The sequence below is a fragment of the Bufo gargarizans genome, chromosome 1, assembly GCF_014858855.1.
Source record: "Bufo gargarizans isolate SCDJY-AF-19 chromosome 1, ASM1485885v1, whole genome shotgun sequence".
In the NCBI taxonomy this organism is placed as follows: domain Eukaryota; kingdom Metazoa; phylum Chordata; class Amphibia; order Anura; family Bufonidae; genus Bufo; species Bufo gargarizans.
The window spans coordinates 111,762,621-112,050,978 of NC_058080.1; the positions used below are offsets into that span (position 1 = coordinate 111,762,621).

At 42.8% G+C, this 288,358-nt stretch overlaps 1 protein-coding gene across 1 annotated transcript; it reads right to left on the bottom strand.

Moving 5' to 3' along the window:
- Positions 1-16,860: 16,860 nt before the first annotated feature.
- On the bottom strand, positions 16,861-190,549 carry VEGFC (vascular endothelial growth factor C). The gene is made up of 7 exons (XM_044297307.1): positions 190,114-190,549; positions 76,840-77,041; positions 69,546-69,736; positions 31,798-31,952; positions 22,587-22,690; positions 21,312-21,645; positions 16,861-19,073 (listed from the first exon to the last, which is right to left on the bottom strand). Exons 1-7 carry the CDS (start codon positions 190,225-190,227, stop codon positions 18,959-18,961), a joined length of 1,215 nt encoding a protein of 404 aa, XP_044153242.1. The 5' UTR covers positions 190,228-190,549; the 3' UTR covers positions 16,861-18,958.
- Between the last annotated feature and the right edge of the window lie 97,809 nt (positions 190,550-288,358).

The window sequence follows — 288,358 nt, forward strand, 5'->3', positions numbered from 1 at the left end:
AACAATAATAAGGCAGGCAATAAGTGCAGTAGAAAGAATGGTGACCTCTGTTCTTGGACATTATTAGTGATGATGCAGGTTCAGCTTTGATTGCATAGAGTAATTTGGGAAATGAAATCTGAGTTCTGATTGGTTGTCTGTTTTGATAAATGAGGCACCATCATTGTATTTAGTGACAGCTGAAAGTTCCCTTATAACTTGACTTAAAAAAAAAGGTACACAGTAGAATATATACATAGAAATCCCACATGACACGCAATAAATCTGAATGAAAAAATTAAAAATGAAAGTCGTGATGTAGATGTTATTGGAACAATGACTCAATTCCATGCAAGAACAGACATGAGGTGATCTCTGCTAGATGAATTTGCCCACAGGATTTTTGAAAAGTGAACTGGAAAGATTAAGATATAATCATCGAAGATGCTTAACTCCTTCCTGACCGCATCATGTAAATATACAGCAGTATGCAGAGGGCCAGTCTGCAAGACTACTGTATTTTTATGGTCCCCCTTCCCCCGTGATCAGATGGAGGGGCTCTGTTGCACAAGAAGGTCAGTTATAGCTATAGCGAACAGCCACTGGTCTGGGGCACCTAGACTAGAAATAAACAATGCCAGTCATGTTACTAATACATTGGTCATCTGTTGCATTGAAACAGTTTTCATCTGAAACATATCACACATGCATAAAATTTAAAATCTGCAAAACTTGATTTGCAGATGATTAGTAAAGGAGCATTCCCACTTCCGACATTTATGGCATACCCACTTCTTCACTTCTCTCACTGTCTCCTGATAGATAATAGTAGCAAAGATAGTACAAAGCTAGCTAGGCTAGTGTGGACTCGAGGAGCATGTTCCATCAGCTCCTGCTCCTTAGGGCCTTAGGACCAGAAATCCATATCCACTGTGAGGAACACTGCTCCCGAGGAACAGGAAGGTCCAAGGGCTGCAGAAAACCATCAACCTACGGCATTCCAGACAGCTGATTGACCAGCTACAATCAGCTTTACAGTCACTGCTGCAAGGTGTGGTATAATGAGTTAAGACCGTAACCCATCACTGTAACCCAAGCCTCAATGAGGTGGGAGAGAGCAAGATAGCCATCACCCCAGGGCAGAATAGGTAAATATGGAAGCCTGTATTACATAATGGACACACATAGTCACAGGTGCCAGTTTAATTGCCATAGTAAAAAAAGATTCAGGAGAGACAGACCTTTTCAGCTAGCATATTTCCGAGTGCCATCTAACCATCCACCATACCTCATCATCTAGTGACATAGAGTGCACCTTGTATTTACTATTGCTGAATGTACCACAAATTATCATTTGCACTGAAAGCTGTCTTTTGTTCTCTTACTTCTGTCTCATTCCTTCAATTCACAATTTTACTGCACAGAACCCCAGGTAGTGATGGCCTGAGAGAGTACACCGTGAAACAACATCTCATCAGGGCCACTATCACTCCTATCCTGTGCACTGGCTCCTCACTCAGGGGCTCGCTGCACATGCTCCATGATTTATGAGTTTTTGAGCTTCTCACCACTTTTGAGAAGTGGTACAAACAGAGGGTAGGAGGAAACATGGACTATCAGATTTACTATTTATTATGCTAAACTGGTGGAAATTATGGTGGAAATCTATACCAGTGTATATTTTGGTTTATGGTACGTGGACAGCCAAATTTATTGAGGCCTTTGCACATCTCACTCGAGTGCACAGGGGATCAAGACTCGTGTAAATTTGGCCTTGGGAAGCCCACTATGTGCTCTTTTTAATGTAATGGTCAGATATGCTGTGTGTAGTGAATAGCTCTTGATAACCACATGGTAAAGTGGTGGCAAGAAAGCTTCAAAACATCATTTTAGGATATACAGTTCTTTATTGGTTTTAGCGAGATTGTTGAGATGTTTTAGATCTCTTTATATTGAGAATTTTTCTGATTCAATAAGTAGGCTGTAAGGGTGAGACTGTTAAGGGTATGACCACACAGCACGGTCATGTCGCAGTTGTGTGGTCATACCCTGAGATTTTTTAGGCAAGTCTGTGTTGGACCAGTACAGTACCTAAACCTGGAAACCTTGTCAGATAATGTCAATCTATCTAAAGAGACATGTATGAATGTATGTTCATCTTGTAGATATGCACACACATTGCGTGAAAACATGATTTGCTTGAACTGGTTATGGCTATCAAGTTCAGAAAGAAGTGATTGACTGATAACATCAAACTGCAACAATAAGACATTGAATAAAACGTTAAGCCATGACACAGTAGAAATGTGACAGATAATACACATAGCCGTTTTTAGAGAAAACACAGTTCTAAACAATGTGTAGATTACAAACACAAGGTATCAATGTGATTTTCATATGAAATGACATTGACTTACATGTCAAATCTGGATGGTACAAAGACAATTTTCTGCTAGATGTAACATAGTACCATAAGGCCAAAAAAAGACATCTGTCCATCCAGTTCGGCCTGTTATCCTGCAAGTTGATCCAGAGGAAGGCAATGTTCCTCACTTTAGTAGAAAAAAATCCTTCCCGACTCCAATCAGGCAATCAGATAACTCCCTGGATCAACGACCCCTCTCTAGTAGCTATAGCCTGTAATATTATTATACTCCAGAAATACACCCAGGCCCCTCTTGAATTCCTTTATTGTACTCACCATCACCAGCTCCTCAGGCAGAGAGTTCCATAGTCTCACTGCTCTTACCGTAAAGAATCCTCTTCTATGTTTGTGTACAAACCTTCTTTCCTCCAGACGCAGAGGATGTCCCCTCGTCACAGTCACAGTCCTGGGAATGAATAGATGATGGGAGAGATCTCTATACTGAACCCTGATATATTTATACATAGTAATTAGATCTACCCTCAGTCGTCTTTTTTCTAAAGTGAATAACCCTAATGATGATAATCTTTCAGGGTACTGCAGTCCCCCATTCCAGTTATTACTTTAGTTGCCCTCCTCTGGACCCTCTCCAGCTCTGCTATGTCTGCCTTGTTCACAGGAACCCAGAACTGTACACAGTACTCCATGTGTGGCCTGACTAGTGATTTGTAAAGTGGTAGGACTATGTTCTCATCACGGGCATCTATGGCCCCCTTTTGATGCAACCCATTTGTGACTGATACCTTACAGACTAGTTTAGCATCTGCAAATCACGTACATCAGACAGGTGACTATCATGGCATTCTGCTATGACATATTCTCTGCAAAAAAATGTGTTGGCAGGAAGATACATGCATTGGGCTGTGGCATTTGGCAATGTGTATTACAAATACCTTTGAGAATTTTACACCCAGGAGAGCTGACATTCTAGTTTAGGCTTGGTGAAAAATATATAAGAACTAAACATGAGGTGAAAGAATCTGAACCCAGTAGGTGGCTCAAGCAACACCATAAACATTGCACAACTGACTTTGTCATGTTGATTTACATCATATGCACAAATTTTGCATTGACAGGCCCCTCATATATCATGACCATAAACCCTCAAGACTGGTATTTTTGGCATATAGCTCTAAGCCACACCAGCCTTGTATGGGGGAGATGTTTCACATACATTAGACTTAGTAATAAAACATCCCTGTCCTATATTATATTACACGTAGATATGGCCTTGCGGTTCGCCCGGTTCCTGCGAACTATGCTCGTTCGCGATTCAACGAACATGCGAGCATATGGTGATATTCGCCATATTCTTTTACATTGTGAAGAACTTTGACCCTTGACACATCCATCAGGTGGTACAGGACAGCCAATTGAGACATTTCAGCACATGGACATACCCCCTACCTTATAAATAAACCTGATCTGGCCGGCATTTTACATTCAATCTTTTGCCAATGTAGGGATAGGTTGCTGTGTGGAGCAGGGACAGGCTGTTAGGGACACAAATCGCTAGCTAATAGGGACACAAACGTCCTTTTAAGCACTAGTATAGGTGTGCTATCTATAGGTGTGACATACTGAGGGGTGTAATACACTTATAATATACTTTCTAACATAGAAAGTATATTATAGTGCAATTGTATTGTGCAGCAGTTGTGTGCGGTTCTGCTGCGATACCGCAGCTATATAGAGGGACAAACGCTATTGGAACAACCAATTTCTACTGGTGTGATGTACCAGTTGCCCCCCAAAAACCTGATAGAAGCAGGGGTGTTATATACCAATAATATACTTTCTATATAGTGCATTTGGGTAGTGCAGCATTGGTTTGCGGTTTTGCTGCGTTCCCTCTGATAAACACAGTGACAAACGGTATTGGAAAAAATAAATATAACTGGTGTGCGCATGCGTGTACGCGAAAATTATATTGCCGATATTTCGCATAAAAAAAATAATGAATGGAGATCGCACATTCAAATAATACATCTGGTTTGTCACTGTCCATGTTGTGGGACTATTTGTGCACTTCTAGTAATTATTTCTTGGCTGCAAATATGAGCTGAAGGTTATTCAGGTTCGCCTGCCAATAAAATGAATGGGACCCGCGGCAAACTTGCGGTTCGCGAACATTTGGTCGCGTTCGTGCGATCGCGAACCGTCCCAGCAGATGTTCGTCCATTACTAATTACAAGGGCTTTCTACACTGGCTGATTATTGATTGAGAAGAACATTTATATCAGATAATTGGCTTGTGTAAAAGGGCAACCGTAATATGCCCCCCCAATCAGCTGAAAACAAGCAAACGCTCATTTTCAGCTGATTGGATCTTTTATGGTAGCATAAAATTTACCTTTTGTAGGCAGCCAATTTCCCTATGTAAACAAGGGATATGCTGCCAACAATTACGTAAATGAATGGTCGCATGAATGATTCCATTGTTCAGGTGGCTGTTTGTTCGTGCAAGGGATCGGGGAGAAGAGTTCCCAGTGCCGGCGCTGGAGAAAGGTAAGTGGCTGAAGGGGTTTTAACCCCTTCAGCCCAGAGGGAGGGGGACACGAGGGTGCCCCACTCCTAACAACTATATAGTGCCAGGAAAATGAGTTTGTTTTCCTGGCACTACAGTGCTCCTTTACCACCAGTACTGCATAGTGTCTGTTCTCTGCAGGAACAGGCTGTAGACATCAGTACCACTACAGTAACCTGTACTGGTTCTGGGACTATAGTGTCCTTTTAATGTAAGGTAAATTAGTTTCCAATGTAGTATTAATAACTAAACAAATAATAAACATATTGCATTGTCTACTTACCACCAGGACAATAAGATGATCTGGTCTCTGGCTGCAGTCTGGCTCTTGGTCTGGCTCTGGGGACTCTGGGGACTGGAGACAACCAATATCGACCTGGGGAAGAAGAAAGCAGCTGCACTCCAATCCAGGAGCCCACTTCTGTCCCAGAAGGCACTTGGAGGCAGGAAATTGCTGGTGGCTGGCTGCTCAGCTGCTCAGTGGCCTTCCCTTCCTTCTTCGCTCCACCCCCTCTCTGCTCTGCGTGCTTAAGGGTGGGAGGGGTCAGGGGGGTTAAACGTAGATATCAGGGCGCACAGTGTGCGGCTGCGCGCTCTTGAGCTACCCAGCCTTACATCCAAGTCGGCAGAGCTCCGCCTCCACCAGGGCCGGACTGGGTATGAAAACCAGCCCTGGAAAAAATTACATACCAGCCCCATAGCATTGTGTAATTATACCAGCAGTCCAGCACAACGTCATTTTCTTGTTTAACACGAGCGGATGCCATGCTGGTAAAGAGCCCTAAGCCCAATGCATGGATACACTCACTCAGTCCTAATAAAATCTGGTCCTACCTCATCCAGGGTGTCGTTGGCGTGATGGTCCACTGGATCCAGAACATTAAGCTGCAGAGGTTCTGGGGACTATAGTGTCTCTTTAATGTGAGGTAAATTAGAGATTAGTGTACGAATAATATACTAGATTGCCTCCTTACAACCAGATGAGGATGATGATGGGCTCTAGCTGCAGTCTGGCTCCACTGGTCTTGTGTAGAACAGGCTCTCTGGAGGCTGTTTGTAACTGTGGTCACAAAAATCTATGTTCTGGGAGAACGGGAAGCAGCTCCATTTTTGGGGGCCCTTTACACAGCTCAAGGTCTAGGCCCCAGGGTCTGACGGTGAGTATGCCCATAAGGCCCACCCATAGGTCCATCTACATGTTCCACCCATGAGTTTGTTCGCAGTGGGTGAAGTGTGTAGGGGATGTGTTATGTGTTGCTGTAGAGAATCTAATGTGTGTGCTTATGGAATGTAGTGTATAGGGATAGCAGTGTGTGTAGATGATGCAGTGTGTGTGTGTAGTGGATTGCAGTGTGTTCTTGTGTAAGGGATAGAAAAAAGTTTGTGTTTGTGTATAAGGTATGTATTGTGTGTTTCTGAATGTGTGTACGGAATGCGTTGTGTGAATCTGTGTTTGTATGTGTAAGGTGTGTTTCTGTGTATGTAAGGGATGCAGTGTGTGTGTCTGTAAGGGGTGCATTGTGTATAAGGGGTGCATTGTGTATAAGGGGTGCATTGTGTATAAGGGATAAGGGGTGCATTGTGTATAAGGGGTGCATTGAGTGTGTGTAAGAGATGCATTGTGTGTTTCTGTGTATGTGTGCAAGGGGTGCATTGTGATGGATGTCAATCCCCCCCCTCCCTTGTCACTCTCTGCTCTCCCCCCGCCCTCCCTTGTCACTCTCTTCTCTCCCCCTCCCTCCCTTGTCACTCTCTTCTCCCCCTCCCTCCCTTGTCACTCTCTTCTCCCCCCTCCCTCCCTTGTCACTCTCTTCTCCCCCTCTCTCCCTGTCACTCTCTTCTCCCCCTCCCTCCCTAGTCACTCTCTTCTCTCCCCCTCCCTCCCTTGTCACTCTCTTCTCCCCCCCTCTTGTCACTCTCTTCTCCCTCCCTCCCTTGTCACGCTCTTCTCCCCCCTCCCTTGTCACTCTCTACTACCCCCCTCCCTTGTCACTCTCTTCTCCCCCCTCCCTCCCTTGTCACACTCTTCCCCCCTCCCTTGTCACTCTCTTCTCCCCCCCTTCCTTGTCACACTCTTCTCCCCCTCCCTCCCTTGTCACACTCTTCTCCCCCCTCCCTCCCTTGTCACACTCTTCTCCCCCTCCCTCCCTTGTCACACTCTTCTCCCCCTCCCTCCCTTGTCACTCTCTTTTCACCCCTCCCTCCCTTGTCACTCTCTTTTCACCCCTCCCTCCCTTGTCGCTCTCTTCTCGCCCCCTCCCTTGTCACTCTCTTCTCCCCCCTCCCTCCCTTGTTACTCTCTTCCCCCTCTCGTCACTCTCTCCCCCTCCCTTGTCACTCTCTGATCCCCCTCCCTCCTTTGTCACTCTCTTTACCCCTCCCTCCCGTGTCACTCTCTTCTCCCCCCCTTGTCACTCTCTTCTCCCCCCTCCCATGTCACTTTCTTCTCCCCCTCCCTCCCTTGTCACTCTTATCCCCCCTCCCTTGTCACTCTTATCCCTCTCCCTTGTCACTCTTATCCCCCCTCCCTTGTCACTCTTATCCCCCTTCCCTTGTCACTCTCTTTCTCACCCCCCGCCCCTTGTCACTCTCAGTTCCCCCCTCCCTTGTCACTCTTATTCCCCCCTCCCTTGTCACTCTCATTCCCCCTCTCCTATGTCACTCTCAGTTCCCCCCTCCCTTGTCACTCTCATTCCCCCCTCCCTTGTCACTCTCATTCCCCACTTGTCACTCTCATTCCCCCCTCCTTTGTCACACTCATTTCCTCCCCCCCTCCCTTGTCACTCTCATTCCCCCCCCACCTCTAGTGTAGGCTGTGTAGCGTGGCCAAGCTCTGTTCGGTCCGCGGTACAGGAGCATTTGTTTCCTGTACCCGGCCGGACTGAAAGGAAGTGCACACTAAGTGAGCACTTCCTGTCAGTCTGGCCGGGTACAGGAAACAAAAGCTCCTGTACCGCGGACCAAAGAGAGCTTGGCCATGCTACATTAGAGGCACTTCCCTCCTGTCAGTCCCTCTCTTCAGGCTGTGCCCAGCCGGTGCACATAGACGCCCGGTGCGGGGGAGGGCCCGCCACCGTACTTAAAAAAACAACTTGCGGCAGGACCGGCCCGGCCGCCACTTAACCAACGCTTTTTTTTAAACCGCACGGTTCCGACGCCCCCTGCTAAATTGCGCCCTAGGCTGCTGCCCAGGTCGCCTTACAGGTGGCGCTGGCCCTGATTATTGATCACATAAGATGGATAACCATTTATCAGACCTTCCAAAGAGTAAAAAATACAAATCTTTTGCAATGTTAACTACAGTAGTCCATATTGCAGAGTTCATTTTACGGTGGCCTATTGCATTGCAAATCTTACTCTCTAGTGCCAGAGAGATATCAGTGCACAAAACAGCATATTCCTGTACAGCACTGTAGTAAAGGGAACATGTTGCCATGAAAATACAGTGCAATCTTACAAAGCAGGGGGGCTGAGCAAACTTCTGAGCTCAGTAGCCAAGTCTGTGATTTTACCAGTGATTGATAGCATTCACTGTGTAAGTGTGTATATGGAGATAGCTGTCAGGCACTGATAGCTGTACATCGGGGGAGGTGTGATCAGTGATTGACAGCATTCTCTGTGTAAGTGTGTATACATAGATAGCTGTCAGTTACTAATAGTTGTACACAGGGGAGGTGTTATCAGCGATTGATAGTACTCTCTGTGTAAGTGTGTATATAGAGATAGCTGTCAGTCACTGATAGGTTTACACAGGAGACGTGTTATCAGTCACTGATAGACCTCTCTGTTTAAGTGTGTTCATAGATAGCTGTAAGTCGCTGATATCTGTATATGGAGGAGGTGTTATAAGTGATAGCATTCTCTGCTTAAGTGTGTATACATAGATAGCTGTCAGTTACTAATAGTTGTACACAGGGGAGGTGTTATCAGCGATTGATAGTACTCTCTGTGTAAGTGTGTATATAGAGATAGCTGTCAGTCACTGATAGGTTTACACAGGAGACGTGTTATCAGTCACTGATAGACCTCTCTGTTTAAGTGTGTTCATAGATAGCTGTAAGTCGCTGATATCTGTATATGGAGGAGGTGTTATAAGTGATAGCATTCTCTGCTTAAGTGTGTATACATAGATAACTGTCAGTCACTGATAGCTGTATACGGGGGAGGTATTATCAGTGATTGATAGTATTCTCTGTACAGTCCCTGACAAAAGTCTTGTCGCTTCTTCTCTATTTTGTAGAAACTCCTTCTATTAACCTGACTTTTAATTAATCAATTGGTGTTAGAAATAGCTCATATGAAAAGCTAAAGCGCTCCCAAATGATGTGTAATGCACTGAAATAAATTAGTTTCGCTGAAAAAAGATTTATCATTTAATCAAGACAGAAAGGTCAAATTTTGGCAAGACAAAAGTTTTGTCGCCTATACAGAAATTGAATAACTAAAATATGTCAGCAAATTAAGTAGTGGTGCTGTGAGATCAAAATTGTATATCTTGTATGACTTCCATGAGCTTGAAGGACAGCATCCATGCGGTTTGGCAAGGATTCATACAATTTATTGATGAAGTCATCAGGAATAGCAAAGAAAACAGTCTTGCATGCCTCCCAGAGTTCATCAATATTCTTTGGTTTCGTCTTCCATGCTTCCTCTTTCATCCTACACCACATATGCTCAATGATGTTCATGTCTGGTGACTGGGCTGGCCAATCCTGGAGCATCTTGATCTTCTTCGCTTTAAGGAACTTTGATGTGGAGATGGAAGTATGCGATGGAGCACCATCCTGCTGCAGAATTTGGCCTTTTTTATGGTTGGGAATAAGATTTATTGGTATTTTAGACTATTGATGTTGCCTTCCACCCTGCAGATCCCTCGCACACCCCCATACTGGATGTAACCCCAGACCATGATTTTGCCTCAACCAAACTTCACTGTTTTCTGGGTAAATCTCGGCTCCATGCGGGTTCCAGTAGGTCTCCTGCAATATTTGCAGCGACTGTGGTGTAATTCAACAGAAGATTCATCTGAAAAATCCACCTTCTGCCACTTTTCCAGCGTCCATCCTTTTAGCAGGCTGTGGCCCTTGGCAAATGCCACACGGTTTTTCAATTGTCTTTTGTTTAGTGCTGGCTTATGGGCACTGATTCGACCATAGAGGCCATTTCGAGACAGAATCCGACAAACTGTTCTGGTTGACGCAGGGACTTCAGATGACCAGGTCTCGTGGAGCTTTGCTGCAGTGGAAAATGGACTGGCCTTGGATTTTCGAGCCAACAAACGGTCCTCTCGAGTAGTTGTCTTGCGGGGTCGGCCTGACCTGGCCTTGTCCAAAACGTCTCCAGTCTCTTCAAATCTTTTTTCTATCCTCTGAACTTGACGCTCAGACACATTGAAGGTGTCTGTCACATCAGCAGTGGATCAGGTCTTCAGCCTCTTGATAATCAACACTTTAGTCTCCGGGTGAATTTTAGGCATGTTTGCAGAGGTCTAGTTGCAGTTGATGTGAAGGTCTAGTGTACTGGGGTTCTTTTTATACACACCTGAGACCTAATCGATCCATTATTAGTCACAGGTGAAGCTCATATGACAAGGCGACAACACTTATGTCTTGGCAAAAATTGACTCAATGGGCTTTACCAAGCTGTGAATATTAGAATACTTTTTGTCAATTTCGTTTTGCACTGAAACATTATTACAAAAGCTTTTGGGATTAAAATGACCAATTTCTTGTAACAAAATCTTGATTAGAAATATATTTTAGCGCCACTTCAGGTCAATTTGTACACGAGCGACAAGACTTTTGTCAGGGACTGTATAAGTGTGTATACAGAAATAGCTGTCAGTAATTGATAGCTGTACACAGATGAGGTGTTATCAGTGATTGATAGCATTCTCTATGTAGCTACAGTTGCAAGAAAAAGTATGTGAACCCTTTGGAATGATATGGATTTCTGCACAAATTGGTCATAAAATGTGATCTGATCTTCATCTAAGTCACAACAATAGACAATCACAGTCTGCTTAAACTAATAACACACAAAGAATTAAATGTTACCATGTTTTTATTGAACACACCATGTAAACATTCACAGTGCAGGTAGAAAAAGTATGTGAACCCCTAGACTAATGACATCTCCAAGAGCTAATTGGAGTGAGGTGTCAGCCAACTGGAGTCCAGTCAATGAGATGAGATTGAAGGTGTTGTTTACAGCTGCCCTGCCCTGTAGAAAACACACACCAGTTCTGGGTTTGCTTTTCACAAGAAGCATTGCCTGATGTGAATGATGCCTTGCACAAAAGAGCTCGCAGAAGACCTACAATTAAGAATTGTTGACTTGCATAAAGCTGGAAAGGGTTATAAAAATATCTCCAAAAGCCTTGCTGTTCATCAGTCCACGGTATTGTCTATAAATGGAGAAAGTTCAGCACTGCTGCTACTCTCCCTAGGAGTGGCCGTCCTGTAAAGATGACTGCAAGAGCACAGCGCAGACTGCTCAATGAGGTGAAGAAGAATCCTAGAGTGTCAGCTAAAGACTTACAAAAGTCTCTGGCATATGCTAACATCCCTGTTAGCGAATCTACGATACGTAAAACACTAAACAAGAATGGATTTCATGGGAGGATACCACAGAGGAAGCCACTGCTGTTCAAAAAAAACATTGCTGCACATTTACAGTTTGCACAAGAGCACCTGGATGTTCCACAGCAGTACTGGCAAAATATTCTGTGGACAGATGAAGCCAAAGTTGAGTTGTTTGCATTGTGTGGAGAAAAAGAGGCACAGCACACCAACATCAAAACCTCATCCCAACTGTGAAGTATGGTGGTGAGGGCATTATGGTTTGCGGCTGATTTGCTGCATCAGGGCCTGGACGGATTGCTATCATCAAAGGAAAAATGAATTCCCAAGTTTATCAAGACATTTAGCAGGAGAACTTAAGGCCATCTGTCCACCAGCTGAAGCTCAACAGAAGATGGGTGTTGCAACAGGACAACGACCCAAAGCATAGACGTAAATCAACAACAGAATGGCTTAAACAGAAAAAAATACGCCTTCTGGAGTGGCCCAGTCAGAGTCCTGACCTCAACCTGATTGAGATGCTGATTGAGATGCTGTGGCATGACCTCAAGAAAACGATTCACACCAGACATCCAGGAATATTGCTGAACTGAAACAGTTCTGTAAAGAGGAATGGTCAAGACCGTTGTGCACGTCTGATCTGCAACTACAGGAAACGTTTGGTTGAAGTTATTGCAGCCAAAGGAGGTTCAACCAGTTATTAAATCCAAGGGTTCACATACTTTTTCCACCTGCACTGTGACTGTTTACATGGTGTGTTCAATAAAAACATGGTGACATTTAATTATTTGTGTGTTATTAGTTTAAGCAGACTGTGATTGTCTATTGTTGTGACTTAGATGAAGATCAGATCACATTTTATGACCAATTTGTGCAGAAATCCATATCATTCCAAAGGGTTCACATACTTTTTATTGCCACTGTATGTATACATAGATGTCAGTCACTGATAGTTATACATGGGGGAGGTGTGATCAGTGATTGATATAATTCTCTATGTAACTGTGTATACATAGATGTCCATCACTGATAGTTATACACGGGGAGGTGTTATCAGTGATTGACAGTATTCTCTGTGTAAGTGTGTATACAGAGATAGCTGTCAGTCACTGATAGCTGTACATGAAGGATGTGTTATCAGTGATTGATAGCATTCTCAGTGTAAGTGTGTATACAGAGATAGCTGGCAGTCACTGATGCTTGTGTACAAGAAAGCTCAGAACGAACGGAAAAATTAATTAATCCAACAAAGGAGGCAATATGGACAATCGCATAACATTAGTCAGTGCCTTGTATTAACTTTGTCTACATGATAAATGACATTTACTGCCGTGAGAGAACCCCTTAAGGCATATACAGTGGAGAGACTGCTGATGACCTCAACACAGTAAACCACATGAGTCTTGTGTGGCCTTCTCCACACTTAGTTTTAGGTGGATAGCACCACAGAATTTTTATCAGAAAGGGTAGGAGGTGGAGGCCCCCTAGTTCTTGAAGGGTCATGCATGTATGCCCTCACTATAAGCTGATTCTGTTCCTTGGATTCATGGTAAGTCTAACAAAAATAGGCTAAAAAAGACCCCAGGCCATTAAAGATCAACAGATAGGTGCAAGTAGAGATGACTGCATATTAGCATTGGGGATTTCAACAGGGATAGAAAGAATTAGTATCAGAAGACATTTATACAGTGTTTTTGTAGTATAAAATTAAATTAGCAAATGTAATGATATTCACTAAATGACACATTAAAAATTGAATAGTGCAGTACAGTTAACTCTGGTAGTGCCATATGGAGGAAAGAAGCAGCTAACTGGTACTCCATTCATAGGAGGGGAAATAAAACCCCTGATCTTGTGATCGATGGATAAGTTTAAATCTTGGCTCAACCCCTTTCAACAATGCATGAGATGGGCTCAACCTCTTTACAAGAGGCGTGAGATGAAGCCCCGGGATCCTAAGGTAAAAAAACATCCCCACCTACAATATGCCATTGGTAATGTTAATGTCTTATGCAGTCACATAATAAATAATCTGAATTGTCAAACAGCTATTGAAAAGTATACAAAATGAAGTATGCATTTCCAATGATATGGAGCTACCAGGGAGACATCACAGAATAAAGGCTAATAACATAATTGATCAGAACAGTAAAAACGTGTCAAATCGGTTTTTATTCTTGAAATATTTATTGAAAATTTCAGATACCTGAAGCATATCAGCAATATTTGCATTTTCAAGGAATCCTGCATAAAACTCTTATACAAGAAGAAGAAAATATCTATGGAAGAATTTCCTTTATGCAGTTCTCACCAGGCAATGATAAGCCACATAGTAATACCAATACATTCATGATTTCAGGAGCTTAACAGAGCAAATGTGACTTCTCAAAAGGTGAATGAAGCCTGTAAAAAATTCTGATTGGTTTCCAATCCTATGAAATGCTTTTTGTTGATATGTTAATTACAAAAGTGCAATTGTTTCCTTTACATTAAGACTACACACAGCCAGGACTGTCTTTTTAAGAAACATATAAAGTGTGATTTTGGGCAAAAGTAAAAACATTTGTAAAATGGCCCATTCTTGCTGAATTTGAGTATATTCCTCTTAACTGCAGATTTTATTTTTGGCTCAGACTAAATGTGAATATTTTCACTTCTTGCCTAACATCACACTTCGCTGAATCGAGCTTCAAATGTATTCCAACATCACGTTAGGAATTAATAGTTCACACTTTACAAGCATAGGAAGCATAGTCACAAGTCAAAACAAAACCTCATACCCACAAAGTGACTATGTCCAAGTGCATAACACAATAGGTTGCCCATCTGGGAATAAAACACAAGGTCATCAAGGTCATACTGTACATGAATGCAGAGAAATACTGAAATGTATAAGACGTACAAGGGGAATTATAATAAAATATACATAGTACTTAGATACCAAAAAGAAATATAGCTTAGTGGTTTTCTCCATGGGTAAATTCAGAAACAATTAGTTATTACAATTGAATATTGAAGGGGTTGTCTGAGAGTAAAAACAAAATAAAAAAATAGCTCCAGGAAATAAAAAAAAATATAAAATAAATAATAATAACATTAAAAAAAAACACATTACTTACCTGTGAAATCCCCAGTTTCCCTAGCGCTGATGCTCTAGTGGTCCCTGTTTATTTTCCCAGAGCAATACCATTCTGTACCGACCACTGACTTCTACAGCCAATGACTGCCTCAGTGGTCAAGTGTGTGAACATCAGTGGCTAAGACTGGTCACCTGAAGTTACGGCATGTTATTGCTCCAGGAAAGTAAAGACCAGTGCGGAGCAATGGAAAACCGGCGCTGGAGCAGCAGGGGATTTAACGTGAGTAATGTTTGACTTTTAAACTTTTTAACATTTCTTCCACCTACTTAAAGGGAGTCTGTCACCAAGAAATCCATCAGATTAGTTAACAAAATGATTAGTGTTGAGTGAATCGAATTTCCTTGTGCATCGATTCTCCTTGAATGGCGGTAAATAAAAAAATGAAAAAATCATACTTACCTCATCCGATTGAAGATCTCATGTGAAATCCCGTGCACAGTGACGTATGACGTCACCAAGCTGGCCGATGTGATGACGTCACCACGGGCCGCACAAGATTTCATACTAGATCTTCAATCAAGATGGAGGTGGCCGGCTCTTCTCGATCAAATGGATGAGGGCAAGTATGATTTTATGAATTTTTTTAAATTTTATACTGTATCTTTGCTTTTTAGATGCCACGATCAGCTATGAATGCAGCATCTGAGGGATACAATGATGGGGAGCGGCGCAATCACCAATCCCTGTCATTGCTCCGACTAATTACAAAGAAAAGCGCTTACAATTTTTTTTGTAAAATTTGGTGAAGCAGCCAAATTGAATTTTTCAATACTTCGCTCATCACTAGTCATGATATCTTTCACTCAGTGATCTGATTCTTCATTGTGGAGAAAAATGAATGGTTAGGTGCAACGAGGCTGCAAAGCCACTCTGTGCACCCTTGCTCCTCCTGATTCCTCTGTCAGCCCCTTCCTCTCCTTCTTGATTGATGGGGCCAAGTGATACGGCTATGCAGGAATCTGGCCCTATCAATTAAGGAGAGGGAGGGTCTAGCAGAGAAACCAGGAAGAGCAAAGGTGCACAGAGTGACTTGGGTCCACCCTCAGTGCACTTAACTGCTCACTTGCATATGGATCTCCATAATAAAGCATCAGATCACTGAATGAAAGGTATCATTACATTCAGCTCAGCCAGTCCCAAAAGGCACCGTGCCTGGTGAAACTCCTGGGGACAGACTCTATTTAATTCTTTGAACTTACCGACAACATGATCCTGTACTATTCTGCCAGAAAGCTATCCTTTACACATTAATATATAAACCAATATCACATTTTGCATTGAATAACTTCATTTATATCAAGCCACACGTTTTATGCCATGAAAGAGTCCGACCACGTCTAAGACAAGCAGAAGAACAACTCCTAAATCAGTAAAGATTTTTCAGATTTATTTTTATAGGGTCTTTTGCTGTTGTTTTGAGCATGAAATGTGTGAAATGTATATGAACAGTTCATATGGCCATTGTGCGTGGAGTCGAGGAGTGATGTGTGGGCAGGATCCTTAAAGGGGTATTCCGGTTAGATTAGGTTATCCCTTATCGACCGAATAGGGGATAACTATTAGATCACTGGGAGTACAGCGGTCTGCTATCTCCAGAATTCCAACAGAAATGAATAGAGTGGTTACACGCATACCTGACAGTCCCCTTTGGTCACTTCAGGGGGCTGCAGGGGGTATGGGGCCTCCCTTCTCGTGATCGGTGGGGGTCCCAGTGCTAGGACCCCCACAATCTAATAGTTATCCACTCCCCAGTGAGTGGATAGGCAATAACAATCTAACCAGAATACCCCTTTTGCAATATTGTTTCACTATAGCTTTTGCCACTGAAGGCAATTAGCTTTAAAGTGAACATCCACAGATTTTCACTTTTTATCTCTTTGTCTATGCAAGTGATTTAGAGCTTTATACAAAAATAATAATAATTGAGCACCTCTTAATAAATAGGTTAATATATTTAATGGCATCTAATGTTGGTTCAAAAAATAATATGTTGTTATAGGGAAGACATCACTTTAACATTGCCTAATTCAGAACATAGTAGGGATCAGATTATAATGTAGATTAGTGTTGAGCGAATAGGATAAATTTGATTTGCCGCAAAGCCGAATTTCCTCAACCTGAATAGATGCCGCAATCATGTATGAATGCGGCATCTGAGGGGTACAATGATGGGGGTGGTGCAATCGCTGCTCCCTGTCATTGCACCCACTTCTTACAAAGAAATGCACTTCGTGACAATGTAATTTGTCACAAAGCACTTTTTTTTGCAAAATTCGGCAAAGCAGCCAAATAGAATTTTGAAGAACTTCGCTCATCTCTAACTCATCTCTAAATGTTCTAACTATGCACCAACAAACCCAACTTTGTCATCATGTTCCCTCAGATGGATATATGACATCAAAAACAAATCTGCACTTTCTAGAATGGCTGGTGCTACCGTGTTTTATGCTTACAAATTTTAAAATAGAAGCAAAAGAGCACATAACACAATATGGTGGTCACATTTCAATGGTATGCAGCATCAGACTAAAGTCCCTTGGGCCCACCAGAGAAAATGATTCTGAGGGCCCACCCATTGTGTATGTAGGACTTTAAAGGCCCTGTTTTATTTGGGGTCCATTACTGTCAGAGCTTAGGCCCACCGGAAGATTCTCTAGTACCCTGGTCAGCCAGTCAAACCCTGATGGTATGACTAGGTCTCAAGACAATTAGAGCTAGCATTTTGAGATAAAGGGGTTATCCAAGACCTATAATGCGTTCCCATATGCCTAGGCCCCTCACAGAGGTTGTACTTACCTCACTCCCCAGCACCCGTGTCGTTTCTGATGCCAGCACGGCTGCAGCCGCCTCAGAATCTCCCGGATGGGGTGGGGGTGTGGTGTATTGCCAATCGCAGGCCGTGATGGGAACGAGCATACCTAGGTTTACAGGTGCCATGGTGCGAGGTAAGTACAATCTGTGTGAGGGGCCTGGGCATATGGGGGACATTATAGGTCTTTAAGACAGCACAGAATGCATTTTTATCTCTCTATAGAAGATGAGCTCATAAACACACATATATACTGTAACAATTAACAAAAGCGCCAATTAAGGGGCCCAAGGAAAATAGCCTCCTCAATTCTTTACATCATATGACATCTTTTGGCTTGGCTGATTGACATGTGAAAAAATATGTTTTTCCTTTTGCCATTTCTGGAGGCAAGGTCGTAGATGAAGCTCTGCTGTAGTTTTTGCTTATCAACATCATTTGTCATAACCACCAATGTGTTAACGTTTCTTGAATTTGATTCCAATTACTCATGAAACAACGTCAATACAATACTGCAACATTCTAGTAATATCATTGACATACTGCAATTTGCATCACAACCACTGGATGGCCACACATAGACTTATATAGGATAGACATCTTGTGGCACTATATCACAAAATCATGTTTTTTTTTTTAATCTTGGGATACGTTTAGGCAAGAGCAAAGAAAAGATAGGAAAAATTTGTAGTACAGGATATTGTTATGCTAGTCATATCATTCAGTATTAATAATATCTAACACTGAGCATGCAATGTGCTTGCCACATATTACCTTAAAGCTACAGCTTCCAACAACCATCACTAAAATGTACCTAGCTTACATTAAGGATATGTCCACTCTTCTAAAACATTAGAGGTCTATAGCTATAGATATGCAATAAAGATGTACAGTACTTAGTAGACTTCCATTTTCAGTTGCTTCCTTCAAATTAACATATGACCTAAAAACATAAGCCAGTGCAATACTGATGGTAACTTTTCATTATAAAACAGAATTTTAATAGCAAAACCCCAAAAATACTTAGAATAAAAAAATAAAATGTCTTACACGTGGATGCTCTTGAGGTGTGATACGGAATCCGACTGAACATATTGGTAGTTTATAGTACAAGTTTTAGGTTCTTTTATTTTAAACATATTTTACATGATATAAAAATATTAATCACAGTGCGCTTTTACATTGTTATTGCTATAAACAGAAATGCTGCACAATATTTTTAGTGGAAATAAATTATATAGTCATTATCTTGATACAAAAAAAAAAAATCACAGGAAAACCATGGACTTGCTTTGTCATTGCACATGACCCATCAAGTCCTTAAAAAAAACAAAAACTCTTGGTCGATCTTCAAACTCGGGTCCCATTTTACATACTGCACAGTGCATTTTTCCTCACTCCACATGTGGTTTCCAATGCAATAGTAGATCCAAAAGTTAGAATAAAATTAAGTGTTCCTTGTTTTCAGAGGCATATGGATCATGTTTTCTGTGGTAATTAGTTCATGTGTGGTCTTTTCCAATATGCAGGTACACAGCGACAAACTTCTTCACTATAGTAGAAACCAGGGTCACAACGTTTCGGTCGAGTTGTACAAGGGGGTCTGTAACAGCTGCAAAAAAATAAAAAATTGTCCTGATTTACAAAATGTAGCCATCATATTTCTACTCATGTAATAAGTTTCACTAACTAACAGCAGAACCATATAATAGTCAGTCAACTGCTTCCTCACCAAATTATTGCTGTTATTGCTATTTATTTAATTACCGTATTTATCGGCGTATAACACGCACAGGCGTATAACACGCACCTTCATTTTAAGAGGGAAATTTCAGGAAAAAAAGGGTAGCTCAGAACTTTTTTTTATTAATATTAATACCACTTATAAGGTAAATAATGTAAAAGGATGACACTTATGGGGCTCTGTGGATGACACTTATGTCATCCACAGATCCCCATAAGTGTCATCTACAGATCCCCCATCAGATGGATCAGTGTGGAGAGAGGAGGCGGGGACACTCATGGCGGGGCCCGGTGCAGTGACTCTACTCTAATACACCGGGCCCCGCAACTGTTAAACATTCAATCTACCTCTATATCTAATTGTACGGTACTTACTGTAGTACCGGAGGTATAACATTAAGACGGCGCAGACCGGCATCTCCCTCGGTCATGCGCCGCCTGTCTCCGCTCCCTCCTGATGCGCTGCCTGCCCCAGCTCCCTCCTCATGCGCCGCCTGCCCCAGCTCCCTCCTCATGCGCCGCCTGCCCCTGCTCCCTCCTCATGCGCTGCCTGCCTGCTTATCTCACTTTATGAATGAACAGGCAGGCGGCGCATGACAGAGTGAGCTGGGGCAGGCGCCGCATGACAGAGGGAGCTGGGACAGGCGGCGCATGAGGAGGGAGCTGCGGCAGGCGCTGCGCCGTATTAATGTTATACCTCCGGTATGTAAAAACATTGCTTCTTAACATTATATCGGCGTATAACACGCATACATCATTTGCCCCCTATTTTCAGGGGGGAAAAGTGCGTGTTATACGCCGATAAATACGGTACTGCCAATAAAGGGGTTTACCTGAGATTTTTTTAACTGATGACCTATACTCAGGATAGGTCATCGGTATCTGATGGGTGGGGATCTGACTCCAGAACCCCACGGATCAGCTGTTTGAGAAGGCACCAGAGAGTGCAGTGGCACCGTGGTCTTCTCGCAGCTTTGTGTAGGCCACGTTCATCAGTCACATGGCCTAGGTGCAACTCAGACCCATTGAAATGAACTGTGCTGACTTGTGCTAGCAATGACAGCCTCTGTACAATGAACAGCACTGTGCCTGGTCAGCTGAGAGAAGGCCACAGTGCTACTGCGAGCGTAGGTGCCTTCTCATACAGCTGATCAGTGGGGGTCCCGGGTGTCAGACCCCCACGATCATATAATGATGATCTATAAAGAGGATAGGTCATTAGTTAACAAAAATGTAAGTTTAACTGAAACTATCTAAAATGAGTCCCATAAAAGCAGCATTGTTCATGTCTTCTTTGAACAAACACAAGTCCATATACCTATCTTACTAGAACAGTGAGTGAATGTACATACAGTGACTGAAATAGAGTAATCTACACTATATACACATTATATCTATACTACTGTATGTATATTATGTATATTTCGATATTTAGGTACATAATATAAAAATATAATGAGATTGAAAATGTGAGAACCAATAGGCTTAAGGTGGCCACCAATACCTGCTGATCTAAGCGGGACCAGTTGATCATCTAAAATGTATGACAGTATCCCAACTCAAGATGACAGGGGATAAAAGTATCAGGCTTTTGTATTTTAAAAGGTGTCTGGTGGAGGCTTTTCCACTCTCCTCATTCAGAACACATGCTCGGTTGAGCTTACTGGAGACCTATACATATCTATGGAACATACAGTAAGGGCATGTTCACATCTTTGCTGGAGGCCCCGTTCGATGCATTTCGATTTAGTCAGAAATAGATGAGCTAAAAGTTCTGCTTGCAGGATTTTTTTATCTGCTAAAAAGTGTTCTGAATGAAAACTGAATGGATCCCTTCATAGTCAATTTGATCCGTTTGGTTCCTTTCCTGTAAGTTATGTGCCAAATACGACACTTCCATTATTTTTGGTGTTGTGCTCTCATATAACGGAGCAGAACAACGGAAATAAAGAACGCTTATGTGAAAAAGTCCTAATGAATGTCTTTATTGCTTATCTCCTGAGAATCTAGGAGTGAGGCACATCAGAAATAAAGTTTATATTACAAAGTAAAACATATATCTACAAAGCTCAATATTTGACCCAATGACAACATTCTGTCCATATACCTGCATGTTTGATGATTGAATCTCTTTCCTCTAAGGAAACATTTGTTTGGGGTTTCTAAGCATTCACATGCACATTTAATAGGATTCAGTGGCTGGTGTTTTGGGCAGGTCTTTTTACACACGCACTGGCATCTCTCTTCATCATACTCTTTGTTGGCTCCACAGGAAGTTGAAAGAAGTTTATGTTTGCAGACACATTGACAAGAAGTTCGATCCAGCTCTTTATGAGGACTACAACTTGAAGGCAACAAACCACCTTTGCAGACACACTGACAGGTTTCTTCATCTAATTCCTTGTTTGGCCCACAAATGTCATGGTACGCCTCAGAGGAGTCTATGGAAAATCAAAATAAATATATAAGGCTAATAGTCTAAAAAAATTGCAAATACACTGTTCATTATGATAGATAAGTAGTAGATAACCTAATGTGCACGGGCAGCATAAAAGTGGAGCTATTGGCATCGTTTTTTTTGTTTGCACATTATGGTGCACCTCTGTGACATCAAAGTCCAGGGGCTGAAGATTGAACCAAGTAGGTATGGTAGGTTCGGAGTTGGAAGTCACCAGAAACGCAAAGTTCCCAATGGGTTTCCAAGTTCTGAATAACTGCTGTGCTGTATACCAGGAGGGAATGGACACCCATGGATCAGATTGGGCTAGAAGTAATGATTATTATAATCTAGGGATCTGGAAACTTTATACTTTGATCTCTCCTGAGGATGACCATGTTCTTTTACTCCTTATAAGTACGATGAATTTTAGGAGATACTTTAGAACATTCGTTTCTGTGTCTATATATTAACACTATACATTAAAGCAATAAATAAATGATACTCAAAGGATAAAGGAAGAAAAGGAGGATACTCGAGTGATAAAGGAGGTTGTAGTGAAACATCTTCTTAGAGTGAGGTTATACAATATTATCAGATTCATAGAAATCATTCAACTCTAAATAGATAGATGGAAGACACACAAAGAATAGGCTTTTATGTTATTATAATGGAGATCATATTGCACTTCTGTAATTTTCTTATCTTGATAATATAAGAACTTGTCACACTGCTACATTATTCAAAGTAACAAAAACATAAAGCCCTGCTGTGATATTACATCATTACTAATAAGCATAATCATCCAATATAGCACATGATTTATGTAATATATAGCTTGTGAGCTAGAGATCCCTTGAGATAAATATACATTAAGAACAAACAATTAATTACATCCTGAAACAAAATTCTCCTAAAGTTTTTTGTATGGAAGAAATCACTTACCTGATTCTTCATGATGTGATGAAAAGTCATGATGCTGTATACATTTGCACAAATAGTTGTTCCAAATATGGCTTCTGGGGCAGGTCTTATTTGCCACTTGACATCTGAAAATGGTAAATTAGAATGGTTATTTTATAAAAACTATTGAAAAAGGTCACATTACTAGGAATTTTATGAATTTAGAAAAACATGGCTTAGGAACATCACGACCCTTGCCCACAGCCTGTGTCTTCTATTATAGCTCATCCCTATTCACAATATTTAAGTAAGGAAAACCTGCCATGTTTAGAACATAGTGGCTCTGAATTAAATTTCTAACTAGTATATGAAGCGTTTTTCGGTCAATATTATACAGGGTGGGCCTTTTATATGGATACACCTTAATAAAATGGGAATGGTTGGTTATATTAACTTCCTGTTTGTGGCACATTAGTATATGTGAGGGGGGAAACTTTTCAAGATGGGTGGTGACTATGGCGGCCATTTTGAAGTCGGCTATTTTGAATCCAACTTTTGTTTTTTCAATAGGAAGAGGGTCATGTGAGACATCAAACTTATTGGGAACTTCACAAGAAAAACAATGGTGTGCTTGGTTTTAACGTAACTTTATTCTTTCATGAGTTATTTACAAGTTTCTCTTTGTTTACAGCCATTGACATGTCGCTGAGGTTAACACGTGCGGAGCAGATAGAAATTGTGTTGATGTCTGGTGAACGCAGTAACCGGGTCATTGCAACAGATTTCAATGCAAGACAGCCTACAAGACCACCCATCTCCCATGCTACAGTTAGCAAACTGCTTGCTAAGTTTCGTGAAACTGGTTCAGTGTCGGATTTGCCAAAATGTGGACGCATGAAATCTGTCACTAATGAAGAAACATCAGTGGCTGTCCTAGCTTCATTCAGCAAGAGCCCACAGCGTAGCACTCGCCGCATGTCACTGGAGAGTGGCATTAGTCGAACATCCCTTCGGCAGATATTAGCTACTCACAAATGGCACCCTTACAAACTCCAGCTACTGCAGCATCTCAACGAGGATGACCCAGATCGGCGCACTGAATTTGCAGAATGGGCAAAACAAAAATTGGAACAGGACCCTCAGTTTACGCAGAAGATTTAGTTCAGTGATGAGGCAAACTTTTATGTGAATGGTGAAGTTAACAAACAAAACCACCGCTATTGGTCTGACACTAACCCACATTGGATAGATCCCTCCAAGACTGTTGGAACCAAAAAATGTATGGTATGGTGTGGTATATGGGGTACAAAGATAGTGGGGCCATTCTTCATCAATGGAAACCTCAAGGCCACTGGATATGCGAAATTGCTACAAGATCATGTGTTTCCCTCTTTATGCACTGAAGCTGGCACGTTCCCTGAGTTTTTCCAGCAAGATGGTGCACCAACACATTATGGGTGTCAGGTCCGAGCATTCCTAGATGAACAGTTTCCTGGAAAGTGGATTGGTCGTCGTGGGCCAGTTGAATGGCCCCCAAGGTCTCCCGATCTGACCCCCTTAGACTTTTATCTTTGGGGTCATCTGAAGGAATTGTCTATGCTGTGAAGTTACGAGATGTGCAGCACCTGAAACTACGGATACTGGAAGCCTGTGCTAGCATTTCTCCTGCGGTGTTGCTATCAGTGTGTGAAGAGTGGGAGAAGAGGGATGCATTGACAATTCAACACAATGGGCAGCACATTGAACACATTTTATAAGTGGTCAGAAACTTGTAAATAACTCATGAAAGAATAAAGTTACGTTAAAATCAAGCACACCATTGTTTTTCTTGTGAAATTCCCAATAAGTTTGATGTGTCACCTGACCCTCTTCCTATTGAAAAAACAAAAGTTGGATTGAAAATGGCTGACTTCAAAATGGCCACCGTGGTCACCACCCATCTTGAAAAGTTTCCCCCCTCACATATACTAATGTGCCACAAACAGGAAGTTAATATCACCAACCATTCCCATTTGGTGTATCCATATAAATGGCCCACCCTGTATATTATCTTCTGTCCTGCTGTTTGTGTATTATGGAATCTGATTTTGTAGGTATGCCCTAAGAGGTTGCATTAATCAGGATGATGTAATTGTTTGGAAATGACTTCTCAACCACACATTTTTCATTGCTAAAATCTAAAACAACAGACATCCATCAATTGATGAAAGTGCTGTAAGGAGGTCGCTTAAAGAAAACAAGGTAGGACGTTTCATGTGTCAGAGATATTCCATAAAAAATATGTTGGTCTGTTTATGCTTTAATGGGAGATCAAAAATACCTTAATATTATATGTTGGACTCACACATAGTACCTATAAGGTGGAAGAAAATGTGTTTGCACTCAAATATACCAATGCTCTTCTGAAGGACTAATAAAGTATATAAACAGCATAGGCGTGACTAAAAGGACATGGACTGCCATAACTGCTCACCACTGGAAAACCCCCAAGGGGTGTTCTCACAATCAATATTTATCACCTATCCAGGGGATGGTGATAAATGTCTATTGCTGGTGGCCACTGCTGCAGTGCTCCACTGATCACTAGAATAAGGGTCCAGAGGTCCTTGCTTCTTCTCACTGCACAACTAAAGAAATGAGGAGTTTGAGCACAGGCATTGCCTCTTCATTCAATAGTGGGCTTGCTTGACCACAAAGGCCTGGGACCCCCAGTGATCAGTCAGGGATCCATCGGTGAAGTTCCCAGGAATTACATATTTGTCACTTATAATATGGTAATAATTGTGGAAAATCACTTTAACAATAGAATGCATATATTTAAAAAACAACAACAACAACATAGGCCCTTATTCATTAAAACCGGCATCTGCTGCATCATTCTTGATAGGACATGCGCTGGTGGATGAGCCATGTAATTTATGGTGAGGTACAGTCCTCATCAAAAATTACATGGCTCCTCTGGCAGTCCATGCGTCGGAATGAAACCTACTGCAGCTCCAAGCTATCGCCGATTTCAGTCATCATTTACGCCATTATGCCTGAAAGAGGTCCTAAATATTCTGTTGTAACTCCCATTAGTATAAAGCAATCTAAACAAACAAAATTTGCAATGCTGAAAGTGATCTCCATTTTCTGGCAGACACATTTCGACACAGTGCTCCATGTATCAGCAAGCATATCGGGGGGGAAAAGCAGCAATTTCTCGTCTGATGTTTTCCTTCAAATCTTCCACAGTGCCAGACTTGTTTTGATAGACTTTTCCTTTGAGCATACCCCAAAGAAAGAAGTCTGGTGGTGTCAGATCTGATGACCGTGGTGGCCAAAGTCACTTTGAAATTACCCTGTTCGTGTAAAAGGACTCCATTTCTGCCATGCTCCTTTCCGACGTGTGACATGCTGCTCCATCTTGCTGGAAGTAACCTTCCGATAACTCACAATCATCCAGTTGATTCACGAACTGTTCATAAATGTTCAGGTACACATCGCACCATGAAGACATGTCCCTCAGCACTGTACACCACCATCTTGATGAGAAGTTGAGTGACTGAGTGAATAGGTAAGGGGTATGCACCAGAAAGTTGCATCGGAGGTGAAACATTGCAATGACTATCCGATGCCTACCTCATTGCTCCGACACGGGGCTTCCCACCTTGTTCGAAGCTCCATATACTGAGGAGCACTTTGCACATTGTTTCGTTCAGACTGCTTCATCCTAGCAAGAGTTATTACAAAATATTTGGGACCTCTTTTGAGTGAATCTCCCTGTATCATTGTATTCTTCAGGAATCATCCCAATTGGGCATTATGCCGTTTTTTTATAGGGTTGATCCTAATGACAGATGCTCCATGCAGATGACTATGCGGTATCTTTCTCTGCAGCCTAATGGGCACTAAAGGTAGCATATCATCGAATTATGACACAAGTTGACACACTGAGCTATGGCAGCATTGAAAAGCTAGCTCTGCTACAAATGTATTTCTTCGGTAATGTTATATTGAGGTATTTTTGCCTATAAATGCATTCACGCTTTAAATACTCTCTTGTGTACACAGTAACATGAAAAATCTCAAGGGCCACATGTACTAAGTGCTCTTGAAGCTGTGTGAGACATTAGTGTCCTATCGATAACCCACATGTCACTGCTCTGAATGAGCATCACTTATCTTAAACTCAGCACAGATGTTACTGACAGGAGATTGTGACTGGCTGCAGAAGACGATGAGATTATAAAGCAGCCTTTAATATGAGCCTTGTGGCTCATGAGTGCTTAAAGTAAAGCTTGATACACTTAGCTTTTTTGATAGGATTGGCTTGTGCTGATTAACTGTATTACAAACTGGTGTTACATGCTGTGATTTGTAGCAATTGGGAAAACTAAAATATAGGTTTAATGCTACAGATTTATCTGGACTTCCCCATACAATAAGCAAGTATTGGCCACTGAACATGGGAATGACACTACTGAGAATTCAAGACAGGAGATCAGCTCCGTAGTGAAATATAAACTGAAACGCGTTTCAGCCAACAACTTTCAGAGTTGCAGCCAATCACAATCATCCTTCAAACAACAACCTGCGGCCCTCCAGCTGTGGGAGATGTTGGGAACGGTAGTTTTGCAACAACTGGAGGGCTGCAAGTTGGGCATCCCTGCCCAATAGCCTATAATAGATGGAAAGAAAATAAAATGTGGCAGACAGACCAAAGAATCAACTGTACAAAATATCAAATGCAGATAATATTCCAAAAAAATATCATATCTGACTGGATAAATTTGTCTCTGACTGAATCCAAACTGAATCCAAAACAGTTGTATCAAAAATTTATCCAAAAGCAAAACAAAACTGAATTCTCTCATTTCACATAGACTGAGATCCAAACTAAATTAATATTATGTTTGCCTTTTTTGCTAAGAACATTATCCCTGGCACAGGCAGTGAATCCTTAAAGGAGTTCTTCAACTTCTTAGCAAATTTTGGCTGTACCCCCTCGCCTTGCTGGATTTGCAGATGAAAGCATAGTTAACTGCTCCTCATAGCTCAGTTTAGGCTCCTTTGGTCCACCACTGTTTTTGCCACTCACCAGCCTCGGTTTGTAAACATTCAACACAGATGGGGTCTGTGTGAAGTGTCCCCCAAGCAGCATCTCACTGGGTATTGTGCCACTTGGGGAACATGTGACCCCTGTCTGTGCATGAGCCAGGAGAAGCACAGTGGTGGACCACAGGAGCCCTGAGTTGCAGGGAGTATGCTTCCCTCCACTGGGATCAGGGGGGTGGGGGGTGGGGATGGCAGCCAAAATTTGTTAAGAAATACCCTTTAAAGTGCTTGTCCCCAATCAGGCTTATAATCACACATTTTGGCCAATTTCTTAGTAAGCCAATTAACCTTTCAGTATGCTTTGGTGTCTGAGAGGAGACACAAGCAACCATAGTGAGACCATATAAAATTCATACAGATTCTGCCCATTGTCAGATTTCTACCAGTACCCCAGTGATTCAAGGCAACAGTGCTAACCTCAAAGCCACCATACTGCTCGTTCTTTTTCAATGACTCAACACTAGATTAGCATTCTGCTGCCATCAATCTCAGAAACATGTCGAATATTCCAGTATTTAGTGAGTGCTTTTCTTGCTTCACCCTGTCCATGGTTAAAAGTGGTGATGAATCTCACCTTTTCTTTTTCATCTTGCCTTTTCACGTTTTTAGGTCCATATATCAATTGGTTCCGATTGGAGTTTGCCGCTCGGTAAAACCCTGTTTGATGGATTGTTCACCATATCCTCTATTCCTAAATCGATTGCTCAGGTCCATAGCTTGTATTTTAAAATCCTCTTCCCTAGAGCAGATCCTTCGGATCCGGAGGAATTTGACAATTCGAAGGATCTGCTCTAGGGAAGAGGATTTTAAAATACAAGCTAAAGACCTGAGCAATCGATTTACGAATAGAGGATATGGTGAACAATCCATCAAAAGGGGTTTTACCGAGCGGCAAACTCCAATCGGAACCAATTGATATATGGACCTAAAAACTTCAAAAGGGAAGATGAAAAAGAAAAGGTGAGATTCATCACCACTTTTAACCATGGACAGGGTGAAGTAAGAAAAGCACTCACTAAATACTGGAACATTCTATGTACTGATAATATACTCCATCTGCATATACCAAAGACACTGTCAATTACATTCAGAAATGAGAGAAATTTGAAGGATTTACTGACAAAGAGTCATCATGTTGGCATAAGACCAAATCGAGCCTTTGGCTTAAAGGGTCCCCAATGGGGCTTCCGACCCTGTGGTAACTGTGTTGCACGTCCAAAAGTATTCAGAACTATGACTTTCATGAATACTGATAGTAATAAAACGTTTACGATCACACATTCTATCACCTGTAATATGATTGGAGTAATATATCTAGCAAGCTGCCCATGTAACCTCCTATATGCGGGTCTGACATCAAGAGAGATGAGAAGTAGAGTGAGAGAACATGTACTAGGGAGACAGGCGGCAAAGGATGAACAGGATATTTCCAATTTAAAGACGATTCCTCGGCACTTCAAACAATATCATAATTGTGATGGATCTCTTCTATAGGTGAGAGGGATTGACAGGGTACTTTTAAGTATCTGGGGTGGTAACTGGTAGCGCCTATTGGCGCAAAAAGAAATGCGTTGGATCTTTATGTTGTACATATATGATATGGAGTAATAATAGGGTATTGTGGTCATGTTAGTCTGATTGCCTGATTGGAGTCGGGAAGGAATTTTTTTATTCCCCTAAAGTGGGGAAAATTGGCTTTACCTCACAGTTGTTGTTTTTTTGCCTTCCTCTGGATCAACTTGCAGGATAACAGGCTGAACTGGATGGACAGGTGTCTTTTTTCGGCCTTATGTACTATGTTACTATGTCACGTGGGTATATTCAGCAATTATGGATTAATAGATTTTTGTAGGATGGATTATGTCACTGTATTTTAAATCATGCACATTATTTGTCTATATATTATCTATTGTTAGTAATATTTTTATGGAATAATTATGTAAACCCTTTTTTTATATATATATATTTTTTTCTAGCATGGATCATGTTCACTTTATATGAGAGTTTTATATTAATAATGCATGGTGTGTGTATTATTAATCGAATATTGACTGTTGTTTTCTAACTTTAATCAGGTAATGTATTGATTTTTCACTTTCACTTTCACGTGTGGTTCACTTCACTTAGCATGGCAATGCACTTTCACGGGTTTTGTAATAACCAAGATGCATGACATTATGTTCTTAAGATGAGTGAATTTGATCACAGATATAAGTTGAATTGTAGGTGATGACACAGTGTACCTTCTGGACCTGGGAGAGAATGTGAGGTGCGTTCCACTGGGGAACGCACCGGGGCGGACCCAGACATGACTATCATGAAGCAGGAGTGGCTGCAACTGATGTTGCCAACATAGATCAAATGTTTTTGTTTATTTATGCATGGGCATGAATATCCCGCTTGGATGTATGAGTGACTTTGATGAGACTCTGTGAGGGAAATTTTGCGGCCATTTAGCATGTATGTCTGGACGGAATGTGCGTTCCAGGATGGAACGCAACACTTCACTTCCGGTTTGTACTTCACGTTGGAGGGTGCGGGGTGGAGGGAGATGCCATGGGGGGATTAAGTGAGGTGAGCATAATTACTGTAGGTGCTTTGAGTTATTGGGTGCAGAGAGGTATATATGTATGGGGACTGGCTGGGTACTATCATTCACCCCCTGATGAAGCATTGAGCGAAACGCGCATCGGGGCGCAGGGCAAGTGGCTGGTATGATATTGTGATATTGTTATACTGTGATTTATTTGGCTGCTATAGGATTGATATACTAATGCAGTATATGTTTACTTGCACAAGCACTTTTACTATATAATACTGTGTGTATTGATCCTATATGTATGCTGATTATAGAAAGTAATATATTTCTTTAATTGTCAGCCCACATTGCCTGCCTGGGCGTTTTGTCCCATGTTCTCTGTGACCACCTAAGAATTATTTTTAATATGTAATTAAAAAAAAAATCATGTGATAATAAAGAATTGTTCATTTATATATTTCCGGCTATTGCTATTTCTTTGGTGTTATATTTTGGGGCGTAAACCGGATAACTTTTTGGGCCCTTGAATTTGGTAGGTGTTATTGTATTGAATTAGTTTCATGAAAGACTGGCATTCTTAACCAAGTTAAAGAAAGAGTAAGGGGGGACACATCTGTAACATAGATAATCTCTTGTAGTAGCTGTGCTTAAATCTAGCCTCACAGATGTTTATACTGGGAGGTGGTTACATCTGAACTGTTAATCGTCTACAAGCAGGAAGGTTTGAATGGGATCTTTTTAGAATTTTATGATATGAATCAAGAAAAAGAAAGCTGTACAACTCCTGAAGTTAGACATTATGCCATAGGACCTATGGCATATCACAGGTCTTATCTCTCAGTATGAAGTCAGGTGATTGATGGAAATGTTTATCTGCGCAGGAACATACCATTGATAACCCTCAACCTCATACCCACAGCATTTCCTGACAAGCTGTCCCAACATTTCTCTAGCAATTAAAATAAAAAGCTGTGATACTGGTAGGGCAATGATAGCCTTAATGGAGATTAATACAAGTTATACTATTCATTTGACTAGTGACTAGAATTTTTATTGCGAATATTGGCACTTTCGAGAATTTGCGAATATCTAGAATATAGTGCTATATCTTCGTAATCGCAAATATTCTAGATTTTTCATCACCAGTACCCATGATCCCTCACTGATTCTTGCTTGTGGGCCAATGAGAAGGGTGCAATATCTTTGACTTTATGCGTAGTGTTGATCGCTAATTTTTGTATCGCTAAATTTGTATTGCTAATTTTCCAATAGTAACTGGAGAAAATAGTGACTGGAGATCATGAATTTGCGAATATATGACAAATATTCGCCCAAATATTTGCAAAATATCGCAAATTTGAATATTGCCCCTGACGCTCTTCTCTGCATTTGACTTTAAGTACTGCAGTTTACTTTGTGCTGTTGGTAATTTGCATTTCTTTTATGCTGTAGAGATCTTTCCAATCATTGGCTTTTTCTAGAAATGCTACCATAGCAGTACACAGTAATCACCGGTTACTGCTAAGTGCTGAACTTTACATGAACCTCTTCACAATTACCAAGTGACATCATAGAAACCTTCACCAAACATGAATATGCTAAATCATTGATACTTACTGCACTTGAGTTGCTGGCAATGATCTTCTTATTATTGAATGGACTTGCCTGTAAACATCCAATTTCGACATGCACCGACAGGATGTATGGTTGGCAAAGCTAATGGTTACTGGTTTTATTGGCCCTTGAGACAGCGGGACTGTGATTTCAAAGAGCTAAGGAAAAGAAGAAGGGTAAAAGTTATTCAGGTCCCAAGATTTAATAATTAAAGGGAACCTGTCACCGGGATTTTGTGTATAGAGGAGAGGACATGGGCTGCTAGATGGCCGCTAGCACATCCGCAATACCTAGTCCCCATAGCTCTGTGTGCTTTTATTGTGTAAAAAAACCTATTTGATACATATGCAAATTAACCTGAGATGAGTCCCTGACTCATCTCACATACAGGACTCATCTCAGGTTAATTTGGGGAGCTATGGGGACTGGGTATTGCAGATGTGCTAGCAGCCATCTAGCAACCCATGTCCTCTGCTCTATACACAAAATCCCGGTGACAGGTTCCCTTTAAGTAGTAATTGATCACTGTAATTACTGTAATTACTAATTGATTACTGTATAATAGTCAGTGATACAGATGTTCTCCATACACATATTCTACCAGGCTCGGACTGACCCACCAGAGTACCAGAGGATCCTCCGGTGGGCCCAGGCTCCAATACCATAGGAGCCCCAAAGGTCTAGGAGAAATGAAATCATTGGCTGCCAATGGGTTATTTCTTTGATTAAAAACCTATTAGACATAACTGATGAAAGAAGGTTAGGCCTAGAGAATTATTTCCTCTGGTGGTCCCAAAGAACCCCATTCCGACACTGTATTCCTGAGTTTGGATTTTCACAGTTGATCATGTTGACTGTATGGCCACAAAAACTCTTCTAATAGAGACCAGCAGTTACCATGAATAATCAGTAGCCAAACTGTATAGTCAGTTCTAAATACTTTACCTGTCCATATAACGGCATAGATGTACAGGAAGTGCCCTCAAGTAAGGCTACTTTTACACTCGCGTTTGGTGCTGGAACCGTCATGGATCTGCACAGACGGATCCGTTCAGATAATACAACCGACTGCATCCGTTCAGAACAGATCCGTTTATATTATCTTTAACACAGCCATGACGGATCCGTCTTGAACACCATTGAAAGTCAATGGAGGACGGATCAGTTTTCTATTGTGCCATATTGTGTCATAGAAAACTGATTCGTCCCCATTGACTTACATTGTGTGTCAGGACGGATCCGTTTGCCTTCCGCATCGTCAGGCGGACACCAAAATGCTGCAGGCAGTGTTTCGGTGTCCGCCTCCAGAGCGGACTGGAGACTGATCGGAGGGAAACTGATGCATTCTGAGCGGATCCATGTTACCGTCATGTTCATGGATGGATGGATATGGTAAAGGTTTTTGAGATTTGACCACTTGGCTAAATGTTAGATGCGTAAGTGAATGTATGCCTCTCTTAAAGGGGCTGTGCATTCACATCAGTGGGACGAGCAGTTAAAATGATACTGCGCCGGGGATAATTTTGAAGAGGAAACAGCGGTCGCACAAGCACAGCTACCACTTCATACAGCTGATCTATAAGGTGCGGGGAGTCAGACCTTTGCCGATCTAATATTGACTTATCCTGAGGACAGTTGTCAAATAATTATCCAAAAGCAGTGTCCCTTAGAAACACACCATCAGGAACGCAACAGCCTGTCCCGCCGATGGATCCACATTTAGGAAACTTCAAAAAAGACATCCAATGTCAGCATCTCCCTCGCTGGTTTCTTTTATTAAATAGATCCAAAACCTTACAAAAGGTGCAACATTTCAGCTATAATATGGATGTAGCTGAAACTTTGCACATTTTGTACATTTTTGGATCTAATAAAAGAAACCAAGGAGGGAGAATAAAAGAAACCAGGGAGGGAGATGCTGATGTCAGATGTTGTCCTAAAGACATGTCATCAATATTAAACCACTGCACATCCCCTCTATCTTTATTGATTCCTTCTATTCCAGGGACTGGGTGTCTGACTTTTTTTTCTAATGTATGTTTTAATTTCTGACAATTTTAAAATTATGGAAAACAAATACATTTTAAAGTGCTGCTGTCATTGGATAGTGGCACTTTTTCTAAGGCTAATTTCACATTTGCTGATCTGTCAGGCTGTTCTGGGAGTAGAACAGCCTGCCGGACTTTACCGGATCCGGACTACCCAGATACTGCTGTTGACCACCAGACCCCACTGACAAGAAGGTATCCAGCTGGTTTCCGGCATGAGTGTCAGGTTTAGACCAGACAAAAAACGGTCCATGGAGTCAGATGTTAGCTTTAAAAGGGTTGTCTCATCTCGCCGTTAGTAAGGTGAGATGGGACTAAGTGCTGACCACGAGGTGGCCAGGAAACAGTGGAGTGGGCAATGCATGAGAGCTATAGAGAGCTATGCAATGCATGAGAGCTATAGAAACAGCGTGGCACATCGCGCAAACTTCCCGGTGGGCTGATGATCAGGGGGCCTCTTGGACCCTCCTAATGGCTGCCAGCCAGGAAAGTAATGATCTGACACTCCCAGAGTCAATTAGGTTGACTGGGAGCGTCATCAACTTTACTTATGTACCGGGCTGGCAACTGCGGGTACACTCCTGAATTCAACTGTATTTCCACCCTGAGCCAACTGGAGTAGGAGGGCAGAATATGGCAGCTAGCCCTTGCCAACACAGCTTTCGGGGAGATATTTTATGATGCACTGTGGTATTTGGTTCTGCTTGGGAGGTGTTTTGTGCCGCAATATGGTATTGCTGGCCCAACCTACTTGTGTTGGCTCTGCCTGTCAATTTGGACCCACTTACAACATGGGACCACTTTAAAATAATTTTTCCAGGGCCGCTATAGGTTTTCCAGTCCATCCCTGTGCATAGCTTGCTATGCTATGCTGTTTCTGTAGCTCTCATACATTGCCTCAAAAAATGACATAAAAAAACTGCATTTGTAAGTCCAGCCTAAGGGTAATTAGAATAGCGGGCAGAGTCAGTCAGTGAGCCGTTCGGCCAGCACCACTGATTTGGGGAAAGCCTTTAGGTGCTTTCAGAGGACTGAGCAAGTGGCTTACAGTGCATCAGAACATTGTATAGGGGGTAACTGTGGGGGTTTGACTGATCACAAGAATGCTGGTTCTGCGCCCCCCATATATAGATGAAGTATCGGTCAAGCATGTGCACTTATGTTACTTAGCCAGGGATTGGCACTTGGCTATCTCCAATTGGCCCATAGAAATGAATGGAGTGTGGTGTGCATGCTTGACCTGTTTATTAAAATGGGGTATATTGAACCTTGTTCTTGTGATCAGTGTGGGTCTCATGGTCAAACCCCCACCGATCTAACAGTTATCCCCATTTGCAAGATCTCTATTGGCTGTTACATCTAGAGTTGGCATCTAAAAAAGTAATTATCCCTACAATTGCTTCTATACAAAAAAATCTAATAAGCCCTATAAATCTGCAGCAAAATGCACAGAATATGATGTGGACACATTCCACCTGATTCAGATTTTCTGGTCATGACGTATAGGCTGGCAGTGCATGTACACAACACAGTAATGATGATACACTTTATTATATTATTTTGAGTAGTTATTTCTACTTTAAAACACATTCTACTATAAGATCTCATCTTGTTTCTGTGGCATACACTATGTAAGAGCCTTTTTCACATGAGTTCTTCCTGCAGTTAATTTGCATGAGTTTATTCAAGAGTGAGAAGGTGTTTACACAGAACAAATTCGATTTCCACAGTGGAGAGAAGTGTGGAATTCTTGCCGCTCGGGCGTAGAGTAGTTTTTTTTGATTGTTGGCACAAAGACATTTCTGAAAGCATCTGTGTCCGATGTGAGAAGCCTGTTAGGAGCATTTAAATTTGACACGGATCATAAACTGGGAAGATTAAAACCACGCACGCCAGGAACATTTCTTCAGACTGGAAATGGCTAAACCAAGGATGAAACACTGACACCATTTTGGAAACAAAGGGGATCTCTTTACTTAGGTCGCTCAAAATATTTCTCCAAAGTATGTCACTCATATCTGTGTTTCTGTAGGAAGCATGCAAAATTTACAGCCTCAAATATATGTACAGTTTCCATACTTCGGCAGAACGTGCAATCATCGGTTCTAGACAAGGTATTCTACATTTCCCAGTACAACATTTGGGAATCATATGTGCAAGAACAGTTATAGTATCCTGTAAGTATATGTGAATAATATTGTACTGGTTTATTTTCGCTGCTGGGGGTACTTGTAGAATGCGTGTAGCCTTGATCAGCATTTTCTAAAAGCATATAAAGTGTATAGGCAAACTTAACTATGATGCTGTGCTAGGGTAAAATTATTTTTTTTTAAATCATCCCCACAAACAAAACTTAGCATATCAAAAATGTAAACGACAAATTATGTCCCTGATACAAAACAAATCCCCTCCAAACAAACCTATTTCGCAAATCTACAGAAAAATTAGCTCACCGATCCTGGTGCCCAAACTGGCCTATATTAATCTTTGGGAGGAGGATTTTAACCATACCTTCTCCCCTGGAGAACTATCCCGAATACTCTTGACTCCTCATACTTCTTCTCGCTGTGTGAGGATCCAGGAAAATGGTTACAAGGTCTTAACAAGGTGGTATAAGACACCAGATATAACATGTAGATATGTAGAGGGGAGCTCGGATGTCTGTTGGCGCTGCGGTGAGAAAAGGAGAACCTTCTACCACATATGGTGGACCTATCCACAAATGGTGGGAAATTTATTTTTCAAGGAGCAACAAAATCTGTAACTCAACAGTCCCGCTGTCTCCTCAATTAGCCCTCTTGGGATACCACTCATTCAATACACCCCTTAGTATTCCTCCCTTATTCAACAAATTAATAATGGCAGCTGGTCTCCTGGTACCGCGGTGCTGGCTCTCAACCGATATCCCCTCAGAAGATCAATGGATCTGCAATGGATCTGCAAAGTAGACACAATTTACAGATTTGAAGAAATTGCTGCCTGGGAAAATAGAACTTACACTAAGTTCAAGGCTAGCTGGAAAGATTGGGAGTTATATAGAAATGTTAAATAGAATTGCTGCTCAACATTAACATCAATTGTAATGTCTTAACATTAATTGTAATTTCTTAACATTGTCTATCTATTGTCAATCTGATGAAACATCTACTACCCCTGTTGTACTTGTACGGCCTCTTTTGACATTTATGCCGTACATTATATTGTAAGGTTTGTTAATTTTTATTGTCTTAAAAAATAAAATAAAATAAAATGTAAACAACCCCCAGAGATGATTAAAGCATAACTCCACCCATAGGTGTAGTATCTGTAGTATATGCTGTTTGCGACCCAGATTTTTTCCTGACCAGCCTCTGGGAGAGGAAGTAGTAATCTGGAAGGATGTACTGGCTATAGGCCACAGGCTGGAAGGGTCTGTGGCCTGCTGCCGACTTAGGACAGCACTTGGGTATTTTATTTTTCTCTTCATTCCTTGGTCACTTAGGGAGCATCCTACTAGTAGTACTATAGAGATCATTGCTAGGGTAAGTCCAGGCAGCATGCTGGAGGTAGGGCTAGCTTGGTGCTGTATCCCGCATCTCACCTCCTAAGCCCCCTAATCCATAACATAATTATAGACAATTGGAGGAGAAAGAGGAAAACAGAACATGGCAGCTATTGATGGCCACCGCAGAGGGACAGCTACTGGGGAAGTATATTATGCTGCACTATAGTATTTGGTTCTCCTGTGACAGTATTTTGTGCCACAATTTGGTATTTGGTTCTGCTGGGCCAGTGTTCTGTGCTGCACTATGCTATTGCTAACCCCTTTATTGCTGCCACCCCACTTGTGTTGACCCTACTTACTTGTGTCCTGTCAATTTTGGCCCCATGTACAACATGGGGGGGCACTTTTATATTTTTTTCCATTGCCCCTTTAAGTTCCCAGTCCACCCATGGCTATCTGGCAGCTAATACTGGTTCTCATGGTAACCCACAGAATCCCATTTATTTTATTTTCAAAGAAGGGTCTTTAGTAGGGATGAGCGAACTCGAACTGTATAGTTCGGGTTCGTACCGAATTTTGGGGTGTCCGTGACACGGACCCGAACCCGGACATTTTCGTAAAAGTCCGGGTTCGGGTTCGGTGTTCGTCGCTTTCTTCGCGCTTTTGTGACGCTTTCTTGGCGCTTTTTGAAAGGCTGCAAAGCAGCCAATCAACAAGCGTCATACTACTTGCCCCAAGAGGCCATCACAGCCATGCCTACTATTGGCATGGCTGTGATTGGCCAGAGCACCATGTGACCCAGCCTCTATTTAAGCTGGAGTCACATAGCGCCGCCCGTCACTCTGCTCTGATTAGCGTAGGGAGAGGTTGCGGCTGCGACAGTAGGGCGAGATTAGGCAGATTAACTCCTCCAAAGGACTTGATTAACTGATCGATCTGCAGCTGTGGATCATTGAGCTGCTGATCCTCAATTGCTCACTGTTTTTAGGCTGCCCAGACCGTTTGTCAGTCACATTTTTCTGGGGTGATCGGCGGCCATTTTGTGTCTTGTGGTGCGCCAGCACAAGCTGCGACCAAGTGCATTTAACCCTCAATGGTGTGGTTGTTTTTTGGCTAAAGCCTACATCAGGGTGAAGCTGTCACACCAAGTGCATTTAACCAGCAATAGTCTGTTTATTTTTTGGCCATATACTACATCAGGGGCAAGCTGCGCCTGTCACCAAGTGCATTTAACCCTCAATGGTGCGTTTGTTTTTTGGCTAAAGCCTACATCAGGGTGAAGCTGTCACACCAAGTGCATTTAACCAGCAATAGTCTGTTTATTTTTTGGCCATATACTACATCAGGGGCAAGCTGCGCCCGTCACCAAGTGCATTTAACCCTCAGTAGTGTGGTTGGTCAAGCTATCACACCAAGTGCATTTAACCAGCAATAGTCTGTTCATTTTTTGGCCATATACTAAATCAGGGGCAAGCTGCGCCCGTCACCAAGTGCATTTAACCAGCAATAGTCTGTTCATTTTTTGGCCATATACTACATCAGGGGCAAGCTGCGCCCGTCACCAAGTGCATTTAACCCTCAGTAGTGTGGTTGGTCAAGCTATCACACCAAGTGCATTTAACCCTCAGTAGTGTGGTTGGTCAAGCTATCACACCAAGTGCATTTAACCAGCAATAGTCTGTTCATTTTTTGGCCATATACTAAATCAGGGGCAAGCTGCGCCCGTCACCAAGTGCATTTAACCAGCAATAGTCTGTTCATTTTTTGGCCATATACTACATCAGGGGCAAGCTGCGCCCGTCACCAAGTGCATTTAACCCTCAGTAGTGTGGTTGGTCAAGCTATCACACCAAGTGCATTTAACCAGCAATAGTCTGTTCATTTTTTGGCCATATACTAAATCAGGGGCAAGCTGCGCCCGTCACCAAGTGCATTTAACCAGCAATAGTCTGTTCATTTTTTGGCCATATACTACATCAGGGGCAAGCTGCGCCCGTCACCAAGTGCATTTAACCCTCAGTAGTGTGGTTGGTCAAGCTGTGACACCAAGTGCATTTAACCAGCAATAGTCTGTTCATTTTTTGGCCATATACTACATCAGGGGCAAGCTGCGCCCGTCACCAAGTGCATTTAACCAGCAATAGTGTGGTTATTTTTTGGCCATATCCCAGTCTAATTCTGTCAGTAAATCCATACCGGTCACCCAGCGCCTAAATACTAGGCCTCAAATTTATATCCCGCTAAATCTCTCGTTACCGCTGTCCTGTTGTAGCTGGGAAAGTTATTTAGTGTCCGTCAAAGCACATTTTTTGTTCTGGGTTGAAGTACAATTCCCAATTTAGCAATTTCATAATTTAGTGGTTTCTGCTATATCAGAGCTATTTGAAATCTATCCCTAAAAGGGTATATAATATTCAAGGTGCACATTGGGTCATTCAGAATAACTTCACACACACCCGCTACTGTGTATTTTCAAGTCTAATTCTGTCACTAAACCCATACCTGTCACCCAGCGCCTAAATACTAGGCCTCAAATTTATATCCTGCTAAATCTCTCGTTACCGCTGTCCTGTTGTAGCTGGGAAAGTTATTTAGTGTCCGTCAAAGCACATTTTTTGTTCTGGGTTGAAGTACAATTCCCAATTTAGCAATTTCATAATTTAGTGGTTTCTGCTATATCAGAGCTATTTGAAATCTATCCCTAAAAGGGTATATAATATTCAAGGTGCACATTGGGTCATTCAGAATAACTTCACACACACCCGCTACTGTGTATTTTCAAGTCTAATTCTGTCACTAAACCCATACCTGTCACCCAGCGCCTAAATACTAGGCCTCAAATTTATATCCTGCTAAATCTCTCGTTACCGCTGTCCTGTTGTAGCTGGGAAAGTTATTTAGTGTCCGTCAAAGCACATTTTTTGTTCTGGGTTGAAATACAATTCCCAATTTAGCAATTTCATAATTTAGTGGTTTCTGCTATATCAGAGCTATTTGAAATCTATCCCTAAAAGGGTAGATCATATTGAAGGTGCACATAGGGTCATTCAGAATAACTTCACACACACCCGCTACTGTGTATTTCCAAGTCTAATTCTGTCACTAAACCCATACCTGTCACCCAGCGCCTAAATACTAGGCCTCAAATTTATATCCCGCTAAATCTCTCGTTACCGCTGTCCTGTTGTAGCTGGGAAAGTTATTTAGTGTCCGTCAAAGCACATTTTTTGTTCTGGGTTGAAGTACAATTCCCAATTTAGCAATTTCATAATTTAGTGGTTTCTGCTATATCAGAGCTATTTGAAATCTATCCCTAAAAGGGTATATAATATTCAAGGTGCACATTGGGTCATTCAGAATAACTTCACACACACCCGCTACTGTGTATTTCCAAGTCTAATTCTGTCACTAAACCCATACCTGTCACCCAGCGCCTAAATACTAGGCCTCAAATTTATATCCTGCTAAATCTCTCGTTACCGCTGTACTGTTGTTGCTTGGAAAGATATTTAGTGTCCGTCAAAGCACATTTTTTGTTCTGGGTTGAAGTACAATTCCCAATTTAGCAATTTCATAATTTAGTGGTTTCTGCTATATCAGAGCTATTTGAAATCTATCCCTAAAAGGGTATATAATATTCAAGGTGCACATTGGGTCATTCAGAATAACTTCACACACACCCGCTACTGTGTATTTCCAAGTCTAATTCTGGCACTAAACCCATACCTGTCACCCAGCGCCTAAATACTAGGCCTCAAATTTATATCCCGCTAAATCTGTCCTTAGTGCTGTAGCTGGGCGAGTTATTTAGTGTCCGTTCAAGCACATTTCTTGTTCTGGGTTGAAATACAATTCCCAATTTAGCAATTTCATAATTTAGTGGTTTCTGCTATATCAGAGCTATTTGAAATCTATCCCTAAAAGGGTATATAATATTCAAGGTGCACATTGGGTCATTCAGAATAACTTCACACACACCCGCTACTGTGTATTTCCAAGTCTAATTCTGGCACTAAACCCATACCTGTCACCCAGCGCCTAAATACTAGGCCTCAAATTTATATCCCGCTAAATCTGTCCTTAGTGCTGTAGCTGGGCGAGTTATTTAGTGTCCGTTCAAGCACATTTCTTGTTCTGGGTTGAAATACAATTCCCAATTTAGCAATTTCATAATTTAGTGGTTTCTGCTATATCAGAGCTATTTGAAATCTATCCCTAAAAGGGTATATAATATTCAAGGTGCACATAGGGTCATTCAGAATAACTTCACACACACGCTTCTGTGCATTTCCAAGTCTAATTCTGTCACTAAATCCATACCGGTCACCCAGCGCCTAAATACTAGGCCTCAAATTTATATCCAGCTAAATCTGTCCCTAGTGCTGTAGCTGGGCGAGTTATTTAGTGTCCGTTCAAGCACATTTCTTGTTCTGGGTTGAAATACAATTCCCAATTTAGCAATTTCATAATTTAGTGGTTTCTGCTATATCAGAGCTATTTGAAATCTATCTCTAAAAGGGTATATAATATTCAAGGTGCACATAGGGTCATTCAGAATAACTTCACACACCCGCTACTGTGCATTTCCAAATCTAATTCTGTCACTAAACCCATACCTGTCACCCAGCGCCTAAATACTAGGCCTCAAATTTATATCCCGCTAAATCTCTCGTTACCGCTGTCCTGTTGTGGCTGGGAAAGTTATTTAGTGTCCGTCAAAGCACATTTTTTGTTCTGGGTTCAAATACAATTCCCAATTTAGCAATTTCATAATTTAGTCGTTTCTGCTATATCAGAGCTATTTGAAATCTATCCCTAAAAGGGTAGATCATATTGAAGGTGCACATAGGGTCATTCAGAATAACTTCACACACACGCTTCTGTGCATTTCCAAGTCTAATTCTGTCACTAAATCCATACCGGTCACCCAGCGCCTAAATACTAGGCCTCAAATTTATATCCCGCTGAATTTGAATACAATACATTGGGCCAAATAATATATTTGTTGTTGTGGTGAACCATAACAATGAGAAAAACATCTAGTAAGGGACGCGGACGTGGACATGGTCGTGGTGGTGTTAGTGGACCCTCTGGTGCTGGGAGAGGACGTGGCCGTTCTGCCACATCCACACGTCCTAGTGTACCAACTACCTCAGGTCCCAGTAGCCGCCAGAATTTACAGCGATATATGGTGGGGCCCAATGCCGTTCTAAGGATGGTAAGGCCTGAGCAGGTACAGGCATTAGTCAATTGGGTGGCCGACAGTGGATCCAGCACGTTCACATTATCTCCCACCCAGTCTTCTGCAGAAAGCGCACAGATGGCGCCTGAAAACCAACCCCATCAGTCTGTCACATCACCCCCATGCATACCAGGGAAACTGTCTCAGCCTCAAGTTATGCAGCAGTCTCTTATGCTGTTTGAAGACTCCGCTGGCAGGGTTTCCCAAGGGCATCCACCTAGCCCTTCCCCAGCGGTGAAAGACATAGAATGCACTGACGCACAACCACTTATGTTTCCTGATGATGAGGACATGGGAATACCACCTCAGCATGTCTCTGATGATGACGAAACACAGGTGCCAACTGCTGCGTCTTTCTGCAGTGTGCAGACTGAACAGGAGGTCAGGGATCAAGACTGGGTGGAAGACGATGCAGGGGACGATGAGGTCCTAGACCCCACATGGAATGAAGGTCGTGCCACTGACTTTCACAGTTCGGAGGAAGAGGCAGTGGTGAGACCGAGCCAACAGCGTAGCAAAAGAGGGAGCAGTGGGCAAAAGCAGAACACCCGCCGCCAAGAGACTCCGCCTGCTACTGACCGCCGCCATCTGGGACCGAGCACCCCAAAGGCAGCTTCAAGGAGTTCCCTGGCATGGCACTTCTTCAAACAATGTGCTGACGACAAGACCCGAGTGGTTTGCACGCTGTGCCATCAGAGCCTGAAGCGAGGCATTAACGTTCTGAACCTGAGCACAACCTGCATGACCAGGCACCTGCATGCAAAGCATGAACTGCAGTGGAGTAAACACCTTAAAACCAAGGAAGTCACTCAGGCTCCCCCTGCTACCTCTTCTGCTGCTGCCGCCTCGGCCTATTCTGCTGCTGCCGCCTCGGCCTCTTCCTCCGCCTCTGGAGGAACGTTGGCACCTGCCGCCCAGCAAACAGGGGATGTACCACCAACACCACCACCACCACCTCCGTCACCAAGCGTCTCAACCATGTCACACGCCAGCGTTCAGCTCTCCATCTCACAAACATTTGATAGAAAGCGTAAATTCCCACCTAGCCACCCTCGATCCCTGGCCCTGAATGCCAGCATTTCTAAACTACTGGCCTATGAAATGCTGTCATTTAGGCTGGTGGACACAGACAGCTTCAAACAGCTCATGTCGCTTGCTGTCCCACAGTATGTTGTTCCCAGCCGGCACTACTTCTCCAAGAGAGCCGTGCCTTCCCTGCACAACCAAGTATCCGATAAAATCAAGTGTGCACTGCGCAACGCCATCTGTGGCAAGGTCCACCTAACCACAGATACGTGGACCAGTAAGCACGGCCAGGGACGCTATATCTCCCTAACTGCACACTGGGTAAATGTAGTGGCAGCTGGGCCCCAGGCGGAGAGCTGTTTGGCGCACGTCCTTCCGCCGCCAAGGATCGCAGGGCAACATTCTTTGCCTCCTGTTGCCACCTCCTCCTTCTCGGCTTCCTCCTCCTCTTCTTCCACCTGCTCATCCAGTCAGCCACACACCTTCACCACCAACTTCAGCACAGCCCGGGGTAAACGTCAGCAGGCCATTCTGAAACTCATATGTTTGGGGGACAGGCCCCACACCGCACAGGAGTTGTGGCGGGGTATAGAACAACAGACCGACGAGTGGTTGCTGCCGGTGAGCCTCAAGCCCGGCCTGGTGGTGTGTGATAATGGGCGAAATCTCGTTGCAGCTCTGGGACTAGCCAATTTGACGCACATCCCTTGCTTGGCGCATGTGCTGAATTTGGTGGTGCAGAAGTTCATGTCAGAGCTGCTGCATAAAGTGCGGGCCGTCTGTTCGCGCTTCCGGCGTTCACATCCTGCTGCTGCTCGCCTGTCTGCGCTACAGCGTAACTTCGGCCTTCCCGCTCACCGCCTCATATGCGACGTGCCCACCAGGTGGAACTCCACCTTGCACATGCTGGACAGACTGTGCGAGCAGCAGCAGGCCATAGTGGAGTTTCAGCTGCAGCACGCACGGGTCAGTCGCACTACAGAACAGCACCACTTCACCACCAATGACTGGGCCTCCATGCGAGACCTGTGTGCCCTGTTGCGCTGTTTCGAGTACTCCACCAACATGGCCAGTGGCGATGACACCGTTATCAGCGTTACAATACCACTTCTATGTCTCCTTGAGAAAACACTTAGGGCGATGATGGAAGAGGAGGTGGCCCAGGAGGAGGAGGAGGAGGAGGAGGAAAAGGGGTCATTTTTAGCACTTTCAGGCCAGTCTCTTCGAAGTGACTCAGAGGGAGGTTTTTGGCAACAGCAGAGGCCAGGTACAAATGTGGCCAGCCAGGGCCCACTACTGGAGGACGAGGAGGACGAGGATGAGGAGGAGGTGGAGGAGGATGAGGATGAAGCATGGTCACAGCGGGGTGGCACCCAACGCAGCTCGGGTCCATCACTGGTGCGTGGCTGGGGGGAAAGGCAGGACGATGACGATACGCCTCCCACAGAGGACAGCTTGTCCTTATCCCTGGGCAGCCTGGCACACATGAGCGACTACATGCTGCAGTGCCTGCGCAACGACAGCAGAGTTGCCCACATTTTAACCTGTGCGGACTACTGGGTTGCCACCCTGCTGGATCCACGCTACAAAGACAATGTGCCCACCTTACTTCCTGCACTGGAGCGTGATAGGAAGATGCGCGAGTACAAGCGCACGTTGGTAGACGCGCTACTGAGAGCATTCCCAAATGTCACAGGGGAACAAGTGGAAGCCCAAGGCCAAGGCAGAGGAGGAGCAAGAGGTCGCCAAGGCAGCTGTGTCACGGCCAGCTCCTCTGAGGGCAGGGTTAGCATGGCAGAGATGTGGAAAACTTTTGTCAACACGCCACAGCTAACTGCACCACCACCTGATACGCAACGTGTTAGCAGGAGGCAACATTTCACTAACATGGTGGAACAGTACGTGTGCACACCCCTCCACGTACTGACTGATGGTTCGGCCCCATTCAACTTCTGGGTCTCTAAATTGTCCACGTGGCCAGAGCTAGCCTTTTATGCCTTGGAGGTGCTGGCCTGCCCGGCAGCCAGCGTTTTGTCTGAACGTGTATTCAGCACGGCAGGGGGCGTCATTACAGACAAACGCAGCCGCCTGTCTACAGCCAATGTGGACAAGCTGACGTTCATAAAAATGAACCAGGCATGGATCCCACAGGACCTGTCCGTCCCTTGTCCAGATTAGACATTAACTACCTCCCCATAACCATATATTATTGGACTCCAGGGCACTTCCTCATTCAATCCTATTTTTATTTTCATTTTACCATTATATTGCGATGCTACCCAAAGTTGAATGAACCTCTCCTCTGCCTGTGTGCTAGGCCTAAATATATGCCAATGGACTGTTGCAGTGGTGGCTGACATGAAGCCTGATTCTCTGCTATGACATGCAGACTAATTCTCTGCTGACATGAAGCCAGATTGTCTGTTACGGGACCTCTCTCCTCTGCCTGGGTGCTGGGCCTAAATTTATGACAATGGACTGTTGCAGTGGTGGCTGACGTGAAGCCTCATTCTCTGCTATGACATGCAGACTGATTCTCTGCTGACATGAAGCCAGATTGTCTGTTACGGGACCTCTCTCCTCTGCCTGTGTGCTAGGCCTAAATATATGCCAATGGACTGTTGCAGTGGTGGCTGACGTGAAGCCTCATTCTCTGCTATGACATGCAGACTAATTCTCTGCTGACATGAAGCCAGATTGTCTGTTACGGGACCTCTCTCCTCTGCCTGGGTGCTGGGCCTAAATTTATGACAATGGACTGTTGCAGTGGTGGCTGACGTGAAGCCTGATTCTCTGCTATGACATGCAGACTGATTCTCTGCTGACATGAAGCCAGATCCTCTGTTACGGGACCTCTCTCCTCTGCCTGTGTGTGTGCTGGGCCTAAATATATGCCAATGGACTGTTGCAGTGGTGGCTGACGTGAAGCCTCATTCTCTGCTATGACATGCAGACTGATTCTCTGCTGACATGAAGCCAGATTCTCTGTTACGGGACCTCTCTCCTCTGCCTGTGTGTGTGCTGGGCCTAAATATATGCCAATGGACTGTTGCAGTGGTGGCTGACGTGAAGCCTCATTCTCTGCTATGACATGCAGACTAATTCTCTGCTGACATGAAGACAGATTCTCTGTTACGGGACCTCCCTCCTCTGCCTGGGTGCTGGGCCTAAATATATGCCAATGGACTGTTGCAGTGGTGGCTGACGTGAAGCCTCATTCTCTGCTATGACATGCAGACTAATTCTCTGCTGACATGAAGACAGATTCTCTGTTACGGGACCTCTCTCCTCTGCCTGGGTGCCGGGGCCTAAATATCTGAGAATGGACTGTTCCAGTGGTGGGTGACGGGAAGCCAGATTCTCTGCTATGGAACCTCTCTCCAATTGATTTTGGTTAATTTTTATTTATTTAATTTTTATTTTAATTCATTTCCCTATCCACATTTGTTTGCAGGGGATTTACCTACATGTTGCTGCCTTTTGCAGCCCTCTAGCTCTTTCCTGGGCTGTTTTACAGCCTTTTTAGTGCCGAAAAGTTCGGGTCCCCATTGACTTCAATGGGGTTCGGGTTCGGGACGAAGTTCGGATCGGGTTCGGATCCCGAACCCGAACATTTCCGGGATGTTCGGCCGAACTTCTCGAACCCGAACATCCAGGTGTTCGCTCAACTCTAGTCTTTAGAGCAATGGGAAAAAAAAACTTTCTCCAATACCTCTCCCTGTGCAGAACCTTACTTGACTGCATCAACATCTGTAGAGTATTGAAGTGTAACTGCTGCTTCAGTAAACCTTTGACATGTCATGGAGACGTGTCAGAGGTTTTGATTGGTGGAGGTCCAGGTGCTGAGACCCCTACTGGTTCTGACATAGCTGACCGCGAGACCTTTCTGCTGTGATCAGCTTTGCACAGCAGATCATAAGAGAGGTGATGTATGGTATGAGATGCATCAGCCTATACACTGCCTACACTTGCCTATCCAAGGGGATCCAAGCAGAGCAGACCACAGTAAAAGGGGTACAGTACTTAGTGGAGCATTTCTTTCCTTTCTTTCAGCCTCCTACTGATCAAAACTTGATATGTCAAAGATTTTTTAAAACAACATCTAAGCTTAAAGGGGTTTGCCGAGACCCGGAACTTCTTTAGATATGTTCAGTTCCCTTCTCTTAAGCTTCTGTTCCTCACTGTAACAGAAGTGTTACATGCTTCCTACATGCATGTCACCACTGCCAGACAATCAATGACCTCAGCAGTGACGTGTTTGAGCATGGAACGTGATCACTGCTACCACTGAAGCCACTGGTTGGCCAGCAGCAGTGATATGCGTGTACATGAGACATCACACTTCTCGTTCAGTGGACACCAGAAATGGAGGAGTAGGGAGCTTGGTGGTGGAACTGGAGCACCAGTGACAGTTTTTGGTCTTTTTAACCTTTATGCCATATGAGATGGGGTTCCTGGTATCAGAGAACCACTTTAAACATAACCTGATGTATTTTAAATGTGCATTGGTCCATCAGGGATCTGTAATAGGAAAAATATTAGCCCCCCTACACTGTTTCACATGTTTAGGGAGTGTGTAGCTCAATGGCAATAAGTGAGGGAAGGAGCTAGTAAATGGGTAACGTGTACACCAGGTTAAGTTGTAGCATGTGTGTGTGTGTGTGTGTGTGTGTGAAGGGGGGGGGGGGGTCCACCTACAGTAAATTCACACAGAAAATCTAGTCCAAAGCACCACCAGATGCTTTATGTGGAGCACATCATCCAAAAACAGCAAAGCCTGTATCAAACTGTTTATGGCATTGGTGCTCCAAATAAAGCATCTTATTCTTCATTTGGTGGTACCCTTAGACTCTTCTGGCATATGGAAGTAGCTAGCTATATATCAGATAACAATACAGCTTTCAGCTTGACACATAAAAGAAAGTTCAATTTGAAATGTTCTACTTCCATATTTGCTAATAGGGAATATCTCCATTATACAATGCCATATGGAGGCACCATATAGCAGCCCATGGATTGTCTGTGGTTTCATAACAAGGAACTCTTCGTATTGCCAAACAGGATGTGTGCACACAGCTCAATGCCAAGCGCGAGACGCCTTAGAAAATAATATTTTTATAAGTTTTGATATGTTATTGGGACCAGAGTCCCTTGCCCAAGCACAGTGCCTCTTTGGCTTTTAGCACACAGATCCTCGGATTCCATAGCTGAATTGATAGGTTGTCCCATTGAAACCGGTTGTAATTAAATTTACTGCAACTTGAAGCTTCACAATAGAAAATACTTTTCATAGGAACTGGAGAAAGTGTTCTCTGTTCAGCTGCGATGTAACTAAGCAGTCAAACTGAATGGGATGTCAGGGACCTGCGTTTTCTTCCAAATAACAGGATAATCATTTTGCATCCCACATCCAGTAAAAAAATGATAATTTAGTGTACACACAACATACCAGGAGGACAGGAATAAAATGACTTTTTCATGTACGAATAATCACCATATGGTTTCTTTTCTGATGTCCATGGTGAGTACACACAGTAAAGGCACTGGGATACGTTATTTTTAGACCTGGAGTCCTCATGTCTCAGGTTACAATGTCCGGTATTTTTTGGGAACGTATCTTATGAGTTTTCTAATTCGAGAATGAGCCGCTCTACATATAATTTAAGCATAACAGAGGAGAGGCAGTAAGTTTTTACAAGCTACTCCTCCACCTGTGAGTTTATGTCACAGCGCCTACCATTAATAAAAAGTTAATTATGGTGAGTAATTCTCAGGACACTGCTATGATTAGACAACTGACCTTTCTGGAATGCAAAGTGGTTATTGTTTGTCTTAACGACCCGGCATCATTTTATAAAAGTACAATTTTAATGCAAATAGCTTTCTAGAACAGACACAAAGGAATCCATAATAAAGCATACCTATAAAAATAGGATACTAATAAAAAAGGACCAGTTACATTTATAGATGCTGTATACCTTGTTATTAATAAACTCAAAACGGCCTAAATAATATGCATTATATGAGCATGTGTTTATGTTTGTGTCAAGCTTTATGCTTGCTAGTATAGCGTTTTATAGCTTCTTGTATAGATGTGCTCAAAGGAGATCTGTCACCATGTCCGTGGACTATCATCTGCAGTAATAAAATAGTACTGCAGATAAGGAGTCCAGGGTACTACTTTTTATTTTCCTACTGTCCCACTGTCAGGGTTTAAAGCGGCTCTGAAATACATTGTCAGAACTGCTGTGCATGCGCTCCATTATGATAGCGCAGGACAGCAGTCTGGATTGTGTATTTCAAAACAGCTTTGAGTGCTGTCACCATGATCGTGGACTATCAACTGCAGTAATAAATTAGTACTGCACATAAGGAATCCAGGCAACTACTTTTTATTTTCCTACTGCCCCCTATTTCCCATTGTCAGGGCTTAAAGCGGCTCTGAAACACATTGTCAGGACTGCTGTGCATGCGCTCCATTATGTTAGCGTAAGACAGCATATATTAAAAGATTACCGCATTTTTCAAGGGACCAACACAGATGACTTTAGCTGCCAAGTGCACATGTAACTGGTCAGCCAGTGTCATAGGTACATCAGGACATTACAGGCTTATGGGGCATGATCGGAATTGTAGTCAGTGTCGGACTGGGCCTTTTTTTTTCTTTCCCCCTGGACCAGTATAGTAGAGTCTGGGTCTACCAGAAGATCCACTGGTAGTCTGGTGGGCCAGTGTCATACTGGTTGTAGTTTTGCAACATCTGGAGAGCCAGAAGTTGGTAAATATAGGTCTACAGTATTATAGTAAAATAAAGCTGTGCTGTGATTGGTTGCTATGGGCAACAAACAGTTGTCTTATGAACAGATGCAGAGAGATGAGATGTGTTCTGAAATGCTGGGGAGATGAGAGACAGAATGAGAAGCAGTGTCTCACCAGTTACAGTTACATTACAGTATAAAATGCACTCTGCATTGAGAAATCGAGCTTCGGATCCTACATTTGAATGCCGTACGGAGATGAATCTCCATACAGCATTCAAACAAAGTTTTGAATGAATCGACTTTGGATCTAGGATAACGCTAACACATAACACTAGCTAAGGGTAACAAATAGTTTGTCTTTTAGACAGCACATGTAAAAAGGATACCACAATCACAAAGGATCTGATTTTCTGACAACACACAGGGAGAGACTGATTGAAAATCACTGCAGTAAAATGAAAGTTGTGCTGTGAGTGGTTGCTATGTGCAACAGTTTGTTTTTTAACAACACATGCAGGTAAATGAGAGGCAGGCTGAAATGCAGGGGAGACTTAAAATCCCACAGATCCTGTGCAATGGGGCAATTGTAAAACAGGTGCAAAGATGCTTCTTCCGTGAATGGACATATGCGGCAAGAGCAGGTTTTGCACAGTTTGCAGGCATGACCAAAATGTTAGGGTGGGTGTACACATTCAATAGCTGTTGGTTAAATGCTTAGCTATTTCTCCTGACTCTCCTTTAAACACCCCCCTGTTTAAAGACCCTGCATATTAATGTGCAGAACATCCACATCAAATCTGCTCCAAAAACTGCATTAAAAAAATGCACAATAAACCCACCAAAAAAACAAAACAATAATGCAGATTTATGTGTGGTTTTCATGTGCAGTTTTGGTGCAGATTTCATGTGGATGTTCTGCACATAAATCTGCCACCCTTAGGCCCCTTTCACACGGGCGAGTTTTCCGTGCGGGTGCGATGCGTGCGGTGAACGCACTGCACCCGCACTGAATCCTGACCCATTCATTTCTATGGGGCTGTGCACACGAGCGGTGATTTTCACGCATCACTTGTGCATTGCGTGAAAATCGCAGCATGCTCCTCTTTGTGTGTTTTTCACGTAACGCAGGCCCTATAGAAATGAATGGGGTTGCGTGAAAATCGCATGCATCCGCAAGCAAGTGCGGATGCGGTGCGATTTTCACGCATGGGTTCTAGGTGACAGTCTATTCACTGTATTATTTTCCCTTATAACATGGTTATAAGGGAAAATAATAGCATTCTGAATACAGAATGCTTAGTATAATAGTGCTGGAGGGGTTAAAAATAATAAAAAAAGTTAACTCACCTTATCCTCTTGTTCGCGTAGTTCGTTCCCGGTCTGTTCTTTAGCTGTGGGCTTGGGCTAAAGGACCTGTGGTGATGTCAGATCACATGCTCCATCACCATGGTGATGGAGCATGTGATCTGACATCACCTCAGGTCATTCAGCCCACAGCTAAAGAACAGACCGGCGTCTACGCGAACAAGAGGAGAAGGTGAGTTAACTTTTTTATTATTTTTAACCCTTCCAGCACTATTATACTAAGCATTCTGTATTCAGAATGCTATTATTTTCCCTTATAACCATGTTATAAGGGAAAATAATACAATCTTCAGAACATCAATCCCAAGCCCGAACTTACTGTGAAGAAGTTCGGGTCTGGGTACCAAACATGCGCGATTTTTCTCACGTGAGTGCAAAACGCATGACAATGTTTTGCACTCGCGCGGAAAAATCGCGCATTTTCCCGCAACGCACCCGCCTCTTATCCGGGCAAAAAACATGACGCCCGTGTGAAAGAGGCCTTAAGGCCCCTTTCACACGAGCGAGTTTTCCGCGCGGGTGCAATGCGTGACGTGAACGCATAGCACCCGCACTGAATCCTGACACTTTAATTTCAATAAGTCTGTGTACATGAGCGTTGTTTTTCACGCATCAGTTCTGCATTGCGTGAAAATCGCAGCACGTTCTATATTCTGCGATTTTCACGCAGCCCTGGCCCCATAGAAGTGAATGGGGCTGCGTGAAAAACGCATTGCATCCGCAATCAAGTGCGGGTGCGACGTGTTTTTCACTGATGGTTGCTAAGAGATGTTGTTTGTAAACCTTCAGTTTTTTATCACGCGCGTGAAAAACGCATCAAAACGCAATGCACCCGCGCGGAAAAAACTGAACGCAATCGCAGACAAAACTGCCTGAACTTGCTTGCAAAATACTGCGAGTTTCACTGAACGCACCCTGAACGCATCCGGACCGTGTGAACTCAGGCTAAGAGGTTATTTGCTTCTTGTCAGTTATTCAATTCTTATTTGTTTAACCCTTAGGCTCCCATCACCATACATGTACAGCGCTAGGAAGGTCTTTAAACATGGCACCTATAGTAGGCGCCATAGCCAGCGGGTCTCTGCTGTTTCAAACAGCAGAGGCCTGCAGCTCATGTCTGCGACCAGTAATAATGCTGATTGTAGGGAGTTAAGCCTTTAGATGCCATGGTTAAGTGCGACCACGGAATCTAAGTGGTGAAAAAGCCAGACGTGCACACTTCCGGGTTAAGACCGGCTACCCCGTGCGGCGATTGGGGAAGCCAGTCATTCATTCTAATACACAGAGTCTCTCTGAAGAGACCCAGCGTATTAGAGCTGCAGTTCCTATGTTGGACAGCAACCCAAAATAGTATAACAACACTTGAAGCTTATACTGTAGTTCGATGGAAAAACAGTTAAAGCTGTAAGAAATTTGAGTACTGCATATTGTAGCCTCCTAGAGGGGCTACAAAAAAGTAAAAAAATAATGTCACCCCCTTTCCCTCGAATAAAAAAAATACATAAACAATAAAAAATATAAACATCAAGAGCATTGCCGGGTCCCAAAACACACATACTATTAAAATCTAAAAATATTTATCCCATATGCGACCAGTAATAATGCTGATTGCAGGGAGTTAAGCCTTTAGATGCCATGGTTAAGCGCGACCACGGAATCTAATTGGTGAAAAAGCCAGACGTGCACGCTTCTGGGTTAAGACCAGCTACCGAGCACCCGAGCTCAATGGAAGTCAAAGGCAGAAACTGAGCATTAAACCAGGCACCCCCTGCTCTGAAGAGGGGCGGGTGTCTGGATCACATGAAAAGGTCAGAAATTGATGGAAACACCACTGAAACGGTTCGGGAACAGCATAGGAAGGGTGTCTGGATGCATCTTGGACTTCCAAGTCGCTGCTGAAAACAATGTTGTCAGAGTAGTACGCCAATTTTACAGACTGACAATAATACGCACATAACCGAAGACAAAATTGATTTTAGAGAAATAATTGTTAGGAAACATTCTTTCCTGTATATTTACAGTGCTGCCAAAAATTACAAGGAAGAGGCAATCCGATACAACCTGTATATCACATAAAGGAGGGCTTCATTCACATTGTGGAACAATTGTTCAGGTGGTGGGACTCCTACATTCATAAAGCCTATGCACTAAGTGAAATGGCTGCAAAAAATTACAAGGAACCAGCACTCTCCAATACACCCTTTATTACACATAAGGGAGGGCATCATACACACCCTTAAAAAAGTAAGATTGATGACCTGCTGGGACCCTCAAAAACATTAGGAGCAAGGGCCTGCTGGTGACCCTTTAAAACAATAGGGGCGAGGGCCTGCTGTTGAGCTGACCATCTAAAACATTATGGGCGAGCGCCTGCTACTGCCGAGCTGACCATCTAAAACATTTAGGGGCGAGGGCCTGCTGCTGAGCTGACCATCTAAAACATTAGGGGCGAGGGCCTGCTGCTGAGCTGACCATCTAAAACATTAGGGGTGAGGGTCTGCTGCAGAGCTGACTCTCTAAAACATTAGGGGCGAGTGCCTGCTGCTGATCTGATCATCTGAAACATTATGGGCGAGGGCCTTAACCGAGCTGAACATCTAAAACATTATGGGCGAGGACCTGCTGCCGAGATATTTGGGATGCAGAAATGTTATACAGGAGAGGTACCACAGGTAATGGCCCTACTGTCAACAGCGGCTAAGAAAAAATTACAGTTAATGTCACTAATATTTGGGATGCGGAAACGTTATACAAAAGAGGTACTACAGGTAATAGTGCTGCTGTCAACAGCGGCTAAGAAAAAATTACAGTCGATGTCACTGATATTTGAGATGCGGAAACGTTATACAGGAGAGGTACCACAGGTAATGGTGCTGCTGTCATCAGCGGCTAAGTAAAAATTACAGTCAATGTCACAGATATTTTTAGGCTGCGCAAACGTTATACAGGAGATGTAGCGCAGGTAATGTAACTGTCCGCACTGGACACCGTCTATGGAAAAATACACTGGATGTCACAGATATTTTTAGTATGTGCGCAAGTTAAACAGTAGATGTAGCGCAGATAATGTCACTGTCCGCAGCGTTTACAGAAAAGTACACTGGATGTCACAGAGATTTTTAGGATAAGCAAACATTATACAGGAGATGTAGCGCAGGTAATGTCACCACTGTCCACAGCGTCTACGGAAAAAGTACACTGGATGTCACAGATATTTTTAGGCTGTGCAAACATTATACAGGCGATATAGCACAGATAATGTAACTGTTCGCAGTGGACACCGTCTACGGAAAAAGTACACTGGATGTCACAGATATTTTTAGGCTGCGCACACGTTACACAGGAGATGTAGCGCAGATAATGTCGCTGTCTGCAGCGGCCAAACAATTGCAAGCTATTTAGCGCAGGTTGCGCTAAAAATATATATTGCTGCCAGATACAACAATAGTCCTTAAAAGGACTTTTGAGTCTCTACCACCAACCCTGCCCAAAAAAAAAAAAAAATTCAATTCTACAGAACAGCTCTCCCTGACTAAGACTGAGCCGAACCATGTGTCATTTTTTTCCCGTTTTCCAATACAAGGCATGGTAAATTAAATGGTAGCATAAAAAAATGCATCTTGTCCCACAAAAAAATAAGCCCTCATATAGCTATGTGAACTGAAAAATAAAAAAAAGTGACGGTTATTTGAACGTGGGGAGGAAAAATCCAAAAATGAAAATAGGCCTGGTCTTTAAGAGGTTAAAATGCAAGAAAAACTATACCTATGTGGTATTTCCGGATACTTAATGACCTGTATAGAACACAAGTCAGTTTTACTACATAGTGAACACCGTAAAAAAAACGGTATAACTGTCAGAATTGCATTTTTCCCCCAATTCCACCCCATTTGGAATTTTTTTCCCGCCTCCCACTAAATCCTATGCAATATTAAATGCTGTCATTAGAAAGTACAACTTGTCAGGCAAAAAACAAGCCCTAATATGGCTAGGTGAATGGAAAAATAAAAAAGTTATGACTCGAAGACAGGGAAGAAAAATGAAAACGCAAAAACTAAAAACCTCCGGTATCCAAGGGGGTTAAATCAAACCGGACACAAATCAGTCAGAGCTTTTGATCAGAAAACTAAAATTACTATGCAAGCAAATGTCATCAAAATGGCACTTTTGGTGTATTGTCCCCCAAAAAAGATAACCACATACAGGATCCAAATGCAATAATAATAACAGAACTAGGTAAATAAATCCTATATTTTTAAAATGTGACCTTATGATCAGATGATATTTTAGAAGCAATAGCAAAGTTGCCCCCGAATGATCTGTATTTGGATCCATATAAGCAGAAAACCCCATAAAGAATTCTGAAAATAACCAATATTTAATATATTCCTCATATATTTGTTGCCATACTGAAACGAATTTTAGCACCATCCAAAGTAAAACACATGGTGAAAATCACAAGTTAGAAAATGAAATTAAACTGGAATCAAGTGCTTCATGGTAATTCTGTATGACAAGCGAAACCCTAAGATTCCTAAAACATGAATATATTAGCATGGAACATTGCACTGGACAGAGAAGAATAAGCCCAGATGTGTAATTCTGTTTGCAATATCACTTCATAATAGAAAAATGCAATGCTACATATGTGGTGACACGAACGCTGATAAAATACATTATTTAAGCACATTGTCAGTGATTGTTTCAGCATGTTGAGTAAGACAGCTTGGAATTTATTTTTCTGAAATATTTTTATAGTCTGGAAAAAACCCTCTTTTTAAACATTAACCCCAAGCACTGGCTCGGAATTCGATAGATGCTGGCGTATAATGTTTAAATGGTGGCTTAACGTTCCCATTCATTAAGAAAAGTCCTTAGTCTATCCGGCCACTCTGGTTAGTAGTGTCTAAGGGCTTATGCCCTCCGAGACATACAATCCGTGAGCGAGCCAAATGTCTCGGAGCGGCATACATCGTGCGCACGGGAGTACACATTGTTGTGCTGTTCATTCTAAGCTCAAACAGCACCTAAATGGGAACATTTCCCATATGAATAAGCCTTAACCACTTCAACAGGTTTATACCACAGTAGACTAAGGCTACATCTACATAGTAGTCACTGACTAACTGAGCAGCAGAAGGGTACATGGGAGGTAAAAGAAGGTATGCTCTAAACCAATGTTTCTCCACTTCAGTCCTCAGGGCCCACCTGCCGGTCATGTTTTCAGGATTTCCTTAGAATTGAGCAGGTGATATAATTAGTGTCAATGCATCAGGACTTACCACAGGTATTCCTTCTGTGGGATATTCTCAAATCTTGACCGGTAGGTGGGCCCTGAGGACTGGAGTAGAGGAACTCTTCTCTAAACAGAGATGCTAGAATGTTCAGCAAGCCAGGTAAGTAAATCCAATAAACAGTCCAGAAGTCAGGTCCCAGCATTCAGTCAGTAAAGGGTAAATCCAAAGCTATGGTCAGGAGAAAAGCCAAGGTAGAGAATCACAGGATACCCACAGAGTACACTAATACAAGACAAGAACCAGACAGAAAGTCCAATAACGGGGAAAGAATCATGGGACAGCTGCCTTATCTAGCCAGGTCTGGATTACTTAATTAGCAATTACTGCACAGAACAGCTCAGGAAGCTGGAGGATATGTTCACATGGCTAAAATCCATGGCAGGAATATCAGTAGCAGATCAGAAGCTGAAAACAAGTCGTTTCTGGTAGCAGATTCCTAATTTGGTGCATGTTTTAGAGTAGTTTTTACAAGAGTCTTAGAGGGGTTTTAAGTTTCTCTGTTTCTCCAGTGATTTTCATGGAATCCAAAATCAAATCTGCTTCTAAGAACTAACACGCCACTTATCAAGTGTTTTTCAAATCAGCTACTGAAAAAAAATCCAGCTACTGAAAAAATTTACATTTTGTGCACATGGTCTGTTTTTTTTTTACATTGAAGTCAATTGGAAACTGTTGATGGAGTTTCGGATGTGGATTCAAAATTGGAAAATACCCATTTCATGCTGTTGAATTTGTGACAGATTTTAGCCATGTAAACATACCCTCAGAGTAGGCTCAGACAGAGTTTTTTGGAGGAGATTTTGAGGTAGTTTTTCCGCCAATGGCAGGAGTGGGTTCAGTAGGAATCAGGAATATAAAGGAATAACATCTACTTCTCCTTCCAGCTGGATCCACTTCTGGCTTCGGCTGAAAAACCTGCACGAAAATATGCCTGAAAACTTCCTTCAAAAAACTCCATCTGAACCTACCCTTACTTAGCTACAGCAAATGATGGGTCCAGAGAGAAAGGGATAATATGGCTCTGCAACTGTCTTACATGCTGGAAAAAACCCTCCTCAAGCATCACCAGAATGGAAGAAGCTTGTGGTAGGATGCTCATCCAGGTGAGCAGTACAAGTACTGGTATGTCTGTAGGGGTTGCAGAGACAGAAGTTGTCAACAAGAAAAAAGGGCACCCAAAAGGCACACAACCTCCATGTAAATTAGTAGCATAACCTTTATATATCATATAAGATGATATATAAAGTCAACTCTACAGTGATGTAGCCAGTGCGACAGAATAAAACAATATAGCGTATAGATCCCTTGTTTTTCAATGGCTAATTTGATGACAGAGAAGAAACTAGCCATAGACCACCTCATTCATGGCTCTCCTAAAAACTATATATATATAAGATAATCAGTTTTCTCTCCTGCATCTCTATATTCAAATCAATATATCATTTTCTAGTGTATGTAGATCCTAAAGTGTATCATATGACCAAGTGACCTAATGCATAGTAAGATCTAAGGTACTCGTATTTCTTTTGTAATGTATGTTGGTATACCATTTAAGATAGTTTAGCTGGCCATAGACATTTGATTAATGTTAGCTAAACCTGACGATTTTGGTGAGATGAGCTGGCTATCTAACATGTAAGGGTGTGTCCTCATTTTCCCTTAATGGCAGATGGAGGAAAGAACGGTTGGGCAATCCAGACGTGCATGTGTATGGTGGGAGGGGGAAGAGGTTGCAGTCGAATGAGCAAGTGCATGTCAGGAAAGATGCATACTGTGCACAAACAGACATTTCCCATACTAGAAATTATTTTACAGAGGAAAATAATAATAATATTATTATAATAATATAATTCTGTCATTGCATAGGCTCACAAAAAAGTTATAGCATCTTTGTTGGAATAATGCTCATTATTCTGTGTATTGCAAAAACGACTGTTTCCAAACACAGTGTTAAGTTGTTAATAAAGTACTGCTTTCCCGCAGATGACTTTTTTGCAGCCTAGGCCAATTTATTTAGATGGGACTGAGTTGTACATAGACTATGTGACCAATGAATGTGACGTCACTGGCTTAGGAAGAGCGTTGTTGCCTCTTCAAACAAGTTACTGGTCGGGGTGGAAGGAGTCGGACCTCCACAGATCTGATATCGATGACTTATCCTAAGGATAGAATACTCCATTAAGCCCCATTCATATTCATTCATGGTGCTGTGCTAGCCCCGTCACAGCAGTTATCATTTGTTACTGCCTTCATCCTGTAATAATGAGATACTATAAGGACATGAATAAAAAATCTGAAGTGCAAAAAACAAGATCCCACACAGCCCGTTCTGTCCATGGAGAGGCAAAAGAAAAATATGTTCTCTCTGGAAGTTCAAAGTTAGCCACATCCTTAAGGAGTTAATGATTTCATGTAAAATCCATAATCATGATCTTTACATGCAATACCGCTCTGTGATTATATATAAAGTACTAAAAATATTTTTCTACCAATGTTTCTATAAGGCGGATTTACAATTAAAAGTAGTGCGATTTCTAAGATTAGGCAGAAAGCCTGCCATTGTTCTGTATTATTGTGGCAGACATTTTCCTTTAGTTTTTTTGGTTAAAGCAGCCAAAAGGCCGAAAGTCCAGCCAAAAATGGTTATCACTTTTATATTAGCTCCTCAAAAACTTACAGTCAATTTTCATTTTGTCAGCATGATGAATCAATAAGAAGACAGTTTGACCATCAGCTGCTATGAAGCTGATTTAGGCCGCTTTCACCGCTTTTCACATTATACCTTATCTCTGTGTAGCCTCCACTCCTGGTTTTGGCTTACAATCAGTGACCAAAACACTGATCAAACACTGACTGCATGAAAGTGGCCTTACAAGTGACAACCAATATGTCTGTTGTCATTCCCGCAACAAGAGGCGCAGCAAAGGGCAGAAACATAGAAACATAGAATGTGTCGGCAGATAAGAACCATTTGGCCCATCTAGTCTGCCCAATATACTAAATACTATGAATAGCCCCTGGCCCTATCTTATATGAAGGTTGGCCTTATGCCTATCCCATGCATGCTTAAACTCCTCCACTGTATTTGCAGCTACCACTTCTGCAGGAAGGCTAGTCCATGCATCCACTACTCTCTCAGTAAAGTAATGCTTCCTGATATTACTTTTAAACCTTTGCCCCTCTAATTTAAAACTATGTCCTCTTGTAGCAGTTTTTCTTCTTTTAAATATGCTCTCCTCTTTTACCTTGTTGATTCCCTTTATGTATTTAATAGTTTCTATCATATCCCTTCTGTCTCGTCTTTCTTCCAAGCTATACATGTTAAGTTCCTTTAATCTGTCCTGGTAAGTTTTATCCTGCAATCCATGTACCAGTTTAGTAGCTCTTCTCTGAACTCCCTCCAAAGTATCAATATCCTTCTGGAGATATGGTCTCCAGTACTGAGCACAATACTCCAAATGAGGTCTCACTAGTGCTCTGTAGAGCGGCATGAGCACCTCCCTCTTTCTACTGGTAATGCCTCTCACTATACACCCAAGCATTCTGCTAGCATTTCCTGCTGCTCTGTGACATTGTCTGCCTACCTTTAAGTCTTCTGAAATAATGATCCCTAAATCCCTTTCCTCAGATACTGAGGTTAGGACTGTATCACTGATTTTATATTCTGCTCTTGGGTTTTTACGTCCCAGGTGCATTATCCTGCACTTATCAACATTACATTTTAGTTGCCAGATTTTTGACCATTCCTCTAGTTTTCCTAAGTCCTTTTCCATTTGGTGTATTCCTCCAGGAACATCAACCTTGTTACAAATCTTTGTATCATCAGCAAAAAGACACACCTTACCATCAAGGCCTTCTGCAATTTCGCTGATAAAGATATTAAACAATATGGGTCCCAGAACAGATCCCTGAGGTACCCCACTGGTAACAAGACCTTGGTAAGTAAAGAAAACACAATTAACAAACATTTCTTCTGCTCTGACTTCTATTTTCCTTACATTCCACCATTTGAACATTGACAGGCTTTCTTTTGCTGCAGCTTTTGTAGTGTGTTAGTGGTGCAGCTTTCTGTATGACCACTACTGACATCTGTGAAAAGATCCTACGGCTGAGCACATGGCAACGTAACGTCCTGTGCCGAACAATTCTGCAGGAAAAAAAATTCTGAAAACAACAAAAAAATACTAAGTAATTCCACAAGGCACAAAAGAACAACAAATCATTGCTGGAAATGATCAATCACTGTGTCAGCTTTCATCATAGTCTTCATTGACATGTGTTTTCCATACACGGAGATCTTCCAATTTTTCCATTGGTTCCTATTTGTAAAAGTCTGTCTCTACCTGAGGAAGGGACTGACTTTTGCAAAATGTAATGCAACTTCTTAAACTGAAATGAAATAAAGTATCAAGATTTTAATCTCCAAGAACTGGGCAACTTTTCCTGTGCACTACATCCGGTGCTGGAAGGCAGTCCGTGCACCGATGGATTATTTCTGCTGCCCTGGCTGGCGTCAGTCTCGATTATTGTTGATGCCATGAGTCAGACACTCACCAATCAGATATTGATGGTCCATCCTGAGGACAGACCATCAATATGAAAATCTCGGGCACCCCCTTTGATGTATTTAAAGTTATGCATGGTACATCACTCGCTCTGGTAATGTTAATCCACATACAAATCCTACTATACTATAAATATATAGAGATTACTACTATTTCATTCAAGAATGATTTCTGTCTAAATTAATACTAGTAAAGATATAGGGTTAAAAACATTTTTTTGGAACTGCCTCTACTGAATATATTGTACTCAGGAAGCAGCAGTGTGCTCCATTGAGGTATGGAGGACCATTTGTCTTTGATATTGACCTCCCTGACGGTATTCCCGAGCGTGACTCGGGGTTAATTTTCGCTGCCAGGAGCAGTAACCCCGAGTCACGCTCGAGTAACATTGCAGAGTCCCTTCACCGTTCAGCTGGTGATCCGGCGATGTCCTTCGCTTGTGTTCTGCCAGATCTCCATACCTTGCGAAAAGTCTATACCGGAAGTGATGCGGCCGCACCGGAAGTGAAACGGCCGCACAGGAATCAGCTGGAGGAGGGTCTGCGCTGCGCAAGCACACATCCACTGGCTTAGGAAAGAATCGTTGCATCGCTGAGATAGAAGTACTTTGTGCACCGCGTGTGCGTACTTAGGGGTATAGAGATTTTGCAGCACACAATGTTTTATCAGATCTCCCTACCCCTCAGGGCGCCCTACGCGCGCACAAATCATCAGTTGCAGTTCATGCTGATTTGATCTGATGATTTGTGCAAGCGTGTGCACTCAGGGGTAGGGAGACCTGATGTAACATTTTGCACTGCAAAATCTCTATACCCCTAAGTGCGCACGCGCGGTGCACAAAGTACTTCTATCGCCGCGCTGCAATGATTTTTTCCTAAGTCAGTGGATGTGAGCTTGCGCAGCGCCGGGCACACCCTCCTCCAGGTGATTCCTGTGCGGCCGCGTCACTTCCAGTATAGACTTTTCGCAAGGTATAGAGATCTGGCAGAACACCGGACGGCATTTGACTAACTGGTTCAGTTCCCTGCGAGCAGCAGCTGCACATGGGACCGGAACTGGGCGGGAAATTTAAATAAATATAAACATAAAAAGGGACAAACACACATAAAAGAGGTTATACATTGTAATCTGAGAGGATTACACTGTATAACCTCAGATCTGACATTTGATGACTGTACAGTGCCATTTTACTGTCATTTGTGCCCATAAAATATTTATGCAAAATTTTTTACCACTTTTGGTACAAAATTCCTGACATAATCATACCGCCAGGGAGGTTAAGACAGTGGCTATAAGGACAAACTAGTACAATACTGCGTAGGCAATGTAGACAATGTCAATGTGTAATGCTATGTAAACAATGAACCGGGATCGGGATCAGTAACTATATGGCCTCTTATTTGAAGAACTGGTGTAATATTATGCCACCCAATTGCAGATAATAATGATAACCTGACAGATGGAAATAAGTTGTGTGAGTCATAACTGAGTATGATGGTTTTTCTTTGAAACTTTGATAGTGGCTCATTGACACTGCTTACTGTATGCCTTCCTTCTGAATAAAGAGAAATCACTACTCCATAATGTACAAACCAAGCAAAATAGATGTGAACTCTACAAACCCACTATTGTGAAAGCTGACTATCCTACTAATACCATCATTACCATCATGGCGCATGAGGAACTCCAGCATCCGATAAAAGAGGGTGAAAACGTTATTGTGCGTTTTTAAGACGGAACAGGGAACATCATGGTCACTTGAAAACCTAAACATTGCGGTTCTGACAATAGTGACCCTTACTTATGACATGAGTAAGAGTCACTATTGTCAGACCCAAAACACATAGGTGTTTAAGTGTCAATGATGTCCCTTGTTTGTTTTTAAAGATGTACAATAAAAAGTCTTCACACTATTTTATCGGATTCTGGATTCTGGACGTACTTCATGCATTCAGGACCATAAAGAAGATGACCTATATAGTGAACTCATTATCTTTATCACGAACCATGAATGCACTACAATCAAAGGCACATTTTCGCACTTTAAGGTTGATATCATCTTATATAATATTGGTATATTTGTGGAAATATGGGAGGATTCTAGGATCATGGCATAGTAATAAGAAGGACCTTGCTGTGGGTGTCGGAGGTGGGGAAAGCAAGCACTTATTTGGAGTGGAGGAGATGTCTACCTTTCAATAGGAAGACTAAGATTGAGTTTCCAGGGGGAGTAGCTACACAAAGAGCTTTGAAGATAAAAGAATGCCCTTATAAGTGATAAAGTGTTTATCCAGTAGCCACTAAGAAGTTTTAAAGAGAGAAAGACCAGAGCAAGACTATTAAAAGATGAAGATGTTAAGAGCAAACATTGGGTTGATGAGAAGCAGGAATTAACTAAAGAGTATAGAAACTGCCCTTCCTGTTATTTTTTCTCTTTTACATACAATTTCCTAAAAGTAATATTTAAGATACACTGTACATATTATACACTGTACATACACTGTACCTTTATTCTTTACAGTTGATTTAGAATTTTTCTATAGAAATATTGCGACCCTACCAAGACTCTAAAAACTAATTATGTCTGACTTTCTGACTTTGCGATATATTTTCTCTTTCAAAGAGGTCTGCTTAAAACTTTCTGATCTGTATGCAAACCTTTCCAGCCAGCAAGTGAAATACAGCCAATAAAATAAAGATATAAATCAATAAAGAGTAGAACTTGGAGTCATTAGTGTTTTCCCTGTGCTTGCAGATTGATTCAGGTTTTATAATGTTATAGATCCTACTGAAGACATCTTTTCCCTACAGTAGTATACATTAAATATATAATATTACTGATGCTAAAGGGGATCAATGTTGAATCTAACATTTTAGTTAAACGTATTTCTTTATCCCCTCCGATGTAACCTTTGTAATGAAGTATTTAGCTTTTTGGATTTCCAAAACTGGATTTTATCCACTGCTCATGATTGAATGAATAAGTTCATTTATAAAATAACTTGGGAGGGCCTATGCTATTTAACACGACAGCAGCCATTATACTGCCTATGACATCCTTTTCTCTCTCTGTACTTTTTATTCAAATTACATCACCGCTGATTTTGGTGACCACATTATCTCCAGTAGTTTATGTTGTGGTTCTAGACAATATTTCAAAACAGGGTAGGAAGATTGCTCTTTGATTATGGAATACAAGAGGTTAACCAAGAAGATCAGATGTGTCTTATCCATTATTTTGAGAGCTTTGTTATGTCTTTAATGCTCACAACCAGGACAAAAATGTACTTATTACATTCTGTGCCCTATCTTTTTATTATAGATTGTTACTGTGTTAAATTTCTTAAAGGGATTCTAGAGACTTGAATGGATGACCTATTCATAGGAAGTGGACACAGTTGTGTTGTTTTGGTGCCTGGTTCAATCAAAAACCTGAAGCTGGCAGGGTTGTCAGGAGTTGGACACCCACTGATCTGATATTGAAGACTTATCCTCAGGATAGGTCATCAATGCTTTGGTCCTGGGAAACCCACATAAGTATTAAGGGGTGATCTCATGAATATAACCCTATTTAATACAGTCTAGCTTTGTAAACCCCTATGATCAGTATCTACATGAAGAGCTGCTCCATGTTAGTGGCTGCTCATCCTGGTGAAAGGAAGTCCATTTGCCAAACTGCCATTAAATTCAGTTGCCACAAAACATACATTTATTATGTGTTTTGGAGACTGATTTAACAAAGGGACAAGGAGTAGTGATAAAGGGAAACTGAGCATGGCTTAGGATCTGCCAAAGTGTGTAGAAATTGCACCAACAATTTTGTATAAACTTCTCCCATAAAATACGCCAACAATATATGGTGTAAAGTTAATCAAAAGCGTCTAAAGAAGGACCTTATCTTTCATCCAGCATTATCCACTGTGATAAATTTGGCACATCTTTAAACTGCCTAGTCTAAGGCTGACAGCTAGAGATGAACAAATCGAATCCAACGAAGTGGAATTCGATCCGAATTTTAGGATTAATTCAATTCGCCTCGAAGCCGAATTCCCTCGTGCTTCATGTTAGCGAAATAGTGTAAAAAACAAAAAAAAATCATACTTACCTCCTCCATTTGCTTGTGACGGGCCGCCATCCAATGCACAGTGACGTATGACATCACCATGCTGGCCGGAGTGATGACTTAATCTCACTCTGCGTGAGATTTCACACCAGATCTTCAAGCAAGATGGCGGCGCCAGGGCCGTCGCGAGCAAATCTAGGTGGTAAGTTTGTTTTTACAATCAGATGTCGTGATCATGCATGAGTGCGGCATCTGAGGGGTACAATGACAGGGGGAAGGGCTTTATCGCAGCTCCCTGTCATTGCACTACTTACAAAAAAAATGCGCGTCGTAATGAAGTAATTAGTCACAAAGCAATTTTTGGGGTAAAATTCGGCGAGTCAGCCGAATCAAACTTTTCAAAAATTCGCTCATCTCTACTGACAGCTAGCAGTTCTGATCCCCTCATACATACTCCTGCTCAGCTTGTATTCTTAGTAGGAAGAGGGGAACAAAACCCACTGCTAGACACCTCTGGTGGCTTCTTATCTCTCCAAGAACAAAAGGATCAGGCAGTTGAAATATAACTTGACTGATCCTTATCTCCTCAAACATCTGCCATTAAGGGACAGTCAGGAGACTCCCATACACATTACATGGTTGGCTGGTCCACTGAAATTGGTGGGTTCGGCCAATATACATGTAATATGTACGGCCAGTTTACATCTAAATATTAAAGATAGTAAATCTGCCTCAATGTGTTTGAATAAAAGTTCAGTGTACAGATCAATACATTTTTCAATGTTTTATGCTCTCATAGATTATCTTATGTGATGACTATTGTTTCATGTTAACATAAATGTATAAAATTTGATATAATGTAGAGTTAAAGGCTCATATAAAACTTCTTACACACTGTAGTATTTAGATCCAGCTTTAAAAGGAATTAACACCATAACCAAAAAAACTAAAAAAATACTAATCTAGAGGTCAAATGCTACTGCACTTTACACAATAAATTGTGTGTAATGAAAGGGTTTTCTAAACAATGGAATGTTAAGGAGGAACCGGCTATGAGAAAGGAGTTTGTACACACAGATTAGAGGCACTTGGATTTGGATTAACATACCACATTGATTTGGTCACCACTTGCTGTTTCTCTTCCAAAAAAAGCCGAATGAATTATATGAAGAGAAATATATATTTAACATTTTGCTTATATTATAAGGACTGAGCAAATCGATAAAGATGACTGAAGCTTTTCTATTACATAGCATTACTTGAAGCATAGAAAGGTTCTGATCCCACTGTACTATTGTTAGAGTCCATTAGAAAAGTTAGGGTTCAGGTTCTGCTGTGCTACCTGAAACCTAGAGGGCCATTTATAAGCTAATAGGGTCCAGCAGAAAATAACAGAAGTTAAAGGAGGGTTTACACAGCCCGATGTTTGGGCCGATTATCTGGCACAGACGCTTGTATGAACGCATGTTCCAGATAATGAACCTAAGTTGAAATAATTGTTGGTGCGGACACTTCAGTCATCGTTTCTGGGCAGTAGATTGTGCTGTGTGAATAGTCATCTGCTGCCTAGAAACAATGAATGTGTATGAGGACGAGCAATGACAGCAGCCACGGTTTGTCCTCATACCATAGAGGTGATCCCTGCATGTAAATGCAGCCTGTAACCTCCACTGACAAGCAGGCAATTGTCAGGAAGGAACGCTCCCTAAGGCTGGCCATACACACAAGATAACAATCGAGTGAACGCTCACCCAGCTAAGATATTGCGTACAATCTCCCCAAACACAGGTCGGCCAAGCATGCATGATTCGCAAATTAGTTAATCCTTCCAAAATTGGCAAGTTTGACTGACATACATCTAAAGTGTACGGTCGGCTTTACACATGGAGGAGCACCTTATAGGATTGGGGGGAGTCAGGAGCCTCCTAATTTAACCAAAATAGGCAGATTCAGACATCACACATGCAATCTTTATTGTCTTTATATAGAGGCTGAACTGCTTTAATACAGATCCATATTCTACCCCCTATTATTTCTGTTACCTAAAAATCATTGATGTATTCTCAGCATTGTTCATAGTTTGACACAATTCTCACCAGTCCCTGTGCCCAGTGAGGCAAATAATCAAGTTCCCAATTTCAGACACACTCTTGTGTCAAATTCCTGGTGAGTCAATTAACGGAGTGTGAGAGGAAACAGGAGAACCTGGAGAAATCCCACACAAAAACAAGAAGAACATCTTGATGTTGTGCTTGGTCATATTGAAATCCAGTAACCCATCTTTGCAGGGCCACAGTGTCCAGCACTGAGCCATTGTGTCAACACTATTGTCTTCTATCCTTAAAATGCATCTTTAAAATAGAAAATGTGAAATGCCAGGGAAGCAAGCCTTTACAGGTTCACTGGTTTATTCAACCTAGTTTCTGTCCTAATTTGGTAGCTATAAAAATTTGCCAATGTGTAGGATGGTAAAACCGTTCTATGGTGTCATGTCTAAAATTTTAAATGAATGCTAAATATCAAGACCATACACCATTCTTAATAAGAGATGTGGATTTTTATGTTGGATGGGTTACAAATTTTAACTACTTTTATGGATACTATTTGGTAAAAGATACAGAAGACTTTTGTAAGTCTTTATGGCAAAGTAAGGTGACAGAATTGGGTTTCATTATGTATACGAGAGACCGATATACGTATAAAGGGAAAGATCACCATGCCAAAAAATATAAATGCTTCCATACTCCCATTCAGGAATAGCAGAGTGCCGTGAATATTTGGTATGGCAGATTCCCTCTTCTTTCCAAAATGTTATGGACCTTTTGGAGAGAGGTAGATATCCGCAGAATTCAATACCTGGACAAACGGGCCCAAAAAAAGCTGGTGAAGCCTCTGCATAGTGACCATATAAAACCTAGCATTCTTTATGTTCTCTGTACCAGTGAAACCTCAACCACCCAAACCCGCATTGAAAGGTGGTCTCATAGGGGATAGTCCTCTCAAAGAAGATGGCCAGTGTGCACAATACATGGTGAAACAGAAAATGAGTTAGTCTGTTTGGCTGTACAGTTGTCATGAGGAAGGATCGTTATTGTCCCTGATCCGAAACATGTAGACTGGATTGTACCTGGCTTTTATCTGCACTGAAAAATAAATGTAACATTTTAATCGAGCTGGACCGTTTTCTCTTTTTACTCAAGTAATGCCATGGTTCCTGGTATGGTCCGTGCTCGGTGTGACAGGGTTTGAGCACGCCTACATTTTTTCTCTCTACAGTAGACATTAGCTGAGCTCATATTAGAAAATAAATATTAGAAAAAAAGAAGAAAATGTAGTTATGCTGTCATAGAAAAATACAGTAATAAAATAAACCCCACACAACGTTGTTAGATCCTTGTTTAAAAGACATTTCATGCGCCTTTGGTAATAGTCTACGTTTTCTACTTTTTTTCTCATAGTAAACACTGGATTTTAATACTTGAACAGAAAAATAAAAACTATTACTTCAACCCTCTGACTGGTTGAACGTGGTCAGCATGACACAGTTTTGCTTGACATGTATGAGATTTAGCCTCTAGTGCTCTTATGAGACTGGTAAACATGCAGAATAGATTTCCTCCTCTTTTGATCTCCATAAGTCCACAAATCACTGCCAAATCTGAAGTTCACTGAATGCTTCTCTCTTCTAATACAATATCTGCTGTGGCTTTATAACCACTGATCTCTGGGATCAAAGGGACAAAAGTGATGTGACAGCAATATCCTCAATAACCAAAGAAGATCTTGGAGTCTTTTCAACAGAACTACGTTGATGATTTAAAGTGTATTCTACATATTCTCATTTATTTTCCATTGTAGTTTATGGTCAATCTGATTGTGATTATAACTTTTATAACTTACTGTCTTGCTGACGAACGTAGAGCTGGTGTTCATGCACTGCAACCCCTCACTGTTGCAGCAGCCTCCGCATCGGTATAAGGATACACAGGGAGGTTTAAAGAAGGTGTTTGTTGACGCTCCAAATTCTTTTCCTACATCTACACATACTTCTCGTGGCGTGCACTGAGTCTTTCTCCATTCAGTTTCAATACCTAAGATAGAGAAAATTGCATTAATTACTTGTAATATTAATATACCGGTTGGAAAATACCTGCCATATATGTCCCTCTCTGCTCAACAATTGAGTGGGACCAGAAGTAACATTTCAGAGGATCCTTGACTAAAGAGTATGCCTACACTCTGGATTTTTCTACTGGAAATCTGACCCTTGGATTTCTGATGTGGTTTTGCATTTTGCATGTCACAGATCCCCCTGCTGCTTTAGTCCCATTCAATGGGGCTAATCAATATGCGGACACCAGCCACTGGAAACGACACCAGGACAAGACATGTCTCCTCTTGATGTTGATTGGAAATTTGCACGGAAGTCATCCGTGGCTGTATGGGTGCTAGGGTAGATTTGCATTGAATACAACAGGAGGTTGTTTTGGTGCGGAGTATGTGCAGATTTCGGTGTGGATTCCGTCCGGAAATCCAAGCACAAAATCGGACTGTTTCTGTTAGGGGGGGGGGGGGGGGGGGGTGTTCTGTTCGGACTGCTAACAATACTGTGGGTGTGCAATCGTGTGTCATTAGTACATTACGAGCACACCACTAAAATCTAGGTCCAGAGGTTTCACTGTGTGGTTATATATATGGTTCGCACACCAGACAGTGTAACCTCTCTTAAAGCCTGTGTTGTGTGCATAAGAGTGGGTTGTCCACCCCAAGATTTTAGAGATTTATCACCAATAAAATTATTTTGAGTTTTTACCATTCTCATCAGACTTAGTTATATTGATCATTGGAATAGGAACTTATACCTTTATACCTTTATCTGTTAGTGGTTTATTTATATAAACCTGGAATAGTGAAACCACATTACAAAAAATATACAAAAATCACATAAAGTGATAATACACAGAAATATTCTATTATAACTTTCTTTTTAATAAAGGAATTTTAGGAGAAAACCATGGCTGCTTCCTTACGAAAACAGCATCATTCGGTTCAATGGCGCTGATCTGCAATACCAAGCACAACCTGTAGGTTTCTCCTTCCTGTAGGTTTTTACTTTTTAAGTAGTAAAATATAATACAATTATATAGAGTTGATATTCCCATAATGGTACACACCCACACCCTCTTCATGTCAACTTGTGAATATGTGGCATATAGTGAACCCTATAAAAACAAAACCAGGAGAACCATGGCAGAAATGCATTTTTTTATTTCGCATGACAGATTCCCCCCCACCCCCATTTTTCAATACAAGGTATAATGAATTTAATTGTGCCCTTAAAAATACAACTTGGTCGCCCGAAAATATGCCCTTATAATGCTATGTGAATAGAAAAGTAAAAAAGTTATGAGTCTTGTAAGATGGGGAAGAAAAAGACAAAAAAACAAATTGAAGTCATACTGTAGCACTGTCAATCAAGAGGAAAAAGGGTTTTTAGATGTCGGAAGGTGTCGCATAGCGGCGCTTGTACTGAAAAAAGCCTGCCTCCTGGTGATCGAAATTGCCTGCCAGCAAAGGAATAAATGTATGATTTTATCAACAACCGTGGCACCAACAGTGAGTACAAAGGTATTACTGTGATCTGCAGAATCACCCCTACCAGGCTATTGACTGGTTTAATAGAGGTGATCTTGTGACAAAGCAGCTTTAAGGCCCTTTTACTGTAAGAAGGCTGAATGTGGGGGCAGAATTAGTGCAGACTGACAATACAACAGGTTTGCTTGGTTAAACCGCCTTTCAATGGGCCGATCAAAACTGTATGGGGGTGGGGGGGGGGAATGATCATTATTACTACAATAGTTCACCATGTATATGCTTTACATTTTGCTGGCAGCACATCTCCCGTTTACATTGGGCTAGTAGAATATTTTCATAGTGTAAAGATTACCTCCCATGACTGATTCCCTTTAAAAACACAGTAATGTAAAATGCATAAAATGCACAAAATTAGAGTTATTCACTTTAGAAAAAAGACGATTAAGGGGAGATCTAAAAACCATGTATAAATATATCATGGGGCAGTACAGAGATCTCTCCCATCATCTATTTATCCTCAGGACTGTGACTGTGATGAGGGGACATCCACTGTGTCTGGAGGAAAGAAGGTTTGTACACAAACATAGAAGAGGATTCTTTACGGTAAGAGCAGTGAGACTATGGAACTCTCTGCCTGAGGAGCTGGTGATGGTGAGTACAATAAAGGAATTCAAGAGGGGCCTGGATGTATTTCTGGAGTGTAATAATATTACAGGCTATAGCTACTGGAGAGGGGTCGTTGATCCAGGGAGTTATTCTGATTGCCTGATTAAAAGTTGGTAGAATATTGGCTTCTACCTCATGTTTTTTTTCTTCCTCTGGATCTACACTGCAAGATAATAGGCTGAACTGGATGGTCAGATGTGTTTTTCGAGTCTTATAAACTATGGGGGAGATTTATCAAACTGCCCATAGCAACAAATCAGATTCCACCTTACATTTTTCAGAGCTCTATTGGAAAATGAAAGGTAGAATCTGATTGGTTGCTATGGCCATTTTGCAATTTTGATAAATCTCCCCCTATGCTTATACATTAACATGTTACATATACTACAGTATATTGCTGAGAAGTCGGTTTTGACTCCCAGTGCTCATATGACTATGTGTATTAATCACAATATCTAACAATGTACAAAATAGACTCATATATTATTTTACGAATATGAATTATAGAGAAAGGGATCTTTTATTCAGACCAGCATTTATTTTTAATAAAGCCCCTGCGCTGGCAGTGGATCGCTGAAGTAATGAAGAGGTGCTGGCCTTTACATAACTTCGGCGCATCCTTCACTTCTTCTAAATATAAGACAGCTTCCTAGTGGTCTTACATTTAGACTATTTTCTACGCCTAAAACAGGCATAGAAAATGATGAATGAGACGGGCCTCCTGGCCGATCAACTTCCCCGCCCACCCCGCAGTCACTTTTATAGACCTGATGTTTTAGACCTAACTGTTTCGCTGCAATCTGCGCCTGAAATACGCCTAACATAGGCGTATTTCAGGTTAATAAATGACCCCCAAAGTTCTTAAAGTACGTACGTTGAGGGTGATTTAGGGTGAATTGACTGGATTAAGGCAGTCAAGTTAACCTTGTATGTGGTATGAGCTCATGCTAATTCCTTGGCTGCTAAAGAGGACGGGAAAGTATGCATATAAAAAGCATGTACAAATGTACGGTATGCTACAATTTCTAAAATACACCATGGTAATAAGCATCAATGCACAAAATAGTTCATTTATAATTTGTAACAGAAAAGATTGTCCCACCAGCTGACAGAATATGATTTTGGGGTCATGCTATTTACGACAAGCATTGTGCCAAGAAGACATTTCTTAGTTAAAGGGAATGTGTCATAATGACTGACACCTTTAAGTTACAACATCCAAAAGATGTTCTATCTAAAATATATCAGCAACAGATGAGTGAATCGATTCTTAAGATTTGCGATAATCAGAATTTCTTGAAATTTGATTCAGGAAAATTTTTCTTGGGAGAGAGAAAGAGAGAAGAGAAAGAGAGAGAGAGGGATTTTCCAGGCATTTAACGCCTTTTTTATTTCACATGGTCGATTCGGACGAATCGTACCCAAAGCAAATTTGTATAAATTCTCTCATCTCTAATATCAGCATAAATAAAATACTATTCAGGCCCCTAAGGTTGATGTATGTTGCTTATTAAAGGGGTTCTGCCACAAAAAAATATTCTACAATATTCAAACCAGCACCTGGATCTGAATACTTGTAGTTGCTCATAATAAAAAAAATTGCATAGCCACTGAGTTATTAAAATAAAATGTATCTGTATAGCGCCACCTGTGGTTTGTTTTTTTTCTTATGTCTTTATCCTGCTCACTGAGAAGGTCGCACATGCTCAGTTTCATCCTTCAACTGTCTCCTGAGCTGTGATAGGGAGAGCATGGACACGCCCCCTGAGCTGCAGCAGAAAAGACACTCCCCTTGAGCTGTCAGCTTGATATAAATCTAGAAGAGCAATGAATGGGGAGATCTCTGGATCCATGTGAGGTACAGGGCTGGTTCTAGCTTTGTTAGAAAGAGATTTGTCATGTGCTATATGGTGTCTGATATTAATTTTTACATTAGTCATGGCATAACCCCTTTAATTACGGGTACCTCTTCATTCTAAAGGTGCTTTGTACATGGTCACATGATGCTTCTCAGACCATCAGGGCATTAGGCACCTGTAATTAATGTGAATTTCATTATTGTGCCATTCTTAGCAACTCCAAACAAAAGTTTGCAGAAATCTTTAGCAATTGCTTCTGACATATTCTGAAGGAGTAATATTTGGGCGAGGTTGCTTTCACACATACATGTTTGCTGTTGTGGTTTTCCGCACTTATGTGTTTTTAGTGCCATTTTTGGCACCTGAATATTTGACAGCGATTTTTTTTTTTTGGTGAAGAAGCCAGCTTCAGATGTTTTCTTAAGATATATGGGATATATGTAACTCAGGACACACAAGCGTTTTTCTGTGTACTTGGATTACATCTTTTTACTTTCTGTGTATCTAACACTTTCCTTTTATACCGCATGTCACAAGTTTAAAACGACAGATAAACTCTGTGGCTCTCCAAACTATAAGGGTGCCTTCACACTCAGCAGATTTTGTTACAGAAAATTTCTGAGACTGAAAAGTTCAATTTTTTATAATAGATAAAGTATTTTAGATGCCACAATGGTTTATGGTTGCCATTATGTTGAATGCCCTAATGTTTTGGATGCCACGTTTGGAGCACTGTGTTCTCATGTCACCAGAAATTTATATTAGGGGTACGAAAACAGTAGTTTTGGAAGCCAAAATCAAGTGTGGATCATAAAGTGGAAAGTAGAAAGGACAGATGTGACTTCTCTTTTTTGAATTCACTCCTAGTTTTGGCTTCCATAATTATATCAATAAACCTTAAAGATATACCACTAGGTCCCCATTTAGGATACTGTCCTAGACTACCCCACTGTAAGTAAAGCAGATTAAGCATTTCTACTGTTGTACCAGGTTACGTATGCTTTACATATATCCTTTGAGACTACATAAGTAAGGCCTCTTTCACGCTTGCGTTGTCCGGATCCGGCATGTACTCCACTTGCCGGAGGTACACGCCGGATCCGGAAAAACGCAAGTTTAATGAAAGCATTTGATCCGTCTTCTAAATGCTTTCAGTGTTACTATGGCAGCCAGGACGCTATTAAAGTCCTGGTTGCCATAGTAGTAGTGGGGAGCGGGGGAGTGGCATACTTACAGTCCGCGCGGCTCCCGGGGCGCTCCAGAATGATGTCAGAGCGCCCCATGCGCATGGATGACATGCCATGCGATCACATCATCCATGCGCCTGGGACGCCCTGACGTCACTCTGGAGCGCCCCGGGAGCCGCACGGACGGTAAGTATGCTGCTTCCCCGCTCCCCACTACACTTTACCTTGGCTGCCAGGACTTTAGCGTCCCGGCAGCCATGGTAACCATTGAGAAAAAGCTAAACGTCGTATCCGGCAATGCGCCGAAACAACGTTTAGCTTAAGGCCTTTCAATGGGCATTAATTCCGGATCCGGCCTTGCGGCAAGTGTTCAGGATTTTTGTCCGGAGCAAAAAAGCGCAGCATGCTGCGGTATTTTCTCCGGCCAAAAAACGTTCCGTTCCGGAACTGAAGACATCCTGATGCATCCTGAACGGATTTCTCTCCATTCAGAATGCATTAGGATAAAACTGATCAGGATTCTTCCGGCATAGAGCCCCGACGACGGAACTCTATGCCGGAAGACAAGAACGCAAGTGTGAAAGAGCCCTTAGGGAATCTGTCATCAGTGACCTCCCAATCACACTATTTGCATAGACAGATAGTTATAGTTCACCTGATTTAAACGATGTTTGTCTTTAGTTGATCCGAGGCTCCGTTTCCAAGTTATACGTTTTCTTAATATGCAGATAAGGTGTTTGGTTGTGCAATCTGGGCATTACTATTGCTCTTGTTGCACCCAAGCTGCACTTCTGTGGCCAGCCCTTTTTCTGGCTGCATTCCCACTGCCTGTCCCTGTCAATTAAAGTAGTAAGGGCGGGGCTGGCCACAGAAAGGAACAACGTTTTGGTGCACCAAGAACAATGGTGATGCCCTCATTGCGCCAAGGTTCTAACTTGCATATTAAGAAAATGCATCATAACTTGAGAACGGAGATTCAGATCAACCAAAGACTAACAGTGTTTTAGTCAGGTGAAGTACAGTTACGTGTCTAGGCAAACAGTTTGATAGGGGGTCGCTGGTGACAGATTCCCTTTAAATTGTGTAGTCTCAAAGGGTATATGTAAAGCAAGCAAACCACTGTAACCTGGTGCAGCAGTAGATGCTTATTCTACTTTATTTACAGTTGGGTGGTCTAAGGACAGGTTCCTAGGTGGGGACATTCAGGTTTCTTGATATAGTTATGGAAGCCAAAACCAGAATTCAAAAAAGAGAAGTCACATCTGTCCTTTCTACTTTCTTCCCTTTAATGTCATACTAATGAAAACTTTAAAGCAGCATTTCCGTCTGAGTAATGGATCAGTGACAGTAAAGACCTTCTACCTTCATTGCAGTGTCTCCTTTTTCCTAATATTGCTCCAACATGCTGAAATAAGGTCTACTATTTAATAAGGAAGACAGGATGCTGTCACATCTCCTCAGGAGTCAGTGGAACGCACATACATTCATGAGCCTTCCACTGTCGGGTGTGTGCATGGCTGGATGGAGGCAAGTAGACCCAAGTTCATGGTGGTTCCCAAAGCCTCTACATTTCCTGCAGGGAGGAGCAGTTTCCATGGAGACCAGACAATATAACGAAGAGAATTTAAATCCTAAAACACAGGCAAGAAGGAGAAATATCTCAGCATGCAACGTTTTCTAATTGATGCGTTTTATTTCATGCTTCCAGACGGTAATGCAGCTTTAAAGATTTGACTCTTGAACTAATACGACTACGTTAACATTTTTGATCGGCTTTAAAAAATAGCTGTTACTATAATAAAGTTATTTCCATTTTGATCTGGAATTACTGATTGGATATAATGTATCAGATATTGCCTGGCACTATAGTGTCCAGAATGAACTTACTTTTCCAGATATCCGCATTGTAATTGGAATGTGCAGCTGCAAATTTAAGGCTGTCATCTCTTCTGGTATCAAAGCTGGAGGGTCCTCCTTGTCTTAATTGACACTTGAACATTTTCCAGGATTCAGGGTAGAGCAATGTCATTAGTTCATCCACACTGGATACAGCTCGTAGTTGCTCTTCCAGCTCCTTGCCTGGGTGATCCTTTATAGAAATGTAAAAAAGAAAGTTATTGTGTATCAGACAAGACTTGTGCCACCATTAATGATGTTCATGGACTGGAGGAATGGTTAGATGTGCTTAGAAGAGTGTTGTGAGGATAGCCTAGGGGGACAGGTGACCCCAGTTTTTGATGGGGTTGGCAGGTTTGTAGTGTATATATGCTTTAGGAGCCTCCCTCTGGCCGCAACTATATCCATTTCACAACATGATTTAAGAGAGGAAGCGAGACGGACTCAACAGAAGATCAATGGGTCTTTCTCAATTCCATCCACTTCAGCGAACAGAGTGCGACATGCGAGCGCTTCTCTATCCTTATTTTAGGGATTGGTGGGGGTCTCCGCAGTTTTTACGAAAACTCAGTGACCCTTTATAATTGCTGAGATGTGTAAACAAAAATTATCATATCTAGATATAATGTACAGTTAAAGTGGTTTTCTGAGATCATTAGAAAATGAGCAAAGGGGATGAAATAATGCTTACTAATCTAAGAAATTCTCCTCCTCCTCCATTCCATAGATGATTCTGCGAAACACCCAGCCAGCGATTGTCTACAGTGCTGCAACGCTGATGTACCCGTCTACACATGCGACTGCTGGATTCTGTATATAGCAAGTGAGTGCTGAGGCCAGGAGATGGCTCCAACAGTCACAAGTGTAGCTGGCATGTCATCTCTGTATCACTGTAAAGCAGGGATGCTCAACCTGCGGTGCTCCAGCTGTTGTAAAACTACAACTCCCACCATGCCCTTCTGTAGGGTGATAATTGTAGGCTGTTTGGGAATGATGGGAGTTGTAGTTTTGCAACAGCTGGAGGGCCACAGGTTAAGCATGCCTGCTGTAAAGAATAAGCAGCTGGGGGCTTCAAAGCAGTGCCACTGAAATATCGGTGGATATGTTAGATAAGTAAGGATTCTTTTATTACTATTTTATTATATACGTTTATGTTCTCCACAATTTTTGATGATCTCTGAAGGTCCCTTTAATATGATTAGGCAAAGTCTGTAATTTATCTTTGTCAGCATACTGCAGAGTTAAGGAGGGTTTACACTGCCCGTTTCTAGGGCAGATTATCGGGCACGAACGTTCCTATGAAAGCTGGTTCCCCATAATCTGCCCATCTAAAGGTGCAGCTGATCACCAGATGAACAAGAGAAACAATGTAGCTGTATGAGGACAAGTGCTCGTTCTCATACTGTGGAGGTGATCGCTGCATGTAAATGCAGTGCTTCATCCCCCTGAATGAGCAGCGGATGCTTCCTTCCCAATAATCGACTGCTCCTTGGAGCGTGTAAACCTACATTTAGAATACTGCTGTCCTCTGCCCTTCTCCGTATTATCTATAGCCACCCGACTGATACTGTATATAATGCATGCCATAAAGTTATGTCTCCTATTCTACCCTGAGGACGGTATAGTAAAGAGGTGGAAATGCTGAGCTTGGGTATATGTAGGAGATAGATCTATGACTTAATTCAACATTTTCATGTAAAATGGTGTATAAATACTGCCAATATTCCCTCTGACTACACACAGTGATTTAAAGTTAGTACCTGCATACAAATGTATACAGGTTTAGCCAACTTCGGACTTAAAGGATAACTGTCACACTTAGACCCTAATTTCTATTTTTATATATGTAGTTACTAATAACATGATATTCCAGAATCAGTTACTATTAGACTGACTTACCCCATATTTAATAAGATTCTGCCCTTAGCAACCAGTCTGCATAAAAACTGCAATCTCACTATTCAGTTAAGATGGCCGCCACTGCTCTCACCCTGAGGCTAATCCCGCCTGCCCTTTACTAGCCAGTAACAATAGCCCCCCAAAAGTGTCAGTAACAGAGCCCTCCCCCTAAAGGGTTAATCTCCTGCAGCACAAAGGGGTCCTCTTACCACATGTTGCTTTCATTTATACACTGAGCAGATGGCAGATCTCCCTTCCCTGGTCTGCACTGCTTCAACTCTGCATTGTCCCAGTCTGCTGAGTGAGGGAGCGTCTGCCAAGCGCAGGGACAGGGAGAAGTGCACACAGCCCAGGCACTGTTATCAGCTGCCGGGGAGGACCTGGCTTTAATCATTTACTTACAGTCCCTGGCTGTCAGTAATGTGAGCCTGCACGCTGCGTGATCCGTCTATCAACAGAGGACGGACCATGCCTAGCAACCTTATTTTAAGCACAGGTAAAAATAGGCAGTACAGGGAACAAAACTGTGGAATTAAGGAGTAATTGAATACACAGTGATAAGTTGAAATAGGGCCACCAAGGAGATATTAATCACCACAATCCAATACTCCCAAAAAAAAAAAAATATGACAGTTATACTTTAAGTCCCTTGGGCCCACCAGAGGAAATTATTCTGAGAGTCTACGCTCTGTGTATATAGGACCTTGAGGGCCCTGTTTATTAGGGGTCTATTATTGTCAGAGCTTGGGCCTAGGGGAGAATCCTCCGGTACTCTAGTGGGCCAGTCCGACCCTGGGTTTAGCTGTCAATCACTTAGTGTGGGCAGGGAAGCAGAACTCACATGCTTTACCCATGATTCCTGGCTGGCTTTAAACATATACATAATCATAGAAAACAATATATCCATGAACTTAACATCTCAGCATCTATCCTGCATTGCCTTTGAAAGCCTGATTTGGATTTTCCTTTGACCCACACTAGTAAAATGGGCACAACCCAACGCAGTGGTAAATAGTTTAATAACACAGCATGACCAGGCTGCATAATGCTGGGCTATCCTGCAATAAACTCTAGTTAGTTTATGACATTTGCGCTACCAAGTCCAACATGTGTCTTCATGTGGTTGCCTCATCTCAGTCATTTGAAGAGTTTATTCCAGAGGGGATTAAAATGTGTCTATGAAATCTCAGTTTAGTCATGTCTCTGCACACAAAGGGCTGGATCTCTAAGAAAAACCGAGGAATCGGCATCACACGTTTACCGCACATGTTGGAATTCATTCTCTTTATAGTTCTTTATACAGTATAATTGGGGCATTTTCAGACTATGCCAAAATGTGTTTAACAAAAGGAATTGCCAAAAAAAGTTATGCTGTCTTGCTATGCTGAAACGCTGTAAAATTAGCATGGTTGTTTTGTGGATTCCAGATGTAACGCCTCAACAAATGGAGCCGTACACTTAACACTAGAGCTCTGAATTGGAGAAATGAATCTGCTTGGAAAAGGAAAAAGAATGACATCCTGATGTTGATACTGTTTGTTTCAATAGCTGCAGTCTCATTTTTCTTTTCCGTGACCTCTCAACAAGTACTGTAAGGTTAAAATGCTTAGTTTCCTGGAAAAGGTCCACGACTGGACAAATGTTGAAACTGTGTAATAGCGCCTGTAATGTTCAGTAATGCCACCGCTATACAAATAGCAAGCTGTGAAATGTTTGATCACTGCTACTTAAAATATTACAAAATCAAGACTAATATTTCTCTCAGCGTCTCACGTACTGTATGAAAATGCTAGAATTATATCATCGGGAGTTCTAAACACGTCTCCGCGCAGTTATTTACATGGTCTTCACTTGTTGACTACAAGCTGTTCCCCGCACATAAAATCTAAATATTTTGCTGTGTAATCAAAAATAATCACGACAAGCAATCCAAACATGCTGACTGATATTAACATTTTCCTTATCCATGCCGTATAGGGTGAATGTCACCTTTAGACATATTTAACCTTTGGAGAACAAAGGTCAAGTGGGATATAAGCCAACCAAAATGCTGCTAATCATATGGGATCAAGCTTGATGCTACAGATTGCTTCTTTATTCCTTGGTCAGGGATTTGAGGATTATCTCATCCTTGTTCAAAATGAATGAGACTAGGTATTAGAACTGAAACATTTCTAAAATTCGGACCTACAACATGAAGATACAGCATAGCTCTAAGGTGAGATTCTTGAAGTAGCTAATTGGAAAGACAACTCGGACTAAAGCTAGCCATACATTTAAGATTGATGTTGGCTGAATTTGGGACTGGCAGACTATCTCATGTATGGGAGGGCCCCGATTTTCCCTCTCCATGACATATGTGGGGGAAGGAATGACTAGGCTGCTCAATTTCAACATGTTTGATCCTTATATTCTCCAGGAAGATAAAGGTGTTGCAGCTTCCTTGTGTCTCCGCATTCAGAACACTTGCATCTTCAACCAAGCTGCAGATTTTTACTGTTCATTTTTGCTGCTAATTCTGTGCCAAAATCTGTGCATAAACATGCTGATCCACAAGGGGCAAATTATCTAGATGCTTTAGCTCTGGATGCCACTCTTTTGAGCACGCATTGTATTATTGAGATTATTAATATGTGATACATTTTGATGTCTAATTAAAATATACCAAGACTCAGACATTAATAGTCCAGGTCCAGTAGTCCAAGTGTTGATCAATAAAACAAGTCAACCACACTGTGTTTTAAAAAGGCCTTACACAGGTTCAGTGGCGTACATAGAGAAGTAAGGGCCCCATAGCAAGGATCAAACCAGGCTCCCCACACAGGAAAAAAGGGTTACCGCCTCAACACCTTTCAATTACCCTTGGGCCATCTATTCTACTGCCTCATTTGCTAAAAGTTGTTTCTTTAGAGGGTAGAGTCCTGACCAAGTTTTCACCCCCAATAGAAGAGGGAATGATCCAACCTGGGCCCCCTCTTGCCCTGGGCCCCATAGCAGTCGCATGGTCTGTCACTATGGTAGTTGCGCCCTAGCACGGGCTGATCCACGACTTAAGGATCAGTCTACATTGGGCATGGAACCTGGGCATAATTGCCACAATTGCTGTGAGCCAGCAATAGCAGAACCTATAGAGGTGAGAATGGAGGAGGCCAAGCTTCCAACCATAAAGACAATGACATGTAGTGGCTCAATCTAGGACTATAAATATTTAGAGAAGCTAATCTAATTGTCCCAATGCTGTATTCACATATGGACACTATTTGCATCAATACATAAATAGAGCAGATGATTGTTGGGAAGGAAGCTTTCCTTCCTGTAAATCGCCTGCTCATCAGTTTGCAGAAAGCCCTATTTACCTGAAGCGATCCCCTCCACAGTATGGGGAGGAGTGATCGCTAATACCATTGCTTGTTCCCATACAGAATCAATGATTATTTATGGGGGCAAGCAATGGCAAATAATGATTTAGGTGTCCGCACCAACGATCTATTACCCGATAAATGAGTTTCACTTGTTCATTGAGTAATCGGCAGCACCTTTACACCGTATGAACGCTCGTTAGCAATAATCTGCCCAATGTTGGAGCAGTGTAAAGGGGTCTTAAGTGTCTGGTTTGTCATAAAAGCAAATTTTTATTGTATTAAGGGGTCAGCTATTTGCCTTTCTGTACAAAGTAAATGAAGTACAAGAAATGCTAGCCCTCAGATTTCCAGCATGATGCATTCATGTTCTAATGAGCACTTAGTATTCATTACTAGGGGTAGATCTGACCACTGACACTTTCCTAAGTGGGATTTAATATGGATAAGATTAGCTTACGCTTTGTAATGTGGCAGGGAATGCAAACCATGTGTGTTCCAGAACTGCTGACTTTCGTGGCTTGCATATATAAATAATGAAAGTAACAGTTATTCTTATGCAAAATCAAGGAGGCGTTTTCTAAAAATAAAACTTTCTACAGCAGCTTGGAGAACAAACCCAAAATGTTGTCTTAAACTAATTCCTAACAGAGGAACAACATGGGATAACTAGCCAGTGAAAGACGCATTTCAGGGCAAGCTCTGCATAGCGTGGAAAATAAATGCTAAATTATCCTTCTTGAACCTTTATTTTGAGTACAACAAATAAAGTGAGATGACTAACCTCCCATTACAAGCAAAATGACTACGAATGTGCCCTTACAGCTAAGTCAATCACACTTACAGTGAACACCAGTCACAGTTTACATTAAAGGAGTATTCCCACCTGGAAATTTATTGCATTTTGAAAAAGATATGCCATAAATGTCTGACAGGTGCTAGTTCCACCTCTGGGACCTGCTCCTATCTCAAGAATGAGGCCCACCAAGAATGTATTGTACAATTATTCCCTTCTATGAGACTTCTGAAAATAGGGAGGTTAGGCGTCATGTTACGCATTAATGACAAGGGCAGTCATTGGCTGTTGTGGACACATGGCCTACGTCAAACAGGATGATGATATGAGGAGACCCGGGACCTGCAGAGCTGGTGGGGCAGCATAGGAGCTAGAACCCAGTGGTGGGAATCAGGAAAGTATGATTACAACCTTGGATACGGCAAATCTGGTTGGGTCGATAGAAAAGGGCCCCAGGGATCAACTGACTGTGTAACTATCACTACAGATTTTAACTAGAAACTTTTCAGTCATTTCTAAAACACAACATACAAGGATTTTTGAATAGTACTATAACTGAATGAAATTTTCTTCTTTCTGGAAGATGAATATTAAATTGGCTTTCAGGGAAGAATCATTTCATTCCAAACTGGGATTAGAATGAGTTAAAATAACAATCATTACTCACCCCACTGATTCCCCACCGCTGCTGTTTGGCTGCGGCTCCAGTTCCCGCTCCTCTTCACTTCCTGGTCTTGGGCTCAACATGCAGGAAGTGGCTTGGACAGCTCACTCAGCTAATTACTGGCTGCAGAAGTGACCTGCCTCTGCCACTGACTGAGTAGGAAGTAGAGTGTAGCGGGGACGGGAGCAGTGGCCAAACACCAGAGGCAGGGGATCTGTGAGTGAGTAATATTCGGTATTAACCCTTGATATCCTTAAAACTGATATGTAAATTATTTTATTCTTAGAAATGTTTGATTGTTTTATTTTCTATTAGTTGGCCTGTAGAGGCATACAATACAATACAACGTAGAGTGGTCAATCCTGTTCTGTGTTAAATTCATCAAACTCTCTGATGGTTCATTCTGCAGCCCTTCTGGCACTAATCTGTTCATTGATGGTTAGCTGTGACACAGATGCATTTATAGTATTAAGTTGTGGGCATAAATACTGCCAGAATGTAATGAAATGTAATGCTAATTTACTGTTTAAATAAAATAGAAAAATATTCCCGTTCCCTCAGATAATAGCAGATGCTGAACCATACTGTTGTTGCCTTTTCATAAAATATATTTAAAATATATTTTGAGATTTGGGTGTCCTAAATTGGATTTCTATGCTTCCATAGATGCATTGGTGACATATTAAAGGGTTATTCCCATCTCAGACATTGGGGGCATATCGCTAGTATAGGCTCCCAATGTCTGATAGGTGCGGGTCCCACCTCTGGGATTCGCACCAATGCTTAGAATAGAGTTTGCAAAGCCACGGAGGGCGCACCGTGCATGCGCGGCCGCCCTCCATTAATTCCTATGAGAGCGGTGAAAATAGCTGAGCATTGGCTCTACTATTTCTGTCAGCCCCATAAAAATGAATGGAGTGGTGGGCGTGCTTGCGCAGTGCACCTCCCATTCATTTCAATGGGACTTCCAAAAATAGCCGAACGTCCCATACGACTGAATGGAGAGACTTTCCGGACTCCGTTCTAAGTATAGGTGCACCTATCAGATATGGTGACATATCCTAGCGATATGTCCCCAACGTCTGAGATGGAAATAACCCTTTAATGCATACAGCTATAGTTTAGGGTTATTTCTAATATAGTATAGGGAGAGGTGTTAAACATTGTTGTAATTTATTTTATTGGAGAAAGATATTTCTTTGTACTAGAAAACAGGATGTAAAGAGCCTTCTCTGCAAAGCTCTAACAGTGTTGCTAAGGGCAGGTTCTCACCAGTGCTAGGAATTCTATTATAGTGTTTCGTTATAACAGAATTATAACGGAATATAACGGAATTCTAGAACAGAATGCAAAATGGAACCCTTTAAGAGGCATTCCGTTTTGCTCCGTCCTAATACATGTCTATGGGCACAAATAATGGTTCCGTTTTGTTCCGTTATACATAACATTAAAAAAAAAGTCCAGTTGACAGGACTTTTTTTCCAGTCATGTATAACAGAACAAAACTGAACCGGAACAAAATGGAACCGTTATTTGTGCCCATAGACATGTATTAGGACAGAGAAAAACGGAATGCCTTTAAGGGTTCCATTTTGCATTCCATCCTAAATTTCCATTATTTTACATTATAACTCTGTTATAACTGAACCTATAACAGAATTCCTAGAGCTGGTGAGAACCCACCCTGTCTGATAACCTATCAGTTATTTTGCGCTCACTACTGTAAATTCACAAGACCAGAAGCAGAGTGCTAAATGCTGAGAATATATTAGGAAAATACTGTGAATAAACAGGAAAGTTGTGGCAGTACCTATTTTGCTTAGATGTTATTTTAGACTTTCTAAAAGGTCTATTTTTTGACTGCTGAATTATAATAGAAACATTGGAATCATAAGCACCACACGGCTGGTTAAAATAAAGGGGTTGTCTGTTTTTTTATATTGATGACCTATCCTCAGGATTCCGATACCCGGCACCCCTGCTAATCAGTTGTTTGAAGACACAGCAGCGCTCGTACGAGTGCTTCCTTCTCTTCACTGTTTACCTGTCGCAATTGCAGCGCTGAGCAGCTGTAATTACAGCTCAGCCATCCCATTCACTTAAAGTTCCATAGACGTGAAAGGGACTGCTGAGCTGTAGTTACACCCGCTCACTGTTGCAATTGCGGCAGCGAGCAGGTAAACAATGAAGAGAAGCCAGTGCTCGTACAAGCGCTGCTGTCTCTTCAAACAACTGATCAGCGGGGGTGCCAGGTATCAGAATCCTAAGGATAAGTCATCAATAAAAAAACAGACAACCCCTTTAATTTAACCAGATGTTTGGTGTTTATTGTTCCAATTTTTCTATTATAATCCGACAGTCAGCAAGCGCTGCTTTCTCTTTAAACAGCTGATTGGTGGGGTTACCGGAAGTTGGACCCTCACTGGTACGATATTGATGACCTATCCTGAGGATAGGTCATCAATATAAAAAAAAGCAGATAAGGGATTTTCTGGGATTACTATAGGTTTTTACAGATAGGCTCATGCAGTTGCTTACCTCATGTACATCTTCCCTATGCTTATATTTTTCAATTTTGGCCCTCCTGACTCATTTTCACCATGTAAACAAATCACTCCTGTATGTAGAACTTCCTGCTGCTATGTCCAACCGAACCCATAATGCACTTTCTGCCACATCTCCAGCACTGCCCCTAGCATCACCCAGCTAGTTTATAGCTCCTCCCACCAGATATTTATATAGACACTTCCCTATCACTGCCCCTAACATCACCCAGCTAGTTTATAGCTCCTCCCACCCAGCTAGTTACATAGATACTCCCCAATCACTGCCCCTAACAACATCCAGCTAGTTTATGGCTCCTCCCACCCAGCTAGTTACATAGACACTACCCTATCATTGCCCCTAACAACACCCAGCTAGTTTATAGCTCCTCCCACCAGCTAGTTACATAGACACTGCCCTATCACTGCCCCTAACACCCAGCTAGTTTATAGCTCCTCCCACCCAGCTAGTTACATAGACACTCCCCTGTCACTGCCCCTAACAACATCCAGCTAGTTTATAGCTCCTCCCATCCAGCTAGTAACATAGACACTCCCCTATCACTGCCCCTAACACCCAGCTAGTTTATAGCTCCTCCCACCCAGCTATTTACATAGATACTCCCCAATCACTGCCCCTAACCCCCAGCTAGTTTATAGCTCCTCCCACCCAGCTAGTTACATAGATACTCCCCTGTCACTGCCCCTAACAACATCCAGTTAGTTTATAGCTCCTCCCACCCAGCTAATTACATAGACACTCCCCAATCACTGCCCCTAACAACGCCCAGCTAGTTTATAGCTCCTCCCACCCAGCTAGTTACATAGACACTCCCCTATCACTGCCCCCAACACCCAGCTAGTTTATAGCTCCTCCCAACCAGCTAGTTATATAGATATTTCCCTTTCACTGCTGCTTTGACACGTACCTGGACACAATATAACAGGAAATAAGAAGGTCCAAACTGGTAAATGACATTGTGAAATGAGAAATTGTCACAGTGCTGGAGTCACCACTGACACAGGAACAGCTGGCAAGGGACCAATCAAAGTGGTTCCTTATCAACGATCGCTCTGATTTAACCAGTCAGGGCTGAATTCAGCCAAGAATGGCTCTGATCTCCGCTGTATAACAATATAGCACACCATGTGGGACATTTACAGCATGGAAATGGCAGTGATTTAGAAAATGACCTGGTGCCATCAGCAGTGGTTGTCAGCTGACACCATGCTGCAATGGCCAGCACCGATCCCGGCTGTTAAACCCATAAGATGCCATGGTCAAAGCTCCTGATGGGTGTTATGGCAGCTGAAGGCCTTACAAAGTCCTTCGGGCCTGCCATGTGCCAAAGCCTATCAGGCCCTGCCAGAGGCACGCACTGATAGGGTCAATTGTCAGTGTTAAACAATACACTGCAATACACGGACTATTGCAGAATATTGTACCAGAAATTGGACAACTGTATCTTCAAGTTCCGAAGTGGAACTTAAAATTTTTAATTAAAAAGTGAATTTATGATGCAAAAGTAGTAAAACGTAAATAAAACTATATAAATTTGATATTGCTAGAATCATATGAACCTGCAGAATTAAGTTATCATACCATATATTCCGTATGGTGAACCCATAAAAAATAAAAAACTGACATAATAAAAATATTTGCCCACCTCACCTCCCCAAAAAATTAATAAAAAAAGTGATAAAAAAATCTAATCTACCTCAAAATGGTGCCAATAAAAAAACAATAGCTTGCCCTGCAAAAAATGAGCCCTCCCCCAGCTCAGTGAATAAAAAACCAAAAAGTTTCAGCAATTTCCATGATAGAAAATCAAGATGGCGCTCTTCCTTTTGAGTGCTGGCATGTTCCCATACAGCAGTTTACGACCACGTGTGGGGCTGTTGCCGTATTCAGGAGAAAATGTTTAGCAAATTGTGGTTTGATAATTCCCTTTAAAGGGGTATTCCAGTTGTTTTTTTTTGTTTGTTTATATAATAGGAAAACATGCAATGTTCTAATATACAAGTATTTAAAATTCTGCATACATACCTTTCTTATATTGTGTATTTGCAGTAGAATGGTATAGCCCATGTATCAATCCTGTGCATCCATAGCCTAACTGAAATATGGCGTCAGTCATGTGACACCTTTCACATCACATAATCCCTGACCTTCAGTAAACAACAGTGTTACATGACATACATGTGCTGGGTCAGCACACAGGACACATCCATGTGATAAGTAAATAGGATTAGTTGCAATATCATGATTATTATTGTGGTTTTATTTACATTGTGTGTATTTACATGGCTTTTGTCTGTAGGTGCTGTTGTAAAAATGGCTACCTGTCTCTAGGTGATGTCATGTTTTTAACAAAGAACAAAGTTTAGTGAAAAGAAAACAACACACAGATCTGTTTCTACACAGAAACTGACAGACATGATGATATACTGCTGTAGGTATTAATACTGTATGTACTGCACATGTTTTGCTACTCAATACACTACTGTTCATCTGTGCTTTAACTGAATTCCAGGTCACATGATACTTGTGTGGGTCACATGACAGCTCACATGACACCATGTTCAGTCCTATCCAGCTCCCCTGTGGATCTATTTTACAGGACTAAAATAGGCAATACCATTTTTTTTTTTTAGGGAGAGACCCTGTGTGGATATAATAAAAGTCTGTCAGCAAAATTTCTGATGTATAATAGAAAATTGTTTAACATCCTATTCTGTAAACAAATAAATGTAATGACTAAAACCGAAATAATTCTTTAAGATTTCTGGAAGATAAGAGTCATAAGGAACTGCACTGAACAAAAATATAAACGCAACACTTTCGGTTTTGCTCCCATTTTGCATGAGCGGAACTCAAAGATCTGAAATATTTCCTACATACACAAAAGACCCATTACTCTCAAATATTGTTCACAAATCTGTCTAAATCTGTGTTAGTGAGCACTTCTCCTTTGCCGAGATAATCCATCCCACCTCACAGGTGTGGCATGTCAAGGTGCTGATTAGACAGCATGAATATTGCACAGGTGTGCCTTAGACTGCCCACAATAAAAGGCCACTCTGAAATGTGCAGTTTTATCACACAGCACAATGCCACAGATGTCGCAATGTTTGAGGGAGCGTACAATTGGCATGCTGACTGCAGGAATGTCTACCAGAGCTGTGTCCCGTGCAATGAATGTTCATTTCTCTGCCATAAGCCGTCTCCAAAAGCATTTCAGAGAATTTGGCAGTACATCCAACCTGCCTCACAACCGCAGACCAAATATAACCACACCAGCTCAGGACCTCCACATCCAGCTTGTCCACCTCTATGATCGTCTCACACCAGCCACCCGGACAGCTGCAGCAACAATCGGTTTGCATAACCAAAGAATTTATGCACAAACTGCCAGAAACCGTCTCAGGGAAGCTCATCTGCATGCTCGTCATCCTCATCGGGGTCTGGACCTGACTGCAGTTCGTCGTCGTAATTGACTTCAGTGGGCAAGGCACCTGTGCAATATTCATGCTGTCTAATCAGCACCTTGATATGCCACACCTGTGAGGTGGGATGGATTATCTCGGCAAAGGAGAAGTGCTCAATAACACAGATTTAGACAGATTTGTGAACAATATTTGAGAGTAATGGGTGTTTTGTGTAGGTACAGTAGAAAATGTTTCAGATCTTTGAGTTCCGCTCATGCAAAATGGGAGCAAAACCGAAAGTGTTGTGTTTATATTTTTGTTCAGTGTAAATAGCTTTCTATAAGTCAAGGTTGACCTTGGTAATAGGGCTGCAAGCACATCTAATCCTTCATTAAAAGTGGCCAAGTACTGTACAATGTAACACTACTTATCCAAAGTTCTCAGCCTGATAACCTCAACACACTACATGCACATACTTATCTCACACTATACTCGGCTGCCAGAACATGACACAGTCGATGATCAACACGGAGAAGTATTTGAGAACCACAACAACTTGAGCAGGGAACAACATGAATTTCTGGGAATATGGGAATTTTGATTAGGTCCCATCTACCTTACTTTTATGACTTGCAGTGAGGCTGGTATGTCATGCATCCCATGTGTTCATCTGCTGTCCTCACAAGCAAACTTCTAGGGAGTTTAGCAAGGAACCACAGCCTCCCACAAGAAATTCTTACCTTATTTTTCATCTAAGTGCATATTAGTCTAGTCATAAACCACATTTGTTTTACTAATCAGAATATTCGGCATATTCCTGTACATAGACATGGAGGCCTTTGAAAAATAAAGTCAAGTATTACTATGAATTGAACATTTTTCAATGCTTTTTATGCATGTAGTAAATGTTAAATGGGGGCAGATTTTTGAAAACTGTCGAAAAGAAAAGCTGTCTTTATTGTTTATAGTAACCAACCAGAGCACAGCTTTCATTTGTCAAAAGAACAATAGGCCATGAAAGCTAAGCTGCGATTGGTTGCTGTAGGCAACAAACTCAATTGTTCTCTTAGTTATTTAAAAAAATCTCATCTTATGTTCTAAATTTTTTACATGTGGAATAATATAATGATGCTGGTATTGACCATCAATAAAGAAGCACTAGACATGTGCAGTTACTCTCCAGTGGAGTAAATGGGAGCTACTGGAAACTCTATGTCAGGAACTTGGTCAATTTTCGGTATCAGCAGGGCTCCCACTTCACTGACATATAAGGGTGGGTTCACATTGGCGTTATTGAATTCCGTTATAGGTTTCGCTATAACAGAGTTATAACGGAATATAACGGAATTCTTGGATGTAATGCAAAGCTGAAGCCTTTAAGAGGCCATTTGCTCCATCCTAATACATGTCTATAGGGACACATGACGATTATGTTTGATTTTGTTATACATGACGGAAAAAATAGTCCTGTCGACAGGACTTCCATACAAGAATTCCGTCATATTCTGAGTTGTAACGCAACCTATAATGGAATTCAATAACCCCAATGCGAACCCGCCCTTAGTCTGATCCTTGGAATAGACTGGTGCATTTCTTATGCATCAGCTGGTCCGCATATGTGCATTCACTGAAATCTCATGGAGAGAGAATTAGGCAGGTCACAGAATTGGTGGTGGTCTCACGGCTTTATCAATATCTCAGTTTTGATATCAGTGTTTTTTTTTTTTTATGAAAGCAGATTTTGGAACAATCCCTTTTTTGTCTGAGTTATACAGTATTAGTGTTACAGTAGGTAACAGACAAACACAGCTAGCTAGTGTGGAAGTGCAGAAGTTTAGATTGTGGCACCTTCTTTCTAATATTCTGAATGCTCGATGCAAGGCAATAGCTAAGAAGAAAACAATCTTGCCAAGAAAATGTCATAAACTGTGTATTTCCACTTTGTGAAACTGAGATCCCAACTACTAGCATGACATAAATAAGAATGGAGTCAAAATAACAAAGATGACTACTTTAGACTACACACAAACTGAACGCTGACTTCAATTATCTTTACCAGCCCCCCATTTTTCATACAGTAAAGTATAGCTTGAGGCTCCCCTGTTACCTCCATATGTGTGGCAGTTATCCAACAACCTTGTAGTTTCGAATCATTTAAAATGTGAACTGGTTCTACCTCCTGCACCAATTTGGAGCTGCTGACCCGCACAATTAGGGAGAAAAGTTCTTACCCTACATCATAGACAGTGCTTCTCTCAGGACAGAGAAGCAAAGTAAACCTACCTTGGACTCCTACATATTTTTTTTAAGGCTCTTATAAGCCTTAAAAGGGGGTTCTGGTTAAAAAAAAAAAATTATCAAGTGTCCACAGCATGCCCCTCAAACAGAAGATTCATGCTTATCAGCTCCATGCCGCTCCGGTCTTCCACGTTGCCCCTGTTGTCTCTATCTACCAGTCCCTGCGCTCCTTACATCCGGTTGGCTATGGGCATGGTCACATGCACTGCTGCAGCCAATGGTTGGCTTCAGCTGTGAAACCACTTTAAAAGGGTCTGTCAGCAGGAAATTCACTGTTGAGCCAGGAACAAAACCATTGTAGGGCTATATCAGTTGAAGGTAGTAATACCTTTTACTTAGCAATCCATTGTTTAAAAGCATGGAGGGTGGACCGGAGCCGACATCTCTGTCAATCTTTGCTGAATTAATCCCCATATATTGTGCCTGGTTTATACATTGATTTCCTGGTGACTGTGTGTAATTTTTTGCATGACTTTGTGATTTAAAACCACAATTTGGATGAAATGAGTGATCAATCTCTGTCGTGATCTGTGGACCAGTCTGAGCTTCCAATGATGGGATGAAGATCTGTTGTTCAGCACATTTTAACTATTAAGAGGACTCCATGTAGATTTAATAACTAGCTGGCAATGGTTCTTCATTGGAAAATTTTTGCTATGCTACCCCCACATCAGATGGATTTAGTAGTATTGAGAAGTTATATCTCCTGCGCAAGAGGTATAACCAACCACTGCTTGGGCCTATCCTTCATAGGACTTTCAGATCTCATGTCATGAATAGTCCTGCAGTTCATCATACGTCAACTTACACTTTGCAACATTAGCACTAAAGGGTCATAAAGTTAAACACAGTCCTACAATGAAAAATATCATAAAATATATGCATATTCTTGCATGTAATATACAAGAAAACAACTCAAACAGACCAGCTTTACGTTTTAATTCACAATCATTTCATGAGTGTGACTCGTCACCTGAACAGAAGAAAGGAGTCCTATGTCTCTAAAGCTGGCCATACACATTATACTATTGTCAGACAAACCTGCTGAGAAGGGGAGATAAGGATCACGTGAAATTAATATTTTTGCCCAAACCTTCTGTTTTCCCAGGAGTTAAGACTCTGCCAGAACTGTGTGGCAGCAGCTTTCTCTGTTCTCCCCACAGCCAAACGTGTATGTGAAAGCCAAGAGGAAGACAGGAGAGACAGATGTCACCTGAACCATTGTTTGGGCAACATCCATTGAATGTGTATGGGCAGCTTAAAATGATTGTCCAGTTTCATATATTGATGACCTATCCTCAGGATAGGTCATCGATATCAGATCGGCTGGGGTCCGACTCCCGGGACCCCAGTGGATCAGCTGTTTGAAGAGAACGCAACCCTCACAGCACTGGGCTTTCTTCACTGTTTACCTGCTCGTCACTGACATCGCAGCAGCAAGCAGGTATAATTACAACTGCTCTGTTCCCATTCACTTGAATGGGAAGGTCCTAGTTACACTCAGTACCGTTCAAGGGAATGGGATGGATGATCTGTAATTACACCCACTCGTTGCTGCAATGTTGACGGCAAGCAAGTAAACAGTGAAGAGAACGCAGTGCTCGCAGGAGCACAGTGTTCGCTTCAAACAGCTGATCAGCGGGGATGCCAAAGATAGACCCCTGCCAATCTGATATTGATGATCCTTAACCTGAGGATAGGTCATCAATATAGGAAACCGGACTACCCCTTTAAGGCTGGCTTTTCACGCCGTTGCATGAGGCAAATAGCACACTCGCATGTTGTCGTGTGGTTTACAAACAGAGTGTTAATTGGTCATAGAGTTAGGGTGTCTGTACAGGGAGTGCAGAATTATTAGGCAAGTTGTATTTTTGAGGATTAATTTTATTATTGAACAACCATGTTCTCAATGAACCCCAAAAACTCATTAATATCAAAGCTGAATATTTTTGGAAGTAGTTTTTAGTTTGTTTTTAGTTTTAGCTATTTTAGGGGGATATCTGTGTGTGCAGGTGACTATTACTGTGCATAATTATTAGGCAACTTAACAAAAACAAATATATACCCATTTCAATTATTTATTTTTACCAGTGAAACCAATATAACATCTCAACATTCACAAATATACATTTCTGACATTCAAAAACAAATCAGTGACCAATATAGCCACCTTTCTTTGCAAGGACACTCAAAAGCCTGCCATCCATGGATTCTGTCAGTGTTTTGATCTGTTCACCATCAACATTGCGTGCAGCAGCAACCACAGCCTCCCAGACACTGTTCAGAGAGGTGTACTGTTTTCCCTCCTTGTAAATCTCACATTTGATGATGGACCACAGGTTCTCAATGGGGTTCAGATCAGGTGAACAAGGAGGCCATGTCATTAGATTTTCTTCTTTTATACCCTTTCTTGCCAGCCACGTTGTGGAGTACTTGGACGCGTGTGATGGAGCATTGTCCTGCATGAAAATCATGTTTTTCTTGAAGGATGCAGACTTCTTCCTGTACCACTGCTTGAAGAAGGTGTCTTCCAGAAACTGGCAGTAGGACTGGGAGTTGAGCTTGACTCCATCCTCAACCCGAAAAGGCCCCACAAGCTCATCTTTGATGATACCAGCCCAAACCAGTACTCCACCTCCACCTTGCTGGCGTCTGAGTCGGACTGGAGCTCTCTGCCCTTTACCAATCCAGCCACGGGCCCATCCATCTGGCCCATCAAGACTCACTCTCATTTCATCAGTCCATAAAACCTTAGAAAAATCAGTCTTGAGATATTTCTTGGCCCAGTCTTGACGTTTCAGCTTGTGTGTCTTGTTCAGTGGTGGTCGTCTTTCAGCCTTTCTTACCTTGGCCATGTCTCTGAGTATTGCACACCTTGTGCTTTTGGGTACTCCAGTGATGTTGCAGCTCTGAAATATGGCCAAACTGGTGGCAAGTGGCATCTTGGCAGCTGCACGCTTGACTTTTCTCAGTTCATGGGCAGTTATTTTGCGCCTTGGTTTTTCCACACGCTTCTTGCAACCCTGTTGACTATTTTGAATGAAACGCTTGATTGTTCGATGATCACGCTTCAGAAGCTTTGCAATTTTAAGAGTGCTGCATCCCTCTGCAAGATATCTCACTATTTTTGACTTTTCTGAGCCTGTCAAGTCCTTCTTTTGACCCATTTTGCCAAAGGAAAGGAAGTTGCCTAATAATTATGCACACCTGATATAGGGTGTTGATGTCATTAGACCACACCCCTTCTCATTACAGAGATGCACATCACCTAATATGCTTAATTGGTAGTAGGCTTTCGAGCCTATACAGCTTGGAGTAAGACAACATGCATAAAGAGGATGATGTGGTCAAAATACTAATTTGCCTAATAATTCTGCACTCCCTGTATATGGTGTCCCTGGGCTGCTGTAACTAGATTACTGCTAATTGTCGGGGTGTGCCTGTACTTGCCTGGTTAAATTTGCACATACAGTAAATTCCTGACACTTTTAACTGATGACCTATCCTCTGGATAGGTCATCAGTATCTGATCATGGGGGTCTGACACCTGGGACCCCTGCCAATCAGCTGTTTGAGAAGGCACTGGCGCACACAGAAGCACCGCAGCCTTCTCTCAGCTTTCCCTAGGCCAGTGAGGTCACATTCGTTGGTCACATAGCCTAGGTGCAGCTCAGCCCCATTCAAGTGAATAGGACTGAGCTGTGATACCAAGCCGCTATACAATGTACGTCACTGTGCTTGGCGAGCTGAGAAAAGGCTGCAGCACTCACAGGAGTGCCTGTCCCTTCTCAAACAGGATATGTCATCAGTTAAAAAGTCTCAGAAAACTCGTTTAAAAACAAATTCCTGGTTTTGTGGGGAAACAAAAAACTGACTATTAATAGCAAAAAGCCATTTAATGATTAATTTTTAATGCATCAGAAAAAGGCCACAGCTTGCACGTGTCCTGGATGTATCTCCACCTCCTGCCTGCCACCAGATCCAGTCCTACACACAGAGGTGAATCACTGCCCATTGTAAAGCATTCATCAGCTGCTGATACACATTCAGCCACTGCATGCAAACACATCTTCATCTATGGATATGAATATAGAGAGTGGCCGTGCTGTGCTTGAGATGTGGCTGCAGTACCACGTCGTGAAAGTGGCTTAAGTCTGCAGGTGTTTTAACTGATCTGAACTCAAAACATTATAAATCCTTCAAATGCTGTGTGTTCAAGTCAGTGAAAGGGTTTGGCCACTTTCTGGCTACTGTTTATCAATGTTCTCCCTTGTTGGCCAGATCTTTTGTGCTGTTCACAAAGAGGTCCTGTCCATAAAATAGCTGCCGATGGAGGGTCAGACCAGACAAATTACTCAGTCTCCTCTATTAAAATACAGTATACCTGCACTGAATACTCAACATTGCAAGTGCAGATGGCAGATATGGTATATTTGAGTGGAGAAGGCTGAGTGATGTGTCTGGAGTTATTTAGGCCTCATCACATGACCCTTCACATGACCCTTCATCAGCAGCCACAGACAGGTCATCTGTGTGGACAGCACAAAACATTTGCCCAACAAGGGGACATGACTTAAGGGGACAGGCTATATTAGTAAGTGCCAAACAGTCAACTCACATACGCATTGGCCAAAAGTAGCCAGAAAGCCAACCCCTTGAAACCACGGCCATGATAGAGAAGTAATGTGGACAGATAATATTCCTACCATATACTCATGTGAATCCGACCTTACAATCTTTTACTTAAAGACAAACGGGAATGTTTACATCTCAGTTGACTGTTGTCTTCTGTAGTTTAATACTGTAATTTGCTTTTTTGAAACTTACACCATTTTAAGGGAACCTAATATGACACTGCCCATTTACCATTTCACCATAAAATAAACAAAATAAGAGTATTGCAGGTTTGATACCTTTCAATGGCTAACAAAAATAGAAGTAATGATGTTACATAGCGAGCTTTCGAGACATCACCAGTTCCTTCGTCAGGCGTACTACAAGAATATATGAAGAAACAGCAATATATATACAATAAAAACAGAGACATGGGGGAATGAATGGACATTTGAAAAATAACCAAACAACATATCAAAGATCTTGAGAATGAGTCCTTAATAATCTTACAGATAAGGGGTGTGAAAGTTTTATAAATTGATGTTATCTCAGAGACCTGGTGCCCTGACTATGTCTATAGAAGACTCTTTAGAACTTGTAGTGTGTCATAAATCCCGGGGACAAATTCAGTTCAGTATTCAAAGTGTCAAGCAGTGTTATAAATTAGTATTCCCAAATTCTTCTATCTCTTTGGGATTTGAAGTTACCTTTTAATATGTGAACTTTCATGTGTTCTTCATTGTGTCCTGGGCTACAGAAATGCTTAGCCACAGGAAAGTGTAGCTTCTTCTATTTAATTGTGTGGTGGTGGGACCTCATCCTTGCATTGAGTTTCTGTCCTTTTTCTCCAACGTAGAGGCCTCCAACAGGACATTTAGTGCAGAGAATCCGATAAACAACATTAGATGTATTCTCATTGTAGGTGATGGTCCCAGAGGACCCGCACCGCTCAGACAATGGGGGCATATCCTAGTGATATGCCCCCATAGTCTGTGATGGGAATACCCCTTTAGTCTGAATGTGGATTTGTATGCCAGTCCATAGCAAAGACCTGAGTTTTAGCAGCACATAATCCTCAAAATGCATGGTGGATGAGCCTACTGCAGATCCTGACAGTGTGAACATACCCCAAGACAACTGTCTCTACCAGGTACCCCTGCCCCTAATGCTCTGTCAACCTAGGAGACCAGAAACACCAAGTGATGCCCCTCAGCTAAGCAACACCCCAACACCCCTTTCGTTCTGCTAGACCAGGGATGCTCAACCTCCAGCCCTCTAGCTGTTGCAAAACTACAGCTCCCAGCATGCCCTTAAAGCTGTGGGCTGTGCAGGCATACTGGGAATTCTAGTTTTGCAACAGCAGGAGGGCCGCAGGTTGGGCATCCTTGTGCTAGACAAACATGGAGTAAATTAGCTGGAAATTAACCTCAATGTTCTCTGCAGGATTTCTAAAGATCTGATTGTTTCTGAAGCTGCAGAAAATCCTGCAAACTGTCAGACAGAGTGAACAAGTTCATCTCCTATCTACTTTTATTCAGTATTCCTTTAAGAAGGTATTCTATAAGACCCTTTTTCACTTAATATGTCTTTTACTCTACATACGTCATAGTCCTGTTCACCATGAGATGGATGAGTGTGATTTGTGGATAATGTTCAGCTAATAGGCTACACATGTAACGCTCAACGTTAAAATACCGCTCATTTATTATAATTATATGGTAACAGGCTACAAATGATATTTCACACATCAATAAACATTATATCAGCAATGACAAAATGGTGATATGGCTGTATGTGAAAGTATACGATTAATGGCCATTTTCTGGCCTCGGGAGAGCAATGATGTGCTTAATACACAAACAATGTAATATATAATAGGAGCCAGGCCGGGGGTTTTATGGCTTACAAATGCAGATTTCAATAAGTAACGTGAAGAAAGACTCAACATTAAAACAATTTGTAAAACAAATGTCTTATACTGTAACATTTCCTAGCACCCTAAAAATGCCTGCCCCATTACTGGAAGACAAACATCTGTACATTATCACCCGGACTGCACAAAGCATACAGAACATGAATCAAGAATAAGTGTGTTATTAGAAGGAAATAGTTACATGCAGAAAATAATACATTGCCAAAACCTGTGCTAAAACTGGTAGAAACTCTTAGAAAGACAGCCCTACTCTATATGATAATGTTACAGAGGGGGTACTGAGCAGGGAACCGCCTCGATGAGCTCTAAAAAGTGCAACATCTGAATGGCCAGCATCTAATACTACATTTCCCCATCTTGTACATATTTTAATCCACTGGAAACAGTCAGCAAGCTTGTGGTCATTAAGATCCATAGCAGCTTAGCTGATCTCCTGTAATATAGTGAGAGAGTAAATTGGGCATTTCGGCAGTTGGCGAGTTCAGCCAACATATGTCTAATGTGTATGGTTGGTTTTAGCTTTTCTCTATGTCATACACAGACTAGGACCAATTTTATAACAGCTAATTAACCTAGTATTATTTCTTGTGTGTGAAGAGTACCTGAAAGAACATGTACAGCTTATACGGGTTCAGTATATGTATTCATATTGATGGTACATTTGCACGTACAAATGTGTACGGCAATTTCGATATTGTTTTTTTGATGATATTTAGACCCACAGGTAACCACACCTGTGGTCTTCTGTGAACCTGGCATAACATTATCTCTGTGAGTTATTGCCCACCCACAAGACGCAGTATTTATGACTGTGGGGGATCAATCACTCAATATACTGTAATTCCCTTTTTTTGTGTTCTGTATACCTAGAGTAGGCCCTGACATAGGTAGTTACCTACATCATAGGGTACATCCAGGACCCAGTAGGAGGTTCCAGAACACGGGATCGTCCTTATCAGGACGGCTATTCCGTTCTTAGACAGGGGCTTGAGCCTAGGGTTAAGCATAGGGACAGATCAGAATCTATGACTGTCCACTTCGTCCATCATTGAGCCTGCCATCTGGACATCACAGTATCATCCCATGCCATCAAGGTTATATTTTTTTGTTGTTCTTTTTCTATGTATGTTTGTGGGAGTTCGTTATTTTATGTAAATTAGATTAAAGGCTACGTTTTAGAACAGGTTGTTCCCTGTGATTACATAGACCTCATAGGGAAGTTTCTGGGTGGGCCGATTCCCAGGGGGCCGCCTGAGCCCTCCTCACCACCAGCCAGAAGAAGTTTTTGGGGATGTATTTTGTGCTGCTGTCGGTATTTTGTGGTATGGACTGTGGTATTTGGCTCTGTTGGGGTGCTATAATGTGCCACAATTTGGTATTACTAGCCCTGCCTCCCATAAATTTGGACCCAACTACAAAACAGGGCCACTTTTAGTATTTTTTCCAGGGCCACTTTAATTTCCCAGACCTCCCCTGCCTATGATACTGTTGGATCTGGTCCGAAAACTTGAAATTACGCAGGGACATTTATCCTGAAATATCAACATATTAGCACGTGATACTCTCATGTGGACCTGACTGTCAAATTACATTCTGCATATCATCATGATATCCATATATAAAAACAAAATAAGAAATATTTTTTGCACAGATAAAAAAAAGTGTTAAATACATTTTCACCATTAAATTCTAATTCAAAGTTGTATTAATATAATTGAGTTCATATGGCCTATAAGTAATCGTGTACAAACCAAACATAAGAAGCGCCTTTTGAGGAATTTAAAAGGTTACAAGGTCCCTTATAAGTGCCTAATAGGTCAAAACGTACTACTATGTAAATACAGACTAGAAGAGGCCAAATCTCAAGTCTCCGGGCTGCCAATCAATTGGCTAATTTAGGCACAGTTAAACCTTAAGGGTCCGGCCACACGGTCAGGTCTCCTGGTGCAGTTTTGGAAGCCAAAACCAGGAGTGGATCATAAAAGGAGAGAAAACATACTACTATTTTTCAGGTTTTGTCTCCCAAAACTGCATCAGGAAAGCTGACAGTGTGGATGCACCCTAAGGGTATGTTCACATGGAGCATAAACTCTATGGATCTGCTGCCACCCCTTTGCATGCAGTGAATCCGCAGAGCTGTAGGGTAGCAGGAAAAAGGATGACATTTTAAAGGTCAGGTTTTCTGATGCAGTTTCGGAAGCCAAAATCAGGAGTGAATTGAAATACGATGAGACGTCGTACCGGTCCTTTATACTTTCTCTCCTTGGTTATGATCCACTCCTGATTTTCGCTTCCAAAACTGCATGCAGAAACCTGACTGTGTGGCCGTAGGCTTAGGGTCGTGGGGCATTAGGGCGATGGCCGTGCTGCAGTTGAGTACCACTGCGGTTGTGTAGGCTGCAGATGCCTCTTATTTAACTCATGAAGACTAATTAGTCCATTAACAATACAGACCCAATCAACACTGTGGTTTGTTTAGCCATACCTTAAGAAATCTCAACCATACTCTGCGGGAAAAAATCTACAGTGTGGATTTGAAATCTATTCAATTTATGCTCAGTGTTTCGGTCAGTGATTTCCATCAGTGATTTTGAGCCAAAACCAGGTGCGGCTCTATACACAGAACAGGTGCAGATCTTTCCCTTATCTCTGTGGAGGCTCCAATCCTGGTTTTGGCTCCCAGTCACTGATGGAAATCACTGACCAAAACACTGACGTGTGAATAAGGCTTTAGGCAAAACAGACAAGAATAGGACATGTTATTTATTTTATTTTTTTGTGGGGCTACGTAACAGAGCAACGGATGCGGACAGCACACGGAGTGCTGTCCGCATCTTTTGGTGCCCCATTGAAGTGAATAGGTCCGCACCCGGGCAGTGTACATGAGGCCTTAGGCTGAGGATATCCACTGCAGATTCCACCTACAGTGGACAACATACCACAAAAGTGCAAACTCCCAAAATGCATACATTACCCGGGACCACTGCACTTAGGGTACTTTCACACTTGCGGCAGAGGATTCCGGCAGGCAGTTCTGTTGCCGGAACTGCCTGCCGGATCCGTCAAAACGTATGCAAACTGATGTCATTTGTCAGACGGATCAGGATCCTTATCTGTCTGACAAATGCCGGATCCGTCTCTTCGGTGTCATCTGGAAAAACGGATCCAGAATTAATTTTTTTTCACATTTTTTGCGGTCTGAGTATGCGCAGACAAAAAAAAAAACTGATCCATTTTGCCAGAATTTGTTCCGGAATTTTGTACAGAGATAAAACCGTAGCATGCTGCAGTATTATCTCCGCCCTAAAAGGTCAAAAAGACTGAACTGAAGACATCCTGATGAATCCTGAACGGATTACTCTCCATTCAGAATGCATTAGGATAAAACTGATCAGTTCTTTTCCGGTATTGAGCCCCTAGGATGGAACTCAGTGCCGGAAAATAATAACACTAGTGTGAAAGTACCTTTAGTAAACAAAAACCAAATAAAACAGAGCAATTGTCACAAAAAATTAAAATAAAAACATACGGTAACTCAAAATTGTTGAAGATATTTTTACAAGGTATAAAGGAAAAATTATGTAATGTATGGCATCAAACATGAAATGTTGCGGTCAATAGAAGCTGAGACCGTAGCTAGTTGGTGATGCATCATTGCACAATTCACTATGTAATCTGTTTACACATGTTGTCGGAGACTGAAGCACTTTCATACGCACTGACTGCTGCCATTGGTGCTAGCCTCCTGTGTTCATTTTGGAATGTCCACTCTAAATTGACATCACTCAGTTTATCCAATAAATTGTCTGGTAGATTTCCATAAACCATCACAATCTAAATACTTTTTCCTGTTTATCTTTGAATAGAAGGATAGTTTTCCTACTACGATGTGCACATTAAAGCGGCGTCATATTCATAGACAAATAGATGTGGTAATTATTGATGTCTGATGCCTGCGTTCCAGCACATGTATGTCTTCTTCATTTCAATAATTAAAACAACAATCTGAACTTTGTCAAAATGTGTGGAAAGCTGTAAATGGAGTGAGGATGCTGATCTGAACTCAATTACAGCCAGCCGCTCTGCACCGGTCAGACGAGGGAAAAGCATTGTTTCTCATAATACTGAAACATGACATAAGAATAACACAAATAAATCATTAGCGCTGTAAATATTTATTACTACTATTTATTGCTTTATAATAAACAAGGAATCAGATGATTCTGCTTGGAATGCTTTATTCCCAATGTACTGTCATTTTGCAAATATGTGCTGATAAACAAGTGATCTCATTTAGGAATAATATTATCTAATGTATGCAAAAATGTCTGTCTATCTATTATCTATCTATATATATATATATTATCTAGCTACTATCTATCTACAAACACAGAAAAAGCAGCAGCACAGTTAGACGGTGTGAATAGGGTGCAAATCCTCAGGGAAGGCAGGCATCTCTTCTACTGTATAATAAATCCAAAAAACAAGGCAGCACCCCGACTTGAAAAGGTGATGACCCAATTTATTTCCCAGGCAACGTTTCGGCCCAGTCAACGAGGCCTTTGTCAAGCTTGAAGTTGGAGTGCTGCCTTATTTTTTGGATCTATTATCTAGCTATACAGTTATGCTCATAGGTTTACATACCTTTGCAGAATTTATGATTTCTTAACCATTGTTCAGAGAATATGAATGATAACACAAACACTTTTCTTTCACTCATGGTTAGGGGTTGGCTCAAGCCATTTGCAGTGGGATGCGAAAGTTTGGGCAACCTTGTTAATCGTCATGATTTTCCTGTATAAATCGTTGGTTGTTACGATAAAAAATGTCAGTTAAATATATCATATAGGAGACACACACAGTGATATTTGAGAAGTGAAATGAAGTTTATTGGATTTACAGTAAGTGTGCTATAATTGTTTAAACAAAATTAGGCAGGTGCATAGATTTGGGCACTGTTGTCATTTTATTGATTCCAAATCCTTTAGAACTAATTATTGGAACTCAAATTGGCTTGGTAAGCTCAGTGACCCCTGACCTACATACACAGGTGAATCCAATTATGAGAAAGAGTATTTAAGGGGGTCAATTGTAAGTTTCCCTCCTCTTTTAATTTTCTCTGAAGAGTAGCAACATGGGGGTCTCAAAACAACTCTCAAATGACCTGAAGACAAAGATTGTTCACCATCATGGTTTAGGGGAAGGATACAGAAGCTGTCTCAGAGATTTCAGCTGTCTGTTTCCACAGTTAGGAACATATTGAGGAAATGGAAGACCACAGGCTCAGTTCAAGTTAAGGCTCGAAGTGGCAGACCAAGAAAAATCTCGGATAGACAGAAGCGACGAATGGTGAGAACAGTCAGAGTCAACCCACAGACCAGCACCAAAGACCTACAACATCATCTTGCTGCAGATGGAGTCACTGTGCATCGTTCAACCATTCGGCGCACTTTACACAAGGAGATGCTGTATGCGAGAGTGATGCAGAGGAAGCCTTTTCTCCGCCCACAGCACAAAAAGTGCCGCTTGAGGTGGGCTAAAGCACATTTGGACAAGCCAGCTTCATTTTGGAATAAGGTGCTGTGGACTGATGAAACTAAAATTGAGTTATTTGGCCATAACAAGGGGCGTTATGCATGGAGGAAAAAAAAACACAGCATTCCAAGAAAAACACCTGCTACCTACAGTAAAATATGGTGGTGGTTCCATCATGCTGTGGGGCTGTGTGGCCAGTGCAGGGACTGGGAATCTTGTCAAAGTTGAGGGACGCATGGATTCCACTCAGTATCTGCAGATTCTGGAGACTAATGTCCAGGAATCAGTGACAAACTGAAGCTGCGCCGGGGCTGGACCTTTCAACAAGACAACGACCCTAAACACTGCTCAAAATCCACTAAGGCATTTATGCAGAGGAACAAGTACAACGTTCTGGAATGGCCATCTCAGTCCCCAGACCTGAATATAATTGAAAATTTGTGGTGTGACTTAAAGAGAGCTGTCCATGCTCGGAAGCCATCAAACCTGAATGAACTAAAGATGTTTTGTAAAGAGGAATGGTCCAAAATACCTTCAACCAAAATCCAGACTCTCACTGGAACCTACAGGAAGCGTTTAGAGGCTGTAATTTCTGCAAAAGGAGGATCTACTAAATATTGATTTCATTTCTTTTTTGTGGTGCCCAAATTATGCACCTGCCTAATTTTGTTTAAACAATTATAGCACACTTTCTGTAAATCCAATAAACTTCATTTCACTTCTCAAGTATCACTGTGTGTGTGTCTCCTATATGATATATTTAACTGACATTTTTTATCGTAACAACCAACAATTTATACAGGAAAATCATGACGATTAACAAGGTTGCCCAAACTTTCGCATCCCACTGTATTGTCAAACAACTGTGTTCACTCTTTTTAAATCATAATCACAACACAAACTACCCAAATGACCTTGATCAAAAGTTTACATACCCCAGTTCTTAATACCGTGTATTGCCCCCTTTAACATCAATAACAGCTTGAAGTCTTTTGTGGTAGTTGTGGATGAGGCTCTTTATCTTCTCCGATGGTAAAGCTGCCCATTCTTCCTGGCAAAAAGCCTCCAATTCTCCTAAATTCTTGGGCTGTCTTGCATGAACTACACATTTGAGGTCTCCCCAGAGTGGCTCAATGATATTGAGGTCTGGAGACTGAGATGGCCCCTCCAGGACATTCACTTTATTTTGTTGTAGCCAATGACAGGTCGACTTGGCCTAGTGTTTTGGATCATTTTCATGTTGGAATGTCCAAGTACGTCCCATGTGCAGCTTCCGGGATGATGAGTGCATTCATATTGCCATCAATTCTGACCAAATTTCCTGGGCCTTTGTAGCTCACACATCCCCAAAACATCAGTGATCCACCACTATGTTTAACAGTAAGAATGGTGTCTTTCATCATAGGCCTTGTTGACTCCTCTCCAAATGTAGCGTTTATGGTTGTGTCCAAACAGTTAAATTTTAGTCTCATCACTACAAATAACTTTGTGCCAGAAGGTTTGAGGTTTGTCTCTGTGCTGTTTGGCATATCATAAGCGGGATACTTTGTGGCATTTGCGTAGTAATGGCTTTCTTCTGGCAACTCGGCCAGGCAGCACATATTTCTTCAAGTGCCTCCTTATTGTGCATCTTGAAACATCCACACCACATTCTTTCAGAGAGCCCTATATTTCACCTGAAGCTATTTGTGGGTTTTTCCTCGCATCCCGAACAATTTTTCTGGTAGTTGTGGCTGAAAGTTTAGTTGGTCTACCTGACAATTCTTTTGCTTTCCCCACAATCAAAACAACATCAGTGCAGCACTGGATGAAAGATGCAAGGGTCTGTCAGGAGTCAAGAAAGTCATTGACCTTTTATACACACCCAGTGATTACAAGCAAACAGATCAAAGGTGAAGATGGTTACCTTTAATAGCCATTGTAACCCATTGTAACCCAAGTTGTGTGCATGTTATCAGGCCAAATCAGCAGGGTATGTAAACTTTTGATCAGGGTCATTTGGGTAGTTTGTGTTGTGATTATGATTTAAAAAGAGTAAACACAGTTGTCTGACAATAAATGGCTTTAGACAACCACTAAGCATGAGTGAAAGAAAAGTGTTTGTGTTAGCATTCATATTCCCTGAACAATGGTTAAGAAATCATAAATTCTGCAAGGGTATGTAAACTTATGAGCACAACTTTGTATATCTATCTATTATCTAATCTATCTATCATCTACCAGCTACCTATGTCATTAGATAAGCATAAGAAACAGTGCATTGAAATTTGGTTTACAAAAGATTCCACACATAATACATGACAAACCACAAGTTCAAATATTGTGGAACAAATAATAAGTTAAACAAGAAAACAAAAACAATACAAATATAACGCAAATGTGATATAGGTATAAATATTATCTCAACAAATTAAAAGTGGAAATGGGATGCACCTATGGGAGATTTATGTTGCATCCTTATCGCAGCCACTGCCCTGATAAAATGAAGCCTCATTCATTGCTTACCTATACTAAATATATCAGAGGTCAGCATATGGACTATGACTACAATGGCCCCATGCTATGTTATATGTGGTGCCTATAAGGAACTCTTAGCAAACACATGCAGTTAGCAGAGAGAGAGAGCGTGCAGGGAAATGCCACAGTTTCTGGCACAAATTGGACCAGTCGCATACTTTGGGTCATTTATCAAACTGGTGTAAAGTTGAACTGGCTTAGCTGCCCATAGCAACCAATCAGATTCCACCTTTCATTTTTGACAGCTCCTATGGAAAATGAAAGGAGAAATCTGATTGGTTGTTATGGGCAACTAAGCCAGTACATTCTACATTACACTAGTTTCATAAATGACCTCAAATGTGTTGTAGTTAGCTAACATGTAGCGGTGAGTGGTACTGATCAATTGGTGCTCTGCCTCAGGACCTAGTTAGGGCAAAGAAGCAGTGACATCTGCAGCAGATGGAGAGCATTGAGTAGGGGTAGCAAAATCTGAGCCGTAAACATCTTGGGGACCTGTGGTTAGCCAGGTCTAGAGCAACCGCCACCATGTCTCAATAAGAAATGGCTGTGTAGATATTGATGAAATGGACTGCTTAAAATAAAGCCAATCTGAGTGTTCAGAGTACAACATGTATGAAGAAAGGATCATGGCCTATGTATACCGAAGATAGATACCACAACCTGTTGAGATCTCTGTGTAGATAGCACATTAGTGTGCAGAAGGAGAGGTACCACAATCAGCTGAGACCTCTGTGTAGAGTGCACATTAGTGAGCAGGAGGAGAGGTACTACAATCAGCTGATACCTCTTATAGAGTACATTAGTGTGCAGGGAAAGAGGTACCACAATCTGTTGAGACCTCTTATAGAGTACATTAGTGTGCAGGAGGAGAGGTACTACAATCAGCTGAGACCTCTTATAGAGTACATTAGTGTGCAGGAGGAGAGGTACTACAATCAGCTGATACCTCTTATAGAGTACATTAGTGTGCAGGAAAAGAGGTACCAGAATCTGTTGAGACCTCTTATAGAGTACATTAGTGTGCATGAGGAGAGGTACCACAATCAGCTGAGACCTCTTATAGAGTACATTAGTGTGCATGAGGAGAGGTACCACAATCAGCTGAAACCTCTTAAAGAGTAAATTAGTATGCAGGAGAAGAGGTACTACAATAAGCTGAGACCTCTTATAGAGTACATTAATGTGCAGGAGAAGAGGTACCACAATCTGTTGAGACCTCTTATGTACCACAATCAGCTGAGACCTCTTATAGAGTACATTAGTGTGCAGGAGGAGAGGTACCACAATCAGCTGAGACCTCTTATAGAGTACATTAGTGTGCAGGAGAAGAGGTACCACAATCAGCTGAAACCTCTTAAAGAGTACATTAGTGTGCAGGAGAAGAGGTACTACAATAAGCTGAGACATCTTATAGAGTACATTAATGTGCAGGAGAAGAGGTACCACAATCTGTTGAGACCTCTTATGTACCACAATCAGCTGAGACCTCTTATAGAGTACATTAGTGTGCAGGAGAAGAGGTACTACAATCAGATGAGACCTCTTATATAGTACATTAGTGTGCAGGAGAAGAGGTACTACAATCAGCTGAGACCTCTTATAGAGTACATTAGTGTGCATGAGGAGAGGTACTACAATCAGCTGAGACCTCTTATAGAGTACATTAGTGTGCATGAGGAGAGGTACTACAGTCAGCTGAGACCTCTTATAGAGTACATTAGTGTGCATGAGGAGAGGTACTACAGTCAGATGAAACCTCTTATAGAGTACATTAGTGTGCATGAGAAGAGGTATACAATCAGCTGAGACCTCTTATAGAGTACATTAGTGTGCATGAGGAGAGGTACTACAGTCAGCTCAGACCTCTTATAGAGTACATTAGTGTGCATGAGGAGAGGTACTACAGTCAGCTGAGACCTCTTATAGAGTACATTAGTGTGCATGAGGAGAGGTACAACAATCAGCTGATACCTCTTATAGAGTACATTAGTGTGCATGATGAGAGGTACTACAATCAGCTGAGACCTCTTATAGAGTACATTAGTTTGCATGAGGGGAGGTACTACAATCACCGGAGACCTCTTATAGAGTACATTAGTTTGCATGAGGAGAGGTACTACAGTCAGATGAAACCTCTTATAGAGTACATTAGTGTGCATGAGGAGAGGTACTACAATCAGCTGAGACCTCTTATAGAGTACATTAGTGTGCATGAGGAGAGGTACTACAATCAGCTGAGACCTCTTATAGAGTACATTAGTGTGCATGAGGAGAGGTACCACAATCACCTGAGACCTCTTCTAGAGTACATTAGTGTGCATGAGGAGAGGTACTACAATCAGCTGAGACCTCTTATAGAGTACATTAGTGTGCATGAGGAGAGGTACCACAATCACCTGAGACCTCTTATACAGCACATCAGTGTGTAGGAGGAGAGGCACCACAATCTGTTGAGAACTCTGTGTAGAGTGCACAATAGTGTGCAGGAGGACAGATACCACAATTAGCTGAGACCTCTGTGTAGAGGAGGAGAAGTACCACACTATGTGTAGAGTGCATATTAGTGTGCAGGAGGACAGGTACCAAAAGTATAACCTATGGTTACAAAAAAGTAGCAAATGTTTTATGGGACAACCCCTTAAAGCCGATCGTCCTCTTGTAATAACACTGTAACCACTGAAAGACCAGTCTTGATAAATATCCCACTTAAATGCATCAAACTCTATGCCATTTTATAAACAAATTTGTTTTTAACATAAATGATCCAGTTGTTTTCATTTATGCATTTGTCATGGTTAAATAGTTTTCTCTGCTGTTTGTCTTACTCATGGTAAGGAAACTTGAAACTGTCAGTTTAACTACAACCAAAAGTACAATTGTTATTTTTAAAGAAATACAAAAATGGTTTATGCAGTACAGTAATCTCCACAGCTAGGATTAGTTTTCTATACTTTTAATATCCAAAAATAGGTAATTGTCGGATGATGATAAATTACGGGTTGTAGTTCAAGTACCAAGCGGTTCGGTGCCCTGATCATCACAGACAAAAATGAAATCAAGTATTTTCTAATCTCTTCCTTTAGAAAACAATGAAAAGCAAATACAGATATGACGAATACAGTACCCCGATGGATGCAGGACACAAGCCTTTTAACCTGTAGCTGGCCCCTCCCCTCCCGACCTCTGAGAGGGTCCACCCCCCCTCTGCTGGGCTGGCAGCACATGAGCCAAAAAAATGATTAGGGCTCATGGTGCCAGACCAGAATTTCACAGGGAGGTGGTTCTGGGACCAGTGGATCCGCCTGGGTTCTGGCTACCAGTAAAGTCCAAGCATGGTACCGTTATTTGGTTTCTGTGGGGAGATATGTATATCTCCCCTCCCTGGCATCCAACTGCTGCCACCAATATGTGACGAATACCATACCCCGACTGACGTCGGATGTCAACTTTGTCAAGCTCACGAGATACGGTATGGTCACTGGTTACCAAGGCGTGATATTACACCCTCCTGGAGGAGTGGGTAAGGTCAGTCTTGGTACAGTTTTCACAGATTCCTCCTGTCCACATGGGCACAGAGAGGCAAAAAGCTGAGAGAGCCTTTTCACTGCCCCAGTGAAACAGAGCGTTCTTAGCCTGGAAAGACTGCCACCAGTTTCTTGTTTGATATAAGCCCAGTCAGCTAACGGGATTTATATAGGGTAAGAAACCAACCCACAGTAGGGTATTACTAGGCCAAAACATGGACGTGCGGATTCGTGATCGAGATACCAGGCAGCAGAAGATTAAATTATATATTTTATCATGCTAAGGGCTCACTAGACAATACACTATACACACAAGGATATATACAGTGGTCTGAGGTTAAAAATACAGGTGGTATGGTACAAACAGGATTAAAAAGAGCAAAAGTCAGTTTACCAGATGGATGAGTCCTTTTGGGTTGTGATGAGTCCTTTGCTGTAGTCACATGGAGGGCAGTTATGTCAGCAGCTTGCAGGTCCCTCTAAACACATGGCATGATGTGACCCTCCTTCAGAGAAAAGACACGCCCACTTCCTGACACAAGCCTATTAACCTGTAGCCGACCCCTCCCCTCCTGGCCTCTGGGAGGGGTCCACTCCCCTTCTGATGGGCTGGCAGCACATTAGCCAAAAAAACAATTAGGGCTCATGGCTCCAGACCAGAATGTCGCAGGGAGGTGGTTCTGGGACCAATGGATCTGCCTTGGTTCCGACTACCAGTAGAGTCCAAGCATGGTACCATTATTTGGTTTATGTGGGGAGATATGTAAATCTCCCCTCCCTGGCATCCCACCACCAAACTATGACCATGGGCCTGTTCATCGTGGCCACAGGAACACAAATATGAATCTGGTTTATGTCTGTGATGGACGGGTTATTCATAATTACTTATGAACCGCCGGTTCCAGAAAGTCTGATAATTTCCATTGAACTGGGGAATGGCCTAGACCCCCTGCAGAGAGGTCTTTCCTGTTCCATTAGCAGGGTTCCTGGCTGACTAAATGGATGTGTGAACTTGTAAACCAAGGTGGCCTGCAAGAAGTTATCTGCCAGTTGGCTGGGTTTTGAAGCAGGGCCCACCTGTGGAGCTCACTACCTCTGCTAGCTTTCAGCAGATGGTTGGTGTGGGAACATGGCTGACAGTTATATTAAGGGTCCCTTCACACGTCCGCAATTCTGTTCCGCATTTTGCGGAACGGAATTGCGGACCCATTCATTTGGGGCCACACTATGTGCTGTCCGGATCCGCATTTCCGGATATGCACTTCCGGGTCCGCAATTCCGTTCCTGAAAAAAAATAGAACATATCCTATGTAATTTTCTATTATACTGCCGGCGATGTGCGGTCCGTGTTTTGCGGATCCGTGGATCCGCAAAACACATACGGATGTGTGAATGGAGCCTAATCCATATTCCTCACACAGATGGGTGGCAAATATTCAAAGATTCTGTATTACTGACCAGACATGTATTTGTACCCCAGCATTTATTTAGACACTACTCAAATTCTGCATGATTGGCATAAAAGAATGTTAGCAGACACAAGCTGGAATCCTCTCATAGAAGATCTCTACCTTTGCTGGAACAATTATAATGACTAAAAATCATTTTGTAAAGACTTATCAAAAGCAGTATACAGTAGTTTGCAAATATACACCATCCAGTTCCTCCTAATATCCTGCAATGCTGATCAAAGCAAAACCCTTTGAAGCAAAAAGTAAATTTTTCTAATCTTAGAGAAAAAAATCATAACTCCCTGGATGAGTGACACACTTCCAATAGGACTAAAATTAGTAAGTGTTAAAGAAGAGGCCAATACAATAACTTATAAATGTACTGTATACTCGTTACTAAAATTCTATATCTTTTAAAAAATAAATTTCACAACACTGTTGTTATTGAAAAGTCCTCTTTACAAAATGATTTGTGGTCATCATGATCGCTCTGGGTCCTATAGCTAATAGAAGTACATGGATGTAGCAAAGCCAATTTGACTCTTAACTCAAATTTCTTAACTCATCATGATATACCAAAACAAAAGACATTAAAAAGCAAATAGAGATGTCGGCTTAACACAACTAGTTAAGCATGTTTGTTAACTGTACTACATCTGTAGATCGTCAATTTGATATGACCACATAACGTAACAATGGAGCCATATATATAGTAACAACAAAGAGTGAATGCAGAGAGGCATAAAGGCAATCCACATATCAGTATGCCCAAAAAGTAATGCAAGTAACAGATCCATACTGTAAGCAAGCCACAAGGACAGCATCCTCAGATTCATTTCAGTGTCCAGTCTCCGATGGAAACAGCCAAGAGCTGCACTTGGTTGTATCCACCAGCCCCACAGGTTATTATCAATCTTTTTACCTCTCATCTGTATAAAGCAATGCTCCCTCCTGACCTACAGAATAACCACATACGCTGGTGGGGTATCATGCACCACATAAATAAGGCCAGAGGAGGTTCAGGGATTTCTGAATTATTATTTTTTTTGACAAGGTGGATACATGTTTAGAAATCTCCCATTTACATTTGTATAAAATTTGAAGGTTTATTGGGATTTTTAGTTTCATTTTTTATTTATTTATTGCATTTTAAACCAAATAACACATTTTTGTTTTATAAACCAACACATACAAAGATAGCCCAAAAAGCATAAAATGTGTATATCAAAAAAAAAAACAGTGGTGTACGGGTCCCAAAAGTGACAATATCAGAATTCAAAATATATTGCTAATAGTTAGATACCACTACCCCATCTAGCAACATGATTGTGACTGCATGAAAAAAACAATAGTAGATTGAAAAAAGAAATAGGAACAGCTCTGTAAAACATGAGATTCAAGTCAGTTGAAAAGCAGCCAAATGGCTTGGTGACCTAATGTAATAAGATATAGGAGAAAGAACCTCCAAGAAGAAGATCTAGAGCAGACTTTTAAAGAAAACATTAAGACCATGTTCACACGTTGTAGAGTCTCTCCAGATCATGGTGCAGATTATGCAATAATACCACCGGCCATGTATGTGAATGAAGTATTCAATGACTATCTCACCAGCTTTGGAAAAAAGCTATGTAAAATAATATCTGTGCCACAGAGTATGAAATATTCACCATGGTAATTAGTTACACAGATTCCATACTGAAAGGTCATTTGATTTCTATCATAAATTATACTGAATATTAATAGTGGATTGTGGGTTACTTTTGCCTAAAGAAAATTCTGACCATGTGAGCACATCCCTTTCCCAAGATTAAATTGTAGCTTTCAACAACAGTTTATAGTATAGCCTTCTCCAATCACATAAATGAGCGCCTTTTCTGGTTGCCCTTGGAAACAGACAACAGTTTCACTGCCGTCTGCTGTCAGACATGTGACCTAACAGTTCATAATGACATCTGAGCTACCACAGGAAACAGGAAACCAGCAGAACTCTGGATTTTGCTTTGCAGAATTAGAAGAAAACAACAAAATTCTAAATTAGATTTAAATACCAGCTGCTGACAATCTGCTGAAATATGAATTTGACTAGTTTTATATGAAATGTTACTGCTTAAGTTTCATTCACAACTCCATTAAGGAAACTCTGGTAGCCTTGTTCCGGAACAGGAGCAGACTACCAGAGTTACCAAATCTGGCACCAAATCTGTTAGATGTATTAGAGTTCTCTTCTGCAATGAGTCTGGTACCTTCAGTCGGCAGGATATAACCTGGACAGATTTTCAGCCTACTGATGTAAACTACAAACTTCCTTTCATTGACTACAAGTAGAGATCTTTAAAATAGGAAGGAACTGAAACACAAAGTACAGATGTAGCTGGACTTCTATTCTTCAATGGATGGCTTTACCAACAAAAAAAACTGCCTTGTTTGCACCTTAGGGCCATATGGTCAGGTTTCTGCATGCAGTTTTGGAAGCCGAAACCAGGAGTGGATCCAAAGAAGAGAAGTCATACATACTTTCTCTACTTTTATGATCCACTCCTGATTTTGGCTTCCAAAACAGCATCAGGAAACCTGACTGTGTGGCCATACACTTACAGACTATCTTACTATGTTATCATAGTTCCAGTAACAAACCCGCACTGAGCATTAACCACATATATCTCAGAGCTGAAGCCGCCTAAGGGTGTGAAGATTAGCTGAGCAGAATTACAGGAATCTCTGACTGTGAATATAACCTTAGTTGGACTTTGTAGAAAAAATATGTGATACAATTACTCACAGTCAATTTTCAAACACTTGCCAAACATAAGGTTAATTAGGGTTTCAGAAAAGAAGACATTTAAGGAGAATGGACAGAGTGTGGAGTAAGACTAATGTGATCTGTAATGAGGCCACGTCAGCACAGTTCTTCACGTGGTCTTATATTTAAAGTGAAGTACCTTCTTTGTAGTCAATAGAAAAAATTGTGGAAACGTCCAGCTTCTTCAAAGGTGATAATCTTTATTAAATATCAAAAGGTGCAGATAAAATCCATAATCCAAAACACAGCGTCTACGCGTTTCGGACCTCTCTAGCTGGGTCCTTATTCATGACTGAACTGAAAGCCCACTTCGGAGCTTAAATACCATGCTAAGCTTTTAATGTTCACAGTTGAAAAAATCAAGTGGGATGAAAGACACATGCAATTAGTATATCAAAAGCAAACATTATAAAACAGAAAAACCATACAAATTGTAAAATAAAATCCATAAGATTCAATATTGTAAAATCAAGTCATGTCTTCGGTTTAACCCGGCTGGAGCACAACTTCCCAGTTGAAAAATCCAAAAGGATTCTCTATTTAATAATTTTCTTATGTGGTCTCTACAATGACTGGGTCTGTTGACTCGCTCCATTTCTTGTACAGAGAAACCAGAAACGTCTCCTTAATGACAAACCGCAAAGTGTAAACTTACAGCAGAGACGTTTCGGTCTCTGTAATGTGATATATGCCAAAAGAGGTTTTCTGATTCGCATTTTTAGCTCATTAGCTGTAGACACAATATATTGCAATTGACAGATTGTACAAGTGATACAGTATACAACATATTCCATATTACAATTAATATATTAATGGAATTTAAATGTCTGCCTGTTCGCTCTGGATTTCATGTGCTTGGCAATATTCATATATTTAAAGCATATGCACTTCCGATGGCCACATTCAAAATTCTCCTTATGATGAAGCCAAATAGGATTTAGTTTTTGTTTTTATCTGAAAACATACTAGAACTCACTTTCTGCGACAGAGTAGGGGCACGCCTTGCTAAACATTTTAAATTGGTGTTTATGACCCAGTGGTCATCCATGGCTGAAATAGAAAGATGTTTTAATTATAATAGCACAAATATGAGGGAATTCAGAACTGTAGGAGGTACAAAAACAGGACAGTTTGTATTATCAGATTTTACTTTATTTTGAGTGGTTGAAAAAAATCAAATCTGTCCTGGGTTTGGATGCAGCCGCATCTTCAGCCTAATCAAGTGTCCGCTTAGGATATTTTCTTTGAGACAGTCTTTTTCTTATACAATCAGCCTACTGTTTAAATAATATATCTGTAGAGCAATTACTGTCTAGCTGTAGTCATTTCGCCTAGGGGGATGTTATTGATTACATGTGGCGGATGACAAGACGTGGCAAACAGGGTGGTGTTGCCTGAAGTCTCCTTTGGAAAGGTAGTAGTGACAACACAACACTACTCAATAACCACCCATTTTGGCCACCCGCACACAGGTGCAAGAATTTCCAGGTGGATTTCTGTGCATTTGCACACAAAATCAGCATAAAAAAACAGATAAGTTATTTGAAGAGGGTGAAATCCCCACAAAAGAACAAGACAAAGGATTGACAAGCTGCGAATTTCAAAATCCCAATGGGAGGTCAATTTCTGCAAGGAATGAAAAAACCAAAGTGTACATGAGAGTTGTGAAATCTCATATACTTTGCTGGTACTGAATTACATCTGCTCAGAAGAACCATGTGTGATCCACAATGTGTGCAGCTAGCCTAAAGAGGCATTCACTGGATAGAGAAAAACTGCTAGTTTAGTGGGAGTCTGACCACTGGGACCCCCCACCAATATCGAGAATAAAAGCACTGAGTGCCCGTTTGAACGTAGCTGTGGTCAACTCTAAGTGAGTGATGGAGAAATCCAAGCTATATTCTTACCCACCGGTCTAGCAAGATAACTTGATATTACCTGAACACTACTTTCAAATATGATTAAAGGTGCATGAATGAGAGGGTTTTTACTGGTCTAATTTGTGGTACATGCGGTACAAGATTACTTATCTGCTTCCCAGCGCTGGCTCAAATGGTCACATGACAAAAGGGGATCAGGTCTCTGCAGTGGCCAGTGATTGGACAGATGTTTAAATCAAAGGAGCCCAGAGGAGCATCACAGGGCTGGAGGAGAAGGAGCAGGGAGCCATCGCTGGGAAGGCAGGAAGAAATGTTCCCTTTAGAGGTTTGGTAAAGTGGGGGGTTTGCATTCCCCTCACCAATTTTTTTACAACCCATTTAAAGGGGCATTCCCATCTTCAGTTTTCATACTTACCTTCGTCCAGCACGACGTTCACTTCCTGGATTCGGCGGTGCTTGATTGACATCTTATCCCGGCCAGGCCGCGCTTGCGCAGAAGACTGAAGTTTTTCTCCTGGGCGGGCCGCGCAATGTCCTGAATGCGCACGCTGCCGCGCATGCGCCATGGTGACTTATTCCTGGCCTGTACAGTACAGAGCCAGCGTGTGCGCGTTCGCGGCTCTGTATTATACTGGCCAGGAAGAAGTGATCATGGCGCATGCGCGGCGGCGTGCGCGTTCAGGACATTGCGCAGCCCGGCCGGGAGAGAATCTTCAATCTTCTGCGCAAGCGCGGCCCGGCGGGATTCGACAAGAGAGGTGGCCATAACCAGGGGAGACGAAAGATAACAGTCAGGTAAGAGGGGACTTATTTTCTCAAAAAGGGTGGGAATTGGGTAATAAATTGTATTTAGAAAAATAATCACAGTCAAATCATTAAGAGATTTAACAGTGATTATTGTGATGGGAATACCCCTTTAAGGATATTTCTTACACATTCTAAAGTGTTTTTTTAGGACACAAAAAAGTTTGATGGAAGGTGGGTTGTAATAATAATAATACTAATAATAAATAATAATAAGCCTTGGTTATAATATGTAGTGATTTCCATTGCTGAGCTCCGTTACAAGTGCAAAAAAATGAAAACAACAGAAGTACTGGCAATATAACTGAAACTGAATATGATCATAATCCATCTGGGAAGCTTTATCAAAGGAAAACGGTCTTAGTTTCCCATAGCAACCAATCAGATTGATCCTTTCATTTTCCAAAGGAGCCGGTGGAATCTGCACCATTTTTGATAAGTCTCCCCCATCAAGTTTATGTTAGAGAGTCCATCATTTTACCAGACAAAATAGCACAGCATGCAGGATACTTTTCAAGAAATCTGCAACAGAAGCCTGGAACGGCGCCTCTCATGCAGATATGAACACAGTCTTACTCGCCTGCTACGTTCCAGCATCACTGCTCTGGTGGTGCTGGCAGTCTTTGGTGTTGCAGTGATGACATACCCGACCACGTCACTTGATTGCTGAAAGCAGTGATTGGCTGTAACAATCTCACGGTGTAGTCTTTGCTGTCATGTGTATGGAGCTGTGGTATTATGGTACTACACACAGTTACTGCCATGGTCTATAGAAATACATTGGGTCTCTTGATAATGCAGTTTACATGAGACTTTTTCTAGATTGCTGGGAGTTGCAGTCTTGCAAATGCTAGAGAGTAACATATTTCAGATCCAATGTTCTAGATAATCTACATGCATATAATATATATGTATATATATATAGATATATATATATATATATATATATATATATATGTCTGTATACAGTTGCAAGAAAAAGTATGTGAACCCTTTTGAATGATATGGATTTCTGCACAAATTGGTCATAAAATGAATGTGATCTGATCTTCATCTAAGTCACAACAATAGACAATCACAGTCTGCTTAAACTAATCACACACAAAGAATTAAATGTTACCATGTTTTTATTGAACACACCATGTAAACATTCACAGTGCAGGTGGAAAAAGTATGTAAACCCCTAGACTAATGACATCTCCCAGAGCTAATTGGAGTGAGGTGTCAGCCAACTGGAGTCCAATCAATGAGATGAGATTGGAGGTGTTGGTTACAGCTGCCCTGCCTCTATAAAAAAACACACACACCAGTTCTGGGTTTGCTTTTCACAAGAAACATTGCCTGAAGTGAAATATGCCTTGCACAAAAGAGCTCTCAGAAGACCTACAATTAATAATTATTGACTTGCATAAAGCTGGAAAGGGTTATAAAAGTATCTCTAAAAGCCGTGCTGTTCCTCAGTCCATGGTAAGACAAATTGTCTATAAATGGAGAAAGTTCAGCACTGCTGCTACTCTCCCTAGGGATGGCCCTCCTGTAAAGATGACTGCCAGAGCACAGCGCAGACTGCTCAATGAGGTGAAGAAGAATACTAGAGTGTGAGCTAAAGACTTACAAAAGTCTCTGGCATATGCTAACATCCCTGCTAGCGAATCTACCATACACAAAACACTAAACAAGAATGGATTTCATGGGAGGATACCACAGTGGAAGCCACTGCTGTCCCAAAAAAACATTGCTGCACGTTGATAGTTTGCACAAGAGCACCTGGATGTTCCACAGCAGTACTGTCAAAATATTCTGTGGACAGATGAAACCAAAGTTGAGTTGTTTGGAAGAAACACACAACACTATGTGTGGAGAAAAAGAGGCACAGCACACCAACATCAAAACCTCATCCCAACTGTGAAGTATGATGGTCAGGGCCTGGACGGATTGCTATCATCGAAGGAAAATGAATTCCCAAGTTTATCAAGACATTTTGCAGGAGAACTTAAGGCCATCTGTCCACCAGTTGAAGCTCAACAGAAGATGGGTGTTGCAACAGGACAACGACCCAAAGCATAGAAGTAAATCAACAACAGAATGCCTTAAACAGAAGAAAATACGCCTTCTGGAGTGGCCCAGTCAGAGTCCTGACCTCAACCTGATTGAGATGCTTTGGCATGACTTTAAGAAAGCGATTCACACCAGACATCCCAAGAATATTGCTGAACTGAAACAGTTCTGTAAAGAGGAATGGTCAAGAATTACTCCTGACCATTGTGCACGTCTGATCTGCAACTACAGGAAACGTTTGGTTGAAGTTATTGCTGCCAAAAGAGGTTCAACCAGTTATTTAATTCAAGGGTTCACATACTTTTTCCACCTGCACTGTGAATGTTTACATGGTGTGTTCAATAAAGACATGGCAACATTTAATTATTTGGGTGTTATTACTTTAAGCAGACTGTGATTGTCTATTGTTGTGACTTAAATGAAGATCAGATCACATTTTATGACCAATTTGTGCAGAAATCCATATAATTCCAAAGGGTTCACATACTTTTTCTTGCAACTGTATATATATATATATATATATATATATATACACCACAATATATTAAGTTCAGTGAAAAAATTGTCCCTGTGCTGTGGAGATGGATGCACTCTGTATGTCAATGTTCTACATCATACTGCTTATAAGAGAGAATATCTCTGAAAAACATCTGATGGACTATGCCATGTTAAAAAAGAAATCATGAAATCTACATGAAATCACATGCATAACTAGGGTCCCACAGGCTTCCATTAATGCTACATTATGGCACCACACAATTCAGAAGTGGTATGGAGCCAGTCTATGGTAGGGTTCGTGAGCCCTAAAAGTCTCAAAGCCTCAGTTTTGTGGGAAATAAACATTCAAAAACTGATTGCACAAAACTGCTCCGTGTCAATGATTTAAAGAGCTCTGTCTATAGTTGTCTGTCTTCTATTACCCAACCACTTACGCCCAGCAGCTCTCATGCCTTTTCTAAGCGTAGACTCAACACAGGGATCTGCTGAGGTTAAAATATTCAAGAAATACAAGTCTTAACTTCACAATACATTTTCTGGATCCTGAGGGAACAGGATATTCTCTACAGTTAATGAATATCATAACATAGCCTATTGTCTTTATGTTCAGAAAGTAGATTTATAAGATCTGCTAAAGGTGACATGATACTTTTAACCATATTTCAATCACGCTAGTATTCATCACATCTGCTTGGCATGGTTCAGACATTTTCATTTTTAACTATATTAATCCAAAATCTACTGAAAAATATCCTTTTTTGGTACCCTGGTGCATTGCAAATCATGTATCTCAATTAAGTTTAATGTGCTATACATTGTCCTCATCCCTCATCCTGTCATTAGGTAACTCTTTCACATCTTCCTCTGAATTCCACCTATTGTATTACTTGGCATTGTCAGTGGAACCAGACATTGCTTTCAATCCGTGTCTCTACAATTCTGTCCATACTTGAGAGTGATGAGTTTACCACTAGATGGTGATGAATATGCATCGTTAACTACTACTTATTGTCTGCTTCAGCTACAGACAGACTCACGTCTTGCACAATTGTTTGATGGGAAATTGTAAAATTAATCTTAAAAATGTATACAAGTGTACAGGCACACAGGTTTCTGAATACATTTTTGGATGCCAAAATCAGGAAATAGTATAAAATACAGATATAACTTCTCCTCTTGCAGAAACATTGGAATTGCTACTTAGTGGTTACCAGGCGAGCTCTGATTCCTCTTCATTACATTACGTGTTGACTCCCTTGCAGAGGCAGCGCAATGAATGGAGCGAGTACTTGTAATTATACTGCACTGCACAGAGACGACGGTCAGTATAATGAAGAGGAAGTCATAGGACATGTCATAGGACATAATAGGTCATCAATAGCCTGAGGAAAGGTCATCAATAGTGATGAGCGAAACAAGCTTCAAATCTTAGATCCAAAGTCGCTTCACTCAAAACGTTGGTTTAATGCTGTTTGGAGATCCGTCTCTTTACAGCATTAAAATGTATGGCCTCCGACGAGACGAAGTTAGTTATTCTCGAAGTCTCGTGAGACTCGCAAAACTTCCATGAATAACTTCGATATTTGATTTTAAAACTTGGATCCTCGGAACCGAAGCTGAGTTTGGATCCAAGTTTAACATGGTTTTCCAGTTTAAAAGTCAAATACTGAAGTTATTCATGGCCTCCGACGAGATGAAGTCAGTTATTTCCGAAGTCTCGTGAGACTCGCAAGACTTCCATGAATAACTTCGATATTAGATTTTTAAACTGGAAAACCATTTTAAAACTTGGATCCTCGGAACCGAAGCTGAGTTTGAATCCAAGTTTTAACATGGTTTTCCAGTTTAAAAGTCAAATACCGAAGTTATTCATGGAAGTCTCGTGAGTCTTCGGGAATAACTGACTTCGCCTTGTCGGAGGTCATACATTTTAATACTATACGGAGACAGCATTAAACCTAAGCTTTGAGTGAAGCAACTTTGGTTCTAGGATCCGAAGCTCGCTTTGCTCATCTCTAGTCATCAATATAAAACCTCTGCACAACCCCTTTAGGCTACTTTCTCATCACTGTTTTTTTTAATTCAGGTTTTGAGGTCCGGCACAGACCTATACATATTAAATCCTGCTCTACATAGACAGGACAGCTCAGGACAATGATTGCCTATAGCACTCACAGAGATAGACTGCAGTGATTCACTGCACAGAAGTAGACAGAGACTGGCGAGGACCACCAGAGCAGTAGCTCTAGAGTGGCAGGAAAATAAATATTTTTTATTTTTTCATTTTAAAGGATTCCCTGCCATTGAAAACAAATGTAGATTTTTGGCACATTTAGAAAATGGTTGAATTATCTGCTAGAGAAATTCAAATTGCCTGCAGTTCCCTTTGTATCTCTCAGCAGGTCGGCTCAGTGTATTACAGCCTGTAGTCTGGATCTCATTAGTCATATGGAACAAAAGCGAGAGTGGGAATATTATGAATGTTGACTTATCTACTGATACTATATTGGATGAGATTTCTGGACGTTTAACATAATATCTACCCTTTGGATAACTGTTTTCAGGAACTATGTACACCAAAACCAGGCACTGGAACAACACAGCTCCATACCCTGTGTAGTGGCCGTGCCTGGTTACTGCTTCACTGCTGCCCACTGAAGTCTAAGCGTTTAGAAGGAACCATCAAGTCCTTTCAGCCAGTAAAGGGGCACAAGGAGACATCAGGTGTCCTAAGTGCCATTTCATACTCTTTGAGTATAGATACTCACATTAACTGCTCTCTGAAAAATGGAACTCTAACTCCTAGGAACCTAGGGGGAGATTTATAAAAACTGGTGTAAAGTAGAACTGGCTTAGGCCTCTTTCACACTTGCGTTGTCCGGATCTGGCGTGTACTCCACTTGCCGGAATTGCACACCGGATCCGGAAAAACGCAAGTGTACTAAAAGCATTTGAAGACGGATCCGTCTTCAAAATGCTTTCAGTGTTACTATGGCACCCAGGACGCTATTAAAGTCCTGGTTGCCATAGTAGGAGGGGGAGCGGGGGAGCGGTATACTTACAGTCCGTGCGGCTCCTGGGGCGCTCCAGAATGACGTCAGAGCGCCCCATGCGCATGGATGACGTGCCATGCGATCGCGTCATCCATGCGCGTGGGGCGCCCTGACGTCACTCTGGAGCGCCCCGGGAGCCGCACGGACGGTAAGTATACTGCTCCCCACTACACTTTACCATGGCTGCCAGAACTTTAGCGTCCCGGCAGCCATGGTAACCATTCAGAAAAAGCTAAATGTCGGATCCGGCAATGCGCCGAAATGACGTTTAGCTTAAGGCCGGATCCGGATCAATGCCTTTCAATGGGCATTAATTCCGGATCCGGCCATGCGGCAAGTCTTCAGGATTTTTGGCCGGAGCAAAAAGCGCAGCATGCTGCGGTATTTTCTCCGGCCAAAAAACGTTCCATTCCGGAACTGAAGACATCCTGATGCATCCTGAACGGATTTCACTCCATACAGAATGCATTAGGATAATCCTGATCAGGATTCTTCCGGCATAGAGCCCCGACGACGGAACTCTATGCCGGAAGAAAAGAACGCAAGTGTGAAAGAGCCCTTAGTTGCCTATAGAAACCAATCAGATTCAATCTTTCATTTTCCAAAGGAGCTGTGAAAAATGAAATGAGGAATCTGATTGGTTGCTATGGGCAACTAAGCCAGTTCTACTTTACACCAGTTTGATCAATGTCCCCTTACACCCAAGTGTTCTCATTTCTCAGATTCAATTGCACCTTCCAAATATGTCTATGCTTTAGGAATATGCAGCAAAATCTGTGTTTTACCTCCCATATAACGGAGCATTTGTCACTGCCAAAAAATCCAGAGCAAATCAGCCTGCACTTTATGTATCATTTTTTCTACAGATGTATTTTTATGTCATTATTTATAGCAGGAGTAGAAACAAAAGAGAGGAGACACATATTTTCTACAGGGATCCACATCTGGCTATGGCTAAAAAAAAACTCCATCAAGAACTGCACCTGACATAACACACCTTCACTTTCCTCTCTGAATGAGCAATCAAGTGTAACGCCATTAGAAAGCCAGATCTGTACACACATGGACCCTGATTTATCAAGGCTGGCCGGTCTTGATAGGGTCTACGCTCCTGAAGGAGGGCAGGCAACAACACGCTTTCTGGTGTAAATAATGAGGAATTAGTTGGGGCAGATTTTCCCACCCTCGCATCGCCCCCCACACTACCTTTTCATAAAGTTGCCGTAGGCAGCATAAAATGCAGATTGTGACTAGAAAAGTCACAAATGCATTGCAAAGTAAAAAATACCGTTTTCTATGCCAAAAAGGGACAAAATGATAAATTCCTGCCATGATTTCTATCACTTTGATTACTCCACATAAATGATTAGTTATAGGTAATAGAACTGATAGCTTCCCCCTCACGTCACTCATGTAACTACCACTAATGACCAGCAGAACGTTGCACAAACATGCTAGACATGCTTCCCCCTCTCCGCCTGGAAGCGCTGCACAGGGTTGTGAGATTTGCTGATGCATTGCCCTGTGCTGCTCTTCCAGGGGAGTGGGGAGGAAGCACACAGCGGGGATTATCGTGATTAGTGTTGAGCGAATCAAAGTGTCCGAAGTGGAATTCAATCCGAAATTCTGGGAAAATTCGATTCGCCACAAAGCTGAATTTTCTGGTGCTTCGTGGTAACAAATCAACTTTCCCTGAAATAGGGTAAAAAAATAAATAAATACATACCTCATCCGTTTGAGTGCCAAGAGACCGACGACCTCTTGATTGATGATGCCGGACGAAATCTTGTGGGCAGTGACGTATGACATCACCACGCCAGCCTCCGTGATGACATCATGACATGGAGCGGGAGATTTCACACCGGATCTTCAATCCCATGGTGGGCTCTTCACGCTCAAATGGATGAGGTATGGTGAGTATGATTTAATTTTATTTAATTTTTTTATTATAGACCTGAATATTAATTTCAGATGCCGCGATCAGTGATGAACACAAATTCTGAGGGTTACAACGACGGGGAGCTGAGCAATCGCTGTTCCCTGTCATTGCACCCACTACTTACAAAGAATTCGTCACAAATAAAAAAAATGACAAAAAATTCGGCAAAGCAGCAGAATCAAATTTTCAAGAACTTCGCTCAACACTAATTGTGAAGTAAGTGGAGAAACCTTGGCAGCTTAGGGGAGGAGCACAATGCGGAGAAGGGCGGTGGGCTTGTGCACTTTCAAAAACAAAACCCTGCCCGCTGCACTAGATGTTCATTTCTGAGGGGGTTCTTGACAATCCTTTTCAAGATGCATAGTTTTAAAGGGAACCTTCACTTGCCTAATGAGCTGGGCAAACAAAGGCAAAGGCAGAAAACATGCTCGACTTGTCTCTTGCAAGACTTGCAACTGGGCCACCCCTTTAGGAAACGGCTTCTGTACATTTGAGATATTACTTCTGAAATGGCATGTGTCACCGATATTTAATTTACTAATTAAAACCAGACACTGAAGCATATTCTGTTTTCTGTAGATTTGCCTTATTCTATTGTACAAGATTATAGGGGTAGCCATCTTGCCAATTAACAGCATTTAAAGATATGTTTTACAGCAGCAACATGGTTCATGGGCACAATAGACAAGAGATGTTCAAGGACTTCTACAGGAGAGTTTTCTACACATGCCTTGTGACCTGTATAGAGGTCATTGTGCAGGGTGGGAGCAGATAAACTGTGACATCACCTATTCTGAATGGTAGATGCAGATGTCATTGTAATCCTGCCTAGAATGATAATTAGATGACTTCTAGAAAGTAGGGATGAGCGAACTTTGCAAGTTTGGGTACCCAGACCCAAACCCAGACTTTTTCACTGAAGTCTGGGTTCGGGTTCAGTGTTTGGGTCATTTTATTATTTTCCATTATAACATGGTTATAGCGGAAAATAATAGCATTCTTAAGACAGAATGCAAAAGAGTATGGCAATTTAGGGGTAAAGAAAAACCTCATCTCATCCACTTGATCGTGCTGCCGCAGTGTCTTCTATCTTCTTTCAGCAGGACCTGTGAAAGGACCTGCAATGACGTCACGCAGTTTGTACTGCTGTAATCTTCTGTCTATACAGGTGAAACTCGAAAAATTAGAATACCGCGCAAAGTTCATTTATTTCAGTAATCCAACTTAAAAGGTGAAACTAACATGAGATAGACTCATTACATGCAAAGCGAGAGATTTCAAGCCTTTATTTGTTATAATTTGGATGATTATGGCTTACAGCTTATGAAACGCCAAAGTCACAATTTTGAGGTACCCTTTGCTTAGGGGGTATGGATTAATTAGCTGACTAGAGGGTGACACTTTGAGCCTAGAATATTGAACCTTTTCACAATATTCTAATTTTAAGCTGCATTAATGCAATTCCTTTTAATTTGCATTAGGCCTCATGCACACAACTGTTGTTTTATTCCGTGTCCAATGTTTCGTTTGGCTAATGCACCGTTTGTCATCCACGTCCGTGATCCGTGGTTAAAGTCAGTCAAAAAAATATAACCTGTCCTATTTTTTTCACGTAAAACGGTTCGCGGACCCATTCAAGTCAATGGGTTCGTGAAAAAAAGCGGATTGTCATCCGTGTCCGCGCGTCCACGTCTGTTTTTTTCCTATGATTTGCATGGCAAACTTGACTTAGACTTTTTTTTTACTTTCCTTCATGTCTGGTGATCCTCCAAAAATAAAGGAAGACACACGGAAACAAAAACGGAAATGGATCACGGAACAAAGGAACCCCATTTTGCGGAACGGAACACAACAACGGTCGTGTGCATGAGGCCTTACTGTAATAAATTGACTTTTGCATGATATTCTAATTATTCGAGTTTCACCTGTAGAAATCATACCCTTGATCCTTGTAATTTTTGCGTTTTTATGCTTGCCAGAATTGTTAGTTTAAGTATTGTATTAATTTTAGAAGGCCACAACCATATTAGAGCTCTTTCTGCCCTATAATAAAAGCATATAATCTGCAGTGTCAGTCCCCAACAGACCAGCTCATGGCTTCTAAAAAATAAGATCATTATTTCGAATTGTGTGAATGAAGTTTGGATAATGAGATTTTATAGCTTTGAGAAAATTACTTGACTGGAAAATATCAGGGAAGAATTTATTGCTTTTATCCTAGGAGCAGCAATGATCAACTGGAGAAGACAATAAGGAAAATCTCCATTTCAACAGATATTGATCTTTGACTGACTCATTACCAAAAGACAAGTGCCAACTATATAAAATTGGGGGTGCACTTTTGTATGTGTAAATGTTTACATCTTTACTTTAAAGGGGAAATCACAGAGTCAATTCTCTGCCAGATTGTACTAAATTGGGTAATGAGCTGATCATTAGGGGTGTGGCTTTAGAAGCCCAAATTCAGGGGAGCGTATGTTGCCAGTTCAGCTACACAGGTGTCAGACAGAAAGGAAACCTACCTCAGCAAACTTCAATCATTTTCTCTTCTCTGTTTGAGAGGAAAATAATATTGTAGCCAGCAGGTGGCAGCATCACACAGTGATGTTGCCTTCTAGTAGTAGTAGAATTTTCTAGATGACCCACCTCTTCCAGTACCATTCTGGTTACCAGCGGGTTAGTGAAGAACAAAGAGGATGAGGTGTAGTCTCTGGCTTTTCTCTGTATCTCAATGTTCTGTGCCCCTGTCTGCCATCATTTGTTGTCTGCATCTCTATCTGTTTGTGGCGCCCCTAAACATCTCCATCCTGTGGTGCATCCTGTTGGTTCCCTTGTATTCTCCTTGGACCTCCTTTGTTGTTTCTCTGTGCCCCCTCCAATCCGTTGTCTCTCTATTGTCCACTTCTGTTGTCTCTCTGAAACATCCCTCTGTTGTCTATCTGTGAACCCTCTGTGTTATCACTCTGTGCTACCCTTGTTTGTCTTTCTGTGCTCCCCCATGTTGCCTCTCTTTTATCCCCCATGTTCTCTCTGTGCTCCTCTCTGTCTTCTTTCTGTACTCTATCCTGTGCTTTCTCTCTGTGAACCTCTGTGTTGTCTCTCTGTGCTCCCCCTAGTTTGTCTCTCTGTGCTTCCCCTATTTTGTCTCTCTGTGCTCCCCCCTGCGTTGTCTCTCTGTATTCCCCTGTGTTGTCTTTGGGCTTCCCGTGTTGTCTCTCTGTCTTCTTTCTGTGCTCTATCCTGTGCTTTCTCTCTGTGAACCTCTGTGTTGTCTCTCTGTGCTCCCCCTAGTTTGTCTCTCTGTGCTTCCCCTATTTTCTATTTTGTCTCTCTGGGCTCCCCCCCCGCCCCCCCCCCGCGTTGTCTCTCTGTATTCCCCTGTGTTGTCTTTGGGCTCCCCGTGTTGTCTCTCTGTCTTCTTTCTGTGAACCTCTCTGTTGTCTCTCTGTGCTCCCCCTATTTTGTCTCTCTGTGCTCCCCCCGCGTTCTCTCTCTGTATTCCCCTCTGTTGTCTTTGGGTTCCCCGTGTTGTCTCTCTGTCTTCTTTCTGTGTTTTGTCTCCTGTGCTTTCTCTCTGTGCTGCCTCTGTATTGTCTGTTGTACTTTTTTGTACTTTCTCCCTTGTCCTATGTCCTGTTATGTCTGGCAGTATTGCTGTAGAAAACTGGCCCATTTGAGACTCCTGGAGACTTTTGCCTCTCTGTAACCCCCTTGTGTTGTCTCTCTGTGAATCCTCTTGTGTTGTCTTTCCTTTCTCTCCCAGGGTTGTCCCAAAGGGTTCCCTACTCAGCAGCGGACACGTGGCATCACAACATATGTTTAAATATACATAAACCATATATATGCAACACACATACACATAAATACACAATATACATGGTATACATACATGAATACACCATATATACACTACACACACATACCACCGAACTAAAGAGCTACACTATCAGCGGCGCGCAAAGCAATGAAAGTGAATATCTCCACCTGCCCTGCCACCATCAGAGCACCGGATGGGGACACAGACGGTAACACGGTTCTCCAATCCAGTTGTAATTTTAACAACCGGATCTGGAGAACTGTCTGAATCACTTGCCTGGTTGTCCCTCTGTCCACAGCACACAAGACTACAGAGGATCTCCCATTGCTGATGGCTTCAGACTGCTTAATAAGTTGTGTGCTCAAGGTACTGCATGTGATTAAAAAAAGGTCTTAGAAAATAAACACATTAGCACCACAGCTTTCTAATATTGACTCTGGGCACCCCGATGATCAGCTGTTTGAAGGGTCTGTGCTTGTGCCAGTGCTGAAGCCTCTTCAATATGTATAATGCTCTGTATGTTATTCATGCTGAGAAACCAACACTACGTGTGTAAAAATGTCCATTGTGTTATTTTTCTCATCATATCCCATTACAAGATTTTAGCCTAGTATACTAGTGGCATCTGTGTGTATCTTTTTCTAACTTAAAGCATGGACAGCGGCAGAGAGGGCACATATAGAGATGGGGGCTCAAACACCCTTACTGCAGAGATGTCCTCTGGTGACTGTGTCCACCCCTTGCCCAGTGATCAGCTGCTATCAGCGTCTAGGGACGCTGGGGCAGCATGTATTAATTGTATAGGCCATGTCCACTAGAGGAAAAGCTGCTCTTTATTAGAGGCTCTCAACTTTGGCAAATAGAGCGGGACCCTCTTATTAAATCTATTTTCCCTGATAGAACATATGGAAAAAGGTTGTCTTCATGAGACAACCCCATTAATATTGATATATATGGACAGATGTGTAAGTGAAAATTACTTTCTGAGTAGAGTTGAGCGAACACCTGGATGTTCGGGTTCGAGAAGTTCGGCCGAACATCCCGGAAATGTTCGGGTTCGGGATCCGAACCCGATCCGAACTTCGTCCCGAACCCGAACCCCATTGAAGTCAATGGGGACCCGAACTTTCCGGCACTAAAAAGGCTGTAAAACAGCCCAGGAAAGAGCTAGAGGGCTGCAAAAGGCAGCAACATGTAGGTAAATCCCCTGCAAACAAATGTGGATAGGGAAATTAATTAAAATAAAAATTAAATAAATAAAAATTAACCAAAATCAATTGGAGAGAGGTTCCATAGCAGAGAATCTGGCTTCCCGTCACCCACCACTGGAACAGTCCATTCTCAGATATTTAGGCCCCGGCACCCAGGCAGAGGAGAGAGGTCCCGTAACAGAGAATCTGTCTTCATGTCAGCAGAGAATTAGTCTGCATGTCATAGCAGAGAATGAGGCTTCACGTCAGCCACCACTGCAACAGTCCATTGGCATATATTTAGGCCCAGCACACACACAGGCAGAGGAGAGAGGTCCCGTAACAGACAATCTGGCTTCATGTCAGCAGAGAATCAGTCTGCATGTCATAGCAGAGAATCAGGCTTCACGTCAGCCACCACTGCAACAGTCCATTGTCATAAATTTAGGCCCAGCACCCAGGCAGAGGAGAGAGGTCCCGTAACAGAGAATCTGGCTTCATGTCAGCAGAGAATCAGTCTTCATATCATAGCAGAGAATCAGGCTTCACGTCACCCACCACTGTAAGAGTCAATTTTCATAAATTTAGGCCCAGAACCCAGGCAGAGGAGAAAGGTCCCGTAACAGACAATCTGGCTTCATGTCAGCAGAGAATCAGTCTTCATATCATAGCAGAGAATCAGGCTTCACGTCACCCACCACTGTAAGAGTCAATTTTCATAAATTTAGGCCCAGAACCCAGGCAGAGGAGAAAGGTCCCGTAACAGACAATCTGGCTTCATGTCAGCAGAGAATCAGTCTTCATATCATAGCAGAGAATCAGGCTTCACGTCACCCACCACTGTAAGAGTCAATTTTCATAAATTTAGGCCCAGAACCCAGGCAGAGGAGAAAGGTCCCGTAACAGACAATCTGGCTTCATGTCAGCAGAGAATCAGTCTTCATATCATAGCAGAGAATCAGGCTTCACGTCACCCACCACTGTAAGAGTCAATTTTCATAAATTTAGGCCCAGAACCCAGGCAGAGGAGAAAGGTCCCGTAACAGACAATCTGGCTTCATGTCAGCAGAGAATCAGTCTTCATATCATAGCAGAGAATCAGGCTTCACGTCACCCACCACTGTAAGAGTCAATTTTCATAAATTTAGGCCCAGAACCCAGGTAGAGGAGAAAGGTCCCGTAACAGACAATCTGGCTTCATGACAGCAGAGAATCAGTCTGCATGTCATAGCAGAGAATCAGGCTTCACGTCAGCCACCACTGCAACAGTCCATTGTCATAAATTTAGGCCCAGCACCCAGGCAGAGGAGAGAGGTCCCGTAACAGAGGATCTGGCTTCATGTCAGCAGAGAATCAGTCTGCATGTCATAGCAGAGAATGAGGCTTCACGTCAGCCACCACTGCAACAGTCCATTGGCATATATTTAGGCCCAGCACACACACAGGCAGAGGAGAGAGGTCCCGTAACAGACAATCTGGCTTCATGTCAGCAGAGAATTAGTCTGCATGTCATAGCAGAGAATGAGGCTTCACGTCACCCACCACTGCAACAGTCCATTGGCATATATTCAGGCCCAGCACCCAGGCAGAGGAGAGAGGTCCCGTAACAGAGGATCTGGCTTCATGTCAGCAGAGAATCAGTCTGCATGTCATAGCAGAGAATCAGGCTTCACGTCAGCCACCACTGCAACAGTCCATTGTCATAAATTTAGGCCCAGCACCCAGGCAGAGGAGAGAGGTCCCGTAACAGAGGATCTGGCTTCATGTCAGCAGAGAATCAGTCTGCATGTCATAGCAGAGAATCAGGCTTCACGTCAGCCACCACTGCAACAGTCCATTGTCATAAATTTAGGCCCAGCACCCAGGCAGAGGAGAGAGGTCCCGTAACAGACAATCTGGCTTCATGTCAGCAGAGAATTAGTCTGCATGTCATAGCAGAGAATCAGGCTTCATGTCAGCCACCACTGCAACAGTCCATTGGCATATATTTAGGCCTAGCACACAGGCAGAGGAGAGGTTCATTCAACTTTGGGTAGCATCGCAATATAATGGTAAAATGAAAATAAAAATAGGATTGAATGAGGAAGTGCCCTGGAGTCCAATAATATATGGTTATGGGGAGGTAGTTAATGTCTAATCTGGACAAGGGACGGACAGGTCCTGTGGGATCCATGCCTGGTTCATTTTTATGAACGTCAGCTTGTCCACATTGGCTGTAGACAGGCGGCTGCGTTTGTCTGTAATGACGCCCCCTGCCGTGCTGAATACACGTTCAGACAAAACGCTGGCTGCCGGGCAGGCCAGCACCTCCAAGGCATAAAAGGCTAGCTCTGGCCACGTGGACAATTTAGAGACCCAGAAGTTGAATGGGGCCGAACCATCAGTCAGTACGTGGAGGGGTGTGCACACGTACTGTTCCACCATGTTAGTGAAATGTTGCCTCCTGCTAACACGTTGCGTATCAGGTGGTGGTGCAGTTAGCTGTGGCGTGTTGACAAAAGTTTTCCACATCTCTGCCATGCTAACCCTGCCCTCAGAGGAGCTGGCCGTGACACAGCTGCCTTGGCGACCTCTTGCTCCTCCTCTGCCTTGGCCTTGGGCTTCCACTTGTTCCCCTGTGACATTTGGGAATGCTCTCAGTAGCGCGTCTACCAACGTGCGCTTGTACTCGCGCATCTTCCTATCACGCTCCAGTGCAGGAAGTAAGGTGGGCACATTGTCTTTGTAGCGTGGATCCAGCAGGGTGGCAACCCAGTAGTCCGCACAGGTTAAAATGTGGGCAACTCTGCTGTCGTTGCGCAGGCACTGCAGCATGTAGTCGCTCATGTGTGCCAGGCTGCCCAGGGGTAAGGACAAGCTGTCCTCTGTGGGAGGCGTATCGTCATCGTCCTGCCTTTCCCCCCAGCCACGCACCAGTGATGGACCCGAGCTGCGTTGGGTGCCACCCCGCTGTGACCATGCTTCATCCTCATCCTCCTCCACCTCCTCCTCATCCTCGTCCTCCTCGTCCTCCAGTAGTGGGCCCTGGCTGGCCACATTTGTACCTGGCCTCTGCTGTTGCAAAAAACCTCCCTCTGAGTCACTTCGAAGAGACTGGCCTGAAAGTGCTAAAAATGACCCCTCTTCCTCATCCTCCTCCTCCTCCTCCTGGGCCACCTCCTGTTCCATCATCGCCCTAAGTGTTTTCTCAAGGAGACATAGAAGTGGTATTGTAACGCTGATAACGGTGTCATCGCCACTGGCCATGTTGGTGGAGTACTCGAAACAGCGCAACAGGGCACACAGGTCTCGCATGGAGGCCCAGTCATTGGTGGTGAAGTGGTGCTGTTCTGTAGTGCGACTGACCCGTGCGTGCTGCAGCTGAAACTCCACTATGGCCTGCTGCTGCTCGCACAGTCTGTCCAGCATGTGCAAGGTGGAGTTCCACCTGGTGGGCACGTCGCATATGAGGCGGTGAGCGGGAAGGCCGAAGTTACGCTGTAGCGCAGACAGGCGAGCAGCGGCAGGATGTGAACGCCGGAAGCGCGAACAGACGGCCCGCACTTTATGCAGCAGCTCTGACATGTCGGGGTAGTTGTGAATGAACTTCTGCACCACCAAATTCAGCACATGCGCCAAGCAAGGGATGTGCGTCAAATTGGCTAGTCCCAGAGCTGCAACGAGATTTCGCCCATTATCACACACCACCAGGCCGGGCTTGAGGCTCACCGGCAGCAACCACTCGTCGGTCTGTTGTTCAATACCCCGCCACAACTCCTGTGCGGTGTGGGGCCTGTCCCCCAAACATATGAGTTTCAGAATGGCCTGCTGACGTTTACCCCGGGCTGTGCTGAAGTTGGTGGTGAAGGTGTGTGGCTGACTGGATGAGCAGGTGGAAGAAGAGGAGGAGGAAGCCGAGAAGGAGGAGGTGGCAACAGGAGGCAAAGAATGTTGCCCTGCGATCCTTGGCGGCGGCAGGACGTGCGCCAAACAGCTCTCCGCCTGGGGCCCAGCTGCCACTACATTTACCCAGTGTGCAGTTAGGGAGATATAGCGTCCCTGGCCGTGCTTACTGGTCCACGTATCTGTGGTTAGGTGGACCTTGCTACAGATGGCGTTGCGCAGTGCACACTTGATTTTATCGGATACTTGGTTGTGCAGGGAAGGCACGGCTCTCTTGGAGAAGTAGTGCCGGCTGGGAACAACATACTGTGGGACAGCAAGCGACATGAGCTGTTTGAAGCTGTCTGTGTCCACCAGCCTAAATGACAGCATTTCATAGGCCAGTAGTTTAGAAATGCTGGCATTCAGGGCCAGGGATCGAGGGTGGCTAGGTGGGAATTTACGCTTTCTATCAAATGTTTGTGAGATGGAGAGCTGAACGCTGGCGTGTGACATGGTTGAGACGCTTGGTGACGGAGGTGGTGGTGGTGGTGTTGGTGGTACATCCCCTGTTTGCTGGGCGGCAGGTGCCAACGTTCCTCCAGAGGCGGAGGAAGAGGCCGAGGCGGCAGCAGCAGAATAGGCCGAGGCGGCAGCAGCAGAAGAGGTAGCAGGGGGAGCCTGAGTGACTTCCTTGGTTTTAAGGTGTTTACTCCACTGCAGTTCATGCTTTGCATGCAGGTGCCTGGTCATGCAGGTTGTGCTCAGGTTCAGAACGTTAATGCCTCGCTTCAGGCTCTGATGGCACAGCGTGCAAACCACTCGGGTCTTGTCGTCAGCACATTGTTTGAAGAAGTGCCATGCCAGGGAACTCCTTGAAGCTGCCTTTGGGGTGCTCGGTCCCAGATGGCGGCGGTCAGTAGCAGGCGGAGTCTCTTGGCGGCGGGTGTTCTGCTTTTGCCCACTGCTCCCTCTTTTGCTACGCTGTTGGCTCGGTCTCACCACTGCCTCTTCCTCCGAACTGTGAAAGTCAGTGGCACGACCTTCATTCCATGTGGGGTCTAGGACCTCATCGTCCCCTGCATCGTCTTCCACCCAGTCTTGATCCCTGACCTCCTGTTCAGTCTGCACACTGCAGAAAGACGCAGCAGTTGGCACCTGTGTTTCGTCATCATCAGAGACATGCTGAGGTGGTATTCCCATGTCCTCATCATCAGGAAACATAAGTGGTTGTGCGTCAGTGCATTCTATGTCTTTCACCGCTGGGGAAGGGCTAGGTGGATGCCCTTGGGAAACCCTGCCAGCGGAGTCTTCAAACAGCATAAGAGACTGCTGCATAACTTGAGGCTGAGACAGTTTCCCTGGTATGCATGGGGGTGATGTGACAGACTGATGGGGTTGGTTTTCAGGCGCCATCTGTGCGCTTTCTGCAGAAGACTGGGTGGGAGATAATGTGAACGTGCTGGATCCACTGTCGGCCACCCAATTGACTAATGCCTGTACCTGCTCAGGCCTTACCATCCTTAGAACGGCATTGGGCCCCACCATATATCGCTGTAAATTCTGGCGGCTACTGGGACCTGAGGTAGTTGGTACACTAGGACGTGTGGATGTGGCAGAACGGCCACGTCCTCTCCCAGCACCAGAGGGTCCACTAACACCACCACGACCATGTCCACGTCCGCGTCCCTTACTAGATGTTTTTCTCATTGTTATGGTTCACCACAACAACAAATATATTATTTGGCCCAATGTATTGTATTCAAATTCAGCGGGATATAAATTTGAGGCCTAGTATTTAGGCGCTGGGTGACCGGTATGGATTTAGTGACAGAATTAGACTTGGAAATGCACAGAAGCGTGTGTGTGAAGTTATTCTGAATGACCCAATGTGCACCTTGAATATTATATACCCTTTTTGGGATAGATTTCAAATAGCTCTGATATAGCAGGAACCACTAAATTATGAAATTGCTAAATTGGGAATTGTACTTCAACCCAGAACAAAAAATGTGCTTTGACGGGCACTAAATAACTTTCCCAGCTACAACAGGACAGCGGTAACGAGAGATTTAGAGGGATTTAAATTTGAGGCCTAGTATTTAGGCGCTGGGTGACAGGTATGGGTTTAGTGACAGAATTAGACTTGGAAATACACAGTAGCGGGTGTGTGTGAAGTTATTCTGAATGACCCAATGTGCACCTTCAATATTATATACCCTTTTTGGGATAGATTTCAAATAGCTCTGATATAGCAGGAACCACTAAATTATGAAATTGCTAAATTGGGAATTGTACTTCAACCCAGAACAAAAAATGTGCTTTGACGGACACTAAATAACTTTCCCAGCTACAACAGGACAGCGGTAACGAGAGATTTAGAGGGATTTAAATTTGAGGCCTAGTATTTAGGCGCTGGGTGACAGGTATGGGTTTAGTGACAGAATTAGACTTGGAAATGCACAGAAGCGTGTGTGTGAAGTTATTCTGAATGACCCTATGTGCACCTTCAATATTATATACCCTTTTAGGGATAGATTTCAAATAGCTCTGATATAGCAGAAACCACTAAATTATGAAATTGCTAAATTGGGAATTGTACTTCAACCCAGAACAAAAAATGTGCTTTGACGGACACTAAATATCTTGCCCAGCAACAACAGTACAGCGGTGGGTAACGAGAGATTTAGAGGGATTTAAATTTGAGGCCTAGTATTTAGGCGCTGGGTCACCGGTATGGATTTAGTGACAGAATTAGACTTGGAAATGCACAGAAGCGTGTGTGTGAAGTTATTCTGAATGACCCTATGTGCACCTTCAATATTATATACCCTTTTAGGGATAGATTTCAAATAGCTCTGATATAGCAGAAACCACTAAATTATGAAATTGCTAAATTGGGAATTGTACTTCAACCCAGAACAAAAAATGTGCTTTGACGGACACTAAATATCTTGCCCAGCAACAACAGTACAGCGGTGGGTAACGAGAGATTTAGAGGGATTTAAATTTGAGGCCTAGTATTTAGGCGCTGGGTCACCGGTATGGATTTAGTGACAGAATTAGACTTGGAAATGCACAGAAGCGTGTGTGTGAAGTTATTCTGAATGACCCTATGTGCACCTTCAATATTATATACCCTTTTAGGGATAGATTTCAAATAGCTCTGATATAGCAGAAACCACTAAATTATGAAATTGCTAAATTGGGAATTGTACTTCAACCCAGAACAAAAAATGTGCTTTGACGGACACTAAATATCTTGCCCAGCAACAACAGTACAGCGGTAACGAGAGATTTAGAGGGATTTAAATTTGAGGCCTAGTATTTAGGCGCTGGGTGACAGGTATGGGTTTAGTGACAGAATTAGACTTGGAAATACACAGTAGCGGGTGTGTGTGAAGTTATTCTGAATGACCCAATGTGCACCTTCAATATTATATACCCTTTTAGGGATAGATTCCAAATAGCTCTGATATAGCAGGAACCACTAAATTATGAAATTGCTAAATTGGGAATTGTACTTCAACCCAGAACAAAAAATGTGCTTTGACGGACACTAAATATCTTGCCCAGCAACAACAGTACAGCGGTAACGAGAGATTTAGAGGGATTTAAATTTGAGGCCTAGTATTTAGGCGCTGGGTGACAGGTATGGGTTTAGTGACAGAATTAGACTTGGAAATACACAGTAGCGGGTGTGTGTGAAGTTATTCTGAATGACCCAATGTGCACCTTCAATATTATATACCCTTTTAGGGATAGATTCCAAATAGCTCTGATATAGCAGGAACCACTAAATTATGAAATTGCTAAATTGGGAATTGTACTTCAACCCAGAACAAAAAATGTGCTTTGACGGACACTAAATATCTTGCCCAGCAACAACAGTACAGCGGTAACGAGAGATTTAGAGGGATTTAAATTTGAGGCCTAGTATTTAGGCGCTGGGTGACAGGTATGGGTTTAGTGACAGAATTAGACTTGGAAATACACAGTAGCGGGTGTGTGTGAAGTTATTCTGAATGACCCAATGTGCACCTTCAATATTATATACCCTTTTTGGGATAGATTTCAAATAGCTCTGATATAGCAGGAACCACTAAATTATGAAATTGCTAAATTGGGAATTGTATTTCAACCCAGAACAAGAAATGTGCTTGAACGGACACTAAATAACTCGCCCAGCTACAGCACTAGGGACAGATTTAGCTGGATATAAATTTGAGGCCTAGTATTTAGGCGCTGGGTGACCGGTATGGATTTAGTGACAGAATTAGACTGGGATATGGCCAAAAAATAAACAGACTATTGCTGGTTAAATGCACTTGGTGTGACAGCTTCACCCTGATGTAGGCTTTAGCCAAAAAACAACCACACCATTGAGGGTTAAATGCACTTGGTGACAGGCGCAGCTTGCCCCTGATTTTGTATATGGCCAAAAAATGAACAGACTATTGCTGGTTAAATGCACTTGGTGTGACAGCTTCACCCTGATGTAGGCTTTAGCCAAAAAACAACCACACCATTGAGGGTTAAATGCACTTGGTGACAGGCGCAGCTTGCCCCTGATTTTGTATATGGCCAAAAAATGAACAGACTATTGCTGGTTAAATGCACTTGGTGTCACAGCTTCACCCTGATGTAGGCTTTAGCCAAAAAACAACCACACCATTGAGGGTTAAATGCACTTGGTGACAGGCGCAGCTTGCCCCTGATTTTGTATATGGCCAAAAAATGAACAGACTATTGCTGGTTAAATGCACTTGGTGTGACAGCTTCACCCTGATGTAGGCTTTAGCCAAAAAACAACCACACCATTGAGGGTTAAATGCACTTGGTCGCAGCTTGTGCTGGCGCACCACAAGACACAAAATGGCCGCCGATCACCCCAGAAAAATGAGACTGACAAACGGTCTGTGCAGCCTAAAAACAGTGAGCAATTGAGGATCAGCAGCTCAATGATCCACAGCTGCAGATCGATCAGTTAATCAAGTCCTTTGGAGGAGTTAATCTGCCTAATCTCGCCCTACTGTCGCAGCCGCAACCTCTCCCTACGCTAATCAGAGCAGAGTGACGGGCGGCGCTATGTGACTCCAGCTTAAATAGAGGCTGGGTCACATGGTGCTCTGGCCAATCACAGCCATGCCAATAGTAGGCATGGCTGTGATGGCCTCTTGGGGCAAGTAGTATGACGCTTGTTGATTGGCTGCTATTGGCTGATATGCTATTCTGCATATATCTATCATGAACTATCAAATACATCCCACCATTGCACTACCTATTTATTAAGCTACCCAGAAGATTATTCTTACCCATACGGTGAGATTATTTTAATGTATTTTGTACAACAGTCAAGCATATGCAAGTACTCTGTATCCCAAAGCATTTACATGGAGATGGAGAGGTGCTATGCGTGGGCAGAGGAAGCAATCACTTTTTATCAATCATTTGTAGTATCAGCTCCGTCTGAAAAACATCTGGCTTTGTGACATTGTGCAGGCGACGGCATTCCTCTGGATATTTCACAAATGAGTCTTTTCTAGGAAATGGTAAATTATGCTAGTTATAGATAATACATAAGGCTGGCACACCGACAAAAGGTTGCTTATCATGTCTGCTACAAGGGCTAATTACATGTGTAAGGAACCACATTTGGCGCAATCTGAGGTAATATAAATATAGGCCTCTGGGACAGTAAAAATTGGACTCGTCCATTAAAACCTTTGAAACAGACAATACAATAGTAAATAGTTGTCAATTATACTTTAGATTAGTTTTCTACATGAGGTCTACTCATCCCATCTGAATGCTACCCGACTGAATAATAACAATAATAATAACATCAGTACAAATATGAATTTCAGCAGCTTTCAGCAGAATTTACAGGGAATGTCCATAAATAAATCTTCAGATAATATGAGAGAACTGCTTTTATACAGTATGTCAGTGATCACTATATATATAACTGTTAAAACATGTTAAAGATGACATAAAGATTATGTCCACAGATAACACTGGCACACCCCACATGGATTCCCTAAATGAAGGCTTAACATTGCAAAATGCTATAACAGGAAATCACCTAAATTCTCAGTGTTCATTCATCTAAAAATCAATGGGGCACTGCAATTGTATATTATGTTATGTATTTCACTGTTTGTTTCCTGCCTGTTTATACCAGCAAGGAAGGGGTGGCAACAGTTGGCAGGAACAGGGTAAAACACTTTTGGGGTCATCTATCAAACTGGTGTAAAGTAGAACTGGCTTAGTTGCCCATAGCAACCAATCAGATTTCACCTTTCACTTTGGACAGCTCCTTTGGAAAATGAAAGGTGGAATCTGATTGGTTGCTATGGGCAACTAAGCCAGTTCTACTTTACACCAGTCTGATAAATGACCCCATTTGTTTCTTTCCTCGTGGTAGAATTGAGCTGGACCTGCTCTCAGCTAAGAGAAGGGGTTCCTGTCCAGAGACAAAGTGGAGAGGAAGCCAGTTACAAAGTTCCTGCTCTGGTTACAGATACTTCAGGGAGAAAATACCCAAACTGTCCTCAAGTGAAACCTTGGGATTCCAGACAGCAGAGTGAAGGTGAGGGACTACAGCCAAGCCACCTATCACTAGACAACCACTAGCCTAGTATCACCTACATGCGTCCTTGCTGGTGCCAGAGAAGATTGCACTTAAAGCCTGCTGCTATTGTATGTATTTCAAGTTCTACATTGCACTTAGTAAAAAATACTTTGTTACATTCAACTCTGGCCTCATTCTTCAGTGCTATAATTCCACTGCACCAATCCCCAGGGAGCAACGCCCTGAGGGAGTACACCAGACACAACACTTCATCAGGGCCACTGCAACTCCTATCCTCTGCAGTATTTCTGCAGCATCATAAGTATGCAAGCAGGAAAATCTGCTTCACATTAGAGGGACTGCTGCAGTCCAAACTGTGGTGGGTTATGCATTGTTGTAATGCAGGAAGATGGGGGTGAAAATAAAAACAATTAAAACATCTTCCTCTCCACATGCCAAAAATGTAAAATAAATTCCCAAACCAACATTTTTTTGCACATGAAATTGTATATTTATGGTATAAACAATCATCCGCAGATATGAGGCGGTAACTATTCTGCACTCATTTCATAGTGATTTTTATAACAGCTTTTAGAAATACTAGACATACTAGTGAATAATACAGATCATTTTATTTTATTTTTTTGCTCTTCTTATGGGGTTGTGTCACTTCAGCAAATGGCATTTATCATGTAGAGGAAGTTAATACAAGGCACTTACTAATGTGTTGTTATTGTCCATATTGCTTCCTTTGCTAGTTTGGTTATTTTTTCCATCACATTATACTCTGATTGTTTCCAGTGAGCCCTCCTTATGGCCGCCAGCTCGGTAAATAACAATCTGATGCCCTCAGCATTAATTGATGCTAGGAGCAACAGCTACATATTCATCTGGTCGACGGCCGCAGGTACCCTCCGGAATTCAACTGTATCATCCTTAGGAGGGTGATATAGTTGAATACTGTTGCAGGGGTGGCAATATTTTGTGCTGTACTGTGGTATTTGGTTATGCTGCGACAATGTTTTGTGCTACATGGTGGTATTTGGTTCTGCTGGGGCGGTATTTTATGCTGCATTGTGGTATTTGGTTCTACTGGGGGAGTATTTTGTGCTGTACTGTGGTATTTAGTTCTGCTGGGGGAGTATCTTGTGCTGTACTGTGGTATTTTGTTCTGCTGGGGGAGTATTTTGTGCTGTACTGTGGTATTTTGTTCTGCTGGGGCGGTATTTTGTGCCGCACTGTGGTATTGCTGGCCCTGTCTACTTCTGTTGTCCCTGCCTACTTGGTTGATGTACATAGCATGGCAGTGATGATGTGTAATCCCAACATCTAAGCACAGCACAAACCAATTACTGACTGGAGAGGTGGCATCAGGTCAACGGTCGACAATTGTGGCTGATAGAAATGTTTTTAAAGCCTGGAAAATACCTTTAAGCCATTTTACATGGTCAGTATTTGGTCAGTATTTCTCCATCAGTATTTGTAAACCCCAAGTAGGTCCAAAACAGAGAAGAGGTACAAATATTTCCATTAGGCCCCATGCACACGACCATATTTGCGGTCCGCATTTTTTCAAGATCTGATAAGGACCCATTCATTTCAATGGGGCCACAAAATATGCAGACACCACACCGTGCGTCTTTGTAGGTTTCATTCCTGGTGTCAGTTTACAAATACTGATGAAAAATACTGACCAAATACTGACTGTGTGAAAGTTGCCTTAAACGTTGTTAACCCTTTAGGTGTTCCACAAGAATTAATGGAAAATAGAGATGAAATTTCAGAATTTCACATTTTTTGGCTGATTTTCTACTTAAATAAAAAAAATTCAGTTACAAAGCAAGGGTTAACAGCCAAACAAAACTCAATATTTATGGCCCTGATTCTGTAGTTTACAGAAACACCCCATATGTAGTCGTAAACTGCTGTATGGGCACACGGCATTGCGCAGAAGGAAAGGAACGCCATACGGTTTTTGGAAGGCAGATTTTGCTGGACTGTTTTTTTGACACAATGTCACATTTGAAGCCCCCCTGATGCATCCCATGAAACTACAGGATAAGGTGGCAGTTTTGTTGGTACTATTTTAGGATACATATGATTTTTGGTTGCTCTATATTACACTTTTTGTGAGGCAAGGTAACAAGAAATAGCTGTTTTGGCACCGTTTTTATTTTTTGTTATTTACAACATTTATCTGACAGGTTAGATCATGTGGTATTTTTATAGAGCAGGTTGTTACGGATGCGACAATACCAAATATAAAAAAAAAATTGGGGTTGTTTGTTTCAGTTTTACATAACAAAGCATTTTTGAAAAAAATTGTGTCTCCACATTCTGAAAGCCGTAGTTTATTTATTTTTGGGGCGACTGTCTTGTGTAGGGGCTCATTTTTTTCGAACAAACAAACAATACATACTAACAGTTTATGATGTAAGAAATTTTACAAAAGAAATGAATAAATTCACACAAATAAATACTAATCTATGATTATCTCCTAAGAAATCTAAATCTGTATTAATACCAAACATGTGATGTGCTTCTGAACATTAGGCTTAGACCTTACTGTAACTGAATGCCAGCCACTCACTGGAAGCGACACTGGTGGCTGGAGTTAAAAAAAAAAAAAACAGAGATAGGCACACAGACGAGGTACCACTGATCCTGCAACATGAACACCGACAGGAACCCCTTGGTGTATAAATGGAACAGCAAGAGTTCATACAAATCTATGGGTGCTCTATTATGAATATGTACCACATGGACCATAATACACATTGGGTCTGGCAGATGGGTCCACCATTTCTTATTTTAGAGACATTGGGACAATACAAAAAATAAGATGCTGTAAATAACCTATAATTAAATGTCTGATCTAGTCTAACATCAAAAACATCTTTTACAATATTTTTTATTGTCCCAATGAATCTAAAATAAAGCAACTTGGCAATAGGTCTTAATTTTAAAAATTCCAGCAGACCTTATGAAGACATATATGCCTCCATGGGGACAGGCTACACAGTTATATAATGTCACAGAAATACATAGGTTTGCCCAAGAGAAGGACATTTGTAATCAAGACATACCACAAAATTGCTTAATGCTTAAAGGCCATCTGTCAGCAGATTTGTACCCATGAAACTGGCTGACCTGTTGCATGTGTCCTTGGAAGCTGAAGGCATCTGTGTTGGTCCCATGTTCAAATGTGTCCACATTGCTGAGAGAAATGATGTTTTAATCTATGCAAATGAACCTCTGTGAGCAACAAGGGTGTTGCTGTTACTCCTAGATGTTCTGCTCTCTCTGCAACTTCTGCACTTTGAGCGACAGGACCAGGACCAGGCATGATCACATCTACACTGCCCTGTCAATCCAACTGCAGAGGGTGCAGCAAAACCTCTAGGTGTAAGGTCAACGTCCCCGTTGCTCCTTGAGGCTCATTTGCATATTTTAAAACCTCATTTTTCTCAGCAATGCGGGCACATATGAACGTGGAACCAACACAGATGCCTTAAGCTTCCAAGCGCACATGCAACAGGTCAGCCAGTTTCATAGGCTGACAGATGCCCTTTAATCAGGACAGTGAAAAAAAATTGTCTATAAAGGTGGACATGCATAGCCTTTAACTTACTAGAATGGAAACGGAAAGACATTATTCTGGCCAGTAAATGTAAAACGAGAGAGAGAGAGACAGTGTCGAAGGGTACAGCCACACGGCCAGGTTTCCTCAAGCAGTTTTGGAAGCCAAAACCAAGAGTGGATCATAAAAGAAAAGAATGTATAAAGGAGAGCTACAACTTCTCCTCTTTTTTTGAATTCACTCCTGGTTTTGGCTTCCTAAACTGCATGCAGAAATCTAACCATGTGGCTGTACCCTAATAAGATTTGGAACCGGCCTATAAAACAGCATGAAGTTATACGATTTTATGTAAAACTGGCAGCTATTGGCATAGGACGTCGCTAGATGACATGGAGTAATACTGGGCTGGAAAATGAAATCTTAGAAATATGATACTTTTTTTTAGCAAAGAATCAATGCAGCAAAATAGTTTGTATCCATTTGTAAAAATGCATATTTCAAAAGGCATGACCTGAAATTACCCCTAGCCTGGGTGTAATATTTTATCCTGAATAGCACAATTAAAATGTCCCAATGCATCTCACAAATGTCCCACTTATTATTAATGCGGTCTCATATATTAGAAAAAAAATTCATTTTATTAGGCACACTGTTGATATTTTTGTAAGATCAGAAACAACAGCCAAATACTTTGTGGTTTTAAAAAAAAAATAATGTGTTCCATAAAAAGAACAAAGGGTCGTTTAAAACAACAAGGGTCTGACATAAAACAAAACACTTGTCAAATGGTTGTTTTTATAAGACGCTATGCAAGTCTGAGGCATTAAAAGACCCGTACTGCCATATCCCCAAGTGAGAACGAAGTGCCTCAAAGGATTATGCATTGCCTGTGGTATGGCCATTGTCAGTTAAGAAAGTGTTGGGGAATTACACACTGACATAGAGAAACCATTCAGAGCTAAGATGAACAATATGTAAAATGTCTTATACTCGACATCAAAAACTGCAACCCACAAATTAACAGTCATATAAAAACTTATACCAGAATTTTGTTGTATGACAGATTTGTACTAGTGCCGTGGTTTAAGGGGGTTTCCCAGGATCAGCAAAAATGTTGCCAAGGAAAAATCCCCCAACATTGCAGCACCACCGCTTTGGTGCTCCGCACTGACCTTTGCTTACTGTGCTGCAGTGATAATGTGACCGTCTATCCACATGACCACTACAGCCAATCAATGGTCTCAGCAGTCATTGGCTATAAAAAACCACTGAAGCCAGTGATTGGCTGCATCAGTCAGGTGAGTAGACAGGCACATCATCGCTGTCTCACAGTAAACAAAGATCAGTGGACACCACTGAGGCGAAGGAAGAATGATTTACCAGGTGAGTAATGGGTATTTTATTTTTTATTGCCTTTCTTCCCACCAGCCAAATTTTTAGTTATCTAAAAAAAAAAGTTTAATAAAGCTAGCTTCTACAGAATAGGGGATAACTGTTAGATCGGTGGGGGACTTAACACTGGGACCCTCCACCGATCATGAGAATGGGGACACCATACCCCATGCAGCCCCCTTTAAATGGATGGGGCGGCTGGTTGGAAATGCACGCTGCCACTCCATTCATTTCCGTACTCTGCTATCTGCGGCGCTCCTATAGAAATGAGTGGAGGGGTGGGAGATCCAGAGGTAAGACCCCACAGAGCTAACAGTTATTCCCTATCCTGTGGATAGGAGATAACTTTCTCTAACCGGAATACCCCTTAAACTCAGTTAAACAGTATAGTGAATAGTGTCTATGATCTTCTGGGAATTACTATATAAGCAATTTCATAAAATGTTTTTTATTCCCAAATAGGAATAAACCTCCTAGTGGTATAAATTGTGATGATATGAAGATTTACTTCTGGCGTAGAATAATACAACCATCAATTATAAGACATGAGTAATATATAAGTAATATATAACATCTAAGTACATTAATGTGTGTTCTACAGTAAATGAAACTTCCCACAATAACATAGTTCATAAATCACTGCGCGTGGGTGAGCATGTTCTTATACATAAATTCTACCATTCTCATATAGCCTGTTCTTGGCATCAGTATCACCAAGATAAATCAATGACCCCAGTAGGTGGTGGGTGATGATATGCATTAACTTATGGACAGATTGCCAATGACCTAAAACAGGGATGCTCAACCTGCGGCCCTCCAGCTGTTGTAAAACTACAACTCCCACCATGCCCTTCTGTAGGCTGATAGCTGTAGGCTGTCCGGGAATGATGGGAGTTGTAGTTTTGCAACAGCTGGAGGGCCGCAGGTTGAGCAAGCCTGACCTAAAATATGTCCTGTACTCTACTGCTATTGCAACTCTCTATCATTACACCCGCTACTAATTCGTCACAAAGCAAATTTTTTTGTGAAATTCGGCGAATCAGTCATTTTTTTTCAAAAATGACTTTTTAAAGAACCAATTCAGTTATGAAGTCACTTTGTGGGGCTTACATAATAGAAACCTGCCATAAATGACCCCATTTTAGAAACTAGACCCCTCAAACTTTTCGAAGTTGATTTTAAAAATGTTAACCCTTTAGGTATTCCATCGGAATTAAAACAAAATGGAGGTGAAATTTAAAAATGTCACTTTTTTTTTGCAGCTTTTCTATTTTATTTTATTATTTTCTGTAACACATCAAAGGTTAACAACAAAACAAACCTCAATATTTATTACGCTGATTCTGCAGTTGAGATAAATACCCCACATATAGTTGTAAACTGCTGTATGGGCACACAGCAGTACTAAGAAGGCAAGGACTGCCATCTTGTTTTTGGAGGGCAGATTTTGCTGGAATGGTTTTTGTGCGCCATGTTGCATTTGAAGAGACCCTGAGGTACCCCCTACAGTGGAAACCCCCAAAAAGTGACCACATTTTGGAAAATAAAATGCCCAAGAAATTTTTAAAGGGTGAAGTGAGCACTTTGACCCAACAGGCGTTTCATAGAATTTATAACAATTGCTGTGAAAAGTAAAAAGTTGGGCCTAAAATGGTGCTTTAGGCCCAAACTTTCCTTTTCACAAGGGATAACAGGAGAATATCACCCCACAATTTGCCACCCACTTTTTCCTGAATACAGTAAGGGTCCATTCACACGTCCGTTGTTTCTTTCCTGATCTGTTCCGTTTTTTGTGGAACAGATCTGGACCAGACCTGGACCCATTCATTTTCAATGGGTCCTGAAAAAAAATCTGACATTGTGCTGTCCGATTTTTTTCAGGACCCATTGAAAATGAATGGTTCCAGATCTGGTCCAGATCTGTTCCGCAAAAAACGGAACAGATCAGGAAAGAAACAACGGACGTGTGAATGGACCCTAACATTGCTGTTTGGGGATACACCAGGGCTCAGAAGGGAAGGAGCAGCATCTGGATTTTCTAACATGGATTTGCTAAAATGGTTTTTAAAATCCATAACTTTTTTTTAGTTTTTTTGCAGAATTTACTGTGTGAGGGATTATTTTTATTGGCACCATTTTGGGGTACATTTGGCTTTCTGATCGCTTTTTATCAATTTTTTTTAGATTTGGCCGAGACAAAGTTTGGCTACACGGAGCCCGTACATTTTAACCCCTTAGTGAACAAGCCTGTTTGGGCCTTTATGACCAAGCGTTTTTTCTTCCTTTTTTCATGGTCTCGTTCCAAGAGCTATAACTTTTTTAATTTTTCGTCTATATAGCTTTATGAGGGCTTGTTTTTTACGGGACAAGTTGTAGTTTTTAATGGCACCATTTTGGGGTACACATAACTTTCTGATTAACTTTTATTAACTCTTTCTGGCAGGGAGATGGGGAAAAATAGCAATACAGCCACTGCGTTTTTACATTATAAATTTTACGGCGTTAATTTTTCGGTACAAATAACATAATATCTTTATTCTCTGGGTTAGTACGATTACAGTGATTTAAAATACTTATAATTTTTTTTAAAGTTTTACTACTTTTTTTCCAATAAAACCCCTTTTATTAACCCAAAAAATGATTTTGCATTGCCACTTCACAGGACCCATAACTTTTTTTTTTCTTTTTCTATGGAGTTGTGTGAGGGCTTGATTTTTGAGGGACAACTTGTATTTTTCATTGGTATCATTTTGGAGTAAATGCCGCTTTTTGATCGCTTGTTATTACGTTTTTTTCGGTGGAAACTAAGAATAAATTAGAAATTCTGTCTTTTTTTTTTTTTTACGGCGTTCACAGCCTGCTGGAGATAACTGAAGACAGGCTCGGGGGCCCTGATCGGAAGCGAGGTAAGCCTTCCAACACATCAGCATCCCGCAATCGCATTTTCGGGGTGCTGATGGGAGATAGAGGGAGTCCACTCCCTCTGTCACCACTTTACATGCAGCGGGCGCCACTTTGCGCCCCGCATGTAAAGGGTTAAACAGCCCGGATCGGCACTTCTGCCGGTCACGGCTGTTAGAGAAGGGCCTCGGCTCTGATGTGAGAGCCGGGTCCGCGCTCCCCGCTGCACAGGGGAGCGCTTAGACTGGGCCGCCGTAAAAACGCGGCGGCCCAGCCTAAGGCTCCTTAGTGACCGCTGGAAAAACACGTATGGGTGGTCACTAAGGGGTTAATGCTGTACGGAAACAGCATTAACAACAACGTTTTTTAGCTAATGGACTTCGGATCTATGAGGTTACGACCACTGCTGCAGTGCAGATGCTATGCGCACTCCCAATGTCCCAGCCACCAGAGAGGCAGGCGCTTATTCCTATAGTGTGCAAGCACAACCACCACTGCTGCTGGAAATTGTGAAAAATTAATCAAGCCAGCAAAGGAGACAATATGGTTAATAACAATACATTAGTAAGTTTCTTGTGTTAACTTTCTCTACATGATAAGTGCCATTTGCTGAAGTGAGACAACCCCTTTAAGACTCTTAAGGGCTGGAGAGATTACAGATTATAAAAACTCAGGTATAGTTTGGCAGTAGCTTTACTTGGATTTTTAGGTAAACTTGTAAAAAGTATACATTGGGGTAGATGTATTAAAACTGATGTATTTGCCCATAGCAACTACTCTACTTTTCCCTTACACCAGCTTCATACATTTCCTCCATCGTGTGTATGATTCAAGCCAAGTGACGAAAAATGTATTGACATGGTTCCTCCCCAATTTAGGTCAACATAGTAGCAAGACTATGCTGTAGACTGTAGTGCTGCTGAAGTTCAATGAGCAGCAATAAAGATATTGGCCTATCTTCACCTCAGTGTTGTGGTTTCCATTCATAGTGAAAGCTAAAACACTATGCTGGATCCATTTTACGACAGATCCTAATGGAGCCTTATGGACTCTGCTAATGTCGTCAAGGCTCCATTGGCGAGATGCCATCAAATCTGATGGAATTGGTGACAGAGGCTCAGGCTAGAGTTCCTAGTTCAGAGATGAACAGAGCCTAAGTCTAGAGCTATTATTTTGACAATGAAATAGATATGAGTGCAGAATTTATCCTTAGAAACATAGAAACATAGAATGTGTCGGCAGATAAGAACCATTTGGCCCATCTAGTCTGCCCAATATACTGAATACTATGGATAGCCCCTGGCCCTATCTTATATGAAGGATGGCCTTATGCCTATCCCATGCATGCTTAAACTCCTCCACTGTATTTGCAGCTACCACTTCTGCAGGAAGGCTATTCCATGCATCCACTACTCTCTCAGTAAAGTAATACTTCCTTATATTACTTTTAAACCTTTGCCCCTCTAATTTAAAACTGTGTCCTCTTGTGGTAGTTTTTCTTCTTTTAAATATGCTCTCCTCCTTTACCGAGTTGATTCCCTTTATGTAATATCCAACTTGGGAACCTTACCTATGAAGATTCCTGGTTTTGACACACAAATGAAACTTATTAAGGAAAACTGTAATTAAGTTTAAAAAAATGTAAAGTAAAATATGTTTTGAAAGAAGCAGGAATTCCTTTACATGACAAATGGCAAGCTGTAGGTTCACCAAGGAAAACACAGCTTTTGTTACATTGATCGATGCATCCTTGTGAGTTAATGATTTTTCCTACGTTTTTATGTACATATGAGTGATGCCGGGTTATATTACCCCTCTCAGATAGTAAACATGACCCCACGCTATTTCCTCGGAAGTTGCCTGGATTTCATTAATCTAGACAAATATTATTCCATAGAACCTGCTCTTTAATTACAAATGGAAAAATACAAATGGCAAATAGGAAAATTGAAAACGGTATAGATTTCACATTGTTTCATCGCCTCCATTTTAAAAAGATTACATGTTTGGAAAAATTAGATAGATTTACAAGATTATGATGAACTGAATGTAAATAGCATTTTCAGCTTCATTTGTCTCATTGACAGAATGAGAAGAATTTCTGTCTCCAGACCAGTTAGAAGACTTTGATGAAGTGCTGGGTTTTATTTCTAGTATTAGAATCATTTCTTAGGAAATCTTTATGGTGGTCAAAGCTCATTTTTTTCTGACACAAAGCTCCAAATTCTCTGCATGGACTTGGGGGCAGATTTATCATGAAGAGAAGTTTTGAAAGTCAGTTTTGCTGGATTCTGCATTGCTGTGATTTGTGGCATATTTATCAAATGTCATATGATGTGTGATACATTTTGCACATTGGTAAGTCTGTTCTGAGACGTGACTTCTTTTTCTACATCATCCCTTTACTGAGATTGGTGCCAATTTTTGTGATTTTTTTTAAGTTGGTGCTGATAAATCTGGCTATAATCAGCTGAAGCATGCCAATTTTTTCAGTTTTCAAAAGTGAAGTCAAAGGTGTAAAAATGCTAAATATTTGTGCAGGTAACCAAAAAAAGTTCCATAAACCCATTTTGCATAAACCCAACTTTTTTATTGTTGGGTGCAGGTAGTCAGACTTTTAGCATTTAGCTCCAGGGACATTGTCATGGAACCATGAACCAGACGTACAACAAGAGATAAGTGGAAAATAAGAAGGTTTTATTGAAGAGCAAGCCGTAGCAAAGTCCGAACGGATGGCTAAACCGAAGCAGGGTCTTGCGGAGACAGAGGTCAGGAACCAGAAGGGTAGTCAGACGAAGCCAGGAACAGGAACCAACGGGGTAGTCAGACGAAGCCGGAATCAGGAACCAACGGGGTAGTCAGATGAAGCCGGAATCAGGAACCAACGGGGTAGTCAGACGAGGCCAGGATCAGGAACCAGAAGCAGCAGCAGTCTTGGAAGCATGTGAACACAGGAGGACCAAGCAAGGAACTGAAGCCACAGACCTCCTATATATATGAGCTAGGCATCCAGCTCCTCCCAGTGGGAAGGAGGAGCCGCAGGGTGGGAGGCTACAAGAAAACCCAGAAACCAAGATGGCCGCCAGCACATGTCAAACGAAGGGAACAGCAAGGAGGTAAGACCATGACAGTACCTCCCCCTCAAGGGCCCCTCCTCCGCGGAGTAAGGAACGGTTTCTGAGGGAAGCGTGCGTGGAAGGCTCGGAGCAAGACAGGAGCATGGACATCTGCGGAGGGAACCCAGGAACGCTCCTCTGGACCATAACCACGCCAATGGACCAAAAACTGCACCCGGCCGCGGACCAGGCGTGAGTCCAGGATATTGCTCACCTCATACTCCTCACGATTGCCCACTTGGACCGGACGAGGCCGAGGAATCGAGGAAGTGAAACGATTACACACCAGTGGCTTCAACAGGGAGACATGAAACACGTTGGAGATCCGCATGCCAGGAGGAAGCGCAAGGGCATAGGCTACCGGGTTTACCCTGCGAAGCACTCGGAAGGGACCAACAAAGCGAGGCGCCAGCTTGGGAGTGGGCACTCGAAGGTTGAGGTTGCGGGTGGACAACCATACGCGGTCTCCGACCTGGTAGGAAGGAGCGGGCGCTCGTCTGCGATCAGCCTGGAGTTTCTGGCGCTGCGCAGAGACCTCAAGGGACCTCTGGATCTGTACCCAAGAAGCACGTAGGACGGAAAGGTGATCCTCCACAGCCGGAATATCCTGGGGAGAGAATACCTCCGGTAACACGGCAGGTTGGAACCCATAATTGGCCATGAAGGGAGACGTCCCAGAGGAAGAGTTCACCGCCGTGTTCCTGGCAAACTCAGCCCAAGGCAGGAGGTCAACCCAATTGTCTTGGTGATCGGAGACATAGCAACGAAGGAATTGCTCCAAGGCCTGATTGGATCGTTCTGCGGCCCCATTGGACTGAGGGTGGTAGGCCGAGGAGAAAGAGAGATGAATCCCCAACTGGGAGCAAAAGGCGCGCCAGAACCTGGACACAAACTGACTCCCCCGATCCGACACAATCTCCTTGGGCAAACCGTGCAACCGGAAGACCTCCCTGGCAAAAATCGAGGCCAACTCTTGTGCAGAGGGTAACTTCTTGAGAGGAACACAGTGGCACATTTTGGAAAACCGATCCACAATCATGAGAATGACCGTATGGCCTCGGGATGCAGGGAGGTCCACAATGAAATCCATCCCCAGGTGTGACCATGGACGCTCCCCGGTGGCTATGGGTTGCAAAAGGCCCAACGGAAGGTGCCGAGGGGACTTACTCTGGGCACAAACGGAGCATGCCGCTACATATGCGGCGATGTCGGAACGTAGAGAAGGCCACCAGAACAGACGTGAAACCGCCCAGGACAGCTGATTCTTTCCAGGGTGCCCCGCGGCCTTGGAGTTATGGTAGGTTCGCAACAACCGAGTGCGCAACTCCTCAGGCACAAAACATCTGCCGTTGGGTCTCCCAGAGGGAGCACCAGATTGAGCCGCCAAAATCTGCTCACCCAGAGGAGAAGTCAGGCTGGTGCGAATAGCGGCCAGGATCTGATTCGGGGGTATGACCGTAGTCGGAATCGACTCCTCCCCGGACAGCTCGGAGTACTGCCGTGATAAGGCATCCGCTCTGATGTTCTTGGAGCCGGGTAGGTAGGAGACCACGTAATTAAAACGTGACAAGAACAGAGCCCATCTGGCCTGACGTGGTGTCAATCTCTTGGCCTCAGAAAGGTAGGTCAGATTCTTGTGGTCCGTCAGGATGAGAACCGGAACCACCGAGCCCTCGAGCAAGTGCCTCCATTCTTTAAGGGCCTGCACGATGGCCAATAACTCCCTGTCACCAATCTGATAGTTGCACTCCGCGGAAGACAGTTTCCGGGAGTAAAACCCACAAGGAAGCAGAGGACCCTCTGGTGTTCTACGCTGAGACAGGAGGGCGCCTACTCCCGTCTCAGACGCGTCCACCTCGAGGACAAAAGGCAACCCAGGGTTGGGATGCGACAGAATCGGAGCCGACACAAAGGCGGACTTTAGAGCCTCAAAAGCTCGGATGGCCTCGAGCGGCCAGACCTGCGGATTACTGCCCTTCCTGGTCAGATCCGTGAGAGGCTTGGCTAGCATGGAAAAGTCCCTGATGAACTTCCGATAATAATTGGCGAAGCCCAAAAAGCGCTGCAGGGCACGAAGCCCACTGGGCTGGGGCCACTGTAAGACAGCCGAAACCTTCTCAGGATCCATGGAGAACCCCTCAGCGGAAATGATGTAACCTAAGAAGGTTACCTGGGATCGGTGAAATTCGCATTTCTCAAGCTTACCGAACAGCTTGTTCTCTCGTAAGCGTTGCAACACTCGTCTGACATCCAGAATGTGGGCCTCCATGGATGCAGAATATACCAAGATGTCATCCAAATAGACCACCACACACTGCTGCAACAGGTCACGGAAAACATCGTTGATGAATTCCTGGAAGACTGCGGGCGCATTGCACAACCCAAAGGGCATAACCAAGGATTCATAATGACCGGTCCTGGTGTTAAACGCGGTCTTCCACTCATCGCCCGCCTTGATCCTTACCAGGTTATATGCCGCCCTCAGGTCGAGTTTGGTAAAGACCGTGGCCCCTTTGAGGCGATCGAACAGCTCGGAAATCAAGGGTATCGGGTAAGCGTTCTTGATCGTGATGCGATTGAGACCCCTGTAATCGATGCAAGGCCTCAACTCGCCGCCCTTCTTTTTCACAAAGAAAAATCCAGCCCCTGCCGGGGACGAGGATTTGCGAATGTGTCCGCGTGAAAGCGCCTCCCTCACGTACTCCTCCATGGCCTCATTCTCCGCTACCGACAGTGGATAGACTTTGCCACGAGGAGGAACGGCACCGGATTGTAACTCTATGGCACAATCGTATGGGCGGTGCGGAGGTAGGGCAACCGCGCGCACCTTATCGAATACATCCCGGTACTCTTCGTATTCAGGAGGCAACAGAGAGTCCGAGGAAGTACACAGCAACTTGACAGGCCCATGGATGCAACTAGCCCCACACTGCGGTGACCACGAGAGGATCTCGACCGATCTCCAATCGAAAGTCGGATTATGCTTCTGGAGCCAGGGGTACCCCAAGACCACCGAGTAGTGTGGAGACGAAATAACCTGGAGACAGACCGACTCTCTGTGAACGGCACCAATGGCCATCCCCACTGGAAGGGTCTCATGAGTCACGTGTGGCGGCAGAAGGGGTCTGCCGTCTATCGCCTCAAGAGCCAGTGGGGAACCTCGAGGCTGCAGAGGAATGGAATTGGCGGCAACGAACACTCTATCAATGAACAAACCACCAGCACCAGAGTCCACCAACGCCTGGGTCGTCACCGAGCCCCCGACCCAGGAGAGGACAACCGTGATCAGTGGTTTGTCAACACGGGAAACCGGGGACGAGGAGACTCCACCCAAGATCTGCCCCCGACAGGACCTCAGGTGCGAGCGTTCTCCCGGACGGTTCGGACATGCCAACCGAAAATGCCCACCGAGACCACAGTACATGCATCGGCCCTCGCGTCTCCGGAGTACCCTCTCCCCCTCAGACAGGCGAGCAAACCCCCGCTGCATGGGTTCACCCCCAGACAAGTCATCCCCAGGAGGCGTGGGAGGAGAGGGAGGCACGGGTGGGACAGCAAACGTAGGCGCCAATCTGTTAGGAGACCTCCGCAGGCTCTCCTTAAAGGAAGGTCTCTCCCTGAGTCTGGTGTCAATCAAAATCAGGAAAGAAATAAGAGACTCGAGCTCCACTGGTAGGTCCTTAGCTGCAACCTCATCCTTCAAGGCATCCGAGAGACCATGAGAGAAAGCAGCGACCAGAGCCTCATTATTCCAGCCCACCTCTGCTGCCAGGGTACGAAACTCAATGGCGTATTCAGCTACGGATCGTGAACCCTGTCTGATGGACATAAGGAGCTTCGCAGAAGAGGCAGCACGAGCCGGCACATCGAATACCTTCCGAAGAGAAGCAACAAAACCGGAAAACTCGGCAACCACCGGATTGTTGTTCTCCCATAAAGGGCTGGCCCAGGCCAAGGCCTTGTCCGAGAGCAGCGAGATCAAGAAGCCCACCCTTGATCTCTCAGTAGGAAAGGCATGTGGCAGCAACTCGAAGTAAATGCCCACCTGGTTAAGGAAACCTCGGCACTGAGTTGGCTCTCCCCCAAAGCGCTGTGGAAGGGGGGCAGAACCGGTCATACCCTGAAACCCCACAGGCGCAGCAACAGGTGTCAGGGTAGACTCTGGCGCAACAACCGGAGCGGCAGTAGGAGCGGGCCCAGGAGCGACAACCGACCCATCGGCAACGGAAGCTAAATGAGCCGTGCGTTCAAGCAGGGTTTGCAACGCCACAGCGAACCGACCCAACAGGTGATCCTGCTGATCAAGTCTGGCAACCAGCGTAGGTAGCGAGGGTGGCCCTGTACCGTCAGAATTCATGGCTTGGTCCTAATGTCATGGAACCATGAACCAGACGTACAACAAGAGATAAGTGGAAAATAAGAAGGTTTTATTGAAGAGCAAGCCGTAGCAAAGTCCGAACGGATGGCTAAACCGAAGCAGGGTCTTGCGGAGACAGAGGTCAGGAACCAGAAGGGTAGTCAGACGAAGCCAGGAACAGGAACCAACGGGGTAGTCAGACGAAGCCGGAATCAGGAACCAACGGGGTAGTCAGACGAAGCCGGAATCAGGAACCAACGGGGTAGTCAGACGAGGCCAGGATCAGGAACCAGAAGCAGCAGCAGTCTTGGAAGCATGTGAACACAGGAGGACCAAGCAAGGAACTGAAGCCACAGACCTTCTATATATATGAGCTAGGCATCCAGCTCCTCCCAGTGGGAAGGAGGAGCCGCAGGGTGGGAGGCTACAAGAAAACCCAGAAACCAAGATGGCCGCCAGCACATGTCAAACAAAGGGAACAGCAAGGAGGTAAGACCATGACAGACATACACAGTTATCATAGGCCCCCAGCTTCTCTTCAGTACATGCCTGCATCCACCACTAGAGCTGGATTTTATACAGCTACCATTGCACTGAAATGAAGCTGTCAAATCTCTTTTGAACTGAGCTCCCCTATTGATGGCTGCAGGAAAATGCAGCGCCAAGCGTCCCTCAACCTGGGCCCCTTAGCAGTTGTTTGGTCTGACTCCATGGTAAGGACACCACTTTTTAGCTCTGTTTATGCAGGTGATTTGGAGCTCTGTATCACAAAAAACTAACCTCCAGCTACAGATGTGTACTTCCTTACTTTTCCTCTTGGCTTGAGATATCCTGACATGAGTGTCACGAGTTGCCAAAAAATAATTAAATTGGATTATTCATAACACTCGACAGACAGAAAACCAATTTTTTTTTCTCATTTCAGGATATCTCGAGCCAAGAGAAGGACACATCTTAATTATAAATATATTTTTATAAAATAATTAGCACTGAATTTCACATGTATTTAGATTACAAAATCAAGACGATTGGATTTTCACTTTACAGCTCAGACACACGGTCAGGTTTCCAAATGTAATTTTGGAAGCCAAAATCAGGAGTGAATTCAAAAAAGTTGTATCTGTCCTTTATACTTTCTTTTCTTTCATGATCCACTCCTGATTTTGGTTTCCAAAACTACAAGTAGAATCTTGACCACGTGGCCGTACCCTAAATGATCACCGTGTCACAAGCCCCCACATAAAACCCAAAAGGAAAGAAAAGAAAAAAAGGAGGGGAAAAATACCCCATAAAATACACTGTACACTTCAATACACAACCCATTACATATACAGTACAAGATTTAGCTATAAAAAGTTAGGTCCTAAAAATAGGGCTATTAAAAAAAAATCTAAAATAGCTTGAAGGAACATGTGACGCACTATGTAACATACATCATCTGGGTTCATAAAGTCTATGAATAGACTTTAGTTATCTTCTGCTGAGCAATAATTAATATGCTATCACCCTAGAAATGCCTTTCAAGCTGCTGTCCTTTGTGTGGGACTGAGACTATATACCGATGCACCAGACCACTTACCTCCAGAACAACTTGGTACATGGACAACTAAATGGGTTTTACACGAAAGAGGAAATCCATAAAAATCCAGATTGCATAGAACATTTAACAGCCAAATGATGGCCACAGGGTTTACACAGTCCAGTAAATATAGGATGGGTTATCTTTAGAAGAGTCGATCATTTGAACACTTATCGCATAATTTTTTATGAAAACTATTTAGAAAGTTGCTTATTTTGGGATTTAGGAAGAGATGGAATAAAAAGCAATTCAAAGGTGTCCATCGCCTAAAAAGCTTACTATTGGAAAAAAATTTAATAAGAGACACAATCCATGGTAACCAGACATTTATTTTCACTTGTTTCACTTTTCTCAAGATTGACCTAAATTTTGCCATAATGTGTAGATCCAAAAAAGAACACAATACAGCGGAGCGAGGGATGCTAAGTCTTTCTTATGTAATATACACCTCATTACTCTCACAGGACATGTGGCACAAGGAGTAGCACTCACTAAACCAAAAGTTATAGTACATTTCCAGACTAAGACGTGATTAGATAGTGAACCACTAGAATAGCCAATGTATAAATAATTCACATTTCTAAAATGTGACTTCCTTTACTCATTTCACTGTATGGGGATGCATTTTGGGTAATTAAAAAATAAAATAAAAACTGTTTTGTAAATTCTAAACCACAAAGCAAGTATACAAACACACTGTTATATAGTTGGATGACACATTTCATTTAGATCCACCCATGTGAATACTGTAGTTAAAGGGGTTGTGTCACTTCAGCAAATAGCATTTACTATGTAGAGAAAGTTAATACAAGCTACTTACTAATGTATTGTGATTGTCCATGTTGTCTCCTTTGCTGGCTTGATTTAGTTTTCCATCACATTATACACTGATTGTTTCCAGGGGTTACAACCACCCTACAATCCAGCAGCGGTGGCTGTGCTTGGACACTATTGGAAAAAGCATTGGCCTATGCGCATTCCCCAGGTCCCAGCCACCAGAGAGGCTGGTACTTTTTCCAATAATGTGCAAGCATAACCACAGCTGCTGAAAACAAGCAGTGTATGATGTGATAGAAAAATGAATCAAGCCAGCAAAGGAGGCAATATGGACAATCACAATACATTAATAAGTGGCTTTTAATATTGATGACCTATTCTCAGGATAGGTCATCAATATCAGATCGGCGGGGATCTGACACCTGGCACCCCCGCTGATTAGCTATATGAAGAGATGGCACACACAGTGTGCATGTGCAGTTTCCCTTCTCTCTTCCTGCTCACTGATGCTTTGCCATACATAGGTCATCTATGATAAAAGCCTGGACAACCCCTTTAACTTTGTCTCCATGATAAACGCCACTCAAGTGAGACACACCCCTTTACACGCCATCATGCCGTAAAACATACAGTTAAATGCATCTTTAGGCCTCATGCACAAGAGCGTATATTTGGTCAGCATCCGACCTGCATTTTTTGTGGATCGAGTGTGGGCCCATTAATTTCTATGGGGCTGCAAAAAATGCGGAGAGCACATGGATATTATAGTCAATGGGATTCATTAGGTTTCGTTCGTGTCACTTCCATTATTTTCTTACTTTCTGCTCCTATGACGGAGCAGAAGAATGGAAATACAAAACGATCATGTCAAAGCAGCCTAAGCTTGGCAAATCTTAGAACATGGAAACATAGAATGTGTCGGCAGATAAGAACCATTTGGCCCATCTAGTCTGCCCAATATACTAAGTACTATGGATAGCCCCTGGCCCTATCTTATATGAAGGTTGGCCTTATGCCTATCCCATGCATGCTTAAACTCCTCCACTGTATTTGCAGCTACCACTTCTGCAGGAAGGCTATTCCATGCATCCACTACTCTCTCAGTAAAGTAATACTTCCTGATATTACTTTTAAACCTTTGCCCCTCTAATTTAAAACTATGTCCTCTGGTAGCAGTTTTTCTTCTTTTAAATATGCTCTCCTCTTTTACCTTGTTGATTCCTTTTATGTATTTAATAGTTTCTATCATATCCCCTCTGTCTCGTCTTTCTTCCAAGCTATACATGTTAAGGTCCTTTAATCTTTCCTGGTAAGTTTTATCCTGCAATCCATGTACCAGTTTAGTAGCTCTTCTCTGAACTCTCTCCAAAGTATCAGTATCCTTCTGGAGATATGGTCTCCAGTACTGAGCACAATACTCCAAGTGAGGTCTCACTAGTGCTCTGTAGAGCGGCATGAGCACCTCCCTCTTTCTACTGGTAATTCCTCTCCCTATACACCCAAGCATTCTGCTAGCATTTCCTGCTGCTCTATGACATTGTCTGCCTACCTTTAAGTCTTCTGAAATAATGACCCCTAAATCCCTTTCCTCAGATACTGAGGTTAGGACTGTATCACTGATTTTATATTCTGCTCTTGGGTTTTTACGCCCCAGGTGCATTATCTTGCACTTATAAACATTACATTTTAGTTGCCAGATGTTTGACCATTCCTCTAGTTTTCCTAAATCCTTTTCCATTTGGTGTATCCCTCCAGGAACATCAACCCAACATCAAATCTTTGTGTCATCAGCAAAAAGACACACCTTACCATCGAGGCCCTGCAATTTCGCTGATAAAGATATTAAACAATATGGGTCCCAGAACAGATCCATGGTCTGAATATACTCCATTGACTACAACCCTCTGTTGTCTGTGCCTCAGCCACTGCCTAATCCATTCAACATGGATTAGGTAACATCTGCCCCAATATTTCCAATGACATCTACATATAAAGGGAGAAATAAAATTAACACAAAAGGTTAAAAAATATCACCTCTCCTAGCCTTAGGAAAAGGACAATGGCACTAGGTGTGTCATAGTTGAAGCGTCAGACTTTTCTTTAAATATATTTCAGCTGAATAATAGATGATGTGGGTGTCAAATATGCGTATAAGACCCTTTACGTACCATCAGGGGATTTTCATTAGCTTATCATACTATGGAGAACAAAATTAGAGACAAGAAATTAAAAATGAGGAGGAAGAATTGGACAAGAAGAAAGATGAGACAGAGAAGTCGTCTGTCTACTTGTATGAGTGACCTCATGAAGAGATAAGGGGGAGCATTATTACGCTTCTATTTCAGTTTTCTGGCGTAGGAAAGTTGCAGATGTTGGTGCATGCTCTGATTTATGCCAAAATGTGTTTCTTTTTTCCCCTTTCTGACATTCTCACAACTTTTGCAAAAAGTGGGCAAAGTGTGGGCTCACTGGAGGAGGGCAGAAAACTGGCACAGATTATACCTAGAATCTACTCCAGCTACTGGTTAGAGTAAATTTCAGTTCTGGCTCATGGGTGGCCTTAGATATGCCACAATTAGGGTACATTCACACAACAATGATGCCACCGTATCCATGTTTCGGACCGCAAACTGCGAATCTGAAAACACGAGAACTGGCTGTGTGAACTTCTCATCCCGATGTGGGCCCATTGAATTCAATGGGTCCGCGATCCACAAAATGTTGCAAAAGATAGGTGCGGAGGCTTGGACCCAGAAGCCCACGGAAACACATGGAATCCCTTTCATGGGCTTCCGGGTCCATGCCTCCATGCCACAAAAGATAGGATATGTCAAATCTTTTCCCACAACCTGCGGATCGTGGACCCATTGAAGTCAATAGGTCTGCACTGCAATGCAGTGCCCACACATCTGGTGCCCATGTTTTGCCAACCCGCGGTATCCGGTCCGCAAAATGGGCACAGCAGTACCATTGTTGTGTGAATGTACCCCCATTATGAGGCGTACGCCTGTTAACAATTGTGGCATATCTCATGCCATAGCAAAAATGAGACTGCTGTATAAAAGACCGGTCTTAATAAATCTCCCCAATGTTTTTTTTTTTTTGGAGTCTCCAGTTCTTATCAAAGTTGGTTTACAAATAATACCTACATGGCTATCAGATGTTTGCTATGCACTTTCTTTTGCCTTAGATAACTTTTAGTGTCTGACTTTTAGTATTCCATCATGCTGATTACTCTTATTGCACAGTTTGGCTCGCGCTGCTCCATGGCCTTATCCTCTTGCAGCAGCTTCTCACTGTATTCTTACAGAACAGGCAGGAACAAGAACATGCAGGCAGCAATGAGTCCAGTGTGGCCTGTTACTGGAATGACGTCTATGGCGGATAAGAATTTGGAACATCTTAGTGATAAAATGAGGGCAAAGGTACAATAAGCCTCGAGTGTATTAGAACAACATTACATTTCTTGTTTCAGGTTTGGCATCTATAACCCTTTCAGTACCAGCTACACATGTAAGTCTTCACTTTGGTTACAAAGTGTATACCTTCATATTAAACTGGCGACCGTACACAATAAGGGATTTATACTTAAAATTGATGCTATAATAAACCAATCATATGCAATTATGTTCTCCCTTTACATTTAATGATGCCCTGGGCAATACTTGGTCTAATGTCTGAGAACAGATAGAAAGGCACACTTTACCCTTCTTTTACACAATTTTTGTGCCCGTGTTGTATAGGGTCACAAAAAGCATAAATTTTATTGCCATATAGTGTTTACTGTAATGATCACTGTCACATTCTGTCATATGGCACCAAAATAATAGTATCATCATACAGTACAGTTACCTAAAGACATAAAATCCTATGCAATTGTACCACCATATAGTCCAAAAATAGCATGCTGTATGGTGTTAGACCTGCAAAAGTGTTGCCAGCCTGAATTTGTCTGGGTAACTCACCCAAAAATTTACAGACAGACAACATTTTTTATAAACCAATTGGACACCATAATGAATGATGAAAAATATACATTATACATATCTCTGGCTCAATATACTGATATGAACACATTACCAGCATGTACTGTGAGCTGTACAGTGAAGATAATTATCACCATAATAATTTCCTGCGTCACCAGCCTCAAAAAACAAACAAAAAAAAACAATACGGTAAAAACATAAAATGGAAACATTTACTGAGAGGTCTATATCAGCATATATTAAAGTCCTGTATGCATAGTCAATGGGATCTGTTAGACTCGTAAGAGCAGCCTAACACATGCTTTTTGGTGCAGATTTAGTGCAGAAACGCACATAAATCTGCACGGAAATTAATGTGGAATTTCTGCAAGACAGCCTTCACCCATGTGTAGGTAGCTTGTTCTGCCCCTGCTTATTAGACATAACAGATGTTGGACTGTGTTAATATATAACTCTAAACCCCGCACAAGCTGGGTGCAGATGATCTTTCTGAAGGCCAAGATGGCCACAAGTAATTTCATTCCTTGTTCCACATTTTTGTAGTCCCCTTTTGAGCAAATGTGAAACTTTTTGCCCTCTACGCCATTCGGGATTTATTTTGCCAGAAAAGAGGAATAAATTACACCTTTACACATCATCTTTTTCCTGGGCATGTCCTCTTTCTGGGACCTAGGGGCTGGAGCTCAGCAGTGGAGAGGAGAAGTGGTAAGGACCTTTAATGATGTCCCCGTCATGTGATTAGTTCAGGCAGAAGCAGAGTTCAGCAGTTGAGAAGTGGTGAGCCTGAGAAACCTTGAAAGTTTTAGTCCTCTCTTCTTATACTCCCTCTCCTCTTAGACCTCCTTCCTGTAATGTGATCTGCTACCTCATTATTTCAGCCTGGATTTGCTAGGAGTTGTAGTCCTCTCATCTTATACCTCCTCCCTGAAATGTCCTCTGATATCCCATAATAAAGACCTGGACATGCTGGAAGTTGTAGTCCTCTCTTCATATATTGCAGTGGCCGGGTTTGGTGTGGTCCCAACACTATGCTGGATCTACCGGACACTGTTGAGGTGTCACCTTGTGTTGCTGCTCTCTGGAATCGATGATAATGCTTGGTGCACCCCAATTGGAAATAAGTCCAGAGAGTCAAGGTCAACTACAGTTAACTAGTGTGCTTCTTTACTAGAGGAATTCAAGAGTAAGACAATACAAGCAAGGCACTGAGCTGGCTTCTCCAGTCTTCTCCCTGGCAGAAGAAGGTTTTATGCTGAGGAAAGATCTGAGCTAGCGGTCCCTCTCTTTCTCTCTCAGAAGCCTAGTACAGTGGCCAAAGATTGGTGGCTCAGGGTCTGTTATTCGATCAGGCTGGATCCCTGGTCAATAGGCTGGTAACCCAGGGTCTGTAGCTCAACATTCCTATCTTTGTGTCTTCTTCCTAACTTATGAAGTCTGGCAGAGTCTATCCTACTAAGTACTGTTCCCTATCTGAAGACTTGCAGAGTCTCTTCTACTAAACACTGGTCCCTCTCTACTGACGACTAGGGGTTCTAACTGCACTGCTTATATACAGTTTCTAGCAAAACTTGAACCTTCTAGTGGGAGTGGGTAGAATGGAGAATGACAACCTAATCAGAAATATTGTTACAATTTCTGTCTATCATAGACTTGCATAGAGTTTTTATGTATGTCTATGGGAAACACTAAGCATCTTTTCAGACATAAACAAGTCTTCAGACATAAACAAAAGAGCTAAACCAGACTGTCAGAAGGTCAGTGTGTCTGGGTTTTTCCTTCCAAAACATTGCATAGGCAGAAAGTCATAAAGTCTCTCAGTATTAATTGGCTGTGCATTAACCCTTTGACACAGTGCAGTGCAGTTGCAGTTCAATAACAAAGCAAATGTATAAATGTAGTTCAACTATATCGAACAGTATACATGCACACAACAGCATAAATCACAGTGCAGGTTAACCATTCAAAGTGCAAGAAAGTAAGAAGTTGATGGCTTTGGACAGTAGCAATAAGGGCAAATGTCCACAAATGTCCATAGTCCAAAGTACCTTTATCCCAGAGCACGACAGTATCTCCTCTCTGACACTAGCATATAGATTATACTAGATTATCTAGTGTTGTATCTTCACCCACTGTACCAGGTGTGGTGACCTTTTTGGAGTTATGAAAGTGGTCACCCTAGTTACACTTGAAATCTACATTAGCTCCTAGCTGACAGAGATTTCAGATTCTGGTGCACAGATGTCCTGCCAAGTGCCCACATTTTTAGAGGTGTATGTCTCTTATAGTACTGCCAGATGGAATGCCGGTCTTAGTAAATTTCCACTAAAGGGTAGACCTGTTAAAATGTTGTGTTAAATGTTTTCATATTACATATTATTCATATTCCATCCTCATTGCAACCAGTGAATGTGCTATAGTTATTAGTCTTAGCATAACTGTTATCTGCAGCCATTTCAGGTAGAAGTTATTGATAGCTTAATTTGGCACAGATTCTGCACCAAAAACTGCCAGTTAACCATGTGAAATCCTCCTCCCGTTGTTTTCAATGGGAAGCTGCTCTGCCATTCATGCATCCGCAGGTTATTGCCACAACCATGATAAGAAAGGCACAGTCACTGGCCATAAATCACAGCCTCACATTGTAAACAATAGGACTTGGTTTCCCTGCAGCCTCCCGGTGGCTTTTTGGCGCAGAATCAGTGTGCAAAACAGTGTCAACAGCGTCTAAGACAAACGCCACAATCTCCCCCGTCACCTGCTTATCTGCTACTAACAGTAGTTGGCAGTGGGGAAGTGTCTCATTTATTGAGTACTTCTACCTGTTCTGAGGCAGCTCTAATTCTACAATACAATATTTCTGGCAATCTACCAAGTCCTGTCACACAATGCATTTAGCTGCTTTCTCCTTTAGACCATAACAAATGTCTCACAGTACATGACCACTTCCTCCTCTACTCCATAAATCTTCCTGCAGTCACTGAAACTTGGCTCACTTACGAAGAATCCGCAATGGAAATCTTTCACTCAAATCACTCACTGGCAAAATAATGGTAGAGAAGCGGTTTAGGTTTCTTTCCACATAAACCTCTACTTCCTTGCATTGCGGGTGAGGTTTACTAAGTGAAAGACGTCCAACATAACACATAAAATGGTTCTTGGTCTGTGGACGTGAAGGGGGACAATTCATTATGTGCAGTTTCTCTGTAAATCTGCGCAGCCACAGAAACTATATGGGCAGAAATGTAAAAAATAAAAAGAAAAGTACAAAAACTGAAGTAAGACGCTTCTGTCATTAGACTTTCTTAAACGATATGTATATTTTATATTCAATTTGTATGCACCCATCATATGAAATTTGTATGCAGATAATCATATTTGGAATACAACTATTTGGTCAGCCCTGATTCGTTCTGCCACAGACGGCTGTGATCCAACGAGTCGGACCCACAGGGGAAGATACGGATGCAGCTTTTTTCGGCATAGCGAATTACATGGGCAGTGTGTTCAAATATATGTTTTTATTGACTATTTTTATATTTTATAAGTATTTTAAACCCAGTGTTCACAGGGTATACTGTTTAATAAATTCTTAAACTATATATCTCGGTCCCACATGAATTCCTAATGTTTTGAGTGCCGGTTCTATCTCATACTGATATGTGGCATCAGAAAACGACCTATTAGGGGGTTAGGGGAATGGCCTTGTGTCTTATAAACCAAATACTAGTGATTACTAGTGATTGCTTCCAGTATGTATTAGGTGCAGGGATTGGATGAAGCCAGGTAAGCGCTGCCAGTACTCATCCTCCCTTGACGCACTGCTGGCTCTGACCACGCACAGCGTCAGAACGTAGTGCGCGCACTATAACCCGACGCTGCACTCAGTCAGGTAACAGTGCAGCATTGGCCAGAGAAGACAAGGGAGTCTGACTGAAGGAGTGATCACCAGACCTGGAGAGGAGCGTCAGAGCAGGAGAGGTAAGTGAAGTTCTTTATTTTATCTCTGATCTGAGGTCTGATGGTGGTCTGGGTTGGAAGTCTGATCTGAGGTCTGGCATGAATGTTTGATGGGGATCTGGCATGGAGGTTTGATAGGGGTCTGGCATGGAGGTCTGATGGGAATTTGACATGGATGTCTGATGGGGATCTGAACTGAGTTCCTGATTTGGGGGTCTGATCAGAGGATCTGATGTGAGGTCTGATGAAAAATATTTTTTTCATATTTTCCTCCTCTAAAACCTGGGGTGCTTTTTATCATCAGGTGCGTTTTATAAATCTTAAAATATGGTTGTTTTATGGGAAAAGATTCAGAATAACTTATATTTTATACATTTTAATTCCTGCTCATTCTGGACTCTGAAATCAAGGAGGCAGTCCTATCAGTGATGACCGCTATCTCTGTATACACAGTCATAGAGGGAAGGCTGTCAATCACTGATAGGACCGCCTCCTTGACTTCAAAGCCCAGAATGAGCAGGAATTTAAATGACTGAAATACATATTATACTGAATCTTTTCCCATGAAATTATATATCAATCTGCTCGGCTCCTCCTGTTCTATAAAAACCTGTCTGCAGCTCAGACACCATGTTGAACTTGACAGGTTCCATTTAATTCACATCTTTACAGTACAAAATAATAGCAGTGTGTTTAAAAAAGTGAAAAGTATAAAATCCTTAGCTTTTTTTTCCATACACACAAATGCAATGTGAACACTACACATTCTATTCCAAATCAAAACATGAAGAAAGATATTTCAAATTTGTGTTGTTCCTCTAAAAAAAAATGAAGAAAAGTGAATATTAGACAGTTAAAAAAAAATAGCAGTGTTTGCATTCTTTACAAATTCAAACTTTCTCTATATAAACTGAAAAATGTTTGAAGATTTAGCTTTCCTTTGAACCACTTAACTAATATTCAGTTGTATAACCACTGTTTCTGAGAACTGCTGTACATCTGTGTTACATGGAGTCAACAAACTTCTGGCACCTGTACAGGTATTCCAGCCCAGGATGATTGGACTACATTCCATAGATCTTCTCTATTTCTTGGTTTTGCCTCAGAAACTGCATTTTTGATGTCACCCCACAAGTTTTCTATTGGATTAAGATCCAGGGATTGGGCTGGCCACTCCATAACGTCAATCTTGTTGGTCTGGAACCAAGATGATGCACGTTTACTGGTGAGTTTGGGGTCATTGTCTTGTTGGAACACCCATTTCAAGGGCATTTCCTCTTCAGCATAAGGCAGCATGACCTCTTCAAGTATTCTGATGTATTCAAACTGATCCATGATCCCTGGTATGCGATAAATAGGCCCAACACCTTTGTATGAGAAACATCCCCATATCATGATGCTTGCACCACAGTGTTTCACTGTCTTCACAATGTACTGTGGCTTGAAATCAGTGTTTGGGGGTCTTCTGACAAACTGTCTCCGGCCACTAGACCCAAAAAAAACAATCTTACTTTCATCAGTCCACAAAATGCCATTTCTCTTTAGGCCAGTCAATATGCTCTTCGGCAAATTGTACCCTCTTCAGCACATCTTTTTTTCAACAGTGGGACTTTGCGAGGGGTTCTTGCAGATAGCTTGGCTTCACATAGGCATCTTCTAATTGTAACAGTACTCACAGGCAACTTTGATCTTCCTGGAGTGATTGTTGGCTGAGTTCTTGCCATTTTGGCTATTCTTTTATCCATTTGAATGGTAGTTTTTTCGCTTTCTTCCACATTTTTCAGGTTTTGGTTGCCATTTTAAAGCATTTGCGATCATTTTAGCTGAGCAGCCTATCATTTCTGCACTCCTTTATATATTTTCCCCTCTCCAATCAACTTTTTAATGAAGTTACGCTGTTCTTCTGAACAATTCCTGGAACAACCGATTTTCCTCAGAATTTCAGAGACAAATGCACTGTAACCAGCATGTACAACATTTGCTGCCTTCGTTCCTTAAATAAGGGCAATAATTGCCAACGGTTTTTCGAAGAATGAATAACCTCACTAATTGAACTCCGCACTGCTATTATTTTGAACATGCCCCTTTCAATTAGTGATTCAATTACACAGAATCAGCAGCATTCATGTCATGAATGTTGGGTCTGTTGGATTTCTATTACTCTACTACACCTGCTAGTAAATTATTTGCCATATAGAAATATCATTTCTACCAAAAACAGTGATTGATCAGGTTAGTGATGTCTGACTGCTATTATTTTGAACACAACTGTATGTTAAACATATTTGTGGTGATTTGTTTTTTACTTTTTCATATTTTTATCTATTTTAACTTTTCAGTAGCTATTTTATTACAGGCAGAGTTACAATGACAGATATAATATACTGTGTGTGTATATGTGTGTATATATATATATATATATATATGTATTGCACAGCAGCAGTATACAGCAGGATTACACAAGAGCACTATACCACAGGATTATACCATAACTGTATACCATGTTATCTATATACTTCAAATGGTTACTTTTGAAAGTTTTTTTTATTTTTTTATACTTTTGCCTCCTGAATAATAGCTGGCATACTTTAAATGGAGGAAGTCTCATGTCAAGCCAGACCTAAGAACTGCAGTTTACTTTCATCTCATGAGATATTGTTAAACAGAAATCTTAAAAATAGGCCGTCTGCATGTGAGAAGAATTGGCTCTGGAACAGCCGTGACATTTCTATACACATTTTATGGACAGAGTTTTATAATAATCCATTCAAATGATGCTGCTCTGTCTTTCAAAATGTTTTACTCATTTTTTATTTAATACTAATGTATAGCATCAGAGTCAGTATTAGGGATGGCAAACTAGGCAATTGCTTAGGGCTTCTATTTCCTAGTGAGCCCCTGAGGATGGTGACAATGCAAATTTTACTAATGACCCCTTTACTGCCTTAGAAAGGCAGGAATATAAAATAAACCTCTTCACTGCCTTACGCGACGGTAAACATTGGAGTTAACCCTTTTACTAAGCACTATTTGGAGGAAATTGCGTAATAATATGTTTTAAAACGTAAATTTTATGAACAAAACACTAAGATAATAAGCCCTATTTTCTAGAAATCAACTGCATTTTCTATCTGTCTAGAATGCCATGCTATCATGTCTTAGTGCATGGATCTGCAATATATTTGGTTGACTTAAAGCAGTGATGCCCAACCTACGGCTCACGGGCCACATCCGGCCCGCAAAGCTGTGTCATGTGGCCCGTGCTTGCGCACAGTTGCAGTACTATTATTAGTTTTACGGCACAAGTGATTTTAATGGTTTAATGACCAGTCGGGTCGGGCCAGGCCTCTGTGCCTGGCTGGCGGGTAAGCACTGCCCAGTCTCGCGGGATCACGCGGGTTGATAGGATGACGCGGGCCCGCGGCCCACGCTGGATTATGGGATTGTGCGAGAACAAGAAGGCAGGAGCAGAGCAGAGTAGGTAAGTATTTTTTATTTTTTTTGTATGTGTAAATGTGCACACACTGCCGGTTTTATACTCACAGGGGGGCACCTGGCAGTGCGGCTCAGTGGCACGTCGGCACGACACTGGTAGCAAATCTTTCATAGGGGCCCGGCGCCGGGGGAAAAATCATGAAATATATAGGGGCAAAATGCAAAAACTGAAAAAAATAAAATATATGCAGAGGGGGCAAAAAATTAAATATATATAGTGGTGGCAATTTTTTTTATATATACACAGGGGAGAAATGGATATATATACAAAGGGGGCAAAAAATGAACCCACCTGCCCGTACAGACCCCCTCTAGACTCTAAGCCAGGCATCAGAGCACGTCGAAAGAGAAGGTGAGGACGAGTCAGGTGGGAGCAAAAGGTCTATGAAGGACGTGACTGGCGAGGAGTGGTAGTGATGGAAGTGAATGGACCTGAGCCTATTTCTTAATTTGTGATCACTATGTCTGGTGTCCATATGGGCCGCCTGGGTTGCTCCTCAGAGCGTGCTTAGCAATATTAATGAGGGAGAAAATAATATTGCACCCCAAGGCATTTCTAGAGAGAGTTTCCTGCATTCCACTCCTTAGTCTTGCTATGTCCAAAGATGTGTCATCTTCACAGTAGTAATGCCCAGAGAAGTGTCCCCTTCACATTAATGCTCACATGCTCTCTTCACAGTAGTAATGCCCAGAGATGTGCCCCCTTCACAGTAATGCTCACATGCTCTCTTCACAGTAGTAATGTCCAGATGTGCCTCCTGCACAGGGTTAATGCCCAGATGTGCCCCCTGAACAGGGGTAATGTCCAGACATGCCCCCTGCACAGGGGTAATGCCCAGATGTGCCCCCTGCACAGGGGTAATTCCCAGAGGTTTCTCCTGCACAGGGTTATTGCCCAGATGTGCCCCCTTCACAGTGGTAATGCCCACATTTGCCTCTTCACAGTAGTAATTCTCACATGTGCCCCCTTCACAGTAGTAATGCTCACATGTGCCGCCTTCACAGTAGTAATGCTCACATGTGCCGCCTTCACAGTAGTAATGCTCACATGTGCCCCCTTCATAGTAGTAATGCTCACATGTGCCCCCTTCACAGTAGTAATGCTCACATGTGCCCCCTTCACAGTACTAACGCTCACACGTGCCCCCTTCACAGTAGTAATTCTCACATGTGCCCCCTTCACAGTAGTAATGCTCACATGTGCCCCCTTCACAGTAGTAACGCTCACACGTGCCCCCTTCCTTCACAGTAGTAATTCTCACATGTGCCCCTTCACAGTAGTAACGCTCACATGTGCCCCCTTCACAGTAGTAACGCTCACATGTGCCCCCTTCCTTCACAGTAGTAATTCTCACATGTGCCCCTTCACAGTAGTAACGCTCACATGTTCCCCCTTTACAGTAAAAATGCCCATATGTGCCCCTTCACAGAAAAATGCCCAGATATTTGCCCCTTCACAGTAGTAATGCTTACATGTGCCCCCTTTACAGTAGTAATGCTCACACATGCCCCCTTCACAGTAGTAATGCTAACATGTGCCCCCTTCACAGTAGTAACGCTCACATGTTCCCCCTTCACAGTAAAACTGCTCACATTCGCCCCCTTTACAGTAAGAATCTCCATATATGCCCCTTCACAGAAAAAATGCCCAGATATTTGCCCCGTCACAGTAGTAATGCTCACACGTGCCCCCTCACAGTGTTTGCATTTCTTTCTGGCAAAGCTACCTGGTTCTGTCCCGCAAAATTTATACCATGTCTAGTGCAGCCCTCAGACAAAAAATGGTTGGGCACCACTGACTTAGAGGGACCTATGTATCTATAATGTATACAGTGTTACTTATAAATGTGCAGAAAATGTGCTGTCTTCCATGTAAAGTGTATGAGTGCGATCCATTTAGTAAAATATTTTTCCATACTTAAACATTACAGTTATGTCACTTCTAGTTTATTAAATATTCTCTGATTTATTATGTGAAAGAGAAGCATATATCAGTATTTCAAACCTTAGAAAGAACATGGTTGCACAAGAGTAGAAAACTACAGAGATGACAGCTCCCCAGACAGGTATGTCCTCCAGTAGATGGCGCTGCTGCTCCAAGTGTTGGCTTATCTTATCATGTCAATACAAGTAATTACAAGTGGTCAAATAACTACTGTGGTGGGACTATTACTATGAATTAGCCTTCTAAGCGGGCCTACAAATGCCCATAAATCATTGTTATCCAAAGGTATTTATTTCAGTCCTACCCCACACATCAGTCTACCTATGGTGGCGATGGGGGTGAGCTGAGCTTTTGGCAGACACCTGTAGTACCACTCCTATAGGTAAAAAAGTCCAAGATAACTATTTATGTCCCCTCCCTGGTTCTTTTTAACTCGGACATAAAAGTAATTCATTGTAGAGATCTCTGCGGCCAACATAAAACTGTATGTATCCTGCTTTTGCAAAATGCTAATATCTCAAATGGGAATGTTTATGTAGCTGATTCCACGCTGTACCACCTTCACATGATGAATAGGATGATCGCTTACACAGTCATGACTTGCTTTCCAAGAAATAGCTGAAATGTTATGGTAATGTAATTACACTCTTTTATTCTCATTTTACGTAATGGAGACAAACCTGCATTTAACAATTAACCCCTTGAGTGCACCGTATACATTGCATGCAGAACATTACAGTCAGCTGGCTAGGGACCATCCATAAGGTGACCTCCTCTCTGCAGTGATCAGGCTAGGGCTGCAGCAAACCATTTTTGTAGTAATCGAGTATTCTACTAATTATTTTTACGATTAATCGAGTACTCTAATAAGAAAAAGCTTCTTAAAATAACGTATTGCTTTATAAAAACAATATTTTTATTTCTTACAGTGGTATAGCAAATAATTGCACACACATAAGGCTTCTTTCACAGCTGTACTATACATTCTGTCAGAAGAACAGCCAGAATGTACCATATCGGGTATAGCTGGATACTGCCGGCTGCTGCAGCGATTGACTGTAATGGGGTCCGGCCTTGTTACAGCATTCAAGCTGGGTTCTGGCAGGACAAAAATAAAAAAATACTTTGGATGATACCGAGCATGTATGCCGGAACAGGCAAGATGGCCTCGGATCACATAGCTTATAGCTGGTTGTATCCGGCTATATCCAATACGGTATACTCCAGCAGCCTGTTCTGACATCTAAGTGCCATCAGATCAGCGCCCCTCCATGCCATGTCCCCCACTCCCCCAGTGCCATCAGCCCCTCCATGCCATCCGATCCATTGCCAGCCCAAATGCCATGTCTTCCACTCCCCCAGTGCCATCAGATCAGCCCCTGCCTCAATGCCATGTTCTCTACTCCCCCAGTGCCATCCATTGCCATGTCCCCCTTCCCCAGTGCCTCAATGCTATCCACCATGTCCCCTACTCCCCCACCCCTAGTGCCATCATCATATCAGACCCTCCATGCCATGTCCCCCTCACACAGTGCCTCCATGCCATCTATTGCCATGTCCCCCTCCCCCAGTGCCTACATGTCATCCATTGCCATGTTCCCCTTCCCAGTGCCTACATGCCATCCACTATGTTCCCCACTCCCCCAGTGCCATCAGATCAGCCCCTGCCTTCATGCCATGTCCCCCACTCCCCTAGTGCCAACAGCAGCCCCTCCATGCCATCCATTGCCAGCCCAATTGCCATGTCTCCCACTCCTCCAGTGCCATAAGATCAGCACCTGCCTACATGTCATGTCCCCCACTCTCCCAGTGCCATTTGCCCCTCTATGCCATCCATTGTGTCCCCCTCCTCCAGTGCCTCCATGCAATCTATTGCCATGTCCCCCACTCCCCCAGATCAGCCCCTCCATGCCATGTTCCCCACCAAGCGCCATCAGCCCTTCTATGCCATCCATGTCCCGTCCCCCACTCCCCCAGTGCCATCAGCCCCTCCATGCCATTGCCATGATGATCATCCATTTCCTCCAGCGCCATCAGCCCAGTTCACAGGTGCCACACCCAAACCCCCTGCACTGACGATGTGTGAACGTAAGGCCCTGGTCCTGGCAGCGCGGTACGGACGGGAGGCGACGGAGCGGTGAGTGAGAGGATTCTCTTCACTCACGCTCCGTGGTCACGTGATTTAAAGGGTTTCTGTCACCAGATTTAACCCTATTAAGCTGGCTGACATTAGCAATGTGCTAATGTCAGCTAAACCTAACTAGCCTATTCCTACTGTTATCTATGCCCCCGTTACGCCAGAAATCTAACTTATATAATATGCTAATTAGCCTCTAGGAGCAGGGGGGGGGGGGCATTGTTCTTACTCCTAGAGCCTCCGTTCTCCCACCTTTGTCGCCTCCCTCCAAGACAGGGCCAGGCAGCGCTCTCATCTGTCTGCCATACCTGTGCTCTGGTGAAATATTGCGCCTTTTAATATTTTGCGCAGGCGCGGTGAGGAAGCTGGCAGCCTGCGAGTGTCTTTCCCTCACCGCGCCTGCGCCGAATGCTGAACAGCCCGAGATTTCACCAGAGCACAGGGCTGGCAGACAGATGAGAGCGCTGCCTGGCCCTGTCTTGGAGGGAGGCGACAAAGGTGGGAGAACGGAGGCTCTAGGAGTAAGAACAATGCCCCCCCCCCCCCTGCTCCTAGAGGCTAATTAGCATATTATCAAAGTTAGATTTCTGGTGTAACGGGGGCATAGATAAAAGTAGGAATAGGCTAGTTAGGTTTAGCTGACATTAGCACATCGCTTAATAGGGTTAAATCTGGTGACAGAAAATCTTTAAACGAATCCTTGATGCAAGGGAACTGCATCGAGGATTTTTTTGCCTCGATTACATCAATGAATGGTTTCAGTCCTAGATCAGGCACGGTCACACTGCAGGACATGGAGCAGCAGCCGCTGCAAATAGCTGTGAGCGGGGTGCTAGGAGACCCCCGTAGATCTGAAATCGATGCCCTGTCAAAAGGACAGGTTAACAATATTAAAGAGAATATTAATTTTTTTGTATTTCATGTCCCCTTCCCCCCTTGATTTTACAGTAACAACTTTATAACTGGTACTGATTAAATGCTGCATACCGGGCCAGCGCTGTGTTCCCGGCTCTTACATTGGTCCTTGCATTTCTGGGATCATGTGCCGTACATTGGGCACGCGATCTTAACCAACAGCGCATGCATGAGACTGAATCTGTGGCAGGATCACGTGGTTGTAACCAGGCTACGATCACGTGCACAATGTACGGCACGTGAGTCCGGAAGTTCTGGAGTGCAGTGCTGATACTAATACTAATTCATAATGACCACTGGGGATTATCTTTTCATAAGTTGTGCCATTCCTCTGATATTCCTCCTGGTACTGCATGAATGAATTGACAACTGGGTAATCCCAGTTATGGGCTTGTCCCTTCACAGCACTGTCCAATCGATGCTGACAGTGCCAATTGCCAATTGATATTTTAGTATTCAGGAGGAATAACAGAGGGACAGCACAGTACAGTTATGAGAAAAAATGTTCTGGCATTGTTTAAAGAGACATGTCAGGGGAGCAAACATGTGTCCTTAAAATAAGAGAGTCAACAAAATTCACGTGTACTACTGAACCTTACTGCAGGCACAATGGTTAATAACCCATTAGCTGCAGAGCTGGGGATTAGATACTTTCATTCAACTATCATAGACAGTAAGAAGTGAACTTCCTCCTCAAGCAGATCTCACAGATCCATGCAGCTCTGGACGGTTTAGGCACAGCAGATACCATGAGCGCTGCCCTATGTGCGGAATGGCCCAGGTTTACACCTCACAGCTGTTTTACTGTCCAAGCCTCATGGGATCTACATACACTGATCATGCTGATCTGATTAGAAACAGCCACCAGGAAAGTAGTGTCTGTTTCCTTACATGGTACATGATGATGTAAGAAAGTACTGCACCACTTCAAAGTCCTCCAAAGTCAAAGCAGGCATAGGTTCAATCTTATTAAATTATATTTCCAGGTAAATCAATTGCAGAAAACTTCCCAAAAAAAACACTATGTGGCTATATACATACTAGCAGAAGGACCCGGCTTCGCATGGGTATATTTCATCTATTTCATTTCATGTTTCTTTGTGTCGTTAAAATGTGAACTCCACAGCCCCCCACCCCTTAACACTGACCCCACTCAAAGTTCCCTGCCTCCTTAAAATGGGACCTCCACAGCAGCCCGACCCCATGACAGTGACCTCCACAGCACCCTGTCCCTTAACACTGACCTCCATAGCAGACTGTCCCCTTAACTGTGACCTCCATCGTTCCCTGCCCCCTTGACAGAGACCTTCACAGTGCCCGACCCTTTAACAGTGACTACCACAGTACTCCACTCTCTTAACAGTGACCTCACAGTACCCTTCTGCCTTACCAGTGACCTCCACAGCAGCCCCTTTAACAGTGGCCTCCACAGTCCCCTGCCCCATTAACAGTAACATCCACAGTGAACACTCCTTTAAAAGTGACCACCATAGCGGCCCGCCCTTTATTTGTGACTGCCACAGTAACCCGTCTCGTTAACAGTGATTTCCATAATAACCCACCCCCTTATACGGCTTTTATATACGACAGTATATAAAACCCCACAAAATTAGTATACACTTAAGGTCATGTGAGGTACATCAGCCTCTACAACAGCGTTGGCTAAGCTGCGCAATCAAAATCATATTAACTCACACATAAGCTGTCTTATATTAAGAATGTCTTGCGTTGCCTATAGCAACCAATCAGAGCTCATATTAATGACCTGTGGCAAAACAGAAGCTGAGCTGTGATTGGTTGATGCTATATGCAACCTGAGGAATATCCAGGCTGCCACAACAGCCAACAGACAATGGCTCCTGTAGTTTGGCGGTTAGGTTACTAAGCATATTCTTTGTTGAATAATGAAAGTGAGTGTGCAGTGGTATAAAGTCACACCCAAATGTAAGCAGAATTAATATGTGAACTGGGTCTCTTAAAACATAACTTTTAATATTTAAAATATAATTGGTACCACTGAGTGAGAGACAACAAAATGTACTCAACTCCACTATTTCAAGATCACATGCAGTGAAGAAAAAGGGTGGATCTTACCACGTCTTGTGCGTTCCACCGACAATGGAGGGAGATCCTGGTAGTAGGTTCAGACCAGAACCGAAGTGACCAAGGTGCTGGTGTCTGGTGGCAGTATTAACACTCCTAGTATACCCTAATATTGGGTTCCCTACCTGCAGGAGGGCTAGGGGCTGTTCTGAAGTCCTGCCTAACAGACACGGAGCACCCGCCCTGACAGGGGCGACCCCATACGGAACCTTTCCCTCAGTATGGGCCAAGTACTATGCTTAACCCTAATTACAAAGCCCTACATGCCATGTTTCAGTCTTGCTTGTCAGACATCATCAGGGGACTTCACAAAAGTATTCAGGGATAATGAAAGATGAAGGTCGTTTTCATAGGCGTGCGCACGGGGTGTGCCGGGTGTGCCTGGGCACACTCTAATAGGTTCGTCACCTCCATGCGCACTGCCCCCCAGCCTATTTCCCTGTCTGTTTTGCTGGCTGCCGCCGCCCGCCGCGCTGTCAATTCATTTACAATATCTGGCTGTGGGCGGCCGGCGGGCGGTGGCTAGTATTCAAATAGGGGGCGGAGTCCCGGACCCGGCGGAGGCAGAGAGGGAGTGCGTGCTGTGCGGCGCAGGCTGAGTTGACGTTGACGTCACGTCACGCTGCATCTGAATAGTAGTACCCTGCCTGCGCGCCTGGCCGTCTGCTAGCTGGTGAGGTGAGGGCTGGGCATATAAAAAAAGTAGTATGTACCCCCCCGTCCCACAGTGCTACGAATCCTCTGTTGTCGCCTGTATTATCCTGATACCCCTCAGTTATATAATATATCTGAGGGGTATCAGGGTAAATCATACAGGGGATAATATAACTAGGGGTATCAGGGTACATGAGGGGAAATATAACTGAGGAGGGCTAGGCTACTATCAGACATTATACAGGGGTAATATAACTTATCTTACCCCTCACCCCTGTATTATGTCCCTGATAGCCCTCCTCACTTGTATTACCCCTGTATAATGTACCCTGATAGATACCCCTTAGTTATATTACCCCCTGTATAATGTACCCTGATACCCCTCAGTTATATAATATAACTGAGGGGTGTCAGGTTAAATTATACAGGGCGGGGTAATATAACTAAGGGGTATCAGTGTACATTATTATACAGGGGGTAATATAACTAAGGGGTATCAGGGGACATTATTATACAGGGGTAATATAACTTAGGAGGGCTATCAGGGGACATTATACAGAGGAAATATAACTTATATTACCCCTGTATAATGTCCTTGATAGCCCTCCTCAGTTATATTACCCCTGTATAGTGTACCCTGATACCCCTTAGTTATATTACCCCCTGTATAATTTACCCTGATACCCCTCAGTTATATTACCCCTGTATAAAGTCCCCTGATAGCCCTCCTCAGTCATATGTCATCCACAGATCCCCCATAACAGTGTGTCATCCACAGATCCCCCATAACAGTGTGTCATCCACAGGTCCCCCATAACAGTGTGTCATCCACAGGTCCCCCATAACAGTGTGTCATCCACAGGTCCCCCATAACAGTGTGTCATCCACAGATCCCCCATAACAGTGTGTCATCCACAGGTCCCCCATAACAGTGTGTCATCCACAGGTCCCCCATAACAGTGTGTCATCCACAGGTCCCCCATAACAGTGTGTCATCCACAGATCCCCCATAACAGTGTGTCATCCACAGGTCCCCCATAACAGTGTGTCATCCACAGGTCCCCCATAACAGTGTGTCATCCATAGGTCCCCCATAACAGTGTGTCATTCACAGATCCCCCATAAAAATGTGTCATTCACAGATCTCCCATAAAAATGTGTCATTCACAGATCCCCCATAAAAGTGTCATCCACAGATCCCCCAAAACAATGTGTCATCCACAGATCCCCCATAAGTGTGTCATACACAGATCCCCCATAACACTGTGTCATCCACATATCCCCCATAACAGGGCACCTGCGCACTATGGAGAGACTGAAAGGAGGGGAAGATCCGCGGAAGCAAGCAGAGGACGGCACAGCAGACGACTGAATGGCTTCTTTTGTAAGTAAATTATTTTATTATAGTGCTGAAACTGCTTTAAACTCTAAAGAAAAGTTTTGGAGAGTGTTTCTCTCTTTCTCAGGTATGAAGCAATACCGAGGAAGAAAGGAAAACTCTTGAAAGCTTGTCTTTTAAGTATTAGGATAGTACAATAAAAAGGTACCCCTGCATACCGCAATACTCTCCTATTTTGTAATCTTATTTATATATACTTATTTAGTTTTTTTCAGTAGTATGATTATATGGTGGAAATTATTAGTGCCCCCCGCCCCCATTTTTGACTGTGGTATATTATGTGCCCCCCCCCCCGATATATTGTTACTAGGTGCAGAGGCGGAGTCACGGCAATGCTAGGGTGAGGCCCAGCCTGTGTGTATATGTGTGTGTGTGTATATAATTATATATATACAGTGTGTGTGTATATATATATATATATATATATATACACACACACACACATATATACATACATACATAAATACACAAATACACACGTGCGCGGGGCGTGTGTTTTTGTGCTTTAGGGTGCACACCCTAATGCAATAGGCTGCGCACGCCTATGGTCGTTTTAGCTTCGTACTTTCAATATGGATAGTGGGTGAATATTATCCATGCCTCATCATGGGAAGTGTCCCATGTCAGCCTGTGTCTCACCTCAAACAGTGGTGAGACACATGGAGACCTACTAATTTGACAATGTATATTTATTGTATCACATATAATACACTTCGTATAAAACAGTATAACATATAATAATATGTGATACGATAAATTTACATTGTCAAATTAGTAGGTCTCCATGTGTAACCAAATGTATGTGTGCCCTACTACTATTTATCAATTTTACTGCGACATTGTGAAGATTGGGTGGATATTTTCAGTAGGTGCACCCACTCCATGGTTTTGGCGAGCAGGTGAGCCCTCTCTAGAACAAGTATCACCTGAATAAGCCTAATGTTGATAATCATTCAGGGTACTGTAGTCTGCCCATTCCAGTTATTACTTTAGTTGCCCTTCTCTGAACCCTCTTCAGCTCTGCTATGTCTGCCTTGTTCACAGGAGCCCAGAACTGTACACAGTACTCCATGTGTGGTCTGACTAGTGATTTGTAAAGTGGTAGGACTATGTTCTCATCACGAGCATCGATGCCCGTTTTGATGCAACCTAGTATCTTATTGGCCTTGGCAGCAGCTGCCTGACACTGGTTTTGACTGCTTAGTTTGCTGTTCACTAAAATTCCTAGATCCTTTTCCATGTCAGTGTTACCGAGTGTTTTACCATTTAGTATGTACTGGTGACTTGCATTATTCCTTCCCATGTGCATAACTTTCCACTTGTCAGTGTTAAACCTCATCTGCCACTTATCTGCCCATGCCTCCAATCTATCCAGATCCTTCTGTAGCAGTATACTGTCTAGTGATGAGCGACAGGGGCAATATTCGGATTCGCGATATATCACGAATATTTAGGCGAATATTGACCAAATATTTGCGATTTCGCAATATTCTTTTCAATTGCGCTATTAACTACATAAGTGATGAAAATTGTTGGCAGCAACTTTCGAGATAGTGAGGAAGAACTCCTGATCACGGTAAGTAATTGTACATTACAGCACTGTTTTAGATTAAAATTCCATGCATGTCATAACAATAGCTTTATATGCAGATAGAGTTTTTTAAAGTATTCGAGATCGCGCAAATCGCCGCTATTGATTTGAATATTTTAGCACAATACATACAACTTTACACCCTTAATCAGGTCTGACAACATAATACTGAATGTTGAACTTAGTATTGTTGGGACATCACAGCCCATGTCTGTAGCATGTATCTATGGACAGCAGAGAAATATCTCTCACATGCACATTGCACATCCATTTTCCTGCCGCACACTATAACCTACACCAAGCATGTCAAACTCAAAGGCTAACATGGGCCAAAAAAACAAAATTTAAGTTTATGTGGGCCGCATCAAAAAAAAAAAACGGGAACGGGAAGCCGCAGGTGTCGTTATGACGTAATGATGCTCGCAAAAATATTGTGGTTACTAGGAAACCAGCTAAACCGCAAGACCAAGCCGACGTGGCAACTAGGAGGAATGATTATTATATATATATATATATATATATATATATATATATATATACAAATATTAAACTTCACTATAAGACGAGCCTAGGTTTTTGAGGAGGAAAATAAGAAAAAAATATTTTTAACCAAAAGTTGTGCTTTTGGTGGGCTTTGAATTAATGGTGGTCTGTGCGTGACACTATTATGGGGGATCTGTGGATGGCACTGTTATGGGGGACCTGTGGATGGCACTGTTATGGGGGATCTGTGGATGGCACTGTTATGGGGATCTGTGGATGGCACTGTTATGGGGGATCTGTGGATGGCACTGTTATGGGGGGATCTGTGGATGGCACTGTTATGGGGGATCTGTGGATGGCACTGTTATGGGGGATCTGTGGATGGCACTGTTATGGGGGATCTGTGGATGGCACTGTTATGGGGGATCTGTGGATAGCACTGTTATGGGGGATCTGTGGATGGCACTGTTATGGGGGATCTGTGGATGGCACTGTTATGGGGGATCTGTGGATGGCACTGTTATGGGGGATCTGTGGATGGCACTGTTATGGGGGATCTGTGGATGGCACTGTTATGGGGATCTGTGGATGGCACTGTTATGGGGGATCTGTGGATGGCACTGTTATGGGGGATCTGTGGATGGCACTGTTATGGGGGATCTGTGGATGGCACTGTTATGGGGGACCTGTGGATGGCACTGTTATGGGGGATCTGTGGATGGCACTGTTATGGGGGATCTGTGGATGGCACTGTTATGGGGGACCTGTGGATGGCACTGTTATGGGGGACCTGTGGATGGCACTGTTATGGGGGACCTGTGGATGGCACTGTTATGGGGGATCTGTGGATGGCACTGTTATGGGGGATCTGTGGATGGCACTGTTATGGGGGACCTGTGGATGGCACTGTTATGGGGGATCTGTGGATGGCACTGTTATGGGGGATCTGTGGATGGCACTGTTATGGGGGATCTGTGGATGGCACTGTTATGGGGGATCTGTGGATGGCGCTGTTATGGGGGATCTGTGGATGGCGCTGTTATGGGGGATCTGTGGATGGCACTGTTATGGGGGATCTGTGGATGGCACTGTTATGGGGGATCTGTGGATGGCGCTGTTATGGGGGATCTGTGGATGGCGCTGTTATGGGGGATCTGTGGATGGCACTGTTATGGGGGATCTGTGGATGGCACTGCTATGGGGATCTGTGGATGGTACTGCTATGGGGTGGGATATCTGTGGATGGCATTGTTATGGGGTGGGGGGATCTGTGGATGGCATTGTTATGGGGTGGGGGATCTGTGGATGGAACTGTTATGGGGTGGGATATCTGTGGATGGTACTGCTATGGGGTGGGATATCTGTGGATGGCATTGTTATGAGGTGGGGGGATCTGTGGATGGAACTGTTATGGGGGGGATCTGTGGATGACACTGCTATATGTCATCCACAGATCCCCCTCATAACAGTGTACCCCAATACACTGGCCCTCTGCTCACCGAAGTATTTATAAACGTGAATCCTTATCCTGTTATTAAGTTGAACTAACGCTGCCCTCTCGCATGTTCCCCTGTATCCCCACAGCACTTACGAACACGCTTCCATAGCAGGCAGAGCGGACGGCACCAGTAACGTCACTCACTGACGTCGCGCGTCTGCTCCGCCTGCTTCATTCATAAAGTGGGCGGAGCAGGCGCTCGACGTCAGTGAGTGACGTTACTGCTGCTGTCCTCTCTGCCTGCTATTAAAGCTTAAGTAAGGGGGACATGGGAACATGGGAGAGGGCAGCGTTAGTTCAACTTAACAGGATAAGGATTCACATTTATAAATACTTTGGTGAGCGGCGGGGCCCTGTGTAAGAGTACAGTGACTGCACCGGGCCCCGCCCCTAGTTACGGACTCCAGCCCCTCCTCTCTCCCGGCTCATACATAGCAGTCTGCGATGCTGCATCTTTGCCGGGCCGCAAAGATATTCATTGCGGGCCGCATGCGGCCCGCGGGCCGCATGTTTGACACCCATGACCTACACTATCTAACACTACTTATATGGATGATATATTTCAGCTAACTAACTCTATGACCTACACTGCACCCTGCTCTGGACCCTATCAGCTATTCGGCTACACAATTCCCTATTACTATCTAACACTAACTATCTGGAATATTTATATGTGATTTGGAATATAATTTGAAAAAGCACAGCACAGTATTCAAGCTCCTCTCTCTCACATGAAACTCCACAAAATGCTGCTGGGGAGTGTCTTAATTTATATAGTGAAGGGGTAGGTAACTTTTCTATTGGTTGCTAGGGATGTTGCTAAGCTGTGACAAAGCCTTCTCATTGGCCCACAAGCTAGAAGAAGGGAGGGAAGATCACCTGATGTGTACTGTGTTAATAAAAAATAAAAAATAAAGAATATTGAAATGCCGATATTCGCGATAAAAATTTGTAATACGAATATTCACGCTCAACACTAATACTGTCCTCTTCAGTGTCAATTACTTTACACAGTTTAGTGTCATCTGCAAAAATTTATATTTTAATATGCAAGCCTTCTACAAGATCATTAATAAATATATTGAAGAGAATTGGGCCCAATACTGACCCCTGAGGTACCCCACTAGTGACAGTGACCCAATCTGAGTGTGTACCATTAATAACCACCCTCTGTTTTCTATGATTAGGCCAGTTACTTACCCACTTAGGGTCCATTCACACGTCCGTTTTTTTTTTTCTTTCCTGATCTGTTCCGTTTTTTGCGGAACAGATCTGGACCAGATCTGGACCCATTCATTTTCAATGGGTCCTGAAAAAAAATCAGACATTGTGCTGTCCGATTTTTTTCAGGACCCATTGAAAATGAATGGGTCCAGATCTGGTCCAGATCTGTTCAGCAAAAAACAGAACAGATCAGGAAAGAAACAACGGACGTGTGAATGGACCCTTACAGACATTGTTTCCCAGTCCGAGCATTCTCATTTTATATGCTAACCTTTTATGCGGTACAGTGTCAAATGCCTTGGAGAAGTCCAGATATATGTGGGGCACAATGTTTTTAATGAAACCATTTTGGGGTACACATACTGTGTGTACATATTTCTTGACTTTTATTAATTGTTTAAAGTAAAAAAGCAGCAATTCTGCCATCGTCTTGTTTTAATTTTTGTGACGTTCACCTTGCGGCATGAATAACATGATAACGTTATCCTTTGGGACAGTACAATTACAGAGATACCAAATTCCTATAACGTTTTAGGTTTTTCTACTTCCACAAGAAAAACCCTTTCTTTAAAAAGACGCATGCTTAGTCATACTCTCCCCTTCAAGCTGCACTTGGAAAAACTGAGAGTGTACATTTTGGCCACAGTATTTGGACATTATTTTGAATCATTATTTGGAAGCCACAACCAGAAGTGGAACCCCCAGAGAAAAAAGATCATTTTCAGATTTGTGTTGGGCCTCTTCTGTGTTTTGGACCCACTCCTGGTTTTTGGCTTTACAAATACTGATAAAAAGTAGTGATGAAATACTGACTGTGTGCACGTGTCCTTAGTGATCGGCCGTGTCTGTTTATGGATTTGGGAACTTTTTTTCAGAGGCAAAGACATTTAATATTTCAGTGACCTGCAAGGGAAACTAGCAAATGATTTGTTCACACTTGAAATCATAGTGAGTGGACTGAAGCTATCTCGGACACATAGAAGACACAGCTTCCTGGAAAAGGTCAGTACGCTTGCTAGAGTTGGAGGGATGATACAAAGAGAAAAACAGCCAGGGCTGAATGAATCCCAGGAACCAGGTAGCTGATGTGGTCAGAAATTTGTTTCTGATTTTGGAAATGGATAAGCCCTAGAGTTTTCTTCTCGAAGAAGCAGTAATACATTTGTACAAGATACAAGTGCAGCAGAGCAGGGCTTTGAATAAAGCAGATTTAGATGCTACAATGGTAATAGGCACAATGGTTATTTTTTATTAAAATGGGTCTCAAGGGGTTACTGAGTGTTTAATACTGGTGACCTGTCCTCCATCATTATGTTATCGGTAGGGGTCCAACCAGCTGTTTGAAAACACTGTGGTGCTCCATGACCACCAAAACTTCTTCCTAGAACACTGATGTCATGTAGACGGCTCGGTGCATGGTAAGCTGCGAGGAGAGGCTGTTCACCAGAGCACCACACTCTCTTCAACAGCTGATTGGAGATGGTTCCTGGCTTCAGATCCCCACTGATCCCATGTTGATGACTTATCCTGAGGACACTGCGACAACCCATGGAAGCTGTGAATCTGGTGTATTTGCAGGTGCAGATCAGAAGTGATTTGAGGCCAGTCGAGCTAACGTAAGGGTGGACAGGCACATCTGTGCAATAATTAGTTTTTTGGGATGGGCTAAATAGTTGGGATCTGTTCATAAACCAGTGGTCTTAAAATGCCACATTGTCAACTATTTGTCTGTAATAGTTGGTCTGAATGGGTACATACCCTCTGGATCCAGTCTGCTGCTTGTCATGAACGATCTTCCAATTAGCTAGACCAAACAACTGTATTCAACAGTAACCAAAGTAAATCCAAAGCAGAAGATTGACTTTTCTTCAGTCACTTGCTGGCAATCAACATCTCTAATGCTCATTTCTGACATGAAACAATTGGCAGAAACTAGTCTGCATCAGCATGTGCAGCTTAGTTAGTCCATCCTTTCCACCAGCAACAAGATAAGTGGTTAAAAAAATTGAGTTCTGGACTTCCGATTGAGAAGACTCAAACAGGAGACTTACAGTATACAGGAATAATTCCTTTGGCCTGGTTGTGCTCATAGACTCTTGAATGGACTGGCAGCACACATGCTTGACCACTGCTCCATTCAAACTATTTCTTACTACGGGCATGAAGTAAAGGTGGCAGGAAACCTGTGTCTCTCATTTAATGATCCGTAGGGGTACCAGCTCTATTGGACAGATGAATAATGTTTTACCCCTTTACTAACCAGGCATATTGGTGCATATTGCAAGCTGTGGGAAATTGACCTGTGTTAGTGGTTTTTTTTGCGACTTCCTTTGAATTATGGAACCAATTAACACCAAATGAGCCAATAATGTTGTATGTGTGTGGCTTCTTAAAACACTGCAACACTTAGAGCCTTAACTGTACACTGCTGGAATGCCATTTTGTCTATCCCTCCTACCACCAATAAGGAGGGGGGATACAGTAAAAAAAAAGTTATGGACTTTTTATTGAGAAGACTCTAAAAGGGCTATTAATAGAGCTGTAAAGCACAAGTTTCACCAATACTTTATTCAAACTTCTTTTCATCATGGCTATACAGCCAGGAGTTGGGAGACCACTTTCTCCCATTCTAAATATAGTAAGGATTCCAGTGGACAACCTCCCACCAATCTAATTAATTTGTTTTACTCATTAATAAAGCGCAGCCATATCCCACAGAACTTTATAGACATTACCGTCACTTGCTGTCTCCAATGGAGCTCACAATCTAAGTTCCCTATCAGTATGTCTTGCAGTACCTGGAGGAAACCCATGCAAACATGGGGAGGACAGAATAACTCCATGCAGATGTTGTCCTTGTCACCTAGTTCCAGTGGGCAAGTGATAACTCTTTTAGATTAAAATATCCCTTTATTAACCAGACATATGAGGTGTGTGGAATTGAACTTTGGTAGCCTTTTTGTGACCACCTTCCAATTTCAGAACCACTTGCGGCAGAGGAATCCGGCAGGCAGTTCCATCGCCGGAACTGCCTGCCGGATCCGTCAAAACGTATGCCAACTGATGGCATTTGTAAGACTGATCAGGATCCTGATTTTTTCTGGAAGGACGGATCCGGCATTGCGGTATTTTGAATGCCGTATCCGGCACTAATACATTCCTATGGAAAAAAATGCCGGCAAGTGTTCCGCACTTTTGGCCGGAGATAAAACCAGCGGTTTTATCTCTGTCCTGATCAGTCAAAAAGACTGAACTGAAGATATCCTGATGCATCCTGAACTGATGCTCTCCATTCAGAATGCATTAGGACAAAACTGATCAGTTATTTTCCGGTATTATGCCCCTAGGACGGAACTCTATGCTGGAAAAGAAAAACGCTAGTGTTAAAGTACCCTAACCAGAACCAAATAAAGTCAAAAAGTTTAATATCTGTGTGACTACTTAAAACATTGGAACATTTACTACTTCATTAACACTATGTGGGACCTCAATCACGCAAGTGCAAAGGAAAGTAATATACATAACTTTTTCAGGCTCATAAATAAATAAATATTTTCAAAAACAATGAATACAGAGTGACCGGTCAAAATCTTAAGGCACCACATAACTAGACCCAATAAGTGCTTTGACTTTCTGAAAGTTAGGAAATAGACAAATTTCCGTGATCTGCACATTAAAGGGGTCGTAATGGATTTTACAAATGATTCCATATCCTCAGGATCGGCCATCAGTATCTGATCAGTGAGGGTCAGACATTTCACACTCTTAAGGTGGCGCCAGAAGTTGGAGCTACTCTGAAAGTGCTGATCTGTGGGGTCCTGAGGATTGGGTACCTGCAGATCAGATATTGAGGACAGGCCATGGACAATGCCGTAACTTATATACAAAAGTACATCACAGAAGAAATAATATACTAATAAAGCCACAAATGAACAAGTCAATCTTGTGTTACACATTAAAGCTGCTCGGTAACAACAGAAATGACCAGGTCCGTACAGTGCATTAAGGCACGTATATGACTTTTGACGGCAACTACTCCTACATCATATTCGTCATTCTTTTCCGGCCAACTATTTTACTGCTGTTGGACGACTTCTTCAATGGCTTAATTGGCTCTATTCTCAGAGGAATAAAAAAAGGACACAATTCAGAACTGAAACCCAATTGGCACCCCTAGTTGTGTGAAGTCATCCGAGTTGAGCTGACTAACACAGATAGGGGACTGGAATATATGCACAGTGAAGACGAAGTGTCAGCAGTATAAGAGTGTGAGGCTGATAGGAAAATGGAATTTATAGTTTTCTAAAAATCCTAAAGTAGTTCTGTTTTTGAATATAAATGATTAATTGGAAAAGATAATCATATGAAACCTTATAAATGCCAAATGATACACAAGCCCACAGCGCTGGAGATTAGATATGTAGGGATCTGCCAAGAGTCCAAAAAAAAAGTTGCAAAATGTCAAATTGCTTTTTTTGGAAAGGGATTGTACGCATTACTAAAAATGTGAGCAGGGGTCAGAAGACTTTGTACTGTATCGCAAGCATTGTAATCCTAGTCTCTACAACTTTCCACTGCTTAAATAACTTTGGGCTCGATTTCTACCAGAGTGTATGATACGAGCAAATGGTGCTGCCTGACAGGTCCACAGGCCTCCCCTCCAAACGCTGCTGGCTAGTTACTCATGGCATGCAATGTTTGGAATGGGAGAATGGAGTAATCTGTTAGTAAACACAAGGTGAAAGGCTTTTCTCCACATTGTGATTTCCTATACACTGCTTTAATCTAGTGTTTGATAACTATGTTTCCCCACGTACCGCAGATACATGCCGGGAATATTATATTATACAATGTACATCCAGTATTATCACACCGCAAAATACTGCTCACTGTCACATAGAAGTCATTAAACAACCTACATTAATGAGAAGCATTGAGGTATAAAGAATCTGTTCTGTAATATCTTCAACATTTTACAAAACATGCCAATAAGCATATGGCACACAGGCCAACGCAAGTCAATACATCTGCGAGTGCCAAAAACCATGCACGCCAAAACGCACAACAATGCGAAATAACACTAAACATAAAATGAGCAAAATGTTATAAAGGAAAATATAAATCTGTTGCTACACCAGCAGAGATGAAAAAGAAGACAAAGCATAAAGGGTCGGCGTGAGTTCAGAGTCTGACCGTATACCTTGTAGCTACTGGTCAGCTGAGTACATAGCATTATCTCCGGAGGTCTCAGTTTACTTTACTGTAATTAGGTAATAATAACATTGCACCCCTTGGTCTGGGAGCTAAATCCCCACAATGTAGATTAGTCCAACCACACAAGAAGCACATACCCACCAAGGCATGTCCTAGATTTGGGCAACGAGTCGAGCTCCATTTAGTGAGCAGTTCACAAAAAAAGAAAAGCTTTTCAGATTATGGAAACAAATTGTGTCTGAAAGGCTGAAGTGAGTGAAAACACGTGCTGCTATACTGTGAGGAATTCTTAGTATGTCATAAAACGCCTGTTAACCTGGGTTCTGCTGTGTGGACAAATGGATGCACAGATTTCACCAAGTACGAAGGCTCTCTGCTAGCTCGCTTCTTTAGGAATGTCATGTAGGATAGAGTTGAGACTCCATGAACTGGGACCCCCACTGATGCCCTGACTTAGTGGTCTTTGGATTCAGCAATGCTGTACAGAGACTGTCATCACTCGCATCAGTGCCTGTCCCTAGTGGTTCTCAAAATCGAACTACCCCATCACACACGCAGATGTACGCACATACACACAGATGTGCCAACGCCCAGACGCATACAACCACATCAGAGACAATTTCGTGGCTAATTGAACATGTTTTTGAGTGTAAGGCCTGAGTTAGATGCATTCGTTGCACACATGGACAGCACACAGACCTATAGAAGCGAATGGTGCTATTCACACCCCCTTGGTTTGTATGGAGAAAGTAAGGCCATGCACTACTCCAGTCCATGTCTAATGGAACATGGTCATGAAGACCACTCAAGACAATTGCCTCCAATGGTCATCAGTTCCATGTCCTATATGGACATACAGATCTCAATGAGTATTTTAAAAAAAGTGCGTTGCAGCCGCAGCATAGATACTTTATGGTATAGCAATCTGAATTAGGTCTGAAAGGAAAGTGGAGTACACTGAGGAAAGCCAGGCAGACATGCTTATGACATTGGTTAGGTACCAAGAATAAAAAATGGAGTGAGTGCTTCTTTAATTCCCAAGTGAATCTGATGCTTGTGTATGACTAAGGCAGGCATGATCCCTTTCATCCTACAAGCACATGCTCTGCTTACTATTACAGTGATCAATATAATTAACTATATAATTACCATTATGCTACTCAGACTCTTCTTTGACCCCCCAATGTGACATCACAGACTACATGAATTCCTCACAGTAAGTTATTATCATAGGGATTAGTTTTACATACTACAGCTACAGATAATGATATATTGAAATATTCTCTTTCCCTGGATGCCTGTCCACCTCTGCCAATAGTGATATAGACTACCAGCTATACCACAAGTACACAATACAGTCATACACCTTGATCAGTGTCATTGTACCAGTGGTCTGGGATACCCCTCAGGGTCCCTGCACAGTGACTGGTCCTGGGACTCTGATTGAGTTTTACTCATGAAAGGTTCTTTATAAGAGGGATTACAATCTGTGTGCCCCCCTGCAGAATACTGAAACTGCACAAAACAACAAAGGGAGCAAGTCAAATAAATGCAGACATAAATTCACAAATAAGTAAGAAAATAAACACATGCATACAAAATAAATAAATAAATAAATAGGTAAATACATAAACAAGCAACACAGACCAAAACTCTCAACTTATATTGCTTATATTGGTTTCTTTTCTTACAGAAAAGACACACAGGAGCATTTTGCAAGAAGACTTACTTGATATAAGAAAACTAAGAGCTCGGCTCCTCTTGTGTGCCCCAGCTGCCTCTGGAGCTATGTCAGTAAGTTCCTGAAACAATGTCACCACTTTGGTGTCAGCTGAGATCGTGTGACCTGCCATGGTGCAGCTGGCACCTAGCATTCCTGTCCCAGTACATACAGTAGTGCCACACTCCCACCCCATGTCTTACCTTGAGGTCACCAAATTCCGGATCGTCGTAATACCCTTGTCCAGACTCATAAGCTATGTCCCCCTGAATCAATACTGTGTATAGAAAAAGTAGTGCTACTTCCAGCAAGTGCATTTTCCAGTCCGGACTGGGGGTCAGGTCCTGGTGGCAGTCAGGTCACGGCGAGCTCCCAGTAATCCCCTCACTCAGTCCAGCAAGTCCCACAGCATCAGCCTCTTCTCAGCAAAGGTGGCCAAGGAGCAGAAGAAGAAAGTTGTCTCAGGAGACTGCACATCCGAGGAGGTCGCTACAATCTAGTGGCGGGGCAGTGTGTAATGCCAGCATGGGGACATGCGAGGGAGGGGTGGCACACGTGTGTGGGTGCAGTGCTGCCTGGCATCAGGAGATAGCTGAGGTCAGCATGAGCAGGGGATGATAATGAGGAGCATGCAGAGATGGCAGGTCTAGTGCTGTGTGAGGTGGAGGAGGAGGCACTCACACACTAGACCTCCCCCTCATCCTCTCATTGTAAGGGCACGTCTCCTCCTTCTCCCTGCTTAGTACCTCTCCTTCTTGTCAGTGGCAGGCCTGGAATTAGGGGAGACACGTCTCAGGACCACAATGATGAACAACTGGAATGTGCATCATAGAGAAGAGAGTATATAGACATATACACAGTGAGGTGTATGGCAGTGTGTCTGTGCTCATGCTGTATATGGTGTATGGCAGTGTGTCTGTGCTCATGCTGTATATGGTGTATGGCAGTGTGTCTGTGCTCATGCTGTATATGGTGTATGGCAGTGTGTCTGTGCTCATGCTGTATATGGTGTATGGCAGTGTGTCTGTGCTCATGCTGTATATGGTGTATGGCAGTGTGTCTGTGCTCATGCTGTATATGGTGTATGGCAGTGTGTCTGTGCTCATGCTGTATATGGTGTATGGCAGTGTGTCTGTGCTCATGCTGTATATGGTGTATGGCAGTGTGTCTGTGCTCATGCTGTATATGGTGTATGGCAGTGTGTCTGTGCTCATGCTGTATATGGTGTATGGCAGTGTGTCTGTGCTCATGCTGTATATGGTATATGGCAGTGTGTCTGTGCTCATGCTGTATATGGTGTATGGCAGTGTGTCTGTGCTCATGCTGTATATGGTGTATGGCAGTGTGTCTGTGCTCATGCTGTATATGGTGTATGGCAGTGTGTCTGTGCTCATGCTGTATATGGTGTATGGCAGTGTGTCTGTGCTCATGCTGTACATGGTGTATGGCAGTGTGTCTGTGCTCATGCTGTATATGGTGTATGGCAGTGTGTCTGTGCTCATGCTGTATATGGTGTATGGCAGTGTGTCTCTGCTCATGCTGTATATGGTGTATGGCAGTGTGTCTGTGCTCATGCTGTATATGGTGTATGGCAGTGTGTCTGTGCTCATGCTGTATATGGTGTATGGCAGTGTGTCTCGTGCTCATGCTGTACATGGTGTATGGCAGTGTGTCTGTGCTCATGCTGTACATGGTGTATGGCAGTGGTCTGTGCTCATGCTGTATATGGTGTATGGCAGTGTGTCTGTGCTCATGCTGTATATGGTGTATGGCAGTGTGTCTGTGCTCATGCTGTACATGGTGTATGGCAGTGTGTCTGTGCTCATGCTGTATATGGTGTATGGCAGTGTGTCTGTGCTCATGCTGTATATGTGTATGGCAGTGTGTCTGTGCTCATGCTGTATATGGTGTATGGCAGTGTGTCTGTGCTCATGCTGTATATGGTGTATGGCAGTGTGTCTGTGCTCATGCTGTATATGGTGTAGGCAGTGTGTCTGTGCTCATGCTATATATGGTGTATGGCAGTGTGTCTGTGCTCATGCTGTATATCCATATGGGTCTCCTCTGTATGGCCCAGCACTCACAAAGTGTCAGGAAGGACTTTCAATCAACTCAAGTACAATGACCTTACTCAATATCTGCTTTATCTATCTATCTATCTGTCTATCTAATTTATCTATTATTATTATGATTATTATCTATTTGAAAGCATCATTAATTCCAGGGCGCTATATATCAAGAGGGGGTTACACATAGATAATATAAAAATGCAATAAACAAGAAACTATTAACAGACTGGTACAGAGGAGGGGAGGACCCTGTCCATAAGAGCTTTCTATCTATCTATGTCCCTATTTATCATCTATCCATCTATCTATGTCCCTATTTATCATCTATCTATCTATCTATCTATCTATCTATGTCCCTATTTATCATCTATCTATCTATCTATCTATGTCCCTATTTATCATCTATCTATCTATGTCCCTATTCATCTATCTATCTATCTATGTCTCTATTTATCATCTATCCATCTATCTATGTCCCTATTTATCATCTATCTATATCTATCTATCTATCATCAATATATGTATAGCTATCTCTTTTGCTTTATATTATATATATATATATATATATATATACACACACAATTATTAATAATTTATTATATGTATCCATATGTATTATATGTATGCTAATGTGTGTAAAGCGCTGCAGAATATGTCAGCACTATATGAGTATAATAATATATGTATATATATATATATATATATATATATATATATATATATATATCCTACTATAAAAGCTCCCACTTATTTGTATTTGCTGTAATAAAATATCTATACTTTACATGTGGAATATTCTACTGTCCTACTGTACATAAAAAAAATGCTATAAGTCACATTGGCGCAATGCTTTTATACCACCACATAACTCGGAGGTAACTTTGGCCGACGTTGCTAATAATTTGGTAAAATCTATAATAGAGGATGTGTTACAATACACACAACAGAGCTTCCTTTTTACAAGTTCACTATGAGGGAGATATATATCCACCATTGTTTGATTGATATGAAATGTCATTAAAAAAAACTGAGTCTGCAGCACCTGATTTTCTGAAGTATTATGTTGTTTTACAGCAGCGGGGACAGAGCTATAATACATAACACATAAAGGATAATACATACTGCAGCTACTGAAGAACCTCTCTAAAGGGCAGCACATAGCAGTCAATCAGTGGTTGGCACAGGAGAAGGAATTTCCTTCAGAAGTGATGTGTAACAGTCCTGCCTTAAGATGTTAGTCCAATTGAGAATAGGTTCACAGTGACTTCACAAGAAGGTTTTTGCTGATGTTTTTCTGTACATTTGCGTTTTTAGTGGTGCTTTTGCATGTGCATTTGTGGAGCATTTCTTGAAGCAATGCCAACTCCAGATGTTTTCTAAAGGTCCATGGGATATATATATATATATATATATATATATACAGGGGCGTAGCTAAAGGCTCATGGGCCCTGGTGCAAGAGTTAGACTTGGGCCCCCCTTTCCTCAGTGCTTTGTGTGTCTTCTTATGCAGCACAAGGGTCTTTGGGCCCCCTCAGGCTCCTGGGCCCGGTAGCGACTGCTACCTCTGCACCCTCTATAGCTACGCCCCTGTATATATATATATATATATATTAAGACAAAATTTGTGTGTGTAGGGACCTTTACTGGAGTGAGACTGAGACAAGTTTTATAACTTTTTAAAAAGTCTCAGTTGATAAATCTAGCTTAAGGATGAGCTATCACCACATAATGCAATGCAATCTGAAAGCACCATGTTATAAGCAGAAGGAGCCGAGCAGATTGATATATTTTTAGTGGGAAAAGATTTAGTAAAACTTGTCATTTATATCTTTGCTTTTGGCAGCCCTGTGAATAACTATCGGTCCAGGAGGGAGGTGTCTCTGTATGCACACTTATACACACAAAGCTGTCAATCACGGATAGCCCCTCCCTCCTTTACCGATACTGTAACTGTTCACAGGGCTGCAAAAAAAAGAAAGCAAAGCTATAAATGTATAAGGCTTCGTTCACATCACCGTTCAGCCTTTCCTTTCTCCTGCTCCGTTTAGGAGTAGGAGAACGTAAAGGACGGAGAAGGCACATAACTGACGCCAAACTGAGCCCTTAGGACCCCATAGACTATAATGGGGTCCGTTAGGTTTCCGCTTAGAAGAAGATTTTGGAGCGGAGCCAAAGTTGTGCACGCAGGACTTTTGTCTCTGCTTCCAAATCATCTTCTGAGCAGAAACATAACGGACCCCTTTATAGTCTATGGGCTCCTAAGGGCTCCGTTCGGCTTAGTTATGTGCCTTCGCTGTCCTTTACGTTCTACTTCTCCTAAACAGAGCAGGAGAACGGAAAGGCTGAACGGTGATGTGAACGAAGCCTAAATTACACATTTTACTGATTCTTCTCCCACAAAACTACACGTCACGCTACTCAACGTCTCCTGCTGTATAACATGGTGCTTTCAGATTGCATTGCATTTTGTGGCGACAGGTCCTCTATAAATCAGCTGGTTTAAAACTGCAAGATGCCTAATAGTTCTTGAGAAAATAAGCCCAAAAAGGCACAAAGCCCAGAATTTGGAGTACACAGATAAGTTCCCTCCATTGTGTTTTTGTGACAGTTTTTGGAGTCTTGTATAGTCTCTCAATTTAAATTAATAGATAATATAGGCAGACGTGACTAATTATCATGTAGTTCACTCCTGATTGGAACATTAAAAAGTAAAATAACAAATAATTTTGATTAGTGAATATTTTAAAAACAGGGCTGGTGCCCAATGACACTCTATTCCGGCATAAAGGGTGCAGCTAAAAATAGGTTTAAAGGGTTTCTACCACTTAGTTTTCACATAATTAGCTTTCAGACACTAGCGATCCGCTAGTGTCTGCTCTGCCAAACAATCCTAATATAATAGCTTTTGGGGCAGCCGTTTCGCTAAAAAAAGAACTTATATTGATATGCTAATGACCCTCTAGGTGCTATGGGGGAGTCATTAGCACCTAGAGGATCGGTCTACCGTCACAAAATGCCGCCGCCCAGTGCGTCCCTCCAGCCCGCCCATCTCCTCCGGAATGCGACCAAGCGGACGAATTCTCGCGCATGCGCCGTGCGCGTCTGTATTCGGCGCATGCGCAGTGAATGTCCGACCGCTTCCCTGCTCAGACATCTCCACTGCTCCTGTTCCTCGGAGCACTATGACGTCATCGGCACAGGCGCAGTGCTCCGAGGAACAGGCGCAGTGGAGATGTCTGAGCAGGGAAGCGGTCGGACATTCACTGCGCATGCGCCGAATACAGACGCGCACAGCGCATGCGCGAGAATTCGTCCGCTTGATCGCATTCTAGAGGAGATGGGCGGGCTGGAGGGACGCGCTGGGCGGCGGCATTTTGTGACGGTAGATTTAATGACGCCCCCATAGCACCTAGAGGGTCATTAGCATATCAATATAAGTTCTTTTTTTAGCTAAACGGCTGCCCCAAAAGCTATTATATTAGGATTGTTTGGCAGAGCAGACACTAGCGGATCGCTAGTGTCTGAAAGCTAATTATGTGAAAACGAAGTGGTAGAAACCCTTTAATATAGTGATCCACATCCTAAAGTAGCTGTGTCTTGATATGGACAGGTGCAATGGGAGAATGTAACGCCCCTACAATAAATGTAACCACAAAATCATTCACAAAATGTGGCGTTGTGCATTTTGGCTATGGGTCTCCACTCTAGTGTTGTCTGTCCAAGCAACAATGTTCCAGAACTCTTGTGGTTTGTTCAGATCCATACTGCAATGCTCTTTTTAGAAAGAAGAGGATTTCTGGCAACCCTTCCACACAAGCTACACTCACCTAAAGAATTATTAGGAACACCATACTAATACAGTGTTGGATCCCCTTTTGCCTTCAGAACTGCCTTAATTCTACGTGGCATTGATTCAACAAGGTGCTGATAGCATTCTTTAGAAATGTTGGCCCATATTGATAGGATAGCATCTTGCAGTTGATGGACATTTGAGGGATGCACATCCAGGGCACGAAGCTCCCGTTCCACCACAACCCAAAGATGCTCTATTGGGTTGAGATCTGGGCACTGTGGGGGCCATTTTAGTACAGTGAACTCATTGTCATGTTCAAGAAACCAATTTGAAATGATTCGAGCTTTGTGACATGGTGAATTATCCTGCTGGAAGTAGCCATCAGAGTATGGGTGCATGGTGGTCATAAAGGGATGGACATGGTCAGAAACAATGCTCAGGTAGCCCGTGGCATTTAACCGATGGCCAATTGGCACTAAGGGGCCTAAAGTGTGCCCAGAAAACATCCCCCACACCATTATACCACCACCACCAGCCTGCACAGTGGTAACAAGGCATGATGGATACATGTTCTCATTCTGTTTACGCCAAATTCAGACTCTACCATTTGAATGTCTCAACAGAAATCGAGACTCATCAGACCAGGCAACATTTTTCCAATCTTCAACAGTCCAATTTTGATGAGCTCGTGCAAATTGTAGCCTCTTTTTCCTATTTGTAGTGGAGATGAGTGGTACTCGTGGGGTCTTCTGCTGTTGTAGCCCATGCGCCTCAACGTTGTGCGTGTTGTGGCTTCACAAATGCTTTGCTGCATACCTCGGTTGTAACGAGTGTTTTTTTCAGTCAACGTTGCTCTTCTATCAGCTTGAATCAGTCGGCCCATTCTCCTCTGACCTCTAGCATCAACAAGGCATTTTCGCCCACAGGACTGCCGCATAATGGATGTTTTTCCCTTTTCACACCATTCTTTCTAAACCTTAGAATTGGTTGCGCGTGAAAATCCCAGTAACTGAGCAGATTGTGAAATACTCAGACCGGCCCGTCTGGCACCAACAACCATGCCACGCTCAAAATTGCTTAAATCACCTTTCTTTCCTATTCTGACATTCAGTTTGGAGTTCAGGAGATTGTCTTGACCAGGACCACAACCCTACATGCATTGAAGCAACTGCCATGTGATTGGTTGACTAGATAATCGCATTAATGAGAAATAGAACAGGTGTTCCTAATAATTCTTTAGGTGAGTGTATATGTCTTTGTCTAATTGTACTGTCATTTACTTGATCATTTAAAATACTGAAGTCTATAGAGTCTTAGAAGTAGCTCTTCGTTTTTTTTTCCAATTTGTCTTAGTGTTGCACAATCTGACCTTCCTGGGATGTCCACTATTGGGAAGATTGTCAACTGTCTTGAATGATTTTGACTTGCGAATAATCAAGCACACTGTAAAATGATGGACTTCAGATTGTTTAGAAATCGCTTTATAACCCTTCCCACATTAGTGGGCAGCAACAATTGCTTCTCTAAAATCATTGATGTGTTTCCTCCTTGACATTCTGTTACCAAACATCTGAACGCTCCAAACCAGCATACTGCCAAAACTGATGTATTTTGGCCTAGTTTTTCTTGAATAAATAAAGGCATGGTGTAATTTGTCAGGTGTTGTTCTTTTGAAGATGTATTCACCTAATTTTAAGACCTCTGAGGGCCAGATTTTTTTTATTTATTATGTCTTAATACTTAAAATCATAGAATTCAAAGAAGAAAAATTACGGTATGGTCACTGCATGGAAATATATTTTTAATCTTTTGGCTATTGTATGACTTTGTGCACACAAAAGTATCTTTTCTGGTATAAAATGGTTGTGAGTTTGATTTATCTTTTAATCAATTTACTCAGGAGTATAAGGGCAGAACCATATATGGTGGGCGGAAGATGTTTGAGATATGAGAGATGCAGGTGTAAAACCACTTGGCTGTGCTGGTCACAGTTGTTTTTATTAGAACCCTCATTATTGTTAAAGGGTTATAAATATAAGATCTCCCCCCTCAAAGCAAGAATGGTCATAAAATATTAAACTACATATACTCATCTATTGTACCCCCTACCAGTCCCAGTGCTCCCACTAAAATCCTCCCAGCTGGGTTTTATTTGTTGGGCTTCAGTCATAAACTCCACATGACCATTGCAGCCAATCAATGGCCTCAGTATTCATGTGCCCTATAGCACTGTGGCACATGTTTTGCTGCAGTGGTTTCTGGGTACACACATACATCATTCCTGCAGCCAAGAACGTAATGTCTACAGTGATGGATAGGATCAGATTGATGGCGTTTGAAGTGGCAGAGGATGATATAGGTGAGGATTAGAGTTGAGCGAACCCGAACTGTAAAGTTTGGGTTCGTTCCGAACTTTAGGTTTTTCGGCACCCAGACCCGAAACCGAACATTTACGTAAAAGTTTGGGTTCGGTGTTCGGCGATTTTTATGACGCTTTTTGAAAGGCTGCAAAGCAGCCAATCAACAAGCGTCATACTACTTGCCCCAAAAGGCCATCACAGCCATGCCTACTATTAGCATGGCTGTGATTGGCCAACTGCAGCATGTGACCCAGCCTCTATTTAAGCTGGAGTCACGTAGCGCCGCCCATCACTCTGCTCGGATTAGTGTAGGGAGAGGCTGCAGCTGCTGTCAGGGAGAGATCAGGGAGCAATCTTATCAAGAACTGGTTTATGTACTCAGCGATCTACAGAAAAAGTGTTTGTGGGTGCAGTGCACAATTTTTTTAAGCCTGCCCTGAGCCAACTACTGCTAAAAACGAACTTTTTTTTCTTCATTTCATCAATATCAATACCTGATCGGCAGCCATTTTATGCAACGATAGTGCACCAGCATAGGCTATCTGCCAGTCCAGAAATACAGCTTTGGCAAACTGGGGTGAAAAATCCCTCTAATATACTGCACATCTGGGATTAGACAAGCATAAGTGACTGTCACATTTAGGACAGAAATACAGCTTTTTGGTTACGGTGAAAAAAGCCTCTAATATACTGCACATCTGTGATTACACGTGCATAAGTCCCTGTCATATTTAGGACAGAAATACAGCTTTTTTCTTACTGGGGTGAAAAAAGCCTCTAATATATTGCACATCTGGGATTACACGTGCATGAGTGTCACATTTAGGCCAGAAATACGCCTTTTTGGTTACTGGGGTGAAAAAAGCTTTTGATATACTGCACATCTGGGATAAGACGTGCATAAGTGAGTGTCACATTTAGGTCACAAATACAGCTGTCATATAGAGTTAAAAATAATATTTGAGTGCAATACCCTACATCAGGGATTTTATTGGCGGTTAATTTTATTTAACAGACTTAACCACTTTTTACTTTGCTTTGTAAACGCTAACTATGAGGCAAACATCTAATAAGGGACGCGGTCATGGTCGTAGTGGTGGTGGTGGTGGAGCCTCTGGTGCAGGGAGAGGATGTGGCCGTTCTGCCACAGCTACACGTCCTACTGAACCTACTACCTCAGGTCCCAGTAGCCGCCAGAATCTACTGTGATTTTTGTTCGGGCCTAATGCCGTTGTACAGGCGCTAGTCAATTGGGTGGCCGACAGTGGATCCAGCACGTTCACATTATCTCCCACCCAGTCTTCTGCAGAAAGCGCACAGGTGGCGCCTGAAACCCATGCCCATCAGTCTGTCACATCACCCCCGTGCATATCGGGGAACCTGTCTGAGCCTCAGGTCATGCAGCAGTCTCTTATGCTGTTTGAAGACTCTGCTGGCAGGGTTTCCCAAGGGCATCCACGTAGCCCTTCCCCAGAAGTGGAAGACATAGAATGCACTGACACACAACCATTTATGTTTCCTGATGAGGACATGGGAATACCACCTCAGCATGTCTCTGATGATGACGGAACACAGGTCCCAACTGCTGTGTCTTTCTGCAGTGTGCAGACCGAAAAGGAGGTCAGGGAGGAAGACTGGGTGGAAGCCGATGCAGGGGACGATAAGGTCCTAGACCCCACATGGAATGAAGGTCGTGCCACTGACTTTCAGAGTTCGGAGGAAGAGGCAGTGGTGAGACCGAGCCAACAGCGTAGCAAAAGAGGGAGCAGGGTGCAAAACCAGAGCAGCCGTCGCCAAAACAGTTTGCCTGCTACTGCCCACCGTCACCAGGGACCGAGCACACCAAAGACAGCTTCAAGGAGTTCCCTGGCATGGCACTTCTTTACACAATGTGCTGGCGACAAGACCTGAGTGTTTTGCACGCTGTGCCATCAGAGCCTGATGCGAGGCATTAACGTTCTGAACCTTAGCACAACCTGCATGACCAGGCATCTACATGCGAGACACGGGCTGCAGTGGAGTAAGCACCTTCAAAACCAAGAAAGGGCTCAGGCCCCTCCTGCTCCCTCTTCTGCTGCTACCTTGGCCTCTTCCTCCACCTCTGGAGGAACGTTGGCACCTGCTGCCCAGCAAACAGAGGATGTGCAAACAGAGGATGTGCCACCAACAACACCACCTCCGTCACCAAGCATCTCCACCATGTCACACGGAAGCGTTCAGCTCTCCAGAGAAAGCGTAAATTCCCACCTAGCCACCCTCGATCCCTGGCCCTGAATGCCAGTGTTTCTAAACTGCTGGCCTTTGAAATGCTGTTATTCAGGCTGGTGGAGACGGACAGCTTCAAACAGCTCATGTCGCTTGCTGTCCCACAGTACGTCATTCCCAGCCGCCACTACTTCTCCAGGAGAGCCATGCCCTCCCTGCACAACCAAGTATCGGATAAAATCAAGTGTGCACTGCGCAACGCCATCTGTGGCAAGGTCCACCTAACCACAGATACGTGGACCAGTAAGCAGGGCCGCTATATCTCCCTAACTGCACACTGGGTGAATGTAGTGGTGGCTGGGCCCCAGGCGGAGAGCTGTTTGGCGCACATCCTTCCGCCGCCAAGGATCGCAGGACATCATTATTTGCCTCCTGTTGCCTCCTCTTCCTACTCGGCTTCCTCCTCCTCTTCTTCCACCTCCTTATCCGGTCAGCGACAGACCTTCACCACCAACTTCAGCACAGCCAGGGGTAAACATCAGCAGGCCGTTCTGAAACTGATGTGTTTGGGGGACAGGCCCCACACTGCGCAGGAGTTGTTGGGGGGTATAGAACAACAGACCGACGAGTGGTTGCTGCCAGTGGGCCTCAAGCCCGGCCTGGTAGTGTGCGATAATGGGCAAAATCTCGTTGCAGCTCTGGGACTAGCCGGTTCGACGCACATCCCTTGCCTGGCGCATGTGCTGAATTTGGTGGTGCAGAAATTCATTCACAACTACCCTGACATGTCTGAGCTGCTGCATAAAGTGCGGGCCGTCTGTGCACGCTTTTGGCGTTCTCATCCTGCTGCTGCTCGTCTGTCAGCGCTGCAGTGTAACTTCGGCCTTACCGCTCACCGCCTCATATGCGACGTGCCCACCAGGTGGAACTCCACCTTGCACTTGCTGGAGAGACTGTGCGAGCAGCAGCAGGCCATAGTGGAGTTTCAGCACGCACGGGTGAGTCGCACTGTGGAACAGCACCACTTCACCACCAATGACTGGGCCTCCATGCGAGACCTGTGCGCCCTGTTGCGCTGTTTTGAGTATTCCACCAACATGGCCAGTGGCGATGACGCCGTTATCAGCGTTACAATACCACTTCTATGTCTCCTTGAGAAAACACTTAGGGCGATGATGGAAGAGGATGTGGCCCAGGAGGAGGATTTTTGCAACAGCAGAGGCCAGGTACAAATTTGGCCAGCCAGGGCCCACTACTGGAGGACGAGGAGGATGAGGAGGAGGATGGGGATGAAGCATGTTCACAGCGGGGTGGCATCCAACGCAGCTCGGGCCCATCACTGGTGCATGGCTGGGGGGATACGGTGGACGCAGACGATACACCTCCCACAGAGGACAGCTTGTCCTTACCACCTCTGGGCAGCCTGGCACACATGAGCGACTACATGCTGCAGTGCCTGCGCAACAACTGCAGAGTTGCCCACATTTTAATGTGTGCTGACTACTGGGTGGCCACCCTGCTGGATCCCAGTTACAAAGACAATGTGCCGTCCTTAATTCCCTCACTGGAGCGTGATCGGAAGAAGCGCGACTACAGGCGCACGCTGGTAGACGCGCTCCTGAGAGCATTCCCAACTGACGCCGGGGGACAAGTGGAAGCACAAGGCGAAGGCAGGGGAGGAGGAAGAGGTCGCTAACGCAGCTGTGTCAGCGCCAGCACCTCAGAAGGCAGGGTTAACATGGCCGACATGTGGAAAAGCTTTGTCACCTCGCCGCAACAACCGGCCCCAACTCCTGATATGGAGCGTGTTAGCAGGAGGCAGTATTTGAACAACATGGTGGAACAGTACCTGTGCACACGACTACACGTGCTGACTGATAGCTCTGCCCCATTCAACTTCTGGGTCTCCAAATTGTCCACATGGCCAGAGCTTGCCCTGTATACCTTGGAGGTGCTGGCCTGCCCTGCAGCCAGTGTACTCTCTGAACGTGTGTTTAGCACGGCAGGAGGCGTCATTACAGACAGACGCAGCCGCCTGTCCACAGCCAACGTGGACAAGCTCACGTTCATTAAAATGAGCCAGGCTTGGATCCCACAAGACTTGTCTGTACCTTGTGCAGAATAGACATTTATACCACCATCAAACATACATTCTTGTACTCAAGTCAAGTGCAATGATTCTTTGTTTTCTTTTTTTTATTTGTCCCAATATTTTGGGGGCTACCTACCCCAATGAAAAATAAAAAAAACATTGTTGGCTACCTCCTCCATTGCTGCCTCCATCTACAACTGCACATTCAACGCCTCCTCAACCTCCGACTCCATATCCACCTCCTTCTCTGAGTTGCAGGTTAATAATTTGTAATTTTTAGTTATTTTATTTTAAGTTATTTCCCTATCCACATTTGTTTGCAGAGCAGTTGCCATGCTCTTAAGCACATTTTACTGCCTTTTACATCCCTCTAGCCTTTTCAAGGACTATTTTAGAGCCGTTTTAATTGAAATATTTGTGCCCTAAATTGAAAAAAATCTTATTTTCAATTGTCGGGTGACATTTTACCATTTTTGGCGTATACAAACCCCTGCTGTGCCTGGGTGACAGGGGCCTAAATCTCTAAAAATCCTCTGTTGTATTGCTGGGTGACATGAACCCCCTTTTGCCGTGAATGAACCCCTGCTGTGCCTGGGTGACTTGGGCCTAAATATCTCAAAATCCCCTGTTCTATTGCTGGGTGACAAGACCCCCTTTTGCCGTGAATGAACCCCTGCTCTGCATTGCTGACAGGGGCCTAAATCTCTCAAAATCCTCTGTTGTATTGCTGGGTGACAAGATCCCCCTTTTGCCGTGAATAAACCCCATGCTCTGTATTGCTGACAGGGAACTAAATTTAGTGAAAACATCTGTTACTGATCGGAAGATGCGCGACTACAAGCGCACGCTGATGATAGCTTTCCCACCTGACAGCGGGGGCACACTGGAAGCACAAGGCGAAGGCAGAGGAGGAGGAAGAGGTCACCAACGCAGCTGGGGCACCACCAGCACCTGATAAGGCAGGGTTAGCATGGCCAAAATGTGGAAAAGCTTTGTCAGCCTTGGAGGTGCTGACCTGCCCTGCAGCCAGTGTATAGTGTGAACGTGTGTTTAGCACGGCAGAGAGCATTATCACAGGCTGTAGCCATTGTGGACAAGCTTACGTTTATTAAAATGAACCAGGCATGGATCCCACAGGACTTGTCCGTACCTTGTGCAGAATAGACATTTATACCAGCCTCAACCATCCATTCTTGTACTCAAGTGCACTTATTCTTAGTTTTATTTTGTTATATGTCCCAATATTTTGGGGGATACCACAATTTAAAAATAAAAAATAACACAAATCACCTCCAGGTGCCTCCAGAGTCCGCGGGAATGAGCGTGGTGGTCGTAGACGTGTCTTGAATTAAGTAGTTTTGCATTTTGTATTAGGATTTACATTTAATTTAGTATTTTCTTATTTTCAGGGTTCCGTAGGCTCCATCAGGGAAGATGAGGAGTTTGGGGTTCCGAGCATAAATAACCTGCTCCTCATCCAACTGGTGGAGGCGCGTCCATCATTATGGGACCACTCCGACCGCCACCACGCTGATCATCGTCGGACCCAGCGGCTCTGGAGGGACCTGGGGGGATCTAAATGCGGCGGCTCAGGAGAAATATGGTAAGTAAAACAATATGTATTTTAATACATTAAAATATTGTTCTTTTCGTTTCATCATGCAGATTATTTTTTTTAATTTTTTTCTATAGTCAAACTGGTTACAACGCGTTGGCGATCTATCCTGGACCGCTTCAGAAGGGATTTTAATAAGGAGGTTCATGCCCCGAGTGGCTCCGGAGGAACCTCAGGGACCACATACATCTATACTGCGGCCCTGGGGTTCCTACGAAAGGCGATTGCACCAAGAAGGTAAATATTTTGAACAACTGTGAAAAAATTTTTGTAAAGGGGCTGTCTGAGACAGGGTAGCGTTTGGCTCTGCTGTTTTGGCCAGCCCCCTACAGTCAGAGGGACAACTGTTCTCTCCGTCTGAGTGTAAGGTGCTGTCTGAGTCAGTGGAGTGTTTGGCCCCCCTGTTTTGGCCAGCCCCCTACAGTCAGAGGGACAACTGTTCTCTCCATCTGAGTGTAAGGGGCTGTCTGAGACAGTTGAGCGTTTGGCTCCCCTGTTTTGGCCAGCCCCCTACAGTCAGAGGGACAACTGTTCTCTCCTTCTGAGTGTAAGGGGCTGTCTGAGTCAGCGGAGTGTTTGGCTCCCCTGTTTTGGCCAGCCCCCTACAGTCAGAGGGACAACTGTTCTCTCCGTCTGAGTGTAAGGGGCTGTCTGAGACAGCGGAGCGTTTGGCTCCCCTGTTTTGGCCAGCCCCCTACAGTCCATTTAAGTGTAAGGGGCTGTCTGAGTAAGCGGAGTGTTTGGCTCCCCTGTTTTGGCCAGCCCCCTACAGTCAGAGGGACAACTGTTCTCTCCGTCTGAGTGTAAGGGGCTGTCTGAGACAGCAGAGCGTTTGGCTCCCCTGTTTTAGCCAGCCCCCTACAGTCCGTCTGAGTGTAAGGGGCTGTCTGAGACAGCGGAGTGTTTGGCTCCCCTGTTATGGCCAGCCCCCTACAGTCAGAGGGACAACTGTTCTCTCCTTCTGAGTGTAAGGGGCTGTCTGAGTCAGCAGAGTGTTTGGCTCCCCTGTTTTGACCAGCCCCCTATGGTATAAGGTAGACATAGCATAGAACATGGATGTTTTATTTAAAGAACAATTCCTAAATTTCCTTATTTTTTTCCTACAGAAGTGCCAGCAGCACTCGGGAGCCTGAACAACCTCCTGAGGCGGAACCGGAACAGATTGCCAGCGCCAGCCCTTCTGTCCCTCATGTATCTGCTCAGGATAATCCGGGTCCCCTACCGGATCCCACCGCTCAACAGAGGCTCTTAGGTTTTTGCCAAAATTTGAGAGCCCTGGTGAGCGGGCAGAGATCTGGTAGGCTAAATCGAGCTAGCTGATTATGCAAACCTTGTAGAGGTTGTTTCCGATGCTTTAGAAGGTTTTGCCGAACATCAGAAGGAGTTTGGTGCTGACTTGATTCGCCGCTGGGAGGGGGTGGAGTCGGCGTTTCAACGCAGCCCAAACTACCATTATGGGCTAAGTATGATCAGTTTGATGGACATAATGACGCCCGAGCAGTTGCATGAGTTTAAGATCATGCTAGAGAACGGGTCATGGGAAATTACGCAAGTGTGAAAGTAGCATAAAGCATGGGTGGATGTCTATGTAGGTAGTTCATATGGGTGCAAGCAGCTGGCCATGGATTCCATATGAGCAAATTCATAAATGCCCTTGGTAGTCCAAATTAGTACAGGTGCCCCTGACTGGACAAATGAGCAAGCTTATGGTATGCTTGTCTATAGGGGGGCAACAATAAAGAGCACTGCACGGACCAGCATTGAACCTAAGGCTGGCTTTGGACCTAGCCTCACGATAGGTCATCAATATCAGATCAGTGGAGGCCTGAAATCCAGTGCTTCTGCCAGTCATCTAAAAGACAAAAGACTGGAAGATGCTGGAAGCAAAAGGCTGCATCCAGTATGTAGTGGCCATGTCAAGGTGCTGTAGCCCAGCTCCCATTCAAGTGAATAGAAGCTGATGTTCAGTAACCTGGCATAACCACTACACACTGGACAGACCGTTCTGCTACCAACTCCATCCACTGTGTTATTTCTAGTGCTAGAGACTGCTATGAACTGCTACTCAATGTGGCTTTTAAGTGTTAGACCTCCACTGATCTGATATTGATAACTTAAGGTGGATCTACACGGCCCGATATCCAGGCCGATTAACGTGAACGAACGATCTGCTTGTCTAAATGTGCAGCCGATCACCTGATGAACAAGCAAAATGCTCGTTCATCAGGTGAAACTGTGGTTCATGCTGGTAAGTAAATTAGCATTTCTGGGCAGCAGATCGTGCTGTCTCCACCAGATTTCAACACTTTCTTGGCTTGTACGCTCACAAGATTTATCTTCAATCGAGCATTTATGGAACCAGCTGGGACACCACCTTCGGCAACCTACGAGTGTGCAGAATCTAAAGGCCCAGCTGCTAAATCTGTGGCAAATGTTCCTCAGGATACCATACAGAACCTATATGCCTCCATGCCCAACCATCTCATCTTGTATCCAGGAGGTGGCCCAACAGAGTACTAGAGCCTATGTTCAATTGTACAATGTTCTCCAATAAATGTATCCTTTTGCTCCAATATTGTAAATACTTACATATATTATCGTTGCGTTCACAATTTAACCCCTTAATGACCAGACTGTTTTGAGCCTTAGTGACCAAACAATTTTTTAATTTGTATATCGAACCTTCCAAGAGCTATAACTTTTTTATTTCTCCGGCAATATAGCCATATGACTTGTATTTTGTAGTTGTAGTTTATATGGCACCATTTTGGGGTACACATAATTTACCAATTAACTTCTATTAACTCCTTCTGGGGGGATAGGAAATAACAGCAATACTGCCACTGAGTTTTTGCAGCGTTCATTTTTCGGCATAAAATATATTATAACTTTACTCTCTGGATCAGTACGATTGCAGCGATAACAAATATATAAGTTTTCACACAATAAAAATCCTTTTTTTTAACCTCTTCAGGACACATGACGTATTGGTACGGCATGTTGTCCTGGTACTTAATCATTGAGCAGGCACCTTGGCTAAATGCCCGGTTGGGTCCCGTGACCCCCCCATGTCGGCGCAAACCTCAGGTCAATTCAGATCTGCGGTTTGCGGCTTTACCTGCGGTTTGCGGCGGCGATCGGTGGTGCCATCGGATGCGGCTGTTTGGGAGGACCCGATGGCATGGAATGCAGCGCGATGCCTAAGGAAGGCAGCGCAGTGCCTTCCAGTGATGAGCCTGTGAGATCCAGCCCCCTGAATCTCACAGGCAGGAAGCTGTATGAGTAATACACACTGTATTACTCATACAGCCAATGCATTTCAATACAGAAGTATTGGAATGCATTGTAAAGTGGATTAGACCCCTAAAAGTTCAAGTCCCAAAATGGGACAAACAATAAAGTGAAAAAAAGTTGAAAAAATTAAGTTTCTCCCCCAAAAAATTAAAAGTTTTAAGTAAAAATAAACAAAAATGTCATTTTCCCAAAATAAAGTTAAAAACAATTGGTAAAAAATGGGGGGGAAAAAAGTATACATATTAGGCTCTATAAACATATCACATGGCCTAATCCCTCATATGAACACCGTAAAAAATAAAAAAATAAAAAATAAAATGTGCTAAATAAAACATTTTTTTTTCACCTTACATCACAAAAAGTACAACAGCAAGCGATCAAAAAGGTGTTTGCCCGCCAAAATAGTACCAATCACCTCATCCTGCAAAAAATGAGCCCCTAACTGAGACAATCGCCCCAAAAAATACAAAAACTATGGCTCAGAATATGGAGACACTAAAACATCATTTTTTTTGTTTTAAAAAAGCTGTTATTGTGTAAAACTTTCATAAATAAAAAAAAGTATACATATTAGGTATCGCCGCGTCCGTATCGACCGGCTCTATAAAAATATCACATGACTTAACCCCTCAGATGAACACCGTAAAAAAATAAAAACTGTGCTAAATAAACCATTTTTTGTCACCTTACATCACAAAAAGTGTAATAGCAAGCGATCAAAAAGTCACACGCACCCCAAAATAGTGCCAATAAAACCGTCATCTCATCCCGCAAAAATTATACCCTATCCAAGGTTTTCGCCCAAAGACTGAAAAAATTATGGTTCTCAGAGTATGGAAGCACTAAAACATGATTTTTTTTGCTTCAAAAATGAAATCATTGCGTAAAACTTAGATAAATAAATAAAAAAGTATACATATTAGGTATCGCAGCGTCCGTGACAACCTGGTCTATAAAAATATCACATGATCTAACCTGTCAGACGAATGTTGTAAATAACAAAAAATAAAAACCCCTAGAGTTTCTACTCTAGGGGTGCATCAGGGGGGCTTCAAATGGGACATGGTGTCAAAAAAACCAGCCCAGCAAAACCTGCCTTCCAAAAACCGTATGGCATTCCTTTCCTTCTGCGCCCTGCCGTGTGCCCGTACAGCGGTTTACAACCACATATGGGGTGTTTCTGTAAACTACAGAATCAGGGCCATAAATATTGAGTTTGGTTTGGCTGTTAACCCTTGCTTTGTAACTGGAAAAAAATTATTACAATGGAAAATCTGCCAAAAAGTGAAATTTTGAAATTGTATCTCTATTTTCCATCAAATCAGTTTTGAATACCTTGAGGGGTGTAGTTTATAGAATGGGGTCATTTTTGGGTGGTTTCTATTATGTAAGCCTCACAAAGTGACTTCAGACCTGAACTGGTCCCTAAAAATTGTGTTTTTGAAAATTTCTGAAAAATTTCAAGATTTGCTTCTAAACTACTAAGCCTTGTAACATCCCCAAAAAATAAAATATCATTCCGAAAATGATCCAAACATGAAGTAGACATATGGGGAATGTAAAGTAATAACTATTTTTGGAGGTAATACTATGTATTATAGAAGAAAACAGAAGTATTGAGCGGCTCTCACCTGCCAGGGATTCCACTGGTATAGCACGGAACAGCTCCTTCACCCGAATCAGGAAAAATACGGAAGTATAGAGGAAAAGAGATTTTGTCCAGCTTGTACTTGTGGTAATCCAAGGCTTCTTTATTGAAAATTCAGTATAAAATCCAGGTACAGAAAGCAGAGTCTACATGTTTCGGGCACAATGCAATCTTAGCCCTTACTCATGACCATGAGTAAGGGCTAAGATTGCATTGTGCCCGAAACATGTAGACTCTGCTTTCTGTACCTGGATTTTATACTGAATTTTCAATAAAGAAGCCTTGGATTACCACAAGTACAAGCTGGACAAAATCTCTTTTCCTCTATACTTATGTATTATAGAAGTAGAAAAATGTAAACTTGGAAATTTGAAATTTTTGACAAATTTATGGTAAATTTGGTATTTTTTTATAAATAAAAATGATTTTTTATAACTTAATTTTACCAGTGTCATGAAGTACAATATGTGACGAAAAAACGATCTCAGAATTGCCTGGATAAGTCAAAGCGTTTTAAAGTTATAAGCACTTAAAGTGACACTGGTCAGATTTAAATTGGGCTTAAAGGGACACTGACAGGCCTTCTGAGCATAACTAGCTCTTTATATGCCCCCCTAGGTCTTATAATAAGTTTCCAATTCATATAAGTATTATCCCTGTGCGCATTGTAAAACGTTAAAAATAATCTTTATAATCACCTGTCCTTTCTGCCCAAGGGGCGTTCTTTGTGCCGCATTTGTGCCCAGCCACGTCCCAACTGCCGGATCCTTAGACACGCCCATCTCATTAGTATTCACTTGGCGCAATGTGATCCCGGCGAGCGAGGGTGCCGGGCGCATGCGCAGGATCTCCGAATGTCGGGGACAGGAAAATACCGCCCAGCGAAGTGAATATTAATGAGATGGGCGTGTCTAAGAATCCGGCAGTTGGGACGCGGCTGGGCACAAATGCGGCACAAAGAACGCCCCTTGGGCAGAAAGGACCGGTGATTATAAAGATTATTTTTAACGTTTTACAATGCGCACAGGGATAATACTTATATGAATTGGAAACTTATTATAAGACCTAGGGGGGCATATAAAGATGCTCAGAAGGCCTGTCAGTGTCCCTTTAAGGGGTTAAGGACCAATTCAGGTCTGAAGTCACTTTGTGGGGCTTACATAATGGAAACCCCCATTAATGACCCCATTGCAAAAACTAGACCCCTCAAGTTACTTAAAACTGATTTTATAAACTTTGTTAACCCTTTAGGTGTGCCACAAGAATTAAAGGAAAATAGAGATGACGTTTAAAAATTTAACTTTTTTGACAGATTTTCCATTTTTTTTCTTCAACACATCAAGGGTTAACAGCCAAACTGAGGTAAGGGCACACGGCAGGGCGCAAAAGAAAAGGAGCGCCTTATGGCTTTTGGAAAGCAGATTTTGCTGTACCCTGTTTTTAGATGCCATGTCCTATTTGAACCCCCCTGATGCACCCCGTACAGTAGGAACTCCCAAAAAGAGACCCAATTTTGGAAACTAGGGGATTTTTGGGTACATATGATTTTTGATCATTCATTATTACACTTTATGGGGCAAGATGACCAAAAAAATTGGTTGTTTTGTAACAGTTTTTATTTATTTATTTTTACAGCATTCGCCTGAGAGGTTAGGTAATGTGACATTTTTATAGAGCATGAAATGAAACCGGCATTTTAGCACTGCCGAGCACCGATTGGTTACTCTATATAGACTAACCAATTGGAGCGATCGCCAACAAGGGACCACTCTGATTGGTCCCTTGTTGGCATTACTGGACTGTATGTTGTCTGTGGCAGCAGCAATGCAGGGACAGAAGCTTTAATTCAAGCGCTTTTCAGCGCTTGGATTAAAGAGATGCCATAATGTTTATATACGTGCTATCTGCACAGAGCATGTGTAATTAGCACGTATATAGCCGTATGGGATCGTCGTGAAGGGGTTAATGTATATTCAGCTGGAGTAATTATAGTTTTCAACACATATTCAGATCCCTAAGGTTAGATGGGGAGAGAGCGTTCAAGTTATTATTATTTTTCGACAACTGAAACTCACTCTCCATACTATACTAATATGTAGTCAATTGCATTTATTCATGTTTCAATGTTGTTTTGTCTAACCATGGGAATCTGAATATATGTGTTGAAAATCATAATTACACCATTTGAAATATATAAAAGTGAGATATCGGGGCAGCATATTGGCTCATTGGTTAGCACTGTTGCCTTGCAGCGGTGGGGTCCTGGGTTCAAATCCAATCATCTAGCTTATATCTATTATAGATCTATCACCTTCTCTATTGCATGTAAGGGGCTTTCCAAATGCATTTTATAGCTCAAAAACACTGGCTAGAGAGACATTACAGATAATCTATCATGTGCTATACTATACTGTTTTTGCACAGGTCCCTCTGCTGCCTTTGGCTGACCCTGTATATACAGTATGTGGGGTCCCCGTCCACAGGCCACCACAGAGCTGATCAGCAGAGATATCTCAGTGACATTTCAGCTGTCTGAAAATAGTTATAAAATCATTTTTTTCTTCCAGCCTTGAGACTTCTCATTGAAATGTTGGTTAACACAATTTGTTAATGTGACATGTTACATCTTGTTCGATGCCATATTGCTGACTCATTTCTGTCGTATTTACACTTTGTCTGCCTGGAATGCATGTTCAGTGAGATAACTTATCAATTTACAGGCCATGCTGTGTCTCATAGAGGCAAACAAAAACAACCAAAAATCTGACATCATAGCTGAGAACTGAGGGTCACGTGAAGAAAAACGACAACAAAATGTGAAATCCATAAGTCTAGTTCTATTTCTGTCATTGCCCTTAGTGTTTATTAATGTGAGTATATTACAAGACGGTATTATGTCCTAGTGAGTGACAAGGAAACATTTTTTTTCAATCAACTGGTTTTACTTCAGAGGTCTTGTGATTGTAGATACTGTGGATTCCTTCTACTTAGGCCTCATGCACACGACCGTTGTGTGCATCCGTGGCCATTGTGCCGTTTTCCGTTTTTTTCGCGGACCCATTGACTTTCAATGGGTCCGTGGAAAAATCGGAAAATGCACCGTTTTGCAGCCGAGGCCGTGATCCGTGTATCCTGTCCGTCAGAAAAATATGACCTGTCCTATTTTTTTGACGGACAATGGTTCACGGACCCATTCAAGTCAACGGGTCCGTGAAAGAACACGGATGCACACAAGATTGGCATCCGTGTCTGTGATCCGTGGCCGTAGGTTGCTTTCATACAGACGGATCCGAAGATCCGTCTGCATAAAAGCTTTTTCTGATCTAAGTTTTCACTTCGTGAAACTCAGATCCGACAGTATATTCTAACACAGAAGCGTTCCCATGGTGATGGGGACGCTTCTAGTTAGAATACACTGCAAACTTTGTACAAGACTGCCCCCTGCTGCCTGGCAGCACCCGATCTCTTACAGGGGGATATGATAGCACAATTAACCCCTTCAGGTGCGGCACCTAAAGGGGTTAATTGTACTATCATATTCCCCTGTAAGAGATCAGGGCTGCCAGGCAGCAGGGGGCAGACCCCCCCCCTCCCCAGTTTGAATATCGTTGGTGGCACAGTGTGCGCCCCCCATCGGGCCCCCCCTTCCTCCCTCTAATGTTAGAAATCGTTGGTGGCACAGTGTGCGCCCACCATCGCCCCCCCTCCCTCCCTCTATTGTAATAAATCGTTGGTGGCACAGTGTGCGCCCACCATCGCCCCCCCTCCCTCCCTCTATTGTAATAAATCGTTGGTGGCACAGTGTGCGCCCACCATCGCCCCCCCTCCCTTCCTCTATTGTAATAAATCGTTGGTGGCACAGTGTGCCCCCACCATCGCCCCCCCTCCCTCCCTCTATTGTAATAAATCGTTGGTGGCACAGTGTGCGCCCACCATCGCCCCCCCTCCCTCCCTCTATTGTAATAAATCATTGGTGGCACAGTGTGCCCCCACCATCGGCCCCCCTCCCTCTATAGCAGTAACAACATTGGTGGCAGTGTGCGGCCTCCCATTCCCCCCCCCCCCTAATCATTGGTGGCAGCGGAGTTCCGATCGGAGTACCAGTTTAATCGCTGGGGCTCCGATCGGTAACCATGGCAACCAGGAAGCTACTGCAGCCCTGGTTGCCATGGTTACTTAGCAATAGTACAACAGTAGAAGATTCATACTTACCTGCTTGCTGCTGCGATGTCTGTGAACGGCCGGGAGCTCCTCCTACTGGTAAGTGACAGTTCTTTAGCAATGCGCCGCACAGACCTTTCACTTACCAGTAGGAGGAGCTCCCGGCCGTTCACAGACATCGCAGCAGCAAGCAGGTAAGTATGAATCTTCTACTGTTGTACTATTGCTAAGTAACCATGGCAACCAGGACTGCAGTAGCGTCCTGGTTGCCATGGTTACCGATCGGAGCCCCAGCGATTAAACTGGGACTCCGATCGGAACTCCGCTGCCACCAATGATGGGGGGGGGGGGAATGGGAGGCCGCACACTGCCACCAATGTTGTAACTGTTATAGAGGGAGGGGGGGCCGATGGTGGTTGGCACACTGTGCCACCAACGATTTAATACAATAGAGGGAGGGGGGGCGATGGTGGGGGCACACTGTGCCACCAACGATTTCTAACATTAGAGGGAGAGAGGGGGGGCGATGGTGGGCGCACACTGTGCCACCAACGATTTATTACAATAGAGGGAGGGAGGGGGGGGCGATGGTGGGCGCACACTGTGCCACCAACGATTTCTAACATTAGAGGGAGGAAGGGGGGGCCCGATGGGGGGCGCACACTGTGCCACCAACGATATTCAAACTGGGGAGGGGGGGTCTGCCCCCTGCTGCCTGGCAGCCCTGATCTCTTACAGGGGAATATGATAGTACAATTAACCCCTTTAGGTGCTGCACCTGAAGGGGTTAATTGTGCTATCATATCCCCCTGTAAGAGATCGGGTGCTGCCAGGCAGCAGGGGGCAGTCTTGTACAAAGTTTGTAGTGTATTCTAACCTGAAGCGTCCCCATCACCATGGGAACGCCTCTGTGTTAGAATATACTGTCGGATCTGAGGTTCACGAAGTAGCTCATATCCGACAGTATATTCTAACATAGAGGCGTTCCCATGGTGATGGGGACGCTTCAAGTTAAAATATACCATCGGATTGGAGAAAACTCCAATCCGATGGTATAAAAGAACTCCAGACTTTACATTGAAAGTCAATGGGGACGGATCCGTTTGAAATGGCACCATATTGTGTCAACATCAAACGGATCCGTCCCCATTGACTTGCATTGTAATTCAGGACGGATCCGTTTGGCTCCGCACGGCCAGGCGGACACCAAAACAACTTTTTTTTCATGTCCGTGGATCCTCCAAAAATCAAGGAAGACCCACGGACGAAAAAACGGTCACGGATCACGGACCCCGTTTTTGCGGACCGTGAAAAAAAAACTGTCGTGTGCATCCGTGTCCGTTGTTCCATTTTCCGTGATTTTCTGCGGACCAATTGACTTTCAATGGGTCAGTTGAAAACTCGGAAAATGCACCGTTTGTCATCCGCTTCCGTGATCCGTGTTTCCTGTCCGTTCAAAAAATAGGACCTGTCCTATTTTTTTGACGGACAACGGTTCGCGGACCCATTCAAGTCAATGGGTCTGTGAAAAAACATGGAGGCACACAAGATTGTCATCCACGTCGGTGATCCGTGTCAGTTTTTTTCCTATCATTTTGAAGGCAAACTTGACTTAGATTTTTTTTTTCACTTTTCTGGTCTGGTGATCCTCCAAAAATCAAGGAAGACACACGGAAGAAAAAACGGACACGGATCACGGAACAACGGAACCCCTTTTTTCGGACTGTGAAAAAATACTGTTGTGTGCATGAGGCCTAAAAGACATTATCCCAGTAATGTGTAAGCAGTGAGTAGTGTAAAAAACGAAAATGTCATAAAGTACGTGACAGTCTCTTTCAAACAAATATAGAACCAGCTCTGTACCTTGCATGGATGCAGGGATCCATTTTAATGCCGAGTTCACGTTTCAGTTATTTGGTCAGTTATTTCCATCAGTTATTGTGAGCCAAAACAAGCACGAAAACCTCTCCTGAAGATAGGCAATCAGTATTAAAATTTTGGAAAACCCTTTTAATATATGTTTTCATTTATTTTATAGGTTGTAATGGTTAAGGAGATATAAAACATATGTATCTACAATTTTTTTGTTTTAAATTTATTTTTCATGTGCATGTTTAATTTTAACCCCTTCCCGACACATGACGTAATAGTACGTCATGGCAGTAAGTGACTTGCCGCATTTTGACGTACTATTACGTCATGGTCCCTGATAGTCGGGCCCCGGGTGTATCCCCCGGCATCGCTGTAAAAGCCGATGCCAGTCGATTAACCCCTTCTATGACGTGGTCAGCGCTGACCGCAGCATAGAAAGTATTTGCGGGGGGTGAGGGAGCCCATCGGGACCCGGCGCTGCTGTGGCGGGGACCCAATGGGTGAGAAGGCAACCCGATGTCTTGCAAGGCATCGGGACCTGCCTTATACGGGTGTCGGGGAGATCCAGCTTCAGGCTGGGTCTCCTAGGCAACCTGTTAGTGTATTACTCAGTGTAATACACTAACAGGCAATGCATTGCAATACAGATGTAATGTAATGCATTGCAGATGGGACCAGACCCTCAAAAGGTGAAGCCCCAGAGTGGGATAGAAATAAAGTTTAAAAAAAAGTGTTTTTAATAAAAAAGAAAGTTTCAAGTAAAAAAAGAAAAAAATTCCCCTATGCCCTGATTTTATAATAAAAATTAGAAAAAAAAAGAAAAAACACACATATTAGTTATCGCCCGTCCGTAATGACTGGCTCTATAAATATCTCACATCCACCCCGTCCGATAAACACTGCAAAAAGAAACCATTTTTGTCACCTTACATAACAAAAAGTGCAATACCAAGAGAGGATCAAAAAGGAGTATGCCTTCCAAAATGATACCAATAAAACCGTCCCCTCATCCCACAAAATATTTTCCCCTACATAAGACAATCGCCAAAAAAATAAAAAATTTACTATAGATCTTAGAATATAGAGACACTAAGGGTACTTTCACACCAGCGTTAAAGTTTTCCGGTATTGAGTTCCGTCATAGGGGCTCAATACCGGAAAAAAAAGCATCAGTTTTGTCCCAATGCATTCTGAATTGAAAGCAATCTATTCAGTATGCATCAGGATATCTTCAGTTCAGTCCCTTTCACGGTATTTGGCCGGAGAAAATACCCCAGTATGCTGGAACACTTGCCGGATTGCCGGCATTAATTTCCATTAAAATGTATTAATGCCGGATTCGGTACCAAGTGTTCCAGAAAAACGGATCCGGTTTCCTGGTCTCCACATGCACAGATCTTTAAATCTGTACAAAAGATAAATACCGGCTCCGTTTTTCCAGATGACTCCGGAGACGGATCTGATATTGCAATGCATTTGTCAGACGAATCCGCATCTGGATCCGGAAACAAATGATATCCGTTTGCATATGGATTTCCGGATCTGGTAGGCAGTTCTGGCAACGGAACTGCCTGCCGTATTCTTCTAACGCTAGTGTGAAATGCTATTATTGTGTTAAAGTAAAATAATATAAAAAGTAGACATATTAGGTATCGCTGTGTCCATAACAACCATCTCTATAAAAATATCACATGACCTAGCCCCTACCTATGACAATCGGCCAAAAAATAAAAAAGCTATGGCCCTCTAGACTATAGAGACACTAAAACTTTTTTTTTTGTCTTCAAAAATGCTATTATTGTGTAAAACTGAAATTAATAAGAAAAAGTATACATATTAGGTATTGCCACGCCTGTAACGACCTGCTAAATAAAAATACAACCACATTTTTGGTTACCTTGCCCCATAAAGTGTAACAATGAATGATAGAAAAATCATATGTACCCAAAAAAGGTACCAATAAGAACGTCAACTCTTCCTGCAAAAAATTATCCCCTGCACATGACGATCGACAGAAAAATAAAAAAATATGGTGTTCAGAAATTGGAGACACAAAAACATAATTTTTTTCCAAAAATATTTTATTATGTAAAACTGAAACAAACAAAGAAAGTAAACATATTTGATATCATCGTGTCCGTAACAATCTGCTCTATAAAAATAGCACATTAAAATTTTCTTAAAAGTTTTAAGAATTGCTTCTAAAATTCTAAGCCTTTTAACGTCCTAAAAAATAAATTTACATTTGCAAAATGATGCAAACATAAAGTGGGCATATGGGGAATGTTAAGTAATAAATCTTTTATGAGGTATCACTTTCTGTTTTAAAAGCAGAGAAATGTAAATTTAGAAAATTGCATTTTTTTTTTAAAATGTTGTTAAATTTTAGATTTTTTCATAAATAGGTGAAATATATTGACTCGTAGTAAAATGTGTCACGAGAAAATAATCTCAGAATGTCCTGGATAAGTAAAAGTGTTCCAAAGTTATTACCACATAAAGTGACACATGTCAGATTAGCAAAAATGGCCTGGGCAGGAGGGTGTAAACAGGCAAGGGGTAGAAGGGGTTAAATAAGATCTGTCACCATGAAATGCAGTGCAGCATGTTATAGAGCAGGAGGAGCTGAGCAGTCTCATATATAGTTTTGTGGGAAAAGATCCAGTTAAACTTATTTGGAGACATTTATTAACACCGGCATTTCTATGTTGGTCTTAAAGGGTTTCTGTCATCAGAATTAATCCTATTAAACTAGTTGACATTTGCAATGTGCATTTTCTGTGTAAGCGTGTATACATGGATAGCAGTCAGTAACTGATACCTGTACATGGGGGAGGTCTTATCAGTCATTGATGGCATTCTCTATGTGTGTAGACATAGATAGCTGTCGGTCACTGTTAGCTTTACTGTGGAAGGTGTTATCAGTGATTGACAGTATTCTCTGTGTAAGTCTGTATTCATAGATGGCTGCCAGTCACTGGTAGCTGTACACAGGGGAGGTGTTATCAGTGCTGATAGCATTCTCTGTGTAAGTGTGTATACATAGATAGCTTTCAACCACTGATAGTTGTTCATGGAGAAGTGTTACCAGCGATTGATAGCATTGTGTGTTAGGCCTAGTTCACACAAACGTTCTCAGGAAACGGAAACGTTCACAGGAAACGGAAACACAACGGAACTTAAAAACGGAACAACGGATCCATGAAAAACGGACTGCAAAAAACAATAAAAGCCATGCGGTCATGTGAACTAGGTCTAAGTCTGTAGTCATAGATGGCTGCCAGTCACTGGTAGCTGTACACAGGGGAGGTGTTATCAGTGCTGATAGCATTCTCAGTGTAAGTGTGTATACAGAGATAGCTGTCAGTCACTGATAGCTGTACATGGGGAAGTGTTACCTGTGCTAATGGCATTCCCTGTGTAAGTGTGCATTCATAGATGGCTGCCAGTCACTGATAGCTGTACACAGGGGAGGTGTTATCAGTGACTAATAGCATTCTCAGTGTAAGTGTGTATACAGAGATAGCTGTCAGTCACTGATAGCTGTACATGGGGAAGTGTTATCTGTGCTGTGCAGTGTGTATAGCTTTCAGTCACTGATAGGTCTTCATGGGGATGGTCTTAGGTTAGAAAAAGCAAAGATAAACAGTATATGCATAAATTACAAGTATTGAATATTTTCCACAAGACTGTATATCAATCTGATCAATCATATGCTACCTGCAGGTTGCATTGCATTTTGTGACTCTTTAACAAATTGTTTTTTCAAAATTTACTTATTTTTGTTTCATAAGGCACTTTTATTATAATGCATTGGAATACATATGTATTCCAATGCATTACTCGCTGTAAATATTAGGGTATGCCTATGAGGAATTATCCCTGAACAGTCTTGAGGACCCTTGGTTCATTAACACTGTGAGACTTGGAAATCATTATCTCAGATGCTGAAAATCAGGGGACCGAGCCAAACATGTATGGGATGTGATACCCGTTTGGCGAACTATTGTTCAGCCAACAGCTATTGAATGTGTATGGCTAACTATAGCTTGCATAAATGATTACAGTGGTAGCCAATACCCCAAATGTACAAACCAAACAACTCATAGTGGGAAAAGAGAAAAAATGAAAATTGAGCCTCCATATCTTTCCATGTTTGAAAAGAAGGCCTCAGAACTTATTGCCCTTTCTTTGCATTCCTTGTAGGAAAGAAGTAAAACATGACCATTGTACAGATTTCTCACCCTTGGCATGTTAATGTTGTGAGAACACTAGGCCTCACCTAAGTTTGGGCTCATATACGTTATTTGAGTCTGCCAGACGCAAAAGATACGTACGTGCAGTCTATGTGCACTTTGTGCAGTGGTAGAATTCATAACCTGAAGACAGCTGCATGCTATGTTTTTCTATACAGTACTATTGTACATCCGCCATCAAAACTGTTGAGCTAAATGATATGAACGATCCTATAGAAAACTATGGGCATCAGTTTCCCTCAGGCATTTTTGTACCACTCCAGAGAGAAACTGATACAAATTACTGGATATATGTTAAAGGGCCCACAGATGGTTTTCTTCTCTCAATATCAAAGAGCTAGGGCTGGCCTGGTCTCTCTGTATATTGTATCCATAGCCAGAGGACAACAGTAAAAAATGTAAAGGAGTTCAAGTCCAGCATTTGATAGTCCAGATATACTGGTCACCTGACGCTGGTTTCTACCATAAACTTCAATCAATTCTCTGAGGATCAGAAGCAGACGATTGAGCAAATATATGCCTGTCTGGTAATCTGGCAACTTTCAAGTCTTATTAATATTAGATTAAAGAGTCTGCATTGTATATGTATGGTAGCATGTACAGTATGTGTGTATGTGTGCAGGGCCGGCCTTTGGGGTGTGCGGGCTGTGCGGCCGCACAGGGCGCCATAGCAACAGGGGCGCCGGGCGGCCAACAGCCCGCAATGTAATATGGGCAGGCGAGGCGGCACTTATGTTTTCCCACGGGGCGGGCCCCCGCCCCCTCCATCTCCCCCTCCCCTGTATTCAGCAGGGGGCGCACGTTGCGGTTTAAAAAAAAAAAAATATGTTCGGGCGGCTGGCGGCGCCCCTCATTCTGCGCCGCCTGAGGCTGAGCGCCTGCCTGCGCCTGCTGTGTGCTGTTAATGTAGCGTGGCCGAGCTCTGTTTGATCCGCGGTACAGGAGCTTTTGTTTCCTGTACCCGGCCGGACTGACAGGAAGTGCTCACTTAGTGTGCACTTCCTGTCAGTCCGGCCGGGTACAGGAAACAAATGCTCCTGTACCGCGGATCGAACAGAGCTCGGCCACGCTACACTAGAGGTGGAAAAGAGAGTGAAAAGGGGGAGGGAGAGAAATAATGAGAGTATGGGGGGGGGGGGGGAGAAATAATGAGAGTATGGGGGGGGGGGGAGAAATAATGAGAGTATTGGGGGGGGGGGGGAGAAATAATGAGAGTATTGGGGGGGGGGAGAAATAATGAGAGTATTGGGGGGGGGGGAGAAATAATGAGAGTATGGGGGGGAGAAATAATGAGAGTATTGGGGGGGGGGAGAAATAATGAGAGTATTGGGGGGGGGGAGAAATAATGAGAGTATTGGGGGGGGGAGAAATAATGAGAGTATTGGGGGGGGGAGAAATAATGAGAGTATTGGGGGGGGGAGAAATAATGAGAGTATTGGGGGGGGGGGAATAATGAGAGTATTGGGGGGGGGAATAATGAGAGTATTGGGGGGGGAGAAATAATGAGAGTATTGGGGGGGGGAGAAATAATGAGAGTATTGGGGGGGGGGAGAAATAATGAGAGTATTGGGGGGGGGAGAAATAATGAGAGTATGGGGGGGGAGAAATAATGAGAGTATTGGGGGGGGGAGAAATAATGAGAGTGATGGGGGGGGGGGAGAAATAATGAGAGTATTGGGGGGGGGAGAAATAATGAGAGTATTGGGGGGGGGAGAAATAATGAGAGTATTGGGGGGGGGAGAAATAATGAGAGTATTGGGGGGGGAGAAATAATGAGAGTATTGGGGGGGGGGGAATAATGAGAGTATTGGGGGGGGGAATAATGAGAGTATTGGGGGGGGGGAGAAATAATGAGAGTATTGGGGGGGGAGAAATAATGAGAGTATTGGGGGGGGAGAAATAATGAGAGTATTGGGGGGGGGGAATAATGAGAGTATTGGGGGGGGAGAAATAATGAGAGTATTGGGGGGGGGAGAAATAATGAGAGTATTGGGGGGAGGAGAAATAATGAGAGTATTGGGGGGAGGAGAAATAATGAGAGTATTGGGGGGGGGGAAATAATGAGAGTGATGGGGGGAAATAATGAGAGTGATGGCGGGGGGGGGGAAATAATGAGAGTGATGGCGGGGGGGGGAAATAATGAGAGTGATGGGGCTGGGGAGAATAATGAGAGTGATGGGGGGGGGAGAATAATGAGAGTGATGGGGGGGGGAGAATAATGAGAGTGATGGGGGGGAGAATAATGAGAGTGATGGGGGGGGGGGAGAATAATGAGAGTATTGGGGGGGGAGAAATAATGAGAGTATTGGGGGGGGAGAAATAATGAGAGTATTGGGGGGGGGGGAATAATGAGAGTATTGGGGGGGGGGAGAAATAATGAGAGTATTGGGGGGGGGGAGAAATAATGAGAGTATTGGGGGGAGGAGAAATAATGAGAGTATTGGGGGGGGGGGAAATAATGAGAGTGATGGGGGGAAATAATGAGAGTGATGGCGGGGGGGGGGGGAAATAATGAGAGTGATGGCGGGGGGGGGAAATAATGAGAGTGATGGGGCTGGGGAGAATAATGAGAGTGATGGGGGGGGGAGAATAATGAGAGTGATGGGGGGGGGAGAATAATGAGAGTGATGGGGGGGAGAATAATGAGAGTGATGGGGGGGGGAGAATAATGAGAGTGATGGGGGGGGGAGAATAATGAGAGTGATGGGGGGGAGAATAATGAGAGTGATGGGGGGGAGAATAATGAGAGTGATGGGGGGAGAATAATGAGAGTGATGGGGGGAGAATAATGAGAGTGATGGGGGGGAGAATAATGAGAGTGATGGGGGGGGAGAATAATGAGAGTGATGGGGGGGGAGAATAATGAGAGTGATGGGGGGGAGAATAATGAGAGTGATGGGGGGGGAGAATAATGAGAGTGATGGGGGGGGGAAATAATGAGAGTGATGGCGGGGGGGGGAAATAATGAGAGTGATGGCGGGGGGGGGAAATAATGAGAGTGATGGCGGGGGGGGGAAATAATGAGAGTGATGGCGGGGGGGGGAAATAATGAGAGTGATTGGGGGGGGGGGGGAAAAATGAGAGTGACGAGGGAAGGGGGGGGGGGAGAGAGTGACAATGGAGTCCCCAGAGCCAGACTGCAGCCAGAGTCCAGATCATCTTATTGTCCTGGTGGTAAGTAGACAATGCAATATGTTTATTATTTAATTGTTTAGTTAATTATACTACATTGGAAACTAATTTTCTCAGCTGGACACCGGCCGACATGCGCTGGGGGCCTCACCAGCGGTTAGGGTAGGGAAAAAGCACTGGCCCGTACGTAAATTTTTCCCTTCCCTAACCGCTGGTGAGGCTCCCGGTGCATGCGCAGTGTCGGCCGGTGTTCAGCTGAAAACATCCATCCGATCACTGCGCATTGGCCCATAGTTTTTCCCTACCCTAACCGCCGGCGAGGCTCCTGGCGCATGCGCATTCTGCTGTGAAATTTCCCTAACCTGTCGTTGTGCGCCTGCGCGATGCTGCACACCTCCTCACGTCATGTCCGGTGCGACCGGAAGTGACGAGGGTAGGGAAATCTCACGAACTAGGGAAGTATAACATTACACCGGCCTTTGGGGTGTGAGGGCTGGTAACTACTTGGTTGGATAGTCAGCCAGCCTATGCCATGATGCCAGCAACAAGCAGTTTTTTTTTTTTTTTTTTGGGGGGGGGGGGGGCGCGCCACAAGGTTAGCTCGCACAGGGCGCCTGAACACCTAAGGCCGGCCCTGTATGTGTGTGTTTGTACATCATTTCACATCACCTCACTCCATTTCATTTTGTTTATATCTCCGGAAAAGCAAGAAACGCTGCAGATCTGGAAGTTCATGTGCATTAGTATGCTGTTTATCTATACCATTGCTGCATATTAAACTGAACTAGACTAGAAAGTAGGCATCCACAGCACCATTAGGGTACAGGCACATATTCAGGTTTCTAGATGCCAAAATAAGACGTGGATCACAAATGGAGAGAAAGTATTCGGGACAGATATGACTTCTCTCTTTTTTATTTTTTTTATTCACTCCTTGCACCCTTACATACATTATTATTATTATTATTATTATTATTATTATTATTATGTAACATATAATGGTAAATGGATACAGTGGGGATACAATGTAGCCTGATTCAATTGTGCACTAATCAGAATTTTGCTGTGGTTCTCGTGAATTATCGTTAGGAATTTCTTGAATTACTTGAAAGTTTAGCCTGATGAAATAAAGCAAATCAAAGCTTTATGTGATGAGATTAAAAACTGGATTCACCATTTTTTAGAGTAAACTCAATTTATGTGGATTATTCAAAGTGTGGAGCCTTGTTATATACAAGAAGCAAAATAAAATGCAGTTTGCTCTGGTATGTGGATTTGTGAAATCGCAACTGAAGTCATTTAAAGTGAGTTGAAGGGAATCCAAAGGGGAAAAAAAACGAAATGTATCAATATGATTCCAGTTTTGATGCCTCGATATACTAAAAGTGATGTAACTAGGCAGAATTTGGATTTTTATCCCCGAGGACAGTGCCGGAATAGCGACCCTATTTTTGCAGACATACTCTCTTCTCTATATATGAATGACATGTGAACCGTACAGTTTTAGGCTACTTTCACACTAGCGTTCGTCGGTCCGCTCGTGAGCTCCGTTTGAAGGGGCTCACGAGCGGACCCGAACGCAGCCGTCCAGCCCTGATGCAGTCTGAATGGAGCGGATCCGCTCAGACTGCATCAGTCTGGCGGCGTTCAGCCTCCGCTCCGCTCGCCTCCGCACGGACAGGCGGACAGCTGAACGCTGCTTGCAGCGTTCGGGTGTCCGCCTGGCCGTGCGGAGGCGTGCGGATCCGTCCAGACTTACAATGTAAGTCAATGGGGACGGATCCGTTTGAAGATGCCACAATATGGCTCAATCTTCAGGCGGATCCGTCCCCCATTGACTTTACATTGAAAGTCTGGACGGATCCGTACGAGGCTATTTTCACACTTAGCTGTTATATGCTAAAATAATGCAGACGGATCCGTTCTGAACGGAGCCTCCATCTGCATTATTATGATCGGATCCGTTCAGAACGGATCCGATCGAACGCTAGTGTGAAAGTAGCCTTATTTGGTTACCGGAAGGTGATTGTATATTTACTTTAAATGGTGACTATATAGAAACATAACAAGAAAAAGTTCCAGCACAGGGTAGTTCAAACGTCGCAGCGTCCTTATTCCAATATTCGCATGATAAGTAAAACGTAGTGGACTTCACCTCTCTCCACCTCCCATCAGATCGACATGTTTGGAACCACAAACATGATGGTCATGATTAAGAACCTGGTGGTTCGAAACATGTCGATCTGATGGGAGGTGGAGGGAGGTGAAGTCCACTACGTTTTACTTATCATGCGAATATTGGAAAAAAGACGTTGCAACGTTTGATCTATTTTTATAATGGCAGTCTATGGTGTCGCACTGCAACATGCGACATGCTGCGACTGCGATGCAACAGTTGCAGAAAAATCCATCTCAAATGGATTTTCTGTGACTGTTGCGTCGCAGTCGCAGCATGTTGCATGTTGCAGTGTGACACCATAGACTGCCATTATAAAAATTGTTGCGCGACATTAGGGCAACAAAATGTCGCGCGACAAATGTCGTCGCGTAGACCTAGCCTAATACATTTATTTTTTGGACTACATAGAAGCACTTATTTACCGCTTCCCACCTCACAATGTAATTGTACTTGGAGGTGCAGGCTCACTTCGATGTACAGTTATATCGCAGTATGGAGTGGTCCCAGCAGTTTGGTAAAGGGAGCAGCTTTAATATAAAGTTGTGCTCTTGCTGGTATAGCTCTGAACAGGGCTAGCTCTGACTAGCACCTTAGATGCCACAGTCAATAGCAACTGCACTGGAAGAGGGTAGAGGCTTCCAGTGTCACTTCATCATGGCCCCTTTACCCCACGACCTGACCTTTGGGTTCCATTGATTGCTATAGCAATCAGAGGTCTAATCCCATCAATACCATATACGCACTAAGTAAAGGGTTTGTCTGGTTTTCTTGTATTGATGACCTATTCCTAAGGATAGGTCATTGATATCAGATCAGTGGGGGTCCGACACCTGGCAACTCAGCCGATCATCAATGTTGACGGCGAGCAGGTAAAGAGTGAAGAGAACACTGGGCTAGCATGAGCGATGTGTTCTCAGCTGATTGACGGACCCCCGCTGATGACCTATCCTCAGGCTAGGTCACCAATATGGGAAAACCAGACAACCTGTTTAGGAATATACACTGTAATACATATGTTTTGCAATGTATTATTTACTGTAAGTGATCAAAGGATTGCTCCCTAAAGTCTGCATGTGGGAATTATAAATATAGTAAAAAATGTTTCTGTCTAAATAAAAGTTAAAAAAGTGACATTTTTAGCAATCAATGGCTCTTTATCATGGGAAAAAAAACACCAAAAAACCTACACGCCATTGGCATCAATGCAGCCTGCTTTGTAACAGCCGTGCTGGCCAGAGTGAATCCACTGGACTGCTGCTGAGCACTCGGACTGTTGTTTTTGTTGGTTTGTCATTTATTGTGGGTAGGTGGGCAACTTGCCGGCACCTTAGCAGCGTAAAAATATGCAGTTCATTGTGGAATTATATATACCTGCCGGCGTGCTGCTGTTGCATTTTATTCAGGTATTTAAATGTATGTAATAATTGTGATATTATACATTTTGTAAATACTTCAGAATTGTAATATAAATGTAATGCCCAGAAGAGAAAGATTTCACGCAACCAGGGCAGAGAAGACTACAATAATGTGGTCAGGCTGGCAGAAAATGTGTAAGACAGATCCACACATATAGCTTTTGATGCAGCTTTTTGAGCCAAAACCACAGAACTCATCTTCATCCCCAAACTGTGATGTCACATATAAACGAGTACATGGACTGTACAATGCGTATTCGTATGGCCTAATATAGATAACTTCAGTTAAGGTGTAAGATCTACTGTTGATCTATATATACACCTACGTAATTCTTATGTAATACCTATATTATGTAATACCTATGTACTACCATTGCTATTATGTACTGATTTTACCTGTTTAAAACTCAAAATAAAATAAAAAGTATTGTTGCTCAAAAAACTGCATCAAAATCTCCTACATAGAGCTGCAAGGGTGATTCCAGCCTGAAACAACCTGATTTCTTAATGACATACTGAGATTTCTAGTAGGACAACCAGCAGGTGGCAGTGTTACTACCATGGTAGATCACTGGAATGTATGTGCAGAACTTTAGTCAACATTTCAAATATCTAAAAGCGGATGGGAGACAATGTAACAAGGAGCTGTTCACATAGTTGCAAAGACATGTCCGATAAGTTATGATATGTGAAACTGTTTGTATAACATTTTTATCAGACTGGCTATTTTTTTATCTTGTACAATAAACTATCTTAATATGAAGGTAATGTCATTACTCTAATATTGCCACTAGGACTATGGACGGGAAATGAGAAAATTCATTCTGAACTAACCTAATTTCCCTCAAAAATTCTACTTCTAAACAAAGCCAAAGTTTTAATGATTTGATTCGACTTCATCTTGAAAAATGGTGCCTACCATTTTACATATTATTTCAGTACAGTAATGAGGGAAAATATTGACTTCTGTATGAGGCTGTATGTGGGGTCCCAAGCAGAAGAACCATTTTCAGCTCAGACACTGATGTTGTAGGACATGTCTGACACAGACACAGTAATTAGACACACAATAGGGTTTAGGGTCTTACAGGGACAGTGTTAGGCTACCTTTACACCCGCGTTCGGTGCGGATACGTCTGGTATCTGCACAGATGGATCCGTACCGATAATGCAAACGCTTGTATCCATTCAGAACGGATCCGTTTGCATTGTTCATAAAAAAAAATAAAAAAGTCTAAGTCAAAACGGATCTGTCCTGACTTACATTGAAAGTCAACGGGGGACGGATCCGTTTTCAATTGCATCATATTGTGTCAGGCTCCATATCGTCAAGCGGACAGCAAAACGCTGCAGCGTTTTGGTGTCAGCCTCCAGAGCGGAATACAGGCGCAACACAGCCAAACTGATGCATTCTGAACGGATCCTTATCCATTCAGAATGCATTGAGGCTGAACTGATCCATTTTGGGCCGCTTGTGAGAGCCCTGAAACGGATCTCACAAGCAGACCCATAAACGCCAGTGTGAAAGTAGCCTTAGGCATTGGGACAGGATAAGATCAGTTAGGTTATTGTGTGTGTTACAGGGCTGGAATTGTTTACATACAAACTCTGCTGAACTGCACCTCAGTATTTTACCCTTTAACCCCTTAAGGACCGGGCTCATTTTCACCTTAAGGACCAGGCCATTTTTTGCAAATCTGACCAGTGTCACTTTAAGTGCTGATAACTTTAAAACACTTTGACTTATCCAGGCCATTCTGAGATTGTTTTTTCGTCACATATTGTACTTCATGACACTGGTAAAATAAAGTCAAAAAAAATAATTTTTTTGCATAATAAAATACCTAATTTACCAAAAATTTGGAAAAATTAGCAAATTTCTAAGTTTCAGTTTCTCTACTTCTGTAATACATAGTAATACCCCCAAAAATTGTGATGACTTAACATTCCCCATATGTCTACTTCATGTTTGAATTATTTTGGGAATGATATTTTATTTTTTGGGGATGTTACAAGGCTTAGAAGTTTAGAAGCAAATCTTGAAATTTTTCAGAAATTTACAAAAACCCAATTTTTAGGGACCACTACAGCTCTGAAGTCACTTTGCGAGGCTTACATAATAGAAACCGCCCAAAAATGACCCCATTCTATAAACTACACCCCTCAAGGTATTCAAAACTGATTTTACAAACTCCGTTAATCCTTTAGGTGTTGCACAAGAGTTATTGGCAAATTGGGATGAAATTTGAGAATTTCATTTTTTTGCCTAATTTTCCATTTTAACCCATTTTTTCCACTAACAAAGCAAGGGTTAACAGCCAAACAAGACTGTATCTTTATTGCCCTGACTCTGCTGTTTACAGAAACACCCAATATGTGTCCGTAAACTACTGTACGGCCACACAGCGGGGCGTAGAGTGAAAGGTGCGCCGTATGGTTTTTGGAAGCCAGATTTTGCTGGACAGTTTTTTTGACACCATGTCCCATTTGAAGCCCCCTGATGCACCCCTAGAGTAGAAACTCCATAAAGTGACCCCATCTAAGAAACTACACCCCTCAAGGTATTCAAAACTGATTTTACAAACTTCGTTAACCCTTTAGGTGTTGCACAAGAGTTATTGGCAAATTGGGATGAAATTTGAGAATTTCATTTTTTTGCCTAATTTTCCATTTTAACCCATTTTTTCCACTAACAAAGCAAGGGTTAACTGCCAAACAAGACTGTATCTTTATTGCCCTGACTCTGCTGTTTACACAAACACCCCAAATGTGGCCGTAAACTACTGTACGGCCACACAGCGGGGCGTAGAGTGAAAGGTGCGCCGTATGATTTTTGGAAGCCAGATTTTGCTGGACAGTTTTTTTGACACCATGTCCCATTTGAAGCCCCCCTGATGCACCCCTAGAGTAGAAACTCCAAAAAAGTGACCCCATCTAAGAAACTACACCCCTCAAGGTATTCAAAACTGATTTTACAAACTTTGTCAACCCTTTAGGTGTTGCACAAGATTTAATGGAAAATAGAGATACAATTTAAAAATTTCACTTTTTTGGCAGATTTTCCATTTTAATATTTTTTTTCCAGTTACAAAGCAAGGGTTAACAGCCAAACAAAACTCATTATTTATGGCCCTGATTCTGTAGTTTACAGAAACACCCCATATGTGGTCGTAAACTGCTGTACGGGCACACAGTAGGGCGCAGAAGGAAAGGAATGCCATACGGTTTTTGGAAGGCAGATTTTGCTGGACAGTTTTTTTGACACCATGTCCCATTTGAAGCCCCCCTGATGCACCCCTAGAGTAGAAACTCCAAAAAAGTGACCCCATCTAAGAAACTACACCCCTCAAGGTATTCAAAACTGATTTTACAAACTTTGTCAACCCTTTAGGTGTTGCACAAGATTTAATGGAAAATAGAGATACAATTTCAAAATTTCACTTTTTTGGCAGATTTTCCATTTTAATATTTTTTTTCCAGTTACAAAGCAAGGGTTAACAGCCAAACAAAACTCATTATTTATGGCCCTGATTCTGTAGTTTACAGAAACACCCCATATGTGGTCGTAAACTGCTGTACGGGCACACGGCAGGGCGCAGAAGGAAAGGAATGCCATACGGTTTTTGGAAGGCAGATTTTGCTGGACAGTTTTTTTGACACCATGTCCCATTTGAAGCCCCCCTGATGCACCCCTAGAGTAGAAACTCCAAAAAAGTGACCCCATTTTAGAAAGTACGGAATAGGGTGGCAGTATTGTTGGTACTAGTTTAGGGTACATATGATTTTTGGTTGCTCTATATTACACTTTTTGTGCGGCAAGGTAACAAGAAATAGCTTTTTTGGCACGTTTTTTTTTTTTGTTATTTACAACATTCATCTGACAGGTTAGATCATGTGGTAATTTTATAGAGCAGGTTGTCACGGACGCGGCGATACCTAATATGTATACAATTTTTTTTATTTATGTAAGTTTTATACAATAACTTCATTTTTAAAACCAAAAAATTGTTTAGTGTCTCCATAGTCTAAGAGCCATAGTTTTTACAGTTTTTTGGCGATTATCTTGAGTAGGGTCTAATTTTTTGCGGGATGAGATGACTGTTTGATTGGCACTATTTTGGGGTGCATATGACTTTTTGATTGCTTGCTATTACACTTTTTGTGACGTAAGATGGCAAAAAATTGCTTTTTTTACACTTTTTTTTTCTTTTTTTTTACGGTGCTCACCTGAGGGGTTAGGTCATGTGATAATTTTATAGAGCCGGTCGATACGGACGCGGCGATACCTAATATGTATACTTTATTTTTATTTATAAAAGTTTTACACAATTATTTTATTTTTGAAACAAAAAAAATCATGTTTTAGTGTTTCCATAGTCTAAGAGCCATAGTTTTTTCAGTTTTTGGGCGATTATCTTGAGTAGGGTCTCATTTTTTGCGGGATGAGATGACGGTTTTATTGGTACTATTTTGGCGTACATGCGACTTTTTTGATCACTTTTATTACCTTTTTTGGGAAGTAAGGTGGGCAAAATTTCAATTTTCTCATAGTTTTTATTTTTTTATTTTTATGGCGTTCACCGTGCGGGGAAAGTAACATGACCGTTTTATAGATCAGGTCGTTACGGACGCGGCGATACCTAATATGTGTAGTGTATTTTTTTATTTTTATTTTTATTCAGTGATAAATGTTTTTTTATTTTATCTTAACTTTTTTCACTTTTTTTAAAAAAAATTGGACCCAGACCCACTTGGTTCTTGAAGATCCAGTGGGTCTGATGTCTGTAAAATACAGTACAGAACCTATATAGGTTTCTGCACTGTATTTTACTTACACTGAACAGATCTATGCTTTCAGCACAGATCTGTTCAGCACCATGGACAGCAGGACGCCTGAGCAGGCGTCCTGTTGCCATGGGAACCTTCCCCGTCTGTCACAACTTCGCAGACGGGGAAGGGTGAGGACGGGGCTTCGGGGGGCTCTCTGGGGGCTCTCTCCCTCTCCCATCGGGGGGCTGCAAAGGCACAGCAGCCCCCCGATCGGAGAGGGAGGGAGCTCCTTGCGCTGTTAACCTTTTCCATACAGCGGTCCGTACGGACCGCTGCATGGAAAGGGTTAAACGGCTGACATCGCATCACCGATGTCAGCCGTTTATACCAGGGTGCCAGCAATGTGCTGGCACCCTGGTATAACCCACTAGACGCCAACGATTATGCAATGGGAGGCGGGCGGGGGATCGCGATCCCGCCTGCCGCACCGCCCGCCTCCCGCAACGCCCCCACTGCCTGCGACACCCCCCCTGCACCACCCGCCGCCATCAAATCATGCAGGGGTGCAGGGGGGGGGTGCGCAATATTGATTTTAGGCACTCTGAAGTTTCTGATCCCCGCGGTCAGGGACCGCGGGGATCAGAAACTGCAAAAAGCGCAGCAAACCGCAGGTCTGAATTGACCTGCGGTTTGCTGCGATCGCCGACACGGGGGGGTCAAATGACCCCCCCCTGCATTGTTACGGGATGCCGGCTGAATGATTTCAGCCGGCGTCCCGTTCCGATTAACCCCCGCGGCGCCGGAATGCAGATTTTAAGTCAGGACGTACCGGTACGTCCTCGGTCCTTAAGGACTCGGGAAATAGGGCGTACCGGTACGTCCTCGGTCCTTAAGGGGTTAAGGACCTCTGCTATAGATGTGTAGTGGAAGTCCACAATATAAATAAGGCGTCCACTTAGAAGTAGAGTGAGTTCCAAAGCCATGCAGTGCCTGCTGTTTTACACAGCACACACTTGAAGTCATTGTCTGTGATTGGTGATAACGCCGATCATAGACTTTCAACCCCTTAGATACCGTGGTCAATAGTGACCACGGTATCTGAGCAGTGAAAACCCCTGTCCACCTGGGGTAAGAATAGTTCCCCTGTGTGGAGATCGAGGAAGCTGTTCTGTGGCTATGTCAACCTTCTACAACAAAGTAGCAAATATCTTATAGTCTGCAATTGGATGGGAAAAACAACAATACTGCTATTGAGATTTATATCATACATTTTGTGGAGTTCATTTTCAGAATAAATACCATGTTAACTTTATTCTCTAGATAAGTACAATTACAGCGATACCAAATATATATACTATCCTTTTCGCTCTATAAGACGCTCTTTTTTCCCCCCGGATGTGGTCATTAGTAGTGACGAGCGGCAAGGGTCATATTCGAATTTGCGATATTTTGCGAATATTTTGTAGAATATTCATTGAATATTTGCTAATTCAAATATTAGTTATATTCTACATTCTTTTTTTTTACTTAAAAATCTGCAAGGTAACGATCACGTAATATGCGAATATTACGCAATCAATACAGGCTTGGGTCAAAAACGAATATATAGCACTATAGAATATAGTGCTATATATTAATTTTTTAGAATATTCGTCATTTTTTTCCATCTGAAGTTATGATTCCTCCCTGCTTCAATTGCCGATTTACACAATTAAGAAAATAATGGCAGGAGATAACGAATTCTCGAATTCGCAAATATATGGCGAATATTCGGCCAAATATTTGTGAAATATCACAAATTCGAATACTGCCGCTCATTACTACTAATAAGCATTTGGAGTCTGATATGAAGTCTGTTTGGGGGTCTAATTAACACTGGGGGTCTGAGCTGATGATTGAGTGACATTGGGGGTCTGAGTGGGGGTCTGATCTGCGGTATAATGAAACATTTTTTTTTCATTATGAGTTTTATAGGCAGGTGTGTCTGATAGGGTTATAAATATAGTACTTTATTTGTACACTTTACCAATTTTGCACATCACATCCCACATGAACTTTATGATTGCTTTTTTCTGTTTATTTTACTTTTTTGTGGCAAATAAGCAAAAAACAGCTATTCTAGCATTTTTTTTACAGTTTGATAAATTACATGATAATTGTGGTCTAAATGATTCCTTGGGAATCCATGTTGGAGTAATAGAGCTTCTTGGGTCTGCGGCTCTCCAGAGTTCCAGAAACACAGCGGACATTGTACAAAGGAATTTATCAATTTTTCACCAAGATGCTACAATATTTCAAATTCCATTATGATGCAAGACATGCCAGCATACTAGGCAATATACTACTACCTAGTGATTACAGAGCTGACATAAATCATACATACACCTTGGCTTAAATACCAAGGTAGTGTAGAAGTTCAGGAAGTTTGAAATCTTTCTCATTTAAAAGTATTACCAAACAGATATCTCCCAAGGAAAGAGAACTCCTCTAGTGCCACCTTGTGGAAGTGGCTCCCTATTAGTCAAAAGCCAACTTTTTAACAAGCCTTGGGAAAATTGTTGAACCAAATATCCATCCGTAGACCATGGAGAACTTCCAGTAAGTCTCCAAACAGGGATGGTCTATTTAAGGAGAGCCATTACCCTACCTAAGCTTCATTTAGAGGTATAGAGAGAGTAACTAGCCTCCAGAGAGGGGAAGATTGGAAGAAAAATACTTTGCATGCATGAAGCGTTCTGGATCCTCATATTGGACATACATTTTCCACATGGAGTAAACTCAAAAACAGATCTAATGTATCTGTTTTGTGTGCTGGCTAATGCTATTCGACATAGATGGCCAATATAACCATTCGGAATCATTAGGGTTAAGTTTCACAAGCAACACACAATGTATCCCCACCCTTATGGATTCAAACAGTGTCACATCAGGTGAAAGTTTTCTCAAGCTATGATTTAGAAACTGTAGAGTTTTGAAACACATACGAGATATATTGGACTGTGCAGAACCCGTTGTTTTAACATTTTTTTATGGTTATACAATAAATGTTTGTTTTTAACTGAATTTTTTATTCTGTGAGTGCTGTATGATAATTATTTTTGGATCTGAAATATAAGATACTTTTTCATATACTATATTAGAGAGCAATACCTCCTTCTACACTTTTCACCTCACCTCAACCCTTGTATACGGTTTACTAACTATGAATTCATGGCAAAATCCCTCTAGGGAGACAAGACAAACTTTCAAATCGCCAAAAGATCCCATTACATGTGGCCCATTGAAGTTTATAGACAAGGGACTTGGAGGAGGAAGGAGAACATAAGTGAGAGAGTAGCAGAGAGGAACACACACATATGTGCTGCTGAAACTGATGATGAGGGTTTTACTGTCTCACACAGGCTCATACTGGCCCACATGGAACAGGGGAATTTACCAGTGGGCCCCTGAGCTTGGTAAGCCACCCAGTTTCTCACCCTTTGCATAAGTGGCAAATGGCACAACAGACTGACTGCACTACATTAGAGATGGCTTTGCGGTTCGCCCGGCGGTCGTTTCACGGCGAACTTTGAGCATTCACGATTCGCCGAACATGCGAACATATGGCGATGTCCGCTGGCACTATATTCTTTTGCATTGTGCCGAACTTTGACCCATGACACATCCATCAGGTGGTACAGGACAGCCAATTAAGACGTTTCAGCACATGGAACCACCCCCACCCTATAAAAGAACCCAATCTGGCAGCCATTTTACATTCTGTGTTTTGCCAGTGTAGGAAGAGGTTGCTTTGTGGAGCACAGAGAGGCTGTTAGTGACACCAAACGCTAGCTAAATGGGCCAGAAAAGTCCTTTTAAGGACTGGTATAGGTGTGCTATCGATAGGTGTGACTTACTGAGAGGTGTGATATACTTATAATATACTTTCTAAAATAGAAAGTATATTATACTTCATTTGTATTGGGCAGCATTTGTGTGCGGTTCTGCTGCAATACTGCAGCTATATAGAGGGACAAGCGTTATTGGAACAATTAATTGCAATGAGTGTGATATACCTGTCACCCCCAGATTAAGGAGTGTGATATACCTAGAATATACTTTCTAATATAGAAAGTATATTATAGTGCATTTGTATTGTGCAGCAGTTGTGTGCAGTTCTGCTACGATTCCGCAGCTATATAGAGGGACAAGCGCTATTGGAACAACTATTTGCAACGGGTGTGATATATCTGTTGCTCAAAAAAATAACTGATTGAGGGGTGTGATATACTTTCTTCCACAAAATACTGATTAAGGGCTGAGATATACCCCAAATAAACAGGGTGGTGTGATTATTATTATTATTATTATTTATTATTAAAGCGCCATTCATTCCATAGAGCTGTACATATGATGATGGGTGCACATACATAACAGACAATTGCACTAATCATAAACATGATGAGTTGCAAACTGGTACAGAAGGAGAGAGGGCCCTGCCCGTGAGGGCTTACAATCTACATGGTATGGGAGAAGGACACAGTAGGTGCGGGTTAAGTTGGTCATGGCGGTATAGAGGCAGCAGGGTCACTGGTTGTAGGCTTGTCTGAAGAGGTTGGTTTTCAGGTTTCTTTTGAAGGATTCCACTGTAGGTAAGAGTCTGATATGTTGGGGTAGCGAGTTCCAGAGTATGGGGGATGCACGGGAGAAATCTTGGAGTCGATTGTGGGAAGAGGCGATAAGAGGAGAGGAGAGAAGGAGGTCTTGTGAGGATCGGAGAGTGCGTGTGGGGGTGTATCGGGAAAGTAGCTCAGAGATGTAGGGAGGGGACAGGTTATGGACGGCCTTGTATGTGTTTGTTAGTACTTTGAAGTGGATTCGTTGGGCAATGGGGGGCCAGTGAAGGGATTGGCAGAGAGGAGAGGCAGAGGAGTAATAAGGTGAGAGGTGGATTAGTCGGGCAGCAGAGTTGAGGATAGATTGGAGGGGTGCAAGAGTGCTAGATGGAAGGCCACAGAGGAGAATGTTGCAGTAGTCTAGGCGGGAGATAATGAGGGCATGTACGAGCATTTTCGCAGATTCAAAGTTAAGGAAAGCACGGATGCGGGAGATGTTTTTGAGTTGTAGGCGTCAGGTGGTGGAAAGGGCTTGGATGTGCGGTCGGAAGGAAAGGGCAGAATCTAAGGTCACTCCAAGGCAGCGGGCTTTGTTAAATGGGGATAATGTGCAGCCATTGATCGTGATAGATAGGTCTGTTGGGGGGATGAACAGGATGGGGGAAAGATTATGAATTCTGTCTTATCCATGTTAAGTTGTGGAAAAAAATAATAATTGAGAGGTGTAATATACCTGCTTCCACATAATACTGATTAAGGGGTTCGATATACCTGTTTCCACCAAATATTGATTGAGGCCTGCGATATACCTGCTTCCACAAAATACTGATAAAGGGGTTTGATATACCTGCTTCCATTAAATACTGATTAAGGACTGCGATATATACCTTTTCCACCAAATATTGATTGAAGCCTGCGATATACCTGATTCCACAAAATATTGATATGGGGTTCGATATACCTGTTTCCAACAAACATTGATTGAGGCCTGCGATATACCTGCTTCCACAAAATACTGATTAAGGGGTTTGATATACCTGTTTCCACCAAATATTTATTGAGGCCTGCAATATACCTGATTCCACAAAATACTCATAAGGGGTTTGATAAACCGGTTTCCAACAAATATTGATTGAGGCCTGCGATATACCTGCTTCCACAAAATACTGATAAAGGGGTTTGATATACCTACTTCCATAAAATACTGATTAAGCGCTGCGATATATACCTGCTTCCACAAAATACTGATTAAGGGGTTCGATATACCTTTTCCACCAAATATTGATTGAAGCCTGCGATATACCTGATTCCACAAAATACTGATATGGGGTTCGATATACCTGTTTCTAACAAACATTGATTGAGGCCTGCGATATACCTGCTTCCACAAAATACTGATTAAGGGGTTTGATATACCTGTTTCTGCAAAATACTGATTGAGGTCTGCAATATATCTGCTTCCACAAAATATTGATTAAGGGGTTTTATATACCTGTTTCCACCAAATATTTATTGAGGCCTGCGATATGCCTGCTTCCACAAAATACTGATTAAGGGGTTTGATATACCTGTTTCCACCAAATATTTGATTGAGGCCTGCGATATACCTGATTCCACAAAATACTCATAAGGGGTTTGATAAACCGGTTTCCAACAAATATTGGATGAGGCCTGCGATATACCTGCTTCCACAAAATACTGATTAAGGGGTTTGATATACCTGTTTCCACCAAATATTTATTGAGGCCTGCGATATACCTGCTTCCACAAAATGCTGATTAAGGTACCTGTTTCCACCAAATATTTGATTGAGGCCTGCGAAATACCCGCTTCCACAAAATACTGATAAGGGGTTCGATATACCTGTTTCCAACAAATATTGATTGAGGCCTGCGATATACCTGCTTCCTGAAAAACTGCTCTTCTCTAGGGACTTAGGCACAGGGTCATTTTGAAAGTGACAGGCAGAGAAAGAGGCAGGCCATTGCGCAGGTGTGGTAGGGGTCGGGAAGGTGCACCAGGCTGGAGCCTAAGTGGGAAGTTGATGAAGGCGCGTGCGATTACTTCAACTAACCAGAGTTAGTTGAGTGGCTCACTTGTCCTTCCACATCTGCACCCTCCACATCTTCTGTATCTGCACCCTCCTCACTCTCTGCTGTGTGCACCCCCAAATGCACCACCACCACCACTCGAGTCATAGGAACTATTTTCCCATCCATTCCCAGACCTTACCGATGCGCAGCCATTATTGACAACAGATAAGGAAGAGGAGGTAGCAACGGCCGCCACCCAGCAGTCTGACGACAGTACCAAGATCTGCCCAAGGAGGGAGGTCCCCGCTGTTGTTGCCTACTGCGAGATCTCAAATGTCTGTGGTGGTGAAGGTGACGATGATGACGTGTCGATGGACGTCACGTGGGTGCCCACAAGAGAGGAAGAGAAGAGGAGTTCAGAGGGAGAAACAGAGCAGAAGATAGGGAGGAGAACGAGGAGAAGCAGGCAGAACTTACAATGCGCAGGAGGCAAAAAGCAGACTGCTAATGTATCTGGAGCGAGCCATCCACCATGCACGGTCACTTCTGGCGCTCCCAGACGCCGGCACATGTCTCCGCAGTGTGGGCTTTTTTTTAACCTGCCAGCTGCTGACAATAGTGTTGCCATTTGCAGCCTGTGCTGTCAACGCATAAGTCGCGGTAAGCCCAACACTCACCTAGGGATGACTGTCTTAAGAAGGCACCTGGCCTCCCATCACCGAGCCCAGTGGGAGCAACGCCGCCAGAACCCAAAAAGCCACACTCCCGGTGCTCCACCTCCTGCCTCTTCTCCTTCTCCTCTCTCCTCCCATTTGTCCTCCACTCCACCTTCCACAGTGCCATCATCGAGCTCATCTGGCAGAAGGCAGGTTTCCGTGGCCCAAATGTTCGAGCGTATAAAGTTGATCATGCCTGATAACCCTCTTGCCCAACGACTGACCGCTGGCAATGGAACTACTAGCCCGCCAATAACTGGTGGACTCGGAGGCCTTGGCACACTGCAATGGAAGGTCCCCGCAAGGAAATATTATTCCCAGAAGGGCATCCCAGAGCTATATGGCCACTTTCAGTGGCAAGTGAATATATCTCTAACACACAGTGTCGGTGCCAAGATACATCTGACCACAGAAACGTGGTCTAGCAAATATGGGCAGGGAAGGTACATGACTTTTACTGCCCACTGGGTCAACCTTCTGAGCTATCAAGCGACACAGCCAAACATTTGTGGGTACCAATCCTACCGCGCCTGCAAGAAGTTGGCAGTTTGAAGATATGTTGGTCACTTCGGATATGAAATCATTCTTGCAGCCAACCCATCAACAGCCATCCTCCCAATCTAGCCTCAGGGAATGCCTAGACCGACAGGTGTCCGACTACATTGGGTTAACTCCCGATGTGGATGCTCTGAGAAGTGAGGGACCCCTGGAATACTTGGTGTGCAGGCTTGACCTGTGACCAGAGCTGGCACAATTTGCCATGGAACTCTTGGCTTGCCCTTCATCGAGTGTCCTGTCCAAAAAGACGTTCAGCGCAGCAGGGGGGATCGTGACCGATAAGCGCACTCGCCTAGCTCACGACAGTCTGGATTACCTCACATTTCTAAAAATGAATAAGGCATGGATCTCTGAGGAATTCAACACCTGTGACGACCACGTGTAGAAATTATTTGTTCCAATAACGCTTGTCCCTCTATATACCTGCAGTATTGCAGCAGAACCGCACACAACTGCCGCACCATAAAAATGCACTATAATATACTTTCTAACATAGAAAGTATATTATAACATTGTACAAGGAAGGCAATACATTAGAATATACATAAAGATAAAACGTAACCTTTAATAATTTTACTATGAGGGTCCGTCCGTAAGTGTTTTGCGGATCCGCAAAACACGGACACTGGCAATGTGCATTCCGCAATTTGTGGACCGCACATCGCCGGCACTATAATAGAAAATGCCTAATCTTGTCTGCAATTGCGGACAAGAATAGGACATGTTATATTTTTTTGCACATTCTGGCCCCCATTGAATATGAATGGGTCTGCAAAATTGCGGAACGGATGCGGACCCATTTTGCGGACGTGTGAATGGAAAAGATATCCCTCAAAATGAAAATAAATTAAATTATTATAGTTAAAGGGGTTCTGCACTTTGTTATTTACTGATGATCTATCCTCTGGATAGATCATCAGCATCTGATCGGCGGGGCTCCAACACCCAGGACCCCCGCCGATCAGCTGTTTGAGAAGGCAGCAGCGCTCCAGCAGCGGCGCGGCCTTCTCATTGTTTACCGCTGGCCCAGTGACGTCACGACCAGTATTAACTAGCGTGGGCGGGGTTAAACTCCATTGAAGTGAACAGAGCTTAGCCCCGCCGACGCTAGTTGATACTAGTCATGACGTCACTGGGCCAGCGGTAAACAGCAAGAAGCCCGTGGCGCTGCTGAAGCCTCCTCAAACAGCTGTCGGACCCCCGCCAATCAGATGCTGATGATCTATCCAGAGTATAGATCATCAGTTAAAACTAAGTGCAGAACCCCTTTAAGGAAAAAGCATAGATGTGGTAGGCAATAACAAGTGCTGGGCGGCACTAAATCAGGTGCTCGGCAGCACCAAATCAGAAACCATATGTCCTACCACAATCCGGGGGAATCCAGTGCACATCCATGAATCCCAGAGGGAAAGCAAAAACCATCTATTCCTGGGCTAGATGATGATGTGGTATTGAAGGACAGGGTGGGCAAAGAACTGTCCCTAATATTGCCCTACAGGGGGGTGCTATTCTGGCCCTGATAGCCTAACCACAGACCACCCGCCCTGATAGAGCGACCCCGTCCGGAACCTTACCCTATATAAAAATGGCCCTAGTAAGCCCCTAGGCCCCTGACTTCCAGGCGATCACTATATAGATCTATGTGTTTTTGACTCATTATAAAAGTATAAGTATATCGCTCCCCTCTGTGTATCACACATATAGATAGCAAACCTATACTAGTCTTTAAAATGACTTTTGTGGCCCTATTAGCTAGGGTTTGGTGTCCCTAACAGCCTGTCCCTGCTCCACACAGCAACCTCTCCCTACACTGGCAAAATACAGAATGTAAAATGGCGGCCAGTTCAGGTTTATTTATAAGGTAGGGGGTATGTCCATTTGCTGAAATGTCTCAATTGGCTGTCCTGGACCACCTGATGGATGTGTCATGGGTCAAAGTTCTTCAAAATGTAAAATAATATGACGGGCGCAAATTTCGAATTGCGAACACGCAAAGTTTGCCGTGAAACGACCGCCGGGTGAACCGGGAGGGAAGACGCACAATATTTCTTTGGGGAGGGCAGGTTTTGCTGGAATGGTGAGGGCTTGTTTTTTGTGGGACAAGATGTAGTTTTTATTGATACAATTTTTGCATATGACTTTTTAATCGCTTTTTATGCCATATTTGGGAGGTGTGCAAAAATTGCACTTCTGTCAGTTTTTTTTTATTTTCATGGGGTTCTCTAAGTGTTATATATGATATCATAATTTTGTTCTGTGGGTTGATGTGGTTATGGCGACACCAAATTTATATAGTTTTATCATGTTTTACTACTTTTGCAGCATAAAATCAGTTTTGCATAAAAATTTTTATTACATTTTGCAATGCTATATACTAACATTCATAACATTTTTATTTTTTCACCAATGTTTAACTGTGTGAAGGATTGTTTTTTCATGAACAAGATGTAGTTTTCACTGGTACTATTTTGGGGACTTTTTGATCGCTTTGTCTAAATTTTATTTTTTATGGGGTTCTCCATTCGATACATATGATAACTTTGTTCTGCAGCCATCAGCCATAACCATTATAGTGATACCAAATGTATGTTTTTTTTTTATGTTTTACTACATTTGCAGCATAAAATCACTTCACCAATGTAGCTGTGTGAGGGCTTTTTTTGTGTGGGATGGGATGTAGTTTTCATTGGTACCATTTTGGAATACATATTACTTTTTGGCCACTTTTTAAATTTTTTTGAGGTGACAAAAACAGCAATTCCATCATTGTTTTTTAAAACATTTTTATGGTGTTCACATCATGGGATTATTAGGCTGAGTTCACACGGGCGAGATTTCCGCGCGGGTGCAATGCAGTAGGTGAACGCATTGCACCTGCACTGAATCCTGACCCATTCATTTCAATGGGGCTGTGTACATGAGCGTTTTTTTTCATGCATCAGTTCTGCAATGCTTTAAAATCGCAGCATGCTCTATATTCTGCGTTTTTCACGCAGCCCTGGCTCCATAGAAGTGAATGGGGCTGCGTTAATAACGCATTGTATCTGCAAGCAAGTGCGGATGCAATGTGTTTTTCACTGATGGTTGCTAAGAGATGTTGTTTGTAAACCTTCAGTTTTTTATCACGCGCGTGAAAAACGCATCAAAACGCATTGCACCCGCGCGGAAAAAACTGAACAACTAAACGCAATTGCAGCCAAAACTGACTGAACTTGCTTGCAAAATGGTGCGAGTTTAACTGAACGCACCCTGAACGCATCCGGACCAAATCTGTCACGCTCGTGTGAACTCAGCCTTAGCATTATATTTTTAAAGGTCAGGTCATTATGAACACAGCAATACTTTTTTTTTTAACATATGTTTTATTGTTTTTAAAAAGGAATGTTACATACATTCTATGTTATGAACATAGCAATACAAAATATGTGTGATTTATAGTATTTTTTCATTTTTATTCATAACATTTTTATTTAATTTTTTTAAACTTATTTTTATACTTTCATTTATCAAGTACCACTTGGATCTTGAAGATCCAATGGGGCTGATGGCTGCACTATACTATGCAATAATATACAATACATCAGACCCTAAACGTGGTGGCCTGATGGGGGAGTGAGGGATCCACCTCCCTCTGTTAACCCCATAGATGCCAGATGGATGTGGCAACTGACCACAGCATCTAAGGAGTGATATGTCCGGGATCAGTGCCAGCCCCAATCTCTGTCATTGCAGCAGAGTGTCAGCTGTATGTTACTGCTGACACTCGCTGCTGATGGTGGTATCTCCATTCCTGAGCGTCTGCCATCCTAGCCCCACAAGTGGTAAACCGCACGGAGAGCAGTGGATGGCATCTTGGGCACAGGGGGCACAAAGGAAGCCATGCCTGATTTCAGGCTCTGATCTCCAGACTGTAGCAGAGACTCCAGGGCTGTGACACTTTATAGTTTCATGGCCCAGCTTAGCAGCAGCAAGTTACATGCAATCTAGACATACAGCTACATCCATTTGCAGAAAGGGTTTAAAGGGATTATTTAACAATAGGTAACACTCCTTGTTGTTTTCTAATATAAAATAAATACATTTACTAATATACTTACATTTTTTAAACTGCGTGGGTCAATCTGTTTTAGTCCCTGTTGCGTGGTTCTTGAAGAACCAAGCTTTTTCTGAACTGTTACAGTCCCACACAGGCTCTGGAGGCAGAGAGATTCCTCCTTTTTGATATGTGTTAGTGATGGGTCTGAAGGGACTGGCTGTCTGGTTCAGTTCATCAGCGAAGCCAGCGGCCTGGTCCAGCTTGGCTGATGTGGGGATTGGAGGGGCTGGTGCTGACGAACTGAACCAGACTAGCTAGCTCTTTCAAACATGTGACTAACTGGGAGAGGAGGAAGCTCCTTGCCACCAAGACCACTTGATAGGGACTCAAATAGTCCATACACTTTTTAAAATTAAAGTATCTTAGTAAGTTTATTTATTTGAGATGTAAAAAAACAATGAGGCTAATAGTCTAGCTATACAGTTTGTGGTTATTGTCATAATTAGGATCTGATGCCTACGGGGAGCCCAGAAGAATTTTGTGCCCCAAATATGTAAGCCAGTATTTTAAATTATACATGGCATTGGGGCCCAGGGATTAAGACTCTGAATGTAAGCTTTCAGAATCATGACAGTACGGCACAGTCTTCCACTGATGAAGCCATAGAATTGTACTTATTGCATTATTTATTGCTTTTTTGTAAACTGGCCATTGTTTTAGGACATGACATAGAACGCCTAAAGAAAGCACATAAAACGGTGCTGCTGTCTTTCAAAACTCAAAAAAGTGAAAACAACTAAGGATTAGTGTCCCCTGTGGTAATGCTCATGTGCAGCTCACCTTCAATAAATGGAAATATTCCTATTATTGTATTTATAAATCACAATGAGAGAAAGACTTTGTAGAAAGATCAATTCCGTTTGCCAGGAGATCTCTCTTGAGTAGTTATTATCTGGGTCTTTAAGAAGCTTTGGCCTAGAAAGTGGGATTTTACTCATTTTAAAATGCTCTGCACAGTTTTATGAAGGCATCTTCAACAAAAGGAAGCCAACAGATTGTGCCAAATGGACTTAGCACACATTTTAAATATGTGCTTTAAATTATTGCAGTATCATTGCATATTCATTCATGGAAATATGAGGATGTGCCATAGTGCAGTTGGCAGCATCTGAAACTTTGTAATGAAAATGTGTTAAGCTGCAACTGTGCCTAGATGGGGTTACACAAAACCATTAAGAGTCAGCGTTACTGGGAATCTCATCAAAGCTGAATAAAACCCTCGCCCCATTAGATTCCTGCAGGTAAGACACACAAAAAATAAAGAACATTGTATAGTGCATTACCTGTAATAAGTAAGCCTCACTTAACGCCTCATGCACACAACCGTTTTATTTTAAGGTCCGCAAAAACGGGGTCCGTAGGTCCGTGATCCGTGACCGTTTTTTCGTCCGTGGGTCTTCCTTGATTTTTGGAGGATCCACGGACATGAAAAATGAAAAAAAAAATCAAAGTCAAGTTTGCCATTGAAATGATAGGAAAAAACGGACACGGATCACGGACACGGATGAAAATCTTGTGTGCATCCGTGTTTTTTCACGGACCCATTGAATTGAATGGGTTCGTGAACCGTTGGCCGTGAAAAAAATAGGACAGGTCATATTTTTTTCACGGCCAGGAAACACGGATCACGGATGCGGCTGCCAAACGGTGCATTTTCAGATTTTTTCCACTGACCCATTGAGAGGCAATGGGTCCGCGAAAAAAATACGGAAAACGGCACAACGGCCACGGATGCACACAACGGTCGTGTGCATGAGGCCTCACAGTGTAACACGTACATATGAGCTCCATCATATTTGTACTGTAGTTCTTTCCTAAGGAGACACGAAGAGGGATATTGTCATGCCTTGCTCGGACGGTGTGCGGAGGTCTGTCGGATTGGCAGCACGTGTCTAACCTTTTTGTTTTGGAATCATGCTGGATCCGCCTTCCTTCAGGTGCTCTGGGTGGGGTCATTGGCTTAAATTGTCTTCTATCCCAGAGGGCCGTGCGGGTTATAGTATTCATTCTGGTCTTGGATTCAGGAAGGAAGGATTGTCTGTTCCAGCTCAGATAAGTTTCATTTCTGTTTGTGTTGTTTGCGGTCTAGGCTATTTGTGTGTCTTCTGCCCCTTCTCCCCTTTCACCATCTTAGGGATTCTAGGGTGTTTGCAGCCCAGGCACGAGGACACTTCTTACTTACCATCAAGGTCTGAAAGTGGGCTTAGCAGCATAGGGAGAGAAGTCAGGGATGTGCTAGGAGGTGACCTGTCCCCAGCATCTAGCCTAGACACTTGTGTATTTGGTTGTTTGTGTATCTGAGTTCCTGTCCACCGTGACAGATATGATGAGTTGCTCACCATCTGTAAATTGCTAAAGTCATCATTACAAAAAATAATTATGCAAGCAATAATGTAAAATGCAGGGTTGTAGCTATAGGGGAAGCAGAGGAAGCCATTGCTTTGGGGCCCAAACCCAGAAGGGTCCCAAAATATTTTCTTGTCAAGGCCCCTTCAGCAGTATTATAAAATGAGATTGTATACAGAGACACTGTACGAAATGGAGGGAGGGCTTCCAGGCTTTGTCTGAAAGAGCGATCTTCCCTAGCCACAGGAGATGGGGTTGAACGGGAGGAGGGGGTTGCGAAGAATTTGCTGGGATGGGGGTGACACATTTAAACATTTGCTGTGGGGCCCAGTCATTTCTAGTTACCCCACTGGTTAAATGCATAAAAAATATTTACATATGAATCCACCCAAGGTCAAGTTCAATTTTTTTATGTTTTAAAACTTGTAAAATTCCCTGTAAAAAATATCTTTATTTTTATTTATTTTTTTATCATTTAAGGATTTCACACATAGTGTTTTCTATCCAGTTTTTCAGCCAAATCCAGCAATGGATCCAGCAGGACGGAGAAGTAGTAGACGTATTAGGCTATGTTCACACAGGCATTCTTAGAATCTGGCAAACCGTATGCAAACGGATATCTTTTTTTCCGGATCTGTTAGACGGATCGGGTGAAATACCGGATCCGTCTCATCCGGTTTCAAACGGAATAACGGATCTGGTATTTAAATTTTTCAAAGATCAAAAGAATCAATTTCTGATGCAAATTGTACAGTGGCTATAAAAGACAACCGAAGGTCACATACCCCTCAGATGCTGCCTCAGAAGATAGCAAACATGATGCTGGACCACATTCAGCTTGGATTTCAGGCTCTAATCCTTGTTTTCCGCTGGAGGAGACGTCTTCTAGGCAGAATGCGCCATCGCTATTGGGTGCATCTGATCACTTCTGCCCGAATGAGAAGGGGTGCATTTGAAGTTCTCTTTTCCGAACTGCGGAATTATCCTGACAAGTTTCTTAACTACCTACGGATGAGTGTCTCCAGTTTTGACAATCTGCTACAAAGGGTGTCTCATCGAAAGACAGGACACCATTTTCCATCAAAGTATTTCACCTGCAGAACGGTTAATGCTTACCATTAGGTAATTATGATTTTTTTGATTTTTTTTATATTTTACTAATAACTGTTATTTTTGTATACCTTTTTAACGTAGCTTTTCCGAGTTCAAAGGTGAACCCAGACATATTTCCCTACCCCATGGTATGAAAAAAATCTGTATTTGATACTGTACTCTACCTAGCGCAGCTCTTGATTGTGCAGGCCAAGGGCTTTGGAGGCTCTACATTAGTATTGTTCACTGTGACTTCACCAGCTCCTATGGTCAGGCTTTACCCACATTTCAACCATTAGAGACGTTGACTTCACTGTAAGCAATGCTAGCCAGATGCATACGCCTATCGTTCTCCATCACTGGATTTCCAAAAAATGTCCTTTGCCCTGTGAGAATAACCACAGAACAAAGGAAAGCATTTGAGCATTTAACAGTGGTATGGCCAGTTTAAGGTTCCAAAGAAGGCCAACCAAATTATATAGCTTGTATTGTTTTTGGGGGCTTTTTTTTTTTTTTTTTTTACATATTTACTCATTTTTATTTACACTCCTTTTTTATTTTCTTCTGATAGATTTATGGCAACAGGAGAAAGTTTGACATCCCTCCATTATCAGTTTTGTCTAGGAATATCCACAGTTTCCTTGATTGTTAAGTATATGTGCCATGCTTTGTGGGAGCGGTTGCATACAGAATTTATACCACATCCAAGTAGGCAACAGTAGATCGAAGTTTCAGAAAAATGTTGGGAGATGTAACAGTTTCCTAACTGTCTTGGGTCAGTGGACGGGAAACATATGTATGTATTTTCAAGCCCCAAGGCACTTGTTCTGAGTACTTTAATTACAAAAAATATTTTTCCATTATATTAATGGCCATCGCTGATGCCCAGTACCATATTGTGGCAATCGATGTTGGGTCTTATGGCCGAACCAATGATTCCATGGTCTTCAAACATTCTGGCATGGAGCGAAGGCTATATAATAGACAATTGGATTTTCCACCTCCTCAACCTCTACCAGGTACTGATGCTCCCCCATGCCCTTCGTGTTGGTTGCTGATGAAGCATTTCAGATGTGTGGCAATCTAATTAAACTTTATTGCAGCCGCGGATTAAACTGGAGCAAACACATATTTAACTACCGCATGACTAGGGCAATAGTGAATGCGCATTCGGCATTCTGGTGGCTATTGGCTAAATGGTGCATTCTCATCAAACCCGTTCAACTAAAAATAGAAACTGTTGGTGAGGTACAGTAGTAAAGGCATGTGTGGTGCTACACAACTACAGAACCTCCTATATGTCAAACAGATCCCTGCAGACAGCGATTTGGCCAGTATTGAATGTTTTGGACCAAGGACCACTGTAGCAGTTTCCAGGATGAGAGACTCCTTTGCTGAATATTTCTACTCCGGAAGAGTGGACTGGCAGGACCAAATGATTTAAATTATTTGTGGGGGGGTTTTTTCATGAAAAATGTATGTAATTTGAATATATTCTAGTTGCAGTTTGGTTGTGTGGTTATATGGGTGGGTGGATACAGTAGTGTGTTTATTGATTTTCAAAACCTGTTTTGTAAAATTAGTTTCAGTTTATTAAACTTTTTTTTAATACAATATAATGAGTCTTTATGCATATATTAATCTCCCCACGCTGGGGGAGAGACAAATACTTGTATCGCTCCACCAGTGTCGGAAGATTATGTCAGGCCTCTCTTCTCCACACTAGTCCTCTTGTCAACATACTCTCCCCATGCAGGAGGAACGACAATTACTTGTGTCGCTCCACCAGAGTAGGCAGAATATGTGAGGCCTCTTCTCTACACTAGTGTTCTATTGTCTACATACTCTCCCTACGCTGGAGGGTGGGACATATACTTGTGTTGCTATGCCAGTGAAGGGAAAAATAGAAGGATTCAAAAAGAACACTTTTTTATCCATAACGTAAAAAACACATTGAGAAAAAAAATACAAAAACTTATAGATTTTAAAAAATATTACATTTATTAAGAACATATTAAACTTCAATTATTCAGAAAAAAAGAATAAAAAAAAATCACAATTGCCTAAAAACAGGCCTGGGGGCACTAGAAGAGTGGGGGGTGGAGGGCATTGTGCTGGTTTGGAACTCTCTGTCAAGACTCTTAAATGAGGTTCCACAGTGTTTTCTGTAGCTGGTCTCCCTAAGATCAGCTATTGTTTTGTTTAAGTAGTCTCCAATGCATTGCTCCCGGTTAGCCAGAATCCTACTCCACACTGATGAGGGGTAACACACCAAAACAGCTGTCTGTGGATGGATAACTGGCTTAAATCTTCCCGTCACATCTTTAAAGCTTGTAAAAGAGCAGGATCTTGAAATAGGGGCCACTTAATATGGTGGATTTGGTAATCTCTGTAATGGGGACACCCCTTTGCTCAGTTTTCCTTCCTTTGAGGGATATCTGTCTTTCACTGTGTTGAAGACCCATAACTGGGGCACCACAGTTTTTTTTGCATATTACTGTTTCCCAGGGAGCTTTGCACTTTGGATTGCTGTGTTGAGACTCTTAAATGAGGCTCCACAGTGTTTTCTGTAGCTGGTCGTCCTAAGATCAGCTATTGTTTTGTTTGAGTAGTCTCCAAGGCATTGTTCCCGGTTAGCCAGAATCCTACTCCACACTAATGAGGGGCAACACCCCGAAACAGCTGTCTATGAATGGATAACTAGCTTAGGTCTTCCCCGTCACATCCTTAAAGCTTGTAAAAGAGCGGGATTTTGACATAGGGGCCACTTAATATGGTGGATTTGGTGATCTCTGTAATGGGGGCACCCCTTTGCTTGGTTTTCCTTCCTTTGAGGGATATCTGGCTTTCACTGTGTTTAGGCTCCACAGTTATTTTGCAAATATAAAGGTAACACTACTTAGTGAGAAAACATAGATATCGCAGGTATCTGATCAATATAAGAATCCACATCATTGCAAATATCACTCAAAGTAGGATGAGAATTGTCCACAACAACCATCTGAGATGCCTGATACTCTGAGTAGGAGATATTCCTGCTAGCATCAATAATTCTTATAACATAACCTAATAAAAAGTTAATGAAGGGTATAATTAGGAGTATGGAGACTAAAACAATCAACAATGAGGAGATGAGAGACAAGAGGAGGGGTATAGGGACAAGGAGACTGAGTGGGTATGTGAAACGGAGTCAAGCCAATAAGGTCTGGTACTCTGGGGAGTTTTGGAACACAAACCATGGGGTCTATGCTGTGATAAACACTTCATGAGTGTTTCTCAAAGTAGGTGTCAGCTCCTCCATTCTCCGAATGTCCTCCACTTTGTTAACCCAAAGGTCTACAGTCTGCAGGTTAGGTGACTTCCATCTCGCCGGTATGCAGGCCCTGGCCGCACTCACCAAATGGCAGACTATGGACTTGTTAAGCAACCGGAATGACAGGTCTGAGAGTAACAGTAAAAAGAAACCAGGGGTATTCGGAATAGGGAATGAAAGGATTGAAGACATGATATTATGTATCGACTCCCCAAATTTTCTAAGTTTGCTGCAGTGCCAGAAAATATGGATCAGGAAACCTTGTGCTAAGTCACAATGCCAGCATAACGAGGTGGTAGAAGGAAATATTCTATGAAGTCGGGTCGGGACATAGTACCATCTAGATAACACTTTGTATCCTGCTTCTTGAGATTTACTGGCAATCGATGACTTATGTGTGAAATAATACAGTTTAGGCCATTGGTCAGAGGGGATGTCCACTCCCAGAGCAGTTGCCCATTTGTTAACAAAGGGGGGGGGGGGGGCAAAAATTAAATCCTGTGTCACCAACTCTTTATAGAATTCCGAAAGGGAGTGCCGGTATATGCCTGAGCCAATACATACTTTTTCACAAGGTGTGAGGGATCTATCTAGGTCCGGCGTGGATGTAATAGAGGAAAGAAAGTGAGAGAGTTGCCTGACACTCCATGGACCTAGCGAGCACGGTTCCAATAGGTATAGTAGTTCAGTATGCGTGAACCATCTTCCCGCTACTCTAAAGAATGGGGCTTGACATTTACCTGCCCAATGCCATTGGTTAAAAGGACCAGATTCCCAGCTCGCCGGGAAGTCCAGTGACCAAGGATCGGGAATAGTGGGGAGGGGGTTGGTGATATCCCTTTCTTATTAGCGTTCATGTGGTAGTGGAAAAGAGTCGGTCCTATGGTAAAATGGGTCAATAGCGCCTAAGGAGTTTTAGTCATTGCCCAGGGTAGTAGAGCCAGGGGGGATCGGGAGCTTAGCTGTTCACTGGTAACCCATTGTTTATAGGGGGCAAGACGACATCAGTCCAGGACTCGCTGTAACATGGTGGCGGCATAGTATTTGCTGAGGTCTGGTATCCACAGACCCCCTGCTCTTTTGGAACATGGAGTAAAGAGCAGGATAGTCTTGATTTTCGTCCTCCCCAAATGAACCTAGACAGATCTTGGTGAGCGACAGCAAAGAAGTTCGGAGGCAGATGTACGGGCAGTGTCTGAAAGAGATATAGCAGACGTGGTAGGGCATTCATCTTGTAGATGGCACAGCGGCCAAACATTGTATAGAGACCTTTAGACCATCTATTCATATCTTCTCTTTTCCGACTTAGCAGGGGGGTAAAGTTCCTGCTATAGATGTCTTTCAGATCACGTGAAATCCATGTCTCCAGGTATTTGATTGCAGCCTTAGTCCATTTAAAAGGGAAAGCAGCGGCCAGGGTTGATTCCTGTGTGTTTGTCAGGGATATATTTAATGCTTCTGATTTTTTAAAGTAAATTTTCAGGTTAGTAAGAGTGTTGTATGTGTTTAATTCCGCAGTTAGGTTTGGGAATGAGATCAGGGGTTTGGTTAAGGTGAACAACAAGTCGTCTGCATAGGCTGCTATTTTAATCTCCTGGGTGCCAGCTGTGATGCTTGCGATGGGCTGATTCCTCCAAATTGTCCGAAGTAGAGGCTCTAATGTGAGTATGAATATTAATGGGGAAAGAGGGCACCCCTCACGAGTGCCATTCCGAATGTCGAAATCAACAGATAAAACCCCATTGACCTTTGTTGCTGCAGTCGGGGAGGTATAGAGAGAACCAATCCAGGTCATCATAAAGTCACCTATGTCTATGTAATTCAAGACTTCGAATAACCAAGGCCAACTTAATCTGTCAAAAGCCTTTTCAGCATCAGTGGACAGAAGACACAACTGTGAGCGTTGTAATTTGGCTTGTTATATCAAGTTTAATACTTTGGCCGTATTATCTCTGGCCTCTCTGGATGATATGAAACCCACTTGGTCTGTGTGTGAATTAGGTCTGTTAAAGGGGGACCAGGCGCATGGCCAAATTTTTTTTGAATAATTTCAGGTAAACATTTAACAATGAGATCGGTCGGTAACTTGCACAGGCTGCTGGATCTTTTCCCTCTTTATGTATCACGGTGATATGGGCATGTGTCATGTCTCTGGGGAGAGGTGGCCTAGAGAGATCGAGTTCAGCGCTTTTGTGAGCGGTGCTTTCAAAAGGGTTAGGTATTTCTTGTAATAGGAGGCACTTAGACTGTCTGGGCCAGGGGCTTTACTTGGTTGCATAGATTTTAAGGCTTGCACTATTTCCTCCTCTAAAATGGGTTCATTAAGGGCCGCGATAGCCTCACTTGAGATCTTTGGCAATTCTGAGTCCGCTAGGTATTTGCGCATTGCTAGAGTCAGGGTCAGGTCACTTTGGCTTGGGCTAGGGAGGTTATATAGGTCCCTATAATAAAGAGCAAAAGCTTCTGTTATTTTTTCAGGGTTGTTAAGATTGAGACCTCTGGGGGAGGCAATCAATGTAACATAATTTCTCGCTTTTTGTTCCTGTAATGATCGAGCTAGCGTCCTACTGCATTTATTACCATATTCAAAGAAGTGCCTTCTGCCCTTAGTTAGCAAGGTTTTGGTGCGCATGTCCAGTTTTTCTTTAAGTTTCCCCCTTGCTAGTGACAGAGCTGTGTGGACAGCTATAGTATGTGATTGTTTATGTGTCTGCTCTAGGTGGGAAATTTTGGCCAGAGGGTGGGAAATTTTGGCCAGAGGGTGGGAAATTTTGGCCAGAAGGTGGGAAATTTCGGCCGCTCTCTCTTTTTTATGCCTGGCTCCATGTTTGATAAGAGCTCCCCTGACCACGCATTTATGGGCCTGCCCATACTGTCAGGGGGGAAATGTCGCCCACCTGATTCTCCTCAAAGTAAGGTTTGAAAACCATGTGGATGTCTTGTGAAATTTCTATGTCTTGTATCAGGGATTCATTTAGTCTCCAGTGCCAGGACTTCGGTGTAAGTAGGGGGGTTTTCAAAGATACATGCAACATTGCATGATCTGAGGAAGTCATGGGGTCTATGGTGGACAAGTTGAGGGAGGGCATTGCCGCGTGTCTGATCAGAAAGTAGTCTAGTCTAGAGTATACATCCCTTGCTGGGGAATAGTAGGTATAGTCTCAAGCGTTTTGGCTTAGCGTCCTCCACACGTCCACCAACTGGTGTGAGTATAGTAGACGCTTAATGTGGTGTAGGTAAGAATAAGCTAAATGGGAGGCTCCCCTAGAGACATCTATCAGTGGGTCTATGGCAAAGTTTATATCCCCTCCGACCAATAACGTACCCTCCATAAAATCTTCCAATCTGGATAGCATTCTTACTAGTGACTTATATTGATTGGTATTAGGTAGGTATATATTGGCCAGGGTGTAGAGCTGTTGGGCGATCCAACCCTTTACAAATAGAAATCTGCCTTCCTCATCTGTTCTGGTATCTACGAGTTCCCAGGGGGCGTTCCTAGATATCAGAATACTCACTCCTCTTGATTTTGAAATGGAGTAGCAGCTGTGATAGGTGTCTGGGTACCTGGGCGATTTGAATGGAGGACCTTTTCTCAGGTGTGTTGAGACCGTTGGCATTGATAGAAGCAAAGTTGACAGTAGACATGTTTCAGTCCTAAAACCAGAAGATAGATAGAAGGTGTAGTGGAAGGGGGGGGGGGAAGGAACACTAGGGGGGGAACCAACAAGCAGTTACAATAGGGTAGCTCTAAAGGCTAAATGTCCTCTCCGGGTGGTCCAGAACAGAAAACACACAAAGGTAATTATACCAATAGAGTGAAGTAAACAAAAAACCCCACTTAGCAATTCAGGGTGAGCTCAACAGTAGGCCCACCCAGAACCCCCTTCCTATGTTGCGAGAGGCTGAGCAACTAAAACTGCTTACCTTTCCCTAGGCCCAGTGTATTAGTTCTTAGAAAGTCGGGGAGGAAATAGCCAGTAACTGTCCTACCACTGAAGGGCCGAATTCTGCCATTCAGAAGGTAGGGAGAGGAACTCAAAGTTAAATAGGCGACTCCCTGAGTCGTATTTAGAAATATGTGATATATACAGTTGCAAGAAAAAGTATGTGAACCCTTTGGAATGATATGGATTTCTGCACAAGTTGGCCATAAAATGTGATCTGATCTTCATCTAAGTCACAACAATAGACAATCACAGTCTGCTTAAACTAATAACACAAAAAAAATTAAATGTTACCATGTTTTTATAGACCATACCATGTAAACGTTCACAGTGCAGGTGGAAAAAGTATGTGAACACCTAGACTAATGACATCTCCAAGAGCTAATTGGAGTGAGATGTCAGCCAACTGGAGTCCAATCAATGAGATGAGATTGGAGGTGTTGGTTACAGCTGCCCTGCCCTATAAAAAACACACGCCAGTTCTAGGTTTGCTCTTCACAAGAAGAATTGCCTGATGTGAATGGTGCCTTGCACAAAAGAGCTCTCAGAAGACCTACTATTAAGAATGGTTGGCTTGCATAAAGCTGGAAAGGGTTATAACAGTATCTCTAAAAGCCTTGCTGTTTATCAGTCCATGGTAAGACAAATTGTCTATAAATGGAGAAAGTTCAGCACTGCTGCTACTCTCCCTAGGAGAGGCCGTCCTGTAAAGATGACTGCAAGAGCACAGCACAGACTGCTCAATGAGGTGAAGAAGAATCCTAGAGTATCAGCTAAAGACTCTGGCATATGCTAACATCCCTGCTAGCGAATATACAATACGTAAAACACTAAACAAGAATGGATTTCATAGGAGGATACCACAGAGAAACCACTGCTGTCCAAAAAAACATTGCTGCACATTTACAGTTTGCACAAGAGCACCTGGATGTTCCACAGCAGTACTGGCAAAATATTCTGTGGACAGATGAAACCAAAGTTGAGTTGTTTGGAAGAAACACACAACACTATGTGTGGAGAAAAAGAGGCACAGCATAACAACATCAAAACCTCATCCCAACTGTGAAGTATGGTGGTGGGGGCATCATGGTTTGGGGCTGCTTTGCTGCGTCAGGGCCTGGACGGATTGCTATCATCAAAGGAAAAATGAATTCCCAAGTTTATCAAGACATTTTGCATGAGAACTTAAGGCCATCTGTCCACCAGCTGAAGCTCAACAGAAGATGGGTGTTGCAACAGGACAACGACCCAAAACATAGAAGTAAATCAACAACAGAATGGCTTAAACAGAAGAAAATGCGCCTTCTGGAGTGGCCCAGTCAGAGTCCTGACCTCAACCCGATTGAAATGCTGTGGCATGACCTCAATAAAGCGATTAACACCAGACATCCCAAGAATATTGCTGAACTGAAACAGTTCTGTAAAGAGGAATGGTCAAGAATTACTCCTGACCGTTGTGCACGTCTGATCTGCAACTACAGGAAACGTTTGGTTGAAGTTATTGCTGCCAAAGGAGGTTCAACCAGTTATTAAATGCAATGGTTCACATACTTTTTCCACCTGCACTGTGAATGTTTACATGGTGTGTTCAATAAAAACATGGTAACATTTAATTCTTTGTGTGTTATTAGTTTAAGCAGACTGTGATTGTCTATTGTTGTGACTTAGATGAAGATCAGATCACATTTTATGACCAATTTATGCAGAAATCCATATCATTCCAAAGGGTTCACATACTTTTTAATGCAACTGTAGCTTTAGTCTTCATTTATCAGGGTAGGTTCCACACGAGGATCCTGTGCCGTTGATTGTGATCCTTGGGAGAGTTCCTGTGAAGGCTTGCTATGGGAGCTGCGAGATGTCATTTGACAAATGGCATAGAAACCGGGATCTCTAGCCAGTCCGGAATCTCAACTGCAGGTACCTCCAAAAATCGTGCCAGATCCTCAGCCTGATCCGGGAAATGTAGGTCAAAAGTGTGGCCATTTCTATGAATGATAAGGTGGAATGGGTGACCCCAACAATATGCAGCTCCCGTTTTAGAGATAGAGTGCAAGAGGAGTTTCAGGGTGCGTCTCATTAATAGGGTTCACCTCGAGACATCTGGTAGCAATTGAATCTGGGTATTCCCGAACATAACAGGGTCCTGTCTCCATGCTCGCTGCAAGATTTCCTCTTTTTCCCTAAAAAAAGTGTACTCTACATAAAACATCTCTGGGTGCAGGGTTATCTGGACGTCTAGGTCCCAGGTCTCTGTGTACTCTGTCTAGTTATATCACTGCCTCCATAGGTCTGGCAAGAAGGGTGTTGAAGATGGTGGCCACAGCTTTGCGCAGGTCTGTCGCAGAGATTTCTGCAGCTTGATATTGCTACGACGTCCCCTATTTTCTTGGTTGTCTAGTTGTAAAAGTAAGTGTCTGTTCATATCTCGCTGAAGGGTGAAGGTTTTCCACCTTAGTAAGCTAATGACGATAAGACTTGTATCTGGTTGGATAACTGCGCAGACACTGAAATCAAGTCCGATTTTACGGCAGCAATGGCCTGTTCTTGATGGGTTTCAACTCTGCATATTATTGCTTCAAGATAGTTCTTTGTAGGAAGGTTAGAAAGTAGGGACCAGATATCTTTCAGTTTAAGGCATTTAGGCCACCCGCTATCAGTAGAGGAGGCTGAAGATGGTGTTTCAGAGGCATCTGAAAGGTCCGGATTCTGGAATATTGCTGGAGTAGATGCCAGATCTGGACTAGCTTTTCTAGCAGGAGGGAGTCTTCCATCATTAATGGGTATAAAGTCCCTTGCATTTGGAGAGAAGGCTCTGTATTGCGCAATATGCACAGGCGATCTGTCGCCATTTTGTCGGGTTAATTTCCTCTTGACATCTGCGGGGGTTAACACTGCTGGAGGGTCAGGGATCACAAGGCCCAAGTGTTTGTCTGGCTGTGTGGCACTCACCAGGTCAGGTGTCTGGAAGTTAGCCAACTTCAGCAGTCTCTCTTCCTGCCGTGGCCATGTCAGGGACACTGGATTCTGTGGTACCTGAGCCAGAGGCAGGATTGATTGATGGCCTGCCCTGGGTACACTTTCATCTGTCTTGTGGCTCCACTGTTTCGCGGGCGCAACCTCCATCCCGCTTCTTGGCACCATCTTGGCTTCAGCCTTGCTGCATGCCGGTCCTGAGTTTTGACTATGTGGTTCCGGGGCCAGGTAAGTGGATCCTCAGCATCCTGACCGTCTCACCATTATCCCACTCTGGGCAAACCAAATTAGATGAGGCTAGAAGCTCAATTGGAGGGCCCAGTGTCCTGGAAGCTCTGTAGAGGTGCTTGCTTCCAACGCTATGCTCAGGCCACGCCCCCCCCCCAAAATGGTTTACTATTTAATTGATCTAGCCACAACAACAATGAAAATACATTTCTTGTTAAACTATCGGTGGCAGTGACCCACATCAACTAGACGGTAAACCACTTCTGAGCAATAAAACATACGTGTATGCAATCTACAAATGAAATACTGTATGCTTACGGCACTGCTCCTGTTGTCTGTCTCCGAGGTCCTCCCAATTCGGCATAATTGCCTCAACGAGGCGGGTTGTGTGGTAGTCTGTGTGGCGGCGGTTGGTGTAGTCCCCCAACGCTGGACGCGCCTCCACCATCTGGATGAGGAGGTAATTATCTATAAAAAAAAGCCAACCTCCTCCTCATCCATTCTGGTGGAGACTCTGGAACCCTAAAAAACAAAAATTTAAATACTGCTTGAAACTTTAAAAATTTAAAATACTTTGATTGCAAATACTCACACGACCCCGACCGCCGCGCACTCCCTGACTCGAGCGGAGCCTCGAAGACCTCTCTGAGAGGCAACGGGACGATATGGCTGTAAAACAGAAAGCAAATTATGATTTCAGAACATACAATACATGAAAATTAAACACCTACCATTTGCTGTCCTCCACCCCCACTTTCCTCCTCTGCAATTCTTTCTTGGCCGGGATGCAACTCCTCCACAGACGGTAACTGAGAGAAAAAATTAAAAACATAATTAGAATAATGGCAAAATATTACAGTGGGGCTTGCTATAATCCAACTTGACATACCGTATCATGTCGGCGACGTCGGCAAGGAGTAGTGCTCCCGGCCTCACTTGAAGAAGATATGTCTATTAAAAAAAATATATATATTATTTGAACTTTACACATGACAAGCAGACCAATGCAAATATTACATAGGCTACTTCCACATTGCGGCAGTGTCATCCGGCGGGCAGTTCCGCCGGATCCGCCGATTTGGATGTGACTGAAAGCATTTGTGAGACGGATCCGGATGCGGATCCGTCTCACAAATGCATTGCAAGAACGGATCGGTCTCTCCGCTTGTCATGCATTTTTACCAGTCTGCACATGCGCAGGCCAGAAGGACAGATCCAGCATCCCTGTATTTTGAATGCTGGATCCAGCACTAATACATTCCTATGGGGGCATTCAGGCAAGTCTTCAGTTTTTTTTCGCCGGAAATAAAACCGTAGCATGCTGAAGACATCCTGATGCATCCTGAACGGATCACTCTCTATTCAGAATGCATTAGGATAAAACTGATCAGTTGTTTTCCGGATTTGAGCCCATTGGTTGGAACTCAGTGCCGGAAAAGAAAAACGCTAGTGTGAAAGTACCCTAACCTTCAATGGTGTGCTGCCGACTCCCTCGCAAGCTGGAGCAAAGAAGCAAACAGGAAGCTGTGAAACCAGCTCCTCCTATATCCCGATGCAGGAGCAGACCGGAAAACCAGATTCGGCAACGCAGAAATTTCCGGAACACTTGGTACCGGATCCGACATCTCAATAGGAATTAATGGCAGATCCGGCAAGTGTGGTATTGTTCCAGAATTTTGTCCGGTCAAATACCATACAAGGGACGGAACAGAAGACATCCTGATGCACACTGAATGGATTGCTTTCCATTCAGAATGCATCAGGACAAAACAGATGCGTTTTTTTCCGGTATCAAGATCCCTTACCGGATTTCTTCTGTGGCATTGGTTAAAAAAAATACATAGAAAACTAAAAACATTAGCCCAGATTTGCTAAATCGGTAGACAGATTGTCTAGACCTGCCCGAGATTTATCAGTGGCTCATGCTGGATGATAAATGTGGTGCAGGAACAGACACTTTTTTCTAACTCTATTATAATATTGGTTGGCTTACTTTGAGACAGAATTTTACACCAGGATTGTGGCATATTTTTGGCACAAAGGAGCGCACCTTATGCCATGCCCCTTGCTTACTAGACAGCACCCTTTTTTTTTTATATAAACCTGTGCCTTTTTGAGCAAGTCAGAAAAAATGTAGAAACTTTAGCTGCACAAAATTGCGTGGAAATTTCTCCACTCTTTAGATATATTCTAGGTGCAGACACATTAGTAAATCTGGGCCATTGTGCATGAAACCCCTTTAAAGTGTTTTGTTGTGATATTTAAACATGTCTTTTATTGGCTTTTCTTTTGTATTGTCTTTTTGTACTTACCATTTTCTGGCTTCTTCAACACTATATTAAAAAGAGAAGTGATGCCTGTGGAGAAAAATGGCAGAAACAAAATGTCATACCTTTACCATGCAGCTCCAACAGCGCTGAGCTGCAGCACTAGGCACAGTCACACCCGTATGGACATTGTTCTGCCAAATATTGCAGGGAAGAAGCCCCCCCAAACACCAGTGAGTTCTATAACCATTGGAGGTGGTTTCCTATCGTGCATGCCATTAATGTAATATCCCCCTTCAAGACATGAGACTGCTTTATACTGTTTATCTATTATGTTTATAACACTACAAAGACTTTATCACTTGTATATTTAGCTCATTTTGACATTTATTATATAGGTGCACTTTTACATAAGTGTTAGGCCTCATGCACACAACGTTTTTACTCCCAGGTCGGGAGCGATGGGGGAACTGCAGTGCATGCGGGCCATGTCTTATTGAATTTATATATAAAAGTTTTGTTTGGCTTGTTTTGGTTTAGGCTGTGTTTCCTTCTATACGCATGGGACCCTTCATCACCCACTGTGTGATTTTACGACATCAGGTTTTAAACTACACTACTCTCTATAATATTGTACGGGGCGTCACATCGCCAGTCTTATTTATTAAATCAGCGCAGCCTCTCCATAACCTTAGCATTCCTACAGGTACTACAGACCAAGCACGTTGGAACTACCTATCTCATTTACCATTTAGCCCACTTCACTCGGGGGGAATACAATAATCAGGTCATACCAATTATAGAATCATGCAATTTTGTGGTAAAACAGGCGGAGAAAATGAAAAGCTTCTCAGACGGTTAGGGGCGAAGGTGGTTGCCGGGAATTTCGGTTTCTCTTTTCATCATGAGGAAGCGACATTCAGAATGTGGCAAATTAGGTCCGTGGGTGTCGACTGGGTTAAGTTGGTGTCATTTCGGTGCTACTGCTTGCCAGAGGGTAGGTATGCTTGGCATGGTCGAGTCACCGTAGGGGTGCACTAGTTGTCACTTAGGTTCTTCGTGGTGGTTGGTTCAGGTAGATCCCACATAGTAGAGCTTACTGCTTAGGGTGGTGGAGATGGGTAGGGGTGGCACAAGTCGGACGGTCACGTATATAGACAATCATACGCTAGACCTGTCAAGACTACAGGCACGATATTATGAAGTCTGTCACGACTACAGACATGAGGTCATGAGTCCTGTCACGACTACAGGCACGATATTACGAAGTCTGTCATGACTACAGGCACGGTCATAAGTCCTGTCATGACTACAGGCACGATCATAAGTCCTGTCACGACTACAGGCACGATATTACGAAGTCTGTGACGACTACAGGCACGGTCATAAGTCCTGTCATGACTACAGGTACAATATTACAAAGTCTGTCACGACTACAGGCATGATCATAAGTCCTGTCACGACTACAGGCACGATATTACGAAGTATGTCATGACTACAGACACAAGGTTTGGAGTCCTGTCACGACTACAGGCACGATATTATGAAGTCTGTCATGACTACAGACACTAGGTCATGAGTCCTATCACGACTACAGGCACAATATTACGTAGTCTGTCGGGACTACAGACACAAGGTTATGAGTCCTGTCACGACCACAGGCACAATATGACAAATCCTAACACGACTACAAACACAATGTTATGAGTCCTGTTACGACTACAGGTAGTAAAGTCCAGAGATGGCTAGACAGGGAGCTGGGAAAAAGGGTAGGGTACAGGTGGAGCTTAATACCTCAATTTCCCCAATGATTAAAAAATCTGAAAAATCAAAACAGTTACTCCTGACCAATATGCGAGGACAGATTAGCCCGCCAAAAAAGAAGAAAGTGGATGGGTCTTTAGTACAAGAGGGAGAGTCTATTATAGCGGGAAGTTTTGGGTTGAAAACACTAGAGAGAGTTTCCAGTCTAGGGAGAGTGTTGATAAACAGGGGAGAGTGATGGAAGAAATTGCCGCGACAAAGGAGGAGCAGGCTCCTAGCCTGCGGGATATATTTCAAGAAATAAAAAAAATAATAATATGGCAATTCAGGATCTCTTTCTCCAGACTGGAAATATTAGGGAATCTGTGGGTCTCCTCAGAGCAGATGTCTAAAAATATAAAGAAAGGTTGATAGAAGTTGAGAAAAGGACGTCTGACTCTGAGGACCTCCTGCAGACAATGGTTAAGGAAAAAAACTCCCTAAAAGAGGAAAATAGGGAATTAAAAAATAGAGTACTGCAGCTGGAAAATTGGACTAGAAGGTCCAATCTGAGATGTCTTGGGATCCCTGAGGGAGTGGAGGGGCAAGATTTATGTGCCTTTCTGCAAACATGGCTCATGGAACAGCTGGGCCAGGACATCTCAGATTATAAAAATTTTGTGGAACGAGCTTATAGGATACCATCCAAGCTACCGGTATCCGAAATGAGATTGAGATCCATACTTTTTAGTCTGTTATCGATCAGGGATAAGAAGGAGATATTGTGTAGATCAAGGGTAAAAGGGAAACTAAAATATTTGGACGCAACAGTAATGATCTTTTCAGATTACGCAAAAGAAACGATGCAGGAAAGAAGCTGTTGTATTGAGGTGAAACAAATCCTGCGTTCGAACAATAGTTAGATACTCGATGATGTTCCCGGCGAAACTCAGGATTGAGTGGAAAAATAAAAACTGGGTTTTCAATAAAGCAGATGCGGTCCAAAGTTGGATTAAAGAAAATATAAGGAGTTGAGGGGCAACTGGGAAGGAGGCCGGCGGGGAGGGGGAAATGCCAAGAGAGAGAACCAGGAGAGAAATCAACCTGGCTCATTCAGGAGGGAATGGGGGAGGGTATTTTCTGTGTTGGGTTAAGTTTTTTTGTTTTTTTTCTTTCTTCTTACCTGCCTTCTCCCCCCCCCCCCCCCCCAGGGTATCTAGCTATGTAAGAAGACCGAATGGGCAATTACATAGGTCTTTATGAGAATAATTTCTTGGAATATTAGGGGGTTGAGCAGGGGAGCAAAGAGGGTGCCGGTTTTCGGCGCAATACATAGATTTTTACCTGCTATAATTTGCCTACAAGAAACCCATCTGACAAGCGAAACGATAAAGGGGCTGTGTAGACCATGGATACAGCACTCTTTTCACTCAGTGTATTCATCATACGCAAGAGGCGTAAGTGTTTTGATATTGGGATATTGATATTAAAATAAGTGAAGTAGTTCAAGATCAGGAGGGCCGATACGTTCTGATTGATTGTTTGCTGGAAGGAAGACCGTGGATTATAGCTAATGTATATATACCACCACCTTTCAAAATTGAAATCCTTTTAAAAATCTATGACTTTGTGCTTAAGGTAGGAAAAAACCACTACTAGTTATGGGGGACTTTAATAATATTATGGATAGTAAAATAGATAGATGTAGGGTTTGTAAGATTAAAAATGTTTGCACGGGTTCTAAATTAAAAAAATATCATGGAAGAAATGGATTGAATAAATATCTGGAGGGTATTACATCCTAAATTAAAAAAATACTCATGTTTTTCAAAGACACATAAGAGTTTATCACGGATTGATTTAGTTTTTACAAACAACATAGGTGTATTGGAAATTGAAGGGGTTAAATATGGTCAACGTGGGATCTCGGACCATAACCCAATTATCACAAATATAAAAACACAATTTTTTTTTTGGATGCACATAAATATAGGGTGGATAATATAATGGGGATAAACGATAAGGTTTCAAGAGAGATAGGGAATTTTTCGAGATGAATGATGATTCAGCAGCAGTTAATCCCTCTCATAAGGCCTATATGAGAGGGATTTTTATAAAGAACACGGCAATATACAAGAAAAGGATAAGGGAAAAAAATTATTAAACTGCAACAAGAGGTGGAAAAGTATGAGGATAATTATATTAAAAATCCTACAGAAAGTAACTATGAGGTCTGGATAGAGAAAGCTTCAAAACTGGAAGATGAGCGACTTTTAATAGCAGAACAACAGAAAGAAAACTTTGTGAGGGACAACTGTATTTATGCGCATATACCGGGTAAAAAGTTAGCGGCCCTAGTAGCGACGCAGACAAAAAAAACAATTATATACATTGCCTAGTAGACAATTTAGGAAATAAAATTACTGAACACGAGGCGAAAAGAGAATTGTTTTAAGAATACTTTAAAGATATATACAATACAAAGATAAATAAGAACCCGGCGCAGATTCAACAGTTTTTGCAGTTAATAATTACCTCTATGCTAACAGCAGAGCAAAGTGAGAAACTAGAGACCCCCTTCCCTTGAATGCCTTGGAACAGACGGCATTCCGTTTGAGGTCTATGCTCAATACAGAGAAATATTAATTCCGAAACTATTGACTATGTGGAACTATTCGAGAAAGATAGGGAAATTGCTAGACTCACTGAGAGAGGCATTAATTACATTGATTCTAAAACCGGGGAAAGATCCAATCCTTTCCGGACTCATATCGCCCCATTTCGTTAATTAATACTGACAATAAGATATTGACAAAAATTTTGCCAACTAGACTTAGAAGTGTGGTGTCGGGTCTGGTACATGAGGATCAGATGGGCTTCATGTCGGGCAAGACCACAACGGATAATGTCATGCGTTATTTTGTGAACACCCAGCTTGAGCCCGAAAATTGTGGTGAACGACTGATTGTTACATTGGGTGCCTCAAAGGCGTTTGATACTGTAGAATGGCCCTTCTTGATGGCAACACTGAAAAAGATGGGACTTGGAGATAAATTTATATCCTAGGTAAATCTGTTATATACGGAAATTTCAGCAAAAGTGATATTGAATGGGGAATATTCTGATAACATACACATCTGTAGGGGGGTTACACAGGGATGCCCTTTCTCCCCCCTGCTCTTTGCTATAGCCATGGAGCCGTTAGCGGATATGATCAGGCAAGATACAGCAATTAAGGGGCTTCAGGTTTGGTGAACACGAGGAAAAAATTTCTTTATATGCGGATGACATTATGCTGTTTGTTGGCTCACATAAATCTTTGACAAAGATCTTTCAGGTCTTTGACCAATATAGAGAATATTCCAGGCTTAGGATACATTGGTCTAAGTCAGCATGCAACCCGATTGATCCTTTGAATGATTTTTATTCCAGGTCCACTATAAATTATGAAGAATAACAAACCAGTTAAATATTTAGGTATTTAAATAACCCCGAACCCCAAGGATTATATTCAACTGAATGTGACCCTAAAGATAAAATAAATAAAGAAAAAGATAGAGGTATGGAAAAGATTGTATATTTCGATGGTAGGTCGGATTCTCCCTGGTGAAAATGTGTCTGCTACCATCTCTTAACTATGTCCTATGGAATTCACTGATAATAATCCCCCCAAAAATATTTAAATAATAACCTAGCATATTAATGGACTTGATCTGGCGAGGTAAAAAAACCTAGGATCAAAGCACAAATACTATGCAATCATGAGAGGAGGGCGGATTATCAGTTCCAGAATGTGGAACTTTATTTTATTTCCGGTCCAAATAAAAAACATGATAATGTGGAGTAATACGCAAAGATATAAGTCTATGGTTGCAGGAATAAATAAAAGACTAGAGAAATGTAAAATATTTCAATTAATTGAAGCTGGAATCTTGGGACAACAGAGTAGTAACAAGATACCGCTCTTTGAGATGATGGACATGGTATGGAGACAGGCAAGGAAATTGTGGAACCAGGTGGGACTCCATGTGGACACCATACTTTGGGGTAATATCCATCTTACTGATCTGATGCTAATTGAGCAGTCAGTGTGGTGGAAACATGGAGTCTATAAACTGTGCCAGATATGGAAGCAAGGTGACATAATAACATATGAAGATCTTAAAAAGGAGTATACATTGGGTAATCTAGAAGTGAGATTTTTCTATTTACAGTTAAAATAGGTACGTAGGTTGGTAGGGAAAACTACGCAAATAGAGACCCTTTCGCAGTCATTGCTTAATATATCTAGATTAATGGCAGGGAGGAAGCTAGTGTCTAAAATGTATGAATGTTTGTTACATCAAAAGACTAAGGGAAGAGCAACTTCTAGTCGAATGCATAAATGGAGAGAGGTTATAAATCCCCAGCAAGAAGAGTTCTGGGTATCAGCAATACAGCAAGAAAACAAGGTCTCAAAGCACTTTTCACATAGGATCACCCAATTTTATATACTAAACCGTCTCTATTATTCACCCGAGAAACTTATGAAATATTATAAACCTAAAGTATTTAGTTGTTTAAAATGTGGGGAAATAGGGGTGGATGATGTCCACATACTCTGGACATATAGAAGGAATCAGGAATTCTGGGGACAGGTTAAGGATAAAATAGAGCAGTATCATCAGCTTATAATACCTAATAAATTTGAGTTCTGTGTATTGGGAGTGATGGATAAAATGGACACCCCTCAACATCAAGAAATTGCATCCAAACTCCTTTTCAGGCAAGGAAATGTATTATGGGACATTGGGGAGGTAACGCTACCCCCTCGATTAAAGAATGGGAGAGGCACACTAAAAATGTACTTGCTAGAGAAGAATTCCATTTGATAAACAGCCAAAAGAAAAATAGATTAGCAAAATATGAAAGTTATGGTTAATGTAAGCCTTTTTTCTGATATTCTCAGTTTTTTTCTGGTTACAGTCCTCATCTGAGTGTTGGGTCCCAGGGGGGCGGTGAGCGAGAGAACGCAGGGAGATAGAATAAAGGTTCTTTTTTTTTCTTCACAGCAAATAATAAAATGTGGAGGGGGGGGAGGATATATATATATATATATATATATATATATATACACACATACTTGTAAATTTAAAGGTGATACAATGTTTTGTATAATGCAAGGAAATATATAATAAAGAGTATTTAAATAAAAAATAAAAAATATTGGTCCTGATAGAACTATAGCCATGGTTATTACTTGATTGATGGAGGATATAGGCACGGTTTTAGATATCCACGTCACGACTACTGGCACGGTTACGATAGCTGGTCACGTTACAGGCATTAGGTAGCACGGGTTCATTAAAGAAGTCACGAGTAGGCTCTGGTTAAGGTCAGTTATTTCTCATTTAATGTCGTTCGTTTTGTTTTAGTTACCTAATGCCATACGCCTCCGACATCGAGGGAACATCTTCGTTACATGGAAGTGTTGATTTCCAATCTGAACAGGGCGCTGTTCCTTCAATGAGCTCTTGGACTATTCCTAAGTTGACGGCGGAGTTGTGGAAGAGGGGGATACCTTCCCCAACAAAAGCTAGGAAGCAGAACTTTCCGCCTCCTCTGCTTAGAGTTTTCAGGTCCCAGCCAGGAGATGATGTCCATGAACACTATATGGACATCTCTTACCCAACTTCATGCAGCATTCAATTCAAAGGCCACGTCCAGTTCAGACATCCAGGCTAGGCTGGAGACGGTGGAGAATAGGGATGTGTCATCTAGCTTAGTGGTACAGGGACGTCAAGTGGCCTCAACATCACAAGCTAGGGTCACTTGTGGGTCGGTTAATTGTTCCCAACATAGCACTGTCACATTTTATTCTAGCTAACATTCGTCAGGACGTCCTTGAGGGTAAGGATGGTAATTTAGCTCCTCTACTTGCAGCAGCGTATGAGGTCCCTGACAATAAGGTCATAGCCTGTGGGGAAGTTACATTATTCTCAAATCCAAAAATGTAAGACTTAATAGGAAGTTAAATGTTCTGAATTCATTCTAGCATTTAGTCTATTTCACAATGTTATCTGTTCAGTCAGTCACATAGGAGGGAAGAGTTGGTCCGGTAATTATATAAGGTGGTGAATTCAGGTCATAAATACGGGGTACGTCTTTTTATGACTACTACTGTTCGGTTCAGCTAAAGCAGCAGCTGTTCTCGCTCAGTTTTAGCACGTTACTGGTTGGTCTTATATCAACATAGGATTGTTTTGTTGCCACTTCGCGGGTCTTTAGGCCTGGCTTGTACAACGTGTAATTCTTTCTCGCATACAGCTAAAATGGTGTTCCACTCCTAATTTACTGTCAAGAAGAGACACAGATTAGGAACGTTTCAGGTCCATCACCTAGCAATAGCAGGGTCGGTTCACGGGTTGATAAATCAGGCCGGCCAATTAAGTATCTTGCTAGGTTACAAGTTTGTGATAAATTTTAATCATACAGTATGTCTCTATAGTCAGTGCAGGTTGTTATACTCGTGTTCATAAGTTTTAGAGCCCATCCCTGTGTCGCTTATCTACAGAAGTACAACCACACAGCATGACTAAGCATGATAGACACTTTACTTAAGACTCATTTGAGGGACCATCCTGAGCCCGGCTGGGTTCAAGATGTACTTGACCGTGTAGGAAATGGTTTCAACACGAGTTTGGTTGCGTTACCTCAGTCATATAATGACTGTAGGTACTTTCTGTCGGCCTCAAAAACCCAGGGTCAGTCTTGGAGCTGATTCAGACAAAGTTAGATAAGGGATATCTGTTAGGACCATTGAGTCAGCCTCCTTTTGACTGTAGGAGGGTGAGCCCCGTCGGGGTGGTAACGAAAAAAAATTAATAAAAAATAAAATAAAGGGGGCTGTTATACGATTTGTCAGCCCAAGGTTCTTGGTCTATCCCTAGTCTGTACTCCTTGATACCAGGAGTTCTCTATGAAGTGTTCTTCTGTTGATGAGGCCTTTCGGATGATACTCCTTTAGGTAAACAAGCATGGTTGTCAAAAGCGGACGTTACAGACGCTTTAAGTTACTCCCGTTGCTACCTGAGTTATGGCAGTGGCACAATATTAGGTGGGAAGGCCAATATTATTTTTCCAAAAGTCTTGTTTTGGACAGATAATACTGTTACCGCAGACATCCTTATGAAGGTGAGATCCGGTTCTATAGAAATCATGTCGTTGCTAGAAGATTGGTGTGGCTGGTACTACAGCATGGGTTTCATTTTGTGTGTACACTCATTAGTGGTGATAAGAATGTTGCAGCAGACGCTCTTTCCCGCCTTAACTTCTGCTCTTCTTCCAGGTATTCCCATAAGCAGACTCCTTGCCGACACCAACGCCTCATCACAATTTACGGGTGATGGACTAGTGTTGCACCTCGCCGCGGTCAGGAGTCTGGTTGCTAAATCATTATCCAGCAACACGATGTAAGCGTATAAGACCGCTTGGGGATTATTCAACCTGTTTAAGGGAACGTATCCACCTGGCGGCATGGGGCACATATCCTATCTAATGGCATTGTGGCTTTTTGACACTCTGACCTCAAGCTAGCGCATAGTATTATTAAGGCATTCCTGGCTGGCATACAGCATTACTACTGTGTTCAACACCCCGATCAGCCGTCCCTTTTTTTCAGCGCATCCCATCAAAGTGTTGTTAAGAGGAATTCCTGGACTGACGGCCAAAAGTCAATCTACGCGTCAGCTAGTGTCAGGGCAGTTGTTAGGTCATTATCTGACTTATCGCAAAACGAACCCTTTGGTCGTATAATTAGGGTGTTGATTGAAACAGCTATATATTTGAGGTTCTGCGGGTTCCTTAGGCCGAGGAAATTTACCCGTTCAGTATCGCAGAAAGCTTTCTTACGGAAAGGTCAGCTTGTGTGGCGGAACACATGTTATATTTAAACCTTGGATTCGTTAAAAATATCTCAGCCTACGGAATTAGCAGAGGTAAAATACTTTGCCACAGGTAACAATTGGTGCCCAGTCAGGGTCGTTATGAGTGGCTAGAGTTGGTCGGAGGGGCTCCAGATGAGTCACTGTTAGTAGCATCTAATGGGGCCCCACTTAGTACTCTGACCTTCATGAAGTACATTCGCATTATGTTAATCAATATGGGGGTGACTCCGATGTCGATATCGGGCCACTCTTTTTTAGAATTACAGCGGCATCCGCTGTTTTAAGGGATTACATTCCGGTGCGTGTCATTAAGAGGTTGGGTAGGTGGAAATCATCCTGTTATGTATGGTAAAATTTAGATCCATATCATGAAAGATCTCTAGCTTTTCAGGACTGGTCATGTAAATATTGTAGGAATAAATGTTACTATACCTGCGATATGATCTTTTTGGCCCCTTTAGAGTGCCCTACTACTACAGCAGTTATGGCATAATTCAAACTGCTAGGCAGAGTTAGGGTAAGGTAGGTCAGGTTCGTTTCTGATAGCCGATCCAACCACAAGTGTTAGGCAAATTTATTTGCCGGATTTGTGGGAGGGGAGGCTGGTGAACGCCGCTATTTAGGGCCGTCCTCTGGCCCTACAAGACGTCAGCACGCTGGCTTTTCACCCACCCACACAATCTTACGGTTAGTTCATATTAGGCTGGAGCCTTTCAGGTTGCCCTACTACTACAGCAGTTATGGCATAACTGAAACCGCTAGGTAGAGTTAGGGTGAGGTAGGTCAGGTTCGTTAGCCGATCCAACCACAAATAAATAAAATATGTTGTTTTTAATGTATAAAATTCTGCTTACTTCTCAAATGCCACATTTAGCCTAATGAAGAAGTTGCCGGTGACACAATAAGGGTGGGTTCACATCAGTGTTATGGATTCCGTTTTTGTTTTCCGTTATAACATGGTTATAATTGAAAGTAACGGAATACATAAGACGGAAGTCAAAACGAAAGCCTTTAAGAGGAATTGCGTTTTGATCCTTCCTAATACAAGTCTATGGGCAGCAGAACGGATCCGTCCTGGTTTCCATTATGCAGGAGTCCAGTCCTGCATAACGGAAACCAGAACGGATATGTTATGCTGCCCATAGACTTGTATTATGACGGAATGCAAAACGGAAGCCTTTAAAAAGTCATTCCGTTATGCTTTCCGTCATAATAGAAGTCTATGGGGATCATAACGGATCTGTTCTGGTTTCCGTTATGCAGGACTTCTATTATGATGGATCAAAATGGAATGCCTCTTAAAGGCTTTAGTTTTGACTTCCTGTTATAGATTCTGTTATTTTCCGTTATAACCATGTTATAACAGAAAACAAAGACGGAATCCATAATGGTAATGTGAACCTTCCCTTACAGATGCATTTTTCATTCCTCACTTACAAATTATATACCTCTATTTTTCTTTGGCCTTCATGGCCTTGTTTGAGTTTCTGTAACCCAGTTTAATTATTTGTACAGATGTTTTCCAATTGCAATACCATTTTTCACACTGACCTAAGTCACACTGAAATTAAATTATCATTGGAAGTTTTCAATTTAGCGATCCTCTGTGATTTACCTCTATTCTCTATTTGTCATACTGCTGAAAATTTTCTTTAAAATTATTTATGTGTTCAACTATAAATGTGTGAAAAAACTGGCAAAATATTCAACTTTCCAACCATAAACTGCCTTACAAATGACACAAACGCTGCTTGAAAATGTATAAACTGGTTTACTCCTTATGATTCTGCCAATGACAACAAAGCAGCATGTGCACGAGGTCGCTAGTGTGAGAGGTCGCTAATGTAAAAAGCTGTTGTTATGGAGCAGGACGTATGTATTCCTTTAAGGTTGACACAGGAAATTCTCAAGAGCTTCTGTCCTTTTACAGCAAATCTATCATTATATCTGTGAAATCTATTTATATTACCAAAGTCGCACATCTCATGTGATTTACTACAGAACAGAACCATTTTAATAATGCAGTAAAACACAGACATCTATAAAATATGCATGTACGGTGGTATTTTAGACATTGATTAACCTAATGGTGCACTGGTGTCACAAATACTGTACATGTATTTTTTTTTTAGCATTTTGTGGTTTTTGGTGCTTTTTTGACAGTTCCAGATGTTGCATGTAGGTCTATAGGAAATATTAAAACAGGACAAATATTTTTTTTGTAGTTGTATTTTATTGTCCATATAGTGTATATTGCCATATACCTGTTATGCCATACAGCAAGGTATGTTTTTGCACTGAAATAGACCACTCAACTTCTTATCCCCATTGCAGCTGCTATGGATATAATTTTTACCACATATACTCTCTTAACTAAACACAATATTCTGATTTCCCTACATTTATTGATTCTAGAAATTTCAAGGAAGTTTGAGTCATAGTTTCTAACAATAAATATACAGGCTGGGAACTAAATGATTTTTATTTCATAGAAATAGAAAAACAAAAGAAACTACAAAACATGTTTATTTTCCTGAAATGAGATAAGAAATTCCTAGTTTTCTGTCTATTGCTTTCAGCCTTTGATCTTGAAATGGAGCCCAGAGAGCGAGAGGACATTCAGACCCTTCGTGAATAAACAAAAAATAAATATTGCGGGTACAGTTGTTCTGTGACGGTTCTGATTCATCCAGGTCATGGTATATCAGTAGTAATAGGTCAGAGCAACTGCACTTATATTTTTATATTGAATACATTTCATTAGTCATCCAACTGACTTTCTCAATTACAATGGCTTGTACGAGAATGCTCCTACTTTAAATATAGTCATAGAGGTAAAGTGTTGATTGCATTTGCAGGAGTAAAGCTATTAGGTGTGGTTAAACTGCCTCTGGAGAGGTTTTATAACAATATTATAAGTGTAGCGCCTATAAAAATTGGGCAAATCCACAAAACCAACTATACTGATAGGGACCTTAGATTGTGAGCCCCATTGGAGACAGTTGGATGATAATGTCTGTAAAGCGCTGCGGAATTAGTAGCGCTATATAAGTGTGTATAATAAATAAATACATATGTGTGGCACCAAATATATCAACCCCAAACAAAGAAAAAATTGCCCCACACCTTTGTAACAAATACAAATATATCTTAACTAGTTCATCCTTATAAAAATATGATTAAAAGACCATGTCTGCAGTCTAAATAGATTTTCCTTGCCATATAGAAACACTACTACCCTAAACCCAGTCTGATGTAAACATTAAACACAACTAGAGAGTACTGATCACTGAACTACTGAACGTTTGTATCGTTGTATATTTAAAATGTTAGACTGAATCTTTCACATCGACCCCTTAGTGCATCTGAGATGAAAGTGCTTAAAAGAGGCCTCTCATTTGTGCCCACGTGTTCCTTTGATGAATTTAGATGGGTAAAGGACCTGACCCTATTTGTCAGGAAATTAAAGTGGAAAAAATTCTTCTCCACCCATGACAGACAACAATGCGTCAAGTTAGGGATTGAGATAGACGAACTACCCGACGTACATCTTCTAGCGACAATGTTGGAGGAGGGTGACAGACAAATGGGGGGAGGGCCCTTTTACTGAACTAAAATCTCCATCTACAAAGAACCCTCCATTAGGAGATCATACATCGATGGATATATTCTTGAAGATAGTGACGGACCCACTTAGATCTGTTGAGGGAGGGAAAAACATGTACCCCAATCTATCTAAGGCAGAGACTGAGGCATTACTTTCCTTAGAGGGGGATCCCTCTATAGTGATTAAACCCTCGGATAAAGGGGGTAATGTGGTGTTGATGGGGTAGAGCAATACAGCGAGATGTGTCTGAAGATCCTGAAGGACAAGCACTGCTATCGTGTATTGGAAGAGAATCCTATGGAGGGTCTACATATTAAGCTGAAACACATTTTGCTGAAAGCATATGAGATGAGATTGATCAGTAAAAATGAATATACGTACCTACTCCCTAAACATCCACAGATGCCCTGCTTCTACAGTCTCCCTAAAGTCCACAAAGGGTGTTACCCCCCTCAAAGGAAGACCCATAGTGTCTGGTATTGATAGTTTGACACATGGTATCAGCACCTATGTGGACATGATTTTGCGTCCTTTTGTACTCTCTCTTCCATCCTACATACGTGACTCAATGGAGGTGATCCACAAACTGGAAGGCATTCAAACTGATGGGCACGATTTGCTGGCCAGTTTGTATATGGAGGCACTCTACTGCTCTATACCCCATGATAAGGGGTGTAGGGCTGTGGGTGATTTCCTCAAACAGCGAGGAACACATCTGTGGCAGCACAATGAGTTCATCTTACAGCTACTTCAGTTCATCCTTGAGAACAACGTTTTTCTCTTTGAACGCCGGATCTACCACCAGCTCAGGGGGGTGGCGATGGGGAGTCCCTGTGCCCCAACATTCGCCAACCTCTACCTGGGCTGGTGGGAGAGGGAGGTTGTTTTCACGGATTCATCTTATGGGCAGGGACCAAGTCGGACTTTGGTGACTTTGTACGGGTACTAAACAACAATGAAATGGGACTTTTTTTCACCTCCGAGATCCATGAGGATAAGATCGATTTCCTGGATCTGACAGTGTTCAAGGACAAGCACAGCTGCTTGGGGACCCGTCTATTCCGGAAGAAGACTGCCACCAATAGTCTGCTCCAATGGGACAGTTGCCACCCGGGGCCCCTTAAAAAGGGCATCCCTAAGGGACAATATCTGCGGCGCAACTGTTCCAGGGTGAAGGACTATTTGGTGGCAGCCAAAGATCTGCAACAGAGATTCCGTAGGAGAGGGTACCCCCAACATGTGCTCGCTAAGGCACATCAGCATTCATTAGCGGCTGACCGTAACACTTTATTGGTTCCACGGGTGAAAACAATGGAGGATGAGAAAATGCGTATTATCGCAACCTTTGATGATGCCCATGAATCAGTTTGAGCTATTCTTGCCCAATTCTGGGGAATTCTACAATCGGACCCAGATGTGGGTCATTTGGTGGGTGATAAGCCGAGCATTACATATCGCAGGGGGAGAAATCTGCGCAATAGGTTGGTGCACAGCTTATACCAATCCCCTGTGGCACCTACCTGGCTAGGGACTAGACCAATGGGCTCTTTTCGCTGCAGCAGTTGCGTGGCATGTGGCGCCATTCAGACTGGGAACAGCTTTACTAGTACTGTCTCGCAAAAGCAATACGCTATCAGGTCATTTATCAACTGTAAGACCCGAGGCATTGTGTACCTGGCAACCTGCAATTGGGGGATGCAGTATGTTGGAAAGACGATCCGAGAATTCCGGAGACGGATCGGGGAGCACCTAAATGACAGGGGTGTAATAGGGGTTTATCTACCTTGTAAGCGTTTGTCCGGCGGATATGTTCACCCCATGTACCCCATACAAGTGAAAGGGGTGTAATATATGACTGGCCGGAGCTAGTGCCTTTTCTGGCATTTTTTGCTATGCAAGGGATAACCCTTATTGTGAATACTAGTCCCTTTAGGAAATCACACTCGTTCTATATTTTAAGGTATACCAATAAAGTCTAACATTTTAAGTATACAACAATACAAACGTTCAGTAGTTCAGTGATCAGTATTTAGAGGTGAACATAATCTAAACATATCTCAATCAGTGAATTGACAACTAGAGAGTACATTCAAAACAGAAGTACAGTATAAGGGTAGGAGATGACCGCCATACAGTAACCCAATAACACAGCACAATGCTCTCCCCTATGCTGCTCCACATTGTAAGTGGCAGACAATAGATGTCACACTCCTCCACCTCTATTTAAGCTTGGTTTTTCCAACTTAACATAAATACCATCTTTCAACCAGTCCTCCTCTGTGTCTGATGCAAACCTCGCTGTCATGAAATGTTTGTCCTTTGTCCTTAAAGGGCATCTGTCAGCAGAATTGTACCTATGAAACTGGCTGACCTGTTGCATGTGCGCTTGTCAATTGAAGGCATATGTGTTGGTCCCATTTTCACATGTGCCACATTGCTGAGAAAAATGAAGTTTTAAAAAAAATTTGCGCTGCTCTGTGCAATTCGGTATTCGGTACAGGAAAGAGGCTCGCTGGCACTTCCTTCTGCACTGAAAGCCTCTTTCCTGTACTGCCCCTACTCTGGATACTGAAGCTCACGGCACAGCGCAAGACTTTAGAAGAAGTCAGGGTCAGTCATGATGTTTTCACTGCCTGGCCCAGTCAATCAAAATGCTATATTCTGTAGTTTGCAGAAACACCCCATATGTGGCAGTAAACTACTGTATGGGCACATGGTAGGGTGTAGTGGGAAAGGTGCGCAGTGTGGTTTTGGATATGCAGATTTTGCTAGACTGGTTCTTTTACACCATGCCCCATTTGAAGCCCCCCTGATGCACCCCTAGAGTAGAAACTCCAAAAAAGTGACCCCATCTAATAAACTACACCCCTCAAGGTATTCAAAACAGATTTTACAAACTTTGTTAACCCTTTAGGTGTTGCACAAAAGTTATTGGCAAATGGAGATGAAATTAGCGAATGTAAATTTTTGGGCAAATTTTCCATTTTAATCCATTTTTTCCAGTAACAAAGCAAGGGTTAGCAGCCAAACAAAATGCTTTATTTATTGCCCCAATTCTGTAGTTTGCAGAAACACCCCATATGTGGCCGTAAACTACTGTACGGACACACAGTAGGGCGTAGAGTGAAAGGTGCGCCGTGTGGTTTTTGGAAGGCAGATTTTGCAGGACTGGTTTATTTACACCATGTCCCATTTGAAGCCCCCCTGATGCACCCCTAGAGTAGAAACTCCATAAAAGTGACCCCATTTTGGAAACTACAGGATAAGGTAGTAGTTTCTTAGATGGAGTTGCTTTTATGGAGTTTATACTCTAGGGGTGCATCAGAGGGGCTTCAGATGGGACATGGTGCAAAAAAAAAAAAGCCAACAAAATCTGCCTTCAAGAAACCATACAGCGTTCCTTTCCTTCCGCACCCTGCCGTTTGGTCATACAGCAGTTTACGACCACATATGGGGTGTTTCTGTAAACTGCAGAATCAGGGTAATAAATATTAAGTTTTGTTTGGCTGTTAACCCTTGCTTTGTTACTGGGAAAAAACGGATTAAAATTGAAAATTTGCCAAAAAATTGCTGTTTTGGCACCCTTTTTATTATTATTTTTTTTGGCCATGTTCATCTGAGGTGTTAGGTCATGGGGTATTTTTATAGAGCAGATTCTTACGGATACGGCAATACCTAATATGTCAACTTTTTTTATTTATTTATGTTTTACACTATATTATCTTTTTATAGTCTAAAAGTCTTTTTTTTTTTTTTTTAGACGATTTTCTTAGGTAAGCGATAATTTTTTGCAGAATGAGAGGACGTTTTATTGGTGCTATTTTGGGGGGCATATGAATTTTGGATCGCTTGCTATTACAATTTTTGTGATGTAAGGTGACAAAAAAATACCTTTTTTTGCACCGTTTTTATTTTATTTTTTGTCCGTGTTCATCTGAGGGGTTAGGTCACAGGGTATTTTTTTAGAGCAGATTCTTACGGACGTGGCGATACCTAATATATCAATTTTTTTAATTTATTTTAGTTTTACTAAATAATATTTAGTGTCTCAAATCTGAGAACCATAGTTTTTTATCCTATTGTCAGTGGCTAAATTGGGGAAGGGGAATATAAATTTAGTACTCCATGGAAGTTTGGTACTCCCTGAATCAACCAATAATGCAGAGGCCCGGATGATCGGGGCACGTGTCACACTGAGTAGTGGTGTCCTTCCGTATCCCCCTCCTGTGACACACTCTGCACCTTTTTTTTTGGGTCCATCCCTTCCTTCGAGTATGGGGGACCAAACCTGGAAAGTGTTGGCCAGGGACAATCCAGGTGCCTCCAGTTCCCGAGGTACTCCGGCCTGCTCTTTCCCGGTCAGAAAAGATCAGGTCCTTGAGGACTGCCTCATACAACTGAAGGAATTTCCCTGTGTTGGCATTATATGGCTTAAGGACTTGAGCAGAGAGATCAACTCCTCCCATATACCGATTGTAGTCGATGATACAATCGGGCTTGAGAACAGTTGACGCTGTACCTCGCACAGGGGCAGGGGTGATGCCGCTACCGTGAATTGTGGACAGTACAAGGACATCCCTCCTGTCCTTATATCTGACCAGCAACAGGTTTTCACTGGTAAGGGCACGGGTCTCACCCCTGGGGAAAGATACCTGGAGGGGGTGGGTAGGGAGGCCGCATTGAATTTTCCGTACGGTCACACAAGCGGACGTGGATCAGACGGCGAAGGACTGGAACAAGGGGATACCAGTATAAAAGTTATCCACGTAGGTGGTAACCCTTATCTAGCAGTGGGTGCATAAGGTCCCACACAAGTTTCCCGCTAACACCCAGAGTGGGGGGACATTTTGGGGGTTGAATATGGGAATCTCGCCCCTCGTACACATGAAACTTGTAAGTGTACCCTGAGGTACTCTCACAAAGTTTGTACAGCTTTACGCCATACCTTGCTTGCTTAGAGGGAACATACTGGTGGAAAAGGAGTCTCCCCTTGAAAGCAATGAGAGACTCATCAACCGCGACCTCCCTTCCAGGTACATAGGCCTGCACAAACTTGGCCCCAAAGTGATCGATGACCGGCCTGATTTTGTACAGGCGGTCATAGGCAGGATCACCTTGGGGGGGGGGACATTCTGCATTATCTGCATAATGCAGGCATTTCCAGATGGCCTCAAACCGGGAGCGTGTCATGGCCGTACTGTAAAGTGGGGTCTGGTAGAGGACGTCCCCACTCCAGTAATGCCTGACACTAGGTTTTTTGACTAGGCCCATGTGCAGCACGAGGCCCTAAAACGTCCTCATCTCGGCTGTACTGACCGGAGTCCAGCCACCGGCCCTAGCTAAAAAGGAGCCTGGGTGTTGAGCAACGAACTGTTAGATAAGATAAGATAAGATGCCTTCATTGTCACTGTACAATACAATGTACAATACAATGAATACAATGTACAATACAATGAAATGTTGTTTGGAGCAATCCTAGATGCCATGGACAGAGGAACAAGAACTGACATTTAAACTAAAGCATTACACTAGAAAAAAAACAAACATTGCACTAGAAGGCATTACTATTCACAGTTCACAGTTCACAGCATATATATAGCAAGAGCAAAGTAGGAAGTGCTTATGAGTATATATACACTGATTCAGAATTCAGACACCACTGCAGACAAGAGGTCATCATGGGTTCATGAATGCAGCAGTCACTTTCAGTCTGTGGTAGCTTCTATCCTAGGAAGGGGCAATAATCTCCGAGCATTTAGGAGACTGATTGCTTTGGGGTAAAAGCTGTTCTTCAGCTTAGTGGTGCAGGCAAGTAGGGCTCTAAGACACCTACCAGAGGGTAGGGGAGTGAAATGGCTGTGGCCGGGGTGAGTTGGATCCCCGCAGATAATCTTTGCCCGGTTGCTGCAGTGAGCAGTGAAGGTGTCATCCAGTGATGGTAACTGAGTACCAGTAATTCTGCCAGCCATTCTGATGATGCGCTTGAGGGTCTTCTTGTCCTCAGAAGAGCAGCCGGAGTACCACACTGTAATGCAGTGTGTGATAACAGATTCTATGGTGCACCTGTAAAAATTGACTAGCAGCTGTTTTGGGAGTTGTGCTTTCTTCAGACTCTTCAGAAAATAAAGCCTCTGAAGGCCTTTTTTGGTCATTTCTGTTGTGTTTTTTATCCATGACAGGTCCTGACTAATATGAACTCCCAAGAATCTGAAACTTTGAACTATCTCCACGTTTCCACCATTAATGCTAATGGAATGGTGTCCATTTTGTTTCTTCTTCCTAAAATCCAGAATTAGTTCCTTTGTTTTCTTGGTATTGAGTATGAGGTTGTTGTTCTTACTCCATCTCTCTAGGTTCTGAACCTCTTTCCTATAGGCTGTTTCATCATTGTTGGAGATTAGGCCTATCACGGTCGTGTCATATGAAAATTTTATAATGGTATTGCTATTGTGAATAGGTTTACAGTCATTTGTGAAGAGGGAGTAAAGGAGAGGGCTCAACACACAGCCTTGCGGTACCCCAGTGTTAATTGTTAAGGATGAAGAAAAGTGCTTGCCCATGCATACGATTTGTGGTCTTTTTGTATGAAAATCCAGTATCCAGTTGCACAGGTGTGAGCTGAGACCCAAGTTGTTCAGTTTGGTTGCCAACTTGTTGGGAGGGATGGTGTTAAAGGCCGAGCTGTAATCAATGAACAGCATCTGCACATAGCTGTCTCTCTGTTCCAGGTGTGACAGCGCAGTGTGAAGGGTAAGTGAGACAGCATCCTCAGTTGACCTATGTGCTCTGTAAGCAAACTGGTATTGGTCCATGGAGGTGCAGATCTTGCTCTTCATGTGCCTGAGGACAAGTTGTTCAAAGCACTTCATAGCAATAGGAGTGAGAGCCACCGGGCGATAATCACTTAAGGTCTTCACCCCTGCCTGTTTTGGAATTGGCACAATTCAGGCAAGTGGGGACAAGTTGGGCGTACAGGTTCGTTTGCTCCACCATCAGATTTACAAAGTGATCACAGAAAAAAAGACTAAAAATAGTCATATTCAGTGAAGCCCACTGTGGAAATATGGATTCCTGGTTGGCCTACAAAATCAGGAATCGCAGGCTCAAAATGCTGTGGGGTACACCAGACAAGTTCACCGGCAGGGGGCTCAGGTGGACTTAACTGGTGGGCCGGAAAACTAGTACGAGCCCCAGAGCGGCTCGTACTAGTGTGGGCCACAGGGTCCCTAGCATAGCGGGCTCCTTGCGCCGCCTCCTTGGGGGCTCATCATCATTGCTAGATTATGAGGAGGACGCGGATGACAAAAGGAAAGTGGGGTCATCCTCGTCCTCACTGGGGCTCTCGGACTTGGAGGCAAGCTGGGCAATCAAACGGCGGGCCATAGGGGAGTGTGTGTGTGCGTGCGTGTGTGTGTGCGTGCGTGTTAAACTTTATTTTCTTGTGCGTGTGTGTGGGGGCACGGGTGTTCACAAACTTAACCTAAACCTAACAGACAAAAAAATTATTATTAAATTAAAAAAAGGACAAAAAATGTGAAAATAAAATAAAAATTCAAATTTGCTGATCAACCATCCGAAGTTGATCAGCGGTGGGGTGTGCGATGCGCTAACAGTGGCCGCCGCAAATATTTCCGGCCACAGTCAGCGTACGCATAAAAAAATAAAAAAATAAATGCTTGCGCCCCAAAAAAAGTTGTGGGGGGGGGCAAGCTGCAGCACCCCTGGGGGGTCTAGGGTCACACAGCTGTGCTGTGTACCCCAGACGCCCGATTTAGGGTGATGGACAAAAACTGTATTTTTTTTCCCCCACTAACTTTCCCTGACTATCCCTGCCTAATGTAACCTGTCCCTAAACTTTCCCTAAATACCTTGGTGGTGCTGGGGCACAGATAGGGGTCCTGGGGCACAGATGGGGGTGCTGGCTGATGATCCCTGCAGCTGGCTCTGGAGATCGACGTGTAGCGCTCCTCTCTCCCAGACACAAAAGAAGGAAGAGAGGAGCACTGCAGTAATTTGAATAGCCCGCCCCAGCCGTCCAATGAGAGCCGATCCTGAGAGGTGATGTCACCATTACCTCTCAGGATCGCAGGATGGTGATTGATGGTGTATTATCACACCACCGATCACCATCCTGTTCCGGGTTATTGGGTCCCCAGAGACCTGAATAACCCGGAAACGCAGCAAACCACAGGTCTGAATTGACCTGTGGTTTGCTGCGATCACCTACACGGTGGGGGGGGGGGGGGGATCACAGGACCCCCCGGCGCATTGTCCCAGGGTGCCTGCTCAATTATTTGAGTAGGCACCCAGTTCCGATCACCGCCCGCCAAAAGTTATTCACATTAAACTATTTTAATCCTTTTTGAAAACATTTAGCTTAAAGGGGTTCTGCACTTTGTTTTAACTGATGATCTAGTGCCGCGGCCTTTTAACTGATGATCTAGTGCCGCGGCCTTCTCACTGTTGACCGCCGGCCGACTGACGTCACGACTAATATCAACTAGCGCGGGCGGGGCTAAGCTCTGTTCACTTGAATGGAGCTTAGCCCCGCCCACGCTAGTTGATACTAGTCGTGACATCAGTGGGCCGGCGGTAAACAGTGAGAAGGCCGCGGCGCTACTGGAGGGCCGCTGCCTTCTCAAACAGCTGATCGGCGGGGGTCCCGGGTGTCGGACCCCCGCTGATCAGAAGCTGATGATCTATCCAGAGGATAGATCATCAGTTAAAAAAAAGTGCAGAACCCCTTAAATGTAAAAAGAGCTTAATGTACCATAATGTGCCTAAACCTCAATCAATTGCCTCGAAACTTTGCACAACCTAAGTTCCCAGCTTCCCAAACCTATCCTGAAAATTTCATGGATTTTGGCTACCCACAAGGCAAATGAGGGACATTAAGCTTGTTTTTTGGGGAGCTTAATGTGGCTTAAAGGGAACCTGTCACCTTAAAAATCGCAGCATGTTCTATTGTGAGGGATACCGTACCCGTCGTGCCCTGACTGACGTCAGACGTCGACTAAGTCGAGCTAACGTGATACGGTATGGTCACTGGTTACCAAGACGTGACGTTACGCCCTCCCGAAGGAGCATGTAAGGTCAGCTTGGTACAGTTTACCCCTATTCCTCCTGTCCAAACAGGCACAGAGAGGCAACAAGCTGAGGGAGCTAACAGGATTATATAGGGTGAGAAACCAACCCGCGGTAGCTTATAACTAGGCCGAAACATGGATGTGATCGAGATACAAGACAGCACAATATTAAATTATATATTTAATCGCCTTAAGGGCACACTAGATATAACACAATATACAGAGAGAATATATACAGTGGTCTGAGGTTACAAATACAGGTAATATGGTACAAACAGGGTTAAGCAGAATATAAGTCAGTTACCGGGTAGATGAATGTTCCTTTGGGTTATGATGGTGGAATAGTCCTTGGCTGCGGTCATGTGGGGGCAGTGATGTCAGCAGTTTCCAGGTCTCTGGGCACATGGCACGATGTGACCCCCTTTCAAAGAAAGAACACGCCCGCTTGCTGGCACAAGCATTTTAACCTGTAGCCGATCCCTTCCCTCCTGGCCTTTGGGAGGGGTCCACCCCCCCTCTGCTGGACTGGCAGCAAATGACCTACAAAGCCCTTCAGGGTTCATAGCTTCAGACCAAAAGGTCACAGGGAGTTGGTTCTGGGACCAACGGATCCGCCTGGATTCCGGCTACCAGTAGAGTCCAAGCATGGTACCGTTATTTGGTTTCTGTGGGGAGATATGTATATCTCCCTTCCCTGGCTTCCCACCACCATACTAAGACCAAGGGCCTGTTTGTCGTGGCCACAGGGACACAAATATGTATCTAGTTCATGTATGTTATGCACAGGCGATTCATAATTCGTTATGAACCACCGGTTCCAACCTGTCTGATAATCTGAAGTGATGAATGGTTTAGTGATGAAGTGGTGAATGGTTTAGACCTCATGCTGATAGATTCTTCCTGTCACATCAGCTTGGTTCCTGACTGACTGGAGGACGTGTGAATTTGTAAACAAGTGGCTTGCTTGAAGCCAGGACCCCTGTGGAGTTCACTACCGCTGCTATCTGACAAGCCGAGGGTTGAAGTGAGAACCTATTTTGCATGTACACTGACCAAGGTGAATTAAATGAAAATCATGGCTGCCATTAAACGATAATCCATATTCCTGACATCTATATTCAGCGTTTTTTACGCAACACTGGCCCCACTGGTGAATGGGTCTGCGTAAAAAACGCATTGCATCCACAAGCAAGTGTGAATGCGATGCGTTTTTCACTGATGGTTGCTAAGAGATGTTGTTTGTAAACATTCAGTTTTCTATCATGCGCGTGAAAAACGCATCAATGCGTATTTCACCCGCGCGATAAAAAATGAACAACTGAAAGCAATCGCAAACAAAACTAACTGAACTTGATTGCAAAATGGTGTGAGTTTTCCTGAACGCACCCTGAATGCATCAGAACCTAATCCGTATCTTTTCGTGTGTAAGCGGCCTAAGTACGACCCCCAAAAATTTGGTTTCTGTAATGCTACATTCACACAGGATGAAAACCTGGTAGAGTTACCATGCAGTGAATCTAAGTGGACAATTTAAAATCATTGCATGTTGCAGATTTCCATCCTTTGCAAAACATAGGGTGAGCTCTGTGGCAAATCTGCACCCAATCCAAATGTGTGTGACTTTTATAACATTTTGTAATATTAGAAACAATTTTATGATTATTTTAGACTTTTACTAGAACTTTTCTATTTGTTAAATTTCGGTTTATCGCAATCTGTTGACCAAACAGAAATGTCTTCATGAAGCTTCTGCTCTCTGTAGTAACACATGAACCATATTGTGCGTGCTTATGTCATTATATCATTTGAAGTAACTTATACACAACATTTACTTTTGGTGCTGGAAATACGAAAATGAACACATTCTTGGTTTCAGGTTTCACTTAGACAAAGCACTGACCAGGCATGTGAAATCAATTATTTTTAATTTACATTCTGGTCCATTGTAATGCTACAACAAATGACTCATAGGTTTTGACCTTGCAATGCTTTTTCACCTACCAGTTTTAGGTTGACTTCAGTTTCTTGTGTTGTAGATGTAGTATATAAATTTATCTCACTATAGTTAGCCTTTATAGAACTGTCTTTGACAAGTCAGCTGTAGGCCTCCTGCACATAAACGTGTGCTCCCCGTGGTCGAGCTGCGGCCCGCAAATTGCATGCCGCAGTGCACGAGCACCGAGCCTGGGGCAGCCGCACTTTAACGGGTCCGCAATCCGCCCGTTCTGCAAAAAGATAGGACATGTTCTATCTTTTTGCGGAACGGAAGTAAGGGACGAAACCCCACGGAAGCACTCCGTAGTGCTTCTGTGGGTTTCCATTCCGTGCTTCAGTTCCGCACCATTCCGCATCTCCGGATTTGCGGACCCGTTGAAGTGAATGGGTCCGCATCTGTGATGCAGAATGCCCACGGAACAGCGCCCGTGTATTGCGGATCCGCAAATGTGGTCCGCCATACGGCAACAGGCAGCACACGTTCATGTGCAGGAGGCCCTAGTAGGTGATATCTGTAGGATTAGATTAAGGGGCACATGATTAATTTAGTCTAACCAGTTGAAACATTAGAAAGAGCATGTTAACATCTGCACTGAGCTTTCTGTTGTCCTGATGCTTACGAAAAACTGGAAAAGTGATAAAAGTTTGCAGATTTATGCTTTATTTGTTTGAATGGATGCTTTACAGGGGTGCACAACGTTTCCTGGTTGGGGGCCACATTGCCAGACTGAACCAATGACGAGGGCCGAAATGAAAATTTAAAGGTGTATTAACAACTGAAATATTGTACTTATGGCATATTGAACACACATTATATACCATTAATGTCTAGTTACACTTCCAGGACTCCCATCTAATGTAAGAAATACATGAAAAATACATGTGAGCAGCCACAAGACATAGGCATACATGTCTGTTACCAGATGGTTGGGGGCCGCACAGAATGGTATCAAGGGCCGCATGTGGCCCCCGGGCCGCAGGTTGTGCACCCCCAGGGATGCACATCCTTTTTTGGTCTGGGGGCCGCATTGTCACATTGCTCTATTTCAAGGCGCCGCAAAAAATGACTATCTGCGCTAATTTGCATCGACCTATTACACAGGCTGATGCAACATGAATGGGGAGGAATGATCACTACCACCCCAGTCATTCCTCCCACAGTTCCCTCATTATTGGCAGCATACCTCGGATTACACAAGGAGATGTGCTGACGATTATCGTACATCTTTCATCCTGAAAAAATATGCGAATCAGCCGACAAACAAGTGATTGCTTGTTTATCAGCTGATCAGCGGCACAATTATACAGCCAGTTGACAGGAATGACCACTTCTGATATTTCCCGTCCACCAGTCCAGCAGGTATTCACACTGGGAGGTAAATTGTATTTCCTGCCAATAGCAAGTGCTGGTCATTTTCTATAATAAGAGCACAGGCAGATTACTTTCTACTTGGATCGCCAGGCCGTTCAGCCCTAGGAAAGTCAGAGAGAGAGAGACAATCTTATTTGGCAGCTAGACACTGCCTGTCTGTGCAGTGCCATGAGTGAACAGCAGAGATTGGAGGACACTGACTGGCCTAGGCTTGTTTCATATCTGTGGTAAGCAGATCCAGCAGGCTGATCGGCTGGGAACAGCCTGCCGGATCCGTCACTGCCGTGAGCTGCTGGAATAACGTCCGGCCCCATGCAAGTGCTGCACAGCTCACAGCAGTGTACGATCCCAGGAACCCTTGGATTTTATTGAGTTCTGGGCGATCGACAACATAGCAAGATGATTGGCGCTCATTTAAGAACCCTCACCGGCTTAACATTTCCCAAACAAATAGACAAATAGATCATATTTTTGTTGAAAATAATTTTACCAGAAAAAAAACCTTTAGGCCTCTTTCACACGGGCGTCATGTTTTTTGCCCGGATAAGAGGCGGGTGCGTTGCGGGAAAATGCGCGATTTTTCCGCGCGAGTGCAAAACATTGTCATGCGTTTTGCACTCGCGTGAGAAAAATCACGCATGTTTGGTACCCAGACCCGAACTTCTTCACAGAAGTTCGGGTCTGGGATTGATGTTCTGAAGATTGTATTATTTTCCCTTATAACATGGTTATAAGGGAAAATAATAGCATTCTGAATACAGAATGCTTAGTATAATAGTGCTGGAGGGGTTAAAAATAATAAAAAAGTTAACTCACCTTCTCCTCTTGTTAGCGTAGATGCCGGTCTGTTCTTTAGCTGTGGACTGAATGACCTGAGGTGATGTCAGATCACATGCTCCAATCACATGGTCCATCACCATGGTGATAGAGCATGTGATCTGACGTCATCAAAGGTCCTTCAGCCACAGCTAAAGAACAGACCGGCCTCTACGCGAACAAGAGGAGAAGGCGAGTTAACTTTTTTATTATTTTTAACCCTTCCAGCACTATTATACTAAGCATTCTGTATTCAGAATGCTATTATTTTCCCTTATAACCATGTTATAAGGGAAAATAATACAGTGAATAGACTGTCACCTAGAACCCATGCGTGAAAATCGCACCGCATCCGCACTTGCTTGCGGATGCATGCGATTTTCACGCAACCCCATTCATTTCTATAGGGCCTGCGTTACGTGAAAAACGCACAAAGAGGAGCATGCTGCGATTTTCACGCAACGCATAAGTGATGCGTGAAAATCACCGCTCGTGTGCACAGCCCCATAGAAATGAATGGGTCAGGATTCAGTGCGGGTGCAATGCGTTCACCGCACGCATCGCACCCGCACGGAAAACTCGCCCGTGTGAAAGGGGCCTTAAGTGGCGACATTTCCTTCCATCCTGCCTCCTATTCATAAATTATCTCTTTCCTCCTCTGCAGAGCACTGCGCTCACTGGTTATTACCTGCTGCCCCCACAGTTATAAGTGACCGGCAGTAACCAGTACCCTTACTAGCGTGGAGAGTGCCAATTAGTTAACCCTTTCATGACCAAACATGTTTGTAATTTCGCGCAAAGGCTTGCAACTTTTTTATTTGTTGGACTACCAAAATAATTTTTGCATTTTTTTTACGTGACACATATGACTTTATAATATACTTTTTTGTTTTGTTTGGGGGAAATTGTACAAAACATTTTTTTCAAACTAGCTCCTTATTCGTTAAATATGCAAACTGACACCAAAATAAATTATTATAATTAGTTCCCTATTTTGTGTTGGTCGTCTTGTTATTTAATATGTATAGTTTCACGTGAATGGGACAATAATGGTGATGGGTTGGTTCATGTGGGTGTTTTTTTCTTTTATGTATTTATTATTTAAAATTTTGTTTTAAATATTTTAAATCTATGTCTGCTACATAATATGTCCACCAAGAGCACATAAAAAAACCTTTAGGGGGATACTGACACTTTTGAAAAAAAACATTGCACTTTTTCCTTTTTATTTTGTCTTTTATTAATATTTTATTCGTTTTTTTATTGTATTTAATATATATATATTTTTTTTTATTACTTAATTACTTAATTTTTTTAATGCATATTTTTGCCACATAATATGTCCCCCAAGAGTTAATAAAAAGACTGTTGGGGGACAGTGAGGATTTTTATTTTGCACTTTTATCTTTTATTTGTAATTTTTTATTATTATGAATAATTTTTTTATTTTCTTTTATTATTTTTTTTTATGTATTTTTGCCACATAATATGTCCCCCAAAAGGTCTTAGGTCATTGAGTGCTATGCACCTATCTGAGGAGAAGGCAGATCCGCTGATAAACCGCTTCTGTCTTCTTCTCGGGTCACTGACAGCAGGGGACTTAACCTGCTAGAATGCAGGAGCAGTAATCCAGCGCTGTGCTGTGCTCCAGGCAGAAACACAGCTGATCGCTGGGTTCTGTCCTGCAAGACAGGTGCCGCAAACTTTGGCTCTGCAGGACGCATGTGGCCTTCGGGTTGTGCACCTCTAGTTTAGAAGATGATGGATTAGAAGAATGTAAAGCTCAGTGCTGCTGCAGTTTTTGAAGGCAATGCCAGGAAAGCATGCATCATTAATGTGTAAAGGAAAGAATGTGGCTTCGGCTTCAAAAACTGCATCAAAGAACATATATGTGATAACCCAGTCTAACAGTAATTGGGGAATGTGCCAATTTCATTTGCGATTAAGTAAGATTATGGCAGTAATTTACTTGTTCTGATAAAGTATACAGTACAGTAGTTTTCCACCTGAATGATTATTCTTTCCATATTGTAGGATATAGGCCTTATGCACACTAGGCCAAAAATTATGCCAATGCAATATATGTGTGTGTCTGTGTGTGTGAAAGAGAGAGACAGAGAGTGAGTGTTTGAGTGTGTGTTTGGTATCATAGCAAAAGTACAGAAAATGAAATGAAAATATAAATTAACTAGTAGGGGGTCTAGCAATGAGGATTAACAGCCGTGGTGGTGGCGGCAGCAGTAGCGGTAGTCATATGATACATGTTGACAGGCAGACAGCGGCAGCAGCATGATGGCGGCATTTATGACAGCTGCAGCAGCAGTCATATGGAACATATTGGTAGGCAGGAAGGCAGACAGCAATAATGGCAAAAATCATCTCAGTGATTTTACTCTTGCAGATCTTGCATAGGGCGATGCTGTTGTCTTCTGGCAGCATGGCGAAAAACTGCCAGATGGGAGATACTCACGGAGAGCTAGCAGCAGTCCAGCTTGGCTAAGCGCTGGCATGTTTTGGGCCTGCTGCACCCATATTATTAGCGACATCATCGAAAGCAGATCTGGCTTTGGCATTTTTTGGGAGGTTCTGGCCATATGTTGCCTATGCTTTTTATTGCTGCTGCTGCTGCCAATGACCTCCACCTTATATGTTACCTGGAATTTTTAGCTCCCTGCTATGTACTTTTGCAGCAAACCCCAGAGGAGCGTGGTAGAGGATGGGAGCATTAGTGTCCTTGATGAAGTTTTGTGTCACGATGTACTTCATCAGGCCACTGCTCCCTGGGGATCGGTGCAGTCGAAATGTAGAATGCAGCCCATAGCGGAGAGTCCCATCAGTCGACTCCCACAGGTCCCAAGGTGAAAATGACTTCTGCA

What these genes read in the sequence shown, in the direction of transcription:
- VEGFC (XM_044297307.1), bottom strand. Translation starts at nt 190,227, where the DNA reads ATGCACTTGCTGGAAGTAGCACTACTTTTTCTATACACAGTATTGATT. An exon ending in ATCACATCATGAAGAATCAG is followed by an intron (nt 21,646 to 22,586) that starts GTAAGTGATTTC and finishes GATTTTCCATAG; the next exon opens with ACTCCTCTGAGGCGTACCAT. An exon ending in TTCAATCATCAAACATGCAG is followed by an intron (nt 19,074 to 21,311) that starts GTATATGGACAG and finishes ATTTTTTTGCAG; the next exon opens with CTGTTACAGACCCCCTTGTA.